The sequence below is a fragment of the Thunnus maccoyii genome, chromosome 3, assembly GCF_910596095.1.
Source record: "Thunnus maccoyii chromosome 3, fThuMac1.1, whole genome shotgun sequence".
Lineage (NCBI taxonomy): Eukaryota > Metazoa > Chordata > Actinopteri > Scombriformes > Scombridae > Thunnus > Thunnus maccoyii.
In genome coordinates, this window is record NC_056535.1 from 10,088,561 (window position 1) to 10,376,918 (window position 288,358).

The 288,358-nt window shown below is 41.2% G+C and overlaps 3 protein-coding genes and 1 long non-coding RNA gene across 12 annotated transcripts in view; all 4 read left to right on the forward strand.

Annotated features, from left to right (window-relative positions):
- The first annotated feature begins 35,148 nt into the window (after positions 1–35,148).
- Positions 35,149–176,220, forward strand: magi1b (membrane associated guanylate kinase, WW and PDZ domain containing 1b). 5 transcript variants are annotated; one of them, XM_042405871.1, is made up of 24 exons: positions 35,149–36,075; positions 96,200–96,316; positions 120,585–120,704; positions 125,497–125,739; positions 128,572–128,797; positions 129,594–129,676; positions 130,479–130,514; positions 135,113–135,170; positions 136,169–136,299; positions 137,559–137,678; positions 140,176–140,361; positions 140,554–141,213; positions 150,227–150,258; positions 150,764–150,808; positions 152,710–152,956; positions 159,001–159,092; positions 159,770–159,962; positions 161,055–161,432; positions 163,395–163,598; positions 167,148–167,241; positions 167,439–167,529; positions 168,374–168,517; positions 170,973–171,111; positions 174,157–176,220. In XM_042405871.1, the coding sequence occupies exons 1-24, from the start codon at positions 35,778–35,780 to the stop codon at positions 175,380–175,382; spliced, it is 5,163 nt and encodes a 1,720-aa protein (XP_042261805.1). In that variant the 5' UTR covers positions 35,149–35,777; the 3' UTR covers positions 175,383–176,220. The 5 variants fall into 5 exon arrangements, with proteins under 5 accessions (XP_042261805.1, XP_042261806.1, XP_042261807.1 ...); XM_042405872.1 differs by having other exon boundaries at positions 152,710–152,950; XM_042405873.1 differs by having other exon boundaries at positions 136,169–136,281.
- A 35,390-nt stretch (positions 176,221–211,610) lies between these two features.
- On the forward strand, positions 211,611–220,513 carry LOC121890890. Its single transcript, XR_006093963.1, has 3 exons — positions 211,611–211,738; positions 217,988–218,492; positions 219,922–220,513. It is a non-coding gene; the product is annotated as an uncharacterized LOC121890890 (long non-coding RNA).
- Positions 220,514–226,142: 5,629 nt separating this feature from the next.
- On the forward strand, positions 226,143–272,542 carry adamts9 (ADAM metallopeptidase with thrombospondin type 1 motif, 9). 4 transcript variants are annotated; one of them, XM_042405923.1, is made up of 40 exons: positions 226,143–226,180; positions 228,002–228,402; positions 230,167–230,329; positions 232,305–232,642; positions 233,346–233,429; positions 233,530–233,654; positions 233,797–233,837; positions 233,956–234,061; positions 235,270–235,416; positions 236,148–236,289; positions 237,000–237,104; positions 238,158–238,303; positions 238,722–238,903; positions 239,034–239,170; positions 241,485–241,602; positions 241,811–241,906; positions 243,076–243,242; positions 243,446–243,575; positions 244,670–244,796; positions 244,893–245,103; positions 245,198–245,362; positions 246,166–246,327; positions 247,663–247,782; positions 249,608–249,715; positions 249,797–249,964; positions 252,341–252,589; positions 253,708–253,869; positions 254,170–254,346; positions 259,445–259,615; positions 261,743–261,919; positions 266,618–266,788; positions 267,021–267,215; positions 267,796–267,925; positions 268,346–268,440; positions 268,987–269,081; positions 269,232–269,365; positions 269,875–269,966; positions 270,955–271,059; positions 272,100–272,208; positions 272,344–272,542. In XM_042405923.1, the coding sequence occupies exons 1-39, from the start codon at positions 226,162–226,164 to the stop codon at positions 272,187–272,189; spliced, it is 5,751 nt and encodes a 1,916-aa protein (XP_042261857.1). In that variant the 5' UTR covers positions 226,143–226,161; the 3' UTR covers positions 272,190–272,208; positions 272,344–272,542. The 4 variants fall into 4 exon arrangements, with proteins under 4 accessions (XP_042261857.1, XP_042261855.1, XP_042261858.1 ...); XM_042405921.1 differs by lacking the exon at positions 226,143–226,180 and adding an exon at positions 227,297–227,691; XM_042405924.1 differs by lacking the exons at positions 226,143–226,180; positions 254,170–254,346 and adding an exon at positions 227,297–227,691.
- Positions 272,543–279,892: 7,350 nt separating this feature from the next.
- prickle2b (prickle homolog 2b) overlaps positions 279,893–288,358 on the forward strand; it is an 88,403-nt gene continuing 79,937 nt past the window's right edge. The window contains exons 1-2 of one of the 2 annotated variants that reach the window (XM_042407208.1): positions 279,893–280,099; positions 281,291–281,376. Coding sequence is in view for 1 of the 2 variants with exons in the window: in XM_042407205.1 (XP_042263139.1) it covers positions 280,054–280,095; positions 281,291–281,376 (128 nt within the window). In the remaining variant the exon portion in view is untranslated. The remainder of the gene's footprint in view (positions 280,100–281,290; positions 281,377–288,358) is intronic. The other variant, XM_042407205.1, reaches the window with a different exon arrangement.

A 288,358-nucleotide genomic window follows, 5' to 3' on the forward strand; every position in this document is an offset into this window, starting at 1 on the left:
ATATGAGCTATATATAATATAATCTATTCGCAGTTCTATTTCATATTCACAAATCCAAATTCTTCATCAAAAAGCCAAACCTTTCAGAGCTGACTGTCCATATCAAGCAATACATTTCTTAAATATCTGAATGTACAAACAAAAAAATTGTTAAAACATATACCCAATGTAAGATTTATTTATTTAACTTTTTTATTACAACCTTTAGACCCCCTGGCATGTTTGTGATTGTAGGCTCAAGTTGTATACACAATATGCTGTAAACTTGCTGTATACCTGTTTCAATAAAGTCATATATAGTAGACTATATATTGATAAAGACATTAAAAGTTTCTGTTATGTGGAGCTTCTTGTAAATGCTTGCAATAATTTCCTCATAAAATCAATGATTACTTTTTTTGGTTCGCTACGCTATCTATCTGCCTTTTAAAGACCAACTAGACATTTAAAATGTAGTTCTACAAAAAATAATTTAATACTAGACATAAAAACTTGATCTTTTTCATACTGAAGAATGCTGATTGGATAAAAGTTGACTTCATCAACTTCCACCTTATTAAAAAACCTTTATATTACATATTATAGAGCTTTGTTCTTGAATTACACATTGTTCTTTAAAGGAGCTCTAAAGGTGCACTCACATTTGCCTTCAATCCAACAAAACTTCCTGCATACTCTAAAAAGGATGCAGATCCAATATTAGGCTAAATAAATAAATAACTGAGCAAAATGATTAGCAATTTTTGACTTTATTTTCCCCTAGAGTAGGATAGTGATGTTGCCATTTGGTGTCTGTAATTTTGTCCAAAACTAGAGTGATGGATCAACACATCACTGTTTCTACTGGCCAGCAGGTACAATTTGCTGCTTACAGAACAAAGGTGGACCTGACTGTCTGAGACGGTGTCTTCACTGTGTGGACAAGTGCCTCTTTGATTGGTCCCTCTGCTGCAAGAGGAATTCTGAACAAAGAGTAGAGGTCAGCCGTGCCCTTTAGTTTGACTTTGCTGTCTGTCTGGCTGTCCAGCTCAGTCTGTTTCCAAGTATTCTGGCTGGCCATCTCGGTCACAGAAGTTCTAAAGGAATCCTCTACATTCATTCATCATCATCAGAGTCCTCATTATCATCAGATTCACAGAGCTTATCTTTTACATAATGCATAATGGTTCACCAGTATGGCTTCTTTGGACACTTGAATGAAACTGAGCCCTCGTTAACATTATCAGCTCCACCTGTGCTTTTCCTGCTATGACAAGTCAAAATGTCTTCTGTAAAAAAGGTCTATAGAAAAATATTATAGTGTTCTCTATATTACTGATTCGCCTACAGAGCAATGTATGAAAATTTTTTAAAAAGTGCTTGTGTGACCTTCCTTTACTCACATTTATTTTGCCATTCTATAACTGCAAGGCCTTATATTCCTGTGTCTCACCTCTCCCTCGTGATACTGCTGAGTGAGTGTGTGCTCAGGTGAGTGTGTTCTTTTCCACTGACGTGCCGACTGGGTTATTTATGGGCTACTGTCAACCAGGCAGCGTCTCCTATTAGGGAAGAGCAGGCAAGGGGCCACCACCTCTTTATTCAGCCCGGACCCAATGATGTCTGGGCTGAGTGCGCCCAGTTTGAAGCTCGGTGCCCGTCATCCATCTTGTTGAAGCCGGTCTCAGAGGGATCCCATTGGATGTGAGCCCCAGCTGGATCTGGACTGGGCTGCTGTCTCCGCTGTCTTGATCTGTATTAGGCCTGAGGATGGCAATAGCATCACTTACACTCTGCTTCTCACCGTTTTATTGCCTTGATCCTGCACTTCATAAAATAGAGCTGAAAGTACAAATGTTTCACTGCAAGTTAGAGGACTGGCTTCTTTGTAATCGTGACTCTTAGTCATGTTTTACTCTGCTGAAAATTTGCAGTGATTATTTACTGTGACAGTGTCATTGTGCTTGTGATTTACATTACAGCCTTTCCCTAAGGCAGACATAAGTTGTTGTCCCTCAGCTCAGTCGATACAGCACATTAATTCTATGCCATACCTGAAATGGATTTTTTTTCCCCCCTTTTGGTTGTTGCTGAGAAATTTGCAGTGTCCACATACTGGTCTGTTCCATCATGTAAAGCCATTTATCACCCTGTCGTTATTGGGATTTTTGTCATTTGTGCTCCAAATGCTGTATTTCTGTAAGTCTCAATGGACTAATGGACCAAACCTTAAGGTAGCATTAAAAATGCACAAATCATAGTTATTTCTTAACAAGACTAGACTACTTAGGATCAGTTTTTCAATACGTCAAGTACAATCTTATGAAATATTTTTATGGAGCTTACGTACTAAGAAAGTAAGTTGGTTGACTTTTTGCCTTTGCACCATTCATGTATTTATCAGCAGTGATGAAAATGTTCAAAAGTTTATCTTTTAACACTTATAAGCTGCTTTTTAGCTTCACCTAATGTTTTGCTGAATGACGTCAACCAGATACATGTTTGGAGCGCAGCTTACAATTTGAGGCCATGAAGAACTGAAACAGACCAGAACCTTGTCTGCGCCGACATGGTCCATGACTTTTTGATGGAAGCACTGCAAGTAGTAGGTGAATTTATCTATAGAAGTGAATGCAAACGCTGACTGGATGAGAGCGGGAGTGTTCAGTTACCCCTGCGAAAGGTCAATGAGAAGCACCCAGAGTCTGGGCAGATTTGCAGGGAGCACCATTGATCTTGACCCACTCAGAGTATGATCTCAGAGATAAAAGTGAGGAGACGAGAGGGGAACTTATTCACTGTCAGCCACAAGTCAGCAAAGGGCAATTCTAGCCCGCAGGCTGTCTTTGAAAAACAGAAGGGCAAAGCATGGAGGATTAAGCCACGAGGTGTGGAGGGAGAGAAATGCAAGCAGCCATAAGGGTTATTGTAATAACACAGAGCCAACATCTATTGGCTTACGTTTCGCTCTTCTTTAGAGGCGTGTGTGTTAGGTGACAGCGAGGATGAACTCTTGAGTCAAAAGTTTATGTGACTTAAACAGGTGAGAGGGTGTTCAGAGTTCCACTTGAAGTTTTTAGACACTTTTTCTACCCACTTGTGTGCGTGTGTACAATATCTGTATGTGTTATTTCAGACAGAGCAGATTGCTTACACATTTGAATTCTTTAGATGAATTTTCATTACCTTCTTTTAAGAGGCCCAGTTGCACCTTTGGACACCGTTTTGGACCAACAATAGTCATTTTTTTCCTTGTTTGTAATTCAAGAAAGCACCATCTGTAATGGTCATTATTTGAGAGCTGAGAGGAACACACATCTTGACTGTGACACAGTGATATTATTCATGAGACCGTGTGGTCGAGCAGCGCGCTAAACTTCAGCCGACCATAACTCCTGCTCATTAGCCGACCTAACATTTGCATCATTAGGCCACCGCAACAGCAGGGGTTGGAAGAAATGCGACTAAGCGCCTTTCATATAACTCTTTGTTTTTACCCTCAGGATGATAGGCTACATGAGTCTGTGACAGAGGGGGAGAGCAGGAGGGAAAGGAGGTAGGAGTAAAGCTCAATACGAAGAAGGGGGGGGAGGTGACAGGAGGGAAGGAAGGAGGGAGGTGAGATAAAGGGAGTAAATGAGAAGAGAAAGGTTAGAGAGAAAGAGGAGAATAAAAGAACATTCATTATAAATTCACTGAATCGACAAGCTGTCAGGCTGCGCTGCCGTCCATGTAGCGCATACGTAAGCCTCGGCTGCACTATTGACTCCTACGTCACACCCAAAACTTCTCTCTCCTTTTCTCACCTTTGGTTGCGTCCATATCACCTGTTTCTGCTCCACAGTATCTGCTCTCTGGATTGACCCACAAGAGCCTTGCGAAGCCATGTCATCATCCCATCTTCCCCTTCCTCTTTCTTCCCCCTTCTGCGCTCTCATCCCTGCTGGGCCACCAGTGAAATATGAGCTGCCTGTAGCATATTGATCCTATGCCTAGCTCTTGCCTAAAGATAGATAGATCACAAGTCAAAGCACTCCTGATGCCTTCTCATTCTGCTGCAACGGCAATAGTGCCAATGGCTTCACTAGTTTCTATTTATTGCTGTGATCAATTTCACCACAATGCACGCTGATGGATTCTGTTCTCCTGTTGACATCTCAGTCTGAGCAGGTGAGCTGAGGGAAGAGCTGTCACACCAGTTGAACTGTGATGGCCTTCAATTGGTTGGGAGGTGTGTAATCACCTCTATGTCACAGCTGTTCAATGGGCGAGGCCAAAATAGAGGCATCACCTGTCAGAATCTCTTGCAAGCTGCTGAGAAAATGAATATTTCAATATTATATGTCATAGATCAAATGCTGGTCAGTTTTACACATCTAGCAGACAATGAGGAACATTAGCATTTATTTAGAGTCCTAATTTGAGTCGTCCAATATTCACTTCCCTTTTAGCTCTCTTTTGGTCTCCACCATGGACTGTAACAAAATATGGACGTGGTCACTATGACTGAGTTTAGCGATTTGACCATCGCCATCTTTGATTTTTGGACCCAGAAGTGACCATATTTGGACGAGAGGGTGGAGCTGACATTAGTGCTAGCTGCTGGCTTGGTGAGCACTGTGCATTTGGAGTCTATGGTTAACTGTGATAATGCTAATGCTAATGCTATTTTCGCTAAAAAAAATGTCACAAAATGTACTTACCAGAAAAACTGAACAGCCGACTCCTTAGAGGGTCTTTTAACACATCTAAACACTGAACAAGACTTTTTAGGTGACCAAAATGTTATAATTAACTTGAAACAGAGTGTGAAATAGCAGCAGCTACACCTATACTCTGTGAATCTGTGGTTACGCCATGGTTACGTTACATAATCGACATTATCACCATAGTAGTGACTTGTCAATCACAAGGCAGCCACGCCTTAAAGAATACGCTGCTTTACGTGTATTTTACTTTAAATGGGACCATCATTTACAAAATGAACATTATGCTGTACTGAAGAACACTTGAAACTGGTGATTGAGACCATAAACTCATTAAGTAAGTGTTTACTGAGGTAATAAATCAAGTGAGAAGTGGGGTTTTTTTGTATAGACTTCCATACAATCTGACTTCTTTTTGCAACCAATGGAGTTGCCCCCTGTTGGCCATTAGAAAGAATGCAGGTTTAAGGCACCTCCACATTGGCTTCACTTTTCAGACCGGGAGCTACCCACTTGGTCTCCACCAACCAAATATCTGTCTTTTTAGCAGCTAAATTGTCCAATGTGTTCACTAGCTAGCTGCTAACTGTATCTGTCCACCATTTGGTGCTCGGTAGGTAATGTACAGCTGGTTATTAGAGGTTCGCTGAGATTGAACCAAAACAGTTAAGTTGCCAGTCAGTTAACCAAGACCATGAGGTGAAAGATGCTAAAACACTCCTGAGGGGAGCTGAAGAGTCAGATAATAATGTGGGTTTGTCACTATGAGTGACTACTTTCACATACAAGTAGTCATGTGATCCTTGGTTAAAATAAAAATATTGATTAGTGCAGCTTCAAAAAAGGTTACACGGATATATGAAAATGTTAACTTATTAATGTTGCACAGTGTAGAGATACACTGAATCCATATTTGGCCTTGCAAATCATGACAATTAAAAAAAAAAAGCAATATATGAGAGCAACTGGGGTTTGAGACAGAAACAAGGCAACAGGTTGAAGCTTCACTGAAGAAATGTGCCGACGGCTGCAAAAGCAGGAAAAATGTATAGCCAGTCGACTCACAGAAAGCAGCTAACACAAAATTATCTCAAAAGGAGATATGGTATCTATTCATCACAACTAGCGTGGCTGACTTTCCCCCCTCCGCTGGTCTTAACTGACTAGCCTTTCCCTGCTTTGGCTCCTAGTCACAGATGACACTTGCATTTGTCATGGCCTAAGTGCTGAGGAGGAGAAGGTGAGATCACCCAAACAACAATACTTCACAAAGAGCTGCAAAATGAATCACTGGAGTTTTGTTTGCAGAATCCTGTACCCTTTGATAAATCACTTCACCAAGTCTCGCTTTTTATGATTCACCCTATTGCTGCCTTTTGCATTTTCTATTAAAAACACACTTTTCTACCCTATGGATTACACACTTACAATAGGGGATGGTCTTATGGAGAAGAATGGGGGGTTTAATGGACAAAAAGCTAATACTAAATCTAAATTTTCTTTAACTTTTTCCTTATTTTTGTATGGCATAAAATGCTCTTCTCCTGTAGAACATTTTTGTGTGATGTGAGCCACACACACCTCATTGGCTCCACTAATGCCATTGTGTCTTTCTGCAGTGACAGATATCCCTGCCAAGCCTCAGCGTTGCTTAACTGCTCTACAAGCCCTTGTGCAACAGTGCACAGCCTCCTCATGCACGACTTTGTCTCTTTTAAGTCTCTATCTATCTTTCTTTCTGTCACACACACATACACTCTCACTACACTTGACAGAGACATTGGCAGACACTTTTTTCCTCCTTTGCCCAGTGCGGTGGAATCATGTATGTTTTGTGAACTAAAGCAACTCACGATGATTGCTGATAATTGACATTTAGGACCCCTCCAGTTGAGCAAGTAGAATATTTTAAATAGCTTGTAATAATAGTTTGCAAACTAACCCCTTCACAAAGTCTGTTGCTCCTCACCTTCAATTTCTGCTCTACATCATTTCATGTGAAAGGATAGGTTCCTAGTTTTTCAAGTCTGTCTTAAATCAGTAGCCAGGTGCCCACATGAACATTGAAACAGGTTTTGCTGGCTGTAATCATTCCTTCTGTATTTACTGGCTGTAAAGAGATCCCCTTCTAATATACTTCCACTATAAGAGAGGGACAAAATCCACAGTCGTCATTCTGGGTAAAAATGCCTTCTAAAGTTTAGCTGAAGTTATGAGGCTTCAGCAGTCATAATTAAACCAAAGAAGTGGTTATCTTCCAAACTGACTGTCTTTTGAATATATTTCCTCTTTATATTACTATCTCTCCACTGCAGCTCAAGCACAGAAAAACCTTCCAAGGGAACACAAAGAGGGAATTTTGTACTGAAAACACTTACTAACCTTGAAAGATACCCACTTTATTTTGATTGACTCAGACTGCTGAAGCCTCATATTACCTTCAGATAAACTTTGGAATACATTTTTGCACAGAACAAGGATGGTAGAAGAAAGAATAATGGACGCTATGAACAGGGGGAATGACTACTGCAAACAAACATTGTTTCAATATACGTACATATGAGATTGTGAACCTGAGCTTTCACCGTCTCCGACAAGAACATACACACTGCTTTCAAAATGATTGGCCTGCATCCCCAACCTCTCAGATCTTAATAACACATCCATCATACACATGGCACTCACCATAGCACACTACTCTGCTCACCACTTAAACCCATTATTCATGCTACTCATCTATCTGGATACAGATGTCGGACAGTAAAATGAAAAAGGTCATGTTTAGGTAAGGAAGAAGAAAGATGGAAAGACGAAAGATTCAACTAATATGCACCTAATGAACCCTTTATAGTCTTGGTGATCCTCCTATCATTTTTCTTATGACCACACAGGGCTAAAACCTCACCTGTGGCACACTGCGTATAATTTCTATGACTACACCTTGGAGTGTACAACTCAGTCAATATCCACCAGTGTCATCTTGGTCTGAGATCTCACAGTTGATGTGTGGCCTGCCAATAGCCCGCACCATGCTAGAAGCCTCTGCAGCAAAGGGACCAGATGTGAACAAGTAGATTTCATCTTCGCTGGCAGTCATTCCCCTCAGGCAGCTGCAGATGGATCAATAACACTGGTCCCCTGTCGCAGCCAGAATGAGAAGTCTTGGAGTGGCTCTTGTGGCAGAAGCATGTACAGATCTATTTGGTTTGTATGGATCGATTCAGGACATGTACATCAAATGGGAGAGGAGGATGAGGGCAGCATCACTGTATATGTGTGTGTATGTGTGAATGCCTGTCTATATATGTGTGTTAACTCCATGGGGGCATCTCTATCACCTCCTCTGTAGTTCAATGAAGATGGAGGAGCTGCATTACAGTAAAATATGCACAAACATGCTTGGCAATCCAGTCCTATCTGTTCTATCTGTGGAGCCTAATAGAAATATGGATCTGCTCTCATATGGTTGCCGTCACACTGACATTTGATTTATCCTTTCATGAGCTGATACACTGGCCCCAATCAGGCATCAGTGTGACACATTTTAGTCACAGGAGAACTCTGACAAATGATGAACATGTGTGAAAAATGTTTTCATGCTGCAGGGAATAACTAGCAGAGGAACACAGCAGGAGCGATGACACTGTAAACATTAGCATGGCCCTCTTCTCACCGCATTTACCTTCAGGTTACACTGGAGAACTTTGCGAGAGGCTAAAAATGAGAGTATCATCCAAACTGTGATAGTGATCAACTCCACACCCTGTCGCAAACGATGATTATGATTCAGCAACATAAATGTTACATCAGATTGTCCTCTGCTTGCAAATGATGACCTTTCAAATTGCAAAGAGTGAGCTCTGAGGGAGAAGCTAACCTTTAGATTTGAATAACATCTGGACAGCTTGGGCTGCTTTACTGCAGTATCAGAGTGTCACCTAGTGGTTGAATTGTATACAGAAATTGTGCTTTGTGTGTCTTTATGGATAATGCTTGATTTGGCAAGCATTATGCATGGTGGACTCATCTGCAGATAACAACTGTTTTACACTCTCAAATACACATTGCATCTCAGATTTTAGAAAATAAATGTGTATTGATATCATACAAATAAAGGCAAAAATGATTGCACAGCAATAATTCACATGCATGGTTATAACCAGACCCAGTTCACTTAGTTCTTGGGTGATTGAGACACTGTTACGCAGTCACAATATTGTGTGCCTTCATTAACCCTGCATGTATAATTCATATTCTTCAAATTTATCATCTGTCAGGTATTATGTATAGTGCCTATTCCCCCTTCAACACATGGGAACATTCCCATCAAGCCACTGGTGGGAAGAAAGTCTTTTGGGACCAATGTACTTGATTGCGTGATAATAACCCATTAATGTGCTAATTTCACAATTCATCTTTGCAATAATTGCCTCCATCAATATAAACTGAGGCAGTGCAGCCCTCATTTGTAGAAACGTACTTAGGGATTTTTTTAAATGCCTCGCTGTATTATGATTAATAATGGGTGACAAAGGGTAGTGACTAGCAAAATAACACAATGTAAGAGACATCTTACATCCCTTCTGGAGCATTAAAGTGACAACCTTACTGTTTTTGTTCTCTGACTCTTACACACAGTCTTTAGAACCAGGTGGTGCTGAACCTAACCATTAGAGACTTGACCCATTCTGGAGCTGAACTTGCACCCCACTGAGAATGACGGAGACCCACATGGGTGTCTTCCTGTCCTCTCCCACTTCGTTTTCCTGTTTACATGACCTATCTCTCAGGGCAAGTCACAGACATTCATGTTCTTCACAGGATGCATTGTAATAACTTTACTTAATAACTCTGGCACCATCATACGGTCAAAATTTAAAGGGGACATATATGCTTTTTGTGATTTTCTGTTATTTTCATACTGTTAAGATATTGGATGCCTATGTTAAACATGGTCAAAGGTCCAAAAACATGAGGTGAACGTATGTAAAAATGCTCCCTGAACATCAAAAGCCAGGGCTTCAACCCGTTTCGTAGCCTTTGTTGCTAAGGTTTTTCCATGGGTTGTTAGCGTTGTCCACTTGCATATTTTGGATTAGATTGGGCATGTACAGATATATTTGAGAAGTTTCTATTTTGAGTAAATAATGAGAAATCCTACTACTATTGTTTGTTTAAGTAGCCTCCAGAGCAGCTGGAAATTGGCCATGACGCAGCTTCTAGAAACTAACCAATCAGAACAGAGTGGGCTCATTGGGAGGGGGGCCTTAAAGAGACAGGAGCTAAAACGGTCTGTTTCAGACAGAGGCTGAACTGAGGGTTGCGTAAAGGGCCAGTATAAGATAAATAAGGAGTTATCTTATGCCAAAATAATTGGCATTGTGAGCATTTAGCTCAAAGCCTAGCTCTGCCTAAGAACTTCACAGAGCCACTAGTGTGGCTGTAGATTCTTAGTCTTGTCAGAGACTAACTCACGAGTGACCAAAGCCACCCCTCTCCCTGTGTCATTAGCCTATCTGTTCTGATTAGCACTGAACCTTCCTGTGACTTCACTTCAAGAGTACTCTAAATTAACAAGGCTAATTTTTCCTCTGGCCACAGTCCTGTAGCGATCTTTTTCAAAAGAGTCAAAATGTCAAAGTGAGTTGCTGAGTGTGTGATGCACTGTAAATTCCAACATGTTCAATTTACTTGAAAAAAGTTTGGAAACCCATTGCCTCACTTTTACCCAGCAAACTTCAAAGCCAAATTAAAGTTAAATTAATAAACAACTAAAAGTTGGGTGAACATATTGTTTTCGAGTAAGTTGACTCTTAGATTTCATGTAAGATTATTGAATGACCTTGGACCTTAAGTTATCTTACTAAAGACTTAAAATTGGATGAAGCGAGGCAATCGGTTTCCAAACTTTTTTCAAGTAAACTGAACATGTTAGAAAATGTTGCCACGATTAGCTTTAATTTTCAGAGGGAGAGCAATCAAAAAGTGCAACAACCTTGAACTATAACGAGTTTATTAACAATTCTTAGAAAATCATCCTCTCATATACAAAAATAACTCTCATATAATGGTTTAGATGGCTTATATTGGCCATAAAGTCCTCCACAAGCCCCCTTTTTTGGAAAGCTAACATTCCAATATGCTGCCAAAATGAGATTTAAGTCTCAGTAGGTAAAAAGGTAACAACCTTGAAGTTCAACAAGACTATGAACAGTTTTCTCATGTACAAAAATCCTCTCCATAAGATAATGAACAGTAGTTTTGAAGGTTTACCTTGGCCATAAAGCTCTTCAACATTCAGAGTTCAGGGCATAGATTAAGCCAAATAAGAGACATACAGCTTTTGGCAGATCTCGCAGATTATCAACCACAATCTGTCCCTCCAGAATGATTGCTCTTTCACATTCAAAGTGTAGGGAGTTCAGAGTTGGGCCTGGTTCTTGTTCAGGGATGAGTGGGAGCATTGCAAATGCAACTTGGCTTAAGTGAGCATCTGCATCTTCAGCCTAAAAGAAAAAGGGGAAAAATCTGTTATATATTCTTAATGCACCTGGTCACCACTCTTAGCACACTACTATAATGTTTAAATATTTATTGGACTGATCATGGATGTGCTTTAAGTACCGGATCGATTAGCAGTATTGGTAGAATAGTAGTACCGTTAAAATCATAATGATACCCATCCCGCTCATTTAGGAATGAGATCGCATAGAGGTATGAATCGAGATCTTAATAAGATTAATCGTGCAGCCCTATTACAACATACAACACAACTCCTTTCATAATTACACAATAACTTCCTCCTTTATGCCCTGACTTCAAAACTAATAAGTAATAAGTAATACAAATAATTGTTTGTGAATTGTACTAATATGAATGATACTAATGAATTAACACTGGTAACATTACTTATGAAGCACTTCCAAAAAAATTCTTCAGGGTCATCACCAAGAAGGAATGAAAGGCCATGGAGTTCCACCATACACAGTTCTGTTACATCAGATGACTAAGGGGAGGAGAGAGAGATGGAGAGATTGAGAGGTGGGGGGGGGGGACAGAGAGAGCAAGAGACAGACAGACAGTGGGGGAACTGAAACATTTTGGGGTGAGGTCTTTAACGGTATTTGTAAGAGAAAGGGAAATGCATGACTCAAGCCTTCAAGAAAAACATTCAACTTTAACTTCCTCTTTCTATGTTATCTTAAACTGTTTAAAAATTATGACATAGCAAACGTTTCATGGAAGAATAAAAGAGAAGTAAATGAAGATTGTGTAACTGTGACTTGCTCAAGCTAGCACACTAATTATGAAGTGCCACACCTTTATATCAGTTTGTCAGCTCTGCTCTGCTATGTTCACATTTTAGAGAATGTAATTAATATTTACCTTATTAATGATGTATTATTTCACCACTCATCCGTTATTAATCAGAATGTAATTTTTTATGACCTGACCCGCCCGACTTGGTAAGTGTTTAAAAGACCACAATAATATGCTGAAATTGTCCAAATGTATGCTTTAGCTGATATACTCACACACAGCAGGGCAGCGCTGTGTTTTGTTGCTCTCTTATTGGGTCAGGTGAGCTACAGGATGAGCGCCTATCAATAATGGATGATGGACCTTCAGTAACACAGAGCAACCCAACACAAAGGCTGTGGTGAGTTGGAAAATCCCAGTATGGAGAGCAAAAAGGAAGGTTGAGGGAGCATCTCTCCATGGGGCACCAGAGCACCTCAGGAGCTTATCAGACCTGAAATCCTGGATCCTTATATACTGGATTGTGGTCTCCAAGGAGGTAGTTCTCTCAATAAGACCAAGATGAAGATGCATGTCTCCGAGTTTCAACCCAAGTGCATGTGGCTGTGTGATGTCAACAGTGCTTGAGAAATAAAAAGGAATAATAGATAACTCTGACCTGCAGTGTCTTGCAGATAAAACAAGACCGGCACATTATTTCTGAAAATATATTACATTTATTTCTTGTAGTTATATTTTTTGTAAATATAACATTTGTGGTATTACAGCATGTGTGTGTGTGTAATACCACTCATCTTTTTGTATGTATTACAGCTTCAGGATCATTTGTATGTGTACAACATATTATATGATTAATCTGTTAAGTAGACAAATATAATGATAAAGAGGAAACCTCAAACACGCTTCCTATTGAACCTTATCTGAATGTTTTAATTATGGGCTCCCTGGTTGTTTGCAATCAACTCCTTTTGTTAATGAGAAGCCATCCAGCCTTGATTTGGGGGACAGAGCCTGTTAATATGCAAAGTCTGCAGACACATCAGTTCACTGGAAATGCACTGGCTAGCACAATGGGTACTAATCAATTTTTAAATCCGTAAGGAGAAAGATCAGCACACGAGAAGCCATTACGCATGTGACATCAGCCACAGAAAGTGGTCTATCCTGTCAATATACTGACCTGCAGTGGCTCTTTCTCATTGTGTTAATTGTTTTTCGTCTGCATCATTGTTCAATACAGATATTATGTGATATTACACTCACACGTCTGTATTATTCAGAAATTAGAAATGTTTTTGGGATTATACTGGTTCCAAAGTAATCCACTCAACTCTTTTTTGCCAGCAATAAATAGTGTATAAAAGCTGAATTTAGCAAATTCATAAGGCAAATCTACAGGTAAATGTTACTGAATTGTGTATGTGATTACATATTAACTCTACCAAACAAGGCAAGGCCCACTTACCTTAAACAGCTTGTTTGCAAGCATCACAAATTAGCATTAATAGTTTGGACGGTAAACATGGCTAATTACACTCCACTTGTACATTTCTTCCAATGTTTTTTTTTTTAAACTGAAAGACTGCCATGTCATTCCATCTCTCACTTTAGGAAACTGCTGCCACCTAATTTTCCCAATGGTAATGTTTCCAGATGCCTGCAGGCCTACTGAAAATGACTCCTGTGATGTGTTCAATGATTACTAAATATATAGGTACATTGCAGTGGTTGGATATGAGCAGTCAACACAAGAGGCAATAAATATATCACACATTGCTGATGGCATTGCATGGCATGTAATTAATGATAACAAATACTTGTATTGAAGTAATTTGGTGGAACCAGTAAGGAACATTTTGCATTCTGCTTATGAATATCTCAAGATTGTTTTTTTGCATTTATTTTTAATGTAGTGTGTATTGTGTCTTCCTGACGTACAGTATATTTCTTCATCTTTGAAAACCCCTCATTGAGGTTGTAAGCAATACTGCAATACCTAAAATTACCAGCAGATAGAGCACATGTCATTCTGTTCCAATGTTAAAACTCTGCAAGCTGAAACAGGGGATCTCTGACCTCATGAGGCTCATGCATGCTTTTTCCTCAGGCTATTGATATCAAACTATGAATCCTCTTAAAACCCATGCATCATAGTATTAGCATACAAGCTCTAACTGGTGCATTGCACACACACACAGTTCACTCAGAGTGTTGTTCTGGCTAACAGGCCGTAATTCATGATCCAGTTACAAACTTGCTGTAACCCTTACTTGATCTTCCTTTGTCAAGCCAGTTGTAAACCTCCATGTCAGTCACTCAAGTCCCATGAGGAGTGGGAAGAGGGAAGATCTAGTTTTCTGGTTGAAGAGAAGAGCCGAACCGTGACCTGAACACACACAGAGGTTAGGTGTAACAAATCAGAGCTGAGGATTTACTGCTCTCAGCCAGAATCAAAGGCTGACTATAAGAAAGTAGGGAACGTCAAAGTGTTTAGGTTAAACTGTGAAAGCATGAATTAGGTAGTCCAAATAAGTCAACAAGAGTGACGTGAAAATGTTCAGGGGATAAAGAGGCAAAAGCAATAAACAGAAAGAAAGAAGACCAGTAGCAACAGAATGAAAGGTGAGATGAAAACAGGATCAAATGTCTTAACAGCTGCTGTAGGAGAAAAAAGAAGGGGAAAGTTGGCTTAAAGTTGTGACGGATGGGGAGCGATTTTTTATGCCGCGCCGGTGGCTAATGGAGTCAGATAATGGCTGGTCCCTGCTTTCATCCTGGATCCAGGTTGTTTAATTAGATCAAAAGCTGATAAATGAGTCTTGACTTTCAAATGAGCTTCTGAAAGGGTTGGAGGTGAAGAGATCTCTATCCACGCTGATAATAACGTTGGCCTTAGTCTGCAATTCATCAGTGATCCTGTACAAGACTGGGATGGATTTGTTTACAAACACAACGTATGCTCTCTGTCTCATAACACACACAAACACACACACACACACACACAATAAAAACCTAAAATTACTCATGAACACATGTGAGAGTCATAAGTCATTTGCCTCCACAGTTTTAACCGACTTTGCACATATGCATATCCCATTGCATGTAGAGCAATACACTTTTCAGCATAGTGTTGGGAACATTTTCATTCTTCAGACTTTCTCTTTGCATCTATATACAGCAGTTTCATAGAGGACACTTTTCCTTAGGGCCCCTGAACATTACCTCATAATACTGTATGCATTTAATCTGTCTCTCTTTCTCTGCTCACCTCCTATCTCTGCTCGTCTCTTCCAGGGGTCTAATCTTCTGTGACTAATAGGCTGGATATGAGGATTTTTTTTTTTTTTTTTACCTGCCCAGAGACGGAGTAAAAGAGAGGCAGAGAGGGAGAGATGAATGGATATGTGAAAAGCTGATCTTTTTAATGGTTCGACAGAGTCGTCGCCATCCTCCTCCTGGGTTTTAGAGCCAGTTGGAGTGCTGAAATAGAGTCTGAAAGCTGATGATGGTTTCATGTTCCAGTCACACAAACGTTGGTGTTCTTTCTCATGTATAACATTCTCGGGATTTCTTTACAGTATGAGCAGGAGAGACTTAGTTATATGAAGTCAGGTAAAGTTGCACTGATGAGATTTTTTTTTCTGCATTATAAACTTATAGGTTCAGTGGACAAAGAGATTAATCACTCTGATCTCTGATCCACTTTTCTCTGAGACTTTCTGCTCAGTGGAAAGTATCTCATATACTTAAGTATTTCACGTCTCTTTTTTCTTGATAATAAGAAAGTCAACTTGCAGTCTGATATGTTAAATCTCATGGCAGTCATCTTAAAAATATGGTAATCCTAAACAACCACAAAAAATTCAATGGTAGTTTTTAGAAACTGTCGTTATCTGTCATGTGAAGAAATTCCTTATGGAGGACGTCCAGCATCTCGTTGCACAGGTCATCCATTTTTGCACGCTCCAAGAGTTCATTTGAATATTCAAAGGCACAAAATGCATTGGTAAAACTTTCTCATGCTCTCACCGTATGGTTCACTCCTTTGATTTCAAGGGCTTTGGCTTGTTAAGATCGCATCAGTGGATAATCAGATTGCACAAAGAATGAGCCAGTAAAGCTTTACGTCTGAGACTGATAGGATACAATAAAGCTAATCTTATTAAACAACTTCTATAGTAAATATATGCAGTGATCCTCCCTCGACTGGTTCACATTGTAATCCCATCAAAAGGCTGTGGACAAAGAAGAGAATGCGGCCTTCCTTCACCAGTCTGTCAAGCTGTATTGTCGGATGAATATCCCAACAGATCCACTAATGTATTTCCACTTGAGAGAGTGCTGTTGAGATTTGGGACAGCTTGTCTTCAAATACAGCAAAATAATGACCATTGGACTGGCGAGTTATCCAGCTGGAGTTGAGTTCTTTAGGACATGCTGTGTGGCAGCAGAGGGCAGCACTTTAACTGTGTTCTTTGAGAAAGCACAAGGTTTATTTTTCTATTTCGTTCTTGCTTTGACTTAACCAGGATTGGGTTGCACCAGCTATTTGTACATCTATTCCTCAGAAAAGTCCCTCTTAAGTTGTTAGTAACTACTAGATAGTTTCAAGCTGATGACTTACTACATTGGGTTGCACTATTAAAACTGAAGGAATGTCTTCTAATAATAACTTAAGTCATATGGGGTGCAAAGAAATCTCTGTGATCAAATCAAAAGCAATCAACTAGATATGTAATCAGAAGGAATCTGTGACAAACCTTCCAGAATTAACAGTTTTAGGAGGTCAGTCTTATGTAAATGAAGGTATGACATATTTATCTGCATACATGAAGAAATATGTAGGCTATGTTTCAGAGATGGTGTGTCACTGTCACATCTAATGTAATTAAAATTTTCCCAGTTTACATCATTACTAAACAGCATATTAATCAAGTGTCAGGTCAGATGTGTCGACTATCACATCATCTCTTCACTCTTAACTGTAAACATATATTAGCAAGCTAACATTAGCTACCCAACAGTGACACCTGGCAGTTACTGGGTGTAGTTAGATATTTATTAACAACAAATTTTGATACAAGAGCTAATGTTGAGCTGATGTTTATGCATATCTCCACTTATAACTTAGGCAAAATTTAAAAAAAAACAAAAAAAAACAGCAGGTGTAACTTGCTGCTGAGGTATAAATGAAGATATATTGCACCAGTGACCATGGAATCTAAAGGCCCCAGCATCCACTCACGTTTTCACCTGACAGTACATAATACATTGTATACTGAAATTGTTTCAACGTCACAGAGGAATTGCTCTGCACTGTGTGCATCCACAATGATGACCAGTCTCACAGTAAATGTAGTCCCCTGGGATCTCATTTACTCTTCTTCTCTTGTGTTTCCACCAACTCTTGGGAATATCAGTTGGTTACTGTCCTCCCAGTCCTCTGCCTTACACATACAGTATATGTACCTGCCATCCACTGTACATGAAATAATTCCATATAATGAATAAAAAATCCAGAGAACACACAGCGCTCTGTTTACTCGTTCAACCAATCAGGTCACATCTCCCTTCTCGGTTATGGGGAGTTTTTCTTTTTAATGGGAGCCACACACATGTGCACAAGATACATGCAAACACACAGTAAAAGCAGGTGCACACATTAACACAAGGACATAAAATGACTACACACACTGGCCATCAAGCCAGAAAATGCACACACACACACACACACGCACATCATCCTTTTACCCAATGGCAGCTGCAGCATGATGGAAAGACATAGTGCTCCTACACGCCAGCCTTTCGCACACATCCATTAAATGTCTGTTGTTTGTCTTCTGCTGCCTCCGCCCCACCTTGTTCACTCAAGGGTGGAGTGCCTGAGATTGCGTGTTGGTGTGTGAGTGTGTGTGTGAGTGTGTCAGAGGGATTAATATCAGTAATGGCGACAAAGAGCATTTATTTCCGCATATGTTGAGCAGACACTGTAAAGGTATTAGTGGGAGGATGGGACTAAAAGAGGGAGAAACAGAAGTGATAAATCAGAGAGTGTGAGTACTGACCACTCATCTAGAGAGAGAGAGAGAGAGAGAGAGAGAGAGAGAGAGAGAGAGAGAGAGAGAGAGAGAGAGAGATGCTAAATAAACCACATAATCTCCAGTCCCGGGCCCTAGTGGCACTATGTAAGCCTCAGGGCCGAGAGGTGTTAAAGGTACTTTATGCGCATGTTTATGGAGATCGATATGTGTAAGCTGCAGTAGCGGGGGACTGAGTGCAAAGACATCAATGAGATTGCTGTTTGTCTGGAGGCACCAACAGCCTCCCGGTAAAGCTGTTGAAAGGTTATAGTTGTTTTGCTTGGAATGAACTATTATTCACTACATCCAACAAGTTTTAATGTTCAGGTGGAGCTGGAGCCTTTTGAGTTATTTGGACAGCATTTTCTAAGCATGCAAAGGGGGGTGGAGTCATGAGATAACCTTATATATCTTATATAAGAATGCTGAAATTATGAAACTACACAAATGATGTGATGACTGAAAACTTTACCCACCCAATCTTTGTTTCATAGTCAAATTTGGCACTTTAACATTTTAAAAGCATTGAAAGGCACTTGAGTTGCTTAATGTTGCTTTATAATCACTTGGATAAATTAGTAGTAGGTTATTTATAGAATATTGATTAATTGTGTGATAACTTACTATTATTATCATACTTATTGTTATTAATATCCAGTTATGTCTCATAGCACTTTAAAGCTGTTTCAATGGATATTTTTGGCCACTCAGGGGCAGTGAAACAAGCTGTAAACGCAACAGCACATAATTGCCTGTTCACACATCCAGAAGACATGGAGCCACATAAGCATTCATTTGGAATTTTTCTGGTCATCTGACAATATTCACTCTTTTAGCTCTGTTTCTGTCTTCGGCGACTCCTGAGAAAAAATATTTGTCTTTTTAGCTGCTCAATGCTCCACAATATACACCAGCTAGTCACTCAACATTTGTCAGGTAGTGTACAGTCGGTTTAACAGACGTTTTTTGTTAAAAAAAAAAAAAAAAACACCTGTCAGCTGTGGCTTGAAATGCAATTGATGAGAGAGGTGAGGCTGAATCGAACAGTTGAAGTTAAGTTCAGTTAGTAAAGTTGTTGGTCATGAAAACCAAAACTGTAAAAGAGCTGAAAAATGCTAAAATGCTCTATGTAGAGCTGAGGGGTCTGCAGGGTGATAAATCTCTGTGGGTTTGAGTGACCTCTTTTACTTTAAACAGTCATAAGATATGATCATTTTTAAAATAAGAATCTTGATTGTAGCAAGAAAATAAACAAACATTTTCTCATTCATGAGCACATTTATGCATCAATGTGCCCCCAAAGCTGATTCGACTTCTTCTCTACAGGGATGACAAGTGCAGGTACAAAATTTTCCTCATGTGTCACTGAAGTTAATTTGCTCACAAGAATGTTCCTGCACACAGATACCACAATGACACCATATACCATGTATAAAAGCGGTGAGATATAAATGATATTCCAGCTGTATGCCCAGAATTATTGTCAGATAAAGCACTTTTCTTACTTCCCATGATAAAAGGCCAAACATAGCTGACCTCAGGTCATGTCAAAATATATTTAGCACAGCTACAAATTTACTTTTGCAGCATAAAATCTTCCCTCTGGGTCAAAGAGCAACAGCTTTTGCTGGCCTCATTATTTTCTACTGACAGAATAACAACAATCACACATGGAGGAGAAGAAGATGAGATACCAGCTGAATGCAACATGAATACAACACATTCACACGCCTCTGTGAAACAAAAGTCACCCTGGGAAAAGCAAATAATCACAGTTTCACACAAGCTGAAATAGGAATGCAGTAGATAAGACAGATTAAAGGTCAGTGTCAATTTCAGCGCTTATTTCAATGTACTGACACTACTGGTGGCATCATAGGGTGGCGTTTTCCTTTAAAACTATTACTGTCTTCTGGGTTAGTGTGCTATTGAGACTGACTCCAGTCTACATAGATTCCTTCCCAAAGGACCCTAAAACTGATCGTGAGAGTAGCACTCCTCCAAGAAATTACACAGTCATAACAACTTGCCTCAGAGTGATAATGCAGTCTGTCACATGTCATGGTGATGAACTTTGACCCCAAACACACACACACACACACACACACACACACACACACACACACACACACACAAACACACATTTACTCAAGTCATTTTTGGGGTATTTACATAGACTTACATTAATTTCCTGGAGACTTACCCTAACCCTAACCCTAACCTTAACCTAACCCTAAACTTTACTTTAACTTTTAACCAAGTCTTCACCCTAAAATTAATTATTCATGTTAAGGAGACACAACACACAATATGACTGTTTAAACAGATTTATGTCCCCATAACATTAGGAATACCTGGTACACACACACACACACACACACACACACACACACACACACACACACTCACATCCTGTCATGCATAATCCTATTGAAGTACACACAAACACACATACACCTACACAGTCACATGAACCATAACCAAAGCCATTCTCTCCCTGCGTACGTGATCATTTACACACCATCATCTCCTTTTATATGAATGTACAAGTACACATACACACACTGTCCATGCCTGAGTCAGTGCAGCAGTGGTGCCACATTGGATCACGGTGAAAAGACAATGAAGACCTGCAGCTTTGCAGCCCATGGCAGAAAGTCAGGCTCTCAGCAAGGCAGCTTCCTGCTGAGGACAGTAAACGCAGCACAGCACAGTGACAGAGCAGACGATCCTGTTCAGCAGACAGAACAACTGAGTTCTCCCAACCCACAGAGCAGCTCACGGTTTACTGACCGCTCACTCAATTGCATCACTTTGAGAGAGTTTTACAAAAAGCATAACAAGAAGTTTCTGTGTGTGGGAGGTGATGGGAAACATGGTGCATGTGCTCACGCATTTACCGGTGCTTGTGAGCGTGTCTCCAGTTAGAATGCATTTCAGAGCCCTACAAACTTAAATGCTTTCGAAAATAGTGAAACATTAAATATTTACATGCAGCTGTGTCAGAAGTGGACATAAATGGCTTTGCAGGCCCGTTGTGGTGTTGTGCTACTATACCATGTCCCATCAGAAAAATAGAAGAACATTAGAAGTTTCACTCTCTTTTACCCATTCCTTGTAGTTAAGTTCAAGTTAAATAATATGAAACATGAGGGTCTATCTGTCTTTTGAAAATAAAATATACACCTTTAAGAAGGCTTAAAATGTGGTTTAAGAATCTCTGTATTGTTCTTTATGGAGCATGACAATTTGAATGTCGGTCAAAAAGTATCAAAACGTTCACAGAAACTTCTCAAACCACTTGTACAGCATAATTCATCTCTCCATAGCCATATGCTCACTATGTTCCAAACAGTCATATTTTCCCCAAAATATAAAGGAATACATTTTTTCCAGTCACAGACCTCACACATGACCTTTTTGTATTCTTTTAAGTGCCTATATATTTTCCATAGGGATACCATGAATGCATGGATAAATGATATGGTTTAAAGTCAACACATTTGAAGGCCCTCTTTTGTTAGAGCTCTGTTTTGAATTATTGTTCACTTCCTGACTCCTCACTTCCCTCCTGTTGAATGTTCTCCCAGGCTAGTTCCCTGCCTCTCCATGTGAAACCTTATACAGTCTTGACATACATAACTGGAGCATAGTAACAACCAGGCACTCCCGGGTGCTGTAGGCCCTTGCCCTACCAGCCACAGCCGCTCCCTCAGGGGGGCAACTCGCTTAGCCTCCCCCTCCATCTCCTGGACTGCTGCCAAGACTTCAGTCAACTCTGGGATAGCAGAAGAGGAACATTTTTACTGTTGTGGAAGACTCTGATGAAAACCTCTCCCCATACATTAGCAAAAATTAAAGACAAACCACTTTAAAACTGTATGGATGAGCTAAAGTTGAAGACTGTACTTACAAAATATATTGTATAAAATCAAGGATGCATTAATCAATATATATATATTAAAATTGGTTTAAATGACTATGCGTAATGTGTGTTTCTCATAGTGACAAACCCAAGAGAAAATTATTGCCTGTCCCCTCAGCTCAATGGCGCACTTTAGTTTTGGTTCTCATCAACCTTGTTTAAAGCCATGATTTTCTTAAGCAAAAATGCTCTGATAAACCCAATGTACACTACCTGCCCAGCACCAAATGACCCACAGAGTTAGCGACTAGCAGGTGGAGTTGGTGGAGACCAAAACAAGAGCTAAAAGGAGAAAATATTAGACTTGTCAGGTGACCAGGTACATGACTCCAAACAAATGCTAGTGTTTGTTACATGTTACAAATTTACAAAGTGATAATATATATATGTTTTTGTTGTCTTGTTCTGCTGCCCCCAAAATAGCCACAAAAACACTTAATACTGCATTAAGAATTACATCATGTTTCACCCATTAAGTGACATGAACACAGATACCAAAAGCATAATTGTGTTCAGTTTTTCAGTTGTGTTTGTTTGAATGCTCCATGCCAACACTTGCTAGTGGTGCTTTAGGCTACATGCTAACACCATAACAATAGCAATACAATGTCCTGGTGTTTTTAAATATTTTGCTTAAAGCTGGAGTGTGGGACTGTTGTCTCCCCCTTCTGGCAGTGAGAGTAATTACAAAAACACTGTTGACACATGATCATGTCATAGGCTCCGCCTTAGCCTACTCTGTCGCTACTGTTGCGGCAGTAAAACCATGGATGAATCATTTTGAGTGTCACACAACCCCCATGAAATGACTTGTTTCATTATCAGAATTTGATCCATTCAGTCCGATAACATTTGGAAAGTCTAGAAGAGCCGCACGACTAAATTATTTTATCCCCATTCAAGTTAGCAGAGAGCTAACTTGAAGTTAGCTGCTCAGCTGATGGAAGTCTCCTCCAAAGTTCTGCACTGCAGGTTTAATACTGGTAAAGATGAATATATTTTCAAAGTGATGTATGATCGACTTGGCTGATGTAACCACAGTTTTTTTTCATTCTGGATACCAATCAGTTATGCCTGCACCAACAAAAAAAAGGTTTCACAAAATGCAATCTGGAGCTTTTGTTTTTTATTTTATTTTTTGTTTCTTCCATTATGCATTTAATGTAGCACAAAATCTTAATTGGACACTTGGTTAACACCACAAAATGACCCCAAAAACTCAACACCTTTCTGATACAATCTCAACAAAAAAAGCTCAGAGGTCTTGCACTTGATTGCATTATATTGTAAGGTGTGTCTGTTATTTAATATAAAGCTTGTGGATCACTTATAAATGCTACCATTTTCTTGTGGTGACATATAGATAAAATACGACCACACCAGGCATACCCCACCCACTTATCTTGTCTAGAGACAGCAGGACATGGCTTCATACTCATCATCATCTACAACAACAAACACAGTGCCCCAGACAGTGAACTCATGACAACAACTTTTTTCATTTTGACTCCACCTGCCTCTAATCAGTGTTGGGTTCAGACACAAAGCAGGGCTCTGTGCTGCACTGCAGACTGAGGATGGTTAGAGTGCCACACGCTGCTGCAGGCCGACCAGCTGGTGTTGAGGCGAGCTGGGGTCATGTCAGTCTGTTGATGCATTTGTTCATCTGCTCGCCTCTGTTTATGCTCTCTGTCCTATCAATTATTTACTACGTGTATTTTTGTTTGCAAATTTGTTGATGTAGCTGTTTCCGTCTTTGTGTTTGTGTGTGTGTTGGCTTGTGTGGGGGCAAAGCATGTGTCTATACTGCTTGTGGATTTGTGCACATTTTCATTAACAAAGCAAATATATGAGATGAGTTTCACTGCATTGTGATTACAGCAAAATAAAGTTTGCATGAAAGTGCATGAAAACCATCACATACTCTGAATCTGCATTTTCATATTCAGCAAGTTTAATGTTCACAATTCATCACTGACTTCCTCTTTTTGTGCAAACATTGTGACGGTATGTATGCACATACAGTATGCACATATAACCTTGAAAATGGAACTTATGCCTGTAGTCATTAAGCACACAAAAGGTATCAGTGTCTCACAGATTGTTATCAACCACTCCAACATGGAGCACACTTGATAAATCATAAACCTTGTGGCTTTCATAGTGTACAGAACAGATGTACTGTACTTCACCGTACTGTATCAGTTTCCTCTGCTGTGGAACAAAGCTCTTTGTTGGCTGTTCGACGGAGCGGGTCCATTCTGCTCGAATTAGTGAGAGGGGAACCACCTGCACTCTGACACAAGGGCCCATATGCTTCCTCCACTAGAGTTTAGTACACACTCAGGCAAACCTGCCTTGTGCCTGGGCTGAAATCATGCCAATTTAGGAATCCTCATAACCCAGAACAAATGTTTTCATTTGTGATCTGACCAGCCAGCTATTAAATTTACCTCAGTTCTATGGAAAATATAGAGCCTACAAACTTTATAGTTGACAGCTAAATGTTTTTCCCGCTGCTTGAGAAAACAACAGAGTCAAATCAATGTAAGAAGTCTCAAGATTACCTTGAAAGTTCTGATTTAAGACCCAGCACATAGGAAAAGTCCATTAGTGGCATATATGAAGAAAATATAGAGACTACTCTTCTTAGTGTGCTTTGGACTCCATCCAGATTCCACTGGTTTCCCTGTTACGTCTGCAGGGAGGCTACAAGAATCTGTGTGTGGGGGGGTGAGGGGGGCGGTAAGACCAGTTAATTGGGGATGGCTTGTGCAGATGGGGAAAAAAGTCATGTCCTCAATTGGGAAAAGGCTGAATTTTGGGTCAGTGGTTAAGGTTAGGATTAGGCAAGTAGTGGTTATGGTTAGCGTTAGGGTAAGTCTCCAGGAAATGAATGTAAGTCTATGTAATGTCCCTAAAAGTGACCTAGGACAACGTGTATGTGTGTGTGTGTGTGTGTGTGTGTGTGTGTGTGTGTGTGTGTGTGTGTGTGTGTGTAAAAAGGGTCAACTAATTTGGTGAAAGAGGTTGGGAGACAGGAAATAAAGAAGCTGAAGAGGGCAGGCAAACCAGCAGTAACAGTATGACATTTAAAGATGTATTCTAAAAAAAAAAAAAAAAACATCATCATAAGCAGCATATCACATTCATTTTGCAAGAAAGCTGATACCAAAATGTAGCACAAACATTAGTATAACTTTTATTTCAACTCGGAAATACATTGATGTTGAAACCTCATTTACAATGCAGCCAAGTAAAAAAATAAATGAAAGATCCAAGGCATCAAGACACAGATAAGGAACATATGATAAAAATGGCACTAAAAAGTTAAAATAATAAAAAGTCAAATTAGTAAAATACCTTTGAGGGCAAATAAAACATTGTAGCATGAAATGTAAAATAAGCAGAACAGTTACTTTTAAATCCAAAAAACACATTTCGAGATGTCAATCACTATAATCCCGTGACTCTAAAGCAAGGTTCCCACCAAATCCAAACAGAGCAGTGGTGGGGAATGGAGTCACGCCTGATGTGGCGAGGAATTTGCCAAGGCCACTAGCACCCTCCCCACCCCTATCCCCCAATAGTGTGCTTTGGTCTTTCATCATGCCAAGTCGCCCAGCCAGGTCAAGCAAACAAAAGAGCACCTGGACACAATAGCCGCCTTGTTTGCCACCGTGTAACAGCATGACAAGTATTTCAAGGCTGACACTAAGAGCTGGCTGCAGGAGGGGTACTTTGAAGTCATTGACATTGTCTGGTTGTGTTCACTGAGAATTTATTCTACAGTCTGTCAGTACTGGCACACAGCCCATGTGAGAATTGTAAATATATTAACCATGTTCTGTCAAACAAACTCTTTAAATTCTCAATGTCATGTACAACCAATGCAGCCACAGCTTCCAGTTAGCAGCTACAGAGTATAAGCTGAAAAGCACTGTGTCACTGACCTCTTGTGGTTGTTTCAAGTCTGTTTCTGGCCGTTGACCACACCCAAAGGTGATGGTGGGTGTGGTCAGAGGTGTGCCTCTGTTGAACCTGTTTACTGAAAACACCCTGAGTACACGTGAACATCACTGAAGCAGGGTGAGAGCTTCAACCACTCGAGGTTACAAAGACATGATTTTCAGCTGTGTGTTAAAGGCCATAAAAACATATTTTCTAGCTTCTTGCTATGAGCGTCCTACTATATATGAACACGGAATAATCTGACAATGCTGGAACATTTTTAGTAGGTGTGGTAGGTGAAAAAATGTGATGTCATATACTTTTGTGCACCAATAAGAATTCATCAATATCTGAATCAAGATCTGATGGCAGTTTTGTGGTTGTTTGCTTATGTTCCCAGGCCACTCTTTAATCATGAATATCTAATATAGAGGGAAAACTTAGAATTTGAAACCATGTTTTCAGGGGCTATTTTTAAAGTTAGCTCTTAAGCTCTTAAGACACTGGGGAAGTACCTACACTAAACAAAGTGTACAGTGTGTATAGACGTGTTTCACCAGTAATAGGAGCCTCTGGCCTTCAGAATGAAAGCAGATCATCTAAAAGACTGAGGTGTCCACTGCAAAATTTGTTTTTTAATGCACAAATTAGATGTCTAATTTATATCATGGCAGGATAAAGTGCAGGACAACAGGAGTATTTGACATATTCAAGTTTTTTAGTTAGTTTATTTGTGGAGACGACACTTAGTTTATGGATCATAACTTCAGAAGATATTCTGGTTGTCTGTAGACAAGATTGTAAAATTGTTTTGATTTCATTATATATTTCATTCAGAAAGGCATGTAGTCGGTCAGTTTATATTACACAGCTGCCCTCACAATTAATCAATCATTTCTAATTCATTCCATTCATTCTCTGCACAGTCTTCTTCTGGCTGTGGCAGTTGGAAACATACTGCCGTATAGAGGAGTGAGTGTGAGGAGAAGGAGGTGGAGGAGAGCAAGAGCCATCTCATGTGGCCTGGCCGACCATCTTCAAGTAATCACATCTGAAATCGGGAGGAAACGCAAAGCGGTTGCTTAGGGCAAGAGGGAGAGAGCGCAGAGGATAAGCTGGGCGGCTCATATGGTCCTAACATGAACCATCCATCTGTGAATACAGCGCACTCTCCCATTCACATTCCTCTTATTTAGTCTTTTTTATTAATTTATGCCTCTTGTGGTGTCTTCTATTGTGCTCAAAATAAACCGCACTTAGTAGAGACCAGAGCAAGAGCAGTGCTGATTGACTGTCTCTTTTAAATGACAGCAGTATATGGTACTTAAGAGATTGTTCCTCACAAATTCTCCATTAGAACATAGAAGAAACATGGAAAATGTCAAGTACCTCATCAGCCTGTACAGCTGGGCTCAAACACTAAAATGTCCACTTGACTTGCTTCCATTTTATTCCGGGCAGTGTGGTTGTGGAGCTGACGTGGGGGTCTGTAGCAAAGCACTAAGAAACCCTGTTCAGACGTTGTGTTGCTTTGAATTATTCAGTTATGCTTTAGCACGGTTCACATGACCTAAACCAGTCATACCCAGCCAATCATCATGTATCATCATCATCTCTCCCGCTCTCTTTCTCTCTTTTATGTTTTTGCTCCCTTTCCTGGTTCTTCCTGAGTAAGATGTTCAAATTTAAAATAGGAAATGAAAGCTTTAAACTGCAATGTATAACACTTGTCGGAGGTGAAGGGTTTGGATGATGTGTGTGAGAATACTGCGTTGAGAGTTGGGCTACCCAGGTAATAGTTCAAATTTAGTCGGCCTGTATCATTTTAAGGTGAAATTGTGCATGATAAAGAGGGGAGAGGGAATAATTATTTCTTAGCACTTGAAGACAGGAGTGGAAATTAGTTTTCAGGGTCTGAATAATTGTATTTAGTTTAAAGTATATGTATTTGTGTCCTCCATTTATCAACAATGACACAGTGTTTGCTGAAAGGTATCATTTTATCTATCAGGAAGCCTAAGATAAACCCTCTATTTTGTGAAGGTAACTGTTGAGGCTTTGATGAGGCCTTGGCAAGCCACCTTTATATGCAAAATACATAACACAATGCTTTTATGCTTATATGCAACTGCATGCAACATCAGTGTTTATTAATATTTAACATCTATGCATAATGACATTTCAGTGTATGCAGAGAGGGGGATACAATCTTATGTGGCTTTGCAAGGATTATCAGGTATCTGCATGCTTCTTTCTAGATCTATCTAGAAGAAAAACCGGGGCAACAAGCAAACTTCTCACTTGTTATGTAAAATGGTCAAACGTCCACCAGTCTTCATCTAAATACAGTCAATCTCCCCTCCCTAAGGCTCTGAAAATGCAGATAAAAATGATACTTAACTCTGCTCAGCTGCCAGTCCAAAAAAGGAGATGATCCTCTCTGGGTTCCCGCTGACGGGAGGAGCTTTGCAGGGCAACTCGGAGTGTTCCTGACACGATGACCCATATGTCACACGTCTGAAGGCATCATGAGAGCCGGCAGTAGTGTTGCAAGATGTGTTGAGATGTGCTGCAGGGTGACAGTGAGTTAAGTTTCATGTATTTGGAGCCTAGAAGAAGAAGATTTGTTGACTCATTTCTCAAGTTTATTGATCTTTGATTAAGCACAGAAGTATTACAGCAACAAAGCAAACACTTCCCTATTGTTTTAGGATGGGATACATATTCAAGACAGATCCCAGAGATGACATGTCCCTTTATACATTTGGGAATATGTAAGGGTTTATAGATATAAAGTCAGTTTAAGAGGTGTAAAGCCAGAAGAGAAAGAAGCACAGCATTCACCCAGCTGTTCTGTGCTGTATTAAAGTTATGGGGGGGACAAACATTTGCAGCATCCAGATCCAACTGATGTTTTATTGCTTGGGATCACAGCCAGCTTCGAGAATTTGCTGACGTGAATTTAAGCAGTTAAATATGCTGAATAATGTGTATAATTCACTCAACGTCCCATTCCCGTCCTGGGCCTTAGTTAAAGAGGTATGTTGCTCACTACTGAATCACCCTTAAAAACTGAACAGAGCTTTATTTGGAGGACATTTCAATACAGTAGAGCTTGCAGTAACATAGAGTCCTGAACATACCATGTACCTCATTAGTCCCCATTATGAAAAACTCCCCCTGTCATTGGCTGTGATATGACAGCTCTCTACAGCCCAGTCAGATAATCTGATGGCCTTTTTGTGCTGAGCCATTCATCCTTAATCTTCCAGAGCAACACTGAGCTTTGCTGCACTGCTTTAGTTAAAAGAAGGATTTCTCTTTTTCCCTCAATCTACTCTCTCTCTCTCTGTTTCTCTCTCTCTCTCTCTCTCTCTCTCTCTCTCTTTCTCTTTCCCTCTAACGCTTTGTGGATATCATGATGAATGAGGTATTATCAGGGCACAGAGGTAAAGTAGATTAAAGTGACATCTAAAGCAAAAAAAAAAAAGACCCTCCTAATTTCAACACATCTTCATAATTAAACGACCACATAGGTTGATGGTACCATGCACTCCAGAATGACCCATAGGAGCATTTTCTAATATGCTGCTTTCCAAAACCGTTACAAATCACTGTTAAAAGTAATGATGTTTTATGGTGTGACGATGCTGTGGTTAAGGTCTGGTTAGGTTTAGGCATAAAAACCACTTGGTTAGGGTTAGGGGAAGATTATGGTTGGGGTTTAAATGATCACTTGAAACGTGGTGTGGGTTAAAGTTACTACTTCCTTAAAGTTAGGCAACCTTCGTCATCATGGCAACAGTAAACACACAAAACAATTATAGTTACGGTCGTGGTTCGCGGTTGGAAGTGGGAAGTAAACGACAGTCTCCTGTAGCTAAGTCCATTTCTTTGCCATCTATCTATCTAGTCAACCTCCCAACCAGTCTCCTCCTCATATTGAAATTTGTCACTTTCTATAGATGTCATCTGAACTGCGTCACTTCCCCGGGTCATAATTAGTATGGCCACTAGACAAACGTAACTATAGGTTGTTTGTGGCAACTGAATTTACAACCTCTACTGTTGTTTTTTTCTTGGGAGGACTGCCTGATTTATAGAGCCTGTGTTAAGTGATGAGCACAGATAAGTCATAGGTCAGCGAACACGACTCGTGCAAAACTCGTTTGTTATACAATGCGGGGAGTTATGCTATGATGCACCTATAGGCCTGAGAAATAAAAGCTTCATATGGTTCTAATAACTTATGAATAATGCAGATGCTGCCCTTCCCATGTGCAAAATGGTGCATCAATACAATGTCACGCCACAGATAATATGAGGTCATGTGTGGCCTGGAGGTTGCACATGCATACTTACACACAGCTCTGTTAGGTTTTCATCCATAAAAAAACATACTTTATGTCTCTTGATGTAGAGGATGGTGCAACAGCAATTCAAAACAGTCTGATCTCATTCATGAAAGCATGAGCTGGGAAAGTCAAGCCCTGAAAAAACTTACAGACTTCTAGTGTTCGCAGCTACATTGACCCATTAGAGTTCCTACAAATTAAAAAGAAATATGGAGTTCAGTTAAATATTTATGCAAAAGTTCACTTCATGTCGTTGGATATACAAAAAGTTTGCAAAGATGACAAGAACATAAAAGATTGAAATAGGAAATGAAGGAATGGTGGGGAAGTTTTCAAAGGGATGCTCTGAGGTATGACTTGTAGTGAAAGGAGAGAGGTTCCTTCCAGGATGGATGTGTTAAAAGGTCAGGTGTCAGGCTACATCACATTATACAGTCCTCTCTGTTTCTACATCTATGACAGTCACGATTTATTTAAAGTGTCATTCTCTCTAATTCTTTCCTTCTTTCTCTCTTTCATTCTTTCTTTCTTTGAATGTCATCAAAAGCTTTGACAATAGAGTAATTCACCCAAACACTGTCATTTTGGTGTATACACTGCTTATTCTTTTATATAACTCCATGTAAAGTCTTTATATTTCTTTAGGCCCCTGTTTTTTTTTACTATATAACAATTTATGTAAAAATTAAATATAAAATGTTCTTGTACTTTGGCACTTTTTGCTTGTAATACTAGCAAATACCATAAGTCTAAATACTGGAACAGTTGTGTCCATGATGCTTATATCACATTACACACCCTTAAAATCAGAAGTGATGGATGGGTAAGCCACTGTGTACATCATTGAAAGTTACGAATGGTGGAGGACTGCCAGAGTGTAGCACCAAAGTCATCTGAGCGAAGCTGTCAGATTTGAAGACTGCATTATTAGTGTTGGCCATTAAGTTCACTCTGTCATTACTTGTCAGCGATGCCACCAGGCACATCAGCTGGAGTGAATGGAAATGGTGGCTAATAATAGTTTATGAAAAACATTCTCATCCAGGTCTTCCTCCTCATTACATATGCTGTCATAACACAGCGGCACAATGGCAGAAAGTGATAATATGAAAGCTTTAATGAGAGCTCTTCATGACGGGGTCCTGACTTTTCTGTATGAGCACAGACATTTATTACATGTTCCGTGGGTGTGAGTTTAATATGTAGATCTTACAGTGTCATACAGTGTCTCACTGGAGATGTTATAAACAATACTGCATAGTTGTAAAAAGACAGCATTATCATTGATTATAATGTCAACATACTGCATGTTATGATGCTTGTGGGCTGTGATTGTTGAGTATGTACTGCATGCTATTTAGAGCTGAAGACTGATTGCGGTTTGATTCATGTGGATAAGACACAACATGCGGCTATGTCTGTGTATAATGTTTTGTTTGAGTGCACATGCAAAGATTTGAATTTATTAACATGTGCGAGAGAGTGAAAGACAGAGAGAGAGAGAGCATGACAGTGAAATATAGAGAGGCAGCAAATGTTAGCAAAGAGACGCTGACATATAGAGACTGATGGATGAGGGGGAAAGGGAATAGGAAATTTTGGGCCCGTGGCAGTGTGTCTGCCTCTGTCGATCTGATTTGGGTGACACTGTGTGACAGGGAGCTGGCAGAGGGGCCCCCACCCCTCCATCCCTCCACTGGAGGTTACGATGGAAGTGAGTGGCACATATAACATGCACACACAAACACACACACAAATAAAACTCAGTCTCCAACTCTAAAAATCCCTCTATCTTCCCTCTCATCAGCCCTCAAACCACTATTAGTTGAATTCAGACTGGCATAATGCTAGCGTTAACCCTTACTTAGCTGCTAGTTTTTTATTGAAGATCCTCTCCAGACATGTTTTAAGATACATAAAAATACTTTGATTATAAATTATAATGATTTGAATAATAATTTGTTTCTAATGTGCTTTTACCACAGAAAAAGTTCAATTACTTGTTAAAAGCCTTAAAATCTCCTCCTTTCCCCTCAATGAATAATCTACAATCTATGAATATGCAAATGTTTTTCATTTCAAAAGTTTAACTGCAGGTAAAAAGATGTCTCCAACTTGTTTATGTTTATCATGCGCATACATCATCCAGCACAGTGAAGCTCAATCATCACAGTGAAGTAACAATACACAAAACACTTTTTTGAGTGGGGGGACTTAAAGCTATTTCTCAAACTGGAGAAAACATCAGGAAATGGGTAATTAGCCCATGCCTGCAGAGTCAAATCAGTGACACCAAGAAAACAAATTACTCACTCAGATCTCAGGTTTGAGGAATTAAAAGAAAAGCTTTTTTTTATTTAGTAGTCCTGTTTCCTACTGTCACATTACATCATGAGATGCAAGCGGCAGGTACGTGTCTCCATCATACCCTTCCTCTTCTCTGAGTTGTTTTACCCCTTTATCTAAAGCTTCACACCACTGAAGGATAATCTCTCGGGGACCCCTTTTGTTTCTTGTACTATTTAATAGCTGACGATGTACATGATGTACTTTTGGCTGGACTGCAACAGCGGGGCCAGCCCTGTATACACAAATGTTTGTCCATCACTGAGTCACTTACTGACTCACTGACTGAGTGATGAAGCTACAGCAGCAGACTAACAGCTCCAGCCGGTAAAACAAACAGTAAAATGTGTGTTGACGTACCGAGCAGAAACCACTGGCAGCAGCTCCCTTGATTCAGTCGTTAAGTCACTTTCCTCTTCATTCTCCTTTCTGTTAAGCTCAACTCTAATGTGGTTTGTCCAAGTGGTGTTGCAGTACGTAGCCGTCCAAGATGGTGGACCCAGTCACACAGATTGGGCAGCGATACAAATCGGGTAGTGACAGACCAGTCATATACCAGGTTTTGACCTAGTCTTGTTTATAGTTAGGAAGACAGTGTTAGCGCTGTTTTGTTTAATGGTGCTCTGTTGATGAATGAGGATGTTCATAATTTATGATGCTTGTGTCTTGCGTTATATTTTAAGTACTTCTATGTTCATGTTTAGCGCTTGCCTGCAAGGAGAGTTTCCCTCGGAGGCAACAGAGTTGAACTGCACTGAGTTGAGCAAATATTAAACATGCATTTCATGTATGAGCAGCTGATAACGGGTGAAGATAAGAGAAAGTTGTAAGGTTTGAACTTAAAAGTGCACTTACTATTTCCCGTCCCATCCAGGCCAATGGTTTTTCCTCCCATGAGACCAAGAGTACTTTCACTGTTATTTTTAGGTTGGGAAAAGCTCATCTGCTGTTCCCTAGGTGAGAGGCCTGGCTCATCTGATCCCATCAAGCAGTGTATTCATCCCTGCTGCCTTAGCACAGCTGCCTAACGCCTGCCCACTGTCTGATTCTCCATCTTTATAATTGTCTTTATCTATTTTGCTTTCATTGTTTCTTGGATTCTGAACATTCTTTACATATATGTCATTTTCTTTGTTCTTTCTCTTGTTCTATGTCAGACTGATCAATCATTTCTTTCTTTCATCATTTGAAGAGTAGAGGAAGCAATAATGGTTGGCAGTTGTGGTAACGGTGATCACTTTTGATGAGGCTGATGATTTTGCCAACAAGTCTTTCTCTGTGTACAGAAAAAGAAAAAGAAACAAAATTCAAATTCTATTGTAGCCTCTTTGATTAACAAAATCTAAGCGTGATGTAAGGGATAAAACAAATGGAATAGACATTTCTGTATCACCCACACACACACACACACACACACACACACACACACACACACACATACAAACACTTAGGAATGTCTGAGCAGAGAGGGGAAGTTGCACCCAAAAATGGAAAAAAATGCCACCTGTCTAACCTGAAACGTAGGAATCCTGACAGGCAGGACCACAGGTATAACCACTGGCTCACTGAGTCATCATCCAATTAACATTTCAGTCAGAGTCATCATGTCAAGCCTGTTGAATGAAGGACTCATTTTTTTTTAGAATGAGCTCATGTTATTACAGTTCTTTAAAGAAAGTCTGTGAGAATGAAATATTGGCAATGGGAATGTGTATAAAGAATTGACAGTGCAGTTTATATTTAGTGAGTGAATTGTAGCAAGATTTATAATCAAGTTTGATAGTTTGGATTGATTGAAATAAACATTAACTGACATCAAACTCTACTTTTGAGTAGCCAAAGGCTTTTTAATATAGTGGATACAGCCAAGACAGCGCGCTATACTCTGAGCAGCACGCATGCGCTCATTGTAATATTGCTGCATTCACGTACTCTTTATACGCTCCGATTTCTGATTTTCAAATTTAAAAAATGCCAGTGTGTCCCAACTCAATGCCGTAAATTGTAGACTTTATATTTATGCAAATGTTGCACAGTTGGCAGTTACTATGCAAAAAATAGGTGTAGTGTATTGCTTTGAGAGGTGGGACAACAATATATGTAAGACATGTATCGGAAGACCTTAATAAAGCTTTGAATTAAAATTACATCACATACAGCGATTACAATATGTAATACAAAGGATTTATTGTTTAGTTTAGTATTATATGCTATAGGCTATTATATACAATTGGACATAGTTTACAGCTAGGATATTTGAATCACAGATTGGAATCAGATTTATTGTTAGAATTAAATGAAAATTTGCACAATTAAAATGGTAAACGAATATACAGAAATAATTTATAAAATAAATAAAATGAATGTAAAATAAATTACATTAAAATCAAAGAAAAAAAACCCCATCTCATCATCTGTTGTTTGGTCAGAAACATAGGCCACTAAATTAAGAGCATTACTCTATACTCTATACATTACAAACATTATAAACTTATCAGGAGTTGCAGAATATCTACACTTATATTATAATTACATTTTCCATAACGTAAAATCTAGTATTCTAAAAGGGTCGTTCATGCGTCCCCATCTGGAAGTTAATATTTCCGACAGCACATGAATGCAGCAGAAGCAGCAACACATTCCCAGCACTTCATCAGAGCCCAGAGTGGGACTGAGATCCAGCTAAACGCACCAGAGCGTTGTTGTACCTGGTTAAAAGATCCGAGGACTGTGACACGCGTCGTTAAAGTCAACGATTCAGATACGGAGAGGAAAGAGTTCAGTTTCTGCTGACTGGAGGAAAGAAAGAAACGCCATTTAAAGTGAGTTGAGAGGAAAAAAAACTGCGAGGATTTGAATAAGTGGACACGAGACGCGAGTGGGACCGTGGCAGCTGTAACATGACATCGATAAAAGGAGATTAAACTGCAAGGATGTTAAGAAAAATGATTCAAGCAATATCTGCACAGTAAGGAGTGACTTCAGAGCGCACAGGGATGGCTTGATTTCTCACCCACGGGAGAGCGGCACTCATGTTTCTGTGGAAGAGAAAGAAAGTTTGCTGCGCTTCACTCGGATACAAGTCCACTTTCTGAGAGACACTGCTGCTGTGACTGTTTCTCATCCCAGTAGCAGAGCCCGCCAGTTTTTGGTGTCGGGCTTATAACTGTTCACAATGTCCAAACCCGCGCTAAAGAAAAACCACTGGACCTCCAGAGTGAACGAGAGCTCCGTCTGTAAAGATGCCCGCGGTGACTTGAACGTGCCACTGCGCGGCGGCGCGGAGAACGGAGAGTTCGCCTACATCGGGCAAGTGAATGAGGATGTGGTGGTTTACAAAAGTGGGAAATTAACTGAAGGGGACCTGCTGCTGGAGGTGGAGAACCTCTCGATTTCAGGATTACCCTTATATGACGTGCAGACAGTCATAAAGAACTGCAAAGGTCCCGTCAGGTTGAAAACTGTCAGGCAAGGTAAGGACTGGAAGAGGCGGCGGCACACACACAAAACTCCCTTTAAACTTTGCTCTTTTAATGTCGCACAGTTCTGTGAAAACTATAACAGCGGTGGAAAATGTTGTTCCAAGACTTTTCCCGAAACAGAAAGAAGCACTCTTCAATTCGGCACATATGTAATGTACAATTAAGCTTAAAAGTTTGTTAAATTAGAAACTTGAATTGGCTTTGCTTCCAGGGAGGAGTTCTGTGGGTTATCCTGAGGTAGGTAATATATTCAAATAACTTCTGCCAGGCAAAATATATGACATCAAACTCTTACCAAAGTCCCGACATTGTACACCTGTCGATGAGCAATCCCACTTTAAATTGACAGTTTTTTGAATGGCGTTTGGCGTGTACTTCTAGAGAAAATGCCACCTGTCGGGTTCAGAGGGGTGGAAACAACATAAGCTCACAAATTTTGTTTATTCAGCTTCCCTGTGTTCTGTTTTCTTCTCACCAACCACATGAAATGCCTCAAGAAATGAATGAAACAATTCCAGTTTAGCATTAAGCCTTCAGCCTTCACACAAAGCTAAACCTGATCATTCAACACCTGAAATAATCATTTCAATACAGGTGTCAATCATCTCATTATGTTCAGTAGAACCAGCCTTGTTCAATAGCATTTTTTTTTCCTGTAAGAATATCATATCATAGGAGATTATGAACAGCAGATGAGAAGGTGAGTAAGGCAGACACATTGAACGGAATAAAGAAGTGATTATTTAGTTACACTGAAGCCATCTAGTACTAAATATACACATAATCAACAAAGTCTGACTTGGCTTGGCATTTTTTCAGCTGTGTTTGTTGGGGCTATATTGGATCCGTCGACTCCTCAAACAGGCTAGACTGGCAACATTTTTCTAGCACCAAACAGGAATGGGAACATCAGGCAGCTAACAAGAACAGGAACATCAGGCCAGTGTTGCTGGTCTGGCTAGTTCATGGTCAGCTTGACTCAGCAGGGCTGGGCAGTTTGACACTGAGCCACTCTGACAGGCTCCCAGCGTGGCAAAGCAGACTGCTGAAGGGATGCTCGGAGCCAGCCTGGGCCACACTAACTTCCTTTAGAGGCAGACAAAAGAGCAACCGCTCTTCAAGGACAATTTCACGTATTTATAACCTGTGAACGCTGGCAGCAATGTTGGCTGTGCCTGTACAGAGGTGGTAGCAGGCTTTTGTAAAGGCTCCACATGTAGAATTTAACATCAGTAAAGGAGTACTGCGTGGATTTCAGGGCTGTATAATGATATTAAGACTATAAAGGTGGAAACCATCTACCTGCATATCACATTCTGTGCCACTGCATTAAGTTTGGCAGAGGGAGAAATCAATTTGGCACCAAACTGGAAGAACGCACTATTCTTCCAGTGAATGAAGGGTGGATCTTGTGCAGTTTCTGAACAAATGCACACAGTGAAAAGCTTATGAAGAAAGTACACAACAATTTAATCATCATAAAGTGAATGAGAATACCCTCTTTGGGATGGTGGAGCAATGGGGCTAATGGAAATCGTGGTCCAGCACTGACAATACCTATATGGCCACTGCCATCTTGACCTTGGTTTAATTTGTTTACAGCGGTGCTCAGTAGTTGTGCGCTCTGAAGTGCAGGTTTTCATTCTAAACAAACATTACACCGGCAGATATCACTGATTAGTTCCTCCTTTCTTATTTAAGAACCGAAATCACTTGCTTTAGTCTTTGTTTTGAATAAAACCTTCAGAGTTTTGGTCTAAAAATGTTAAATTCCTCTATAATTTTTCATTTAAATTCTCTATGAAGCGCATTTATGTGACACCCAGACAGGTGTTTTCACTTATTGGCTGATTAAGCTCTGCACAGGTTGAAGTTGGGTGAAGCTATGCTGGTAATTATGTGATGTCACCAAACTTAATAGGCCTTTTTCACAATAGATGTTCTGACTTTTCATAGCAGGAAAAGCACAGGTGTAACTAATATCATTAACAATGGCTTTGCTCTATTCCAGTGAACCATGACAGTGTGACAGTGAGCCGGCACGCACAATACCATGAACCTGAAACCAAAGCAGAAAAACGGAATTCAACTGTCATAAATTTTTATTATTTACACGTGTGCTTTTATGAAAAATACTTATGAAGTAGAAGTTGTCCTGGACTGACAAGTGCAATGAAAAATCAATCTCAGTGTGCACACGCCCGCACAGTCCCGAGAGGAGATTTAATCAAGCAAACTCACTTCTCACTCTGAGCCAATCAGAAGTCTCCCAGCTCCCCCTTTTCTTCCAGGACCCATCAGGGGATGTCGGGTGTCACCGCCGTACAACGTCACGTGATCAGATTCCATTTCACGTTTTTAATAATTCACGCTGTCTGGGAATTTCCCGCCCTAATCAGCCTTAATTGGGAAAATATGCTTGGCAACAAGGGCCATCTGTAAAATCTGACTGACCTAATTTTACCCAGAACTTGTGCCATTTTCTCACTTTAATCAAGTGAGATGTAAGGAGGGGTGCTGCTGCAGTGTGTTGGCTCGCTGATATTCAGGAAGCCTCGGCTGCTGCTGTTGACTGGCAGCAGTATGACGAGACATGTTGTAAAAAGTGTTAAGGCCAGGCCCGGGACCTTCAGCACTATATTCAGACCTGTTAGCGCACACACAAGCACACAGAGGGACATTTCTAGTTGGAGCTGATAAGAGCCTCTGCTAGTTCTCTACTGCAGAGATTGTAATGTTTGCTTGAGCTATCAGTGAAACAGAACAAGACACACACACACATAAATATACACCACAGAAAACACATCTGTAGCACTTCCGCTCGAAAAGTCCACTTCACTGCGTATTGATCAGGCAAACAGCTGTGAGGAAAATAACCGGATTATGTAATTAAGGACTATTACATACAAACACAGACCTGCACTCTCACTCCTCATCGCCTTAAACAAGCAGCCGCTGACCCTCTCCTTGCGCAAATTAATGGTTAACACTCGTGCACAGACGGAGATGTGCTATAATGACAAAGAGAAACACAAATTCACATTATGATGAGATTTGTCAATCTGATAAACCTCCCCCTGGAACTTCTTTACGGATAATCTTCATAAGAAGATGACCTACTGCCTCACATATGCAAAACAATCACTGGCTAACACACACACAGAGATGCACAAACACATACTTGTGCAAACACACTCTCACAACAGAGAGGTTTCAGATTGAGAGCAGATTAGTGTCATGCTCTCGCCGGTGTCAGCGTACATGTCGAGTGTGTTAGTAATCAGGGATATTTCTATGATCGCTCCTGTGTGTGTGTGTGTGTGTGTGTGTGTGTGTGTGTTGTATTTTCATGTGGACAGAATTGTTAAAATCCTCCCAAAGTGAAAACTTGTGACTCCTCACTTCTATCAAGGACTACTAAGGTTTAATAGTTTTTAAATTCAGTTTATGGTAAGGTTTAGATGAGATTAGGGGTAGAAGAAGAAGGCCTTTACCAGCATTGTAAAACATGTGTGTATGCGTGTGTGTGTGTGTGTGTGTGTGTGTGTGTGTGTTTCGGACATGAAAAACGACACAGTGGAGTTCATGGTTTTCCCCGGGAGGTATGCTGTGTGTGGGTCGCCTTAGTCAACAGGATTTGCTGCATGTGATCACACACTCTCTCTCTCTCTCTCTCTCACACACACTAGAATTTGAATCCTTTTCACATAAAACCAACCGTCGTTCTCCCAGACCAATCAGGAATTGAGGAGCTACAGCTTCGGAGGAGTGTATTTCTTTCCATGCTGCATTATATTACAGAGCCGCTGTGATGAATGATGCCTCACTAGCTATAAATTTCTGGAAGCAGAAAATATTCTCCCTTTCATATGCCGGCGCGAGCTGCTAACTAGGGCCCTCCTGCTCAAATTTACAACACTGCGTCGCTGCATTGACTCCAGGCTCTGTGCGTATGTACATGCGAACGTGTGAGCGTGTCTGGCAGGGTTTGCATATGGAAGTGTTTATTTCCTTTCTCTCAGCAGGAAGTTGGACACCCCTCCTTTTACCCCAACCATTCTTCCACCTTTGTATTCTCTGACAGCGGTGGAACGACTTCACTTCCTTTAGGAAAGATCTCTGGCTTCAATTTCAGGGTGTGTGTTTGCATGTATGCGAGTGTATGAGAGCCAGAAAGAGGGAGAGATAGAAGTCACATATGTAGAGTATAAGCATCTCGCCTACTCTGAGCTGAGTTTGTGTGTGTGTGCGTGTGTGTGTGTGTCGGCGCCCAGCTTAAGCTCTGCATTTAAATGCACTGGAGGGACACTCAGTTACCAACTAAATAGACCATTAAATGCTGTCTCACTAATGCAGAGCTTTTTGTAATCCCACTAAAGAGGTACATATGCACATGTGTGCTGTCTTTTCTCTTGTTTGCCAAAGAATTGTCTTTATTTTCCCAATTAGCTCAAGTGTAGGCTGTTGTACTGAGTGTGAATGGGAATTGGTCACACTAGGCACTTGCAGTTACACACTCTGTCAGAGGAAGAGAAAGGCCAACTAATTTACGATAGTGAGGTTAGTAGGGCGGGGGAGGCGGTGAGGCTTTTTTCTTTGAAGACTGCTCTCATGCGGTCTCCTCAAATTGTATACAGTTACAGTACACACACAGTAGAGGAGTATATGTTCCGAAGTTTTCGACACGGTTGACAAAAGTTCTTAAAAAGAGTCCTGGATACCAAGGAACGTCAAGGCTTAAGACAGTCAGTTCGATCTGACACACATTATGAATTGCTGTTTTTCTGACTGACCTTTATTATGGTCTACACTGGCAAAGAAGCTTCACTGTGGTTTTCTGAGGCAGCTGTTGCTATTATAGCTGTTGTAGATTTTAACAAGGAAATGGACATAGAGATCATTGACATTTTCCCCTGGAGACCCTTTCAGTCTAACGCCGAAGCAGTTCTAAGTAAATCTGTCAACACTCTCTTTTCTCAGTGGTCACTTCTTGAGGATTTGTAGCATAGAGTCATTTAACCACGCTTTGCTTTTTTCCATCTGTCAAACCATGAAATGATTAGTCCCTTAAGGGCATTAGAACACACAGGAAAATTAAAGCCGTAAGCTTTAATATCAGGGAGCTTTGGTTCAGTAACTAAAGTAACTGTTAAGTTAGCCAAAGTGTAAGATGAGTTGACAAATCTACTCAAAAGGCCTTTACTTACTCCCACACAGTCAATCCAACTGGCTTGTTAGCATAATCTCCCAGCTAGGAGGTATGGTGATGCTCTGTGTTAGCGTAATTAGCCTCAAACCTTAGAGCAGGTGAATATCTTAATAAAAGGCTTTTTTAAATGAAGCATTAAGGCCTTTAAAAAAGGCATGTTGTCTCATTCACTTGAATTTTATAACCCTAAGACTTTTTTCTATCAGGTTTGGTGTGCTACACCTGTCATTCGATGGAAAAGAGTCCACAGCAACCCTAGCGACTTTGTGAGGCTGCACTTTGGCACAGCTTTGAGCTAAATGCTAATGCTAGCATGGCACCATGTGCTAATATGCCAGTGTTTAGTAGCAGGTATAATGTTTGCTAGGTTCACCATCTTAGTTTAGCATATTAGCATGTTATAATTAGCCCTGGACACAAAGTACAGCTGAGATTGAGGGGAATGTAATTAGTTTAGTGGGTATTTGGTCATTAGCTAAAGAATTAGCCAAATTGGACTTTTGACCTGATGATGGCATCAGGTGAAAAGGTAAAGGAACACCCAATTGATAACAATTCATCCAGAGGGTGACATGAATGTGCGTACCAAATCTCATGGCAGTTCATCCAATTGCTGTTTAGATATTTCACCAAAGTGGTTGACCGACCAACCCGCAGTGTGACAGACCAACATTGCCATCCCAAGAGCTATGCCACTAGAATGGCTAAAAATGACTCACAGCACTAGAGCAACCTTTTTAAACAATAAGTGTTGCAAATGTCAGTAGCTGAGTGGTAAACTGTTGTACCAAGACCCTAACCTGCAGTCACATCAGAAGTAGCACAGTCGCTCTGCCAGCCTTCACTGTGCGCAGAGTCTTAACAATGTTTGAGCATAGGCAGTGCTGTTTTTTTTTTTTTTGTCCCGTGTTAAGTCAGGAATGGGATCATGTGCACGCCTGCAGATAGTGGTGGTGTGTGTGCCCATTTGCGTGCCAGACAGGCTGACGTGGCCAAGTCTCTCTGTCAGCTCTGCTGCTGTTAAACTCGGATGAGACGTGGTTATGCCTCCAGCGGGCACGACTAGGAAGCAAAATGATGGGATTGGTAGTGGCTGTGGGCATTATTAATATGGCTGAGACTAGAGCCAGTTGCAAGTGGATGTGCCCAAGAAAAATGCTGCTAGTGTCTTGAAAAGTTGAGGGTTTTTATAACTTTTTTCTAAATTCAGCAGGGACTTAACTTCTGCACAAGGAAACGTACATTTTTAACTCCTGTTTCTGTCATATTATTTTGCAGCTTATGTGATGTATTGAGATAACAAGATGGGGAAAAGACACTTGAAAGCTTACATGGAGTTAATTTATTGTCGTTAAAAGCTAATCGTCAGCTTGTTATCTGTCTAGTTGTGTTTGCACCTAGAAAATCTATACTTTATCTCTCAGCCTGCTGCAGATATAAAGGCTTTTTTTTTTTACCCCCAGTGTGCTCCCTTCTCTTCTTTACCTTTAATTACGTTCCGGTTGAGGCCTTTGGGTTCTGTTTACACAAATCCCATTAATGCAAAGTCTTTGGGAAGCTTACTCACGCACATTCATGTGCACACGCAGACAAAACAAGGGAGCATCCACAGGTTTAGAGAACAGTCTAGCCCTGATTAAGAGGATTTAGAAACGAGTCTGTCTGTTTGTCCGCAGCAGTGAGCACACAACACGTAGCCACGCGCACACACACACACACACACATACACACACACTCACAAGTCCAAACTCCCGGGGTCTTCCTGCAGTGGCAATTATGCGGCACACACACACACAACAATGCCTTCGCTCAGCCACACTGCCTTATTCTTCCTCCTCCACCTCCTCCTCCTCATCTTTTTTCTCGCTCTATTCATCTTGACTGCTCTCTTCATCTCTCCCCTCTCAAGTCTTCATCTGTTCTCTCCACACGCTTTGTCGTGAGAATATGGGAATTGTGACGGCTCTTATTAAAGGGCAGCGTTCCCCCCCCCCCACAACCTGCCCTTTTTTCCTGCCTGAGTCTCCTAAAGAAAAGAATTGTCCAACAGGTCACTTCACAGCAGTTATGGATGACATGTGTGTGGCAAAGTGCTGCTTTTGTGGGTGGCAGCTTCATGTGGGTGGCAGTGAAGGGAGAGCGTGGTGGCTTATGGGTAAAATAAATTAGCTAAAGGAAGATTTGAAACAAGGAAGACGGACTGGTAACATGTGTTAGTGTTTGTGGTTAGGAAATGAGGTATCTGCTGGAGCGGCGGTGTTCTTTCCGGAAGTATTTCACTAATTAGGCCTGTGTAGTCATTCAGACAGTAATGCACTTATACTCCTTGGGAAAATAAAACTACCTGGTGAAAACTTTGTGAATTCTAAAAAAAAAAGTATTTCTATGTGTACAGCGAGTACACAGTTAAAAAAAAAAAAAAAAGCCGCCTGCAGGTCCCCCATCTGGAAATATCAGCCTGTGTGATGGTGACTAGCAGTGAAGCAGCCTTGATTGAGAAAGCATGTGTGTCCTGCGGTTAGCTGGAAGCCTGCAGGACAGCAAATGGCTCTGGTAATCTCTTATGATGGCAGCTGAGATACGGTTGTGTCATCAGCTTCGCAGGTGGCCCTCCCAGTGCTGATGAATCGGTTTGGTAATAACTGGTTAGGAGCTGAGGGCCAAGCGACACCGTGTGTAACGGCCATCGCAACTGTCCGATATCTGTGTCGGAGCACGTGGCTCTGCATGACGACCGCGCATCAGCTGTGCTTGTGTGTCCCCTAAAGCTGGGCATGACTCAATCACCACAAATCCCTGTACTGTACTGCTCACATTATTGTTTCCAGTAGTTCCATGACTCTTCAGCTTAGCGATACACACACTAAATGATTCAATTTACGCAGGGGACCACACACACATAAGAGATTCTTTACCTTTGGGGCGGCTGTGGTTCAGGAGGTAGAGCGGAAGGTCATATGCAAATCAGAAGGTCGGCAGTTTGACCCCCGACTCGTCCTGCGTGGTAGCTCGCCGCCATCGGGTGTGTGAGTGAACGGGTGTTTGAGCAGTAGAAAAGGTAGGATAAAGTTGGATAAAAGCGCTGTATAAATTCAGCCATTTACCATTTTGGTATGCTTCGCAAAACATGACTAAAACATTCAAGTTTTTATCTGATTGTGGTGAAAGGGAACTTGAGAAGGTAGACTGGTTTATTCACATTTTTTTTGTGCCAAAAAAAAAAAAAAAAGAACAAATGAAGTGAGCTAGATGCCAAAGTGGGAGGAGAACAGTTGGAGAATGGTTAGCATTGTCGGGGGCCAGTGCTTTCTGAATATGAATTTCCCTATTCTGTATGGTTTCAATTCAGCTCAGTTTGACAATGAAATCTTTTGGCTGTTAAGTGCTGTCAGAGCTTATAAACTGTGCCAGTCGACATGTCTGACCCGCTGTTGAATCTAGATGAAAAGCTGCATGCACTTGTTGGTTCAGACCTGGGCGTTTTATCTCCAGCTTTTTTTTTAAAAAAACAGGCCTCAATTTTGAGAAAGTTCAACTGATTTTTTTTTTTTTTTTTTTTTTGGAAGAGCCTTTATATAATTCTCACATCTCTCTGTAATTTGCCAGCCAAAAAAACGAAAAAAAAGTGAAAGATATAACAAGATGAAAGGTTCAGTAATTCATCTTCATGTGCGGTCTTGCTTTTTTTTATCAGGTTCTGCGGGCAAAACACTGAAGACTGAGGCAGACTTAATACTTCATCATCACCTCCTTAATGACTGTTAATGCGGGCCAGGCGTAACTGAACGTCTGAGGAGTTGCTTTCATCCTGTGCTCATAGTAACAGGCTATGGGCACAGAGCATAATATAATGTGCTCGAAAGGTGAAATAATACGATAATACAACCAAATAGTCTTATCTGACCCAAGTCTAATGTGGATGCAGACAACTGTGAAACCACAGTCAAGCTCCGACTGCCTCGGTCGCACCAGGCACCGTGGCGGTACGAGAGTTACGCTGTCCCGCTGTGTCAGTTTATGTGTCTGTTAGTGGAACGTAAAGGTCAGTACGCATATGAACACCTAAAGGTCAGAACACATATGAAAACTATAATAGAGACACTTTGTCCTCATTTTTCCACAAGACAGAAGCGCTCCATACACTCTCAATTACTGTACAGGCTTCATTAAACTGGCACAGTGAGTAAAATGTGACAGCTTACTGATTGAATCTTAATTAGACAAGCAGACACTAATTAGCAAAGACAGGGAGAGGATTGAGTCTTAATTAAGAGGTCACTGGTGTCCATCTTTTGTCTCCACTGCGGGCATCCGTCACAGATGTTACGTCTCTCGAAGCGACGTTTGTTTATGTGACAACCGCGGCGCTTTCTATAGCACGCGCACAAAAACCATCATCTAACTTAATAAGTTGTTATTTTAACGCAGTATTGTGAAAAACAGACAGAGGTTACAGCTGGTGAAAGATACTGTACACGCTTGGCTTTAGAATCACTTTAACATTGCCAGTTGATGGTTTGTTCAGTTCCAGTGACATAAGTCATCGGGTTATTGTAAGACTTAAATTCGATGAAAGCCAGTAAATGCGCTTGATGATGGATCTTTGAATTAGTATTATCGCATTTTTTACTCTAAATTTCCACACCTTGACTTCACATTTTCACACAATCATGATAATCCTCCTCTTGGAAGATGAAGGAAGCGTGCACCTCCACCATGACTCTCTTTTATTACCCTCATGTCCCCCGCTCCCCGTGTGAATCTGATATCGTATTAAAGCCGCTTTCGATCTTGCGCTCTCTCCAACAGCAGTTGTTGTGTAATAGATTTGGCACAGTTTTTTCGGGTGAACGCTGAGTTTACAAGAGCACGTGCTGTATGAGTTTTCTCCTGTAAATGAAGAACTCGTACTACTGTATGACATACCAGCCAACACCAGGCTGTGTGTCGTACACACAGTCTGTCCAGGCGAGGTGCTGTTAGTGTTGCTGGAGCATCTCTTTATGCCTCGGAGCTGTAAAAGATATGAAGACATGTCAGTACTGTATGTTACTCAGTGACTGTTTAATCAATATCTCAGTAGGGATTTGTAGTTTTGTTGGGGTATCCCTTAAAATGTATTTTCAGATTAATGCTGATATTTTTCTAAGGAGCACCTCTTGTTACCATCTCTGATGTATATGCATCCTTACTGGTGTCACTGAGTTAAACTACTTTCCTAGACTGCAGTGAACAAATGCTATGAGACAGAGGAGCTTTGCTTCCTACTCAAATTGTAATAAGTGGAAAATGCATTTCTCGCATAAAAGTTCTAAACAATTTCTTAACCGAGCCGGTCCAGCCTTTGTAGTTGTAATTAAATTAAAACGCTAACCATTAAAATTTAAACTTCCTCTTTACATTACATAACACACGCCTATACTGTATAAAGAAGCTGTACTGCTGAGCTGCGGCTCACTGAATGAGCAGGGCTTTCGGAAAGTAACGAACGACAGTAGCAACGGTGTGGATAAAAGGTCTCATGGACACTATGACATGAGATTTCCATATGGAAATCATGCCATACAGGAGGACAGACCCTCCGGGCCTCGTCATCATGTCTGCGTTTTCACTTTATCTAATGATTGCTCAGCAGCACAATGACCGACTGTAGCAGATCTGGACGGAGGTTTTGTGAAGCTGTGAAGCTGAGGTTAACCACCTCACATAGCATGCTGTTGATGTTATTTGCAAGGATTTTTATATGGGCAATGGACATCATGTGATTTTTTTTTTTTTTTTTTTTTTTTTTTTTTAAAAGCAGTGTTTTGGGTCAAATGAGCAGGATTGAGTGGGCTGGGTCTGAATTCCATTTGTCACTCGGTAATGCCCCACTACAATCACTGAAGATTTAGATACGCTCACACACACACACACACTCACACACACACACACGGACAGACATACACTCTCATGTAAAGTTAGATATCCACGCCCTCAGGATAATAAGAGCTTAATGCATGCAAATATTTTTCCTATGTTTGCATGCAGGAATATTGTCTCACTCTCTGACTCTTTGTCTCTCACTCACACACACACACACACACACACACACACACACACATAACACTGTTTCCCTGTGCTCTGTACTGCTCTGGAATGCTCTGTTTACATAGCTGGGGCTGGCCCAGATCAGTATTTTAGTCTCTCAGGTGTCTGCTGTGTGTCACTGACAGTTATTTTATAGGCCCCAGTATGGCTCGTACTCCACCTTGCCTGGAACTCTCCTTTCATTTATGGGAGGACACAGCGGGCCTAGAGACACAAGAGAAGCTTAGCGCTATCATTGAAACGTACTTCAGAGTTAATGTAATTTATTTCTGTAGGGAAACCTATTAGAAAAGTTGCATACTCTGTTGAAAAATGTTTTTCTCATTGAATTTTTCACCTGCTGTGCTATTAGCTTGTCTGAAATGTCGCCACGGTGACAAATGCGTGTCCCTCAGCATATACACACACACACTGACTTTTACAACACTTAACTTACTTTGTGGCATCATTTGTCAGCAGTGGAGATAAGCTCGGGCTAGTATGTACAACTATGACTTGTATTCCTACAGATAACCTATCAGTGGAGACTGTGCTGCGAATGACGACCGCACTGATTGTCCAACAGGAAACATCTTTTCTGCTCGCTCCTGGAAACAAATCTCCCTACTCAACCGCGTCATTGTAAAAGCAATGCGCAACATCAACACACCTTTTTTTTATATCATTTCTCTCTCTCAGACCCCCCCTTCCCTTTTTTTGATGTTCCCACTCGATGCACTTCCCTATGAAATGACAGTTCCCGTACCAGTGATGTATTGCACCAATCTGTTTAACACACAGAGATTCACCTATTTTCTTAAAAAAAAAAACTCACTGATGCAAATAGGCAGAAGATTGCTGGTGAACACAGACGTCCCCTCCATGTCCTGGAGCTCTACCGGGCTCCAGAGCTCATAAATTAGACAAGGAATCTAATTTCCCTGTGGGGCTCTTACAGGCTCCGTGTGCTCACAGACACACTGTTTCTTTTCAGGGGCAGCTGATTTCTATTCTTCTTGATGTAAATGGCCTGATAAGGGGACAGTCGGGACCGGATTGTGGCCTAGTTCCTTGCTGAGTCACCGTGGACAAGTAGCACTCCTCTCTTTCTGTCACAGTGACTGTGGGGTTTCAGCAGCGCACATGACAAGCCTGTTCGGAGTCGTCTCCTCACAACTGGAGATGGTGTTGTCGCGAGAGAGAGATAGAGAGAGAGAGAGAGTTTATTAAAAGCGACCAATTGTGTTGGTCTCAAGACTCTCTTGAGGGTCAGTGAAAGCACCACTCATACACTTTTGAACAATGTTATCACAGAAAACAGCTGGAAAACTGCAGCGGGAATGACTGATAAGCTGAGTCATTTTCAGCATTGTCATATGTTACCGAGCTCTGCTCTCCTATTTTTTTTTTTGAAGGGACTTTTGGTTGTTGTTCAGCTTTCTTTTAGATCCGTTTTCCCTATCTCCGACTCTGCGCTGTAATTCCTGTGTGTCACTTCCTCAAATCATTGTGTTGCCTTTGACCATCATGATCTTTGTTCTGGTTCAAACGCAGAGGTGCTCTTTCCTGCTCTGTAGGGTAGAACATGCTGAGCTGTCCGGTGAGTCTCGGTGGTAGGGGGTGTGTTTCATTCTCATTGTTCAAATACAAACTGGCCAATCAGGTGTGTGTTGATAAAGTGACTGACAGCCTGGTAACCAGTGACTGCTTATCACAGAATCATCATCGGAAACAGAAACCAGGCTCCTGACGTCAGTTTATTTGTTTGAAGATAATAAAATGATGAGAGTCCTAGATTTGTTTGGTTTATTATTCGTGTTCATTCTTTTCTGTCATTCCAGTCTATATCTGCCTTATCTCTTCAGAACATTTAAAGGCGCAGGTACCTTAATCTACTGCATGTGAGCAAAGATTGATTACCCCCCTGCATTGCCACACTTAAATTATGAGTAAGATGATGATAGATTGTACTTTATTGCCAGATTCCTTTTTACATTTGTTCTTACATACATGAAAACTGACTACAAGCCACAAACAAATACAGCACAATATGATATACAGTCATATGTCAGACGCAGTACACATTACTGAGCTCCTGTGTTCTGCTTTAACAGATGGAGGAGTGAAATCTAACCTGCGGGACTCTAAATCTTCTGTCAAAAGCTGATATTCCCCCCAGTAAAACATGAGCGGGACCTGAGATACAGTAGCGAGACACAACAATCTTTTATTTACATTTGTCGAACAATTTGAGCTCCCACTTTTTTCCATTTTGTATTTTAAAAGATATAAGACAAATAGGAGACTATAAAGACTCTACCCATGCTGACTGTGAGTCAGTGCGTTTATTAGCTCCATGCAGCCCCAGCCGGTTCTTTGTCCTTATGGGTAGGAATGGTTGGAATCCTATACAGCCTGTCGGAGCTGTTTCGCTGTTTATCATCACAACGTCTCTGGTTCGCTGTCAGTTAGTAGTCCAGGAACATGCCATACAGGCATTCCTTATGAGTCGTGTGGAAAAAGTGAAAGGCACGAGTTGTCTTAAAACTGAATCGTTAAAGCCATCAGAGTACATAGACGTACTCAGTAGGGAACGTTATTTAATTCCTATGACACAAGGGTTTATTATTTAATAGGGATGCAATTTGTAAGCAATTTTCTGAATGAACAATAATTGATTAGTCACCTGAGAAAGCTGTTGTGTCATCAAATTAGCCTTTGCCTCTGTTCTGGTGTGTGAAGGCGTACATGTGTTTGTTGGTGTGTGTTGTTCCCATAGCAAAGCCAGTCAGACAGGTTGGGGTGAAACTTAAGCATATCTCCGCTGCACCTGTCAGCAGGTGCACCGGGCGGCGCTCGGCGGAGGAACGCATCACGGGGGGGGCGGGACAAAGATCAGAGATCAAAGGCTGCACCTGCATACGTTCCTTTTTCTTTTTTTTTTATTGTAGCCTTGTTTCCTCCCCGGTAAATGCAAATTCCCCAGAGCCACTCAAACCTCTCCAAAACTAACATTTGAATAGTCTTTGACACAGTTTAAAGTGTCAGACTCAGATTGCTGCGTACATGGCACATAAAAGAGATCGATCATCTACGTATCCACAGTTCGGTCCGATGTGCCTTCACCATGGTTAAATACCACACACCAGAGCTCTCTATCTCTCCACTCTTATCCCCCTCTGTTCATCTGGAGAGTGTAAACATGACGTCTGAGGTGATTGGTGTCAGGTGACCTTTTTGGTTGCTGCGGCAACGGGGTCCTAAATCCCAAGGCGCCGGTCATCTCCAGGGGTTTGGCTGATTACTAAATAAAATCTTCCCCGGACACACACCAACACGCACACACAGACAAACACACACACACACACACACACACACACACAGAGACTTGGAGAGCGGTAGATAAACATTGATGGGGAGAGGAGAAGCTTTTAGTCTCATGATGTTGCAGGCAGATAACTTTGTTTAGCTGTCTGAGTTCAGACAGACCACATTCCTGCCGTCTCTCCACACTGACAGCGAGGTACAACGGCCTTGTTGTCCACTTCTTTGGTGTTGAGTCTTTGGCGCAATCAGCGGTGTGTCGGACATACAGCTGCTTGATACAAAATCTTGATTCTTTTCATGTGATTCACGAGTTTGATCGATTTTTTTTTTGTTTTTGTTTTTTTTTTTTTTTTTTTTTTTCCTGTACTCCTTAAGTAATATATTTTAGAACTTCATCTGCAAGACAGTTTGGCATGAATAATAAGAGCCCTACACCACCTGCAAGACTGTCATTGTTGTGCATATTAAAAAAAAACAACAAACAAAAAACATGTCTGAACTGTCACTACCAGATGCTTCAACTAAGTAGAGCACGGACATCCACTTTCAGCACAGAAAGAGCAGAAAACTCCACACACTGATTCATCTGCTCCTGCTGTGTGTGTGTGTGTGTGTGTGTTTCTTGACATCAACATTATATATGCAGACAGCTGGCTAGCTAGCATTTGCTACATAGCTGCCTCGTCTGAACAGTTGTTATTAATTAAAAATCAAATCAATCATTTGGTTTTATGTGTAATCATGCTCATCCACCAGTTTTTTTGTGATAGTTATTCTACATGATTCTATATAGTTATTCTCTCCATGCATTGATTACCAACTAGAAGTCTATTTAAAGATCCTTCACTGCTTCATTCAGATATTTTTAAAGTAGTAAGAGCCTACCTCTATTCCTCTGGGTCATGAATAGAAATATGCGGTTTTACCTTAAGCCCTAAAAGGATTCACCAGTGCTCTTCAGCACCTTTTATTCCCTTCCCAGATAAACTGGGGCTGCTCCTCAGTCCCAGCTTCCTCTGATCTATGGCACACAGAGGAGACAAGGCCAAGAGATTAGCACGACAAACTGTCTGATGATGATTCACTTCAGTCATTATACACGTGGGAATATTTTCATCAAGCTTCGGCAAAGCGGTGCAATCGTCACCGAGGCGACTACAGCATCATTTGTGAATTATATAAAGATGGAAACGCAAAGGCAAACGTTAGAAACACAAGCTGCACTCAGTGTATATACTGTATGCGCAGGATGTAGGAGTTTACTTTAAAGAGTTGAAGGGCAGGAAAGACATATGGAGAAAAATAGCATTAATGTTTTCCACAGGAAGATCGTCACTGGGAAGGTAGTTATATTTGAATACAGTTTTAAACAAATGATGTCATAGCTTCGCTCCCCATTGTAAAAGAGAGCAGAGGAAAAATGTGTTGCTTTGTTCTCTAAGTACCAAGACTCTTGACCACAGGCCGTGTGTGTGTGTGTGTGTGTGTGTGTGTGTGTGTGTGTGTGTGTGTGTGTGTGTGTGTGTGTGTGTGTGTTGGCAACTGTACACTAGCGTACATGCTTGTGTATGTGTGTGTGTGTGGTCTAAATACAGCTCTTTACTGTTGCCCAAATCATCGTACGCCAAAAGGCACAAACAAGGTCATAAAAGTGACTTTGTTTCGCCGCTCTAAACATAGACCAGCTCTATATTTTGATACCATTTTCCACAGGCGTTTGTTTCTTTGTCGGATGTGAGTCAGCAAAGGGTCTGTATTCAGCTACTGTTTTCTCATGAAATGTCAACCCCGGGCGATATTTTTCGTCATTTACACATGTGCCTCGGCTACATGTCACATGTACGTGTCGTCGATGGAGGGATTTTTTTTATTTTCTCTCTACAGATTTAGCAGATTTAGCTTGGTCGGAACAATTATTGCAGATACATTTCCACAGTGCATCGTCAGTGACCTCAGAAAGATGGAAATGTAACCAACTTGTGATTAGAGGTTTCAGTTCCGTGCACCTAGATGTGCCCCAGTAAATGTGGGGGAAATCGCCCGTCCAAACTGCAATCCTGGCTTAACTGCCACTCTTTTTTTTTTTTTTTTTTTTTTTTTGGCAGCTAGAAGGCACAAACACACACATACACCAGCCCTGCTAAACATTTCCCATCTGCCTTGACACTCAGATGAATTAGAGCAGACACAGGAAGAGAGTTTTTCTAATTTGTGTGTGTGTTTTTGCGTGTGTGTGTGTGTACCTGCTCATCTGGTCTGTTTCTCTGACTTGTTTCTGCCCCGCTAAGCGCCAGCTGTACAGGGAGGTATTTCAGTCTACCTGACTGTGGGAAGAGCGCACGGTGCCGCAGCCTAGGTCAACCACAGAGCCCCCATCACTCTATTTATAGTAGAATGACTGACAGGCAGAGGACAATGTAGGTCTGATTGAGGTGTAGGATGAGGATTTGTGCTTTTTCATGCTCATCAAACACACACACAGAAATTCTTTGCATACAATGTTAGACTTTATTAAAAATAAGACCCTTGTATCTCAGATTCTAAAGATTCCCAGCTAGGTTGAGCTTCAACAGATGTATGTAGATGGATGTAAAGCATTTGATGATTTGTTCTCTTGACAAAGTCGGCTTCTCCAGATGTTCCAACTGCAAACTAACATCTGTTACTCTCAACAAGACATGCAGATCGCAACCAACAGTTATGTAATCGGGATGGTAGGAACTAATAAATATTCAAATTCTTAGTGAGTTTCAGTCTGTGTTTTCATGCCTGGCTACAGTCGTGCGGACAAACTCGGCACCACGCTATAACAGCCTCTTCTTCTGTGGGAAAATTTATTTTGGATGCAAGTATAGTTGCAGTTTTTAAAACAATTTTAATAAAATAACAAGCTGACACCCCCGCTCTCCTTCTGTCCGTCTCTCTCCTAGAGGTTGAGTCGTGGGAACCAGCAAGTACGAGGAGAGATTACCTAATTTTGCTCTCATTAACATTATAGCTCACACCCATCTTAACTTAATTTCACCCTGTTTCCATTCTCTCTCTCCTGATCTCTCTTTTTTTTCTATAGTGATTGAACAGAACACATTGAGGGTTATAAAATCTGGGAGTGTATGATCACTTCCATCGGCTGTGGTCGACTTGACGCGGCCTTACGGAGCCGAATGAGCCCCCAGTAGCTGAGGAGAAGATGGCTTTTTTTTTTTTTTTTCAACCAACCAAACCCTTTCCCTTCCCCTCCCTTGAGACTCATTCCACCGTTCAAACCGAAATCAATCCTCTTCCCTGTCGCTCTGTACCCCTCCTCCTCTCCTCATCTCCCTTATTCAGTCACCTCCTCCTGTCCTCCATCCTTTTCCCCCAAGCCCATATTGCAAGGAATCCAATTACATCACATGAGGGTAAACCCAGTCTAATGCTACCGCTGCTCCCTTCTTCAATCCTTTCCTCCTTAATATCATCTCGCTCTCATTTTGCTTCTTCCTGCTTCTTCCCCCACGTCGGGTAAAGGAAGATCTCCCTCATGGGCGTACCTCTCCCTTGGCATTAACGCTCCGGGGCGTGTCACTCCGTCCTGGGTCAGTGTCACTTGGTGGCCCCTCCTCTCCAGGCCCTGGGTGCCTGGCTTTCTTTGCGTTCCCACACTAAACAGCGGGTGTGTTGACACTGTTCTAGCGGCGCTGTCACGTTTTTCTGACACACAGCAGGTGAACCATGAATGAGAACAAGGCCAAAGCGAGGTCACCGATGGGCGGATGATGGCGGTGGTGACGTTGGGAGGAGGAGGGATGAGCCAGTTGACAGCACAGTGGTTTTTTATTGACTGGATTTAGTGGTGTGGAATTTTTTTACTGGTTTTAAAAAAAAAATGAGCAGAAAGTTTTTTGTTTTTTTTCAGGAATCAAACTTTGTTTAGAGAGACTTGAGCATTTCTACCTTCTATTAGGAGACACCTGACTCGCATGTCTTTGGGCTGTGATAAGAAAAACATGTGCTATGTATTTTTGAAAATTATCAGTGGAGGTATTAATAAGTTTCAAGGACCCAGTAATTGTCAAATTTGTTGACACATTCACAAAAAGCACCAAAATTGTTTTTAATGTGTTTTTTACATTTGACAGCAGTAATTTAGGGGTGGGTTTGGGCGCTTTATATTCCTTGTTTGTGTCTTTGTGTGTCGGTGTGTGTATTTGTCTGACATGGCAGGCTGAATCATTAAGCTGTCGGGATCCTCTAACAGAAGGCAACAGATATTGCCTCCATTTTTCATGTCAGGAAGAATGAACGTGTCCCGCCGGTCCACCTGTCTAATCAGCCCAAAGTGGACTGTGCCAATAATCAGCAGCCACAAATCACTCTCATTTCCTGTTTTTGGGGTGAGGTGTCTTGTTTTTGTTGTTGTTGTTATTATTATTATTGTTACATTATTTTTCTCAGAAATTCCACCGTGCCCTTCAGTCTGCAGCGTGCTGTGTAGGTTGTGGCGGTATGCTAATAAGAGACAGGAGTGGCAGTACAGAACAGGGACTGACAGATTGGATTCTCTTTGCGCTGGCTGAGAGATTATGTGTGCATGTGTGCTGTTGATATGTGATTTCACCCACTCAGGTTTACATAAATTAAAGGGGAAAAATCTCTGAAAAATAATTTCAGTATATTTCTAGGTCTATCTTGAGTTTTGTTTTTTGTAGTTTTCTTACAGTATCTACAACTAGAACGCCGAAAAGATCAGTAAGGACCACGATAAAAGCAGTTTTTCCAATTCCAATTCTTTGTTTATTGTAACTCATTTATTATTGTAATTATTGTCATCCGTTGTGCTCGGAGCATGCCAGCTGCCTGAAATCCCTCACAGCACTCTGTTTAAACATTACAACTGTTTCCTAACGCAAAGCATTGCACGCAAGTAAGCTTTGGAGTGGTAGATACACATCAGCCATCAGCTTCAGCGAAGAGATCAACTCTGACAGCAGGCAGAGCTGCTTTGGCTTCAAAGAAATGGTCCTTAAACGTCAATTACAGCAACATTTTGCAGGTGCATAATGTCTCTTAAGTGCCACTTTTGACTGAAAACTGCATTTGAAATGTTGTTTATGCCAAAGATAACAAGATGCTTTTTAAATTCTGTCCAAAACTTCACTTCACTTCACTGATTTTTAATACATTTTAAGATAGGTGTGCATTGTGCAGCTGTATTACGTGGACACATGAATAGTGAAATGAGACTTGGCCAGGTACGTGATAATTAATGGCAAGGCCAAAAAAAAAAAACCAACAAACCCCTGACGTCCTGGATCATGAATGTAAACATGAAGTTCAACAGCTAGAGCTGATTCTAGTCCATATGTAGAAGTAGCATTAGCAGCATGTTGTGCTCTTACTGTCATCACTCACTATTCTTAGTTCACTGACATGTAAAACACTCCGCTAAATGCAACAAGCATCTTTTCCCTCCCCCAACTCAACAATAAGTAGATGTGGCAGGTTGCAAGAAACTTGGTACAACAACAAACTAAAACTTGATCACAAAATAACTCTTGGAATGCAGCAAAACATAACAGATTGATGATATACAGTATGAGAGAGTGTCTTTGGTGGGACTTTTTTCTGTAATCCCTTTGTTTTGTGCGTGCGTGTGTGTGTGTGTGTGTGTGTGTGTGTGTGTGTGTGATGGATATGCTCCATGCTCAATCGTGTCAGATGTGGCTGCTCGTCTGTAATAATGATTCCCTCCCACTGCTCAAAGAGGAGTGTAAACACACTCAAACAAACCCTCCTCCTCATCCTTCTCTCCCTCTGCTCCCTCATTCATCTCTCTCTTTCAGTTCTACTTTCTATCAAAACTCTACAGAATTCTTGCTATGCTGTACCCTCCTATATTTGACCCACCCCTCATAGATGGTCTCAATGTTCTTGTTTTCCTGTGATGTGCTCTTCCCTTATTTTGAGTAGCTATTATTTAGAAAAGTCAGTAAACCGTGAAGCAGTGTGTCGGGTCTTCTTCCTCAAACGGTTTTCTTTCTCTAACCCCCCTTAAAGTGTTTTAATCAAACAATATAAACATATATATATGTGTGTGCACATACACAGAGCTATCTGACAAAAAGTCGGTAATTAATTTAGAAGTGATATTTCATTGTATCTAGTGGTGAAACTGCTTGGTCATCACTCATTCTGAAACCTGACACTCCATCACACCGCTCCATATCTCAACTTTCAGTTCTGTCTCGGTAAGCTCCGAGCTTGGCAGACCCGAGCGCTGTGACTGGTACAGCCCCTCATAAAGCTCCACATCCCCTTAGGCAGCATGCTAATGTAAACGCTGTGCTCTGCTGCCCCTGTTTTAATCACAACCATATGCCTTGCATTCCTCCCCCCTGAGACCTGGACCCTGGTCCTGCCTACAGTCAGCCTGTAATATGACAGCCACTCTGCTAGCGAACTTGTTGATTTGCTGAGCTGAAACGCCTCATATCAACAGACCGCCTTTTTAAATATTACATTTCAGTAGAGTTCATATCACACCTGAGGAGGCAGGAGCCGAGCAGTTGTAAAGGCGGGCTTGTGGTCAGACTGTCAGAACTGACTAGAAAGCTGCAGGAAAGTGGATGAATAATGCACTCCGCTACCTCATATTACAGCTGTGGTGCCCTTGAGCAAGACATGTAACCCCCCCATCTCCCCAGCTGGAGCTTGGTGACCGACAGGAGGAGACAAATGGGCAGATTTTTTGATGTGAATATCTACATTTTCTGACTCAGTATTTACAGTGCAGGTGGCTGTTTCTTGACTTAAACCAAGAGGTTAGGTGGTGTAGAAATGCAGGGAATTAATTTTTTTTTTTTCTGGGGGAGGATCCACAGACTGCTCACCAATTATCTTATCTTTCCAAGTTTGTTTCCCCATTTTAAAACATATCCAGGCACCCATGCGTGTTTGTGTGTGTGTGTGTGGGCGGTGGGGGTGGCTCACAGATTTCAATCACTGACCTTACAGATTTCAGTCATGTTAACTTGACAGGTAAGCAACGGTCATTTACTCAGGATCTGTCGATGTAAAGGTGTAGAGCTGGCCTAAGTAGAGCAAGGTTAGTAAAGTTATTGAAGCACTGCAGCACTAAACAAGGACAGAAATAGTTTGAGTGGGTTATTGTACCAAAAATAATGCTCATTTTATCATGAACAAAAATAAATACTACTGACATAACCCCCCCCCCCCTCCCCATGGGAACAAATCTCACTCCAAGCTGTAGTCAGAGGTTAGCAACCCTGATCTTAGTTTGGCATGTTAACCTTTTGCTAAAACTAAACATTTACTTAAAACAAAACACAATAGCTGGGAAAATCATTAGTTTTGCTAGTATTTGGTGGTAAAACTAAATATTTTGCAAATTATAGTTTTAACCTGTGGTCAGAGGATCACCAAAGTTATTAGGAATCATCCTCTGGGAACCATGAACATCTGTACCAAACTTTGTGTCTATCTTTTAGATGTACACACATTTCACTGGACAAGTGAAGAATTCAACTTGCTTGTGGTGTCCAAGAATGTTCGTAAAAAATTTCATGGCAATCCATCCAATAATTGTTGAGATATTTCAGTCCAAAGTGGTTCCCCAACCATCCAAAAATGGAATCCTAGAAGCTACCTCTGAGTCAGGAACATACAGTATTTGATACAGAGCCATCTATTTGCTGCGATTTAACACATGGCCAGAAAGGCTGTTCCTGGGCATTCATGCTTGCTAATGTTAACTTTTGTGATTTAAAAAACAACAACAACAAAAAAAACCACTTCATGGCTGAATGGGGCTTTGATTTGTGGGAGTTCCACTTAAGAGAATGTCCGTGGTCGTTATGTATTTAGAGGACTGAAAGCTGATACTAAGCCTTTGTCTTCCTCTTTAGTGTGACTCATTAATAGTGGGAATAGCGTATTGCGTTGTTTTATGTGGAGCTGATGGGCTGATAAATTGCTGCCTCATAAGGACCTACCTCAACGCTCAATTAGAGAGGAAGGTTATCTGAGGACACAACGCAACACACCACTGCGGCAGGCAGATGGTAACTTGGTGTGTGTTTGTCTCATTTGACACTACCTGTGTCTTATGCATAATCACTCTCTCCCTCTCCCTCTCCGATCCACTCTCTTTTTTTTTTTTCCTACCCTAGTTTCCCGGTTGGTCGTTCTCCTGTCGTCCGTTTACTCCCGCTCAATCGCTCATGTCTATCTGACGTCTCACACTTTTCGCCCGCTTTGTCTTCTGAGGCCGTGATGGATTGCTTTTAGCGGGCTAATAGCTTTGCATTCATCACCCCTGTTGACTGATTTGACAAACATGATTTTTCCCCCCCTCTATCTAAAAACTTGGTTTCGTTTTTCTCCGGACAACCATGTAACCTAAGTAAGAATCTAACTAAGGAGTAGAGACATCCATAATGTACTTATGTTTTTTATTTCTTCGGAAGACAAGCATGACCTGAGGTTTTGTATCTCGTGTATGAACCCCCGGGAATGGAACAAGAAACAGTTTTATTAGCTTTGATATAAGAGGAGGCTGGTTCAGTCCAGTTTGGCAGACTGACACAGAAGGGATGAAGGGGAAAAACAAGCGTGTGTGTGTGTGTCAGAAGAGGCTGAGGAAGACACACACTAACTGTATGCTACATATGCGGTTGGACCTGCTCAGTTGGATTGTGGGTGGTCTGATGTCATCATTCACACACAGAGCCAGTTTCTGTCTGCACGCTGCAAGTCTCAGCTTCAGTTTCAGTGCACGTACACGTGTTCAATTCCCTATCTGATTATTCCTTGATCTTCCATCACATCTACTGTTAAGGCACACGGAGAGCACTTTCAATGCTCTTTTTCTTTTCCACTCCTCAGGACTCCGGGAACAAAAAAATAGCTGTACAAACAACAGATGTGCACTCTGATCCCAGGCCACCACTGCCATTTTCAAAGAATGGTATGTTCTCAACCCCTTGACATAACTTAACAAAGGAGATATCCTGAGCGAAACATTGGTGGTCTTTTGTTCTGCTGCTGAAACCTCGGCCCACCTTCATGTGTCGGCTCGCCGATGGAAACTTCCCATCCCAAATCGCTCCTCTGAGTTTTTAAAAAACAAATCATTTAAAGGGCGTAGAAGTGATGTAATCATACCTATGGCCCTTCCCACTGTGACACTGTGACAAATGAGCGCGTGTGTTTTTGTGTGCTCATGCTTGTTCCCAGACACCAGCAAGTGTCCCATACAGGTTCAGTCACAGTAGACTTGCTGAGAGGAGGAAAATCTGCCTAAATTCCCACAACACACGGACACACAAAGAGTGTTTTTCGGACAAGATTGGGTGAAGGTAAGGTCAGTCCTTCAGCAAGTGCCTCCTCAGCTGTATATAAGAACTCTTTTGGAAGTTGTGTTTTGTCATCCCTGAACAATCAGTTTTAATAGCCGGCCTCAGGTAGGGTACGTTTTTCACTTGCTGCTTATGATGCTTTCTTACTGTTGTGCAGGGACAAGCACTACTCTGCTAAGAGCAATCTTTCCATTTTGCGATTATTACACCCTCCGAGGCGAGGTGGGAACATTCCAGAAATAAAGGCCTCACTGTAATATATTCTTTATGAGAGCTTTATTGCTAGCCGTATTGCAGAAAGTTGATGTAATTGAGGTGGGTTATGGAAGTGCTGAAAGGTAGAGAAATGCGTGCTTCACCTGCCTGTATTTATGATGAGAATGATGGTCATTTTTTTTTTTCTAAGCTGGATGTTGTAAGCAGTTACTGTACCTCTGCTCAGGAAGCTTGTTTCACTCACACAAATGCAGACATCTGAATACAGGAAATAGGGTTTTGTCTTGTTTTTTAGCTTCTTTATTTTCTCCTCTTGTCTCCTTTTTCTCCTTCTTTTTAAACCTTACTCTCCTCTTCAGATTGCAATGATGAGCAAGTAAAAAATGCTTAAAAAGAGAAAAAAAGAAATCCAATTAGATGGAGGAAATTTTGGAAAAGAACTTTATACTCTCTCTTCTGTCTCCATCCCTTCTTCTTTAACAAGCAGTGTGACGATTTCTGGTCATCTTACTTGGGTCTGGCATTTCCATTTCAACATGTTTGTCAGTCTACAAGATCCCATCCTGCTTTTTGATGAGAATGGAAAGAAAGTGAGAAAGAGAGAGAAAGAAAGAAAGAGAAAGAAAGATTGATCAACATTTAAACAAATAAGACCTTCGTCGAGATGATTGGTAGCCTCTGTCTCACAGCAGTGCTATTTTGTTGTGCTCATAAAGCGAGACCACATTCCCCATAAAACCAGTTGCTTTTTCTCACAAAGAGGATGTTGCTACTTGCTCGTCATCTCTCTCTCCCAGCCATGTGAATTTTATTGCTTAACTGCATGGAGAAACTCAAAGTTAGTTTTTTCTAGTCCAGCTTGTTTTGCCGAAACATGTCTGCCTCGTCTGAGCATGAGGTCATCTCTCTTTGTGTCATAAGGCAAATCCAGCAAATTTACCTACCAAATCCAAACTGGGAGCACAGAATATTAACTCCAATCCAAAGGTTAGTAATAGCCTACCAGTCGTCTTGCTAATGGCCTTTCCTTTTTATGATCATCAAGCTAATGTCTCTGAGGTAATTTAACAATTTAACGTTAAATTGCTACATGTAGAAAGTTTAAAGTTGGAACAGAACGCTTGCTGTGTTTCTCTCAGTGTGGTGGGCAGCAAAGGCCGGCCAGCTGCTTTGTCCCAGTGGAAGCTGCAAGCAGCAGCGTGCAACCATATGGTGCCTCAGTCTTTCTGGAATCACTGGACCAGTGGAAGAGACGAGGACGGAAAAATGAATGTGTGGTCCGATGAAAAAGTGTCAGAGGACGTGTTGGTGTAATGTTTCTGTCAATTTCAATTCAGGTTTTGAAAGATCTCCAGACCTGTTGTCTGAACCACACTGAAAAGGGCCATAAACACATAAGTCTCCCCACGTAATTTTTTATCACCGCATATTGAACTCTTCTTTACTTCACCGTGCTTCCATACATTCTCTTTTGACAACCGTGTCATTGGCAGCGCATGGCTTATTATTCCAGCTGTGCTTTAGCTACAGTGCTGGCAGCGGCTCAGTACATTTAGTGAGGCTGAGGTCAGGGGTAGGTTACCAGCACCATGTATAAAACTCAGAGGTGGTGAGGTATGTGTCCCGCTGTAAGATGAGACAGTAATTGATCCCATTGCACAGAACCCACTCCTCTTTGCTTTATGGAAACATGATTACTGCAGAGGCTCATGAGGGGAGTGATGTAATGCAAAGAGAGATGTGGTCATTATAAAGGTTGATTGTGTCACAGTGTGGACTGTCAGACCCAATAAGGAGAGGGATGAGTTCAAATTAACTTAATGTTAATTCTTCACAATTGAAGCTCATTTTTGGGGGTGCGAGAGCAAATACACTGCACTCATTCTTATGTAAGACCAAGGATCTTCACTTGGACTGTGTTTGCATATGATTGATGAATGGGAATGTGAGTCTGTAGTGCTACAACCACGGGATATCCACCATAGATGGATCATCTACTCCTTCGATTGTGCCACAAGGCCGGGGACCCGCCCCGCAGCTGTCCCCCCCCTCCACCCCTAGAGTTGTGGTTGCTATGATACACCATCAAAGAGATGGGGCTTAGGCGAGGAGGGATGTTACCGATCTTGGAGGTGTCTTCATGTTTAATTGATCACAGCTGGGGGCCACTTCACGCTGTCAACACACATATGTACACACACAGGGAATCTATAGGAAAGGATGTAACAGCACAAACAAACACAAATCAATAGCTAGCCCTTCCCCTTTCACCAACATCTGTTTCTCTCTCTCTCTCTTTACATGTGTGCATACATTGAGTCACCAGAAAAATAGACTGTTTTAGAGATTTTGTTGAAACTTTGTGAGCGGGCTGTTGACTCACTGTATGGATGTTTTAGGGCTGCACTGCTTTTGCGGTGGTGTTGTACTGCATTTCATTATATTTAAAGGTGTTTGTAACATTTCCCATGTGTATAAAAATATTGGAAACACATTTCAGTATAATACAATCCATTACAACGCCATCACAAACTAGGGTTGAATCAACACCAAAAATAGAACTCAAAAAGTTTCACCACAGTAGCATTACGCAGCTTTTACACTCGATTGCATTATATTGTGCAAAGTCATTTTTCAGGTCAATGGGTTTTTATGCTGTTTGTTCTTACACGTGATATTTATGCTGCTGCTGAATTGGAACAGCAGCCAAATGAAAACTCGCCCCCCCCTCCTTCCCAACCCCTCACCCCCAAAATGTAATTAGAGGAGTCGAGAACAGAAATGTCATGGCTATTGATCAGAGAGAGCGGGGGCAAAAAAGCACTGGCCGATCCCCATGTTTAACGACTAATTAAAGGGCCTCATTAGGAGGGCACAGGCCAGGGCTGATTGTCTGCAGGGCAGAGACGGTCCAGACCCAGTCATCGGGCCCAAAGCGGAGCTCCGCAATGGTTTGCGGAATGCGAGGGATTCAAGCGGAGGCCGATGAGCGTGAGGCAGCTGGCGTGGAGAGCTCTGTGGTCAGCAGCAGGTTAACTTACCAACATATAAACACTGAAGAGCATACGTTTGTGTTTATGACTGTATGTTTACAACTTGATATCGACTTGCACTCGCTGACGAGCTGCAAATCCCCATGCAATCTTGAAACGGGATATCAGTAACCCTGACAGGGAGTAGATTTTAATTTTGCATATATTTTATGGGAGAATAAACGTCAGCCAAACATGTCATCTCTCTTCCTGACATGAATTCTTCTCCCTTACTGCCACTGTGCTTCATCGGTTATTGAGTTCTGACAAAGTGTCAGTTTTACGAATATTTTTGTATACTTTATCCAGATGATTCAGCTGGGTGTCCTGAGGCGCTCCTCTAGTATTTTTAGATTTCCTCGAGAAGGCCAGACAAGGAAGCAGCTTCTCGCATCATTAAGAGATAGTTAGTGTAATGGTTTGTTTATAGAATCAGTTCACATAGCTCAGCTAACACATATTATTCAGACTTTCAGTGTCAGTATTTGAGTGGTTTGGATATTCACTGAAAAATTGCTCTTTCACTTTGATATTAAATCTCTTAAAACTATTGAACTATTCTTGTGACTTTCTATTTTTCTTTGCTATAGTTTTGATACATTACCAGGAGTCCTCTGTGTATGCCGGGGCAGAAGAAAATAATATTTCTGACCAAGTAATAAGGCTGCTTTCAAGTAATATTTCTGTATGAGATTTAGAGCTTTACTGTACCCGAGGTCACAGAGCATTGATGCAGGCACTGAATTTTGTTGCCGTGGGCTTTTGTGTTGCCCTGAGGCCACGCGATGTGATTGGTGAGTTGCCAGCTGCGCTCACCAATGAATAAGTCCATTTTTACACATTTCCCTTCTTTGTTCGCCACACAAACAAAGCTCGTCACTCTATGCAAATAAGCAATGAGTCGATAATAAACGAGTCTTCTGTTATCCAGTCATCTGCAAATTGATGACGTTAGCATGCAGAGCGCTTCACACAGTCAATGACAGCTCTTTATCATTATGTTGTCCTTTTTAAAACAGAGACATTGCGTTTTTATTAATTTGTATGAAGCAATCTGTTCTACTCAGATGTAGAACACATCCAGAGTGAGACATCAAAGTGACAAATGTTGTTCAAGCAGCACCTTAGTCAGCACTCACCCTTTATTGATTTTCCAACTTTTTACTTTACAAATCTATCTCTGAGACTGTTTGCAGTTCAGCCTCCTGGCACGGTGGACAGAAATCAAAGCTAACTTTATTTACTGCTCGGATCTGGAACTTTGACAGCAACATTTTTTTGTGCTCACAGCGATTTCCCTGCCTCAGCTTTCAATCAGTTTCGTGTTTACGGCTCCAGAGTGTTTCAGGCGCCTTGAAGTGTTTTTATGGTAACACCAGGACCTAGAAGCTGGCCATTATGGCTTATGTTTTATAACCCGATTCATCTCTACCTCTAAGGGGATGCAGCTTTTAACAGTCGTATCTACTCTACACTCTGTCTGACTACATGGTCATCCAGGTATTGTGGTGGATCCATCAATATAAGGAAGAGGCAAATGTATGAACAAGAGGAGGTGTTAGTGCTTTTTTACAATGGAAGCAAGTGACTTCTACAACACTGATGGAAAGAAGGGCTGAGAAGCAAAAAGAAAGTGACCCTGAACAAAAATACATCTTAACCAAAATTTCCCGAATGCAGTTCCGTTTCCTTCGCGTTCACGCCAAATATTAATCACTAACAAGAAAGAGGCATTGCACTGTGGCACTGCAGATGCAGGCAGAATGTTGCGCGAGGGCTTGGATGCTCCAGGCTGACATTGAAGCTAATTCAATAGCATATTCTCCTCTGCTCTGACGCATAATGAGATTGGAACACAGACATTTGGTCCTTTGATTAAAGTGTCCAATCAAATGGAGGTTATCAGGAGATGGATTCCTCCGGCACCGACTGTAATGGAGAGCGTTATCACCGTCTTTGTCATTATGGTTTCCCTAATTGCGAACGACGCCGGTGTTCGCCTTGGTAGACCTCTTTGAGCATCCCAAATAATAAGGTGTGATAGCACCAATAGTGAGTTGAGAATACCAATTAAATAGCCCGGGGTTCCCAGTCTTTCCTCAATTTTTCAAAGTTCAGTAATTAAATAACTTTACAGAGAGTAGAACAGTAACTGTGCTTGTATCACAGAGAAGCCTTGTTTACTTGTTTAATTTGAGCTTGACTGAGCCACAGGTGTGCCGAGAAACACCACAGAACACATAACTGAAGGTCAAAGATGGTCCCCACTCTACCTAAGGCGGAGGCGGACAAGTTGCGGGGCTGATATCACTAACAGAATGTGGCTCTGAGACGCCAGAGAAATAAATGTTTCAGCACATATCAGTTCATCCCCTGCATCACTGTCAGCAGGGTGGGAGTTTAGGGAGAACGTAAATTATGTTTCTATTGGCTCAACCAGGCAGTAACCACAGAGGCAGGGTTTCATTGGTCAACCGAAGCGTCAACTGGTCTCCATAGGCCAATGTATTGTATATCTTTCAGTTTGCAGTTTTACCATTGCCAGCTTCTGATGCTAGGATTCACATTATTTCATGGTTGTGAATCTCAGAGGCGAGAAAACCCATGCATGCGTTTTTCTGGATCCTGATATAATGCAGCGTGACGCCTGTGTCTTTTAATTCCATGTGCTCTGATACGTGAAGACCAGATTTTATGGACAGTGCATCTCGGTCTCAGGCTGACGAGGTTCAAAACCAATGTTGTGGTTTTTCCAGTTTCTCATGACTCACATTCCTCTCTGTAATCAAGGCTCCTGAGGCAGCACTACCATTAAAAGGCCTGCTGTGTGACTCGCTGAGAGAGGAACACTTGTGACTGAGATCTGTTAATAGGCCATTTATTCATGTTCAAATGTTCTTTTCTCCTTTTTCTTTCTTTGGCTTTCCTCACTTGACACTCTTTGTCTCTTTCTTTTGATCTTTGAAAAGTTACATTTAAATAGCTCAAGATGCAATCCATTTACTCTCTTTTAGAGTTAACATTATAATCTCTCCCTCTTCCAGCTCCTAGTTTATCTTTCATCTCTTTTTTTTTATAACTACCTCTGCGTCTGCTTCCCCACCGTCGAGCCCTCACAGCATGCCGTCCTGACCTCGTCCTACCAGAGCCTCTCCTTATACATCTTGATTAGTCATTGATTTCTTTCACTGTGCATCTGTTGGCTCCAGCCTAATTTATGTTCTCTGATGACCTTTTTACCTCAATGAGGCCCCTGCAGCTACGTTGTTAGCATAGATCTGCTAGCCAAGTATGAGGCTGATAGCCTAATGCGGTCGGTGCTGAGTGATGACTAACATTAAGACCTGCGTGGTGCCTTATTCCAGAGAGAGCACTGATGGAGATTGCAGGAACCCAGGTTTTATGCTCCCAGCTGTAATTTTAAAGACCACACTGGTATTTCCATGCCGAGGCCTACTTGCTCCAAACGGTGTGCTTTATTTACTGGTTTAACCTTAGGTTAGCCCTACCTTCGTCAGCAGTTGAGGAAAGTGTAATTGGAAATTATTGAGCTAAATTACACAAAACCACTAATTTGGTCCTTTTTAAAGCTGAATTTCTGCCAAATTAAACTTCTTTTTAAATTAAATTAAATTTAAATTAAACTGCTTCTTTTCCATTACGAAATTTTCTCTGTGTCTCTGATGTTCTGGACTAATGATTCAGTCTATACCCAGAAAATGAAAACTTTTGGTTTCACTGATTAAAACTTAGTGTCTGGGAGGCCCTTCCTAGGAAATATCCTTTAGAGTGCAGCAAGAAATACCTTTCATTATTCTGGCAGCATTATTTAAAATAGAAAGAATTTGAGGTAGTTTGGGAGGTATTTAGTATGTGACAGTAAAGGCCACCAAGAACAACATGTTCAGAGACTCAAACTTCTTCAGCAGAAGTCTTTGGTGAGGGTAAAGTTTAATGGCAAAGTGAGTTCTTGGGAGTGCAGTACAGAAATGTCAAAATACCAAAGCAATGATTCTGTGTTTACATTAAAGCCTGATTAAAATTACATTTAAATCATTTTAAGCATTGCATTTTTGTTGATGTCATATAGTTGGAGATTCGGTTGACGGGAGGAAGGCAGTGAAAAGGAGAGTATAACGTAGCTCTGTTGGTATGCATTGTTATGTGCTTGTACACATGCAAATTACGACCACATGCTTTGACCTTCAGTTGTGTACATTATATGATTTTACTTTTACCCAGTCTTTTATTAAAAGCAGTTGTGTGGAGATCTGGAGTTACTGTTTGAAGGATGTTCCTCTTTTTCTAAGCACAGCGTAGACTTATACAGGTTTTCTCAAGCCTCTGCCTTCATTATGCGGTGTATGAACCTGGTTATTGAGGAAAAAAACCCCACAATGTTAAATGACACTTTGTTTTACTGCAGCTTACAACTCCAGCCACGTTGACTTAGTATAGGAAGTAAAAAGCCTGCCAATACTCCTGATTGTACGCTGACAGTATTCATTTTATTACCAGCGTTCTGGCCATTTTACAATAGAGTTTCATATTAAACCATTATGCTACCTTATAGCCATTTAGTACTGTTAAGTGAACAAGTACTTTCCAGAATGAGGGATCAGTATACAGTACTGCATATTAACAGTGATCTCTTTTGCCAAAATCTCAGTGAGTTTCCCTGCATGTGTTCTGAATAAAAATGTCAGCCATTGAGTTTTTTTTTGTGTAAAACCTCCCCCCCAAAACGAATGTTTTCATCAATGCAAAAATGACATCATCTTAAAGCTGCGCTTCATGACTGGTTAATGTGTCACAGCAGTGAAGACTTGTGATTGTATCAATTGCATAGGATAGTAAATAAATGTAACTAATTACTGTAAGTCAAGTAGATTTCTGGGTGTAGAAAAGATATTTGTGCCTATTTAAAATGCACACTGCTGCATTCGACTGGATCTTGCTAAACTCCTGGTAGAAATGATGAATATGATTTTTCTTACATTTAGAAGCACTAGTCCAGGACACGATACGACCGTCTTTATCAGCTTATACTGTAGCACTTTGTAGCTTTTCAGTAATTTGTATCCTTATTCCTTGACCCTCGACATCCTATTTCAGTGTTTACTGAACTGTGAGTTGAACACAAAATGTGCCTGCTCCTGTTGGGCATCCAATTGAGAAGTTTTCTAAAATGTGTTAATGATCTGTGGCCCAGGACGAAGCAAGTATTTAATCGATTTGGCTTGCGAGCTGAAAATGTTATGAAACTGCAGCCTAGTTTAGACCTCTTACTGACCTGGTCCATTTGTCACTGATTAATGTTCTCAATCGAGTTCTAAAAGTGTCAAGGTGTCCTTTCTCTGATACCCAACAAGCGTCTGTTTCTATCTGCTCAGTTTTGCAGTCTTGCAATCCTTTCTGACCTCTGCCCTGCTTCCTAGACTGTCTAATCTGCCCTCTCTTCTCCCTCCTCACACACCCATCTTCCACTCCCTCCCATCACTCTCTTATAACAAAAAAAACAACAACTTCATCTTCAGTACTTCCAGCCCAGTAACTTTTGCTGGAATCTGTGGGTTTGGGAGGGTCATGAAGGCCACTGTGGCAATGCCTCGCTAATGCTGCATGATAAATCACCCAGCAAGATTCCCCCGCTCACTCCCACGAACCGTGCTGTGTGTGCCGCGACTTGTTGATTCATTTATCTGTATATCTTTTTGTTTCAAAGCTGCTGCTATGGTGGGCTATTAAGTAATTCTGCCCCAAGTAGCTGCCAGTTCAAGAACTCATTTACGTCATTACAGACACTGTACAAGGTTAAACCACTGTAGCTGAATGAGCATTAATTGGCCAAATGGGCTTTTAATGGGAGTGAGTTGAACTGCTTTATAAAGATTGCTGTAGGTATGTGTGTGTGTGTGTGTGTCTTAGTTAAACGTGGGTTTTTGCAAGTATGTGTTTGGAGACAAGTTTATATTAATTTGAGAGCAAAGGGATCGGCTTAGAGTTTGAGTTCTTTGAAACACAGTAATTTCCATATTGATCCAATGTCTGTTTTAGTGCATAATGTCAGTGGGACACAGTCAAACAAATATCCCTCCTCTCAACATTGTTATTTCAACGATTTCTCACATGTTGTGCCAGAAGACACACCCTCATATTCTTTGAAAAACTCTCAGTCCTTATATCTCTGTAGAGAAATGGCTCATAGAAATTCCTTCAAAGGGATGAACAGATTTTTGTGGGTGGTTGGGTGAGTCCACCACCTTGGTCCAGACTGAAATGTCTCAACAACTATCAGATGGCTATTTGGTAATCCCCTGACTTTCCTCCCTGAATTACTGGATTGTTTGGCATGAAATTTAGTACAGACATTGATGTCCTCCTCAACATAAATTGTTATACCTTCAGCAGTCCTTAACTTTTCATCTGGTGCCATCATCAGGTCAAAATTACAGTTTGTCCAATACTTTCTTGCTAAGATGTTAAAGCAAAGTACAAGACAAAACTATAGCTGTGGATGACCATCCGACCCTTGTTATCTGAAGTGTGTTGGTAGGAGAGGGTTCAAGCCGGACGTTCAGCCAGTCAGTTGTTTGGAGAGCTGTTTCTAGTTCAGCAACCTTGCGTACAGACTCCGCTGCAGGGGGAGTGAGAGCGGTAAAGGGAGGGGGTGTTATGGGAGGAGGGGGTGTTATGGGAGGTGGGGGTGGGTGCAGTTGACTAATTGTCGTAATGTCGTCTAACGGCGCATGACTCTTACTCCCTCCATCTCTGTCATTCTGTGTCAACTTGCCTCAGAGTGCTTCTCTCCTCAGTCGTCTGGAATGCACTCTTTATCATGCACGCATGCACAAATGAGCACTGCGAAAGGACTTCATCCACACACACACACACATGCACACACATATATCCACACCTCTTTCACCTCCCTGGGGAGTCAGACCCAAATCATTAAGTTTATCCACTCCTTCTCAGTGTTTGTTTTTCCTACATTTATGTCATCAGGCGCGATTTCCCCTCAGAGTTCCCTGCAGTCTTCCACCGTAAAGTGCTGCTATTGACTTCAGCTTGGGTTAGCTGTAATGGGGGTTACAAGCTGTGAAGTTATGAAATCCTCTGCGTGTCCTGTGGTCCTGTATGGCTCACTAAAAAGAAATGGCGAGAACCTTTTGTAACGGTTGCGGAGGTTGACTCTCTCAGGCACCTACAGTAAAAAATGGATGAGTTTTATGCCATGGGTTTACAATTTGCTAGTCTTGCAGTTTTGTATTTCCATGAATATTTGAATTGGCTTATAAGAACACTGGTTATATATAGTATATATAGTATTGAATGCCTACTATATGTCCTCTGAGGTGTTGCTTTAAGTGGCTGTTCGCTGAAAGTTTTTTTTTTTGTTGGAATTGCTGGAATGTTGGTAAGAAAAGTAGAAAGGCGTAGTTTTGTTGATAACCATCTGCATAGTTTATAGATGAATCTGCTTTCGATTATGCACATACAACACCATGTTGAAACTGGAATCAGTAGGTCTCGATGATGAGGATTTTTTCTGTGTAAGCATCAGGGATGTAAAAGATTTTATTAGTACTTTAGTTTTTACATATATTTTGTGGAGGATGTCTACAAATACTACTAAGTCAGAGTTTGCAGAGTTTGTTATTTTGACTGCATATGTCAGCAGATTTCAAAGCTGTTCAGGTTGGGTTGAGGATGTCAGATCAAGTCCTATTCCTTTTCAGGGTTATGCTAAAAGCACCCCGAATAGTTTAATTTGCAGCACAATTAGCTAATTTAGATTTAATTTTATGCATGGAGTTTATGAACAATCAATAGATGCTTTGGTGGGTAATCAGTAAGTCAGCAATCAAACCTTGTATGCTAGTCTATGTAAATGTTTAGGTCCTGGGGGGGATAGATAGATAGATGCACAGTCTAATTGATTAGAGTGCTATTGTGGACGGTCACTCTTTTGTTGACTAGGAATCATATCAATGCACTGTTCCCAAGCTTTCCTTTGAGCAAAGCCAAGTTGTTTTTTTTTTACTCATGCTATAAATGGGACACACTTTCTGTTTAGTAGACAACATTATGAGAATATGATATACTTTAGAAAGCCCAGATTGCCTTGTTATTGCAGGAGTGTTGTCAGAAAAAGCCAGTAGGAGTTTCAGTGTATAGGAAGAGAGAAAACTCAAACTACATATTAATCAGTCAGGTTCTGTTTTCGACAGAGGTGGGTGTTTTTAGTCCAGCTTGTCAACGGATTTCAATAGAACTTTGTGAAAAGTTTGGCTATTGACTGAAAAAGTGGTTAGTTTTTGGTTTGGATCTCAGATTTTTTTTTTAAGGCTGTCATATCATTGTGAGATTGGGCATGTTTTGAACATTTTTATTTGTTCAAATTTGGACTGTGTATCCTGTGATTGTCCATCACTGTATATTTTAATGCAAAGATAGAATCAGATACAAATTAAAAATGTCTAAACATGTTCTCTAATCAATTAAAAGTTTAATGAAAAGTTATGCGATAGAATAGCTCCAAAAAAGATCTTTAGCAGGAAAGTTAGCTTAAAGGCTAGCGGTTTGTTTATGTAGCTTTTTAGCTTGTTTGTTTGGAAATATTTGTTTCATTAGAATTTTTTACAAACATGACAGATATACTTCTTAATGTTGTGTGTATGAACATGGATTAATATTAACAGCCTTGAAAGATAAAGCATAATTTTAACTGCCATGTATCATCTTCCATAAATATTTTCAACTCAATAAATCAAATGAAGCAATCGGGTGAATTCGACTGTAATTTCACAAATGAAGGGAGTTAATTACAATGATTCCAATGATATGATATTACCATCACTTTTGACTTACCCTTGTCTCAATTCCTGATAAACCAAGGTGGTCAAGATCTCCCAGTCTTTTTAAGGAGACGAAGCACACTCCCTCTCCATGCTCTCTGCTTCACCTCTCATCACTCAAACAGTCATCTCCTCCACAGTAAAAAAAACTTCTCTAGTGGATTTAGGGGTTAGCCACACCTCGCTGCATTCACCCCTTTCAATGGGCTGTCACTGATTGAAGCTCATTTGCATATAAATGGACAACTAATTCTCTCCTCCTTAATAATGCTTGGTTGAGAGATTTCAACACAAAGAAAGTGTTTGCAAAGTTTTTTGGGACGTCTCTACGTTTGACCTCAAATTAAAGTCTTTTTTTTTTTTTTCAATATAAACTTTAAAAAGTGCTCGAGGAAGATGTTGTTCTTCTGTCTGCCTCTACATCTGATAGAGCAGATAATGTAATTGTCGTAATGGAAGTGAGTCCATGCAGGCAATGCTGGTTTGCTATGCTGTCTTTGGGTTTAGTTCTTTGTGTTTTTCTCTCTTGTCTCTTTCTGGGTGTTTCTGTCTTTCTCTCTTCCCCTCTCCTTCAGAGTGCACGGCAGAAATCTCATTTGGAGACAGATGGATCTCCCCTTTTCTCTCTCGAGACAGTTTCCTCTCTGGTCCTCTTATCTCTGATCTCTCCATTAAAGGCAGCAGGGGAGGGAGGGGGGCGAAGGGTAAATGGAGGCTGATAAAGGGGAAGAACCACGAGACTTTGGCAAACAGATGAACCTCTCCTCTCCTCTCCTCTCCTCTCCCCTCCTACCCTCCCCTGCCCTCCTCTCCTCTCTGCTCTACCCCCCTTTTCCTGACATCCTCCCTCTCCACCCCTCCTCTCTGACTCATATCCTCCCTGCATTCTTTCTCCTCTTTCCTCCTCTTGTTCCTCATCCAATATCCTCTGGGTCTTTTTCTTTGTGTCATCCAACCCATTTTAGTTTTGGGTCTTGTAAACAGTGTTGGAAGTTATTTCTCAACGTGTTATTACTCTAGCTGTTTATCACCAGTTAGCCATATGGTCACCTGATTAAGTTCCAAGCATTTCAAGTAATAAATGAACTCATTTATTATTATTACATATTATTATAATGGCTGCATGGTGCAAATATCAGATATTACTGGGCACAAAAATGTGAGATGATACTTGTGAAATGTTTTAGCAAGATAAGTGCCTACACTTTCTACACTGAAGAACCCTAATTGGGTGGTTTGATTTAGGTTTAAATCAACTAGCCTAAGTGTTTTGTAGTGATGGATGTTTCACTCAGAAGCATGTTAACATTTCTTGAGCTTCTTCTAACAAACTGACAAACAAGTCAGTAAGTTGAACTAGTTCTAACAAAACTTGAGAATATTAGCCTGTAAACAGATTTTAAAGTAAAGCTGCACATCTCTGCTCCTGGACTAGGTGGCACCAGCTATTTGTATATCCAAAACTAAGTCCTTTTTAAGAAACTACTATCTAGTTTCTAATTAACTACCTTTTTTGAGTAACTGCTAACTAGAGATATCTTAAATCTGGTTAAACCATTAAAACTGAGGAAATGTCTTAGCTAGTAAAGTCTTTAGTAATCAGTTAAAAACAATCATCTATGTAAACAGGAAGTCACGTTAGCATCACAAGCTGTCACATAACATCCAAATATAACAGTTTTATATATTAAAGTGACTTGCAAATACTTTATAAATGTGGGTATGACCTTGTTTTATACATACTGGTAGAAATGTGTTTCAGAGTTGGTGCTAGCCACACAGTTTAGAATGAGCCGGACTTATTCGATTAGGCTAACTAACGGTTGTTATTGGGTCATTAAGTTGTTAAAGTTTCATTATTAAACAGCATTTTAATGAAGTGTCTGATGAGATGTGTCGACTATATCCTATCATATGTTTTACTCTTCACTCTAAATGTGTAATATGTTAGCAAGCTAACGTTAGCTTTGTGTTGGCTCGGTTAGCTACGCAACAGCTACACCTGGCAGACAGTTGCTGTAAATTATTAGTAACAACTAATCTCTACATAAGAACTTGTGTGCGATGAGTACATTTCTGCTTACTAAACACTTATGTTGTAACTAGTCTAGTTTGAACTGAAGAACAGCTGGTGTAACCGGCTCTCCACTTCTCTGCTACATAACTGTGAGATTGTGGAGTTGCATAAAAGCTGACTGCTCACTCTGCCCCGTCCTGTCAGTTAACAGCTGGAGCTGACACTGGTACTAACAACAGAGCCTCTCCCTCCCTCTTACACACACAGCTAGAATCCCACAACTTCATATTACTACATTTTGAGCTGCATCAGCAATGCTGTGAAACTGAAGCAGAAAATGAATATGTGTGTGTGTGTGTGTGTGTGTGTGTGTGTTTGAGAGAGAGAAAGGGGCGGTATTGGTCCTGTGTAGCTCCCTGTGAGTGGAGAGCTGTGATGTATGGAGTGCCTGACCTGTCTGTGTAGATGGAAGTGAAGGTGAACTGAGGACATTGAACCTCTTTTTCACCAACAGCAGTGTGGCCTTAAAAACACAGTCAGTCCACATTCACTCACTGGCTGTCAACCCTACTAATGTTGGACTGTTGTGTTAATATAACAAGCTTTTAATATGGTTTGCTTGATTGTACAACTAGTTGTATGTGGGAAACACTTCGCTTATCTTGATTTAATTGTAACATTTTGATAAGATTGCAAACAAGGATGCATAAATCCATTTCATTATTATTCAGTTTCAATGAGGAGAGAAAGCTTTTCCTCCCCCGCTAAGGATTAAACAAAGAACATTTTTCGGCATATGAATGGTCACATTTAAAGATACTGGCACAAAAGCAACAATCAATGGCTTTAGTCTAAAATGCAAGTCGTTTTATTAAAGGGCTAGTTCATCCAAATTATTAAAAAAAAATCATATCTTCTTACTTATAGTACCAGTCAAAGGTTTGGACACACTCTCATTTAAGAGAACGGGAATGTGTGTCCAAATGTTTGACTTGTACTGTATCTCTAGTTCCATTTAGCCATGCAAATAGTTTTTGGTTTCATTTGTCCACGCTTCAAGATATCCTACATTCTCAACAGTGCAATGGAGAGGAGTGGAAATTGGTTTGTGGTGGTCACAGCAATGAAAAATTACATTTAAAAAAAAAAACAGCAACATCTCTTTCTGGAAACAATGTCTCAGTTACTTCATCCACAAACAACAATGTGACCAAAAAAAAAAACTACTTTATAGCAAAGAAATATTTCCCTAATTTCCCACATACGTAGAAGTGTTTGAGAACTGTCTCACTGACCGACGCCAACTCAGTGAGACATTGAGTTTGAGTCGATTAGCTTGTGTGTCCGACACCGTGCGGCAAGAAATATGACAACTGACCTCTCTGAGTTTCTGGTTGTCTCTCAGTTTTCCTCATCACTCTCTCCGTCTACATGATTAATCCTCTAGATTATCTTGTCCGTAACACCCCCCCCCCCCCCCAACTCTCTCTACCACCATCTACTCCTCTTTTCCTCTCCTTCCACCTCTTCTCATTTTATCTTCCTTATTACAAGTCAGCATCATTATTTGGGTTTACCTGCCCACAGTTGCTGGAGGATTTAGTTTTCCTGCAGCGGGGAAGATTGCTTTTTCACCCTCAAACAGTGATTAATGATGCACTATTTCTGAGTAGGCAGAAATGGCAAACACGCCCCAGTTCTGAAGAATATTAATTGCACCAACAAGCATTCAGTCACAAACACTCATTACCTCTTCGCGCCAACGAGGCTCTTACCTTTCTCGATCAAATGTCCCTCCCTCCCTCCTCCTCCTCCTCCTCCTCCTCCTCCTAACCCTAACCCTTCTTATTTACTCTTACTCAGTGGATGTTGATGTGTGACAAGACATCCTTGTACATGCAGTACATAACACCACCAAAATCAATCATGTGCCATACAGTAGATATCTTAAAACTGATGTGTGTGTGTGTGTGTTGGATGTTTGAGCTTCACTGTGCAGAATGATGTGATGTGCAGAGTTTGACGCTGGAAGGTTGTTTTCACATTCATCTGCTGAAAGTGGAAAGTTTCTCTGAGCTCATTGAAAATCAGAGTCTAAGGTGTACCTATGAACAGGATTTGTGACATCACAAAATTCAATTTCAAGTCAGTTTTATTTATGTAGCGCCAAAACATAACAAAAGTTATCTCAGGGTACTTTTCACATAGAGCAGGTCTAGACCGTACTCTTTAATTTACAGACCCAACGATTCCCCCCATGAGCACTTGGCAACAGCGACGAGGAAAAACTCGCCTTTAACGGGAAGAAACCTTCAAGCAGAACCGGGCTCTAGGTGGGCGGCCATCTGCCTCGACCGGTTGAGTTGAAAGGTTTATGTGAAAGGTTTATGTGCATAACTTAAGTAATATTTGCAAAAAAAAAGTCAAAATTGAAATTGTTTGACATGTTTTTCCCTTCTCTGGAACATGTGCTTGTATATAAGGGTTGAGGAGTTTGATAAGGCGATACCTGTATGGTGACAGGTGAACGTGATGAAGATGAAGTGGAGACTGAGCCCGGCTCCATCTCTTCGCCTGCCTTTTTTAGCGCGTATATGTTTCTTCATGTGTTTCTGAACATCACTGAAAGGCAACGCTCAGAATGAAAATACTGGTTGAGAGATGTGTGAGGCTGCTTTGTCTTGTCTTTTGTTTAATAAAGCATGTGGCTGCTCGCATTTGCACCTGTGATGTTTAGTACAATTTAACATTCACAGATGTGCATATTAACATATATGTTTGGCTATTTTTTTCTCACTTTTTTTTCACATGACATGTCAAATCCTATCGTCGTGTTTGTGCCGGTGAGTCTTTCTCTAGCCGTTATGAGTCGAGAGTACTGCTGAGTTACACCTCTCCATTTGCCCAGCCGCCCTCCAAGGTAAACACGCCTGTAAGCCCGAACAGCCTCGGCTCTGTGTAGTGTTAGCTTTGGGTCTGGCTGCTGCACATTGCCTGAGTTAACGCTAAGGCTGTGCCCAGGACTTAGCTCGAGCACTAACATCAACACCGTAAGCCCACACCACTTAATTAAAACAAAGTCACTCTCTACCAAGACCCACATTTTCATCTGTGACTTTTCAGGCTCACCAGAACACGCTGTGATGGCATGTTATGGTTGCATTTAGTGTAGAACCTGTTAAGCATTTGTCTTGGGTTACCTAGGCTGGATTCTGTTACACTGAGAAGATTTGTAATGGGATCTTAATCACCTACTTCCCTTAAAGATCTTAAATTCTGCTGTATGGAACCAAAACACAATAAAAGCTTTAGTTGTGCCCATGTGTGTCATCTCAGTTTATGGTTCACTGTGTAACCTTTGTTTATTTGAGCAGTTTTGCTGAAGGTGGACTTTTAGGTGGATTTTACAAGAGCTTATGGAGATGCAAGCGGTTTGAGTCGATACGTTGTTTGCGAATGTGATTATTGAGTTCTGAGTGTCAGAGTCAGCACATCGGTCAGTGGAGTAGAGTGTTTGGGTGAAATGCACAGAATGTGCAGTGTATCGATCCTGAAACTCAAACTGATATCAGGTCTTTCTTGGTCTTGTGTCCGTTTTGTCGACTTCTTGGTTTGCTCTCAGGCGGTGTTTATATGCCCTGTGCAGCTTTTAAATATATTTACATGTGCAAGTTAAAGCAGATGGTGAGGCGATGCACCAGTTTGGTTCAGACTCAACAAGGAATGAAACGCATGAAATATTGTACAGATATTCATGGTCCTCAGATGATGATGATGAATGAATTTGGTGGTCCTCTGACATTCCCTTTAGAGCCACAGTAAGATTGACATTTGTGGTGAAATGTCTCAACAATTATTGGGTGGATTGCCATGAAATTATTACTCACCCGAGGGGGCTTCATTTAGTGTCAAAGTAATCCAGTGATAGTTGTCTTCACATTGCAAAAAGGAAGTGATTTAAAAAAAACAGGTCCACAGTGAGTGTGAGACTCTGAAAACCTCTGCTTGAGTGCCATCATCATGCCGAGTTTTTAAGTTGTCCAATACTTTGCTTTATGGCCAAATACTGCAAAACTAATGACATTCTCACCAGTCTCAGCTGTTTAGTGCTTATTAGCAAATGTTAGCAGGCAGGGTACAAAATGAACTTTTTTTTGTCCAAAATGGCTAGTGAATGTTCAAATTAGCTAGACAACATGATAAATATCCCTGCTAAACATCAGCAAGTTAACATGTTAGCATGCTGGCATTAGATTTGAACCTAAAGGGTTCAACCTCACAGCGCCACAAGCATGTCTGTAGATTCATACAGTAGTATTGTCAGAAACACATGTCACATAGAAATGCCAGAAAAATTAGCACGTTTTTTCCTTCTCAGAATGACTCATTCAGTCATGAATTACTTAAACTGAGCTGATACAGACTACAGAGTTTCTAACTGTTTTTTTTCTCTCTGTCTCTCTCTTTCATGGTTCTGGTTTCCTTAAATGTTGCTTGATGATGACTCTTCTTCGATCACTCCATCAGGTAAGAATATAATATAATGCCCTCACTGTGTATTTGGTACACATGTCCTGTGATGTATGTGCACTACTTCCTCCCACATCATAAAGATTGTTGTTTTAAAGCAAATCACACTCCCCTTCACCCACCTGCTATGACAGGGGGAAAAAAAAAAAAAAAGAGAGAATTTCCATCACTCCACAGATTGTTGACAGAAGAGTGGAGGAAGTCATGAAGATGAGGAATGAGGCAGATATTTCCGCACTGCTGTCTGTTCAGCAGGGGTTTAAAATAATATTTAAAATGTGGATGAGTTGTGTGTCTGTCTGCATACCAGAGTCCTGATGATGATGATGATGATGGTGGTAGTAGCAGGGCATGAAGAAGTCAGAGCTACTGAGAGGCGGACAGGTGGAGAGACTTCATTGTCACGCACACACACACACACACACACACACACATCCACAAAAACACTGAGGTGAACGCCAGATGGATTTTTTCCTTTGCCAAAGATGACGACATCTTTTTTTCCCCTCACCCAATTTAACGGCCCGCAATCCCTTGAGCCCCGAGCGCTCACCGCAACCAAGCTCGCTGTGTCACTATTACTGACATTTAGTACATTTTCCATTCCATTCCTCTGATCTCTCAAAAATCCAGAGCAGTGGTGAAGATCCAGCCTTCACAGCTCACCGAAAGGCCGCAGATAAAGCTAACGCGAAACGGCAGCATGATAAAGCTCACAGAGGGGATGCTTTCTGAAGGAAAAGACGGAGTTTTGCAATGCAATTTCCATCTATTTTACTCTCGGATATGCCACTCGTGGACACCTTTTTTAAAGTACGAAGAGTAGATTCATTTTCAGCATGGAAGACTCCAGTGAGCCACCTGTCATCTCTACCCATATACAGCCATAGTCTGCTTCTGCTGAAGACGTATACAGTTACATGCTTATGATGTATTTTGGTGGCTTGCTTTTGTGAGGATTTAACCCTAGCGCCGGTTATGCATTGCTACACAGGACCGACAGGTGACAGCAGAGGCACTCTGGGTCATTTCTTATGTAACTCAGTAAAAAGGGAAAAATCCATCCGGTGATGCTCTTCCATAGTATTGATCACTGATGATACAGTGTGGTCAGCAGTATATTTATGTGATGAAGTGTTGCCACTGCTGCTATCATGATTATGATTTCAGTTCAGATGTTGTCCTTGTTGTCTTAACTTATAAACGTGAGCTTTTATTCACAATTAATGGGTTAAAATCCAGTGAATCATTTACTACAAATCTACCAACTATCTGCCAAATAAAACCTGGGAAACACCTGACTCTGTGATTGACATTAAGGGTCTTAAGAACCAGTGCGTTTGCTTGGGTGGTCCTGTCTATCTGGTGGCTAAATAAGAGCTGTGTGTGTGTGTGTGTGTGGGTGTGGGTGTGGGTGTGGAGGGCGTTCCTGTCCACTCAGCACATTCCCCCCCACTGGGTGGTGGGGGCACATCTGTGGCACACTCCCTGCCCTGGCGCTCGGCCAGGCCTCGTTGCCTTCCTCCTCCCCCTCGCTCCCCTCCTTTCCCCTTCCTCCTGCTTTTGCTCATCCCTCCCTTGTTTGCGGCCGCCCTTGCCTTGTTTTCACCTGTCTCTGCTTTCTCCTCTGCATCCCCTTATCCTCCTCTAGCTCTGATGCTGTCATCCTCTATCGCTCTATCCTACAGTCTGTTTTTTTTGCTATAAATTTGTGGTCCTCCAGCCCCAAACAGAGATAGAACATTTACTCAGACTTCAGACGAACCTCTCTATGATGAGCAAACTGATCTGTTTGTGTAATAGGTGGATTTCCCCTTTAATGTAGAACAGAATACAGCCCATTTATAGTTATAGAGAACTTTTTTAGTTACAATCAGTTGTAAATACATTGTTTCTTTTAAAATTTGGAGTTAAATACAGTTCAAAGGAGAAATCGAAACCAATAAGTCGTTCATTTGGCTCTATTAAATCCTTTAATCTACATTTATTTCTCCCTTTTTTCTCTGCTCCTACAATAGAAAAACATCCCCATATCACCTGCATTTTCAGCTGGCCTTCCTTCCTTCCTTTCCTGTCATCCACACCTGCCTCCGTCCACCTCCAACTGAGCTCTCCTTGCCTTTCATCCAGTGTCCTACAGGCTAAGCGGCCCATAGGCTGCTAACAGAGCTGCAAGTCCCAAGAGAAATTTAGACTCCTTCCTCTGCTTGCCATTCACCAAATATCTAGAATGACTCTTGAATACAGATGAATGTCTGACAAAGGATAGCTGCCATATGGTTCAACATCATCAATTTTCTCACATCTGCTCATGATGCATCAGACAGTGGAGACTGCTTGGCCCATGAGGATTGTAAACACTTGTAAAATGCTTCGCACACATCAGTTTCCCTTTATATTTAAATGGCGTTCAAACGCACTGTAAGTAAGGATATTAGCATTTAATCACGCTCCCAAATATGGAGGTTGTAGATGGTCCTCCTGGGGTTTAAAAAAAAGTTACTCACTGCCTTGTCTCCGATATTGCGGTGGGATGTGATTCAGAAACTGAAAGGTTGGTAGAAGGAGAGAGAAATGGAGACAGACTTCAAACTTGACCTCCATTATCACTTGTGACTGCCACACACACACACACTCTCTCTCGCACAAAAAAAAAAAAGTAATAGACTGTCTCCACAGAGAAGTGGTTCAATAGTCTGTCTGCAGGGAGGAGTGGTTGTGTCGTGGTGTTGTGGGTAACGTTTATTCAGTGTGTGTGTTTATCTCTTTGTTCTGTGGAGTATTAGTTGTCACAGCGGAAGAAGGAGCACTTTATTTTTTTTTTTCTGTGTGTGTTTTTGTCAGTGACTGTGTGTGGGTTTGACAATAAGTATAGGCACAAGCCCCGGCGTCTCAGCGGCATGTTTGGATATATTTGCATGCCTATGTTCAAGCACATGATTGTATACAATGTCAGCTGCTGACAGTGATTACTGGCTGCAGGTTCCCAGCCAGCTGATCCCCTGTCTGTCTGTCTGTCTGTCTGTCTGTCTGTCTGTCTGTCTGTCTGGAGTGTAGGCCTGCTCTGCTCTGCCTCATCCTCATCCTCATCCTTGGCTGAAATTCTCCCATGGCTCAGTGGCACTCTGCTCTGTGCTCTGCTCTTACCAGGCATAGTGAAGCAGATATATCATTCACTCCCAAAGTACATTAAATCAATCAGTTGTTTTGGTCATAAAATAATTAACTTACTCTGAGTTCTACTTAAGAAAGTACTAACAGGTTAATGAGACCGTCAGCATCATCCATCATCCATGTGTCCCCTCTAGGTCATTTGCTCCAGCCTTTATTCTGATTTTCTACCAAGTAGTAATAAAAGGGGCGTACTTAACTTTGAAGAAGGGCATGGAGGTAGAATGCGGAAGCTTTAAAATGCCCAAAATAAAAACAAAATATAATTATGTATATTGTATTTATTTTTATTACTTAGTTTGATTTTATTTTGTTTAGGCATTTTAAATCCTCCATACAAGAACAGAGAGAGGACATAAAAGTTGATTAAGAAACCAAAAACACGTATGAAAGTTTATAATTCCATCAAATTTAATGTTCATTTACCAACTTATTCATATGAGGTACAGCAAGTTTAAAATAACGACGTCCATCCTTCATTTTCATGATTGCAAACACATTACTGTCAAAGTTTTAAAAAAAACGGAAAAGAAATGAGTCAATGGAAACATTATTTTCATCGGCTCGCTGTGTGGCTAACGCTGCCATGATTATATTGAAATTCAATGCGAAATTGTATTTACACTCTCATATTCAATTTGGCAATTTTGCATTTGAATTACTGTATGTCATCATTTTATGTCGCCCAACATTGATCACACAGACGCTGCAGTGCTGTCAATCTCTTCAAAGAAGCTGCTTCACATGACGCAGTGAGAGCAGAGGCTGTACAGTACAAAATCAGAGAGGGGAGGTGTGTCTGTCCGTCACTGTGCCGTCACCACTGTTTGGAAGTAGACCTCTGCGGTGGATTAAGGCTCTGAACTGGCGGCCTAGTCCTCGGACCTGGTCCTGCTCCAGCCTTAGCCTCTGTCGTGACGCGCCGGTGACAGAGTGTTTGAGAAAGTGTCGAGCGTGTGTCTGTGTACATGGGGCTGGGCTCGCATCTGTTCACAAGACATGCGAGCTTGTTTGAGTATGAGCAGATTCTACACAGTCTATCGTTTGTGTGTGTATAGGTGAGTTCATTTGTAAATCAGAGCGAGCTGAACAGCTCGGTTCACCACAAGTCTCTCTCTCTAACACACACACAAAGCTCTTCCAGTGGTTCAATGAGCTTCGTGTTGCTCGTCATGCTATGGAAGCCTATATAACTTACGCTCATATTTAAATGTATGCTTCTGTTCACGGGCAGCAAAGACACTCACAATATGGCACAATGCACGCATGCATCCTCACGTAGACATATGCACTTGTAAGGCATGAATGCAAAGACGGGAGTACAATGTGGAGCAATTGATGCATGGGATCCACAGAAGTCCATGTAGACACACTTGATTCTAGGTTGATCGTGTGTGTGTGTGTGTGTGTGTGTGTGTGTTAGGAGGTTTGCTTGCGGTATTACTTGTGGGTGACTGGGTGCATGCCACCTCATAGGTCAAATGCATCACATCCTGTCGAGGTGTGGCGGGGGAGTTTTATCTTGGATGAGGCTGAGGAGATATAGTTCCTCATATTTTAATTTATTCATTGTATGCTATTAGGAACTGTTAGGAAGTGTTGTCACTAAATGTCTTGTTAATATTAAGTGCACCACTCATACCAATCTGCCCCTGCTGGTTCTAGGTTAGCATTACAACTATATTACCCTGCGTGTGTTCATAAATGTGTGTGTGTGTGTGTGTGCGTGCGTGCCTCCATGTCTGGCCTGGAGTCAGCTGTTAAGGGATGCAGCACCGGATGAGCGTTGCCTGATGCTGACCCAGAAACGACTGTAGACGTAACCAGCAGTGACTGCTGCCCCATTAGCCCACAACCCTGAAACACACAGCTTTGTGTGTTAGTGTGTGTGTGTGTGTATTAGAAATGGATGTTTGTTTTATGTTTTCATGTTGTTTTTTTAAATTTTTTCCCCCCACTGCTTCAAGAGTAGGAAACATGTAAATGTAGCTGCTGACGATTGTGATTGTGCTTCGAGAGCGTTAGTCATGTGACATTCTCCACTGAATGATACACTGGTGATAATGACAGACAAAGTGGTAACTGTAATTGAAAAACTGAAAGTGCATTTTTTTGTTGTTGTTGTTCATTTCATATTGTCAGACAAGAGGAAAAGATGCACCTTTTAGTATTTACTTCCCTTTATCTCTATTTATGCTTGCTCGTGTGTGTGTGTGTGTGCGTGTGTGTGTGTGTGCGCGTTCCCATCCTGTTTCTAAATTTATACCAGTGAGCAGATGTGGTGTGTTTGAGTGTCCCCTTTTGTATGCATGTGTTGCCAAATGTATTCATCCGCATGAGCAAGGCTGTGCATCTGTATTCGTGCGTTCACACAACATCTTGAGCGTGTCTTGAGTCAGCAGTGTGACAGGGTGACGGGGGCAGGAAAGTGGGTCAGTCATGCCCTTTTCTTGGCATGAGGGAGACGGACGGATGGATGGATGGATGGATGGATGGAAGGAGGAAGATGACTAGAGGTGGATGTTTGTGGCTCAAAGGGTGCGGCTGAGGAAAAGAAATGAGGGATCGGAGGATGGATGGGGATAAGTAAGGAATTACATAAGAGGAGAGGAGAAGAGGCAAAAAGAAAAGGATGAGAGAGAGAGAGAGAAAAGGAGAGAGAGGCTCAGACTGCAGACCTTGGGATGAAAAAGAGAGGACAGAAAAAAAAAAGTGCCGGAATATAAAGTAGTCAACTGCGTAGAACTCAAGGCTGAGATCGGAAATGTGTTTCTACATTAATTTTCATACTCATAATTAATGTCATGTATCATTTCAGAGACATATTCTGTGGCATATCGAGCCATCTTGTTTGAAGATATTGTTTAAAATGTGTCTTATTCAGCATTTTCAAAACAATAATCATTGATTTAATGATGATATTTCTGTAATAGCTGTAAATGTGAAAAGATTAGTGGATTAGTCTTTTCCTTAATCGACAGAATTAAGAATGAGCTTTATTACTCTTTTTTTTTACTCTCTTTTTAAATTGATCAATTGGGAAATTAATCGACAGATGTGCTGAGCAAGCACAGCAGTGGAAAGCTCAAATGATCAAATGCAGGATTCATGTCGGATAATTTTTTTTTCTTTTTTAAGAATCGTTTCAAGAAAGATGTTTTCCTGAGAGAAAAAAAAAAAACTGAATTGATGTATCTGTGCAGGCAGCTGTGTTATTCAGTGTTGTTATACCGACACACACAAACAAACACACTCATAAAACTAAAAGACTGACATATGAGCATCGGCAGATTCATCCAGTAAATAAGCACAAACACACACACACACACACACACATATTACAGGCTGTCCCTCACACTTAATGATCCTGAATGACATGTGCCCCCTGGTGGCAGAGTTAATGAGCTTGCCCTGAGCCCCGAGGTGAGTTAGATTGTGGCAGGCCCCGGTTAATCATAGAGAATAACCGACTCTTCACCCCTGTGGCCAATTAGAAGTCAGGAAATCTGTGATGAAGACACGGAGTCCCAGCAGCTGCTCATACAGTTGTGCGCAGGCGGGAGGAACGCGGCCTGTCTCGGATATGAATACACCTCCCACATCAGTCTTTGATTATCCCTCTGTCTTTTAATTTATTTTCTCACCTTCACTCATTCACTCTCTACCCCCCCCTCCCCCCCCTCCCCTCCCACCCCCTGCTTTCATTTCTCCATATATCCTCCTGTTATTCATGTCTCTCCCCTCCCCTTCCCTGCATCACTCTCTCCTGCTCTCCCCCGGCTGTGAGCAGTGGTCGGTCTGTCAGTAGTGTTCACCCACTGTGGGCCTGGGGTGACTTGGCACGCTGCCTCTGATTACACCCCAGCAGTCGGCCATTTATCTTTCCGTGAAATGCAACAGGGGTGGAGAGAGGCCAGAAGATATTACGGTAATACATCTCACGACTGTAAGGGACTAATAAACTTTTTCAGCTTAGTCACACTTCTGTATAGTCAGGCTTTTAGAGATGCTGATGATGTCGTTAGATGATGATGCATGATTTTTATTTTAATTTGACATGTTTTCATTTGAATGATTGACTTTGCTGTTGTACTTTTGGATCGGTTTGATCTTTTTCCAGGAGCACTATCTCTTCTCTTCCTTTCTTAACTTGTTCTTGTAATTTAAAATATGCAGTATTTTAACATAAATCATTAATTTAGTTCAATAATTCCTCTTTTTTTCTAAATGCGCTTGATGTTTTAATCAGATTTATAGAGGAACGCTGCCTTGCTGCTTTTATTTATGGTAGACTTTGTTAAAAGAATAGCTTTTTTTTTTTTTTTTTTTTTTTCTGCTGACACGTGCCTCTTTGGTTGTTGAGCATGTAGAGCACTTTGCTAAATAACAGGTGACGTGTGTGAAGGCGCAAGCTTGCAGTGTCCCAGGATCCCCTTATCAGTATCTAGATGTCTTTCCTCTACACAGTTTTCCCTGACTCGTGTCAACCTTTAAAAGAGTCACAACTCTTTCTCAGTTTCTCCATTTTTACCTTCCACGTTCTTGTCATCCTCCGTCAATCCTTCCTTCTCTCATGATATCTTTCTTACGATCTCTCATTATCCCGTTCACCCACTTCCTCTGTGTGAAAGTGCTGATCTGCTCCCTTCAGCCGGGGGGCACCTGTTTTAAATCTGCAAGCCAATCAGCTGGCCTGTCACAGGAGACTAATACTCCCATTGGTCTTGAAATGCCGCCTGTCAGTGAGGAGAGCCCATGATGGAGAGGTAATTACCTCCAAAATACTCGCATCCCACTGGCTTATGCATCAGTCAGTCAATAATCACATCATTAGCTGGGCAAAAAGTTTGCATCGAGGAAACCTCTGATTTAGTATTTCGTGTTAATCGTGGTTCACTCTGCCTTTCGGTGTCCTGTGAGGATTTTGTAGCTGAATGTAAATGACTTCATGGTGATTGCTTTGTGCCTTTTATCTTAAACATTTCTGGACTTTAAATATTAGTGTCTACTGCAATACTTGTTGAAAGTAAATGTAAAGCTGAATGATGGATCCTCTCTTATACAAGCCTCTCTGGAGGGAGCTTCAGTTTCTGAGGCTCAGACTGAATGTAGGAATCATCACAAGAATACTAATAGCATAGAACTTATAATATGGTGCTCAGGATCCATATAAATTATAATGCAGATGCTGTATTATTGTTTATAGTGTCCTTGGCTAGCAGATGTTTGTCAAATTAGACAGGCGCTTGTGTTGTATACATAACGGCCTCTACAAACAGCCGCTCACAAGAAGAAATCCATGTGAAAAATCAACGCTATAGCACACACACACACACACACGCATACGGTCAAACCCATAAAAAGTCACATATATATGCTTTTCTCAATCCACTGTCAGATGGCAGCAGGGAAATTGACGCCGCTCCTGCAGCCCTTCTGCACTCTACGTGCTGAAATGAATCCTCGGAGGATTTCTTTTTCCCTGCGTGAAGGACTACGATCAATGAAAGCAATCTGGAACATAGTAAACAGGCAAGCAGCTCCAGAACACACAACCGTATAGACAGGATTGAAAACACGTCAGAGATTTAACCCTGACCGTCTTGGATCTGGTGTTTTTCTATCTTGACTCAACAAGGAGCAGATGTCAAAGGATGAGAATTATTTTTTTTTGTTGTTGCACAGCAGCACTGAGAAGACTATCCAGTTTTTGTGCCTTGTTTGTCTCCCTAGCCTTGTCTCTAAAGTGAGTCATATTCACACTCATGTGCCTAATTTGAGACTCACGCATACCAGCAGCTCAGGGAATTTAAAGAAACACGTTATCGAACAACTAAGACATAGAAGTTATATTTAGAACTTATATTTCTTCTCCTTAAGGGCTGATGATTGTTTCTGAAACTGCTGTCTTGAGGATATAGAGGATATTTGCGCTATTGCTAATATCCAGATATATTATTTTAGCGTCTGAGTGGCATTTCCTCTTCAATTTAGAGCTTCACCACCACATACAAGCATCGATTGGAAAGTCCCTGCCACAAGGGGCTTGAATAAATCGCTTTCACTCACATGCATTCATAATAACATGCATGCACATGAGTACTGTAGTATCTGCATGGTTTATATTGGTATGTGAGACCACTAGCAATCCTCCCTCCACATACAACAGTATAAAGAAATCATCACATAACCAGGGTGCTAGAGACTCAAACATACTTCTTAAACTCACATAGTGTTTGAACCTTTCACTCCACATGGGCACCTTATACATTTTTGTGAAATTTTCTCCTCAGCTGTTGGGAAGTTGACAAGGGAGTTTGTGTACCTTTGACCTACAGAGCCAATGAAATAATGCAATCACCTTACAATAAACTGCATTATTGTCAAGATTGGCTAATATGAGGCTTACAACATTCAGTTATTGTTGAAATGAGCTCAGTTTTGTGGCGTGTGGCTTACCAATCATGCCACAATCTCAAAATTCAGGCATTAATTGTTGTATTTGGCTTATGTTAGGGGCCCCATGTTGCTTTGAATACTATGAAAGGGTAATTCCCATGTCCATTCAAAGCCTTTCAATTTAATAACTTGCAGTATAGTCGCATTTTTGTATTTTTCTCAAGTTTTTGTTTATGTGGTGGTTCAGTTAGTGAATACTTCTTTGCATCAGTTCAGCAGTGTTGTACATTCATACATTTATAGTCTCACACGGCATAGAGGACGGCGTTTGTATGGAATACTACGAACAATCCCTCCAGTGTTACTCATTATGTATTTCTGTAAAATCTCTCCTTTGTTTTTGTAATGCCCTATCAGTCCAGAGGGGGGCAGCAGACTATGGCTGGCTGTTAACATCGTCCGCCTTATCCACAGTCTCTTTACTCATCTGGCAGCTGTTGCTATGGATACAGAGCCTGGCCATTGCTGTGATCCAAGCCACATCTAATAGAGGAACATAGGGGGTAGTGTTGAGCTCCGAGACGGGGATGTTCACACAGATACACACACACACACACACACACACACACACACACCTGTCTGCTCTGTGAATGTGAAAGATTGGTCTTCTCCACATCTCTGTCAGTGACTCATTGTGGTGTCATTTTGACAACTGTCTTACTTAAGAGATTTAAAGTAAAAGCATTCCTGGCATCTGTTTTCTCTAGAATCTCTGGCATTGGGCTGCAGTGTCATCACACATCATCTCTGCTGGTGTCCATAAACCCAACAACTGGGGTTTAGTTATCTGTGATCACCTTGGTCTTTCACTAAACAAGCTGGTTACAGAATAAGATCCCTAATCACTAGTCAAGAGTCAGATTGAGCTCTCTCTGTCTTTCTGCCCAGTCCCTAATAATTAGGACATATGGTTAAGCTTTGATCAGATCTGAGTGATGAGGAATGTTAACTGTGTATAGCTGCTGCTGGTTGAATCAATTAAATGGTGATTAGCCCTGATTATCTGATTAACTAGAGCCACGGATGGAGTGCTCACTTAAGAGTTGATTACTTAAGACTTTATTTAGCCTCTCATAGCTAAATTTAACTTGTAGTAGGTCAGGTTTGAAAAGCATAGATCCATTTGACTTTAAAGCCCACTTCTTTACTGTATCCCACTTTGGAGAGAAACTAAATTTAACAATAAACAGCCCACTGAAAGAAGGCTTTAGTTCTAATCATAGCTTCTGCATGGCAACATGTCCCTTGATGTTAAAAAGACAATTGAAGAGAGGAAGAAAAAAAAAAAAAAGTTACCTTGTACGCCAGACTGTTTGTGTATTCTACATCGATACAACACTCAGTGCCCAAGCCAAACATGTTAGCGCTGCCAAATCTGACTTGGCTACGTGTAAAACAGGCTGGCACCCTGGCATATGACTGCGTTTACTGCTTTGTCACATAGACTGGTGCTTTGTGTTAAGAGGGTGTCTGTTTCTGATGTTGCCCAGTGTGTTGTTTGAAGTTAGAACCTTTCTTGGATTCACTTGCATAAAGCCCTTTTCAGATGGGGTTAGTTGTTTCTATTAAGGTCATGCAATTGTATTTATTAGCTATGGGACCTGTAATCTTAATCTAATAGTCACAATATTTCCCATAAGTTTTTTTTTTTTGCATGTAGCTTTCTCAAATATAGCCAAAAAACAAACTTCACTGAAACTTGATCCTCCTGCTCATAGTGGGAAAGGAATCGCAAACTTGTTTGAATTAACAACTCAGCCCTTTGTGCAAAAATAACAAAAATTGTAAATGACAGTCACATTTTTTTGAGGGAAATCTAAGATCCTTTATCCTGTGTGAATGTTCCTCTGGTTTTATACATACAGCATGTTCCATAACAGCAGTTCTTCCAGTAAAAAAGTGGAAGTAAGTTTGTATTTTGGCCTTGGCCTCAGCTACTTTTCAACAATACACACAAGTAAGATTGATTTCAGAAACAGCAGTCAGGTCATACAAAGAAATCTACTGTATATGTAGGTCTTGAATGTCAGGCAAGTTACCGGGCTCTCCACTTTGTAATGACATTGCTCATCTGTAGCGTGAAGGGCCCGTACAAGTCAACGACTCCTGCCATTTCCAAATCAGCAGAAACCCTTCCTTTCTCAATGCGGCGGCTCTGCGAGCGGGAGGGTTGAGTTTCAGCGAAGTTTGTTTTTTTCCATGCTGTGAATACAGATGTCAACTGCCAGCGGAGGGTCTGGCTGGTGCCATGTCTGGCTCTGCATGTCTGAGCAGGGCCTTGGCTGGCTGATCAGAGCTGGGGGTGCAGGGGTGGGCTCAAAGGGAGATGCCTTGAAAGTACTGGAGCTTTTCACATTTTCTGCTGTGTGTAAAACTCTTGATGTTTTGTCTGGCTTGCTCCCTCCCTCTCTCTGTGTAAACCCCTTCTCCCCCACTTCAGTTCTGTCATGGATTGCATGTCTCCCGCCCAAAATCTTGCTTATTTTAGGGGGCTTATGGAAAATCTATAACAGGTGGGCTGTGTTTGAAGGATATGTCTTTTCTTATTATCTGTTTGCAGAGGGATTTGGGTGGGTGGCCGCTGGGCCAAATGTTCTACCAACCCATTCTTTTTGCCTGCTATGTCTTCCCTATGAGTCAAATGTAAATCAATCTTACCAATCATTAAAAAATATACTACGAACCTGGAGACACTTGGAGTTTCAGTTGTTCATGATTTCAATCATGTTGATACCAAATAAAGGGAGTGTGGACCATCACAAATCAAGCAAACCAATCTGGGGTCTATTGAGTGCACCAAATGTAGGCTTTTAAAGATTTTGAACATAAAAAGTAATCAATTTCTAAGCTAGAAAAAAGGCAATCTATGTTACAACAGCTCATGTTTATAGATCTAATAAAGTCAGCCAACATCCAAGTCTTCAGGAACAGTACAGTGTCCTTTGTTTGACATTGTGGCATGCATGCTTTGTCATTAAACACACGCTACCAAAACAGACTCTGTAGTAGCAGTTAATGGGCTTATGGTGTTAACTACTTGGCAGTGGTTTGAAGGGGCTGACTAGCTGCCTTAATAGGCTTAAGCGGAGGTGAGTTGTGATCTTTTTGGCTGGACTGCAACAGCAGGAAAAGCCCTACACACGCATCCATCAGTGACTGACTGACTGACTGACTGAATGATGAAGTTACGCCATTGTTCAGCCGAAGTCAGCCGAAGCTAAGTATCCCATTGGTGCTTAAAACTGTTGTAATTTTCACTGTAGGACTGTTAATCTGTCATTTTATTAAGTTTTAATATTTTTTCAGGGGAGCATTTTGCCAAATGTGAGATCTATGCGTTGTCGCCAGTGTAACTTCCGCGTTTATGGTAAATAAAATAAAAGCAATATAACAAAAACAATTATGAATGCACACTTTACACACAAGACACACTGAGTTGGGGTCATTTACACTTAGCATTTATGATTAACGTGATAGTTACTGCATTTAAACAATTTTTCAGGTTGTGGGTTAGTGAAATGAAATATAAAACATATAAAAAATAGCCTAAATCTTAACTCAACCCTTCATACAACAGCACCATATAGTTTACACCCAAAATCGGGTGCAATGTATTTTAAGTATTTTTAATGTTTTTCTTATGTGTACAGCAACTTGAGTTACAACCAGGTAACGTACTAATTAAAAGCTCTCTAGTGTTTCATACGTGGTCCAGCTATACTAGGTTTTGACCTAGTCTTGTTGACCTCCTTGCACATGAGGTGGATGACAGATTGCTGGTAGAGCATTGACAGAGTATCGATCTCTAAGATAACAGTCAACTGTACTTGTACTACAGTTGGACCACTCTGTACCCAATTTGGAGCCAACCAAAAGGCTGAAATCCACACATTGTGGGTGCATTTAAGGAGAGTGGTTTTAAAGTAGTATGCTGTTGTTTGAAGTAGTGGACGGGAAAGAGAAAAGAGAAAGGAAATGTGGTGGAATGGTATTTGACCTCAGACCAGAAACAACATATTAAGTCGGGTCGCTGCAAAATGAGTTTGAGTTAACTCCTGGGACCTTGTGCATACTTTGGTCCTAGCCAACACTTCAGCATAGGCCAATCAAAAGCTAGTGGTCAGAGGCATCAAGGCCACTGTTTTTACGATAATGTACATTCTTTTTTGCATGAATGTTTGTTTAAAAAATGGGAGCAAATATCTGACCAGATACTGAAATCAGAATATGAGAGCCTGTAGGCAAGAAGAAAGTGGCTTTGGCTGCATACCAATAAACAAGGACAAACTACCAAACTTCTTTCTAATATGTCTGAATTCACCAACCATCTAATTAATGTCAGGCACCAGTGTCAGACGCATCGACATTAACATTACCAGGCAGCCCCGTAGCCAGAACAGATTGAATGAGGGTCTGGACTTTAAACATGGTCGGAAATGTAGACTTTTATAGGGTAAAAATGCCAATACCACTATGAAACAAGAGAACCCCTCATATTAAGATAATGCATAACAGTCCGTACTTTAATATAAAAACACATTATAAACTTATAAATTACACACCCTCAACAGAAAAAGGGTTCACTCAATGTCTGCATCAGAGCATATCACAGTGTAGCACAAGCATTTTCTGATACAAACTTAATAGACAAAAACTAGAATGTTACTAAAACAAAAGCTGATTCATTTGACCAAAATGCAACATCATAACATAACAAGCCTGTGTGTGCACTTCAGTGGAATATGGTGACAGTGGGCCAGGGTCCAAAACACATGACAGCCACCCCCTCCTACCACACAAAACCAACAAAATTTCATGTAAGCCTACACATCATTGTGACAGCACACACACAGCCAAGCAACCATCAGCGACATGTGCACAATAGCTGCTCAGTTGATAAATTTACAGATTGACTGGTAATTCTGCATAATGACCGTTTTCTCCAATAAACCATAACTTATACAAACAGTGGCCAGAATAAAATCAGTTTGCGGCCTGCTAGATTTTAAATCATTTACCCTTTGATGATCACATTAAGTTAGTTGAAAACAAAGTTGAAATGACTTGCTTTTCTGCACTAGATTAAGCTCTGGTGAAGGTCTCCAACTTTTCTTTAAAAGTTAATCTTGAAAATGCTGGGATAATAAATTTGCAACAATGTCCTCCTCACTAGCGGTAACACTACTCGCGATTTGTTTATCTGTTTATCCCCAGTGGCGAGCTTAACCTTTAACCTCACAAGTCAACTTTAATCTCGCGGTTATGTGCAGGATTTTATGGTTGGCGGTAGGCTGCTAAATCACAATTAAATTATGCACTGAAATAGGTTTTATCTGCATAATCTCAAATGTAAGCACCAATGCAAAAACACTTTTTTTTTTTCTTTTTATTAGAAAATTAATGTTGTCAGATGGAGGATGCAACTTGGCATAGATGGGCGGGTATAAGTGGGGGGAGCATGAGATGTGCCATGGGGGGGCATTGCACCCAAATGGTCCTGTTACTAGGAAAAATATGAGTAGCATGAGGGCAACCTGCTGTCAGAGACATTGTGGTGATCTTAGAAGTTATAAAATCAATATTCTGCAGGAAAACAATATGTTTTTATAAAGCCCAATTTTGTGTATTGATTTCCTTTGTGCCACTTGAATATGAGTTGATATGAGTAAATAGAGTTGGCTAGAAAAGTGTAGGGATTGTAGCTATTTATCAGACCTGCATAGCCTACAGTGTTGCCTATACCCTTCCTAGTAGTGTTTTCCCCTTTGTTAGATCTTTTTTGAGTTTTGTCATGTTGCAGATTTCCCAAACAAATACTCAAACAGGGTCACACAGTCAATGGGGGTCTGCTTGTGAGGAATTGCTCTCTAGTAATTGGTGTGTACAAGAGCATGTCAGGGTGTGTATTAGGCACTCTGTTGGCCCGAGTGTTGGCTTGTGACCTGTTGTGAGGATTACAACACAGTGACATGTCTAGATGGGACAGGGCCAGGAGCAGAGTTTCTTCCCAGGAAGAGCTTAGACAGTGGGGTGGAGACTCAACCTTTCCTCTAAGACTGTTAACCAAATGGCCATATCAGCTATGAGACTGATTATGATTAATCAAAAAGCCAATCTTTCCTTCTTTTCAAGATAGAGCTGCAACGATTAGTCAATCAACAGAAAGTGAATCAACTATTTGCATTTGCTGCTTCCAGCTTCTAAAAATGTGAGAATTTTATGCTCTTCTATGTCATACATAACAGTAAACTGAATATCTTTGGGTTGTGGACTGTTGGTCAGACAAAACAAGACATTTGAAGATGTCAACTTGGGCTGTGGGAATTTTTTTTCAATATTTACTGACATTTTATAGACCAGGCAATTAATCGATTACTCGACAAAGTCATTGGCAGATTTACCGATAATGAAAATAATCATTAGTTGCAGCCCTAATACAAGAACTTCCTAAATAATGCCAGTGTAGCAACTGTGATGTTAATCAGCATAAGACAACCAAAATAGGCTTTCTAACAATAACATATATAATCTTAAAGAAAATACTGAATTTTGAGAGATCTGCCTAAAAAAATGAAAAATGTTTAAAAAAAGAAAAATAATTTAAATACTATTCTTAAAAAATTAACATTTTAAGACAATACTATTTGTAAAAGAATTAACAGTTAAATGTTTTTTCACAAATGAGGTTTGACCATGTTGTACATTGACATTTTAATTGCAATGTGAGCCCAACAGCTTCTAAACCAGACTTTAACAATCAAGTAGCAATGTGACCATAATTAAAAATGTGTTGCATCTTCACTCTTGTAATGCCTGTTGGTATGAATGACAGACAAAGGCTGGGGTCACAGTAAAATGAAAAGCAATCATATCTTGCCTGTGGGATGTGCACGTTCTGCTTCAATTCTATGAACCTACAATCATTCTTCCAACCAATGCAGAATGCTCTTCTGTACTATGCTAACAATCTCAATCATGTTATTATGTTAAACACACACACACACACACACATGCACATATACAGACACACACACACACACATACACACAGTTTCCATGGAAACAGGAGCCAGGGCCTTTTATGACTGGTTGTTTGCCCAAGACAACCAAAAATGGTCTCAGCAGCCATATATAAAGATAGATGAATCATTTGTATGTAATGTATATAAAAATGTATGTAATAATGGGACATAATTATATAATATAGAACATGATAATATGTCTGTTGTTCCCTGAAGCAGTATTGTCATTGAATGTAGTCCAAGACATTGGCATATTCATTAGGTAAATGATGTCATTTTTCCTCTTTGTGTCAGCAGACAGGGTGTGTATTACATTTCCACGCTATTACTCATATTCTCATACTGTTTGTGTTGTCTTTGCACATGCTTAGCACTGTCTGTAATGTGGACACTCACTATAATGGCCACACACAGACACATTCAGAGACAAACACACACATACACGGACACTTTCCAGCAGTGCTGCCCTTCAGTAGCCTAATGTGTGTGTCTGAGGTCCAGATGGCCAAGCGGTAGGAGGGCTGATTCGCGGTGCTAGCCGTGGTGCTAGCAGTCTTCGTTTTGGCTAGCCCTGACTGGTTGCAGAGGGAGAGCCTGCAGCCAGCTACCCCTCTAAGTGACAATGGCATGTGTACAATTCACGACTACGCACTCAGCATCTAGCTTTGCCATGGCTGCAGGATAAACTTGTGTATTACTTTTCGCAGGAGCCAAACTGTGTGGCCGTTTGACACTTTATTGTAGATTATAACAGTGTCGTTTTTTCACCTTCATGATGTTCTTGTGCCTGCTAGCCTTGTTGTGATGCAGTTACCATATGTTTTCCTGTTTGTGTCCACAATGACAGGAAGCAAGCTGAACAAGGACCTGAAGCATTATCTGAGCCAGCGCTTCCAGAAGTCCTCGCCTGACCACGAACTGCAGCAGACCATCCGAGACAACCTCTACCGTCACGCCGTGCCTTGTGAGTCCATGACCATCTTACACCTTGTTCTGTCATTTATTCCTTTTTACACAAGCAGTAATGATACGCCGGCTTTACACACAGTCTTTACACACTTTGTTTATGTGAGGTAACAAAGAACATTTTACATTTAGTCATTCATTTTGTGACCATCCAGATGTAAAACAAAAAATCTTTAGGTTAGGTCGGCAATGTTTTTGCTCCAGGCAAGAGCAGTTTTAGATCCATGTAGTGATTGGGTGTCGCTACCTCACACAGACACTTTGTTATCTAATTAAGCCTGATTATTTCAGTCTAATCCGAGCATGGTTCTACTTGCCTTTTGACTAATATTGGACAAGCTGTTAGCCTGGCTGATTACTTCATACCCTCCTTGGAACTGGCCTCATGTTTGAGGGTTGATCTGTTTTTTTTATCACACATCATAGCTTCTCATCCCAAAGTGGACTTTTCCACCTGCCTCCCTAGCAGATAACAAGGAGTGAGTTGATACAAAGTCGACCACCACCATCACCACCGTTCAGTCAACATGGAGAGTTTGCTTTACTTATATTGTCTGATCAGTGAGAGGAAAGTCTGGTGACTCCGCAGTGACTATGCTAGTAATATCTCATGTCCACAGGATCAATAGCACCAGTAATTATAGGCGCTTTGGCTTCATCCAAGTCCCTCACCCTCTATCACTAACTAGTATCTCCTCTGCCAGAGCTGGCTGTGTAATCCAGGAATAGAGCCTTGTGTCTGACTGTTGATATTTCAAAGATCTAAAGGCACGTTTGTCTTTTGATGCTGCATATTTCTCTTGTAGATGCTGCTGCATAAAAGCTGAAGTAGACATTTGAAGTGTTTTATTCTTCACTGCCATGAAAAACAACTCTTGAAGATGGTGTTAGTGCTAAGAATGTGGCATTGTTGGAATAATACCATAAGAGTAGACTGGTAAATGCGGTAGCTTAGAATCCCACTGTAGGGGATCAAATGAAACACCTATGAAGACAGTTAGACTGATGCTGCATGATGCCAATCTTGTGTTTACCCTGATTTTTGTATAACTTGGAAACCAACTGCATGGACCGATCAGAGCCAGGCGCACCATTGTCATGATACTGCAGCTAGAGTTTCCTACTGGCTTTGGTCACAGCATGCTTCACTTATGAAGATGGAGACAGAGGGGCAAGAGAGGGAAAGAGGCAACTGTAGAAATGTCTGGGCTGTGTGCGAGTTCTGTCTTTCATTTTCTTCTCTTCTTTCTTGTCATTATTTTAATATTTACTGGAAGTGTTTGCAGCTGGGATGCATTAGACTCACATCATTTACTATCTATAGATTCCACGTGTGCGCTTCAGACATATCACGTCATTCATACCCATGTTGTCACTTTCTACAATAAACGCATTTTTGGAAATATAAAAAAAAAATTTAATTCACAGTATGCAAACTTAATCACAACTTAAAACAACATTTTAATCACCAAACATTTTCCGAAGTCTTAGTATATTGGATTTTTGTTTGTTTTGCAGTTCATTTTGCACCTCTCATTTCCCCAGACTCATGCTTTCCCCTTAATAGCTCTCATCTACTGGATTTTCAATTAGTTTATTCATAGCCCTCTCACACAAATTACTAAATGTATTCTGGAGGCTTGTTTAAGGGACTTTATCTGCATTACCTCCACTGCCATATGTCAGCCAGACACTGGTGGACGGCAGGGGTCTGGCCATAATGGCCATTTTAATCACTGAGCGGTCTATGGCACACCAGTAAAAATCCTGGTGTCATTAGCAGTAAACAAAGCATGAAGGTGTTCCCCAGGCCATATGTTTTATAGGACTGTGATGTTTTTGTTGTCATGCACTTGCAGAGGAGTGCTAGGATATTCACAAATCCTTTGCCATAGCTTAATTTCTTTCTTTGTGTTATAGAGAGGGCATGTCATAGTGGGCACAGTCCATGAATAAATACTCCCTTAGGCCCTTCACACTGGCAGAATAATACAAGACCAACACAGTAATTATATAGAAAAGCATTTGTCCATTCATGTGGTGTTAGTGCATAAGCGAGATGGGTCCTCTGTGGTTATTTTGGCCTGTGGTTGTGAGAGGTCAGTGTGTGTCCATGTTGACGTATGTCCAAAGGTTGTTCAAAGCCTTGTCCATGTGTATGTGTAAGTGGAGGTGGAGGTGTGATTAATGCACAGCAAAGCAGGTGGAGAGACAGATGGAGACGTGTGACTGTGGATGTTGGGGCTTTTCCTGCCTCTAAACCAGCCAACATAATAACGACAATTCTGCATGTTCATGTGGCCTCTTCTAGTTCACATTCACCTCTTCTGTTATTGTCAGTAAACCTTTAATTCTTTGACTGATTGTTTGAGTTCTGATCCATAGTTTTTTTTTTACCATATGGATGAGCATATATAATTGAGGAGTTTGTATTAATGATGGGAAATAAGTATTTTATGTGTCAAATTGAAAATACAGGTCTGTTGTACTGTTATGTTGGAGCAGCAGATGTAGGAATCTATTGAAATCAGGAACCATTTCAAATCCTCAGTTAAAACACATTTCCCCCAATTTAAAGCTAAAGTTTTTGTAATGGATATGTCATTAATGCAACCATTGTGTGTTGGAGTATTGGAAAACGCTTTTACATTTACTAAGGCATTTCTCTGGATTGGATTTTCCCCATGTACTCAATCATTGTTCTGGCCTGGGCGTCTATCCATCTGTCAGCAAGCAGCTCCACTAGTATTCCCACCCTCCTCCATATTGGTGCCCCAAACAACCAATGGGAGTCAGAAGTGCAGCGAGAAGGTCATGCTCCCTCACTGGCTTCCCACCCACCAACACTGGCAAATGTGTTCCTGGGATTGCCAAGCAGGAAGCATTACAGCAGGGACTGAACACTCATGCCTGTGGTTCTGTATCACTCCTGCATGCATGCTACTGTTGCAAAGTGTCAGTAAAGAAAATACTGAGACCTGATTTTCATTTATAGAAGAGAAGTGAGACAAATTTGACCAGATATGGTCTAACTTGTGTCTAAACTTAGCTAGCTTTAAACTTTAAACTTCTGTAGATAACTTTAAAGTAACATTTACATGTTATAGTTGATGTTTTCTTGTTTTGAAAGTAATACATAGTCAGTATGCTAATTAATACTACTTGGGATTAGCTATTTTCTTTTCTTTTCAACAAAATATTTTAGTCTTTATATCTCATGTAGCGATTTTAAGGGCCCCTTCTCATTCTGTTTAGCTTCAGCAAAACTAGTGGGGTAGGCACTCTGTGACTTTTGAAAATGACCTTATAGCAGATGTTAATTTAAGTAGCAGATGAGATATTCACACACTGTATAAAAAAAGTAGCTCACATCAACCACAAAAACACGGTTGAAGAAATGATAACTCAAGAGCAGAAGTCCATCAGATCAGTGCACCACGAGGTAGGATCTCCTAAGCTACACTCATGAAGTTGATTGTTAACAACTAGTTAGATCTAGTCTCTGCTCTCACATCTGCAAAAAGTTCCTCCTACCAGTTGTTCCCGTAACCCTTTTAAAAATTTGAAGCCACAGCACTCTCACCCTCCCCCATCTGCCAAGGCATCCGTCGGCTTCCCTTGTGGTCACCCCATCCGCGCGTTCAGCATTCCCACTCTCCCATTATCCCCGGCGCCGACCCTCCACCCCCCTCTATCCAGCTCTCATTCTTGACCCCCCCAATTCATGACACCGCTGCCTCTCGTCCTCTCGCTGCCTCTGCTGCTCCCTCTCTCTCCCTCTGTATCGCAGTTGTCAGAGATCGGAGGAGTAGCAGGAAGAGGAGAGGTTTGTTCTGTTTGGTTTATACCTGATTTTACACCTCAGGAAAAGGGAGCTTTGGTCTCTCCTGCATCAAGGCAAGTAGCAGTATTGTCTACTGTGGTTGTGATGCTGATGGCTCGGTCTTCACTTCTCAAATGAGCGAGGTTCTCGTGCGTGCGTGTGTGAGTGTGTGATGAATTGTGGGGCTAGCAGCACAGACGATTGGACGACCCGTATATAGGCTAAGAGGACAGCTCGGAGGGAGGTGGGGGGGCTGAAGCCGCGGGGATGGAGATGGGGGTGGGGTGGAGTTTGGGTGTGGGAGGGGGGCAAGAAGGGGGGGATGGGCAGAGAGGGGATGGAGAGATGCAAAAACACTCTCACACACTCAAATCAATGGTGGCTCCAGCTAGCCAGTGAGGCTAACATAAACATATGTGCACATATGACTTGTGGTTGTATGGGACTTCACTGAGCTAGATACAGTATGTGCATGTTTTTGACCGTATGTGTCTACAGTATGTATGTAAACAGCCTCTCTAGTGCTGGTGAGATGAGGTTATATATTACATCCACAGATGCAACCACACTGTGTCACCTGAACAAAAGAGAAGCTTTCACGGTGAGAATGACTGTGCTGTTCCTAAACAGCAGAAGGAGGGGAATCAAGAAAGGGAAAAGAAAGATTAAGAAGGGAATTTCAAACTCTTTTAGATGTTTTTATTCTTATCAGACAAAAAGGAGTTATGTCAGTCAGATAAACTCTGTGTCCACTGTTTGACATCCACCACGTAAGGGATGTTGTTTTTGTCAAGGCGAGGTAAACACATTCAGACATGTCTTTCCAATGACAGATCCTTCCTGTTATACCAGTTCTCAATTTAATTACACCATCACAAAGCCAAGTTTGTTTTCCCACACATTCACCCAACAGCTGACATGACGGCTAGAGAAGGATACAGTGTCTGTATCCAAACAGTTAATCTTAGATTTGGGAATAGCTGATTAACCCATGGACTGACCGGACTCTGTAAACGTGAGGAGGAATTATCAGTAAGGCAACTTTATTGGTCTCTTGCCAACTCTTGTTAGGTTACTGGTGCATACTGACATGGAATTCTCTTCCGTCATTTGTTGTTAAGCGTAGCATACAACACAAGGTTTACATTTTGCTTAAAGGTGCCCTGTGAAGTTTCCTTGAAAACAAACAAAAGTTATGTTTACTTTCAGTGTTAGTCATCAGAGTGCATAACGTATTTTTTTTACATTTTGAAACCTGCATTGTTTACATCCGTGTTTACTTTCAACCTGTTTTCTTCTTCCCTTCCTTTTGTTGCCACATTTCTGCATTTCTTTGCCTGTTACTGCCACCTGTAGATCAGTGAAATAATGTAAAACCATTGGCTGGAATGTGTATTGCGTCACTCAAAACTGCTCCATAGCACTACTAGTGGTCAGAAACTCTGCAGGGTACCTTTATGTTAAGGCACATACAGTATATAACTATGCTCCAGCTGGTTTGGTGTCTGACTTAAATGGCAATGTCTGATGATTTTGAAGTTTACTCAGTGTATTCTGAAATAAATAGATTTTTTTTCTCCTACTTTTGCTGTCATTCCCTCATAAAAGTTTTTACCATATTTCCTCAAATAAAAGACGATAGTCAGTGAAATGCCAGGTCTCTGATAATGGCAGGGGACTGGCCCCAAAAACAGGGGAACAGGGAAAAAACAAGGGTGGATAAACTCCTGTTACCTGTTATATTATGTGCATGCCAGTTAAGCATAAATAGTAGTTACTTGGATGTAACTCCAGTTCTATGAGTACATGTGTAGCCGTCTAGCCAACCGTCACAGAGAGGGGGGGGGGAGGAGGAGACGTGATATTGTTTAAATACAAGGAGAACAGCACATATTTTAATAACAATGATGGCAGCGACACTACATGAGCGTGGGTAACCAGAGTAACTTGGCTAAGCTGGCAAGCATACATCTGAGAGCATGCTAGCTGCATGCTACAGCTAAGTGGTGCACTGCGAAAACATTCTGGGTGGGACTCAAGCACTAGAATTATTGTTCCACACGTCGGAGTAAGTGGATTACCAGTAATGCATTAACAAACGGCAAACAACAACAACAAATGGAAGCAGATCAGAAAACAAGGAGGCTTTGTACTAAAATATGAGCGAATATACTTATCAAACAGAGGGAATTGGAAATAAAGGCCTCTCTCTAATATAAGCCTGCTTCCAATAAAGGCCTGGTACCCTCTGCAGTTGAGGTAAATAAAGGCCCCGACCTCTGTTTGAGGACAAACGGTATATTTTTTCAAATCGTGCATATACCATTAGGGAGAGGCCACAGCACAATACCCATATCAGTGTGATTACATTTGGAATAGGAGCTCCCAGCATGCTGCAGGTAGATCAGAGGGGGTGTGTGAGGAAAACAATAGGAGCTGAATGGATGCTGGTGGGGATTTTTTTTTGTTGCTAACACCATTAGCTGGAGTCAAAGGAATGTTGTCAAACAGAGAGTGACTGATGGGTGGACCCCCAGATTCATAACCCCCAGCTGCCCCACCCACCCACACACACAAACACACACACAGACACACACACACACACACACACTTGCAATCAAGAGTGTGTGGTACTCAATCACTGGCACAGTTGCACAAACATGCAGGATGGATGCATAGACGTAGTTTGAGCAAATTATGCCTCTGCACCAAGACGCACAGTATAGGATGTATTTCTAAATGTGGATGCTTATTTGTGCCTCTCTGTGTCTGAGTCTGTTTTGACATATGGGAAATAGTTCATTTCCAGACATGGCAGCTCATACTGTGCATGCCAGCCTGCTATGGGAGTGTGCAGATAATGATGCGTTTCAGTCTGACAATAGCACAATTAACTGCACATGATTTGATTATATTATATATTACATCATTTTACCAATCAAGAAACATTATCATTAGTTTTAATTGTGATCAGCAATTTTGATCAAATTATACATGTCAATTCATTAGATACACCTTGCTAACATAAACTAATACAAGAGGCCTGCAACAAATGCTACCGTCATGAGCGCTGTGATGTAGAACTTTTGTTGAAACTGCTTTAAAAAGGTGTTGATTACTCTTTATCGTGTTGTTGTTGTATTGCGTTACTGAGAGGTCGGTTGGTTAGACCTGTGTTTGGATCCTGACAACCTAATATGTACCCTGGTATTGAGAACATTATGTAAGAGTATGTCACTGCCAAGAGTGGCAAGAGCTGTGTCCTGAATCTGAACTATATACTGGTATTATACAAATCTTCAGAATATAACGTTTTGGCAGTTAGTAAAGAGTAATGAACCAACTTTTGGACCACTAGTATATGAAATAAAACATGTGCTGCTTCAAAGATGAGGTAAAAATTTTTTCCCCCCAAGATATTTCTAGAGTTTTCACCGCTGCCCACAATTAGTTTAATTCTTTTTCCAGCTGTTTGTCACTCTTCTATTTCATATGCACCTTGCATTGTGAAATAATCAACTGAATTCAATTTGCAATCACTAACATCTTTGAGTTTACTTCATTTTGTCACTTCTCCAATTCTCCACATACTCAAAACCCACTTAAAATGTGTATAGTAGGGGGTTTGGGACACATTAAAGGGGTATCTGACACAGAATGGCACAAAACACAACCTTTGACCCCTCTCCCTTTTACATTGTATCACTGCTGTTCCCAACCCCCTCCTCTGGCCGTAGAGCATAACAAATGAACCCTACGGGATGAAACCTAACTCGTGCATGCAGATGTGTGCCAGTTGGCTAGTTTTGACTCAGCATGAGCAAGTATTTTTGTTGTTTGCCCAGTATTTCAGCTTGAATCTGTGTTTCTTTCACTTATCTACTATGGTTGTAACACCTGTGACTATTGGTGATGGAGAAGTCATTCTTTTGTGTCTGACATGTAGATTTATACAGCTTCAGCCTCACTCTAGTCCATGCCTCTCTGCCCAGCTCTTGTCCCAGCTCTTTTTTTTTCAAAGTGCCTTTAGGGTTCTTCCCCTGACTCCTGTCTTCTTCACATGTTGGTCAAGGATGAGTTGTTAAACACCCAGAGCATGTGTATGAGTTTGTGTGTGTAAGGGCATCAGTGCCAGGGGAAGAGAAAAGCAACAGAGGTGTGTGTGCGTGTGGAGGGTTGGGATGGAGGGGGGGAGAGGGAGGGGGGGGGGACTGATGGGGATCTGTGAGAACAAGAAAGAATAGGGGTGAACAGCCAAAAGAAGGGGAGGGAGACAGAGAGAAAGAGAGCGAGCAAGAGGGGGAGGTGGGCGGGTGCATGTGGGTGCCTGCGAGACGGGAGACAGCGGGGCTCAGTCAGCGAGAGAGAGAGAGAGACAGAAGCCCAGCATTGGTGTGTGTGGGTATGAGACAGAGCGCATTATAAGCCAATGTGTGGACGCTGCTTAGCTTAGCTCCCATTAGCTTAGCATCACAAAGCCAAAGCTGGACAGAGGACAGACACACGGGAGGAGGAAGGGGAGGGTGAGAAGGAGAAGGAACTGTGAATCTGCACTGGTTTTTCTTCCACTCATCCACACCTGATTGGATTTTCTTTCCCTCTGTCTCCTGTCGACGTGGTGTTGTTCTGTGGACTGTAAGGGGAGGAGAAGGAGAAGAAGCCCCCTCACAGGCTCCCTGACTGAGGTATTTTGTTTTGCGTTTCATTTTGGAGAAGGGTTGCTGTGATTTAATGGTTGGGGGTTGGGATGGAGAGGCAGGCAGGCAGGCAAGGCAGGCGGGCAGGCAGGCGGTGAGGATGGCTGTGCATCAGGCGGAAGGCATCAGGAGCGAGCGAGGGAGACGGAGGCACATCGCTGGCAGTAATGGAGGCTGATGTGTTGTGGTCAAACGGAAGCTGTGCGTGTCTGTGTGTGTCTGCCTCAGGTATGCGTGTGTCTTTGTGTGTTTGTCTGTGCCCCGGTTTGATGCCTGCGTGTGTGCAAAGTGTCACTTCCCCTGTGTGTGTGTGTGTGTATGTGTGTGTGTGTGTGTGTGTGTATGTACAGTATGTGTGTTTCTGGTGGAAACACTCCAGCTCTGCGATGGCTGTGTTAAAGCTGATCTGTTGACATGCTTGATCATATTGGAAGCCATTACCTTCAGCAGCAAACTGCTGTCTGTCTGTCTGTTTGTCTGTCTGGAGCTTCCAGGATGCTAAGGTTAGCTTATACCTGTCCTTCATCCTCCCTCTTTCTTTTCCTCCCTTCTCTCTCTCCTTGTCCCTCTCTCAATCCATCTCGTGTCTGGATGACCCCCCCCGCCCCCCCCAACCACCACCACCACCACCACCACCCACCCCCCCTTCTCATCTCTATCCCTCCATCCCCACTCCCTCCCTCCCCGCCCCTCTAAATGGATCGTTTTAAAGCCTTTCTTTTCCATTTCCATGTTGCTGTAGGTAGTAGCCTGCCCATGGTGCTTTTTTTCTGGGTGGAATAAAAAGACAAAGGCCGGCTGTGTGTGTGTGTGCGGGGGGCATTTTCAGGAAGGTTTCTGGCTGATTTAGCTTCACACTGCACTACTGGCCCTTCAGGTTTTTTTTTTTTTTTTTGTTTCTTAATCTAATCTCTCCCTCTTTCCTTCCCCTGGTCTTCAGACTCCCCCCCCCCCCCCCCCACAATCCCTCTGTATGGGAATCATTTAGAGCTGAAAGCATTGCTTATGAAGGGAAAAATGGAGCACGTCACAGGTCCAGAGAAAGGCCTGTTTTGATCTCATTGTGGCGTGGTGTGTGTGTGTGTGTGTGTGTGTGTGTGTGTGTGTGTGTGTGTGCGGCGTCTGCACATTGCGAGCCTCTTTCAGCCAGCCTGAGCAGTGAAAACACCCTCCCCCGACTCAAAACACTCCATCCCGAATGAGAGACATCTATACCTATCATTGAAAAAAACTGCCCACTTTATGATTTAATTCCCTGCCACCACCATGAGGGAAGGACTCTTGAGATTTTTGGGGTTTGAAGAATCAGGTGGGAGGGTTGAGGTAGCCGTAAGGCTGGACGATGGGCTGTATCCCCCCCCCACCCCCCCTCCCTCCCTACAAAACCAAAAATCAAAACAAAACAAAAAAAAAAATGTATCCAGAAATTTGAGGACTGGAAAATGCTGGAATTTGCGGCCTGCGCTTTTTGTTGGATTAACCCTTTATTGGGACAGATGGCTCCATCCCCCTGCCGAGCTGACAAACCCCAGTCAGCTCGTCACCCCTCCTGCAATTTTGTGTTTGTGTGTCTGTGTACGTGCGTGCATGTGTCTCACCAAAAAAAAAAAAAAAAAAAAAAAAAGAAAAAGAAGCACTGGCAGGCTAGCTGTGGCCAAGATGGTGGATGGATCTGTTTTGGTTTTGGAATATGACGGCAGTCTGCTAGCCCTCCCCTTGTGCTCGTGTGTGTGTGTCTGTGTCTGTGTGTGCACGTGCATGTGTGTCTTGAAAATTATCCATGGAGACATGCCTCAGTATCCTCTTGGAAAATGTGGACTAGCTGGCTAGCTTGACATCAGAGCATGTTTATTGTGGAAATTTAGAGAAATGCTTCTGTAATAGCTTCTGCACAACAGTTGGGTCTATGACTGTTGGCAGATTTTTTAAAGGCAGGCCCATTACCCATGTTTCTCCTCTATGATCATCTACCAGCTACAACCACTATTCTTTATATGAGCAGTTATTTCAGCAAGGCAGATGTTAAGATAAACCCAACATAACCAGCCAAACATGGTCAGTTTGGAAAAAAAACAAACAAAAAAAAACATGTCTACCAGATTACAGCAGAAACATTATATACGTGCTTTAATGTCCAGCTGTGTTTACTCTTACTGCCATTAGATGAAAACCATGAATACCTTGTAGAGTAACGTTGTTTATGTATGATTTACTGAGGAAATACAGCGCATTATATTTTCTGCTCCAGTCAAGCAAAGTACAGTGGTCTGCCGTCTGCGTGAGAAATATAGTAGATGGCATACGTGCAGCGAGTTTGACTTGAGAGTGAAATGGCTGGACTCTTTGAAAGACATACGACGGGCTAATTCAATCCACTACGAGGCCTGCCATGTAACACAGTCATCACATTTCATTTCAAAGCAGCATGATTCAATGCGCCGGGCAATTTCTTTTTCAGTTAATACAGCCAAGACTAAGGGAAAGAATTTTTGCTTGCTATATGTTGAGGCAGCCACCTTTTTTTTTTATTAAGGGAGCCGGAGCTGTTAGCGTGCACGTCACATTGGCCCACCGCTTCACCCCTCCGCTCCACTTTCTCACGCGAGACGTGCACAGACTACGGACGGTAAAGAAATGAGGGACGCTGTGCTTGTTTTATTCCACTTCACCATCATTTCTCATCTGATTTGTTAGTTATATCTAGATCTTCATCATCGATGTGGCATTTAAGGTACAGTTCATTACTACTTGATAGCACATATTCATTATTATTCTCAGTAGACTATATTCAGTATCATTCTCATTAGCCGCTACCCCCCCTCAAATATCATTCATTGTATGTAAAATATTACAAAACTAGCAAATTCATTATCCTTCACATCTTGATTTTTTGGTATTACTGTTCGTTTTTAGTGTGGCGGCCTAAAGAGCGAAGCAGTAGTTATTCACTTCTGGATTACATGACATCACCAACATCAGAGCGGCAAAATGGAGTTTGGGCTTTTGGCAAAACTCAGTCGGCAGCTTGAGAAAAACCACAGTTGTCCTCCAGTCAAACCCGAAAGCAGGAACAGTTTCGCCCGGCCACACAGGCAGTCATCACATCTGCCAAATGTAGTGGAGACAGAGAAAACACCAAAATGAGCAGATCAGAGGCTGGGTGGAGGAGATTGTGGCATTTACTTTTCTTAATATCCATTACATGAAAGGAAGAGTATGAATAGTAGCTTGAAGCTTTGAAAGAGAGGAGTTGCGAGTGTTACGGATAGGAAGAACAGAAACAAATGACTACCAAGTAAAAGGAACAAACAGAAAATTGATGGAAGCGAAGGACTGAAGAGTGCGTTGTAGTGAAGGAGTGATAGAGGCTGGTAGGAGCGAAAGAGGGGAGGGCAGCCGAGGGAGTGAGTAAGACAAGTCTCCTGTGCTATCCACTGGGTCACACTCATGAAAATTTTAATCAAGCTGTGCAGATAACAGCTTCATCTCTAACTCTAGCACATACATTTAACTCCGCACATAACATTTGTCAATGATGCTCGCGTCTTATCTGTTAAAGAAAAACCAAATTTCCCCCAAACACTGTCAGACTTTGCGAGAGCTGCCATTGTTTCCGCGCCATAAACTACTTAAAATGCACTCTTTCAAATAACTCCTGTCCTGAATGACCTGAATGCCAGCACACAAGCTGAATAAGAATAGCGGGACCTATTAATAGAACAATTATGATAATGAATCATTGCCAAACACATTTATGATGGCCTACTTTTCACTCATGGCACTGATCAGTTCACCATGATGAATATCATTTTTTCTTGTTTGGTTTATGAGATATTTTCATTCCTGCATTTTGAATTACCCAAGGAATGAACCCGCAAAGCTCTGAATTATAAGTGTTTTCCACCTTACTATGCATGCCTTTCTCTGAACCCTCTGACTTTTGAAGACTTGTATCTTAAGAAATTCTATCTAGGTCATACTGGAGTCTGTGTATATGTTGGTGTAGTGTGGGCATACTCTACAGGCCTGCTTCAAACGCAATGATGGAAAAAGACTGTCTTGATTATTTGGTGTCCGTCCAAGTTTGTCTTTTTAGTCTCAGTGGGTTTAAAAGGATACGAATCCACGCCAAAACTGCACAACTATATTAGTCTTCTTACATGTTTTTTTTTTTTTTTTTTAAAAACAGAGCTTTCAGGAACATCCTAAATGTCACAATGTTTGGTTAGATGTGTTTTCTTTGGAGCCTGACTAACTTGTTTGGTCAAGTCACATGCCTTCCTGTTGTTAAGCAATTCCATGTTGAAAGTGGTTCAGTACCTGGAGGAATGAACGTAGTGTAGTTTGCCATGACAATTACATTCCAAAAAAGTCATTTTAAATAGCTCCAAGGATTTTGAAACAATTTTGAACCATAGACATTATGCCGGATATGCTGCTAAAACCTTCTAATTTAGTGCACAGAAATGGCTGTGGTGCACGCAGTGTTGCTAAATATAATCATACAGGATGACATCCAGGGTGTGTGTGTGTGTGTGTGTGTGTGCATTAACCCAATTGGTTGTGTTTTCTAACTGTTGTTATGTCATCAGGGGTTACATACTGACACATGTGAGGTCAGTGTGATTGCATTATTGCGGCATTATCATCACAGTAGATGAACATTAATTATTATCAGTCTCAGGAAAGAAGGTGTTTTTTTTTAAAATAAATCTAAGTTAGTTCCAGTATTTCATGGTTGGTAATTACGCTCACCTTAGTAGCCACGTTTTCAGTTATTTCAGCTTCTCATTTTCAGTAAAAATCATAAAACTCTCCTCAGGGCCTCATCCAAGTTGCATAGGCACATCATCACATCTGTCTGGATATTGACAAAAAATCAGTTTGGGGTGGAGCAATCTATCAGTGATAGTCCCCCAAAGTCTTAGAAGCCCTGGGGTCAGAGCGAGGTCCTCCTCCTAGTTTGTCCAGCAAACACTGGAAGTCTTGCGGAAGACTTGTTTTTACCACTTACTGCTGTGGTTTCCTACTGCATGTTAAGTCACAGAGGGTTTGTTTTGTCATTTGGGAGAAAGAATTCACCAAGATGACAAACAACTTGGACTGCTTTATTCAAGATGTATTTTTAATCTGAAGTTTTGATCCAAGTGGAAAGATATATAAATATGGATACTTTGCTGTAATTTTTTGTCTGCTACGATTTATCGTTTTGGAACTTAATTTCACTGTTTGAACAGTGACATTCAAGAATATTTGGACACATTCACCTGGATCTCTGTTTTGTTTGGTAGGACCAAGCACACAGTCATGTTCAGTCTTTTCTCTCTGAAGCTTTGTGGGTGTTTTGGAGTTCGAAAAAAGAGAAGGAAACCTGGCACTAATTTGAAAGAGGTATACCAGTCTGGTTCACTTGCGTCTTTTAAAACCAAGAAAACAGTGAGATTTAAGAAAGAGGAAGAAAGACTGACAGAAGATGCCAAAGCACACCATCAAACCAGAGATGAAGACCCCCCGTCAGCTCCCAGCCAGAAACACGACGTCGTCCAAGGAGTCAAGCCCAACGTTGTCCTTGTGGAGGGAATTAAATGTAGGTCACAGCTAAAATGCAAGGCCTGGACCGGGGGATATGTGAGCCCAGGGTGCTCTATTGCTCTGGGGAAATGCAAGCGTAGGAAATAAACAGATTTTTCACACATGGTTATTTTTAGAAGCTGGGTGGTGGCTGTATGCATGCCTGTGCTGTCTTCTTTTGCGTTTTCATGTGTTGTTTTTTGGCTAATTTTAATGCCACGTGTTTTTATCTGTTGTTTAAACTCAGTTGCTGCCAAGCTGAACTACTTTCTTCTTCCTTGTCCTCCTACAAAGCCTAGTGCAGATCATAATTTCCCTCTCTGTCTTCCATTGTGTTGGGGGAAGCTGTTTTCAGTGATGCATAATAGAATGATGTAGTCTTTTTCTGTCTCATAATGTCATTTTACTCAAATCTCATCTTAGTGTCATCCTCTGCCTTCACAAATGTCAGCAACCTTAGTGTGAGTCTATCATGCCATGAGAAGGGCAGACGCTCCCTTAAAATAGTCTGCCATCAATTAAATATAGATGAGGTGCTTGGATTTGTCTGCCAGTGAGTGTTAGTTGTGCTTGAAGAGGGAAGAGGTGAAGATCTTCCATAAATTTAGTACATTAAAGAGACCTATTTTGTTTTACAGTATTTAAATCATAAGGTCTTTTTCAGGTTGTGTGTGTGAGGGGTTTGTTCAGTGCAAGACATCCAAACATTTTTATCTTAAGATTTATTCCCACAAAGGCAGAGTAAGAAGCTCACTACTCAACGGTAGCTGGAGAGGTGACCCGTGAATGCCCATGATACTGCCAACGAGTAAATGTCTGTGCCTTGTGTAAAGTCTTAGGCGGAGGCTTTCCAGGAGAGCTAGTTATAGATGTTATAGATTTTTTTATCGATGAGTTATTATTAGTCATCCTGTTAAGTAACTGACTGGAATAGCTAGCTATGTGCTATTGATGTTTGCTTATTTAGTATCACACCACAAGTTGCCCTTGAAGCAAGATATGAACCTTTAGCACCGCAGTTCAGTCGATTCAGCTGAGATGATCAGAAGATGACAGAAAGGATCCAGTTTGATATTGATCCTCTGTAAGCTGAGTGACAGTGTAGGCAAACTGGGAAGGCCAAGGTCACAATAAGGGTTGCGACCAGTTGCTGTCATGTATTGATTGTGGTTTGAAAGACATCATGGTGTAACCAGATGCTCTCTATAGTTGATAAGTCCAATACAGAGACAGTGTGGAGGGGATAACATTTTGAATGACAAGGTCATAGTTACACCAAAGTGGTCTCGATTAGTTTTTAAAACTGTAAAAGCTGTTGCAAACCAACTGTATTTTATAAAAGTTTAAAACTTTATATTTGAATCAGTAGAGCAGTAGACAGTCATGATTTGGAAATGTAAGGTAGTCTACAGCATTATTATCTTTCTACTAAAAACATTACATGTGCAATTATGAACTACATACTATTCAGTTAGTGTGTTTAAAATTACATTAATCAATTTTTGACCACTAGGGGCTGGAAAAACTCCAAAGCCAACATGAAGAAGCAGAGTTGCCTTGAAATACAAATGACTCATCAAGTACTTGTGGCTAACATGTTAGTGAACAGTTACTTTTACATCCAGCAGACACAGAACAACTTTCGCGTCCCATTGGAGTTTTCTTTCTACTAACTGATACTTTAAATGTAAGACTCATATTCACTTAACTTAAAGCTTTGGTTTGGTTCAGCTTGCAGCATGTTTGACTATCTTCATTATTCAACTGTTTTACTTTAGCTTTCTGCTGTTTTGTACTGGACAAGCACCTGTACACAACGTCACTCACAATCAGTGGTTGCTATAGTAGTTAATGGCATTCAAATGTCTTGTATGCTGTATCTGTCAACATTAAGATACTGATTCTGATATTGGATATTGGTCTGATACTGACTCAAATAGCTGCATTGGGTATCGGTGACAATGGGCCAATCTGGATACAATTATTTTAATAAATAACAATTCAGTAAATGTATGTCTATGTATTTATTTCTTACATTTTGTTTTACGAAGTTAGGAGAGCAATGTCAAGCCTGATTTTGCCTTACACATAAAAGAATGATCCCAGTCTCTTCCACACAGTGAGGCATACAGCTCATTTATTAATCACTGGTATCGGATAGGGATACCCAAACCCCAGATATCCGTATTGGTATTGGGACTGAAAAAGTCAGATCGGTGCATCCCTATTTTAGATATTACCTGATCAAACAAATTAATCTTGCGTTCATAAAAACAGCAAAAAAACTTTCTTTTTTAAAATCAAATCAAATTTCTTTTCCAAATTTCATCCTAGCTATCATAGAAATGTGTAATATTGAGTTATGCAGTAGTGCAAAAAATGGGTTAGCAGTTGTTTTCTTTGCTAAACTCAGGGAATTTTCCCCTCATTTCTCATCTTTAATGTCTATTAAATTGTTTGTGTGTTTGTAAAGGCCCATGCATAATGTTGCTATTTTACCACTGGCTGAAAACAGATTTTCATCTGCAGTCACGAATACTAAGACATACACAACAGTGAAATGTAAAATCATTTACATTTGTGATGAAGATTTCTTTCTTTCACTCACTAGCAAAGCAGCCACATCATGGCACCTGTTTTTATTTTCCCTTTCTCTCTTGTTCATTGGCTTCAAACTTTTACAAATGGAACAGAAATTATATGAACAAAAACAAAAATCAGATGTTTCTTTGTTTAAGACTGTTTAATCCTTCAGGTTCTGTTTTTGCTGATTGTTCTCACTGTCTCCATTTACTCAAGCAAAATCTTAAGTTTTTCAACCCCAGTGATACTGGATGGAAGAGATAAGATCAGCATTATGAAAAATTAGCATGCATCAGTGCGGAACCAGAGAACAACTATGCAAATTATCTATGCCTGCTTTTAAAGCGGCATTGGCATTGCAAAAAATAATTCAAGTATAAGCTTATTATCATCATATTTATTAAATTTACACTGTACTAGATGAAACACATTTTTCTTGTAGGTCATGGTACACAGGGAGGTATTTATAAAAAGACAAGAAATTTACAATTGGCAGATGTCCACCCAAGTAAAACAACAAGGGTAAAAACTGTGCACAAACATTAAATCATTGCTATAAATACTTGTCATGCATGCATTAACACTACATCATTGCAACTTCTTAGTCCTTTCAGTGCTCCCCCTGTAGCACAGGAGTTGGGAGTAGGAATGTGGAGGTAGAGGGGTCAGTGGAAGAACCAGTATCTCTGTCTGGCTGTTCTGGCTGGGGGGCTATGAAACCTCCTACCGGATGGTAGAGGAAAGGATAGATGGTGGGAGGGATGAGAGGGGTCCTTGATAATGCCTGAACAGAGGGCAGAGAGGTCTTATGATTTCTGTTCTGTCCTCACTGGACGTTGGAGTGAGTTGAGGTCTGAGGCATTGCAGTCCCTGTACCAGATATTGAGGACCTGTAGAATGTGGACAGGATTTTGGTCCTTGTCTGTTTCAGTTGCTGCAAAAAGTCGAGCTACCAAGTTGTCCAACCAACTGAGAAACTTGATATTTCTGACTCAGTAGTGCTGATATCCAGTGTGATGTTGTCACAACGGGCCTTGTTGAAGTCCATTGTCATCCAGTGAAACAAGCTATTGTCTTAGCTGGTGGACAGCTACCGCTACAACCACTGCTGATTGGCCAGTGACAATATGAATAGCAGTTGGCTAGTCACACTTCCCTTGCTCAGTTTGATGGTATTGAAGATGATGTTTCTGACACTTTCCTGACTGTGGACTTCCCATTAAAAGTCCAAAATCCAGTTCATAATGTAAGCATTGAGGCCTGGCTGGAAAAGTTTCCAGATCACCTTCTGTGGAATGACAGTATTAAAAGTAAAACTTGTGACGTAGTAGTCTCTTTGTTTAAGTGTGTCAAAATAGTGTATAAAGCCTCTTTCACACATATTTCCCAGTAAATTACTTTCAGGTACCGCTAGTGATTTTCACTATTCACACATGCAGCTACATTCAGGAACATTTCCATCTCGCGCCTTTTCACGCATGCCATGGCAATGCAAGAATAGATCGGGTAAGGGACAGTCCAGCAGATGGCGGTAATGCATCACATACAGATGCAAACCACCATAAAACTCAACAGAAGAAGAGTGCAAAACTCATGAAACTCAGATCAATCTTTCAAACTAGACAGTCGTGATCAAATATGATCAAGATTCTGTTACTGCATTGCCTATTTCTCGCCTCAAATGTTTTCAGAAACATATTTTAGTGTACTGTTTAGCCATAACATGAGTTTGTGACGTGGTCGCCATGTTGAAAACAGACAAGCTAAAACCAAGCACCGCCCAACTCTCAGCACGTCACCCACGCATCAAGTCTCGTGATTGGTTCACTCACTCCATGTGAAAGCGTTTTTCGTCACACAGACTTAACCCTTAACGTGCTTGTTCCTGCAATGTTACTGCTCTCATTTATAACACAGCCGTACTTGCATTTTCCCTGAAATGTTACTAGGTCTTGAGGTGGGAAATTGGCAGTACAGATTTCTCAAAATATCCATCCCTGCTCCCATTCACACATGACCCTATGCAGGAAATGTTCTTGAACAGGGATAGACTGTATGTGTGAAAGGGGCATAACACAAAGGATATAGCATTGTTGGTGTAAGTGGTCTAAAGAGGTGGAGAGACTGGACCATGACTCATCATTCAGAGCATTTCATTATGACTACTGTGAGAGGCACAAGGTAGCAATCATTGAAACTCTCCTTTTGGTTTTTTTGGCACTGGAATGATGGGAGCAGCTCTGACACATTTGGGAACAATCACTTGGTGAAAACCAGGCATTAAAAATGTCTGTCAAGACATTCTGGAGTTGCTGTGCTATCCAGTCCTGCAGCTTTACCGTTGTATAAAGTATTCTTCCCTTTAGCAGTAGACCAACTGGTGTATTCATTGAATGGCAGTTTGGCAAAAAAATGAATGCAGTGCAGCATAAAAAGTTTGTACTGGCTCTACCTTTTTAGGAAGCAATGCAACACTACACAGCAATGCAGTGTGTTGATCATTCAGAACTGTGCTTGCATACAGCATATTTACTTAACTGGGTATAAAACCCTAAAGCGTGCACTTGTAGCATTGAGCTAATTTTGCCTCACAAGTCTGAAAAAATGAATGCTGCCATGATAACTTTTGTCGGGCAGTCTGGCCTGAAAGGAGTATAAACCAATGAGGCTTCCCATGATGTTTAATAAGCCTTCAAACTGAACTTCCTGGTTCATATTTAATCTTTTATTTTTACCTTGTGTTGTTTTGCTGTAGTGCTATGGTCAATCTGAAAGTCTGGTAAGAGACTTAGCTCACGCTGGTCAAGTGTCTATCTTGTTCTCTATGCTCATATCTAAATGTCAGACCAAACAACAGGGACCATTTAGAGATCAGAATAAACACCATAATGGCTATTTTATGATGAGTTTAATTCTGATAGCACACAACCATGAAGAACATCAGGATGGCAACACTGAGATGATAGCGGGAGAAGTTGATATTGTAGTAGCAGTAACATGGTACACCTTTGTGGTACTTTGTGATGTGGCTGTAATATAGTTATTGTTGCAGTCTTAACTACAACAAGGTTATTTAGGGCTGAATAACTACGCTGCAGAGGTGCCAAACTCTTTGATGCTCTCCTCATTGTAGAGATCTAATCTGGTCACCATAGGTGGTTCACAGCACAGACAAGACAGTGCTCCCACTGTGGCTGTTATGGTAATGAAACTGTGTGTCTATGTGTGTGTGTTGCAGGGTAGATGGGTGCATAAAGCTCCATTAAGTGATTACCCTCCACCCACAGCTCCCATTTAGCCCCAGACCATGCCATTTGGTGGCCATGTACCGCCTCCCTATTGTCACTGAGCATGTGTGTGTGCATGTGTGTGTGCTGGTTGGCAGGGGGTGGAACATCTGCTGATTGTAACAAGTGGTGTTTCCTTCTCCCCCTTTTTCGTACCATTAGAAGCCAGAGCAAGTGCGCATGCATGTTTGGCATGTGCATATACACAAATCATAACACCCCTTTGTGACGGTTGGAATCTGAGTCAACCCTCTGCTGGATTGCCCGAGGGAAAAGGTGGCTCAGCATTCTGCCCTGTCTCATCTGTGTGAAGGGACCAACAGAGATGAAAGAGAGAGAGGGACAGGGCTCACCAAAGGTTATGTAGATTTCCATATGTTCAAACATGAAACTACAAAAATCTTACTGCACACAAAGCAGAAATTTAGCACGTCATACATGTTTTTTTTACACAGTGTTACATTATGCAGTCAACTTTTCAGACCTACCTGGTAAGAATACAGATTTTTTATACAGCACTAGTGTTCAAGTCTCTTGCCCTTTTCACAAGCAGATCATTTTCTGGTGTTTTGAGGCTTCAAACCAACAGCACTCTGCTCTCTAGCCAGTGTTTTAAATTTTAAGCTGCTTCTCCACCGCAGTTTCAAAACTTGAGTGTTCAAATATGCCAAATTAGTATGCTGCATACATGACAGTTCCACAGAATGTTTTCTTCTGTTCAGCAGCAGATTTATACACTCTGGCTCCCAACTGTCTGTTGCCCCACTGTAGAGAATCAGATAATGCTAGACTAATTGGCTTGCTAGTTAGCCTTTGCAATTGCACCAGTAGAAAACATCAGCTTTGAGTATTTTAATAACATGGTTTGAAGTGAGATACTGGAAGAACACTGTCATTATGACAATTTTGGTTATATCCTCAGGAATCTGAGTTGAATAGTTCACTAGGGTTGACTATCATTCAAAATTTTGGTGCTTGGCGGTTTCCAGTACTCAATGCTGCAGACCCAATTCTGAAAAGTACTCAGGTTTCCCAGCTGTATAAGAAACCCATGTAACCAGTAGAGCTGCAATGGTTAGTCGATTAATTGATTAGTCAATAAACAGAAAATTAACCAGCAATAATTTTGTTAAGATATTCATTGTTTAGGTCATTTTTCAACAAAAATGCCAAATATTTGATGGTTTCATGTTCTCAAATTTAGGAATTTACATGATAGTAAATTAAGTATCTTTGATGTTTGGACTGTTGGTTGGACAAAATAAGACATTTAATGACCTCACTTTTGACTGTAGGAAATTGTGATGAACATTTTTCACTGTTTTCTGAGGTTTAATTGACCAAAACAATTAATCGATCAATTGAAAAAATTATTGTAAGATGAATCAATAATGGAAATAATCGTTAGTTGTAGCCCTAGTAGCCAGGTTCATGTATGTATGTCGTGTGGGGATCGTTCTCCATGTCATCAGTCCATGCAAGCATGGTCACTCTAAGTGTCAGTGTTTTTCTCTTTTTCACTTCTCTCCACTTCTGTTTTCTCACCATTCTTTCCAGCCCTCTCATTTTTCTCGTGCATGCATCATTTATGCTTTCTCATGTGGATCAGGCCTCTGAGTCATGCCCCAAAATACTTCATATTTCTGTGCTCGGAATTGAAAAGGGGGTTGTGAAGCCATAGGAGACCGTGTAGAGGACTACGTCATCGGTGGAGGACAAACTTCCCCACGTAGCTTCCTCGAGTCTCTCTCTGTCCTTCCTGGGTTGTCCCTAGCAACAGCAGAAACCCCGTGGCATGATGCATGAAGACACAGAAATTACTTGCATTTTTCTTTCCTTCATTTGTTAGAACAACATATATACCCGGATCATTTATTGTTGTTTGTTACACAGTTACAGGCTACAGTACATTGACTGTTTTTGTGGGCATGCGTGCATGTGTTTTGATGCAGCAGTAGTGGCTCTGAGTTCCCTGTGCAACAGTATGACTGCCAATATCTCAACACTTGTTTCCTTGATCATCTTCTTGAAATGCTAATGATGAATTTTTTACAACGCCCACCCACCCATCTTAGCCAGTGAAGATGTCGAAGCTGTTAAGCCACGAGCCAGCCAGCGGTAGGCGAACACCCTCACAGCAAATCTCCAAGGCTTCATTGTATGTGCCAGTAGCTGGATTATGCTAACTCTTAGCTTTGGGAGTCTCACTCCTTCTCTGTCTCCCTCTGAATTTTAGAGGTCAACATCCGGAAGAGATGTAAGTCTCTCGCTCGGCTCATCCAATCCCAGCTCGGCAGGAATCTCTCAGTCCCAACCTGTCTGTCCTTTGCTCTCTATTTCCCAGCTTGGTCAATGGAGCTTTTGTGGGGGGGGTGTATTGAATTAATTAGGCCTATAGCGATGACAGTGTCTTAGCCCGTGGGCCTTAGCCAAGGCTCTGCTTTTCTATCCCTTTTGAAACACTGGTCACAATTCCACTTCCTTGGTTTTCTAAGAGCAGCAGTGTCTAAATGGAGTCAAAATCAATGGTCGCTTTTGTGTGGAAAGTGAACTGACAGTCGGCTGAACGCTCGGGCTCGGCTGAGGACTCTCCAAGGTTGACATTCTGTTAAAGACTTGGTGCTTGGGAATGAGTGAACTGACACAGTTTGTTTGATAGACTTCGAGGGGATTTGTTTGACTTTAAATCAATTTCCTGAGGCTGCACGAGTGTCTGGTCACTAATGGTGAGTTTGGAAGTTTGTGGGGATGGGAATGTGATCTACAGGAAGAATTTCCCTCAGATTTTCCCCTTTACTGGAGGGCAGATACACATACGGTAGTCGTTAAAAAGACATATAATGGAAGAATAGGCTGTGATTGTGACAGCTGGGTGACCGAACTGATGCATGTCAAAAATATTTTGTGTGAGATATTTAGTGTCCTCAGACATGGGCAACATGAATGTCTCTCTGCATGTGCTGCATGCTTGTGTGAGTTTAATTCATGCTTGCTGGAGTTAAGATCTGCACATGTTTGATTTATCACCAGTGTCACTGAACGTGGCTGCAGTGGGAGCCTTTCCCCCTATCCTCACACATCTATTTTTACTAGCTTATTGCTTACCAACCCACTAGAGACAGAGTGATTGCGAGATAAGACTAATAGATCAAGAGATGGGAGAGAGGGAACGTAAGGGGAGGAAGCAAAGAAGAAGGGAAAGTCAGATGTTTGTCAGAACAGCCAAGATGAGAAAGATATTTTGCTGTGATCACGGTCGAGATGCTTAAATTTGTATCACTTCTTGAGCCACTGATGGAATAATTTTCTTTTTGTAGAAGGTTACAATAAAATGAAATAGAGAGTGAGCAGAGAAAGCAGAATGAATATTCAAAAGACAGGTAGAAAAAGAGGTAGTATGATTTTTCCATCAGGTAGATCTGCAGCGTTGTCATCTCAGGATTGTCTCTGCTGTAAAGCTGTTAACCATTGATGCCACACTGGCCAACTGTCAGCAGTCATTAAAGACAAGTGCTAGAATCTCACAGGCTACATGCCAAACCACACACACACACATTTCCCCCCCACATATGGCAGGATCCCATGAAGGTGCTACTATGATAACTCACACTGTACCCCAGTGTGACGGAACATCATAGCCAACAATGGATCATCTCTCTTTTGGAGTCTGCTGTTGCTGTAGAGTGATAAACCTTTTTTCTTAACTGACATTTTCTGCCATCACTATATTCATGACTTTTATCTACCAATAATACAGTCACTCATGTTATATGGCACTATAAATTAGAGCTGCAAGGATTAGTCGATTAATCGATTAGTTGTCAACTGTTAAATTCATCGCCAACTATTTTGATAACTGTTTAATTGTTTGGAATCATATTTTATTTAAGAAAAAAAAGTCCAAATTCTCTGATTTCAGCTTGAATATTTTCTGGTTTCTTTAGTCTTCTGTGACAGTAAACTGAATATCTTTGGGTTGTAGACTGTTTGAGGACATTTGAGGATGTCACTTTGGGCTTTGGGAAACAGTTCTCCACATTTTTTACCTTTTTCTGACATTTTATAGACCAAGCATCGATTAATCCGTAGTTGCAGCCCTACAATAAAGAGAATTTCTTAAACACTTTACATCCCTACTAACACTGGAAATTAGGAAAATGTTAGACAAGTATATTGATGCAGTTTTCAGTCTTCACAATTTATCTAATAGTATTATAAGGATTCAGCTGTCTCTGAAATCCTCAGTATTCCTTGTTGTTCATTTTAGTTTGCTAACTCCTACTATGTCTCTGTTTGGATGTCCAGGTACAACCCGCCCCCCACGTGAAGGTGAAGTTTCTGGCGTGGACTACAACTTCCTCTCAGTTGAGGACTTCCTGGAGTTGGAGAAGAGCGGAACCCTGTTGGAGATTGGAACGTATGAAGGTAAATTATAAAAATCATGCATTTGTTCGAGTGTATTGTGGGTAACTTCCATGGAAAAAAAACTTGCTGGGGTTTTCTAACAAGAGGGAACAGAGCCAGATACAGTTACCTCATACAGAGACAGCAGTAGGAGCTGTCTAAGGTGAAGCAGCTGTATAGATCCGTTCAGCCTGCCTACTCTTGGCAGGGTATGAGCTCCTCTAAAGATACGGTATGTTGAAGAAGTAGATATATAAAAGAGTAAAGAAAAAATAATCTCAAATCACCCTTTCTTGCATTTCAGAGTCCATTTTGCAGTTTTATTGGTGCATTTTTGTTATCTTTGTGAATAAACCATGCTACATGGAAGATGTGACCTCGACATATTTCCAGTGTAGCTTAAAAGGGAGTTTGGAGCTATAAGGTTCCAAAGTGTAAGTTTCCATTATATAGAACATCAGTAAACATCCATAGCATTTTTTCACGGGGCTGTCATAGACGCAGGTATAGTGGGGCCCTATTACTTCCACAAAGTCTCTCCATTAATTACACACAAAACAGGCTTTTACAGATTAGCTGATCTTATGTTCATATATATCATTCAATAAAACACACTGGAACTTAGTGGATTGACAGAAAATGAATCGCTAGCTATTTTCATAATCGAATAATCAATTTGAGTAATATTTAAAGAAAAAACAAAAATTCTCTCGTTCTAGACTTTTTAATGTGAATATTTTCTGTTTTCTTCAGTTTTCTGTGATAATAAACTGAATATCTCTGGGTTGTGGACTGCTGGTCGGGATAAAACAAGACATTTTAGGTTGCACCTTAGGCTTCAGGAAACAGTGATTGGCATTTCTCACCATTTTCTGACATTTTATAGATTGATTAATTGAGAAAAAAATCAATAATGAAAATAATTGTTAGTTGCAGCCCTAAAACACACAATCCGTCAATAGTACAAATGGACTGGACAGTTTCAGTGACTGTACTTAGCAGTTCTCAGACATGACTTTCTCTGTGTGCATGTGTCAGTGTATCAATAAGTGCATATGCTTTAATTATCAGCATTGAACCTGACTTAGTTGGAATGGTAGGAAATATCTAAGTCCTCCTGTACTTCCAGCCAGCACTTAGAGCTTGCCCACCCATGGTACACTGTCAGTAAGCAGGCATGTTGCACCCCTGTCCAGGCCAATCAGCCTACTTCTGGACAGGTGCACCTGCTTGGCACAGCAGGAGGGAACCATGTACCCTCTGCGCCTCCAGCCAGTGCTCAAAACATTCCCGCCCCCGCCACAGAGAGGTCTTGGTGCCAATCCCTGTGAGTCAAAGAGCACATGCTCAACATTCAACAACCAGGCTGAAAAACTCTAATGCAGAAGAGGCAGATATACTAATGTCTCCTCAATATGACATAATGCCATGCAGCAAGAAGACATGTTGTATTTTGAGAGGGTTTTTCTCAAATGGAAACATTCATGTTTACTTGCTCTTGGTCTGTTACAGCTATCATTCTATCCACCATAAATGTAGGTCAGATAGCCTACAGCAACATGTTTACCTCCTTTCTCTGGGGGTTGTTGAACATAACACATCACTAGTTGAAGTACAGTAGAAGAAGATGAAGAGAGGTGAAACTTGAGCATCAAAAAGCTTGTTTGAAAGTTGAAAAGGTTGCTGTCAAAATCTTGACATGAATTGTCTTTCACGTAAGCAACGTCACAAAGGTACATTCATGAAAAAATGATGTGGTGAATGCTGGAGTTTTTTGAGGGACTGAGAAGATGTCAGCAGTCAGTCAGTCAGTGTTTGGTTGATATGTTTTGTATAGGCTTAGTCACACAGACAGGCATACACACTCAGTCATTCAGTATATGATCCTTTCTTGCTGCCAAGATTGAATAATCTGTGTATGTTGGTGGAAACGTTCGTCATGTGTGGGGTGTCTAGTCTTGGTAGGTTTCAATCATCTTTCCCCATCTTACAGTAAAGTCACTGTCCACAGTAGCCGCTAACTTTTCAGGACAAAATCATTTGAATACCTTTGTTATATACGATGTTAGTTACTGTTACTTGTTACTAGTGTTCAGATATAGTTTAAATCTACTCTTAATAGGACAGTTCTCATTGACCAGCTCTCAACAGCGAAGCCAAAAAAACAGTAATCATGACACAAAAGATGTGTCACACACCACTTCTGCTTCACTGATAAATCAGTCACCACTGACACACTGGAAGGACTGTAAACAACAACACCATTCAGTCAGAAAATGTTTAAAGTGTCTGCTGTGTCCACTTAGCTTGTTCAGTGTTCCATAATAATGGCTTTCCCTCTGACTACATTCCTCTATCTTAACCCAGGAGAAGCAAACAAGGCTGATGGACTTGAGACTAACAACATATTTACTCCCCTCCACTAATGACAGTATATAGAACAGCAGAAACTTTAAAAAATCCCCTCTTTATTTTAAAGACTAAAAAATTCAGTTTTTGTATTTTTAGCCGGTTTAACTTGAAGATGGGGTGAAAAATGATGTAATCATCACAGAGAGGGTTGGGATTATAACCAAAGAGTAGTCATTGATACAACACATCAGATGAACCACTTTTTGTTTGCCAACTGTCAAAAATTACAAGGATACTGAAACCAAGGTAACATATGAATAAGTGTTTTAAAAACCATGTGATACAGACCTATTTTGTCATGCAGTGGCACAGGGAAGAGAGGGACCAACAGGTTGAGATTGGTGGATACCTCTCTGAGCCTTTCCCATCTCCTGTGGAGTGCCTCAAGACAGTATTCTGGGCTCCCTCATCTTTTTGCTTTATATTAATGGCATGAAAGCAGCCTGCTCAGTTCAGCTATCTAGGTGTCTCATAGGGATAAAGAGAAGATACAGGAGATATTAGTTGATGAGTAAAACAGAATAGAGGACCTCGCTATTTGGAAATGGGCTTCTTTTACACCTAGATCAGAGTCGATTCTGTTTGGTTAGTGTCAATAGTTTCAAAGTCCTCTGCTAATTACTTGAGTTAAAATTTTACAATCCAGGGCATGCTGCTATTGTTTTGGCAGACAGTCTGAAGTTGTTAGCCTCCCGTCTGATTCAATGTTATTTTGACTGTTCTGTTAGTTCATGGTACTGGCCTCTTACAAAAGCTTTGAAACAAACAAGTAGAACAAAACAGACTGCTTAGAGTCACCCTTGTGCTTGAGTCATGTGGGTAGGTGTCAGTTCTTACAGCTTCACTGGCTTCCAGTGGAGAACAAGGGACATCATTTTCAATTATGTTTATAGGATTTTACATAGAAATGCTCCCAGCTACATTTGCAATTATTTTAAGAATGTGGGGGAAGTTATAGTTATCACACTAGAGTGGATACCCATTGTTTTGGATGGAGACACCAGGAGAGGATCGGTGGGAACAGACAGTCCTGAGGGAGATATTAGCTGATAGAGAAGTTTTAACTGACCTATGATTTTCCATTGGACTGTGAAAACTGTTTTCAAAGTGTCAGCTTCCAACACACCTGTTGATTCCCTTAAAAAAAAAACTCTATAGAATAAGTTTGATGTGCACATTGGTTTCTGTGGTTATTTTTGCAACAGTCTGGTGTAGTTTGCACAAAGTTTTTTAAAAGGGAGTGCAGAGCTGCTTTTCCTGCTGTGCGCCGACACCAAAATAGAGCCCTGCAAGTCACAGACAAGCACAAAGGTCCACACACCTGAATATTTTCATTATTTTATTTTAGGTCTATGTACTGCTATTATATCCTCTCATGCAACCAATTTTTTTGCTTAAGCTCTGCAGCTACGAAGTTCAAACCATGATTCATCTGTGAGCAAGAGTATCTATCAATCTTCAACAGGAAAACTGTGGTGTGTTTTGGTCCTTGAACACAATGATTAATTGAAAATGTTTAGACTGGTTTTGGCATTTAAAACTATTTGGAAACTGCTACTTTCCTATTTAAGTTATACTTTGCCAATTTGTGTTTCGACTGTAGTTTTGCCACCTGCAGCAGAATATAATTTTTCCATTGCCTTTATGTCTTGGATGCAAATGCAGTTCTGTCTCATTAAGATGTTGGATTTATGTCTATCTTCAGATGGTACAGTCTGTTTAGGTCTGCCTGGTCTTACTTTGGATGAAAATGACTCAGTTTGTGTTTCTGCAGGTTTTGCTCTCTCCGTTTTGAAATAGTCAGTTTAGCTTAAATGTGGCACTGGTGAACAATTTGGCTGCAAAATGTTCCACTAAACGTTTTCGATTTTATGAACTGCTTGAAAAAAAGTATTACTTGTGCATTGGGAAGATTATGTTTTAATATTTTAACAAAAATATATGGTCAGAATGATCTCAACCAACTGAAAATCATATTTCAGTGTCATGTAAGCATTTCTCAGCGAAGTTGTGATTTGTCTTAGTTCTAGATAAGTGCATTGAATTAAAAGAGAGGCAGTGTGGCAATAATATTGTAAAAGTTTTGATAAATACTTAATATTTTCTGGTACTGCATAAATCACAATGTATAAACTTATGTTGGACCAACAAGGAAGAAATTTAGTTTTACTTTCACTCACACACACACACACAGACACGCACATTCTCACAGACAAAACTCAGCCTCACTATTTGCATACAAAGGCTTTGACCCCCCCCCCCCCCAAACACACACACACACACACACACACACACACAACCCTTTTACCCCTCCTATCTTGCCCTCCTACTAAAATTCCCTTCTTTTCTCTGTCTTTTTTTTAATCCCCCCCCCCTCCCTGCCTTCTTCTTCGTTGCCTAGGTAACTATTATGGGACGCCCAAGCCACCGGTGCAGCCCCCCGGTGGGAAAGTGATTAGCAATAGCAGCAGCGGCGGTGATGCCCCACTGCCAGACGGACTCAGCGGTAGCCTGCCGGGCTCGCAACACTCCACTCCCCGACGCTCCAAGTCCTACAATGACATGCACAATGCTGGAATAGGGCCTGGAGAGCAGCAGCAGGAGGACGACGAGGACCTCCCTGACATGAATAGTAGCTTTACAGGTACGTACGAGGGGCAGGAAGTCCAGGAGGATGGAGAGGAAATTTTCATTTTGGTGGAAGCCACTTTCTTGGAAGATGAGCTAGACTAAAGACACAAAGTTGAGGAAGTGGAATAAAGTGGGCAGGCATGTGATTCAAGGTGATGTAAAGTTATAAAATTAGAAAAACAAGTTGGAAAGAAGAATCTTTACTGTAAGTAGACGTCAGTTGTGTCTCACAAAAACCTTAAATCCTAGAAAGACAAACTTCTAAGTGCATCCCTGGTAAAATGGCACTCGTTTTTCATTTCGAATGCGCAAAAAGACCATGTTAACACCCGGCACTAAAATGAGTGTGATGTGATTTGATCACAGCTGGACATCTCGAGAAACAGTAATTGTCAATTAATCAGTTGATCAACTGAGAGAAGCTTTTGACAACTGATTAATTGTTTGTGTAATTTATTGAGTAAAAATGCCAAATATTTGATGACTACAGTTTCTCAAATGTGAAATAAACACTCCACAGCTTTTACACATCAAGGTTGGTTTACATTTAATAAGGAATACTATGTGTCCTGTGAAGATGGTAGTTGAATGGATTCTGTGATTCTCAAAGGAGCTTTGTCAAGTGTGAGAAAATAACCTGCTTGGACTTGGGGAGCCTGCATTACAAACTGGTGTTATTATGTTTGCGGGACAGAGAGGATACAATGAGAGACACTATTGAGATGCAAGAAACTTTATTCAGATGCGATACTAAATAGCTGGAATACCCTTTAAAATACCACTGTTTTTTTAGATAGTTGGTTAGACAAAATAAGCAATTTGAAGACATCACATTGGACTCTTGCGTGTGACATTGTTGACATTAACCAAGCAACTGATTAATCTAAAAAATAATAGATGATGAAAACAATCATTAGTTTCAGCCTGAGACGGCTCTGAATACTTGTGCGAATACACCCAAAACACATTGAACTCCATTGAAAATTGTAATGTGAGCGCTAAATCTCCCAAATACAGTGGATTTGCGTATGCCATCACGTCTTGAAGAATGTATGCCAGCTGGGGTACCAAACAGCCTGCATGGTCCTCTTCTCTATAGCATTTTTTTCTGTCAGGGGTTTCACACAGTGAACAGGGAGGTGAAATCCAATAACAAGTCACACAGTTTTTTCCACCACCTTGCAATTTTTACTGCAACTGATCAACAGCTGTCATGATTACTCGTTACGGTTGTAGTTGCAGCTGTATGTCTACTCCATGTTCTGGATATGCTTCCTTAGCTGGTGTGGACGCCTTTAAAACAAACAGACCTGAAGTGAGTGAGTCCACAGGCAGCTGCTTGCACAGCCGTCCTCGACAGCAGCCTGAGAACATGCTGTGGTCTATTTAGTTTGGAGTATAACACCAGAATGCGATCCTTCTTCGTGCAGCTCTGTTTGGGAGAAGAGAAAAGGAGAATCTGAGTGGTGATGGATAAAGTGGGAGGGGATGGTAGGTGGCAGGAAATGAAGGAGAAAGAGGGAGTGGTTGGGAAGGCGTAAAGGGGGCAAGTCTGAAAAGGATTGGGGAGAGAGAGAGAGAGAGAAAGAAAGAGAAGCAAGGGAGGTTTGCATTTTGTGAAGGAGGATAAGCTCAGAAAATGAAGAAGTAGGAGAAAGAGCACAAAGGAAGTGGAGAGAGAGAGCGACAGAGAGAGCACTTTGGTGTGGTGAGGGGCTGCAGAATACAAGAGCTCCTTTGATTGGTGAGTAAGGGATCTCTGGGTTTGACTACATCTGCCTGTATCTATGCATCCAAAAATGTAAAATAGTGCCATCTGGCTGTGAGCAGCAGAGGGTGGATGACTGACTAACCTCCATATTTGAAATGATTCTTAATGATGTTATTAGTACTCGGTGGGTCATTTGTGTTTGTGTGAGTGAGAGGGAGATTTTATTTGCTTGATTTAAAATGATTGTAAGCACAATGCTGACATCAGAGCTGGTTTGATAAAGGGACTCTGTCTGATTTTGAATTCTCTTACTTGCTGAACTCATTTTGGATATTACCTCTGTGTGTTAGTAGGTCAGTAGGCATTGTAAGGCGGTTGACTCAGCCCTTAAGTCGTTTCTACTGTGTGTTTTTAGAAGGTGGGACCAAAAGTTGTTTATTTGCCTTCTGTGATTGTGTGAGCTATGAAGGTGTCAGTCAAGTGTGAGTGTGAAAGTGAGATAACAGGAAGCCAGGTGATAGCACTTCATAGGTCGTGGAGCAAGGTGTGAACTGCCCACTCAGCTGTCTTCATTTATGTAAATGTATAGCTTTAGGAAGTAGTTCAGGTTGTTGGCTAAACAGATATACTCCACAGTACTGTGTCTGTAAGGTTTAGTCCAAAACTAGATGTGTAAAACTTTGGAAAGTCCTTGTGAGTCATTAAAAAAGGGCTTTGATTGGCAAGACCAAGATTTCTAAAAACTCAAACTACTCTAATCTTGGAAGTATTTGGATTGGAACTATTGGACTCAGAAATCCAATTTTTACTCATTTCTCATAAACATTTTTTTCCATCATACCTCACAGTCTGTCACATTAGCAACCTGATTAAAACCTGTGCCGTTTCTAGTGCCGTTATGTTCCTTTTCACTAAAAATAGACTCAGATTATCCAGGGAGCTACGTATGCAGTGGAAATAACAGCTGTTGTTTCTGAGAAAGACATTTTTAGTCGATCATGTATCGAGGCTCCTCTCGATGCACTCAGGTTGTTTTCACAGCTATTTTTGTTTTTTTTGTTCCTGAAGGCATTACCAGCTTCCCGTTATCAGAATAAGCCTAACACCACACCATGTTTGTCTTCACTCTTCCAGGAGACTCCAGTGAATTAGACGAGATTCATCACTCGGTGCGACCCTTTGCCCCCCGCCAGAGTGAACCGTCCTACCCTGGGACAACCCCCTCACCACCGTCCACCACGGAGAGCACACAGCAGTCACACCCTCACCTGAGCCATCCTCCCCCTGAGGACCCACTGGGACCTCTGCCTGACAACTGGGAGATGGCCTACACCGAGAATGGAGAGGTCTACTTTATAGAGTAAGTACCCCAGGATATGCACAAGTAATACAGTACGTCAGTGTTCACTTTTTGCTGAGATCTGCTTCAGCTTGGATAAGTCATTGTGTAAACATCATCTAATTGTCCTGACAGTCCAAAAGAGGGGAGATCTTCAAGTATTTTTGTGCCTGTATATACTGTCTAATGTTTAACTCCCATTGTCAGTAAAAATGAATGAGATAAAATAATGAAATAAAGAATAAGAAAAAGATAAATGTAGGTTGCGTAATTCTGGACATAAAATCGCTGAGTTTCAGTTTGGAATAGGACATCAAATATAGAACCAAAGCAAATGTTCTCAGGCCTGTCTCATATAGGATGACCTGTTATCTACAGTTTGAAGGTGTGGATCCATGTTTCCACTTAGTATGATATTTGTCATTGTGGACGGTAATCAAAAGTTTTAGAAAGTGTAGATTTTTGAAAGACATTTTATGGGGCATAAACCAAGCACACATTTACTTTTTCTAGGATCTGACACACATGCAGCTGCTCTACCTTCAGCCTTATGAATTAACATATTAACTTGAAATTGGGAATATTAAGTCTGCATGATAGTAAGTTGGGGGGAAAAAAGTAATTTGACTGAATTTTTATGCCCTCCACGTCATGATAAGCCAGTAGATCCTCATTCAAATTTGTACTATAATTTTTAGATCCTGTCAACATCTTATAAATATTTCTTTCTACATGCCAGATGTAAAGAAATACATATTTTTATCCTTCAGTATTTTTATCACCTCCAGGTAATTTTATTTGTGTATGTTCTTTTCAGCCACAATACGAAGACCACCTCTTGGATAGACCCTCGGTGCCTGGACAAGCCTCAGAAACCCCTGGAAGAATGTGAAGATGATGGTACGTCCATGTGTGTGTGCATCATTAGCAATGTGTGATTACTAACGCTGTATTTGCATTCAATTCTAGTGTAACAAGAGAGTTGGTTAGGTTGGGTTATAAAATACCCAATGTTTAATAATTGACTAATTTCATGGTGATGTGTTGTGAAAAATCAAACAAGTTGGTGCCAGAGTCGTGGTTCCCACCAGTAGCCCTTAGGTGTCAGTGTTGGGTCACAGAAAATGGTGAGCAGGCCTTGCGTGCGTTCTTTCAGCTGTGTATCAGAATTGAATTCCAAGGAATTGACTGCATCATTTGCATCATTTAGCTCAAATATGCATCCTTGATGCACACATGTTTTCAACCACAAACGCTTGCATATAGACACACACACACACACTCACACAGACACACACACCACACAGCATTTTTCATGAGGTAATGTTATTCATGCAGCCATTTAGTTTCCTCTGGTAAGGTGCACAAACATTCACAAATTGAAAAGTGATAAATGTTGTCATTACTTGCTTAATGATTTTGGTTGAAAGAAATTCTACCACAACTCAAAGCCATTGCTGCCTCAAAGCACACACAGAGATTCAGTCATCTGGGGGGAACTATGCCTTGTGATTTTTGTAAACATAGATTTTTATGTGAAGGTTGGGGCTCTGGCTTTGATTAACTCTTGCCACCCTGTGGACAGATGTGGTTATTACATTTGACTGATTCACAGATTCACCTTTCTCCCTCTCTGCCCCCTCCTTTCTCTTTCCCTTTAACAACAATCCCATGGTGCTGTGCTGTCCAACCATCTGAGTAGAAGGGGTGCATACAGAGGAGCTGGACAATGACTTAGGTATGTACATCTTTAACACCACCCAGTGTCTGTCTATCCTGCATTCACCGTGTCACCTTGGTTCTGCACACAATTGATTTATTGTTGCACTTCAAAGAGTTTCAGCTAAATTTAAAAGGTGTGAAATGGGTCAGTGAAGATAATGGAATCACCACCGTTAAAAATGCACATCTACATAATGCTCAACTCCGACGCCAACAACAACAACCCCACCAGCAGTGGCTCATACAGAGTCATTTGACAGTTGGTGAGCGATGACTCTGACAATAACTCTCTAATTATCTAAAAATGAGACATTATGCCGCGCTACCAGAGACTTGACCTTTACCTAACCTTACCGTCTGTATGTGGCTTTGATTTTTGACAAACACTGAAAGCTGACCATGAACACAACTGTCAACATACCCACATGCCGCCAGACACACAAAACACTCACACATCAGCAGGCCCTCATTTCATACATAAGAGACAGAGCTGATCCGAGGAAGATTGTCGTAATGATGATTTCCTAATGGGTGTCTGTCGGAGTCAGACAGCAACAGGCCTTTTTTTTTTTTCTTGGAACCCATCAGCACACTAACTAGCCTATCAGACACAGCAGCGCAGCAACTTGTGCCGGGATAAATGGTGTCTGGAGACTGCGCCCTGCACCTTTATGCACTGGTAATGAATGATGTCATTCCATTACAGGAAATATCTGATGAGTGATTATACTAGCCCTTTGTGATGGTCATGTTTGGGCATGACTTGGAAGTACATTGAAAAACAGGGACAAAAACAGAATTGAACATTAAATACACACTTTTTATATTTTGCTCTTGTAGTATTAGGAATGAGGCTCACTACATTTAGTTTTTGTCGAGTGAAAATCTATTAAAAATGTAAACATCCCAGAAAAACAGTTTTTGTTTTGAGCTTGACTTGTATGGATTTTGCTTTTTTTTTGTAAAATGGGATTTGAAAGGTTTTCTTTAGCCCTAGGGTCAAAGAATTTCGTGAAATACTATTTAAATCAGTACTTCACGCTCTATATATTTTTCCATCTTCTGTTAAAGCTGCATTAAATCAATATTTTTATATTAACCTTAAATCAATGACAAATATTTTTATATTAACCTTAAATAAATGTAATGTGAAAGGGGCAGACTGCAGAAAAAATTCACTTTACAGCATTTTTACTCTCTTCTAACTCATTAACAACAACAAACAGAGAAAGAAAGAACACCATATGCAAAAAAAAAAAAAGCGTTGAGGCACTGGGAAGGCGAACCTTCAGTCCTTTTTAAGCATCTTAAACAGCTGCCATGTTCTAATCATCAGATCAGACAAGTCCCCTGTCCATAAGACAGCTCCCCTCAGGATGAACATGTTCAATAACTATCGATCAACACAATCCAATACAGGTAGGCAAACAAACGCAATTAACTTGAGTTCTCTGAGGAGGAGCAGACTCAGGCATGTTATGAACGCCAGCAGCTCACACACACACATAGACACACACCACAAAGTCTCTCTCTCTGTAGCGCACGCTTACTCAAGAGAAATAAGTCACAGCACTGTATCAAGAGAATAGCATACAAACAGTTAAACATGTAATTCATCATGCTTGACTCCCTGTTGAATCCACAATATGTTTCTGGAAGGTGGGAGGAAAGCAACGCTCCGTTCCTTTCTTTAAACGTACACAGTATTGTTAAGACGGTTGCTTCACCAAACGACCTCCCTCTGTCTTTCCTAAACTCTCTCACGCACATACACGCGCACAGGTGCTCCTCCAGGAGTGGGACTAGCGCAGTGTGAAATCAAGTGGGTGATTAAAATTTTGCGCGAGGCCAGGCATAACCGCATTCCATTTAACGTTCCAGTTCAAAACATCTGAATGGTAATTCACCGTGCCCGCTTTTGTGGCTTCACCCCGTACAACAACTCTAACGCTGTAACCTTGCATTCCTCTTCTGCTGTATGTTTTTGATATTAGCTGCATTTAACTGGAGTAGAAAATGTGGAATAATAGCAACTTGAGTGTTTTACAAGCATCAAATCGACGACTGATTGTGTTGTTCTGAATCAGTTTCTCTTACATGCCAAGGCTATCTGGTCTGCCTGTCTGTTATGGTATTCGTCATGTACAGACAATTTAAACATTGCCATCCGGCTTTTTATTGCATCTGCTGCTGACTCCACTCCAACCAAGAGCCCTCCTCATTAGAAGGCAGAGGTAGGCTCTCCAAGTTGGATGATTGTAATTACCATCTACTCGCACACAGGGTGAGGCGTAATTGGCTGAGGGTAATAACATGTAAAACTGATAGATCACAGGAGAGTATTATTGGACAATCTGTGTTTTTGGCCAGTTAGAAGCCTCTGACATTATCTATGTGGAGGCCAGCCAATAATCAGTGCTGCTGTAATCAGACTATAGAACTGAATCAGATGGCTCTGTTGGAGATAATAGCATCACTCTTTATGGCAAACACACTGTTGAAATCACACCCTGCTGAAGTGGGCACAGTCATGTTCATATCTTTTCCTAATCGGTGTTGATTATGATGGATTTCTTTTCGGCGGTGGGTTGGGTTTCTGTGAAAGTCTGAAAGACATGCGTGTTTGCATTACTGTGAGTAAGCAGCTGCTTTCAATGCCACCTTCTCAAATGATGTGAAGTTTTCAGGCGAGTCAAGGGTGCAATCTTTAGTCCACAAAGCAGGAGCCGGCGCAGGTGAAGTAATTTCACACCGAAGCATTGTGGCTTTCAGTACTAGTCAAATGTGTTGAACACACTTTCTCATTCTAGTGAATGCGAAGGTGTGTCTAAACTTTTGACTCGTGCTGTATATAAAAAGAAAATGAAGGACACAAATGTTATTGTAGAAGACTGCAGCCAGAGTACCATTGTGTTTAGCCAAGGTCAGTATCTTTTCATTAAATTAGCCATCAGGTTATTTGTGTGAACGCTGAAAAGCATGTTGCTTTCATACTTTCCGAAATATTCAACATTTTCCGTCACTTTTGCTCCATTCAAATGACTGAACGGGATATTCATAATGTACACGTTTTCACACTTATTATTAGATTATGGTGATATATAATTTATCACAGCTCTTTTATTTTAAATCATACGGACACATATACATCAGTCACGCCTGAAGTCTCTGTCTCGCTCAATCTGAAATATTTTTTCGATGTGACTTTTAGTTTTTGAGTTATAAGAAGCTATACTTTCATGTTAATCTCTATTAAATGACCAGTCTTACCCAGGACTGAGACAGCAGTTAACAGCAGTTAGTGGATTCTTAGCTGATGTGACTGTGCATTCAGTTGCAGTAGGAAATCCCAGTACTCAAATCATAGACCTTTAAACAACTAATTTTAATACAGTACAGGACTGCTGAGGATGCACAGCTGAAGGAAATCCGCTAAATAGTTCAGCCTTACACACAGACACACACACACACACACAACAGGAAACGAGGGATGGACCCAGTTTTTCAAAATAAAAGTGCTTATAGTTCAACTTTTGTGAGGGATTATACCTCAGCTGTTGTTTTATCCTTATTCCAACAAAGACAATTAAAGGAACCTCAGCTTCATCTCAGTACACTTAAGCTCATTTAATTCCTCACTCTGAAACTCCCATTTGAACTTCTTTAATTGCTTACTCTATATTTTGCATCCTTCATCCCTTTCCCACTTTTCTAACTATCCCTGCTGCTTCAGCTGCTTTCTCAATGCTTTTTCAACTCTTATCTACTGATTCATACTCCATTCAAACCTTAAAATGTTCCACATCTTTCACACATTTGGAGTTTTATTCAACTGTCAAATCCCATTCATACTTTTTGAAAATATTCAACACAACCGATTGAGATTTTCTAATTTGACCCACCCATTTCCCCACTTTTCCAACTCATTCGTACTCCTTCAGCTGCTTCTTCATCCAAATTGAAGCCAGTAATCCAGTTTAGCATCAGCCTTTCAAACAGCCGGCATTCAAACCGCAATTTCTTCAGAAATTGCATTTTCTAGTGTAGGAATGTGCTTCTTTGTTCTGATCTTTGGACTATTTCATTGGTATGAGAAAAAGAAAAGGAAAGTAAAATCATGTCGTTAAAAAAAAAACACAACCTTTGCACTCCACCACTAATCCAGATTTTTCTCACTGTGAAACCAGGTTTTGTTTTTCTCATGATGGTTTCAAAGCCTGAATCATTCCTCCCTCTAACATTCACCTGTCCTCCCTTCTGCCTTCCCTCTCTCTCTCTCTGACCCCTTCCCCCTCCTCCTTTCATCTTTCCATCCGTCCATTCACCCATCCATCCCTGCCCAAGGGGGTCTTGCTCTGCTCTTATCTGATGTGTGGAAATGTCAGCACCGTGAGTGAACAGGGGGACAGCTAGACAGCATGTGAAGCTGTTGAGTCACTCTGGCCCTGGAGACTGACTGACAGACACACACAATGCAGAGGCAAAAGGTCTCCACTGGCCTTGCCTTTAATGGCTCAATACATGGCTGCCAGCAACTTAACAGCCTCAAGGTTTTTCTTCTTTCCGTCTGTCTCATTGTCTCCGTTTTTTTTTTTTTTTCTCTCTCTCTTTTAGAACTTCCTCCAGGATGGGAGAAAATAGACGATCCAGTGTACGGGGTCTACTATGTTGAGTAAGTGATGCACAGCACAGTTTGTAAAGGCACCGAACACCACACAAGGATGCAAACTCAGTATGCAAATGCACACGCTGACGCTGCATGCAAGGCATGCAGAAAAAAGAAAAGGCCTCATTTTTCTTGTTGCACATAAATAGAAATGCATCCACATACTTTCATTCTAACAGAAGCAACTTTTGACCTTACTGTAAACAGGAGCAGCTGTAATGTATGTACAGTTCTGCTGTAAGATGTCATTAAATACAACACAGCCTGATTTCACTTCAGCTATTTTGGTCTTTTGTGTACTGGAAAATGTAGGCCATTTTGTTTGTGTCGTTATCATTTGGGAAAACATGCAGCGAGCGTGTTTGTGTGTGTGTGTGCACACATGTGTGCATCTCATCTTGTGTAAGACCCCTGGGCCTCAGCATTAATATGAATATGTTTCATGCGTTTTTGATGTTGTTCAAAGCAGCACCTGGGGGCTCAAGGCTGTGGCATTTCTATTTTTTCCCTCTTTTGTCTCTGCAATATTTTATCTAATATACATTATTCACCGTATCCTTCATATCTCAGCGCTGGTAGGTCAGTAGGAAACCTCCCAGGTTCTCCAAATATGTGTTTATAGTTTCTGTGAATTAAGCCATGATCAAAATGTGATTTATTTGATGCGATTAATGTGTCATGTACTGTACTTTCTCAATCATGTGTAGAAGGATGCACGTATATTGTGTTACTGTGTATTAATCAAGGCTTGTCGGCATTTCTCCACTCCCTCTCTTGACCCTATCTCTCTCTTCTATTACCTTATCTTCTCCTCTGTGTCTGTCTTCCATCTCTCCGCTTGTCTGTCCGCTCCACTTTTCTGCTTATATTTACCTGCTGTCCCACATCCCATTTTCTATTCTTATTTTCAATTTGTTTCCTATTATTCATTCCTCCTGTCCTTTTTTTTTTATTGCTTGTTCCCCAACCTACATCCAATCATCTCTCCTCCCACCCTCCCAAAGTCATATCAACAGGAAGACCCAGTATGAGAATCCAGTGCTGGAGGCTAAGAGGCGCAGGCAGCTGGAGCAGCAGCCTCAGCAGCCTCAGCCCCAAAGCCAGCAGCCACCTGAAGGTGAGCGCTACATCCGAGGTTCGTTCACAAGCCCCCACCAAGGGCGTCATTTCCTTTCTTTCTATTCATGTGCGTGACTGAGTTGTCTTCATACGTGTCTCTATTATGCGTGTGTGAATGATTGTGTCTGTCTTTATACCAATTATGGCTACAGGACTACTTGATGTTGCCTGCTACTGCTTTATGATTTGCTAAGTGCCCTTCCATAAAGGCATAACTATTATTTGCGGCTGTACCATGCAGCCTTTTTTGAAGTTAATTTCTGTTTTCTGCGTTGCCTTTGGATATTTGTTTGAAGTAATAACTTGAAAGCTTTTTATTTCAAGGAGAAAACAGGTAAGTTTCGACTGCAAATGATCTGACTGCTACACAGTTTCTTTCCTAGTTTATGTCAGTAAGCACTACCATTAATGACACTAATGAACTAGCATTCTTCAAGAAGATTTCTTGGTTAAGCTTGCACAGCTGCTAAAACTCTAATAGGTTGCTCTTGTTTCCTGTCTTAAACTTTACACATCTGCACGACATCCCGCAGAGAGATTAATTGTAAATGCAGGCCGGTCCGCACGGGAACTCTCCTATCGCGCTCCACCTTCTGCTCATTCAGCAGAAATCATTTGATTCCACTCGATTACCTGCTGACTTTTCTCCCGTCTGAAAGCTCAATCTCTCTTCAAAAACTCAATACCTTCAAGCGGAGCTTTTACCCACTTTTTTCACTTCTGCATTGATTCTATCTCACTGTTAAGAATATTAATGAAGGTTGTAATCTGACCTGTGCCGTGATGCTGTAACAAGGTGATTAATCAAAGTTGGTAGCCATTATGAAGAAATGGGTCGCTCTATTTTTACACACCAATGTTTTTATTCAATAGGGAGATGTGAAACAGTGTTAAAAGCTTCATGAAGTTTGTTCAACTTGTTTAACCTGGGTATACATGTTATCTCAGTGTTGCTCAGCAGGGAGATGTGAAAATGTAGAGTAGGTAAGGTCTTACATAATCTGTTGAAACATTTTTAACCACTTTCTTTCACTTTCTTTGTGTGAAGTTTTTGTGACTATATAATTGGCAGATGCCATGACAGGAAATGTATCATTTTCACAGAGAAAGTTTAGCCCCTCACCATTTCCTAGCTTCAAGCGAAGCAAACTGGCTTTTTCCCCTCACGCACAGCACAGATGACAGTCTTGACACAGAGTCCTTAGCCCTGGTTTGTTAGCAGCCGTGCACCTGTCTAGACCCCATCTAGAGAACATGTGCCTCTTGCTGTTACAGAATGGATCGAGGACTCGACGTTGGCAGGGGCCCCGCTGGCCAGCTACGCTGCCAACCACCAGGAGACCTACAGAGACCCTCAGACAGGACCCCCAATGCCCAACGCGATGGGACAAAAGCGTAAGTTCTCATCTCTGCAGACTACAGTCTGAAGCCTCGTGAAAGCAGGATTACTCATTACTTTTCTGTTTTCAGGCAGTTTTACCCAGAGCGACTTGTTATGAGTTAAACAAAATTCAGCTCTCAGTGTAGTTTGTTTTCCTGAGCTGGTGCCTCGGGCAAAGTTTGCATTTTCATGATGGAGGACCTGTTGTGAACTGACACTGTAAAGCTGCTCTCTGTATGAGTGTCATCATATAATCTTAATAGGTCAAATAAAATTGAACTCATTTGGTATTTACAGTAGACTTAATTTTTCCAAGAGAGTACATGAGGCAGTGTTGGTATTTTTATGTGAAAACACACCACATGAATGCCAAGTACAGTTTTATTTCCCATTGTAACTGTATTTACTGCAGTCACATGTCGATTCTCACGGAACCTCTGTTATGTTGCCTGAATCAAATAATAGCCAGATTTTACTCATCATTTAGAGACACACACACACACACACACCTACAGACACAGTGTCTAGCCGTGCTGTGTGTTTCCTTCTCCTGGTTGCCAGATCCTTTTATACCAGCCTCCCACTAGAAGCTTGTCTAATTAGCACAGCCATGGCAGAGAATTAACTGCCTCACCCTGTCTTTCCCTCTTACTCTCCCTCGCTGCTCTGTCGGCCGCCTTTTCCTTTTCCCTCATCGATCTCTTTATTTTATGGCTCACATTTGCCGTCTCATTGGCTTTTGTCCTGTCTCCCACCACTCTGTGCTTTGGTTCAATTGTCGGTTCTGTCCATATTTCTGTCTTTCTATGTCTCTCACTCCGTCTTTCTCTCCCCCCCTCCCACCCTCTGTGTCTCACTACTTTGTACAATCCTATGCCTTGACATTCCTCCAGAGAAAGGTGTCATTTGAACTCTCTTTATCTAACTCCCTGCTTTCATGTTTTTGCTGCTTCCTGGTCTGTTCTTACATCTCTGGATCCCTCGTGGATAAAGCTGCCATCTCAGTTCACAGTTTTATTACATCTCTCCTGTTTTGAAAAACGCTATTCAAAGGCATCGCGTACAAACACACACACACACACACACACACACACACAAACACACATACTTTGCAAAAGGCCACAAATGCAAGGACACTAACTGACTCCAAGGGTAATGCATTTTTCATTGAATGCGTAAGCTGTAGCACTACCGTAACCTAATGTGGTACTGCAGGTCACTCGGCACATATTGCTTTGTGGTCTCTTATCCTTAATGTACACTCACTCTGCCTCCTTCTCTGTGTTCGCTTTCATTTTTTTCCTTTTCCTCTGCCAACATCTCCTCATTCATTTGTGTAAAGTATGCGAAGTGATTCGTGTAAAGTAATTTTCTGTTACACTTTGTCTATTGATAAATGATTAGAGCTCAGCCTGTCCCTGTATTCAACTGTTGTTCTCAGTTTCTGACATTCTCAACTCTGAAGACAGCCAATACTTCACTGCATTTTTTGATTTGGACTGATTCCATCTCATACTGTTCTTTATTTCATCATAAGGAAGGAAGAATGGAGGACTGAGTAATTAGACTGATTTAGATTGCAGTGCTTGAGCAGTTCTCAAGAGTTAAGACCATTGTGAAATTAGTTTCATGGAGATTTCTGAGTTAATTAGCCCTTTACAACCAGTGCTGAACAATAGAGATGTGTTGTTCAGGTTGTTCAGTACGAGGTTGTACTTTCAGTAGCCATCCACCAAAGTGGAGCCTTCTCTCACACAAACCTGTTTGTAACCTTCACGCATTAAGGACGTCACTGGCATTTTGATGTTATTCTACAAAATTCTGGTACTTCTCTGTACTGCTTTGTGTCCTTTTTGGAGTATCAGTGTCTTCACTGCTAGGTGGGGAAGTCCCTTTTGATAATGTTATTGAACTAGGCTTTTGATTCCACACACTTAAAAGTAATCAATGTTGTCAGTGTTTGATCCTTTACAAGCATCATTAGCTTTTCAATGATTGTTTTTTTTCTCCAGCCAATAATACTATAGATAATGAAATCAAATTTAGTTGTGAGATACTTCCAATACACTAGACCCACTTTCAATCTGTTCTCTGAGTGTACCAATGGTTGGAACTGATTTTATGCTGGGAATTACCCCCATTTTCTACCACATACAACCTCACTTGTCTTATAAATTCCCTCTTAACCTATTTAATCTATTTATTATAATCAGCCTGTTTTGAATCATGTGTCATCAGACCAGAACATACCCACTGGGTGATTACCCAACCATGGCCAACAGCCATTACGCTCATTTTGTATAGTTACAGTGGTTAGGTCCTCATAGTGAGTAAAAGTTATTTGGGTGTTTAAATTAATGATAAGCTTTAATGTGTTTGTTCAGCATCTTTTTCACATCAGTGAGCATGGGTTAGCTTGACACTCAAACAAAACCCAAACTGTGTAATTTAGTTGGTGCTGCTCCACTGGTCCATCAATCAAAATTGAATTTCTTGTGTTTGTGTGTTCAGGAGGGAAGCCTTTCTTTACTCGGAACCGATCTGAGCTGAAGGGGACTTTCATCAATACCAAGCTGAAAAAGAGTCGTCGGGGTTTTGGTTTCACTGTTGTGGGAGGCGACGAGCCAGACGAGTTCCTGCAGATCAAGAGTCTGGTCCTAGATGGGCCTGCCGCCCTCGATGGCAAGATGGAGACAGGTTGGGGCACTGAATTTATCAAAGTTTAGACAGAGCACTGCTATAGTTAGATTTTCTGAATGCTGATTGTAACACTGTGTGCAACTAAGGAAGTGTAACTTATTTCCCCTGAGTTAAAATTTGATCAAATTAAAGAAGAATGTTTTTATTTTACAAAATCACGCTAACTTCTCCTTTGTCTCTACCTTTAAGGTGACGTGATAGTGAGCGTCAATGACACATGTGTACTAGGTTACACCCATGCCCAAGTTGTGAAGATCTTCCAGTCCATCCCAATTGGCTCCATGGTCAACTTGGAGCTGTGTCGTGGCTACCCACTGCCCTTTGACCCCGATGACCCCAACACAAGCCTGGTTACCTCAGTGGCCATTCTTGACAACAAAGAGCCCATCATCGTCAATGGCCAGGAGGCCTCCAACAGCTATGACTCGCCGTCCAGCCACGGCAGTCAGAACAACAACAACGGCTCGGCCAATGGTGGGGCACCGCTGAATGGCCTCCCCCGACCTCACAGCCCCTCTGCGGAGGTGGCCTCCGACACCTCTTCCCAACACGGCTACCCCAGCGATGTGGTCACCCTGGCCTCATCCATTGCAACACAACCAGAGCTCATCACTGTACACATGGAGAAAGGAGACAAGGGCTTCGGCTTCACTATCGCCGACAGTCTCGGAGGTGGAGGGCAGAGAGTCAAGCAGATTGTGGACTACCCACGCTGCCGTGGCCTCAGGGAGGGTGACATCATCGTGGAGGTGAACAAGAGAAATGTGCAGAGCATGTCACACAACCAGGTGGTCGACCTGCTCAGCAAGTGTCCCAAAGGCAGCGAGGTCACCATGCTGGTGCAGAGAGGTAAGTGGAAGCTAACCCCTCCTTTTTATGTCAATGATTATGCCATTTGTACTGTAACTGATGAGGACAGATGACGATGAGGAAGATGGAGAAAATGGGTGTCAAGTTATATGGCAGTTTTTGATTTATGTGCCCATGTGTTGAAGAATTGCAAAACAAAACAAACCTTTCCCATGAATCTGCTTGATGCTGTTGACAAAAAATAATAGGCTTCTGCCTTACAGGCTGTTCCAGCTCATACAGAGCTCTTTTTATTGACACATATTTATTTATTCGTGTAAATAGAGATTGGAAGTAAAAAAAGAGATTGCCAAGAAGGCAAGATAGAAGGATAATTATGGTAGGGGAAGGGGAAAAGGAGCCGCAAATTGAAATAACATTTGAATACGTGGCTGAAAGTGAAGTGAGAAGAGAGTGAAGGAGGACTCAGAATGTTTACGCTGAATGGCACTGACAGTCAGAACATTATAGCTGTCTTGAAATGGAAACGAGGCAGAGAGAAGGAAAAGTTAAAAGGGGAGATGGAGGAACCATGAAAAGAAGGGTAAACACGGGAGAGAAACTCAGAATGTGTTGGTGTTTCAGGTCAGAGAGTCTCAATATTCTCACTTTTTTTTTTCCACTCTGTCTTGAACTCTGCTTCCTTCTCTCTCTCTGCCCAGGTTCCTATGCACTTTCATTTTCTGCCTGCTGTGTTTGTTGGATGAGAACATGTCTGGTTTATTTTGAGCTTGGTATACTCCCATGCTAGAGCTAGCCACTTTAAAGATGCCACCAATTGTGCTGGCATGCTTTCTTGTACCCACCTGGCTATCTGGCTTGGCATGAGGTGAAACCTGTGACATTTTGCTGTTAACACACACTTTCAGTGTTAGTTGGTCTACATCAGTGCTGAGAAAACAGTGCCCAGGCCTGTGAATGCAGAAATTAAACATACAACAGCCAGCTTTTGTCATGGCTTCTGATTGAAAATCACTGTCGCACACAAGAACTAAATGGAAACAAAGCAACTGTGAATGGAGGATAAAACTGAAATGATTGAATTTCAGTATTTTCCCTCCAATCCCCCTCAGACTCACAGACCTCCAGAGCTCAAAACGCACTGTGTGATACAAGTAATTGGACCATTTTCTCTGTCAGACTGTCCGTAACTTGCTTTGGGGCTTATTAATTCGAGTAACTAAAGGTTTTTTTGTGTGTGTGTGTGTGTGTACTCGCGCACACGTGCAGTTTATCTCCTCTGTAGGGTTAAGTGCCCAGAACTGTCTAGGGAAATTGGTCAGATGAAGGGCGGCCAAGTCGTATTGTAGTCTTCCATTGAGTCTCCCTTCTTCCTGTCTGTCAATTTAATCTACAGTAAATGTGTGACTCCGTCTCAATTTGTATCTCCGTCTCTTTCGCCATTCTGTTTCACTCTCCCTGCTTGACACACACTCACACGCAAAGACCCAACCGTTCCACTCCCCCTCACTGGCTTTTTCTAATGAGTAGCATTTCTTCATTGTGCTTGTGCACACAAACCCATAAAGTGATACAGCCTCATCATGGGCACAGGCTTAATGGGCTGTCAATAAAACAGAAGGCTGTTTAGCTTGGCTTCTCTAAACGCAAGGACTACCTCTGATAGACAGAGACAGACAGATATGATTTGGATGGAAGGAACAACACTGAAGTCAACACAAAGGTATGGAGGAGGAAAATACTTATGGAGCATTATAACTGAACCAGCATTACTACTGTAAACAAATACAGAAAACAAATATATTAAAGCAGGGCCTGCCTGTCTGGTACTTCATGCAAATTAATATAAGAACAATAGTCTGCTCACTACACTTCTCCCCTTTCCACATTTAAGTACCAATTACTGGCTACTGTATGTTTAACAAAGAACCTTTCTGATAAAGAGCCTGATGGCTCCAGCATCACAACACAGCCAGTAATTAGTGAGCCCAAGTAAAACTCGAGTAGTGCAGTGTGTCGACTGCTTGTTTTATGCGTCCCACACTGGGACCGGCTATAGAACCTCTATATTTTTTTGGTGCCAAGTGTGATGTGTCCGTAGCACTGAAAGCTGTGAGGCACTGAAAGCTGAAACGAATGCTTGGTCAGATTTATAGCCTTCTTTACTTCTCTTTCAATCACAAGGTTTCAGGTTTTAATGAAAAATTTGGCCAATTTTAGACTGTGTTTGAATTATTTATCGCATAGCTTCATATTTAACTTTGTTTTGCTTCTTTTTGTTTAAAAAAGAAATAGAAACGTATCAAAAGAGTATTGTTTTGGTATCAGTACCAAAACTTCTATTATATCAGCGCTAGCATGATAGCCGGCCAATCCAACACCTGCACTTAGCTGCTTGAGAATTCTTTATTTGTTGCAGATATGAACAACCAAACGGTTCTGATGATCTACATCTGGTTCAGTATGGACAAATAAAATGTATTCAGACAGCCTATATCTCGCATTACAAGAAATAAGAACTAAATAGTTAAAGAAAACTAACAGATATCAGGGCTACCCTGGCTCCATCAAAGCTTTATGGACAAGAGTGTATTTCTTCCATCCACTGAATTAACAAACATTTCTCATCCCTCAGATTTCCCATGTTGAATCGTGAATCTGTTTACATTTTCTCACGTCATATGTGTTGCTAACATATGCTGTCCACACACATAGATAGTAACACTCATGAGAAGATGAACCAAGGTTCTAGACACGGTGCCTTAATTACTCTACTGCTTTCTCCTCGCTGCTTTCTCACTCCAGCTCCCTCCACCACCAGCAGCAGTAGCAGTAGCAGCAAGGCACACTGGCCTCTAATTGGGGTCTTGATGTCAGTTTTGCTTATCATACACATGCATCTTTTTCTCTCTTGTGCTGTCTTTTACTCTCACTCTCCTTCCATCCATCAGGAATCTCTTCTTCACTAAGCAAACATGTCTCACGCATGTACATACACACGCACACCGACGCACCATCTCACAGTCGCACATCCAATTACAGATTCCAGGCAGAAAGACCCCGGTACAGTCTTAATTGGTGGAGATCCACCCCTCCTCCACCCCTGTTCCCCTTTTTCTGTTCCTATTCCCCGCTGCCAGTATGTAGATTCACACCCGCTCGCCCACATGCAGATGGGATCCAATCCCCGAGGACCAGCGTGCGCAACAGTGTGTGCCCCCTCACCCCCTCTCCCACTGTCTTTCCCACCGTGTGCAAGCATGTGCGCTTGTCAGCTTGTGAAAGTGTGTGTGGAAATATTGAACGTGTGTTTTTACTCCACACCAGCCACAGTGTGCTGAACGTTGCGATTCATGGATCTCAGTGTGAAAACCTGGCAGTGTGAATCTCATTTTAGTACCTCAAAAGGGTTTTTGCATTTCACCTTCTTTGTCTGAGCAAGCTGCATTAGCCAGAAATGATCTTTTTTTGACCCCTTTGGTCCAGTTAATACATACAGAGCAAGAACCGTCCACAGGTCAAAGTGTCAATGTAGAGACTTTGACAGTGTTTTATAGGTTAAGCACGCAAGACGCAGACGTTTCATACTTTGCAATGTACTGCCTAAAAGCACATGGGCATGATTTATTACTTCAATCAGGTCTGTGTTTCGTGATACATTGTTCTTTCATTTGTCTAATTACACTGCTCTAATGTGCTCATTTTCCCCTGCCTGTCTTCCCCTGCCCCCGCTGATGCGCTGACATAATTCATTTTGGCCCCTGGTGTCTTGCCGTAGCTCAGACGTTAATTTCCTCTCCCCTGTTCTCTTTAAAAAGGTGTGAATGTTACAGGGTCCATCGGGATGCTCAGCATACACCTGCTGTACAGCCTTTTGTCAGCAAAAACCTGTTTGGGGCGTTGAATTCCTGAAACACAGCCTCTCGATATCCCAGTGGCTTATGTCATTAGTCAGCTATAGAAAAATGAAGCCCATTTGTTCGAGCTTGGATGTAGAGTCGCGCTCTATTCTTTTTTTTTTTTTTTTTTTTTCCTTCACCTGTTTGTAAGGCCAGGCAGGTGCTGCAATGAATGCAAGGTAATTTGTGCTTGGCTGCAGCTACTGCTTGTGGCCATGTGCGGGGAACGGAGGGATAGATAGCTGCAGTGGATGAAAGGGAAGGAAGAGAGGGCTGGATGGAAGGATGTCAGAGGATCAGAGAGATGATGAAGGAGCAGTGCCCAAACCCCCATGTTGTTCTGCTCTCTCTCTTTCACTCTCTCCCTCTCTCTCTCTCTCTCTCTCTCTCCCTCCCCACTTCATGACTCATCAATCAACGGTGACACATGAGTCCCTACTGGGCAATCAGGCCTCGCACTCCTCTCCTCTCCCAATAAGAGATAGACCTTTTCTCTCCTCCCGTGTAGCCAGCGGATGGACAAATGGCAGGTTAAGGGACCAACACAGACAAGAGGTGTTAAATGCAAATGTCAGTGTATTTGATGAGCCCCTCCGCTGCACAGTTGCTTTCCTTATCTTTTCTGAGTAAATGCCAAGCCAAATACCCAAAGACAAGGCTGAGACTTCAGATTATATGTATGGATACTGGGGAAAACTCTAAGGAGCATTCATCAACAAAACATTCACGTCCATATAGAACAAGCAGGTGTATTTCCTCTTGTTTAGGTGTGTTTGTGTTTCCCCTCATTGCCTTTAAGTGCAGTTTGAAAGAAATTTATGTGCACCCTTGAAGACAGACGGGGCTAAAATGTGTGTTTTCTTTGGGTTTTTTTTCATGGACGTGTGGCTTAAAGAGGGCAAAAACACCAAGTGGATCATTGCCGCACTAGATAGCTCTTATTGGCATAATGGTGGGCAAGTGCACCAGCAGCTTGTAAATGCCTCCTGTCAAAAAGCACTCCACGGACTAGTGTTCTTTGAGGACACACACTGATAGGCACAAACACAATTACATGAACTTACATAACCCACATAAACAAACTCAGAGTTACTGGTAAGCACATTCACAATGCCCGTATAATGTGGACAGTCTTGCACACACCCATTAGAAAGAGATAAACATTGATGATGGGTCCCTGCACAGACCAAAGCAGGAAATCAATTCACTGCATGGGCAGGAAGCGTCGCATTTTTGCCCACTTTGCATTAAAAATTCTGCTGACTGCACGTTCCGATGGCACCATAACGAACAGCATTGCAGTCCTGAAAAGGCAATGATGGGGGAGCAGACTGCCCGCTAGGAGCCCATGATTCACCCCTGCTCATTTTTGGCCGCTGGAGGCTTGTGTCTGTGAATCACTGCTTGTTGCACAGGGACAAGGTGAACCTCACCCTGCCCCCCCCACCACCCCCCCGCCCCCACCTCCCCAATCTCCCATGTCTTCACACCTCCATAGCTATTGGGCGAATCGTAAATCTCCACCATTGCACCATCTTTTGTTTCCATGACAATGCTCTGCAGATAATCTGTACTGGGGTCTCCTCTGGGTGGATGGATGTGTGCATTGGTGGGAGGAGGGGATTTCACCCCTGTTTTAAAAGACATGCAAGGCAGAAAACAGGGGGAAAAAACACTAGGTTCAAGGTTTTAGATAATGAAGCAACATGGACTTCCTTCAAGAAAAATGCAACAAGAATATTCCGTACATTTTTAAAAAAATTTTTGCACACGTTTTTTGCTCTCTCAAGTCTCTGCTATCCATTTATTCAAAGTGGTAAGCACCTCTGTCACATTTAATTCCACTGTTTACACACACACACGCACGCACACACACAGATGAAGCTAAATAAAGCTGAACTCTGCACACACACACACACACACAGCTGATACGAGCTTTTCACTCCTTCACTGTACAGCCAAAGCAGCTCACCACAACAACCGTTGCTCGGAGACCGTCTGTCAGTTCCTCACGGTCACCAGGCACGGTCGCCGCGGTGACAGATGGACCTGCCTGTTGGAAGCCATCACTCCTAGCTGAGATCTACCAACACGTACACATACACACGCACTCTGGACAGACAACATAATCTGCTTAGTAATGGCTTCCGTTTAGTGACTGCCGCGCTGCCAGGTTGGCTGCAACACTTCCTATCTGTCGAAGGGAACCGTGCAACACGTACATCTTGTCAACCTGTGCCAAGTTCAGCCGGAACACAGTGAATCCAAACCGTCGCTCCTTTGATAGCAAGTTATTTTTCCTTTGCACAGATCTCAACTCACTGTATCCGTGCTTTCCTATTGTATGTGTAGTTGCATTTCCTCTTCCTCGCCATATTACTAGTGTTTACAATCCAACCAGTGTTGTCTTCATGCACCCAAATGTTGGAATTTAACCAGCTGTGGAGCTGTCACACAAAGAAAAAGAAGTTTTGTTGAGTTACTTTTCAGGCGGTTAAACAAGAAGACTGTTATTCTGTCAAACTCAATAAAAAATCTTTCTACAATACTCAAATATACTGGATACTTTATTATTTGGCTCCATTGGAATTCATAATAATCCGCTGATATATCATTAATCATAAAAACGACATCTTAAACAAATTTTGTGCCCGCAGGTTAAATAGTCCTTCATTATTCACCATAAAGAATGCATTTTGCTGCTATAAATTTTAAGATTCAGTAAGCAGAATAAAATGAGCTTAGGGGGGCTCACAGTGGTCCTTTTCCATTATTTGAGAGCTGGAGGCACTGAGGACTTAGTCGAGCTCTCTCGCTCAGCCTGTCAATGTGCACGGTAAGGCGAGATCGCCCACCTGTCCAAAAACCGCTCTTTCCTCCCCTTGTATGTAATTAGGACTGGAGGTTGGCCCAAACATCCATAATACCTTTTGATCTGGGAGCTTCAAACACACTCTGGCACTTCAATGACCACACACACACTCTCTCACTCACACACGTGCGCGCACACACACACACACACAAAATACAAAATCTCCTAGAGCTGCATCTGCCTACCAGTGTAACGTTGACCCATGCACGGTTGGGTTTTCCTTGCTTCTATTTGTGTGTGTGACCTGTGTACGAGTTTGCGTGTTGCATGCTCGGGTGTGTCCGTTTTGCGTACGGGCGCGTCTGATGGAAAATCTAGGAGAGAGGAGCATGCTGAGAGACGCTGACGGACAGCAGCAGCAGATCAGTCACACAGCGGATAGATGAAGGATAATCAAACGCCAAGCCTGACACTCCGACTGACGGCGTGCTTAGCCCAAAGAGAATACCTTGGGATTGACAGTATGCATCTGTGTGGGCCTTTTGATTAAGGGGATTGCTATGTGCTCCCTGAATGAATGATTCCTATTGATTGAAATAAGGTGAAAAGGGGAGAAGGAGAGAGATGAGGGGGAGGGAGAGGGGGAGGAGCAGAGGAAGGAAAGAAGAAAAAAAGCTGCAGACGCAACACAGTCGGAGCTGTCAGTTGTGAATGAACCCAGATGTCTGAGAGATAAAGAAGACAAGAGTGTGTGTCTTTGTGCATGTGTGTGTTTGTGTGTGTGTGTGTGTGTGTGTGTGTGTAAGATCTTATCCTCTCAGTTCCCCCTAAAGGATTGACACACAATAGTGGCCCATTTTTCTTAGATCAGACACAGCCTAGTCTCTGTCATGCTATACATGTGTTACACACCCCTATTATCCGTCAGATGTGTGTGTGTGGTTCATACAGACGTTTCATATGCTTCTTTTCAATTCCACTCATTGTTTTAAACATTAGCGGTAAATACACACACACACACACACACACACAGGTCTTGCGTTTTCTTTGTTTCATGCATCCCATCTCCCATTCTCATTTCCATAACTTCATACAACTGTTTATTTCATGCCGAGCCAAGGGAGCGAGAGGGGGAGAGAGAGAGGGCAGTGATGTGCTTAAGGAGCACATTTCCAAACTAGATCGAGACTGTAAGCGTTTTAGTCATCCGTCAGTCTCTCTTTGTGTACTTGTCTGTGATAATGATATTTCTGCGATGATATTTCTGGTCACTGCTCATTCACGCAGAAGCCCGTCTGTCATACCTTAAGCACACTTCGATTTGTGTCGGGAGCCGTGCGCGAAGATGTCTGATGGTTGTGTGTGTGTGTGTGTGTGTGTGTGTGTGTGTGTGTGCGGCCGCATGGATGTTTATCAGCGTGTGGGGGTGGGAGGGAGACTGAGATAGAGGGGAGAGAGAAAGAGGAAGAGGGAGGGCGATGATGCTGAGGGAAGAAAAGGGAGGGAGGATAGTGTGCAGTGAGGTGAGAGAGAGAGAGAGAGAGAGAAAGAGGAAAAAAAAAAAAAGGAAAAGGCAGCAGAAAAGGGAGAGACAGGGAGGACGCGCCAACTGCCTATAGATGCTGGAGCCTTCGACAGCGGAGCACGGCGCTCAACGGACACAGGAAGATGGTCTCAGTAAGAGGGGAACTGACGGTTGCCTATAATTTAATGTTCAGTATCTTGGACTCCTTCTCCATGGGTAATGCTACGGCCAGGAAACTCCAGAGCACAGCTCGCTTTTCTCCTGCCCTCTCTCTCTTTCTCTCTCTCTCTCTCTCTCTCTTCTCTTTATTCTCCAGCTTAGTTGCTCTCCAGGATTCTGTCCTCTCCTCTTAACTCTCACTTTTCTCCCCTCTAACACACACTCACATGCGTGCGCCGCCGTCGGGTAGCCAGGGTCTAGCGAGCGCTTGGCTTAGCCCTCGGGGCTGGCCCCACTCTTCCGCTGCACCAGTCAAGCCAAGCGCTGGCCGCGGCAGTGATGCAGATAGATCGCGCTGCCTGCTGCCTGCCCCCACCTTCCCCGCCCTCCCTCCCCTCCCTTCTAAAACGCCAGCCGCGGATGGGCGAGCAAAGGAACCAAGCAGGGAAAGAGAGGAAAGAAGGGAGAAGGAAACGAGGGCTAGATGAGCACTGTTTTGACATTGTTTTGGAGTCCGCATTATCTGTTTTTTTTCCTTTATTCTATTTATTTTGCATTGATTTTTTGATTTTCTGAACATGGACTACATACTATAACTACATTGGTAACCGTCTCCCTTTTTTTTTTTCTTCTTTCTTTTTCTGTCTGGCTTCACAGGGGTGGCACCTGCAAAGAAGAGCCCAAAACTGGTAAGTAGTTGTTTTCTTATATTTTTCCCATCCTTTAAACCAGTCTCCTGTCTTCCATCTACATGTGTGTTTCTGTCAGAGGGATATTTGTCTCACTTTTACTGCTTCTTCCCCCCTCCCACCCCGCATGCCTCCTCTCTAACTCTCCTCTGTAAGGTGTAACTTGTGCTGATGTTGTGGGTCTGTTTGTAGACATGGGATGCTTTGCCGTGTGGGGGTGGATCCCTGTAGCTTCAACATCAACACCAACCACTCCCCCCCCCCTCCGACCTCCTCCCATTCCTCCTCTCCGGTGGGGGCTGGGACGAGGGGCTTTGATGCGCCGCGTGAGCTGGGTTGCTAACACGCTGATGATCGCATCGCGCTGGGTGCTAAGCTTGCAGCGTGAGAGTTGAATGTATGATCACAGCTGAGAAACGACCTCATCCTGTGATATCTGCTGCATTAATGAAGGGACCCTGTTGAATGTGTCTGACTTGATGTGTTTGTCAATTTTGTTTTACAGGATGATTTTGAGCTGGCTCCTCCATACAGAGATTACACTAGGAGGGTATGTGATATTGTTTAGATGAGAGTGGGAAGTTTTTGGGGAATGAGGTGGTTTTGGTGCTGGGTAGATGGTAACGGTGATGATCTAGCCTTCTTATAGTATATAATAGAGGTGATGGATGAGTTGAAAACAGTAATGGTGTGTTAATGCATGATGTTTTAACATAATGGTCAGTTATTGCTGGTATCAGGCTGCGGTGAAACTGTTTATGTGCAACAAAACAAACTAAAAATGACTGCTAATGCTGTGATGCATCAAGGCAGTGAACCCAAGTCTGGCCTGTTGGTGGCAAAGCAGGACTGAGCTCGGTCTGAGGAAGCAGAAAGGATTTGTTTTCATTGCCCCAGCCCCCACTCCTCCTTTCCATCTTCTGTCTCCTTAATAAGTTATTGGAGCAGGAGAAACCGATGTATTAGACCCGTCCTGGAACACAGGGGGAGAACTCAATGACTACAGAAGGTCAAATGTAATAGATCCATCAAGAACAAGAGATTTGTTTTCATTTGAAAGGGGAATAGGATTTGTATTTTGTGTGCATCATAGTGAGGGAGAAACAAGAAAAAAAAAAGCTGCCTCGTTGGCTCATGGAGGTGCCATTTTGTTTGATGGAATGTAAGTGACCAAAAAAAAAAAAACATTTTGCAATGAGGGGAAGCATCAGTGGCAAAGTCTGACTTTAGCACCACACAAGGCCTGCATTTGTGACTAATTACATGACTCCATTATTTTTTTCTTTACCACAGAACCCAATGGGGTTACACACACTGATAGAGTAAGAATTCCAGCTGGATCCACAGCTCTGACTTAATATTTGCTAAAGCGTCGAGTTTCTTTTATGTCTAACAAGGATGATGAATATAAACATGAATTGCAGAGGTGTCGGAGACTGATTCAGGGAATAATGAGTCTGAATTTATTGAAGACATTGCTGCACTTTGAAGGCCAAACACTTTGATATTTGAGAAGAGATGAGCTGCTTGCCTCCACCCCTTCCTGGTGTATTTTTGTCCGCCACATCCGAAGTACCGGGAGGTCATGTGACATGAAGAGATTGAACTGCTGTCATTTTCTCTTACCGTCTTAAAATATCTTGCCTTTCTTTCTCATGCTCTGTCTGTAACCCTTCCCCTCTCGCTGCTTTCTTTTTTGAAATTTGCAGACTAATGGTGAAGATTTGACTGTAAAGAAGGTGACAAGGGTCATGGAAAGGATTTTGACTTTGTACTCGCAGTGTACTTGAGCTCAGGATTGTATGTGCTTTACCATGCTCAGGCACAGCTCCCCTCAAATCCTTGAGCAGGTGCTTAAGTGCCCATGTTATTGAGGGGCCAGCAGCAATTTATGAGGACTTTTACATTTCTGGCTTCACCAGTAAAATCCTCCCTTCAATTCAAACCCCACAAGTGCTTTATTCACTGTGAATATCTCTCAATATGCAGCAGGGAATGCAGTTCCTTGTTAATACATTCCACTCTGTTAAACAAAAGGAATAGGCAATGTAGCCTCATAAGTTGAGCCACAGTTTTTTTTTCTCCCACAGCTGAATGACTTCATCATAAGAAACCATTGAGCTTGTTTTCTCTCCCTTTGTTTGCTAAAAGAATTGTCTGAATAAAACAGCTTGATTGTTCTTTGTGTTGCATAAGGTAGCAACACAACAATGGCTGACATTAGACACTCTAATCAAAAATTCCTCTGTATTCATATCATCACCCTGTTTCTCCTCTCACAAACCACAGCCCTGATTCCTCTTGTCTTCTCCACTGCTGAGCATGCAGTAAGAGTTTTTTGTCTCTACCTCTACCTGTCTGCCAGCTCTCACATCGGCCTCCACGCCCCTCCAGCTTCACAGATGTACCGTCTTTGTATAATCAAATGATATTGATCTGCTTCTCCAACAGCAATTGTCAAGGAAGGACAGTCAGAACAGCTCCCAACATAGTGTCTCCAGCCACCGGAGCGCCCACACTGACTCGCCCGTGCACCCATCCCTGGCACCCCCTCTTAGTGAGAGCGTTGCTCCCCCACCCCCATCTCAGCCCCTGCCAGGCCTGCCGCCCCAGGACTCCCCGGCAGACGGGACCATCCAGAGAAAACCGGACCCCTTTAAGATCTGGGCCCAATCGAGGAGCATGTATGAAAGTAGGCGTAAGTATAATATTATTTGGTGGCGGTTGGATGAGGGCTGCATGGGGCTGTTGGCTCGGTGGAGACCCTTGGTGTGTTTAAAATGGTACTGCACGTTTTGGAGGAAGATTTGGGATGAGAGATGAGTCTTGTGCATGTAAGTGACTGGCATATGTCCTTAAACAAAAGCAACAGTGACCCGACCTTTACTTGTGATCTTGTTCGGTCTCTGAAAAGGAATGTGGTCACCATTTGGTGCTTAGGGTGTCATACATAGACTTATTCTCCATACATACATACATACATACATACATACATACATACATACATACATACATACATACATGAATACATACATAATTCATATAACCAATCCACAAAGAACTTAAGATGAAAATCACACAGTAAAATGTAAGTTCAACTCAATTAAATGTAATTCATAGCCCTAAGGATAAATAGTGGGTCTAATAATTCCAATGTTGTAATTGGGATTTATAGACTTATAAATTTTAACATTGATTGGTTCACTATTACTTCTTATTTAAAGGGAGTTTCTTCTAGCCTCAATCGATCTCAATTGATCAATGAACCCACCAGGCCTAATCTGAAGAACCCTTTAAGATCTACTCTAATTGATTTAATTTTTTCTAACAGGAGTGACAAAATCTTTGCAAGTGGTGGTGATTTAAGGATTAGTGATCATTGTCCTATTGCATGTATTAGGAACACACACTTGAAGAGAGCTTCATCACGAATTATAGTTAAGAGAAATGTAAGAAATTGTAATGAAAAAGCTTTTCTAAACGACCTCTGTGATAGTGACATTCATCTTACAGCTGGAATTCATAAGCTTGGTACCTCGCTAGACACACTAAAGAGGCATCCCACTGGGTTTCATTTAAAAAATAAATGTACGTCCCTTGTGAGAAAGATTTAATCTGATTATTATTTGAACTTGATCTCTAGCCCTTATTAAACCCTGCAAAATTTTGTAAGGTGGTAAAATCTAATAAAAGCCATTCTGCTACCTCCCTACCTACTAATGTCAAGTTTGATGATCGCTTAGTATATGATCATAGTGAGATCTGCTCTGACTTTAATAGTCACTTTGCAGCTTCTGGTCACATCTTTGAGGACAAGGATAGTGGATCCCCTCCTACTAACACTGACCATCTTTTTATTAATCATGATTATGTACCTACTCCAAATCACACCTCTAAGTTTATTCTGGATCCTGTCTCTCTCAGCGTAGTTATTAAGGCTCTTCAAACCATTGATCCCAAGAAATCTACTGGTGAAGACAATTTAGATCCTTTTTTTCTTAATTTTTCTGCTCTTCTAATTGCTGAGCAAATAAATCGCATTTTTAACCTTTCTATTTCTGCTGATGTAGTTCCCAGAGTCTGGAAAACTGCTAATGCCGTCACTCTGCATAAGGGTGGAGAAAGGAGTGATCCAAATAACTATAGACCAATATCCAAATTGTCTTGTTTAGCTAAAATTCTAGAGTCACTTGTAAATTGTCAACTTAAGGAATTTCTCACCACAAACTCTGTTCTGAGCCCGCATCAATCCGGGTTCAGGCCTTTGCACAGCACTCTTTCTGCCATCACTTTGGTTGTTAATGACATTATGCCTTGGATGAGAAAAAACATTGTGCTGCCATCTTTTGGACCTCTCCAAGGCATTTGACACTGTTGATCATTCCTTGCTTTTACATATTTTAAGTAAGTTGGTTTTAGTTCAAATGCATGTGCATGGTTCCTGAATTACCTATCTGATCAGCAGCAGTCAGTAAACTTTGGAACTATTTTTAGTTTTTAACGATAACTAAGGGTGATCCAAAAGATTCAGTTCTGGGAAGGGTTGGGTTCCATTCACATTTCAACCAGTACACTTACTGGTACCTGGAATTCGGTATCAGTACCCAAGGGTATCTTTTTTTCGGAACTTTACTCTCTCTGTAATAACAAAGTAATACGTAATAACAAAGTGATACTACTTTGTTATTCAGAGAGACCATACGTAAACATATGGTCTCATATGCACCGTGACGTCTTTCAGAGCACACAAACACTGTAAACACACCTGTTACCTGCCGGAAACACTGCGGCTACACCTTATTTTAATACAGTCTACAGGCTACACACAGCATGGCACAGCTATGCTGACGATGCTAGCCATGCTAACTAGCAGCTAGCTGCCGAGCAGGCTGGTAAAATGGATAAATATGTGTTAAAACTTACTTAGAAGGTGCTCTCACTCTCAGTCCCACGAGGTACCGAAAGTTGGCACCAATTGTTCTAACGTGAATAGGTACTAAGTAGTACCAACATAATTTGGTCAGTACCCTTAAAAGTACCAAGGTCAGTACCCAACCCTAATTCTGGGTCCAGTTCTTTTTACAATTTATATTAATATTTTTTCATCTTCAACTAACAGCCATGCACATTTGTACGCAGATGATACAATATTGTATTGTATTGCAGACTGCAACATTCCTCTAATGTTCTCCGAGCTGCACTTAATGATCTTAAACTGTATTGAATGCACATAAAACTAAGTTCCTATTATTTTCTAAAGCTAGAAGAAATGATAGCAAAAACTTTCATATTTCCACTTTACAAGGATCCATTACAGAGAGTTACAGAATATAAATACCTTGGTATTTGGATAGATGACAAATTCACATTCAAATTTCATATAGACAATGTTGTCAAAAAATTACAACAAAGAATTGTTTTTTGTATAGAAATAGAACAAACGTTCCTATGCTTTGTAGGAAAGGGATTGTTAAAGCTGTTTTTCTCTCTGTTATGGATTATGGTGATGTAATTTATAGGCATGCCTCTGCCTCTACTCTTAAGTCCTAGGATGCTGTTTATCATTCTGCCCTTAGGTTTATTACTCATGATGTTTATAGCACTCATCATTGCATCCTGTATGAAAAAGTTGGGTGGTCTTCACTGTCTGAGAGACGTGATATGCATATGTATTTGTTTATCTATAAGGCCTTTATTGGAAAGCCACCATCTTATATCACATCTATGCTAGATTGGTCCTCTGGACCACATCACACTCAGTCTAATGACTGGCTTTCACTGCAAGTCCCTCGAATTTATACAGAGCTTGGAAAATCTGCTTTTGGTTTCTATGTTCCGACCACCCGGAACTCTTTGCAAAGCACCCTAAAAATTAATACTTTGGTAACCTTTCCTGCTTTGGACAGAGTCAGACTAGCTGTCCCCCCCTGCTTCCAGTGTTCATGTTAAGCTACTTGCTGACTGTCTGTAGCTTCCTATTTATTATATGTATATTTTTCAGAGTTTGTAGCAGAGTGATATCAATCTTTTCATCTAACTCTTGTCAGCAGTTCTTCAGTCAAGTTGAATCATGAGATATGGTTTTACTGTATATGAATCAAAGTATGTATCATTGTGTAGTCTCTGGAACTTTGAAAGCTACAAAGTTAGCTTTGACTTTATTATCATTTCTGCCCAGCATCAGAATCACAAGCTTCCCACATGTTCTCGGTCAAGTCCTTTAAAAGTTACGAGATGCCACTTTGGTCCAATTGTCGACAATGGCACCATTGACACACTTTTACACTAGACTTCCCTTTAGAGACACTTGGGCGTATAATTAGCAGCAGTAGTGGAGTGGATGTCAGTGGATTGCATATCTCCCTCCTTCTTGTCTAGCCTTGCCAAAGCAAGGGGATAGCTCCAATTAAAAATAACCCTCAGATCCACTGTCAAGAAAAAAAAAAAAACAAGAGAGGAGGAGAAGAAAACAGGAGTCTGCAAGGGCTGAGAAACCTGAACATCTAATCACTTTCCCAGGCGACACTTGTCAAGGATTTTCATTATTTAGATGTCTATGAAGAAGAATGTGAAAAGAAAGGCTGAGCGTGGGCTAGTAGTGCCTGTTGGCAAGCTGCCGTGAAGGGCTGAGAGGACAATAGTGTTTGATTTTAAAAAGGAAATAAAGAATAGAGATGGAGAGTGGAAGAAACCATGACCAAGGGGGAGATTATGTCTACATGCCTGTCCGAAGGTGATGGAGTCTCAACAGGGGTTTTCTAAATTGCTCGGTGCAAAATGGAAAGGCACGCAAAGGGGAGCGCAAAGGATAATGAAAGAGGGAAGCAGCATTCTGTAGAAACAGAAATGGAACATAAAACAGAAATGTTAGGATAAGAGAAAGGTCAAGCTGTGGCAGATCAAGGGATTCCATGGTATAGAAAAGCAGAGAAGAACACACAGAGAATGACAGCTGACCTGTAACAGCAGGCGTAAATCCTCCGCTCCCTCATGCTGCATTGAGCTCTTGTCCATAAAGTCCTGCAGCATGCACCCCATAGGGCTCAGGCTTCCGCTAAGGCGAAGGCATTTCTCTACGCAACATTCCCTGTAATGAAAAGTTCTGCTGAGATCAAGGTCTTAAATGCACCGTGTGGTGAATGATTTCCATTTGCAGAAAAATCCCTCTAAAAAACTCACACAGCATTAAACTACTCTGAACACCAGGGCCAGAGAGGATAGAAGACTCGCCCATGCTTTATGAGCCCTCATTTTGATTATTGTCTGGTTTTAACATGTTCCCAGTTTAATTTCCTCACTGTTTGAACCATCGACGCTCGTTATTTGCAGTCCTCACCTGTAGCACGGCAGCTCTACACAGGTCCATCCATCTCTGTAAAATATTGATCGATTCACACCCAGTTGCCCCACTGCGGGGATCACTTATGGATCTGTTAATCGTCGGGAGCAGGGTGTAAACGGGCAGGTGACCCTCCCAAGTACGGGTGCAGATTGTGACAGTTAGCCTTTGACTCCTCCTTTCCCAGTGCCTCCACAGTTACATTGTGATAGATTGGAGGAGATGGCTGCACTCCGCAGGGATTTTAACTGTTGACTGAAGGAACAGATTGGAAGCCGGCTGCTTATGCCTTCTGCCACCCTGCTGCCTCTTAGTGGCTTTAGTGGCCTTGGCAGCAGTGGCCTCTGCTAGAGTGAAGGAAATCTCCCAGGGAGTTTGCTCAGAGGTGCATGTTTGTCGGTCACGTATAACACAGCTGTGACCATACAAATGCATATGTGAATAAATATACTTAAAGCAAAGAAGATCATGTGTACACCGAAAGGAGACCACACACATATACACACACACTTGTTCCTTCTCTCCCCTGGTTCCCAGTAGCCCCCCTGAGGCCCCCCCTTTCTGTTTCTCTGCTACATGAACCATGAGCTGTCAGTCGCTGCGGTGCTTTTGCACAGCACCTTTCTTGTGCCTAGTATGCTCACACGCAGGCACACACACACTCGCTTCTTTCTCTTGTTGATGGGAATTGACTGTGAACTAGCCACACTCAGGCCTCCTGCTCAATAATATATAGCCTATTCCAGCATGTATTAGCACCTCTGCCGGGTGGAAAGTGCTCTATAATGTAGGGAAGAGTGGAAATGGAGTTGCATGTCACACATTGCTTCATAAAAGAAACAGTGTAGTGTTATCTGTTGGATTAGTAATGTCCAGCGTGTTTTTGAAAAGCCAAGAAACAAGTAAAAGAAAATATTTTTGACATCAGAGGGGAGTTTCAGCCAGATCAGTTCTAATTATGAGAGCAATGAATGAGGGTGCTCTGGATTTTTTTGGCAGCCTGTCTGGCTTTTGATAGTTTATTTAAGCTTGATACCTATGCTCTTCGCCCAAAATAGATCCCTCTAGTCTTTTGATGGATCGGTTGTTTGTTCTTTTCTCAAAGCCTCAAGACAGTTTGTTTGTGCAAAGTGCTTTCTTAGTGACAAAGCGTAGAACAGTTGGGAGGATGATTATTCGCATGTTGACAGAAGCAGGGGGTTGGCTTGACTCCCTGAGAACAATGGGTGCATCCATTATGGCCATACTGATGTCTGCAGCCCTCTTTATGACAAAGAGTTTTACAAATTATATTAAATGGCTAATGGCATGTTAGTGCTGATTTCTTCTTGTACTGAGAGTCTCCTGGGCTGACGGTTTGTATTAATTGTAGAAATGTTAATGATGGTTTGTTGATTTTCCAGTTCCAGACTTCCAGGAGCAGGACATTTTCCTGTGGAGGAAGGACACAGGGTTCGGCTTCAGGATCCTTGGAGGCAACGAGCCAGGAGAGCCGGTGAGTCTCTCGCTCCTGCTTTCTGTCTCTCACACGTTTGCTTTTGCTTTTCAATTCTCATTATTTACAGTGTGAACAATGTATAAAGTACAACCAACAATTCTGTAACCTGAATGATTAAAAGGACGTTATATCCCAGCTGTAGAACAGCATCTATACAGTTTTTTAAGCATATCTTTTTTTTTTCTCTGTACCTCCTGTTTTCTATTTTATCTTCCTCCTGTGTGTAGTTCTGAGCTCCTGTGTTGGACTGAAATTCATATTGGTGATTTCTGCAACAAAGTTTCTCTTTGATCTGGCCAATGTAGCCTCAGTCACTTTTTTCTTCCATTTTTTAAAAAGGAAAAGTTGTTTGTTCTTGTTCACTGGCCTGCACTGCGTATTTTGAAGGAACAAAATAATGATTTACGGTAGAGTTTGGCTCAAGTCACTATTGAGGCGGGCTGGAATGAAGAGTAAAGATGTACTAGTGAGGTTTAAATTGTAGCAGACCTGTACCTTTATGCCTTTGAATTCTTATTTATATGTGTTCCTATTCTTTTGATTCAGGAAAATGCATTGTTTGACTTCTTTCCATGTACTATATAAAATCTACAGCACATAGCTGATGGCAGTCATCACATGTTGCTCTAGATTTGTGCACACAGTCTCATCAATCTACTTTGGGTGTGTTTCAGATATATATCGGCCACATAGTGAAATACGGTGCAGCGGATGAGGATGGGCGCCTGAGGTCCGGCGATGAACTGATATGCGTGGACGGCACAGCAGTGGTGGGCAAGTCGCACCAGCTGGTGGTGCAACTGATGCAGCAAGCGGCTAAGCAGGGTCACGTCAACCTCACCGTGCGACGCAAAACTAGCTACGGCGGTAAGACACATGAGGGTCAAGACGAGGGAGCAGCCCAACCTATTAGAGAACAGCTGACAGGTCCAGAAAAGTCTGCGCTCAGCAATCACTCACATAGTGCTTTAATATATTTCTGCTGGTCGAAGTTCAAAAACTATACTGAATACTATAATGAATCCATTTTGCGAACAAAATCGGATGTCTTTATTATGCCATTACAGCCTCTGCTTTAAAGTACAACAGTATTGAGTCACTGAAAAGCGCTCTGTACTTTACACCTCCAAGGCCCCCATTTATTTTCATCACAGTTCCATCAGGAGCCTGGGGGACCTGCTCGCTGTGTGCAGGAGTCACTCCCTCTCCTTCCTCTGTAATAGTCTGGGTGTGTAACGGCAGGAAGCGTTTGGCCGCTGCAGCAAGCAAAGGCCCCCCTGCCCTATCACTGCCTTCACACTGCTCAGCTCAGCCCCGCGCCGCTCCTCAGAAGGCGATAAAGAAAGGCCCATAAACATGATGAAGAGGGTGGTCAACCTTCGGCCCGATGACAGCGGCCAGACATTAGTGCATTGCTGCTCTCCGTCTGCCTCAGAACGCCTAGATTATGAGGCGCCTTCCTTGAGCAGCTGTACAGGAAATGAAATGTGGAATGAAACGTCCAGATACAAAAGGCGGACTGCGTCTTTAGTTCATCTTTTGTTCGGAACAGATCAGAGGAGATATTGTTGGAGAGGCTCTTCTACCCAAGCTGTCTCACCGGCTTTTCTTTTATCATATCAACATGAAGTAGTTGTGTTAGGAGAGAAAAGGACCTGTTCTGATTTACAATCTGTTTTATTTTCAGATTGTACAGATGATGTAACATTTTGCTTTGTTGTCATATCTTGACAGTTTTAATGTTATCTTGCCTTATTATGCACCAATTACTTTACTTCTACTTCTCCATTATCTCCTCAGCCTCTTATGTAACACTGGGTGGCCTAATTTTTATGTTTGTCTTCAGTCTCCTCTTGATCTTCTTGTTGTGTCCTCTGTCGTTTCCCTACATTATTTCCTCTTGAACTCCACACTTTATATCTCCATCTCTCTCATCTTATTCTCCTCTGCTATCTCTAGTTAAAGCAGAGGGAGACGTGCCTCCATCGCCGGCGTCCTCCCACCACAGCAGCACCCAGGCGCCCAGCCTGACGGAAGAGATAGGAAAGCGCACCCCGCAGGGCAGCCAGAACTCCCTCAACACTGTCAGCTCCGGCAGCGGCTCCACCTCCGGCATCGGCAGCGGGGGAGGGGGCGGAGGGGCCGGCGGCAGCGGCAACACTGTGGTCGCTGCAGCAGCTGCCGCCACCACCTCCTCTCAGCCCCCCAACACCATCTCCACCGTTTCCACATCCGCCTTGCAGCCCTACGATGTAGAGATCCACCGCGGCGAGAACGAGGGATTCGGTTTTGTCATCGTCTCGTCGGTGTCGCGACCCGAAGCCGGCACCACCTTCGGTAAGAGAGTTCTCTCTTTTTTTTTTTTTTTTTGTAGCGTCACAAAAGTCACAAAACATTTTCAGGCACATTGTTATTGAGCATACTTGCAAATATTACAGAGATCAACTCCACTCAGCCAAACATGAAACACACTCTTTTAGCTTTCCCTCATCACCGAGGCCTTTTATCTTCCTGTCGTCTTTATGGGCTGCCTGTATCATCCGTAAAACCAGTGAACACTAAATAGCCTGACAAACAGTGCAGATTCTGGCTATTTACAGTCTCACCAGATCAATACCAACACTCTTCAAAGAAGTGGTTCTTCTTTCTCATTTTTGTCTGAGTCTTTCAAAACCAAGACACTGAAACCCTTTCTTCGCCTGCAGCTGCTGCTATACTCGCACAGGGCTTTCATAATTGATCAAAAGTGAAGTGGGTCTTACATAAGGCACTTGTATTATTCAGCTGAACTTAAATGGCTTCTGCCGAGCAGGTTGGCACTAAAAGCCTAATGACAGCTTAATGAGAAGGAGTGCTGTAAACAGGATAAATAGGGAAAATGACCTGTTTGAATAACATTTATTTTACAGCACAGGATCATGGAGATGCACTGATTGAAATAACATCATAATTTTAGGTTATCTTGCATCACTTCACTAATAGTAAATATCGTAATATGTTTTTCAGCCATACAATGTATCTCTATCTGATCTCCTCTCACACATCCTTTCATCATTCAGGTCAAATTGACTCTACTTTGCTTTTTACAAACTAGTAGTGTCCTTTCTATGTAGCGCACTCTTTGCCATGACTTCCTGCCTACACCACTACGGCATTTCACTGTGCTCTACGCTCTTATCTCTCTCAGTGTGGGTGGACTGAAAAACACCTGAAAACGCTCAACTTTCCAAGTTGGCTTTCAAAGTGGCAAAGCTCCTCTTCACAGGCCAGAGTAGGAAGCACAGACCAGCTTTATTTGATTTGATATGACATGTGAACTCTAACGGAGACCCGTCGGCTACATGAAAGTTTCAAACTTAGTTGTTGCTTTCCGATACGTCATTGTTGCATAGCAGTGATGGTGTCAGAAACCAGTTCATCCATACACTCCATACTGTAGTTGGAGAGAAGCACTTTATTTTGTACAGAAACGCAGCAGCATTCTCTCGCTCATCCACTCTACACTCAATATTTTACAGGCCAAAATGGTTGGAATCAGTTAAAAAGACAGGAAGAGGAATAATAGTGCAAAGTCAGATGAGGAATAAAAGGAGTGATTGCACGCTCCGTTTCTCTGCAGTGACTGATGTCAGACTGCTGAAAGAGAGCGAGAGAGCACAAGAGAGAGAGAGAGAGAGATTGGGGGAGAGAAACAGAGAGACCTCAGGGTAGTTGGTGAGATGTCAGCTCTGATGTATGTTTGTTGTCTCCAACTTTCTGCAGGTGCAGGTCTTAGAGATATTAGAGATGCAGACAACACAACACAGTTTTTTCCATTATTATTAGCTTTTTGCTGCAGAGACTGTCATGCAAATATAATAATTATACCCATTTTAGAAATTTGGAGCCGGAGCAGCTTTACGAAAAAGAGGGGAGGGAGACAGACAGGGCGGAGGAGGACGAATACATTGGATATGGAGTCAAGTTCAGTTTTTTCCAATGATTAATTTGAGAAAACCAATTTACAGGGAAAGTACTGAGAACTACAATATGACAGATTCTTTTATTTCTTTGCAGAGCACATGATTTTTCCCCTCTTTGCAAACGCTTGCGTTTTGTCCCGCTGTATATCTGATCAGCTCCTCTCAGTGACTTTGGCTTGGCTGGCTGTTGGCTGTAGGTGAATTAACGCTTAACCTTTTCATCCTCTTTCTCTACTCCTTTTCCCCCTTTCCCTCTCCAAACGCTATCCAACAACACAACAAACACACACACACACACCGAATCACACACATCGCAACATGTCAATGGTGACCATAGCTGGCAATGCATGTGTGGCCATGCCCCACAAAATAGGCCGTATCATCGAGGGAAGCCCGGCGGACCGCTGTGGGAAGCTGAAAGTCGGCGATCGCATCCTGGCGGTGAACGGATGCTCCATCACCAACAAGTCCCACTCTGACATCGTCAACCTCATCAAGGAAGCCGGGAACACGGTCACACTACGCATCATTCCTGGTGACGGTGAGTAAAAATCACAGCAGCTCAGACTCCATTTTTCCAAGCTAGTTTGGTCATAATATCTTCATTTTTTTGTCTAATAGTTGAAGTTGTAGTCAAAATAGGGAGCCAGCACCCTCAGGGGTCCCTAAAAGGTGCTTTCAATAATCCTTGGAAAGGTGCGGGATCTCACCAACCAGCACACTCTGATATCCCGTTCAGCCAAATCCCATCTCATTTAGCCAAATATACAATATTTTTTGGGTCCTTACATTAATATATTTGGCAACTATTGCACAAGAGCTCATTCATCAAGGTTGGTGAATGAGGGTGTGTGACTTTCCTCAATAAAATGCTAATGTAGGCCAATCAACACAATTATCAACTATTATTAGTATTATTACATAGTGTGAGTGTTAATGAGGAGCAAGACTAGCTGTGAACTTTCCTGAGTGGTGCTTATGTATGCCTGTAGTGTTACATAAAGCTTGCAGTTTCTTCACTTGCTTTCAAAGTGACTGGAACACCCCCACAGTGTTGACAGAACTGCCTCTTTAGGGATATTTGGCAACTTTTCTCAGCCTTTGCATTTCTGCCTTCGGCATGCCTGCACTTTTAAAACATGCAAGAGTAATTTAGATGTGTGTGTGTGTGTGTGTGTGTGTGTTTCAGAGATAGAAAGAGAGATGCACAACTTCCTCTGTGTATGTGGGTGTGTTTTTTTTTTTTTTTTTTCTGTCAAAGTGTTTTTAAGGAAAGTTTGTGCACATTGTATGTTGTGCTCTCGCTACTTCGTGCTGACAGATCACCCTGGCATGCTTCACAAATACTGTTTAATTAAGTGTATGTGTGTACGCGAGGAAGCCGATGCTCCCTGTCAACCTGCGCACTAGTAGAAATTGGAGCTATTTGTCCACCGCTCGTTGCTTTTCCCGCTCACTTCTTATGGATGAAGTGTTTTGGGTTTTTTTTTTTTTTTTTTTTCCTGCGGAGCGGTTGATGAGAACAGGGAGCCAGAATTGCTCTGCCAAGAAGACACAGAGAGCAAGAGAGAAGGCGTCAGGGAAAGAAATAACCGGATATGCTTTATCGGAAAGTTCTGGTTTTGTGTTTACGCGCATGTGTCAAACAAACGCACGCCGTCTGACACGCAGACAGAGAGAGTGACAGGGAAAGATTGTGGCTTGTGTTTCTAAGTCGTGTCTCTGCCGCTGTTTACACATGGCTGAGCACGCCTATTTTTATATGGATCAATCCTGTCTAAACTTTCTGACGGGAATAAATACTATTGCAAGAGGCTCTACTAAGGTGAAGTCAGGTTCAGCTGCTTTTCATTGAGCTCACCTCTCCCCTGTGTGGGAGCACAGCAGGAGTTTTGTAGAGGGTGATGCTCGATACGTCTGCAATGACGAGGAAAACAGGCACGGAGCTCTTTCTGCTGGGTGCACTGTGATGCATGCACAAACAGCCAATGCCTTCATCAAAGCTTATGTCTCTGCAGCATAGACTTGAGGCGCAGACCAAGCACAGCATTGCTTTCCATTGTGCGAGAAAGAGGAGATAGACGTGCCTGAGGTGATATGATGTGTCTTTTTTTTTTTTTTTTTAGCACAACCTGGGGTATATTGTGTAGTACAGCCCTCCCACTATCCACTATTTCCTCTACCTCTCTTCCTGTCTCTGCTCCTCTTTCTCTTTCTCTCTCCTGAATTTCTCATTTTGATTGTTCCTGCCTCCCCTACCTAACTCAGCCCATCCAGGGCGGGAGGGCATATTGCCAGGGCCAGAGACAAATTACAGAAACAGCTCAGTGCTTTTTTTTTTTTTTTTTTTTTTTTTCCCTGTGCGCTGTGAATGTTTTTTAGCGAGGCAGGCTAAAAGAGGCAGTGGGTCACGAGCGGAACAGAGGACAGAGAGAACGGAGCTTATTCGTTTAATTTCCAGACAGAAAACAGTTGGAGGAGAGATAAACGGAGAGAGGCAGCAGAATGGAAGGAGTGGGATATGCAAATGAACAGATGGAGGGGCGAATAGGGTTTACGGGGACAAATGTGAGGCGGTGAAAGTGAGAAATGAGCAACAGAAAATGTGAGAATGTAACACAGTTGATGCCAGGAATTCATAGAGGGGGGTGGAGATCTTCAGCAAGGACCTCATGCTGAGGAACAAGCTGAAACATTGGGCCTCAAAAAAACATCTTTCCGAAGCAAATTGCTCCATGGTGGGAGGCGGTCATGTGACAGTCACAGAGATATTAGAGGAGAATATTATACTCTACAGTTGATGTTACACTGTCAGCTGCAACACAAGATGATACTGGACCTGCAAAGAGACACAGAGGCAGCTGTCGGAGTGAGAGACAGTTTCCAACAACCGCTGATATGTAGCAGTTGCTGCGCCAAAATAAGAATCTGTTCGTATGATTGCTTCTTGCACGAGACCCGATGATCACACGCTCGTGTTCACTCAGAATTAGATAGGTCTCCTCTCTACAATCTGAAATGAGCCCCGCCCCGCCCACGCTGAAGCTTGATTGGCAGAGTTTGTACCTCGTGGGTAATGGGCAATTGAAGAGTTAAGCCAACATGCTCCAAAGGGACAAGTGGGGGGTGGAAGAGATGAATAGATGAATAGATGAGAGGGGGAACTAACTGTGAGAGGAATAGCGAGTAGGGGACTGAGCAGAGAGGGGTGGAGAGTTGTAATCAAATAAAGGATACCTGTAGATAGCCAAGAAAGATTAGGTTGTTAAGGAGAAGAAAGGATTCTTTATGCAACAAGAGAAGTGTAATGACGCCCCGTTTTTTTTGCTGTCCGAGCCCAGCATGATTTACTGATAACACAGAATGATTGAATCAGTGCAAAGATAAAAGGCAAAATAACCAGGAGCTTTCATGTCCCTCGAGCTTGCAAGCGCATGTTTCCTGTTGGATAATTCACAGGCAGACAGGAGCAGTTTCATTCCAAAGTGAGATGTACACCTTTTGGAAAAAGAAACGCCCTTTGACAAGATGATTGATAGCACACATGTGAAGCGCTGTATTACTCTGGTGTCCTGGAGCTTGGCTAAGCAGTTGAGGAAGCCTGGAGGCTGATGCTGGTGCTGGTGGTCCCCTGGGTCAGCTAATGTTTGTAGCTGACAGTTCCTGAATTTACACAACTGTTCACGCTTGGAAAAAAAAAAAAAGAACATTTTCCACATGTGAAATATGGATTTAATTCCACCTCACAGAGACGGGACACTACAGATGCTTCTATTGGAGTATTTTATGTAAATTAGAATGTATTGAATTAGCAGCTGTACAGAAGGAGCCTGTGTCAATACGCTTTAGTCTGTGTAGCAAGAATTTTTATGTTTGCTGGAAGCAGAAAGGTTCTTGAAAAGTGTGGAAAAAAATCACATAGGCTGTCAAGAAAAGCAATCATTTTCCCAAATGCTCCCCATTTTTCTTTTTCTTTTTTTTTTTTTTTTAAAAAAAAAAGCCAGTTTGGTTGCCTCAGACATTTTATTGTGTGTGCCTAAAATTATGTCAGACTGTTGACATGACAACCTCTTTCTTCTGTCACACTCAGAGTCATCAAATGCGTCTTTATTGACCAATGCAGAGAAGATCGCCACTATAACCACCACTCACACACCTCAGCAACAGGCTGCACCTGAGGCCAGGTAAGGGGCACACTGGGAAAATGAGTACTTTGGAAAGAACATGAATAGTCTTTTGAAAAGGCTGCAGAATGGTTTTCAAATTACATGTTAAATTTGCACATTAAATGTATCAGTCAGTGCTTTAAATGTGTTTAATCTCTGATTTGATTCTTAAATATTTCAGTTGTTATATAAAAGATGCTATCTTTCTGTCACAGGAACAATACCAAACCAAAACAGGAATCATTTGAGTTTAAAGCCCCACAAGGCCCTCCTCCTCAGCCCCCAACACAACCAGTCTCAGCCCAGGTAAGGAAGGACACTCCAGCCATCCATTCACCCGTCGTTTCATTCATCCATCCATCCATTTTTACGTCTCCATCAAATACCCCAGCGATCCACACTCCATCCCATCAAACTTCCTGCCAACATCCACATTTGTCTTGTTATAAATCCATCCAGCTGTTTTAGCACCCACGGACCCATTTATCCTCTCGCCCTCCATGCATCAACCAATCCATCCACCCACCCACTCACCCACCAGCCCAAGGACAAACAAAGTGTATTTTTATTTATTTCTTTTTCTCTGTACGTCTACCTGCTGGCATTATCGGATTCTGTGCATTAAGGGAAGCCTGTTTGCTTTCAAAGTAACCCCTCAGTCCACTGTGTTCACTGCTGAATTAATCTGGCGCTGTAGAGATGGCGCTCGCAGATAGCATTGATCCTTCAGCAGAGGAGATTAGGAGGGCGTGAAGACACGGAGCTGCTGTGGCTGTCTGCCTGTCCTTGCAGTACCCGGCCCTTCTTTCTCTCTCTATCTGTGCCCTCTCTCTTTTTGTACACCCCGAGCCCAAGGCATCAATAATTCAGCATCCTTACACCTGAGCATATGCATGTACACATACACACACAGACATACACACACACACACACACACACATACAGGCTGGCACAACTATTAGAAAGGTGTGACTTTCCTGAAGGTGGCATTTGTCCCATGGTCCTGAAATAGGAACTCACTTCAAAGGACACTCACACACACACACTTCAAATCTGAATCACAAAAGTGACCTTGATGCAAATGTGTCTTTCTCCCTCCCTCTCGTGTGTGTGTGTGTGTATGTGTGTGTGTGGGGTCTGTCACCATCAGGATGCTGAGTTCTACTCAGTGGACCTGGAGCGAGACAATAAAGGCTTTGGCTTCAGCCTGCGGGGAGGCAGAGAATACAACATGGACCTGTACGTGCTGAGGCTAGCTGAGGACGGAGCAGCTGTCCGCAACGGAAAGATGAGGGTACGGACACAATGTATTGCAGGCATGCACTAACCACAAATCAGCAAACATTTTTACACGCTTTATCCTATGTAGACATGTAGAAGATGCAAAAGACTTCATTTCTTACGCTTTTTTTCTCAGGGACTTGCATATCAGAAGAGTATTTTTGTTAAAGCTGCAGATTTTACACATGGTGTACAGTTAACTTGTGATAGGATGAGGTGAAAACAGTTGTATAATATCCTCTGTTGCCTGCTGCTGTTGGAAGAGCTTTCTAGTGATATCATCAGGGTCATCTTGGCTTGGTGCTGGAGATTACAAATTTATGACGGAAAGCCTGCTTTACAAACTGGGGCGGCGGATTTTGAAAGTGTAATGAAAGATGTTTCATCATGGGAATTGCTGGTCCACTACTTTTAGAGCTTGACCCATGCGAGAGAGTGAAAGTAAAGATATCTTGGCCTCAGCGGCTATGATCTCTCTCTTTGAATGTGTTTCTTGTAAGTCTCCCAACTTTGTGGAGGGGCGAAACTAAAGCGCCCCTTTGATATCACACTGCATCAAAAAATATTTATTTTTAGTAACTATGTGTCCCTTGAAAATGAGATCTAAATCTCATTTGGAAATACCTGATTAGACGAAAATTAAGTTTGAATACAAAACTTTAAAAAAAAAATGGGGATGCTATTATTAACCTGCATCCTTTGGAACCACCCTGGTCCATCTGAACTGTTCTGGCTAATTATGTTTATTATGTTACATTAATAATAGATAATTCTCGCAACTGTTTTCGTTCATTCTACTCTGTTTTGGTCTTCTTGGATTTTGTCTCATTACTAAGTTCTATATCCTGCCATGTTTTTTTTTGGTTTTTTTTTTCAAAGGAAATGTCTTAATGAGGGCAGTGCTTGCAGATCAGCACTGTAACCACTAATTAATACTAAGAAGGTGATGATGAAGAATAATGGGGCTCTATCATCATATTATCAGCTCTGTTGGAGACATTTGGAGATGGGCAGTAATTGGGACAACACAAGTCTTCTTCTTTCTGTCTTTTAACCATAAAGAATAGGAAAAACACTGTAATAGCATAACAGCAAAAAGGACTGATGCACAATTCTGTACTTACAGCTCAACAACAAACAAGTCTGTAATTACAGTACATGCCTGTTAATTTTGCCTAGTGTTGTGTACTCATGCTGATATGATAATTCCATGTTTTCAGGTGCAGTCTCAGCTTTATCCCTTCAACTGCACTGATTAACAAGGGGGATGATGATGATACCGCCTCATAGACGTTACAGCCATCAGAATAATATCATCTATCAATATAATTGCTTGTGCATAATGTACCTCCCAATTACTGCAAGCTATGCTTCACTGAATATAAACATGGTTGCCTCCAGGCTTGGCCAAGTTCACCGTACACAGCGCAATATCAAAGCGCACGAGCACACAAACACGGTCATGTCTACCCACTGACAGAATATGTACGTTTTAATTAATTAATAGTTCTCTATGAGCTTGTAGTGATGTTCATACATGTTACAGAAGATGTCAATAAACTGGAAAATTTAACCTTTTTTTTATTAATTGCATAAACTAGCAGCACTTCCCCTGGGCTGCTTGATTGAATATACAGTGCAGGGTTAATAGATTCTCCCTTATGTGTTTGTATATGAAACATACGGTATGCAGAGAGCCTGTGAACAGATACAGTATGCTTGTAGGCTATAAGTGACTTTTTGATACATGTTAATCCGCTACAGTGCAGGGGGTGTGTGAGAGTGTGGGTGCACACGTATTAGCACATTTGTACGCGCACACACGAATACGTACGTTTGTGTTTGTGCCCCTTATTAGCAGAGATATTAATAGTAGCAGCTCTGTGAGGCAGAGAGAGGTGTCAGTGAGAGATCCATATTCTGCCAGAGAGGAATTCCCTCGGCACAGACAGCACTGACAGATAACTTGAGGCGTGGAGGCAAAAGAATCGGGAAGCAAAAAGTGTTTTCTTCTTGCTCCTGTTTTTCACCCTCTCCCTTTCTCATTTTCCTCTCTCAGCGTCACAGTTGCTGCTTTCTGCCGCAATTGGGCCTCTCTGGAAACTGTTGGTTTAAAAACAAACCCAAAAAAAAAAAGATGTTGCTGTTGTTGTGCAGTTTACCCTTTGGAGGGTTTGATATCTAACTTCTCCTCAATTTGTCCTCCTTTTCCGCTTTTCCTTCCCTTCTTCTGCCACCGTGTCCCTTTGAACCTTTGTGCCTCTTCCTCTTGTGTACTTCCTTCCACACTGTCATGTATTTTCATCACTCTGTCTCGCTCTGCTGTCTCCTCTTTTTCTGGCTTTTGCCGTCTCCCTTTTTCTCACTCTCCGCTTTACCTCTTCTCCCCTCCATCTTCACCTGTCACTCTACATCATCTGTCTCTCCTCTCCGCCTCCCACCTCTCACTTCCTTCTTCCTCTCTCCAGGTCGGCGATGAAATCTTGGAGATCAATGGCGAAAGCACCAAGGGCATGAAGCACGCACGAGCCATCGAGCTCATCAAGAGCGGAGGCCGACGCGCCCATCTGGTGCTCAAGAGGGGTGACGGCTCGGTGCCTGAATATGGTGGGTCAATCTACGAAAACATTCCCTTCTCCCCCATCTTCACGCCCTGAGCCAGGGGACGCCCAGTGGACGGTGGTGGGTCGAGGGGAAAGAACTAAATTACCCTCCCAGGACCCTTCACCCATCCCTGGGACAAAACCCCCCAGGGAGGGAGAGGGTTGGTGGGTCTTGGGTCTCTTTCTGGTGGAGGTCACTCTTGGGCTTTGGGATTTTGGGGGGAGCAGACTTGTGGGGGATGTTGCCCCTTCCTGCTGTCACCCGCTCTCAGTTTCCATGTCATCCCGCTGTCACTTTTCACCTTCTGGCCACTGAGCAAAAGCACTCTGCTTGGACTTTACAGAAAGGTGGTGGGTCTGTTTTCAGTGCTACATGGAAATAGAAAACTGTTTACAAGGTTTGAATGACCAGAGTAGTGAAAAAAAAAAAATCAATGTTTCTTGTGGGTAAGAAGTGATATTGATGGTTCCAAATCCTCATCAAACACTAATTTAGCGTTAAGAGGAAGAGAAAACTTGATCCATTGCTTCCCTTAATAAAACGGGACTTGCTTTTTGAAAAGCATCTCGCAGCTTTGGTTAGGACGTGACACAAACATATTTATGATATTTATTGAAGGTGAATGTAAGCTACTGAACTTTAAGGGTTTTAAGTGAGAACCATATTGAGAAGAAAAGGCAGTCTAATGCTTTTTTTTTTTTTGCCATTTCAAAGAGAAAATCTCACTATACTGTGCTTGACATTACTCACTAATCCATGGATTTATTTGCACCCATTGTTAATGTCATTGAAAAGCTGTGACCATAGGAACTCCACCCATCCCCATTCAAAAAAGAAAAAGAGTCGCTCCAGTTATAGAGACGTTTTGTACAGTGATGAAAAGAATAGAGGCATTTTTACAAGTATTTTTGTTCCGTGTACAGAGCCATGAACTGAAGCCACATATTAATGGATAAAAGTCTATTGCTGCATGAACTTGTCAAAAGTGTAAATTGGATCCCCCCCCCCTTCTATTGTCTATTTTCCATAATATTTATGGAACATTTCTTTTTTTTAATCGTATTGACCAGTTTTGATTGATAGTCACGAGTCATCTTAAATGTATTCTTTTTGTTGCTTTTTTTGTTTTTTGGTTGTTTTTTTTTTTGTTTTGTTTTTGAGTGGAGATGCATTTGCCTGTCTTGAAAAGTTCATCAATGTAATTTTATTTGCGCTAAGAATGTGCCGTCTTTAACCTGCACCAATATGACATCATGTGAACTTGTATATTTTGGATCATTGTTTGTACTTTTTAGTTGGCACAACCTTTGACAGTCTTGCCAGTATTTCTTTTGATTTCTGTCAGCAATGTAAAACTGCTTCATATGCTGGTGTTGTGGGTGTGCGAGTCTCACATGTCTTATTTTTTGGGGTTTCTGCTGCTTCTGTGTCCACGTGTGTGTGTGTGTGTGTGTGTACGTGTGTGTGTGTGTGTGTGTGTACGTGTGTGTGTGTGTGTGTGTGTACGTGTGTGTGTGTGTGTGTGCGCGCGCGCTTGTTTCCAGGACTTTTCTCTGTAACTGATGGTTTCCACTGAAGGGTTTGGGCAATTTCCTGGACTGTCTCTTTACTCTGAATGACTCAATGATCAAATAAACACTTTTTTTTTCATTGAAAAATCAACACAGACAATAATTCTCCTTTTTCTTCCTTCAAGTTGGTGCCGAGTGATCTAAACCCTGTACTCTTCTCTTTTTTTTTTTCTGTTTTTGTTTATCTTCCCTTCCTCTCGTATTGCGCTGGGCTCTTGTCTTCCTTCAGGGATGGTGGCTCCCCATCTCACTGCATGTATGAGAAATGACAAGATGGGGGAGGCCTCTGTCCTCCAAAATCAGACCACGGTTTGTAACTTTCATCCCCTGTCGTGTCGTCTGGCTCTCCCTCCCGCTTCCTGTCTCTTTCTCTCTCTCTCTCTCTCTCTCTCTCACTATCTCTCTGATCATCCTGATCTCAGTGTGGTGTGGCCTCAACTCACCTGTGCCCGTGCTCTACTCCATGCATACAAATCCATTCACCTAAAATGCATCGCCAGTACCGCCGCTGCCGTAGTCGCTGTTGTCATGCTGAGCAACGTCTCCACCAATAGCATTTCACCTCTGGGCACCAAGTCCACAGGTGAAATGCAGAGTTTGTTTATGTTAATCAGTCTAGTTATCCTCGGTACTTTAGATGTCATAAAACCTCGTCTTTGTTAGTTCTCTGCTGTAGATGTAGCTTCAGTTTTCATTGATTCTGTCCTTAAACCTGAAGATGTATTTATAAGTTGAACTGGGTCAAACAATTGTCAGGTTTAATCATAGAAATCCAATAATAAGTAAAACATAGTGGTGGCTTCTTATGTAGACTAACAAGATGAAATACACTGCTTAAGTCATATTACATAGTTGAAAGGGATGTAAAAGTAAAATTGTGTAGAACATTTTGTTCTTCTTGTCTTGGTTAAGTGCCACGTCAGTCTCACAGGCTATTACTGCAATACAGCAAGCCATCATTTAGTTTTTGGATCTCATCTTGAGCATTTTATCTGCTTTAAACATTTACAAAGTGTCTAAGGCATCATGACAGCGCATGAAAGAGCATGGCTAATCAGTACGATCAAGCAGCATCATCAACATGTAGCACGTTGGCACTGACTGTAACCAGCCTCCAGTCCAGCCGCCCAGCCAGCCAAGTCCCATTCTGCTTCAGTGAGGTGAACCCAGGTAGACCTGGGAACAGGTTTGTTGTGGGTAACAAGTCTCTTTAAGCAATGGCTGCTTCACAAGTGTGTCACTGCCTTTTATTCCCATGTGTAAGCTACACTAATGTTTTACCATTGGCTGTTGCCGTGCCATCCAATAAATAGCCATCTTTGCTAGCATTAACATCCGAATGGCTTCCATTGGAAATGTTCTCAGCTTCATGTCTGAGTGATTCAGCATGGTTAGTGTGAAACCAGATAGGAGCTTTTAGAGTCTAGATGCATGTTTGATCCCCCTGCCCTCGTCTGTATGTCACACTGTGTTGCAGACGGCAGCCCCAACGACAGCAGCGCAGCCAACCCAGCCTCAGGGTTACAAAACGCTGCGGAAGTGAGCACCCTGCCCTCAACCAACGCGCCACTGGAGTCAAGCTACCCACCAGAACACAACCGACCATCCCAGAGCAAGAAGGAGCCGGGCCGACACTCAACAGGCACCGGCAAACACCACCATTCCAACCACCGCCACCGCTCCCCCAACAAGAAAACCAGCACGGGAAAACACAAGGGGAGAAAGTCCAAGGGGAAGGACAAGAAGAAGGATGACGGCCACCGCCACCATTCCAGTGGGCACCACCGTAGCCGCCACCGTTCGCCTGACAAGGCGCACAACCGGTCACGCAGTGCAGAAAACACCCTGGATAGCCGTCACCGGGGACACCGCCACGGCCGCTCCCCTGATAGACGCCGCGGTCACCAGTCCCCCTCTCGCCACCGCTCGCCCTATCGCTCTCCTCACCGCTCTCCTTACCACTCATCTCACCGCCACAGGTCCCCCCATCGCTCTCGCCACCACTCCCCCACCAGACGCCACGCCCACTCCTCAGACCCCTACCGCAGGTACACCTCCCCAGAGAGACAGAGGGGCCGCAGCAACGACAAGCCTAACGGGGTCGAGGCCGTATTGAAGGAGCCAATCAAGACTCCTGAACCCAGCTTCGCTCTTGAGGACAGCGTCCTCCGTGAACCCCCGGCCCTGGACCGCCTGAACAGGGAGGCTACGCTTCCGCCGCTGCGCAGGGAGGAGCGCCTGTTCGGGGATGACAGCCTGTTGATGAGAGCCTCCTCCATGGAGAGAGCCTACAGGGGGGACAGCCTGCTGAGGGACGTGGCATCCCGCGGCCAGAGAGACGCCTACAGAGACACCACCCTGCCCAGAGTGCGCACCCCTGATTCAGATTCAGCCTACAAGAGGTACAGCTCACTGCTGAGGGGGCGCTCACCCGTGAGGACGGAGAGGGACGGGCGCTACGCCAGCCGAGACAGTTCCCCAGAGCCGCAGTACAGAACCCGCAGCCTCGGACGAGACATCTCCCCGATCAGAAGCTTCAGAAGGGATGACTCGGAGGACGAAGAGGATGATGACAATTTTGTAGCGGCTAAGGTGAGAGAGTACTACAGCACGCTCAAGACCAATACCAGTCGCTCATCCAAGCCCACGCTCCCCGAGCCCAAGAAGACCTACAAGGAGAACCCCAAAGACCTGAGCATCTGATTGGACGGCTGTCAGCCAATCACAGAAACCACCCACACAACACCTCAAGTACTCACTCCATTACCACCTGGTTCTACAGAAATGCACCCAGTTGTGTACACACAGATACACACAACAGTCAACACACACACACACACACACACACACTTACACACATCCTGGAAAACAGTCTGTTATGATTATGTAACAATGTTGAGTTACTAACAAAACAGTGATTCCAAAATGACTTTTGAAAGCTGTTTGGGTTTTTTTTTCTTTCTTTTTTTTTAATTGTATGTTTTTTTCCCCTATTTTCTTGTTTTTTGGTTTAACATTCTACATTTACAGTAACTCAAACTTTTCCAGAAAATGTAAAACCATAAAAAACAATGATGTGCCTAACAGTTCCATTAACGAGCAACATTTGTTTTTGATTTGATATGTGGCGGGCATTTTGTGCCGCACTGTCAGATGATGAAATGTATGTACTTTTCCACAAGGATCCCATGGAAGTATCGCGCACCTGGATCACTGTAACCGGTGCTCACAATGATGCTGTGCATGTCTTTACCGGTTTCAATGTCTCTCTCTCTCTCTTTTTTTTCTCTCTCTATCTCTTTCTCCCGCCTTCATTCTCTCTCTCTCTCTCTCTCTCACTCTCTCTCTCTCTCTCTCTGTCTCTCTCTCTCTGTTTCTCTCTCTCTCTCCCCAGTGCCACTGTTTTTTAGACATTTGACCAGACTATAGCACAAGCCTGCATTTGTTTGTATATTTTTGACAGTTTGCAGTATGTGTACATTCAGAGGTGATCATTTTAAATGAATGAAGGGAAAATTAAAAGTTAAACTATGATGATGATGATGATGTTAAAATAAAATAATATATTCAACAAATGAATAAGTGTGTGGTTGTTTTGGTTTGGTGTCTTTGGTTGTGACAATACGAATCATTTTCGTTTTGGGACTGAATGTAAGTCATTGAAGTTCCTAACAAGTTTGGCAATAAAATTATATTTTAACAGTGTCAAAACAAGACAGATATTAGGTGACAGGTTCTGTAGAATGTCTGTAGAGTACTGAGCTCTCATCATTTGGGCAAACAAGACAAAAGAGCAAGGAAACTGACATTGTTATCTCAGGCCTCCCAAAAGTGTGTGTGTGTGTGTGGAAATAAAGTCTTTGAAGAAAAGTACCGCAAAGAGCTCCCATCCTTTTCACAACATCAAAGCCCAAATAGGACAGTCGCAACAAAAAAAAAGTGTCCTCTCCTCTCCTATCACTGCTTACTTTGATTTGTACTGTTTCTGTGCCCTCTTTCTCCCGTTGTCCTCTTCACTCTGTCCCTTCCCTGCTTTCCTCTTCCTTCTGTATCCACACTCCTTACTGAAAGATTTTTCGTTTGATAGAGAACAGACAGCAGGGAGGCTGTGTCCCTATTTCAGGACAATGACAGCAGCAGTAGGAGGAGGATGACACCAGGGAGGGCTGTGTTGTCTTTTTTTTTTTCTCTTTCTCTCTCTCTCTCTCTCTCACTCACCTGGAAGTGTGGCGATGAGAGGACAAGACTAGAGAACAGAATGGTCACTCCTGGTGACCTGTAAATGCCAGCAGGGATTTACTTCTGGAGAAAAAAGGAAATATTTTGTCTGGCAGCGCTTGATGATATACAGTAAGATGGAGAACAGCATGAGGTTTTGGCAACTGCTGAATTGAGTCTGCAATATAAGAGAAAACTGCATTCAAACTTTTTTTTTTAATCTTATCTTTTGACTGTTGACATACAATTTTGAGATACTGACATCTGACTACTTATATGTGAGTCTACTAATTATATGAAAATGTCTCTTTGGGTTATATCTACCTCTCTCACACCCTCACATAGACAATAAATGCAGCTATGTCCACCTAAGCATGCAGAGAAGTGTGAAGCATACAAACTTTCATCCAGTTGCTGCAGCACATGCCAATGTACTTAATACCATATGTTCAAAGTTGTGCATTCAAGATTACCCTGTGGACACAATCTGTGCAGCTCATAAGAGGAAATGGAAAGCAGAGATGAAGCATCGCGATCAAACACTAACATATCAGAGCTTTTTTTGGCCCAGTTTCTCTGAGATTCAACAGGGCCTCAATGCATTCCACTGCTTTTGATGCAACGATCTGAAAGTGTTTTTGCATGGCTACATTTATAGATCCGGGTTCCTGCACCAGTGCATTGCAACTTATTGAGAGGAAAATCTTAAGTTGCTAAGAAGGGGGGTTTATTATAAGTCATATTTTGCAACCCATTCAGCATATAGTCCACTATTTGTATCTCTAATTATTATTTTTAATTCAAATTTTGTATTATTTTTACTATAATTAATTCATTTTCTTATCTATGTAAGAGGACACACTGAAGTCCACAAAGAGACATAGAGAAGATGTTTGTATCCTGCAAATACTACACCTTTCTCTCCCCTCTCTCACAGTGAAGGGGAAGCAGCTCCTAAATAATGGATGTAATCCACTTTCCAGCACCGAAACACTCTCCTCCCCTCTCTTTAAATCTCTCTCTCCCTCTTTATCAGGACACACTCCACTCCTTCTCATCATCAAATGCAGGAATGAAGCCCTGTTTTTTTTATTGCTTGTGCGACCCCAGAAATGATTAACAGCCAGTGTCTGGTGACAATTCATCATGTCAGTGCCAGGCAGGAGGAAGAGACAGTAATGAAATGTCCAATAACAACATGACTACAGCCCAGTGCGGCGACAGCCCGCTGGGTCAGGCTTCCATTCTCCCATCATCTTGCCTCCAGGTGCTCTCGCGCCGACCTTGGAAACCCTCTGCTCCCCCGTTTCCATGGAAACACCGATGCAACGGTCTCTCTCCTCAAGCTGACTTGAGCAGAGATAAGTAAATGAAAAGAAAACAAGAGTGCAGGGTTATTTTTGGATGTGTGTGTGTTCAGGATTTCAAGATGCTTTCACTCAAGAGAGAGAGAAAGTTTCTCAATTTTGAAGTTGCTTTTCTTACAGGAGGCTCAGCATCCTATATAACAAGTCTGTTGTGGTTCCCACTGCTGTCATGTTATGGACATCCACGCTGCTTTCATGTAGTGGCTGTTCTTTGTCCTAATACTGTATCTGTCTCATGCTCGGCTGTGCATGGAAATCTGCCTTCACAGGGAGAGAGGTTTGGTGGAGAAATGTGTCTGTTTAAAGGGCATTTCATTGCAGTGTATGTTTTTGTTATCATGGTTACAATAACAGCACTCAATATGATACAGTGCATGTACAGTACACTGCTTAAGGCTATTCTGGTGGATGGTTTTATGAAGTAGAAAAATGGCTGCAGCCTCTTGCCGTTGTCAAACTAATCTTATTTTTTATCGTACAGTTGTCACACTAATGTTAGAAAGAAATCCACAGACACAATGTCTTGTAAGCTTAGAGTCATTTTTAATTAAATTGTGCGTTTTTTTTCTTTAGGTAAAGCCATTCAGATTTTTGTTTTATCCTAGTGCTCACTAACAAATATCTTTTGCAAACCTCTTAAAAATCCTCAAAGGACATGCTTCTTAAAAATTTCCTTGAACAGCTGGTTATTTGATTCAAGTTCCCTCAAATTAAACATATAAGTGCCATCTTGGATTTACACCTACAGATAGCAGGTGGAGCATTGATCTTGAAGGGATATGTAAAGAGACTTATTTAAAGATGCACTAATTTAAAAAAATCATATTAACTGTGGAAACAAAAATGCAATATAAAGGTGATGGTGCAGTAGTGACAACTCAGATAATAATCACTAGACTTCAGCTCTAGTTTTAGCATCTTTCAGATCATTCTTTTGGCTATACAGACCTCAACTTAAGTTTACTATTTGGATAATTCACCGCTCTCATTAAAAGGACCAGTGTGTAGGATTTAGTGGCATCTAATGGTGAGGTTGCAGACTGCAACCAACTGAGATCACATCCCTTCACCCTCCCCTTTCAAGCATGTAGGAGAACCTCAGTGGCCGTGAAACTCACGAAAAACATGAAAGACCCTCTCTAGAACCAGTGTTTGGTTTGTCCATTCTGGGCTACTGTAGAAACATGGCAGCACAACATGGTGGCCTCCGTGGAATGGGACCTGCTCTCTATGTAGATATAAAGGGCTCATTCTAAGTAAATGAAAACACAACAATTCTTATTTTCAGGTGATTATACTCTTATACATACTTATGAATATAATATTCCATTTCTGCCAAGTCTGTTCTGCTAGATACAACTAAATTCTATGCACTGGACCTTTAACCTATTTCATCCAGCATCAGGTGGCAAGAAACACGACTCTAAATGAATGCTAACGTTGATCCAAGTCTGCTAGTTTGCTAAAACATCTCCCATACCAACTTTATTAGGGGTTTGCAGCTTGTTGCACTTTAACAAGTCCCCAAAACGTCAATAGATATTTTTCATGGATGACAGTGGAAAACACACAGGTGTAAATGATAAAATGAATTATTGCTAAATTCCATTTAATTGTTTTGGTTTCAGGATCCTGTTATTGTGGATGCTGGCTCACTGTCATGGCTTACTTGAACACTTAAATAGAATGGAGCCATTGTTAATGTTATTAATAGCACCTGTGCTTTCCTACCATGACCAAGTTGAACTTTCTGCAAAAAGGCCCTATCAATGCATGTTAAGCATAGTAATTGCAATCTGATACAGGTGTTGCTGCTGTGGGGAAAGTATACATTTTGTGTTCATGCCCATGCTCCATGATCAAAGGACTACACAGCAAAAATAGTTGAAAAGTTGTAAAACTAATTTAATGAAAAAAACTAGACATTTGATCTCACACTCAGTAGCAGTATCATTTGGGCATTTTAGCTTGACCTGAGTAGTTCCAAGATGGTTCCATAAGGGGAGGGTTGCAAGGTTATGTCCCCACAATGACCACTGTAGCACCAAACTTTTGCCTGCCTGAGAGGTGTTACTCCTGGCTTCCCTCCTCTGCTGAAATATGTGCATGTACGCGTGTCTAATTGGTAAAGAAGCAAATCCCCCACTTGCACTGTGTGGTGTTCAGATTCAAGTATTTTTTCTTCTCATCAGGTCTCCGTCTCACATCTAAATCCCTCACCCTGTTTCATGCATATGGTACTCCTTATCAAAGGCAAATTGTACACCTCATGGTAAGAATAATACAGTCTTAAGAGTGACTCATCCGCTCTTAGAAAAGAAATGGCCCTGTGAAAGCTCCCTTGGACTGAGACGAAAGAGTTATACTGTCATAAGAAATGGATTCACAAATGTTGGCTTTGCCTGTTGCACTGTTGAATGATTCATTGCATACTTTGTGTGAGGCTGTTTGGTCATGGTTATCCCAGTAAGAAGCATCTATCCAGACCCTCTGATGAGTGTTTTTATTCAAATCTTTCCTTGGAATATGTTACAAACTGAAACAAAATGAAAAACCTCATTTTCTGCCCCAAAAAAACAGCTGTGGAAACTGATTTGCGTGCCCTGTTCAGTCTGTAAAATGACTGTTTTTTATTGTTGTCACTCTTAGAGGATGAGAATCAGAAGACACTACTGTGAATTTGTCTTATAAGCAGGGGTTTTTGGTGTCATTTTGATGAAGGGATCATTGAGCTTGAGGACACAAATGATGCCTCAATCTTTAATGCTCTCTCTTCCCCTTCAAACAGGTTCTTGCCCGAGCATAGCATGGCAAACCGCTTGTTCACGCAGGTGTAAATAAGCAGGTTGTGCAACGCTGAGCTCTTTGCATAGAATGAAGGCTTAGTTAGATCTATCCAAAGCTGCTATCCTGATGGGTGAAGATATACCATGCAACGGTGGCATGAAGTCTACGGCAATGATCACCATGATGTGGGTGATCTCATGCTCGGCCCTATGGATGGTGTCGGACCACCTTTGGGCATCTGCTACCTCTTTGACTGCATGAATAGACTGAATAGACGGTTATGACAAGAAACATGCAGATAACAAAGGATTTGTTGCAGCATTAGAGCTTATTGTGCTCAGCTATGACGCAGAGGATGAGGAAGTTAAATGGGGAAACCAACTGCTGTCCTGTTGACCCTAATGAGCGTCAACAGGACAGCAGTCTTACATGTCTTGTCTTGTAAGCAGAAAATGAAATGAAGACATAGAAACAATCCATCACCTGTGTCAAGTAGCCCTCCTGTACTGTTACTGCCCTGTCCAATTAGTTCCTACTGTATGTAATGAAGAGCATAATCAGTGATGACTGTAGTGCGTGTGTATGTGTGTGTGTGTGTGTGTGATCTACACTGTGTGTCAGTGTTGTCAGACTCGGAGAGGAAATCAGTCATGTGTTCAGTGCAGGTCTACAGGCAAACATGCGCTAGAGCTCTGCCTTCCTTTCAGCATCATTTCTTTTTTTAGATTTGACAATGTCAGGTTAAATATTGATGCTCTGAAGTTGCTTCAAAGGAGTCAAGGAGGGTGGGGTTGAGTGTTACTTTGGCAACATGCAAAAAGAGTATTGAGATTTTCTTAACTAGACGAGGAAACAGGAAGAAGAAAAAAGACATGAGCCATACATGTACCTGATCATTACTTATATAAAGTAATACTATGTAATATGTACATTTCTGTCTACAAATGAAGAATGAAATAAAATTTAGCCAAGTAATGTCTTCATGTTTGATGTATTAGTTCTGAGTGTTATATAAATCCATAGACGCAGGTTGTGGACCTTGGATAATAGCACCCACAGTTCAAATGATGTGAACTGAATTGACAACAAGCTTGTTCTTAAAAAGGCCTTTTACGTGAGACTACGTCCCAAGACTGAATTATTTTATGCATGCACTGATACCAACACCTGCATTCCATTAGTAGTCAGACAAAACCAGACGGGTATCAGACACATTTTGTAAAAATCAATATGACTGTGTTTATAAATACATTCCTCCATAACCTGCATACATAAATAAATACCTCCTGACACATTTCTGCATGCACAAGCTGCTTCATAAATATTTATCTTGATAACGGAGATGCAAGCAGCGTTATATAATTGACACCCAGCATGTTAATGGTTGAATGGCAAAATAGATCTACAAGTAATATTGTTCTGGTCTGATATGAATTCACAAATTTGATGTCTTTCTACATATTTAATGTATGAGTATTACAGTATAACAAAATTATTTAACTGTTAATTTACTGTTTGTAATTCAGTTGGAATAGAAAAAGAATTATTAAATATTATTGATGGTCATTTTCAATTTAAAATCCTTATGGATTCATCTCCATTGGCTGACAGCTCTCATATGATTCATTAAACTGTGGCAGGACAAAGTGATAAGAAGCCATCACTTTGATTTACAGGTCGTTCAGTAAAGGAGCTCTCCCTGAGTGGTCTCGTGCTTCTGTGGCTGCTCCCTCGGCCAAAAGAGCAGCTCTGATTGGCTAAGGAAGTAAAGAAAGTAAAAGCTCTCTAGTTTGACCTGACTGATGCAGAGGATTTGTGTGAAGAGGGTTCATCATCATCATGCTGAGTAGATGAGTGCCGGTTCTCCTTTTCATTGATGAAAAGGCACAAGAGGGGCTTGATCCTGAACTCTCCAGAATATTTCTGTCACACCACAAACTTAGTGGAGGAGGAAAGAGGCAGAAACCAGCTGAGGATGCAAAATTTTTGATCAGTTGAAAAACCAAGTATAGAATTGAAATTACTAGTATTTAACAACTAATATCTGTTAATTACTGTGTAAATTGCTTTCTTCAGTATGTGTTGTAATAAAGAGTCATTATTAGCTAATGGGGGGCTTAACACTGACACTTGCAACAAGGAGGCTGCTTTTTCTAGTAATCAGAACTGCAAATGAATATAAAATATTATTTTTTATCAGTAGTTGTACTGATATGACTTGGGTTTTTTTTTTGTCTACACCACCATTATTTACACCACACGCCAAATGAAATGTTGCCATGGTATCCATTATATATTGTGCCATGAGAGCAACAAATAGTAATAACCTTCACACTTCTTAATAATTTCCAGTCTCTATTTGCCAGTTTTGTCCTTCAATTTAAGGTGCAACAGTAATTTTTTCCCTAACCTTTAAGCCACCACTGCCCATTGTGCTGTTTTTAAACATTTCAATTAACAATCCCGCACAATAATGATCCAGATTCTTCCAGAACAAGAAATCAATGAATTGGCTTGTGAAAACAGAAACTAACTTATAATAAGGGCAGACAGAAATCAATTGTTTTCAACCACAGAAAGCTCGCATTTTATCTGCATGATGTTGATAATGTCAAATTCTGGTCTCCGAAAGATGCAGGTATATTTATTTGTAATTCAAAAATGCGATTATTTTAGCCCTGTTTGGCTTCAGCAAGAAATTAGTAGTTGTTGTTTGTTAAATTAATGAGTTTTACAGCTAATGTAGCTCTTTTCACACATTGGAAGCCCATGATAAAACTGAGTCTTAATCTAAAGAAACTAAAAATGTTTGATATTTTGATATTAGATGAAATCTAAAAGTTTTATCTAAGTAAGAGGGGTTTATGTGTCACCACAACAAACAAACAAACAGGTTGTGTCCCACAGTGTCATCTTGTGGCTGATCTGAGTCATCACACTCTCCCTCCCTGAGATTATTATTGTCGACAGAGTGGCAGCCTGATTGCCTTGAAGCTGTGAGAACAGAGTCAACACACCACTTCCTGTGTCACACATACTGTCACCTCACGAGCTATAACTCTCAAGCTGGAGTGTGAGTGATGCTCTAAAATGAGAGCAATCTGCGTTTTCCACCCCCATTCTCCGTTACAAAGCGGTGCTGGCGTATCACACATTCAACATCTGAGGCCAAGGACTCTGTCAGTGAGAGATGGATCAATATTGGAATGAGTGAGTGTGTGTGTGTCTGTATGTCTTTGTCAAAGTCAGGGTCAGAATGAGATGATGGTCTAAAGATTCTTTGTTTGTGATATTGATTCAGTCTACTAGAGTGTGCGCTGATGTCACACAGTAACCACATGTATCCAAAGCTTCTTTCCACATTACACTCTCTGAATCTCAACAAACACTCACCACTTTGAAATATATAATAAACACTAAGCTTTTGAGTGATTTATCTCACTGTACTAAAGATCAGTGGATAACTTATCAGTGGAGTTGAGCACACTTAGTTTCATTCGTGCGTTTCCACACATACACACCTACTGCCAAATGTTTTGTAAGGCCTGTGAGACTGACAGATGATTTAGTGTGTGATATAAAAGTCTTGCAGCAAGGACACAGAAAGAGATGGGAGGCCCTGTGTGGGCCGATTCAGTGTTTACTACATGAAAAAGACTGACTCACATTCCTCCATATACACTGTATGCCTGTCCGACAAACACACTCATATACAAACAACACATGGTTTGCTTTCAAGTTGAGTTATTGCCTGACCACTGCATGGTGCATTTTCCGTGGCTCTTTATGCATCACTACATCAAAGTACCAATTCATCTATAGTATGGTTGAGTTAAAGACAGGCTGCAGGGGCTGGACACAGTCATCAGCAAACCCAGTGCAGAAATATGCTGAGCCAACACAAGTTAAGTGTTTTCTCATGGCCCTTTTCACTGTTTTTTTTCTCTTTTAATAGAAGCTTCTCTGTAATAACCATACTGCACAAACTATAGTTAACAACAAAGATTTGTGTTGAGCGACAGCTTCTATTAGAGAGCACCACACAGCTCAATGAGGTAGTCTTGCTATGTGCACTCCGCAGAGTCGAGAAAACATAAGGCCTTTGTTGAAATTAGCTGACTTAATTCAGTCCCTAATGTGTGGCTTTGGCATATATAACAGAGCCCCGACATTATCTAATGTACACAAACTGAATCGCTCTTTCAGGGCAGGGCACACACCCATAGTCTATCTCCACCACAGGGGGAATAGCAAGGAGATCCACAGCATGCTAATAAGAATGCAGTCAGCCAAGAAGAAAACAAATCAGATATACTTCTGCGCTTTGACCTCACCACTGGCCCGTAGCAGAAAACAAAGTGGAAATAATGAAAGGTACATTTGGAATAAACATTTCCACAAACAATAGCTTTTTGTGTGGCCCAATTATTCCCGGCACGCCTGAGCTGTGGAGAACTAGAGTCTGTAGGACTTTTGTTTTCTGCATGAAGCTCAGTCCTTTAGTGGCACCAAACAGTCCTGAGACTCTCTCCATGTTCTCTGTTTTAGGGCTTCTTCTTTGTTGCAGTAGCACAAAGGTTGTTTGGCCACTTGAACAAAGACAGGCACACTTTGGATTGATTGTAAACTTCCTGCTGGGCGCAGTGAACTGGTGCGGAGTGGCTGACCGGAGAAAACTGGCTACTTTGGAGTGAGCATGCAAAGGCGGTCATTACAGAAACCCAGGCTCCATTCCAACCACTTGGTAGACAGCTACTTATTTTATATTCCTCTTTTTGCTGTATATTGTATTATTAATTTGTTTGTTTGTATGTTACTGTGTTTTGTGTACAGCGAGCTGCTTCAAACAAATTGCCACTAGAGGGATTAGTAAAGATGTTTGTATTGTATTGTATAGGTGGAAAGGTCTAGTGATGCCTAAGTAATTTTGAATTGTAAAAACTAAGCTGGTCTCAGTCTGTGCCATTTTAGTCTTTAAATGTTATATGTTAAATGTTATGGATTGAAAAAGTAATGCCTGCCTACTGACTCCAAACCACAAATGTATTTAAAACTGCATTATTATATTTTTGTCCACCTGAGGGCAGCAAAACAAGCTGCAAACTCAACATTGATATATTATCACCTTACAAAGTTCAGATGGTTAACATGTTAGCAAACAGTTGCTTATTTACTCATCCAACAGACACAGAGCAATATTAGCATTCATTTGGAGTTACATTTCTGGCCACCCAATGCATTTAAATCCAATATTTACTCCTGAGGGAGCTATCCATCTCTTTAGCTGCTAAATGCTCCACTATGTTCACCAGGTAGTTGCTAACTTTGTCTGTCTGCTGTTTGGTGCTAAACAGGTAGTGTACCTATATAGTCATCATCGAAACACCAAATTTATCAAGTGTCACCCATCTGTGTATGGTGTGGTTACCATTTAGAGCATTTTGATCTGATAAATATTCATTGAGATCTATTTAAAGCTGCAATAATTAAATATTTCATATAAACAATAGGTTCAGTGATTATGTGAAAGGTGTGGCTCATAGTGACAGAAAGCCGCAAAGAATTATGTTTTTCAGCTCATTGTTTTGGTTCTGTGGTCAGCAACTTTACTGCAGCTGGCAGCTGTATTCAACAAACTAATATACAACCTATCAGAAAACAGAAGACAGACAAAGTTAGTGACCAGCTGGTGAGCACAGGAGTATGTAAGAGCTGAAGAGCCTGTTTTATTTCTCAGGAGTTGGTGAAGACCAAAAAGCAAGATGGGCAGTGAATATTGGACTTACAATCGTCAGGTGGTCAGAAACACAACACCAAATGAATGCTAGTGTTGTTCAGTATCTGCTGGTGTGTAAGAATGCAATTATTTGTCAAAACATTTGCCATATAATCTTCAGATTGCCATAATATGTGAAATGTGAGTGTAACCTTTAGCTTGTTGTGGAGTTCTGCCACCAAGTGGCCAAAAACTATTAATGCAGCTTTAAATAATTTGTGGTTTGGAGTCTGTGTTTCACCTTTATGCTTTTTCCTATAGCATGGCACCTAGATGTGATGTTGCTATAATTACACTCCTTCTTTCATAGTATTTATGGACCAAAATAAATCATTTCAGTTTCAATTTCAAAGAGAGACACAAGTTTGAGTCCTCAAGGGGGACTAAATGAGTCAAGAAGGTTTAGAGGTAAGACACCGCAGTTACCTGACGTTCCTCATTAATCTTCCCTTCCCATTCATGTCTCTTCAGCCACTGAGAACATCTTCAATCACTGTGATTTGTGAGACCGGTGTTGCAAAAAACACAATCAATGAGGCTGTGTCTCTTTGACGAATATCCTTGACTACATGATGTGTATTTCATTCTTTGTGTTTGATAACTAAAAGGACAGAGACAATCAATGGCCAGCTGACCTCTTGATTTTTCTGTTTTTCTCATTGGGTAAAGAGAGAAGTGGATTTATCATCGGTGCTAAATAGGCTGTCAGATGCACCAGCCTGGAGACCACTGAATAAGTCTACATTTACTGCCAAGTTCATCATTGTTATGAGCCTGTTTTATCACCAGAGACTCTGGCAGAACAGTGTCTCTGGCCTGCCTATTACGAATCTTACATGGGTAACCCTTGTGCTGTTGTTGTAGAGGTATAGTAATAAAGCACACAGCAGGGAGACAGTGAAACAGCAACGTTAATTTTATATTTTAGTCCCATGTTGGGAAGTAATGTAGTCATTGCCACAAAGTAAAGCCTAATTTTTGTGACACGTGTAAAGATACAGAAGCTCTGGTCTATATTTGTTCCAAAATGTTAATATAGCTCTCCACAGGAAGACTGACTTGTGTTAAAGGGGTGGAGCATAACTGGAAAAGAAGGTTTTAACCACAAATCCTGACTGATCTCTGTCAGTCGGGAATATTAGAAATTACATGGACAAAGACAGGAAGAACAAACAGGAGTGTTTCCTGCTTCAGTTTACTACTTTGTACATTGAGTCAAAGGTTTTGATTCATAGGAGGTTTTCTTGAGCAATAAAACTTCAGTGATGACATACACCTGCGTCGAGGCAGGAGTATTGGATGGGAGTCAATGTGTGTGAAGTATTGTGCCAGATAGGCGGGCCTCGTATGTGTGTGTGTGTGTGTGAATCTGTGTTCCTTCCGTGAATTCTTCACTGATCTGTATTGCATCCTCTGACGGTGAGTGTGAGTAAGTATGTGTGTGTGTCCAGGACCTGACGTCTTACAGTGAAAGGATGAATGAGGATTGTGAAAGGGGGTGTGTGTGAGCTGCTTCAGGAGAGGAAAGGTGACCCTCTACTCCACCCCACCCTGTGCTGGACAATGCAGGGGGTTGTGGTAGACTGTCTCATACCTGAAGCAGCCGGATGGGTTGTGTAAAACGCCTCACATCTTGGACGTGGACTTCCTCATGAAGTCTGACGGAGACACACATCCTGGAAGGAGCCACGGCGCTGCAGTACCGGGTTGGGGGCGTAAAGAATGTAGAGAAAGGGGTCATTTATAACCCTTGAATCCAAAAATAGAGAGATAATGCATGCTCTAATTAAAAATCTATCATTAATTCTCTTTTTCAGCAGTATCTTATGTTAAACTGAAGATATCTAGGTCTTTATGAAGTTATAAAAGAGCCGAGCTGGGTGGTGTCTTGGAGAGCCTGAGGGGCCGGGCTGACCAGCAGTCTCAAGGAAGTGACAACTCTCTGGGCAGCGTGACACAGTATGTAGTAAGAGAGGGTCACGCAGCAGGACCAAGGACACAAACCATGCCAGTTCTGTGGGAAAAATGCACTGAGCATGCTCCGTGACCCCTGTTGACCAGAATCCTCCAGGGAGAGACGCCAGAGGACGCACTACTGCGTCGCCTGCTGTGCAGAAAAAATAGAAAATCACATAATCTCTCTTTTGCTTTTCTCTGTCTTTTTTTCTCACAGTACTCTCATGTCAGAGACATGATCCTCTCTCCAAAATAATGTGTTCCAGTCACAAAGTCACAATTTAAACAAATTTTGTGTTTTTGAGTGCTTTATTACACAGATGACTACTGTTTGCATCATGCTTATTTGTGCAACCCTCTCTGTGACTCAGTGTACAGAACATACGGACAGTTCTGTACGTGGGCCGTAAACGTCCGGTTTCCAGTGACACTTCCCAGACTCGCAGGGCTCGCAGAGTGAATCCCCCGTTCTTAAAGTGCGCGCGCAAGCCTGCATCTGCCCAGATTTTCCCGCCCATACTTCACCCTGCTGACGTAACGGGCCTGTGAACACTGTCTGACACTTGAGTGCTGTGACGTCTGCTGAATTCATGAGTGTACAACTGTGCTCTAGTTATTGCTGCTGTTACAGAGTTCAGGGACAAAACAGGCACAAGAACAGCATCAGTGTGATGTCACTGCATTTACGGTGGCTAGGTCATGTTATTGTTGGAGCTACTGCTTCACTTGTGGGTTATGTTAATAATATTTTCTATCTGGGGTTTAACTCAGACCCTGAGTTAGATTCATATTAAATCAGACTTTTTGTAATAATCTTGTAATTTTTTGAGGATTTTAATGTGGTTGTTGATATTTCCAAATAATCACTATAATGTGAAAGAAAGCAGCTACCACCCCCCACCATCAACCCTACAACATGCACTAACCTGGGAATTTTGACCGTAAAAATGCACACATAGTGCATCCGTTCTTATACACACACGCCCTGGCACACACATTCATCTCCCCTTTGTGTTTTCGGGTAAGTCACCTCTGCCCCCTCCCCTGACTGACCCTCTAACTGACCTCTGTCTGGCAGTAATGATGTCAGACATACAGGTCACCAGGGGTTATCATGACCTGCTATCAGAGCAGTTTGGGCCTTGAGTGCTTGAACGCTCCCACCAGACTGACAGTAGTCAAATAAGCCGCTCCACGCTGACTCAGCATCCGCCTTCACACACACACGCACACACTCACACACACACTCAGGATGAAGTTGCCCTTGAGCACTAACAGAGCCCCAGATTCTGTGTCTGTAGGCTTAACCCCAGATGTTTTGTGTATGTGTGTGGTGAGTCTGTAGGCAACTTTTCTCTTTACGCTCTACACAGCTTTTTCAGATGACCTTTGACCTTGATGGTCAGTAACTCCAATGAGAAGCCCTTTTAGATGTAAGCAAGTTCTCTGTGGAGTTAATGATGTTTGCCAGGAGCCCTCAGATGTTACGGCAAACTAGTAGAAAGCTTATGGGGATGATTGTAGGGTGGTTTGGGGTGGTTTAAGCTTCTCAGGGTCATAACATTTGTGGTGTCTTTGAAGTTTAGGGTGGCATTATTCACTAAAGAACACAAGTTTAGGTCCACATGCACAAACATTATAATTCTTCATGCTTTTTAGCATTGTTTCATTTAGTAAGAACAAATTCTTATTTACAACTTGGGAGAGTAGTGGCAGATTATATATCTGAGGGCTGCAGTAAAACCACAGCTTTAAAGATTTTGTTGTTTTACAGCTGCACAGAAGCAGTGTGAGTGCTGATGATTTCATCCATACCCTTCTTAAAATTACTTAAATTAGTTTTTTAAATCCCAACAAACCTCTCACCACAAATGTGGTTTTTCAGCATTAGGTGACAAAAAAATATCCTCAATCCAGATAGATTTGATTTATCCGATTTGAACTGTATTATGTCATTTTGGTGGGATTCACTGGCATAATGATTTATTTTTTTATAATTCATATATAAATGCATGAATGAATGTATGCCAAAATCATAAGTAACATAAATCATAAGTAAGTCATAAGTGACATAGCCACAATTAATGAATACTTGAACAATAATGATATACCATGAGCAAACTCCATCTGCTGAGGAACATTGTGGGATGTGAGATGATAGAATACCATGTTCTACATGCATTGCACAATCATAATTTCATTACTAAATGGCTCATTTGAACATGAAAGTTCACTCTTGACCTTGGCAATAGCTGTTTGACAAAATGACCTTAACTCAAGGTCCACTTACTAGCTTTTCTTCTGGAGCTAACTGCATCTCACGTCTTTATCAGTATTAGTCAGTTGTCATAGAGTTGTCATGGAACCGCACCAGCTATCATACGTGACCTAAATATAGAACTCGACCACCAACTTCTAAAATAATATCCCAAAATAATAATAGTACTAATAATAAAATCCCCAAAACAATTCTTGTTGCAATCCAAATCCAATGCAAAAATAAAATATCAATTATCACTGTCAGTCCATCAGTGTCAAACTGAAACTGTGAAACAGCAGAATAAAAACTCAAGCTATCTTGCTAATTTTGAGTAACCTTCTCATTATTATGAGAGGATGAAATGAGAGATCTGTTGTCATTAAAAAATTTCTCTTTTTCCTCTTTTTTGTCAAACTGTTTTCAATTTTACCAATGCCCAGCAGTGGTTCTTACTTACTTACTTACTTACATACTTCAGTTTCAATCAAGGTCGTATGAATTTTTTCTCTTGAGAATTTTTTCACAAGATAATGTCATTAAAGATGGTGTACAGTGACTGCAGTACTAGAGGCAAATAAAGGCTGAATAGTGATGTTACCAATCTTCAATAATGCAAGGAAACATCTCCACTTTCTCATCATTGGCAGATCTTGGTCCATCTCATGATGTGTGATCCCTGAGATCACCTGGCTATTTTCCACCACCATTCTTCCAGTTCTTTTTTCTTGTCTTTTTGTCTTTGTATCACCCAGACCTGGCAGGAAAGGTAAGGCAGAGAAAAGAAGAAAACAAGGAGAGGGGACAGAGACCATCTCATCCTTTTCCTTTTATCCAGCTGTTAGGCTGTTAATTAGATGGGAGAGTGTTTTGATGAAGGCACATTCCCTGAATGTTCAAGCTATCAGTTTTGTACAATGGGGCCAGGAGCACAAGTTGTATGGGGTGAGTGTGGGGGGTTGTATTAGTGTGTGTGCATGGATCTGAAGCCTTGTGAGATTGAAGACAGAGACACAGAGAGGCGGGAAGAGATGGGAGAGGTAAAGACGTGATTGGAGTGAAAACTGCAGCGAAGATGCAGCAGTGTTATTATTTTCCTCTCTTTTATTTTCCTACTCTTTCTTTCTTACTTACTTACTCTCTTTCTTTCTCATTTTCCTCCTGCTCTTCAATACATTTCTCTGTATTTTTGAAGCTGTATACTGCATAATTACTTTCACCCACACTACTTTTAAGCACACATATGCTCGTTTTTTCTGGCCCTCGTAAAATGACACCTGCTTGTACTGTACGTTCGTCTTTGCTCTTTTTATCAGGCATATGGTGTGAGCACTTGGCTTTTATTGTTAGCCATAAGGTATGAAAAAGAAGGATGAAACAAGGACCGCACTGAGAACACTTTGAAGGTGTGATACATCTGCCAATAAACCAGTTTGGAAACGTGTGTAATGATCAGTAGCTGAATTAAAGGCAATAAAATCCATTTTCAGGTTGTGGTCTTACAGCAGGTTATGTGCTGGACTATTTCTTGGTAGAGTGCTTTGACTTCCAGAGTCTTGTCGTTACTGTAAGATTGCCAGGTAGCTACAGTAGCAGAGACTCCAGGAAGCTAGTGCCCCAGTAAAACCACAACATGTCCTTTTTACACCTTAAATGTTGTACAAATTAAACAAACAAGATATAATGTCTTAATTAGTGAGCTTTAGAGGAGATGGCAGGTGAATTTTGTTACCTTATTTGGACAGAACCAGGCTAGTCTTTCCCTCTGTTTACAATGTGTATACTCAGCTAAGCTAATTGTCTTCTGGCTACATATCACAACCTCTAGACTTTGTGCTACATTGTAAATTTCTCAAAGAACTTTAATACAAAGCACAACAGCAAGCTGTAGCACAACAAGCTAGCGAAGCATTGTAAACGGAACAGAGTTCCTGCACATGTGCAGTGGTGTAACTACTACTACTAGTACTACTCTCTGGAGAATGAAGACGTCATTGCCATTTCTGAACAAACCACTGACTGCTCAAAACTCTTTGTGGCGAAGCAATATGTCACCCATTGTAATGATGTGGCTCATTTATGTGTTTTTAATAGTACACAGAGGAATACAATACATCAGGCTTTAGATAGCCTTTGGATCTACATACAATACTTGTAAGTAGGATCAATTTATTGTTGGTTTGGCTCTGCACATGAGATTTGCTCTTAGGAAAATAATGTTACATCTTTAAAGCATGTTTCTTTAAACTGCTTGTGATCAGTCTCTCTCTGCAGCGCCTTCAGGCCCCAACTTATCTTGAGATCCCCTTCCTCTGATTCTGCCCATCTCATCCTCTCTCTCTAGGTGGCCTTGTCTTGTCACTCCAGTCAACTACAGCCAGCAAGACGCAGGCAGACCCTGTAAATCGCCAATTCCCCATTACAGGCCAGGTTTCTGGTTTCTCATCATCCAGTCTGCCCAGCTTCCTTATCAGCCTACGGAGCTTTTCATCTGCCTCTCTAGTCCTCTGCCACACCACCAGGTTCTCGTTTAGCCTCCCACCCTGGGAGCGAAGCTGTTTAGAGGAATGATCTTTCATCTTTGTGGGTGGACATTTAGATCTGGGTGGAAACAATGTCTGAGAGTGTAGGTTAGATGTACTAGTGGTCGGCAGTTATCAGATCACATTAACTGGAATGTCTGGGATGACAGGTTTGAATTTCAGTCTGTTTTCCAGTTTGCAATCCTGCTTTTTCCATCAGTAATTTTATAGGATTAGAAGATTTCAAATAACCTGACAAACTTTCCACATCTTTGTGGTTGAACCCTTTGTGTTTGTGTTTGTACAAAGGGTTGAGGTTAGCTTAACTGTTTTGCTCCCACTTCAGAAGGAAGTGTTCTGTGATGAGATCCAGATTTTAGACAAGGCTAAGCTAAGGCTTTGGAACCAAGTTTTGTGAAGAGAACAAGAGAAAAATGAAGAGAAAAATCAGTGGGACTATTGTACTGGCACTGCAGCCTAGAGTGTAAAGGCGATGCTTGGTGGCTGGGACCTGCTGGTGGAGACAAAAGGCCTCAGCTTTGGCCCTCATCTACCCCCAGCTGAGGGACTCTGCGGGCACTAATTCTCCTCTGTCAACCCCTGTCAACCCCTGCTCATTACACCACTTCCTGGGAAATCTCTGGTGTATTGGTGTATACCTCGGCACAAAAATGGGACAATACCTTTGTGGAATGTGAAATAACAACAATGCACTGTGGGAATATTACACTGGGGCTGAGAAAGGAGGAGGACTGTTCATTAGAAATAAGAGCTTCTCGGTGTGCTTCCTGCCAGTGTTGAAAACCTATGGCAATCTTTTTTCTTTCAGGCTTTTTAGAAAAAGTGGTCATGGTGCTCTGTGGGGTCAGTAGAGACACTTTTCAAGCTGTGTTTGCTCAAATTTTTTACTACAAAGCATTAACTCTCAGAAATGTAGCGTGCATCGTGTCTGTCAGTGTATTACATGTATTTATTCCCATTCCTGTTCCCGATAAGACCCAATCCAGCCAGTCAACAACTTGTAGCTCTGTACTGGAACAAAGCTAATACTTTCACCAGCTTCAAAATCTTGTCATCACTTCTTTCCTTGTACTACAGTCAGCTCTGTCTGCTCCGTAAGCCCCCAAAGAAAAACAGCTCATTTATACCCCAGCTGCCAGGTGACGCCTGTCATCAGGTACTCTCTCACAGATTTAGAGGAGCAGGAAAATTATTGTTTGTGTGATTGTCTATCGCTTAATAACAAACAATTTCCCAAGTAGCGACTTTCTCTTCACCCCTGCCTTCCTCACCTCCTAACCCAGACTGCTCGTTTCACAGACTCAGCAGTCAAGTTTGTTTGTGTCTGCGACCCCCAGCTGTGTCTGCTCTTCTGTTTCTTGCATGTTCGTTGTGTGTGCGCGTCTGCATGTGTGTGTCTTCATGCTCTTGCCGCAGATACATACAGAATGCATGTTGTGTCTCTCTGAGGCCATATTTGTGGCTTTACCTCCCAGCTGTGTTTGCATGACTTTGAAGCTGAGTCTGGGGAATGAGAGATGATCTCTGGTGTGACTCCTCTCTTTTTCCCTCCCTCTCTCCTCCTTTTTACTACTTTTCTAACGCTCCCCACAAGATGCAGCTGGTCTGTGAGCTCATCCCTCCTCCAGCGGAGCTGTAAATAAAGCCACTCTCTCTCCCTCACTTTTCTCAGATCTATCTCGCCGCTTTCCCTGCTCTTATCAGCCCAACTCCTCCTCAAGGAACATGTCTTTCTCCCCCTGTTGCTGATTTGTCTGACAAGTTGTCAACAGATTAACAGAGAATAAAGTTTTGCACATTTTACAAGTGGATACCACAGAGATGAACTGAGGTAGTGATATGAAAGTCAATTCAGATCATTAATGCAACAATATTGAGGCTCCATATTAAGGGCATACACTGCAAAGGTTGTTGTGAGATGCTGAAAACACTTGTGCACTTGTGAAAATAGCATTAGAATTTCAGAAATCCTCACCATTATGAATAAATTAATTTGCAAAGATAATGATAAGGATGAATGGAACTGCTGACTTTACCAAAAGAAACACTGAATAGTCCCAGAAATTAAAGCGCAATGACAAACTTGCATATGTATATAGCACACCACCTCCTGTGTCATGTTGCAGTCAACTTGAAACTGTGGATTCCTGTATCCATATTCATTGTGTTTTGAAAGCAAACTGTACCTTTCTGTGTCATTTTCATTCAGTTTACTGTAATTGGGTTTCTTGTACACTTAGTCTCATGTGCTTCAGTTTACAGACTTGAATGACAGTACTGTTAGTGCCAAAAAAGGCATTATTTATCATTTTTTGGTATAATAATGGGTGGTGTATGGTCAAGGTCAAATTATAATCTTTTTGCTCTGGAAGAATGGAAGATCTAAATCATGGAGCTTTTTCTTGCTGCATAAATGCAACGTTTCCATAAGCCTCCATGGCTGACCTTGGACTTCAGTTCAGGCATGTGTCACATACCTCCACCTATGGTAGTGAAAGCCAGATTCTGCAGATCAAAACTGCTCTAACACAATGCAGCAGCCCCGAGCAAGGCCAGGAAGGAAGAATTAGCAACACATCCTCCACACGAAAGCCCCGGGCCAGGTCGTCATATCGTTACACATAACACATCCGTTTATTCAATTAAACTGGATTAATTTATCACCACCAGTCAAGAGGGCTTCATGTGTTTTTCCACACTTTCTGGCTCAATTATATTTAGGCATGTTTGTTCAAATGGCCCAGCAACAATGTCGGAGAAATGAATCTGGCTCCTGAAAGCAGCAACATGTATGATATTTATGTGCAATGGCGAAGAAAAGGTTCAAGATGTGATTTTGTTCGGCATGGTCTTTTTTTTGTACTCATTGAAGATGTTCTCACTGAGTGTTGCAGACAGATAAAATGTGTCAGTGGTTTGTGGTTGGTGGACCGCAGCTCTTCTGGCATAGTTTAAATCCCGTTTCTCCTCTGCGCTCTCGCAAAGAGAGGCACAACTGTGGTCATGCGTCCTCCAACATCAAAGGATAAGCTTAATTAAAACATCTTAATTACAAAACTAGACGCAGCCGTCGTAAAGTGGAGGATGAACATGTTCAGCACAAACTCTTTCACCCATCCCAGTAGGAATACTGCTGTCACCAATGACTATCCTCAAAAATACAAAGGTTGAATTTCTGTGCATGGTTTCTTTGTAAATCAGTCAACAAACCCACAGCAAATAAGAGTTTGAAAATGTTGAGAACTGGCATTTAAACCCCTCTTGTGGTTTGCAAACCCTGGATCACATATGTAGTGGTGTACTTGCAAAGGAAGCTGAACTTCTGTGTTGAAAAAACTAGAATTCGGTGATTGGCAGAGGGTTTGATAATGACAGAAGAGCAGCTCATAGAGGTTGTAAACATATGAAGCTCTATGGAATGCCTCACATATCACAAACAAACCATCTCGGGTTTTCAAGACTGAAGCGATGGGGTTGAGTCTAAAATAAGAATTATTTGATTGGTAACAGGCAACAAACATGACTGTCATGATTCCACCATGCTGCCCCTTCACCACTTCCTGTCAATGTGATTAGTGGAGTTTCAACCCAGCTTGTTCCAAGACTGTTTTGAAATTTCTGGTTTTCATGTCCTGTGTTTAATGTCAGAATATATTCTCAAAGATAAGTCTTGTAATGAATTGTTACCAGAGCTGCAGAATATATAATGTGTGGTATTTCCAAGAAACATCCTTGAAGATTGTGCAGGGGAGTTGTGGGTTGAAAAATGAGGGCAGATGCAGAGATGAATATTGGGATGTGGTCTGATCATCCACCTGGCCATGAGGCCATTGACCAGACATATCAAATGGAAGGGAAACAGGAAAAGGACAACCAATGTATATCAAACAGAACTAGACTATTTAGTCTGTTCCATAACTTCCCAAGGACTTGATAACACTAAGCACTGCTGCAGAAACCACAGGATTACTGGCAACACCGACTAGAAGTGTGTGTTGTAGACAGTCAGTGTGGCTGTTTGTGTTCATGTGCAGTAGATGTGGACATGTTTTCATATCCTATCTCTGCATGTGTCTATTGCAAATACTGTAGTTTACTATTTTGACCAATAAAATTACTTTTGTGTAATGACTCACTTGAAAGGAAGTTCTACTGCAGGTCCAATCAGAGAGCTGTCTCATCAGCAGACCAACCAAAATTCAAGTGTTATAACTGAGTGATTTTGTTAAACAAAATAGGAAAATTGTAATTTTGCCTTCCCATATCGAGAGGATGAAATAGTTTGTCAGTGCCTTCCATAATGCAAATATTGCTACAAAACAATTTATATGAGCATTTAGGCAACTAAAAATACTTGGCCGAGGTTAGGGAAAGATCAAGGTCATGGTTAAAAGAATGATGGCAAGAGACAGGATGTGAGCTTCCTTCTCGAGTGTAAAAGTCTTACAAAGGAAAGTTTTGTGCTACACATAAGCAGCATTTTGACAACTGGTTTTAATCTTTATTGCTCTAAGTGAAATTGCTTATTTTAGATGTCAAAATCTGTTTTCTAACTGTGGGGAAAACACATAACACTTTTATAAAGCATTCAACCAAGGCCATCAGTAACAACAGTTGAGTGCTATACTACTAAGTGTTTTGGTAACCTCAAGCCTTTTTTTTATATGGTTTGAAAGCCATATTTTCCTGTACTTACAGTATAATTATGGGTTTTAAGTGGCAAAGTAACAACACATAATTTGACACAAATCTGACATAGATCAGAGTGTTTCTGTTCTCTCTGACACAACTCAATTTTTCTCAGACTTTCCACAGCTTGATGTAAAGCCACAGAGCACTTTACAAAAAACATGTCCTTGTTGACAAGTATGTGAATACTCCTAACTCCACTGCTGGCTGTGTGAGTTAACGTGTGGCATCATGGCATAGAGGGCTTCAAATCTTAATTTATCTCTATATTGAATACTGTATGGCTGCATGTACAGAATGATAAATTGTAAACAGAAAAATGGCATTTCTCAGCCAATATTGGATCTTTGCTTCTTCATACAATGAACATTCAATATTGACATATCACACAATGACTAAAATGGGTGAGTGCTCTTTTAGTTCCAGAGAGGCCAAGCTGCCTTTAAATTGATGGATTTTTAAAATTGAAGTAGGTCATGCTTCTAAATATCAATTAATGACCTGTTCCACACCAAGATTTTGAAGAAATGAGAATAAATCGCCCAAGGAAATGAAAAAATAAAATGACATTCTCCCTCCTCAACTGAAGGTTTGTTGGTGTCTCAAAAATAATTGTTTGCACTCCTGTGCTTGACATCTTACAACAGAAATCTGAAATAGCTTTATGCAGCACATGTCATCAATCAATGTTCTTACAAGGAATTTAAGATACCAGTTGCTCAAAGTCCATTCTTTATTTTTTACTATAGGAAAAACTAAACCTCATTTGCTTCGTTGGTATAACATATAATATTGGTAGCCAGCCACTAACTAAACTGTAATGTCCCATATATTTAAGTCCAGCACTATTGCCTCTATAAGCAGAGTTGGGATGCAATTGACTGCAGTAAGACAAATATTGTTCTTAAGTACAGAATCAGAGCAAAATATTGTATTTTCTTTTCACATTTGTGCTATATCTGGTGGCTGACGTTACTTGCAGATTCAGATTTTACATTCAACATGAAATACACTCATAAGATGTTATTATTATCATCTGTATATCCTCCTTGTTCCCTTCCTTCTTTCTATCCATACTTTCCTTCCTTCCTCCTTCTCACACACCATCACTCCACACTTTTTCCTCCCTTCTTTTCTTCTTTTCCATGTCAAATTATCTTATTTATTGTATTCACATATGTAACCTTAACTTGAGGGCACATTAACTATACTGAGATCCAAAACAGTGGGAGACAAGAAGGCAGCTGCATGTAAACAGTTTCAGACAAACAAGCAATATTCCATCATCAATCTTCATTCTCAAAATACATCTACAGTAAAAAGCCACAGTAACTAGACAGTAAATTCATGTGTTGTATGTCAGGTCAGGATTGCAGATTCTGTTTCTGGTAGATATTTCCTTGCATGTCCGAAGAGTAAAAGTGGAAGAATGAGAGGAAAACACAATTTACTGAGAGATGATGGGTCCCATGTGAGTGTTCCATTCTTATACCTATAAGGCTTTGAAAAAGTAAAGCACAGACAGAGCTACGAGAAGTGGTTTTATGCAGTCAGATGTTTAGATGGTAGTGTTACGGGTGTGTGTACAGAGCAAATGGGACCAAAATGCAGACACCAAAGACAAAAGGACAGGTTGGGGAAAAGAGGCTATAATAATCAAATAAACATAATAATAATAATCAAAATCCAAAAAAAAAAAAACAGGTTTATGATAGGAATGGCAGGAACAGCAGGAACAGAATACAGGATGGCTGGAATGCAAGTGTACAATAAAGCAACATGGACAAACTGGCAGGGAATGAATGGCAGAGGACTGGTAGTACTGGGACTGATGGGGTATTGAGCAGCAGGTGAAGACAATTGGGGAGTGGCAACAGGTGAGCAGGTGGGTGTGGGAACCAGGCAGGAAAGAAAGGAGAATGGCAAAGCCAAGAGAAGAGAGTGTGGGGCTGAAGGTAGGGACAGAGGTAGAAAGATTAACTTAACATTTCTAGATAGAAGTTGACGCTTTTTGAACGGAGAGGGATGTTTTGGAGCCGGCATAGGTGGCGTTGCACATTAAGGCATTGGCTTCAACCTCAAGCCGTGGTAATTGTGGCTTGGTTTGGACCAATGGCCTCAAACTCCCGGTCCGCAGGCCAGACACAGAAATGTGGCCTACAAGTTCTCTCATGCAAATCATGTGAGTCATTGGGAACAACCATTCATACTCCAGTCCAGTTGGAGGTGGGGTGCCACCATATTTGGTGATGGTGAACACCAGGCAACCGCCAATTTGCTGGTGGTTTGGCTAATCACCAAATGAAACCAAGTGGAAAGAAGCATTTGCATGCTAACATTATCTTTTGTTGTTCAGTCAAGTTGATGACGAGCACAGACAGTTTCCAGAGAAGTGGGAGATGGATTATTTATTTGTCGAGTTCAATGGAAATGCCACTTGCCTCATCTGCAAAGAGAAAATTGCTTTACTAAAGGAATATAACCCCAAGCGCCATTATTCAATTAAACATGCGGAGCATTATGTGAAGTACCGGGGAGATGAGAGGAACACAGCTAAAGAAAGGGCTATCAATGCAACAAAATCTCTTCTAGAAAGCAAGCAAGGAAGCCAATGCAGCAGTTGAAGCAAGTTATGTTGTGAGCGAGATAACCCAAAGCAGGAAAACCATTTACTGGAGGCAACTTTCTAAAAGACTGCATGCTGCAGGTTGATATAAATGATAATGCCCAGCTTGCCATTTTTGTCCATGGTATTAATGACCATTTTGAAGTGACAGAAAAGTTACTTTGTGTGAACCCAATGCAAGGCCATAACACAGCCAAGGATAACCACAAATGGCACACCATCAATGACAGGGAGGAGAAACAGACTGGTAGCGCTTGTTCAAAGAAAATTGGGGGAGGAAGGTGCAGATTTGGTGATTGCTCTGCACTGCATTTTCCATCAGCAGGCACTTTGCAGCAAGTACTTGAAGCATGGGCGTTGCCTGGCCTGGGCATTCGGGGCTGTAGCTCTGAAGATTTTTTCTTTAGCCCCTAATAATTCTCCACTTTGAGCGGTTTGTCACTAAAGAAGACAGCAGTGTTGTAATTTTGCATCTTCAGTGGACGGAACAAAGGCAAGACCAATCAGAGAGGGTTTACAGGAAAATACATGGAAATACTTGTGTCTTATTGGCTGACAGGTCTCTGTCAGTTCTTCAATTGATGAGGTTACTATGACCAATGCTAGCTCACACAGTCAGTCAGTCTGAGGAAAAACTGGATATACAAAGATTTTGTAATAGTAAAGGGGTTGAAGCTGAAGCCGTGGCACAAACATTGTCTCATGCTGAGCCAGGAAAACAAGGTGTGTAAATGTCTGCATGAGTTCCAAGTTACCTGAACATGATGTGAGCAGAGCATAAGTTATATACAGCTAACATACTCTGCATTGCACTGTAGCTAGCTAGACCGTTAGCAAAGATAGCTTAGTTGTGCCTCCCTTTGGCTAGCAACACCAAACTAGCCTAGTCTCATGTTAGATAGCCAAAAAGTTTTCCCTTCTCCTTTGATGTGCAAAATGCCTCCAGTGTACTACAAATAGAGCTCATTGATCTGCAGTACAATTCTGAGCTCAAAGCCAAGTTCAGAGAGGCAAATAGAAAAGCAGACATGCTTGAACTATAATTTCCGAGAGAATTACCCCCATTCTTTCCAGAGCTTTCCAGAATGTTCAAACAGACCATGTGCCTTTTTGGAAGCGCATATCTTTGTGAAAAACTATACTCCACTATGAACTGCAATAAATCAAAGTACAGGTCCAGACTTACTGATGTCTATCTTCAAGCCATACTGAAGGTTTCAACTGCCACCTCCCTCAAAGCAAATGTGGCTCAGCTGTCTGAGAAGAAGTGCTGCCAGGTGTCTGGCAGCAAGCATTAGGCAAGAAAAGCCAAGAATGACTGTAAATAGTTCATGTTGAGAAGTACTGAATGGTTGAACCTTTTTTTTTTGAAAACTTGAAGTAACTTGAAGAACCTCTTGTGACAAGACTGGATGCTCAGTGGCTCCCACGTTATTTGGGTTTGAGACCCCTGGTTTAGACCAATGCAGCCAGTTACTGTGAGTAATGGCCAAACCAGTTCCCAGTGCAGGGCCATATTATATTTCTGTTCAGAAATCAAAGAGGTTTTTGTAGCTGTGAAAGAGAAGTATATCTTTTTTAAATCTCTTATCAGAAAAAATTGCGTTTGTGTGAATGTGTGTGTGTGTGTGTGTATGTGTGTGAGAATGCTCTATGAGGGCTGTGTGCAGTTGTCTACATTCATATCTCTCTGCAGTGGCATAGCCTGTTGTATTCCCTTGGGTGCTCTCACTGCTGAATGGCTGTTTCCATAATATCTTGTTTTAGTGACACATCATACAGCTCAGCTCTGCTCCACTTATGAGTTCATCTTAGGTCCGTTCACAGCTTTTCTAACTCTTCCAAGGGAACATTTATATTGTGGTGTCTCTGTTGCTCACACACACACACACACACACACACACACACACACAAACACACACACACACACACACACACAGATACCCCTCCCACCCAGACAAAAACACACAGACGCTATCTCCCTGAGAATGACAACACAGCAAACCTTATTATTGATAGACATTAGCATTCCAGCTCTTTGACTTAAGTTAAACTTTTAATTAATGAGCCATGTTAGGAGATAGATGGTTGGTTTATTTTTGTATTTGGTCGACAGAATGACTTTTGTCTTTCTATTGAGCTTCCTGCAAAAGTTCCAAAGTACTTGAAACAGACATTTAAATTTATTTAAGGGTACCACTGGTTAACTTGATAAAATTCAGTGACAAAACAGAGTGTCACCCTCTGATAAAACTACTATGTCATGTGTTCGCACACTCTGTGTTTTGTTCAGTTGTACATGTTGCACTGAAGTCAGCTCTTTATGTTTTCATACATGATAGGTGTTCATATTAAATGAATCAGCCAATAAAATAACTTCTCTTGTTTCTGAATTTCACATACTCCGTCTCTTCTCAAACAGAAAAAGACATTGCATCTGTGAGATTCTCCCAAGAAAATCATGATAGTCGTAAACAAAAGAGGCGGCGTTAGCTTGTGAGGGTTTTTTGCGGAGCACATCTGGACTTCCCTCAGATTAAACATCCCAAATGTGACCTGAGCTGGAAACGATTTGTTCCCCGGCAGTGCCGTCACTCCTGCCAAAAGGCATGGGGGTGGGGTGGGGATGGTGGTAGTGGGGTGGGAGGGGCCAGTGGGTGATGATTCCTGTGAAAGGATATGGTGAGTGTACAGAGTTCCTGGCTTTAAGATTTAGTTGTGTAGTAGTATGATACTTGGTTGTGTTTGAAGATGTAATCTCCCATTTGATTTCCATTCAGCGGGCAGGATGGGAGGTTGCCAGTCCCTGCTCCCCTGGGCTACCACATCCAACCCATATCAGGGTCATGCAGACTCTCCTATAAACACTGATTAAAACTCTGGAAATGGCTGCCTGACATGTCCTCCGACACTGAGGAGAACATATCTAAAAAGCTAAATTAAACTCCATAATGATTTCAACTGAAGTCTGTGAATCTCTTTGCAGCTTTATTTGATCTGCAATGTTTGTTCTTTTCTTAATTTTCTATTTTGGTAAAACAGTTTCAGCTGTAACGGAAATAAAACAATTATTTTATCCCTCTTTATCTCAGCCAACACTCCTGTTTAGTTAATGGTCTTTAAAATGGCAAAAGAGAAATATGTGTCAGATATTGTTAACATCATCAGAGCATGCAGTGCATGAGTGTGCTTATCTCACCATCTAAAACAGATGCCACAGGTTCAGAGGGCACTGCTGAGTTGATTTCAGCATTTTTATTGCAACCAGATAGACAAAGAAATAGAGTCTGACGACAGTATCTGCAGCCCCACATGGAGCCTGTATGGAAAATACTTGGTCTGCTTCACTGATTGCATTACAGCACACAATAACACACGTATTAGATGTGTGGTTTCATCTGGCATCATTTGTATTTTCTTGTTTAGATATAATGACTGACTTTCATACTTGCAATGTTAGACCTCTAAAAAAATCACAGTTATTATGCCATTACAGGCTGGAATGCAAAATGTAAATGCATTTATAAGATTTAGTCATTATTTCTGTATGATAACCACAGTGAAATAATTCCAACAGACTTAAAACATATGGCTGTTTGATGAATTCATTGTTTTGATTAAAGCACACAAAAAGCTTTCCTAGAGGGCTTCCATTATAGAATTATATGTGAGACCTCTTAAATGAATGTTTGAAAACTGTAATTAGACCATTATTTGTGGCAACACCATGTGTCACGATATTTGCCACATTTCTCTCTCGCCAAAGTTGACTCGATATTCTAAATGAAATAGGAGACTTACATATTCTTACTCACATGAACAAAACATGAAAACATGGGAAAAGTTAAAGTACCGTACCAGGGGCTTAAAATTATTGTATGTTTAGGAAAATTATTGTACACAAGCCATAACCAAGAGAACAAATAGGCGTAAATTTGTAATTTTCAGAAAACACGTATTTATTGAGATGAACAATTTATTGATACAGCCTACAAATCTAGCCACATTGTTTAAAAAATAAGATAAAAAATTGCTAATGTAGTTATATGATGCATGGAAGGGAGTAGTCTGATTGGCTGGAAAGACGTCACATGAGAAGAGATGCGTAAACACAGATGTATGATCCATATTTTACTATTCTGATTGTGTCAGGAAACTACTAATAAGTGTCACAAAATGATCAAATGATTGAACTTTATGGGACTTTTGGCATTATTGATCATACAAAGGACAAAATTAATGTAAAAATACGATAATTACGGTACATCTGGCAATGCTGTTTTGGATGCCTTCATGTCTAAGGGAAGCATGCCAAGATGGGTAATCTTAGGGGGGATGGTAGGCTGGCTCATAACTGCCCTTTACCCTGCAGGGCACTTGATGGCTGCCTTATCAGATAAAAACAAAAACTGAAGGAATCATCAGGTTAAAAGCTTTTAAGTAATGAGATGGAAATGATGTAAATAGGTTCATCTGTTATTCATTTGATGGCCCAGTCCTCATGTATCCACTTGGGCTCTGTGGGGTGTACTGAGTGGAGTTTGCAAACTGTGGTGAGGGAAAATGTTGCAACAAACTGTGCTACTTCGCTGGATGTGACCTCAAGTACTGAACTGGAGTTCACTTTGACACTGATGCAGAGCAGCGACATCTCCCTCTGCAGCAGAAGCCTCTTTCAGACCCCCCTGACTTGGAAAGCAAAACAGAAATAACAAAAAAAATGGGGCTTTTTTTATGAAAGTTGATTTTTGTAAAGCCAACTGTGAAACAAGGGATGATGTGTATGCCCCTGCCATTTTAATATGATACAATTCTATGCTGGCTTAATGAAATACTCCTCGATTTCAACAATGCAGCAGGAATTTGGCTGTAGCATGATCATGTAGTTATACTGCATTCAGTCCTTGCATGAGTTTGGTTGTTGTTGAAGCAATTCTCAGTTTTAAATGACAGCGTTTTTAATTTTGGACTCAAGATTTAAGTACTCTACTGTGTTCTTTAAACAAATAAATAGTGGGGCTGCTGGATTCAAAGAGTATTTGAAATAATTGTGATTGTTACCTAAGATGTGTAAAGAGTGGCAAGAGGTCTGCAGACATATTGACTATGAAAAATATCCCTTTCCTTTTGAGCGCATCTTTCAGTTCTTATTGTTGATTGCCAGTTAAAAGCTGCATTCTTTTTCATAACTTGAACATTGACTTTTTATGAAGCAACTGGAGAGTATTTGTTGAACAGACTTGAAAGATGAAGCCTAATTGATAACCTGTTATGTACAGTAACAGACAAAAGTTTTGACACATTTTCTCATTGAAATGAATGGGAAGGTGTGTCCAAACTTTTGACTGGTCCCATATGTAAATGAGTATGCTAAGTGCTGTTTTTCAGATTGACAAAGATGGATGCATAGCATGAAGGCTCCTTACAACTTCGCACATAAAACTACCCAAAACTTCTTCAAACCTGACCTGCAACTCAGACCTGACTATATCAACCAGGACACAACAAATCTTTCACACTGTAAAGAATCCACCGTACACCAGCACCAGCAAGTCCTAACCATAACAGAGCTGTCCTCTTCCGTTTTCTCAAATTTCAAGACAAAGAGTTTGTGCTATGTTCCACAAGACATTAGGACATCCAACATGACAGATCCAAACTCATTTGCCGAGAACCTTTCAGCAGACACTATCCAACAGAGATGTGAGTTCAACAGTGTTAAGAAGCTGTTTATCAACATGGGGACCTTCCGAGGGTTTCATCACCATCCGTGCAAGCTGATGGTGCTACACAACAGGAAGATTCAGCTGTTTTCTTCTCCACAAGAGGCTGAGGAATTCCACCAAAATATTAGTGCCAGATAATTCGCACATGAACAGGTTTGAACTGGCTGCTTTACATGAGAAGGGGTGAGTGTGTCCGCTTCTATGCATAAATACAAGCATATCATCCTAACCTCTACTAGACTAAATTGCCATCTAATTTGCTCTGCAACAGTGAACAATATGGATAACAATTTGCTAGACAAGTTAAGGGCTTTACCTGTTATCAGTATCCAATCCCAACGCATCAAACTTTCTAAAGACGGCTTCTTATGATACAGGTCTTGTTCATGTCTGGAGAGAATTTAACCCAACAGTGAAAGACGACAGCTTTTATTCAGCTAGACACAAAACATGCTCTTGGTTGGGCTCTTTTCTTTTACCTCAGGACCATCACTCCTCTGTAATTTCTTGTAGTATAGAACCTATTCTTATATCAGACCATTTACCAGTTTACCTTTAACTAACCCTTCCTCAACAGAGATGCCAAACCAAGTACTGGAGATTTAACTCCTCACTCCCCACACTGCAACGACATCAGGCAATGGCTGGAACAATATTCACAGGCAATTCAGCTTCCCCCGTTACTCCTGCAGTAATATGGGACGCAGCTAAAGCTGATTAGAGGACAGCTGATGTCATACACATCTGCAAGGAAAAAGGCTGTTACAACACAAACTTAACAACTTAAAAAGAAGTTTATCAATCTGGAGCAATCTCACGAACAATTGCCCACAGAGGAAAATATGAGGAAGCTAAATGCTGTTGGAACTAGTCTTAATCTCATTCAAACTCAACATATCAAAAAACTTTTGTTTTTCACCAGACAGCATTATCATGAATATGGTAATAAGCCCAGCAGGCTCTTAGCCTGTCAACTAAAAAAAGTGCCGATCATACAATAAAAAGTGTATGTAACATGACAGACCAACTAAAATACAACCTACAGTCAATACAGTTTTCATTCCTTGATTTTTATACACAGCTGTACACATCAGAATACCCCTCCGAATCAGATATCTGCATGTTCTTAGAACACGTCTTCTGTTCTTAGGAACAGCTAAGAGGAGGAGGTGCTGCAAGCAATTAAGTCACTGTGTTCTGGAAAAAACTCCACGTTTGGATGGATATTCTGTAGAATTTCATAAGGCCTTCTCGTCTCAAACTGAGTCTCTTTTTATGCCCATGCTTACAGATTTTTTTAAGAATGGAATCCTTCCTGAATCAATGAAGACAGCTGTAATATCACTGATACATAAGAAGGATAAAGACACTGCAGAATATGTTTCATTCTATCCAATTTCACTACTTTCAGTCTATTTCAAGATAATATCAAAATTAACTGCACATAGATTAGAAGATTTATTGCCCCAGTTAATTAAACCCTATCAGTCCATTTTTGTAATGGCACGATATGCTTCTGATAACATTCGGAGTCTACAAAATGTAATTCACCACACAACCCTATAAAATTGACCAGCATTAGTAGTATAACTTAATGCAGAAAAAGTGTTCAATGGGGTCGAGTAGTCATATTTATTTTCTGTCTTGGAGATATTGAACTTTGGTAATAGATGTATCGGGTGGATCAGGTCTATGTACAGCAATCCACAAGCTGAAATATGTGAAAACAACACTCCCTCTGATTATGGTGTCAATTATCCCTGTTCTTATATAATTTGACAATTGAACCCCTCACAGAGGCCATACGGGTTAGTAGAGAGATTTCCAGAACTGAGATTGGGAAAATAGAGAATAGAAGTTCATTGTATGCTGATGATATTATCTTGTACCTAACTAACCCAGAGAGGTCAATTCCAGCAGTGCTAGATCTCATCAGCAAATTTCAAAGGATATAAGGCTACAAAATTAACTTAGCAAAATCCAATGCCTCCTTATTGAACTCCATCAATTTCTAGTAAACTCAAGATCATTTCATCCTTCACCTGGGCACAGAGCAGATTTAAGTATCTGGGGAATGTGTCTCCCAGACGTGTTTCATATAAACTACGACCCACTATTCAAAAAAATCAAGCAAGAATTGGAACACTGGAATCTGCTCCCCATCTCACTTCTCAGATGAATTAATGTAATCAAAATTCATGTATTGCCCTATTTTTTAGACAAAGCATTTTTAAATCCACAAACTGATAAGCTCCTTTATTTGGAAGAACTCCTCACCCAGAATAGCTTTTAAAACATTAACTAAGTCCAGAGAGAAAGGTGGACTGGGACTCTCAGACCTTCAGTGGAGCCACCCACTGGACCACCCAGACAAAGGGCCTGATTAGTTGGGTACAAAAACACAGAACTGCTCACTGGACAGATATGGAACCTGATCTTTCTACCATGTATTAATAACATAAATGCACTATATCCAGTATCAAGAACCTATGTAATTCACAACAGTCTTCAGGCTTGGCAAGATGTAAAATCAGTTTTAAGGAATCTCTATGCTAGCTCCTCTATCCTCCAACCCAGACCTACCACCCCCAATCGGAAAGTCCCTGTTCACAGGGTGGAAAGAATTTGGGATACATCAGTTTCAACAATTATTTACTGAAGGTTCCCTTAAATCTTTCTCAGATCTAAAATCAGAGTTCGAAATTACAAAACAGGAATTCTACAAATACCTACAAATTCGTCACTTAATTTCTACTCTGGCAGGGACAAGACAACTTTCTCTGGGGTGGTCAAGTATAGAGGAGATATTGGAGAGCCCCACATCATTGAAAGGGCAGATCTCTTTGATTAGTGCTCTGTTACACCATCATAGTTCTTCCCTGACCCTGCTTAAGAATGTATGGCAAAAAGATCTGGGATGTGATTTTAGCGATGACCAGGGGGACATTATGTGTCAGAACATCTTTATTTCATTGTCTTGGTAACAAAATAATTGAATAGAATTATAAATTTAGGCACAGAATGTACCTTACCCTGCTCCATCTAAGTAAGATGTATCCTAACTCATCTTCATGATGTCATCATTGTAAAACATGTACAGGGTCAATTATCCATAATATATGGATAATGTAGAAAATTAAAACACTTTTGGAAGGCGGTACACGACCTGACTGTCAAGGTTTTGGAAATCCCATTGGATATTACACTAATAAGGTACCTCTTTGGTACAGAACTGGACAGGACACTGGACCCCATATCTGCGAAGAAGACAGGCATATATCATATATAGTGAAGAAATGCATCCTGCTCAATATATATAAATTGGTAGTAAATTGGTCAGTAAATATATTCTTTCATTTGCCAGAGGCTTCTATCCAAGCCAGTTGAACAGCTGGATGAAACTTTAACTAATGCAATCTTATATACAGCAGCTGTATATAAGCTTAGTGTTACTGCTTGTTTGTGACCATTATCTGCTTTTCACCAATCCAGGTGTAAGTAAATGAAACATTTCAATTTGTGTTGGTCCAGGCTGCTTTTAATATGGAATTCACATGCAATTTCTAAATGATTTCTATTGCATTTGAAATCACTAGAGAGAAATGGCACGTGTGCTGCCAAATTAGATTTCTGCTCTTTTTCCCTTTTTCTCTCTCTTTTCCTCCCCCTTTCAGTCTTTCTTGTTCTCTTCTGATCTGCAAACTGAAACTTAACAGAGCACACACAGTATCTGTAGTGAAGATTAGGGACATCCTCACTGGTTATTGTTCTGCAGCTCATCAGAAACATTTGATAGTACCTAAAGGCCTGAGGCTTTTTTCTTTAAGTTTTATCAACTTCCTTGAGGTTACACACTCATCAACACCACCTCACACCATCCACGAGCACCATGATGCCTCACTGTATGGATACTAAAGCTGACTCCTTAGGTTAAGTTGACAGAAATCATGAAAGCAAGGGGGAAGGAAAGAAAAAGTGAAAACTGTGAGTTTACCTTGATCAGCCATGTGCCTCAGATTTAAAAAAAAGAAGACTGTGATTTTGAAGCAAAGGACTTTCTCAAACATCAAAAAGAGATGTTAATTGTCATGAGTTGAGCCCATAAAAAGGTTTTATGGGTAAATCTGTCCACAGCAAGATGATAAAATGAATGAATTCTTTGTTGAGGTCCATACAGTGTATGAATCCACTTTATTTGTGCCTGTCCTCTTTCCTCAGGCCATGTAGAGAGTGGAGCAGTTGCAGATGGCTTGTTTCAGGAAACCACGGGCCCAAAAGGGATCCCTCTCTGCTGTGCATTTAGTATACAAACTACAAAGGCAGGCTGCGGTCAGCACACCCTTGTGAAAGGGGCTAAAATAGTGTCAGCAGGATGTCCAACAGACTGCAAGCAAGCAGAGGAGAGAGAATAACAGAAACCTACATGAGAAGGAGAGGGGAATACACTCGTGCACCATTGAGTCACGCTCTTTTATTATGAATGGGAACAACAGGAAATGATGATTATATTTGTTCTTATTGACAAAGATCATTCCAGTAATTGAACAATGTTTAATTTCTCAACATGCTGAGTTGGTGTTCATGGGGCTAAGTAAGAGAGAGATATTGGGTAAACATAGAGGATATATCTTCTTTTAGTCTTTCCAAAACCAAAAACACAAGAGCAATAGCTTACTACCTACAATAATACATTACTCTCAAGACAAAGAGTTAGCATTTCACTATCTAACTATATTATTTTGTGGGATTATAAATTATGTTAACAGTTCAGAACTGGAATAACCACTGTGCGGAAGCCAGTCCTGGATGAAACTATATCAAAGTTTAGGCTAACGTTAGCACTCCGTAGTGCTCTTCATTGGATTTGGTTAGTGCTACAGCAACCCTAGCCGAACTCATCAATCAGAATTGCATTATATTTGTAATTATATATGTTTTTCTATAGTAAGCATACAAATGTTAGATATTTTTATTTATAATACTGTACAACTAGGACTAACTGTAGGGTTAGTTCTGCGATACCACCCTACTCTTTTATTTCCATGAGTTCTGTTTTAAAACTCATCAGCTGGAAACATTAGGTCTGCTGGAAACAGATTCAACCAACTCACAAAGTAAGCATTAATTATCAAGCATTAGCTGATAAAAATCTGCCACAGTTGTCAGTTCAGCTGACAAAATTCACAGCTAAATATAAGCTAACAACTAAAAATGAGAATCTGCTTTCGTCAACTTCTGTCTAGAGTAGGCTACCTAATAAGAGCTGGTCAGAGGGCATACGCCAGGAGACGCAGAGAGACAGTAGAGGAAGATGAGAGCAGAGTTGAATGCTGCAGTTTTGATGAGACCGAGATGGAAAATGAATGATAACTTTCATCCCCTAAGTGGCTATAATAATATTTTTCTATAAGAGAGGCGTTGTTCATAGTGATAAACCTGCAGACAATTATCACCCGACTCTGCAGCTCCACTCCACTTTATGGAGCTTTATAGCAAGTTTCACCACATTGTTTACTCTCACTGCTCTCATAGAGTTGTTTTCAGTCATAGCAGGCAGCTGTTTTTAGCAAAAAAAATGCTAAAAACCTGTGCAAATAGACAGTTAGCGGCTAGCTGGTGAACATAGTGGAGCATTTAGCAGCTGAAGAGATATTCCCCTCCAAAAAACAGAGCTAAAACAGAGTAAATATTGGACTTTTGCCAGGTGGCCAGACACTATGAACTTCAAATGAATGATAATATTGCTTCATAACTTCTAGATTATTATCTGATTATTATCATATCAACTTAGAAGGTGATGATATGTCAATGTTGTGTTCACAACTTGTTTCCGCTGCCCCCAAGTGGTCAAAAAATCTGTTATAGCAGCTTTAATGTAAATTAACTGAAACCAACACTGACCTCAGTGCAAGGTTGGCAACAAGATAAGGACCAGAGCAGTCTAGGCATCAACAATGCAGTGAGTATGAGTGATGCTGTAGGAGACAAGTGGAGCAACTGTTGCTGTGGCCCATTAGTAGCTGCTTTAGCTTAGTGGTAATGAAATCTCCTAGACGTAACAACAAATAATTTTACCAGTTTTACCTGTGCTGTACTTGTATCTGCCACCGTTATCATTGTAAACTGTATATTTGAAGTGCTACAATGGACAGTTAGCTTAGGTCAATTAGCAACTCAGTGTTTCTGCTGAGCAGCCTCAGTAGGACAAGTGGAAGAGCATTTTGATAAAGGCTTTTGAAGGACAGCAGGGTAATAATTTTTCACTTCCCAAATTTATTTTATCTTGTTAAAAGATGGCTTCTGTTAACAGCTCCCTTCTTCCAACTTATGGCTTTATGGAAGTCTCATAGTCTGAAATACCTTAGTTTTAAGGGGTTTTCACATTAAATATAGTGTAAATTAGTTCATGTCAGCAACGCCCCTCATGAAATCCATGTTACAAATTCACCGCTCATGTATTGCCAACAGCCCAGTCTGGTTGTTTCTTTCTCTGAGCTAGACATTGTGAAAGCCCAGCTGTGCAGAGACCTAATTTGTTATTCCACACTGATTAGAGGTCAGCCTATGTTTGACCACCATTAGCTGATTGTAGTTTGTCTTTATAGCCTGGTCTAAACTTTGCTCATCATACCGTAGTGACATTTTAAGATGAGGTTTGAAAATGGTTACTCTAAATGTCAAAAACAGAGCCCTTCTCCTCCCACACAGGCAATAACAATGCAGCTTTCTGCCTCTCTGAACTCGGTAGAATCACATGGTGCTTCTCACTTTTAGCATTGTGTTTTGTGTCAAAGTTTGCATTCCTGTAATATTAAAACATTCTTGTACAACTATTTTCCAGCCCAGACCTGAGAGGATATGATTAACAATGAGGTGCCACAAGAAAGGGATGTGAAGAATTTTCCTACTAGTTTGGCTTGTTATGTATGAAACTGTCACTCCTCCATGCCTCCAAAACACCAGCTGCTTGATTGTCAGGCTTTTATTATGTATATTTCTACTTTTTTAAACCTCACGTTTTTGTTTGACGTTTGACAAGGACGTTTTATTTATTTCTTGCTCAAAAGCAGAGGCCAGCTGTTCTTATCACAGTTATATCATAGGTGATAAACCTATGATATAACCGTAAGAGTCAAAAGGTAAATCACACTATTTCAGAATGTCTGGATTTGATTATACTCTTAGAAGATCATCGACCCCTCTCACTCAGCTTCAACTACAAAAACAAAAGATATTTTATGACAATACTGTGACTCAGGTTAAATTACCATCATAACATTTGACCCGAGGTGTGACATAGAATTAGTCCACGGGTAAATCAAATGAGGTGAGAAGTCCAAGCTAATGTGTGATGATGTGACTTCAGCCATGGGACGCCAACGCTTAGACTAGATTGAAACTGACCCTCAGGGTGACCCAAGTGGGAGTAAATGTGAAAAACATGACAGCAAGAGCGGAGTAGAGCAAGTGTGAGCAAAGTTGATCGCTTTGGTTTACCTCGTGCATATTCAGGCTTGTGTGGTAAGCATGAGACTATTGTCTACAGAGCCTGGACATTTTTCTTAAATTGCATGGGCAGCTGAGCTACACAGATCATTGTGGAATATCAAAAATTACCCAGATGTTTCTGTGATAGCATTTACATGGACATTATTTTTAATTCTACTGTAATAACATGTCTGTTGACAGGAAAGAGCATTGTAAAAATGTTAAATGCAAAGGCTTCACAGTGTTAGTCTGCAATCTGTACATATGACTGTTATTTTAGATTATCAATAACTTCTTATATTTCTCTCCTACAAGCTTTTGACCGAGCAATCCTGTCTACCTTACCCAATTTCCTTCATAGACTTGTGCCCTCACTTTTGTATCTGACTGAGGAATAACTATTTCCTGGGGATGTAATCTAAAGGAATCCTAGCCATCTGACATGGGATATTTCCTGTACCTCTGAAACCATCCATTCCTAAACAGAAATGTACACAGAAGAGCTGCAGTATGGTTTCAATGGCCAAAGTCCAGTACACATTCCTCTTATCACAACAGTATTTTCAGCAGAAATCATCAATTAAAACTGCATGAAGAGGATACAAACAAGAAGAACCTTGGTATAACATAGAGGTAGATAACAGTAAGTGAATTTAGCTACTAATTATATGTTTTCAGTGTTGGACTTTCCAACAAGCACATAAATGCAGCATAAAAAGCTATAGATCCAGGTCACCAAGAATCGCATCAAGCCATCATTTGGCCGGGGGTGATCTGTCCATTAACTATATTTATGCTGTTATGCAAAGTTCCCTTGGTTGAACCCCAGCTACTCTTAACATTTACCATACAGTGAGAAATTAGTCATGTCACTAATCTTCAAATGTAACACTTTAGTTTTAACAGTTTTTACTGACAATATACCAAAATGACATGCCTGCTGCATCTTATGTCTTTGAAAATAAGTTGCAAAATAGAGTTTAAAAAAGCATCTGAAAGCCTAAGCAGGCTTTTCTAATATTATATTATTTCTAATAAATCACTTTTAAAAATTGCAAGCAGCTGAGTATGTTGACACCTTTAGTTTATTTTGAACTATAACCACTATAACACAAACAAAATATAGACTTTCATACAGCAGCTTAAGTCCTCGGAAACCATACAAGTCATACATCTGTAGGTGCAATATACATTGTTTCATATTAGAAGTAAACCCATAGAATAAGATGACACAGTTTGCTACTTGACAGTTTTGCAGCTAGTGACCAGTTTAAATGCCCAAAAGTGAGTAGTGACATAATTAACATGAATGCAGGCATTGCAGTAGTTATCTTTGAACATCAGTCGCTATGGCTGGTGTAATTTAATTTTAAGATTTTTTTTTGTTTGTGCAGCTACAAGGCTAATCAAGCATGGATATACTGGTTGCACAAAGAATATGCTGTGCATTACTATCTGGAAAGCCATCAGGAAAGCCTGAAATAATTATAGAGGTGACTCACATGAGCATCTGCCTATGGAGTCAATAAGATGAGGCCAGACAAAGCTATCATCAAATTGCTCACTTCTTATTTCCCTTTATGTGTAAACAAAAGTTGACATTTGAAAGGCTGCGTTGCTGGATTGTTGTATACACCAAATGCGTTCTGCATTTTGTTGGGTTTCATGATTATAGTATAGTATACACCGTATTGTATTGTATAGCTTTAGAGCAAGGTTCCTGTGGTTTATTCATATCATGAGAAACAGCCCATCTGTTCCTAGGTTTTTGAACTGGAAGCAACTCATAGAATGCAACAATTTTCACTGAGATTCTCTCATTTTTCATCAAAATAATTTGAACAATGAAATAACTACTTTAAAAATGTACACATAGTGGCTTTAACTGTCTTTTAGCTGTGTAACTCCTCATTTTAAACTCTGGTTTGTGATTAGAATAGGGGATGACTTCAAAGACTCTAAGTCATTCTTAAATTTGAATTCACTTCTGAGCAGTATAATACAACCCTGAGACTGATTCTCGTGCGTGCAAACATATTTTGGACTCTCTACAGCACATACTGTATGCTGCTCCAAAGCCATCTCAGTCATTACTTGGTGCTATTCACCCTGCTGTGTTAAAACTATAATACGATTATTGATTCATAAAAACAGATTTGGTGAGAAATAATTTCTTAATTAAGTGATAATCCTTAATGGCATCTGAAAGATCATATTAAAACAGATAATGAACTCTAACTAGTGACACAGACCGTCTGTTTGGCTTCTCTGACCAGTGATGGAAACAATTCAATACTATACAATACTATATGATGTAATATTTAAATTGTTGGAGTTGCACAGCATGAGTAACCTCAATATTAGTTTAAGGACAGTATGTATCTCAATTATATCACAGACCACCTGATGATAAGAGATTTCTGTCTGGAGCAGAAGATAGTCAAGTCTTATTAAACTATACAGGGAATGTGATTGTGATTTAAACCATCTTTGTATTATTGCAGGCCTTCCCTATGGTAAAGATTTCCCCCTCACATCCAGCTGGGGTCCTGGTGCACACTGCTGTGCGCCTGTCAGCTATAGTGAGCTTGCTGGCTCCTCTTGGTCCCAGATGACCCATTTACACAGTGGCCCTACCAGCAGGACCCGGGTCAGCCTATTCTACAAGCCCTGACAGCCAAAAAATAGAGTCCTTGACCCAGAACACTAAACTATATCCAATATGACAAAGGGGCAGATGAAGCAGGAGAAACAGATCTTACAGTGCAGTCACGTGTGGGTTGAAGATGTAAAGATATCAACTCTGCTACTAAAATTGTGGTGCAGTGCATACAGTTTTAAGCTCATGTGTTTTTTAACAATAAGATCACATTGCGAAAAATATTAATATTGCCACCTCCTTTCACATTTGAGGATGTTAATTAATGTGCAAAGAGACAATATCACCTCCACATGCATGGGAAATTTCATATATTCTCCCACGAAAACCAACACGTGGTGAAAAAGCACATGTGCTTTGGATTAACATGTGGGTTCTCATATGTGAGTAAGCCTATACTGTCCTTACTCTTTTTAAACATGTTAGCTTAGTGCTGCATGAAACAGATGGGGAAAGAAGACCCGAGGATCATGCCTGTCGTATTCAATCAGGAATTTTAAATAAATGTGTGTTTTCAATGACGGAAAACTGATAATCTTACTCCTCCCTATACATCCCCTCATTCCCCTCTTTTGTTCTGCTCTCAGTTCGTCACTCCAGCTGTGCTGTGTCCATACAGAAAGTCAGGTGGTTAAGGGGTGTCACGATATCTTTTTTTTTTTCACTCCCTCCTGCAGCTGAGAGTGATTAGGTCATCATGCTGTACTTTTGCTAAGTGTTGGATACCAAGTGAGCTGAAGGGGGAACATGGGGACTGGGTAAGACTGCAAACTGTTGACATCAGGACTCTTAGTAACAAGATCACTACTACACAATATCTTTATCACTGAGGCAGCCTGGGAGAGCTTAGCTATACACTGTTATGCCACAGCTAGCTCTGCCCCCGACAGTGTCAGTGACACCCTCTAACCCCACCAGGCCCTGCCTTTCACTCAACATAATCATGTTATGAAGACATACATGTCCTTCTACAAGGCTTTGGTGAAGGGGGAATGACTCACTGAGCCTTCTTCTACTGTAAACAAAGTAGTTCCTGGAAGCACTGAAGGATTTTTGGAACTCTGAGAGCCACGGAGTTAATGTGTGGCATACATCTGGTCACACTGCTATCTTGGCTGTGCCACACTACATCTTTGATGACTTCTTCATTCTCTCTTCAATCTGGAGTCTGATTAATTTGGTCTCTGGCATTAAGTCTATTGTTGCCTTTCCACAGAGAGCCAGAGGATCTGGAAACATTCCGATTTTGGAGGGACCTGCTGACAGCTGCTGTACTGCTTGGGCAGAGTCCAGGCCCCTATCTTGTGGTCTGTGAAAGCTCCTCCAAAGCCCTAATTGCACTTCAGATGTTGAGCGTTGTTTTCACTCAGCTCTCAACCAACGTAAACTTGCCCAGCACCATCCTAAAAGCCCATTTAGAATCACCTCCCTCACTGGTAAAGCTCTCAGCGCCTGCTGTCTGCTTTGCCAATTAAAAGAGTCAGGGCATGTGACATAGCTTGATGTTTGAACATGTGTGCCCATCTGTATGTGTTTGTGTGCGGTTGTGTGTGTATGCCTGCAGGTCTAGAGGAGCCATGTGTCTCTGTGTCTCTGGATGTTTACCCAATTACTGCGGGAAGTCCAATGGGTCCCATGCTGAAAGATGTCTGCAGCCACAGAAATCATACTTTGTCTCCAAGGGAAACATTTGCTTCAGGACTCAGTTGTTACAATGACAAGTATTATGCACACACACACACACACACACACTAGCTAAATTGTCTTGCAGCAGATAGGAGAACTTCCTAACAGCCTAACAGAACTGACTGAGAATTATGTTGCAAAATAATCCTGAACCAGGCAGGATATTAAAATGCAAACAGCTCAGCTGTGCAGCTAGAAGGAAACTGAGAAAGTTATTTTGATGATATACAATTTGGGTTGCTTTTCCATAAAACTGTAAAATTATATTATGTAAGGCTTAGCAAAACACTATGACATAATTTGATTACAGTTTACCTATTGGTTTTTTTGTGTGTGTGTATAATACTGCCACCAGGGAATATATGCCCTGTTGTCTGTTGTCTGTGATTAAAATACAACTTCTTGTTTCAATTACGGGTGACTTTTATTTTCCACTTCAAAGCATTTAATTCTCATCTGTTAGTACGAAATAAAATAAGGGTCATTAATATGTTTATGTGAATTATATGAGTAATATAAGCTTGTGAAATGGTTTGTGAATGTGTAATGAGGTTTTGCAGCTGTAGAAATATTTTGTGCATGTGTGAAGAAGTTTTGTGCACACAGATATGATTTGCACATGTGTACAAGGTTTTTGTAGCTGTAGAAATATTTTGTGTATGTGTAATTAAAATTTATGAAGGAGTATTTTCAACAGTGAGGTTTCACAAAGTCTGAGAGATAGACATACACATTTCCTACCTGTGTATGCACTGAAGTTATAAACTAATGTATGTCAAATGTGGAGTTAATCTGTCCAATCAGAGGGTAGATGGTGCCGTTGCGTTGATCCCCCTACAGATCCTGAATTTTAAGATGGACCAGGTGGATTTAATGGCATTTGAGGATGTGTTGTGTATTTAGTTTGCAGTTAGTTCACTGTTATTGTAAGGCAATGCTGTTGTCCAAATACATATTTTCAAGTTCAGGAAGGCTGATTTGTACCCAGAATAGAACAGTAATGTAGCTTTAGGATGTTAGCAAATGTCCGCTAGTGTTACCAAAGTAGCATTATCAACGCTGGCAAGGAACTTTTCAAGCTGAAGGCAAACCAATCGCTCGGCTGTATTACATACTGTTGCTCTGCTTTAGCATGTTTGATTTAATCATGTAAGTATTGCTAGGCTAACCATTAAACATGCTTCTGAGAAAAATTTCCCTGACTAAGCTATTGTATCCCCAGATGGATCAGCAGTTGACGTTATTGTATGACTATAATGCTTTATTTCTAAGATCTTTCTAATAAGAGTAATATCCAGTCTTCCATTGTGCCAATAAATAAAGTAATTCACTTTGTGTGCAGTTGCTAAATACAACCGTGAGAAGCGGCACTATATTAACGGACAAACTGTATCTGCAGCTTTGTGTGACCTGATAATAACACCCATTTGCTAGTAGACATGAGTTGTCATTCTCATATTTCAGATGCTGAAGGACGCCAAGATTACAGCTCCATCCCAAAAGTTCAGAGGGCCATGGTAATAAAATGAGTGTTATCAGGGCCGAGGATGCAACAACTTTGATCCAGAAGACCAGATGATCCACATCAGCTTAGTTTGCAGTCTGCTGTCGACTACCTCAAAGCCATCAGCAGGAGGCATGACATTGCATGAAAATATATCACTGACACCACTGCTTTGCAAGAGGTGATTGTTACACCTAAGTCATACATACAAAATATGAATATTGTTCATCCAGTTAATCTACTTGGCATGAGTGTCAGTGCTGATTTCTGAAAACAGAAAAGTATTTCAAAACAATACAGGCCACATCTGTGTATTATTAATGTTCCCAAACAGTAACTTTTCTTTTTTTTCTCTTGGCATGTAAAGATTCAATATGTGGATCCTTTGAGATTTTTAATTGTATTTTTTCCAGATGCAATAGAGATAGAGGCTAGCCCCTGTATCAGATGAAGACCACCTGTGAAGTATCCACAGTCACCACATCAAACTACATATCTGCCATATTAAATTGCCATCTATATAGCTGTTCATTTATATTTGTGACTTGTAATCTAACCTTCTGTACTTATTTATTCTTCAGCAAAATAAATTCTTACAACTCTAAAAAGTCATAGGCTAATTCATTTTTGTTTAACATTTTAAAGACTGCATATCATGATTAGCTGACTATTAATTGATGTGTCCATGTATTACTCCAAATGAAGGTGAGGGTCTAGTAAAAATAGTTAATGGTACAATGGTGTTACAAACATGTATTTGTTCAGAAAAAAAATACTGTAGTCACTTTATTGTAAAAGAAACAATATCACAAGAAATATTACATAAAAAATAAATTGTTCAATTGAAAAAGTGACACTCTGGATATCAGATTCTCCAAAAACAGCCATTTGAGATGACAAGTGTGTGACCTGGACCTCACTGTTCCACACTGCCATGCAAATACTGTCTGTATCCTCCGCTGTGTCTGGCAGGTCAGCTATTACCTGGGTGTCATTCCTGATCCTCTGTGCAACACCACCTCCTGAAATATGTGTGCCTCCGTATGCAGCAGCATTGGAATTGTCTCTAGTCAGTGGTTGTAGCACAGAAGTATCGCAGCACAGCACAGAAAATATAATCAACTTCCTGCTAATTTACTGCCTTACTGTTACTATCAACCTCACCTAAGCTAATAGCTAATGCTAACTTTAGCTTAGTAAACAAGTCAAAATGCTGACTGAGATTACTCTGGGCAGCATGCATGGGAATACATTACAGTATAGTAGATTTGTGTTTATTTCTCGCTTTCCCCTGCTGCTGTTGCGCTGCACTGCACTGCTCTGTCTTATCTGTCCGTGCTCTGTCAGTGTCCTCTTTTTGCACCGCAACAGTATCAGTTATGAATTTGCTTTTCACTGTGTAAAAAAAAAAGACGTGGCGTGAGAGCATGTGAAAAGTGTCAATTGCGTGAGTCTCATGGTCAATGCAGGAGCTCTGACCTGATAATATCTTCAAATTTACAATGAAGCTCCTGTAGGACTACAGGAGATGTAGTCTCCTGTAGTCCTACAGGAGACTACATCTCCTGTAGGAGATGTCCTAAATCCACAAAAATCCACAAAATTGTAAATACAAAGAAGTGGGCTAGCATTCATGTCTAACTTTGTGTAATTACAGTACTTGTCTTCATTCTTGGTTTGCCTTCAGCTTGAAAAGTTCCTTTCCAGTGTTGATGCTGCTACTTTGGTAACACTAGTGGACATTTTCTAACATCCTAAAGGTACATTACTGTTCTATTCTGGGTACATAAAGCAGCCTTCCTGAACTTGAAAATATGCATTTGGACAACCGCATTGCCTTACAATAACAGCGAACTAACTGCAAGCTAAATACACAACACATTAAATGTTTACTGACCTGCAGCAGGATGAATGCAGTGGAACCATCTGCCCTCTCATTGGACAGATTGACTCTAAATTTGACCAATTAGATTCAGATATAAAAACAGGGTCAAAATTTGTACCCTTAAACCCCGTAGCTTGTAGCCAAGTCCCCAGGACGTGCTCTGAGCTCTAAAGCCAATTTGACATAGTGGTCAAACTGTTGAATTACAACGGCTGTAAAATGGTGGATACATTTTTTTGAGCGTTGCAACCCCGCGAAATTAATGAAAATCAGAATTTGATCCATTAGGTCCAATAACATTTGGAAAGTCTAGAAGAGCTGCACGATTGAATTGTTTTATCCCCATTCAAGTTAGCTGGAGGGCTAAACTGGAAGTTAGCGGAAGTCTCTAGTGAGCACACTGTATGGGCACTGGGCCCAGAGAGCATACGCAGTATGTTTTGGGTAATTTCTTTACAGCGGGAAGTGGGTTTTTTGGCTTCATGCGCCACTGAACAACTTTCCTCAACACTCCTAAACTTTCATAGGAATGAATGGGGCCCCGCCACCAATGCTGTATCCAGTTCTCTGTAACTTCAGTGTCGCATACACAGGTAGGGAATTTGTGTGTCTGTCTCTCAGACGTTGTGAAACCTCATTGACGAAAATACTCCTGCACAAATTTTAATTACACATACACAAAATATTTCTTCAGCTACAAAACTTTTTTAACACATGTGCAAATTATATCTGTCTGCATAAAACTTTTTCACACATGCACAAAATATTTCTACAGCTGCAAAACTTTATTGCACATTCCAAACCATTTCACAAGCTCAACATATTAATGACCCTTATTTGACTCCATATGTTAGTGCCCATCGTTTGCCTCTCATCGTGTGTTGTACATCGCTGGTTTCAAATGGCTAAATAGTCTATGCATTATAAAATACTTGCTCACTTTCCAACTCAGTGCACATGGAGATTGCCTTGTAATGAAGACAAGTTCACTGGGCCAAGAAAGTCTGCTGGGGTGGGGGGGCTGAGGGAGAGACGAGAGTAAAATGAGATTTTGAAAGCTCCACAATTAAAGTGCATCTCTTTGAAATCCCAGGCCAGGCTTGGCTACTTCATTCAAGCTTTCCGCTCCCTATCGGCCTATTATCTGATCTGGAGGGGAAGTGAAGTTTACACTGCTGATAGCTGCTCTGAATGATGCTGCCTGCGCACAACTGAGGGTGGGTGACTCTGATGACCTCAGTGACCATTGAGAACACACACACATGCACACGCCCACAGCTGTAGTGACTGTTCCATTGAGAAACATGGAGAAAAGGTCAGTTCACTGGAAATGCTGGCACACGTAGCAGTTTAAGGTGGAAGAGTCGCTCTTTAATGCATTGGAGTCAAATGCCCATTCACCATTCAGAAACTTGAAATAGTCATTCTTAGTTTGAAATGAAGGGTGTCTGTAACAACTATTCAGTGACTATGACAGCACATTAAAAAGTAAACGGCTCACTTAAAGTTATAGTCGCTGCACACAAAAACACAGCCTATAAGGCAACTTCTGCCAACTGTTTTTACTTACCTGTGACCCCTACACTGTAAAAATGTTTTATGGGGAGTTCTGGGAAAAGGGACTAATTGTGAGAGAAAGGTTGTATTTAAAGGGATTTGTGACCTGCAGCTGCCCATGTTGATGTTTTAGGTTCTACCCTGAGGAAGAACTTCCAAATAACAAGAGGAGCATAGGAAGAAAACCAGCTCCTGTGCAAAGGTGAGCAGATTTGAACTCTTTGGAGTTCATAAAGGTGATTACAAAGAACCTCTAGTGTATGTAATTCATTATAACCAGTGATCTTAATTGCTGAAATGTCAGTGACCCCTAAATCATACCTAATTAGTTCCATTACACTTTAAAATAAGTGACTACATGGTGCAAAAGGCTGGGTGGCCCATGGGTGTTTAGAAGATTATGTTGGTTTTGTGAAGTTTAGATCATACATATCAGAAATCATGATTATAAATTATTGAAATGATGTTCTCTCTAAAAAATGATCATGACTCTTTGTGTCACCACAGACCTGCACATGTAATGACCACAATGACAGAGGCGACAGAGCTTTTTGGCCTGTTTCTGCTCCGTAAGGATCCTGCAGACAAACATCATCATCTCTTTATTTTTTCAGATACTGGAGGCATTTCATGTGAGTCTTTAGTTTGAGGTATGCACCTGCAAATCCAAGTTAGCCTCCTTAATGATGGTGCGTGTTGATTGTGCACAGCAAATGAGCTGTAAAAGTCATGTGCCAGCTGCTAGCATTTATCACCACATAAGGTCTTGTGGGCGGGAAACATCCACGAACGCCTGCAGTGATGTTGCTCTGAGTGGCGTGACGACATGGAGGCCAGTTGAGTACAACTCAGGACAGAGTTGCTGGTGATGTTTATGCATTGCAAAAAATATCCAAGTTATTTTCTAATCTTTGTGCCCAGTTTTACTATTTCAGGAATTTCTCTTTCAAGGATCACTGACAAAGATTTAAACACAATTCCTAAAAGTCTAAAATAAGTCTGATGTATAATGAATGGTATTTATAATGATAATGTATTAAGATTGATGTTTTTATGTTATTCTCTCTCTGTAATCAGTGTGCTTAGTGTAGTATAAAATCTGTTGTGGCTATATGTTATCATTAAGAACAAGAATACCTTTAGTAAGCAATGTTTTCTTCATTTTTTCATACAGTAAGTTTGGGAACAGGCCCAATCTTATCGCTAAGATAATACTGATAATGTGTGTTCACTGTGGTGTGCTCTCAATGTGTTTAATTTAATGATATGAATTCCTTTATATTTTCATGACCACTTATTGCAAGCTATTCCAGTGCAGTTGGTCAGATGTTGGGAAACAGATTTAAACCCATTAGTGTGCGGTTGCCATTAACCACTTAGCCACCTGCTGCCTCATACCATTTTGGTGTTACACAATAGATTTGGCCTTGTAGGTCCATCTCAGTAATTAGTCTAGTAATTGGTGATAAGTACATTATTCAAGTAATGTAGACTAAATTACAGGACTGAAAAACTGTACCTGTCAATGTAGTTGGGATAGTGCTGATGTGGTAATAAAAACTGGCCACTAATATGCAAGAAAAAATCCTGCACCATCTTTTCATCTTCCCCTCTTTTTAACGCTACATTAGTAGGAGCAATACAATGGCAAAAAGACTGCCTCCCCACCGGTGAGTTAGTATTTTCTTCATCCTGTATCAAATAAATATGTAACAGTTGGTATGTCAGTTTTGTACCAGGTCTACATAGCTAGCTAGTTTGTAACTTTACTGTTGCCTAGCTAGCAACTCTACTTGTTTGTGTAGTTACGGTGTTTTTGACTATCACGTAATTGTCCAGTAAGCCAAGTTTAATATAGTTACAGGACTTTTCTATTGGCTTACAATGCATGTTCATATTGATGTCTAAGTTTAAAATTTGTGGAGTGGAAAGCTTTCCCACTGTCTTTCATAGCATGGCAGAAATGAACCTGACAGAGTTACCTATCCAGTAAAATTAGCCAAGAAGCATGAAATGTCATGTTAGAAGATGCCAAGCCCAAAAAAACTGTATAATGGCATAACAAAGGAATGCCTGTTACTAGCACATATCCAGACAAGTGTTAGAAAGGTGAGCTTGTTATACAATCATTTTAAAACAATATCTTAACTTTTACAAGAGAAAGGGTTTCAATGATAGAAACAACCAATGACAGATAAACCTCCAGTAGCCTCCGGTACTGGACAGCTTCCACCTACACTGCTGTAGTAAGCGTTTCTAGCTAGCTTAAAAGTTTGTGTCAGGTTCTATCTCAGTTATAAGTTACCAGAGCTGTTATTTAGCTGGAATCTTGCAATCACCAAACAGCTGAATTCACTTTTAAATGGTGGTAAAATAGAAATATGTTGAATATATGATTAATGCAGTTATGACTTCCCAAGATATAAAATGTATATTAGCCCACGTTGTTGTCATTTAATTATCTTGAAACAGTTTACCAAGAAACAAAGTTCGGCTAATATAATGAGGTTTATGTTTAGGCTAATGTGCAGTAGCAGGAAATGCACAGGTGTAATCAATGATGATTAATTAATGGCTGCATTCCATTTAGGTTTGTTCCTATCAGGGTCTAGGGATTGTGCATGCTCACTTACTGGTCTGGTTTATTGGGACTCTTGAATGGAGCAAAGCCATCATCAGTATCAGTATTAGTTTCAGCTGTGCTCTTCCTGCTATGAAAACTCAAAATATCTGCTATGACAAAGGCCTGTTATTTTAGATGTACGTAACTCCATTAGGTAGGTCATGTTTCCATTCTTGGTCCTTGGTATGTATGATGGATTTTATAGTCAGACCAATACTGGATTTTTGAAGCTGTTACCGATATTGACATTTGAGAGTGAAAAAAAAAATTGGCTGATAGCTGATATCATTTTATGAACATTAAATATCTAAATATTTTTTAAGGACTTTTACCTCGACATGTAAGCGGGACATTTTTCAATTAACAGATAAACTTCTCAGTGGTCTCTTGTGGACAAACTATGTAATTGCGATACTTTTTCTAAACTACCTCATACATACACTACATTATTTGTCATTGCTGTCCTGTTCAGATGATTTACCGGTCTAGCTCTAGTTGATATACCTATTTGGAACATATTAGAAAAAGTTAAGAGAATAAGTTGTGTATTCTGTCTGTAGCTCTGTGTGTGCATGCGTGTGCGTGTAGGGGAGGGGGGTCGCATGAATGGGGCAGGAGGCAGACTGGATAGCCCACTCTTTGATCCTCCACATAACAAAGGCACCTATAAAGGCGTCCATACAGGCTGAGGCTGTAGCATTGTTCTGCTGAGGAGACTATAGCTCATAAAACCATTACCATTATCCCTACACAATACCTTTTCCAGCACCTACTTAAGACCTCAAATCACTACTGTATATGGCTACGCTGCTTGCCAGTTTGCATTTTGTCACTCTGTGATCCCATGAACTTCTAAGTATACAGCCATGCCCATGGCCCCAGGGCAGGCATTTCCTATACGGGCCCCACCTCACTGTCATGGTCGCCGTTCTGCTCTGCACACTGCAACTGCCCACCCCTCTAAAACCAGATTTACCCAGAACTATTGAAAGTAGGCTAGTATGCCAATTTATATGACAGTGCGAATTTACCATTTAATCACACATGTATTCATCTTTCCCATTATGCTAGTTCTTTTGGGCCCTTTATGGTCATGGGGACCCTTGCGTTGGACTATTAGTAATTTACTGTAAAAAAAAAAAAATCCAAGAGACATCTGAACAACGCATTAACTGATCATAACATCATACAAAGTGGACCTAAGTAACCACCCTTGTCACTACAGTATATAACGGGAGTGGCTTCACTGTAGCACCAGTGTACCTTGCCTGACTGAGCCCGCCCCTAGCTGGGGAGAGAGCTGGTGCACAGGCTTGCAGCGGAGCCCATCGCAGTAGACTGTCTGAGCAGCCCACCCCTCTCTGCAGTATGCATGTTCGCCAGGGAATCCGCGAAGCGCTCACGTCCCAGCAGTGTACTTTACCGGCCAGAGACCATCTACTGAAGAGTCGAGGATAATAAAATTGGATGTGGCAGGCGGACCGGAGGCGGAAAGCCCGGAGTGACCGGAGGAATACAGTATTACTACAGGAATACAGGCTGCCGCTCTCCTCTGAACGTGGACAATCATGCATGTGCTCTTCTGGGGCTTGGGGTTCCTACTATTCCCTGATTTCTTGAATGTAGTCGCATCTACGGGGAGATTGCTTTTGAATTCAAGCACAGGTAAAGACTGTCGCTCTGACATCCCCCCGCTTTTTCTCTTATCGAGTTATTTTCTAACACGGAGGTCAGAGAATGAATGAGTTTTGAATTCAGCCAAGCACATGACTTGCAGCGCTTTCTAGTTACCTAAAGTTCACTGATTGTCATTTCCTTGCAACGCTGTAAAACAAGTGATTTTTCAAGAAAGTAAACATTGATATCTAAATCATAATCTACAGATTAACACATCTAGGCTTGTTGATTTGTACTGATGCTGTTGGACTACCACTTAATCCTTAATCATTGTTATTCTTCTGCCTTTATTCCCCAGGAAAAGAGGAGATCGGCGCGTATGAGATTGTAACACCGGTGCGAGTGAATGAAGCCGGTGACAAGTTTCCAACCAGTGTGCACTTCAAGAGGAAAAGACGAAGTTTGGATGAGAGCACCGGCAATAGTACGGATCACTGGGCCTCGCCAAATATCCACTACAGGATATCTGCTTTCGGACAGAACTATCACCTCAACCTCACGCTGGAATCGGGATTTATCGCACCTCTCTACACTGTGACAATACTTGGAGTACCCAGAGGAGATAACATAACGGGTTTTGCGACAGATGGGGTGGTGGAGGAGGAGGAGGAGGACACGGAGTTAAGGCACTGCTTTTATAAAGGACATGTAAATGCACAAGCAGAACACGCCGCAGTCATCAGTTTGTGCTCCGGACTGGTGAGTTTTTACGCACGGAGACTCGCCGTGCATGTGATGACTTTACGACAGGGTGTTTTACTTTTCCACCATGGCTTTTTAGGCACCATTATTGCTTACACAAGGCTTGAAAAGCTGCCTCACCATTGCCCGAGAAAAAAAAAAATCTATTTTGAAGTTTTGCGCACACGTCCCATCTTTGCGCGCTATCAAATCAAGTCATTATTAGTCAGTCTATTATGGCGTTTTTTTAACATCTTTGTATCATAAGTCAAAAACATAACTGCGAATCCTTATTGGCTGTATAAAATTAAATAAGTGAAATTGGAAACAATTTTAATAACCTAGATTTTTGTTGAAAGGAAAATAAGAGTTGAGACTGCATGGCTTGTCAAAACTGATATTTGTTTCTGTTGATTCTGTTGTGGGCTGCTTACAGAGACGAAAGAACTCTTAAATTTGCAGAGGATTGTCCTGATTTGTGGTGTCCATTATCTACAGTCGAGTTTAATGAACACTCTGCTCTATATTTTACTTCCATGCCTCTCTCTGGTCTCCCGGTAGTCGGTGACGTGTTTACGCACGCTAGTACAGCGGGAGTACGGGTGGTACTGACGTCATCATGAAATGGTCCCACTCCCGGGCTTGCTGAAGCATGACTTTTTGAGTGGAGCAAAAGTGCACTCTGGGTTTATACATAGAAACCACAGTGAGGTGACAGATATAAGCAAGGGGTCAATTTCTTCCCTAATGACAAATCAAATACAAAATGCTTTGAATGCTCTGCTCCGCCAAGAGCTTTAGGGAGTTGAGCTGACATTTATGGAGCATATCTTATTATTTATTCAAGACCTCTGAGGGCATATCATTTTAGAACAGGCAATACTGCCAGTGACCACAATTGTATTTATTTCTGTACATCCTAGAACATCGTGACACTTGTTGTCCTGCAGGAACATGCTCTTTGCCTTGCCAGCTCCCCTCAATCAAAGTGCAGGTCCTAACACAGTAATAGAAATAGTGTCTTGCTTAAGGGAACATGAGCAGGAAGCTTCTCCCTTGTGTCTCCTTGCTGAAGAACAGTCCAGCCCGTTGCACATGCAGGAACATGGATTGTTGTTATAATAATCATGTTTGCTATTATCAGGGATTATAAATATGACTTGTGCCAAACATAATTGTGTCAAATGTATTTCAGCCTGCAGGCATGCCATGACGGTTCTCCACCCAATGAGCAACAAGTGAAATGTGCTTGCGTTGGCATGTACCTAATCTGGCACATCATGGACCTCCAAGTTATCGAGTTGCACTAAATGTGCCACGTGAAATACATGTAACAGGGCTTTCTGCATGCTTGCCAAGAAAGCAACAACATGCATTCTCTCTGTTGCCCTGATAGGCATCATAGATCACAATAATCTTTTCCTTCTGTTTAGGGACTACTCTTACATGCATGCAAATTCACTTATTTCACCTTTTTATGAAAGCCCTTAGGCCTTGGCATTGCTTATTTGTTTTGCTAATGGATGGTAAATGAGCCACATTCCACTGTTGCTTTCTGTAAATATTTTTTAAAGTAAATATACATTGCATTAGACTGGTATAGCAGCTCACTGATTAACAAGAAGATCATTAAACTTTATAATATTCCCCTTGGTCCCGTCATTTTTAGATTTGACAAGTTGTCTCCATGTTTGTGTATTTTGTTGATTCCTGAAAAGGAATACTCATTCGTAGAAAATGGATGGATGGAGATTAACTGTTATGCGTTTTTTCTGCTTCCAGCTTGGGACTTTCAGGTCTCCAGAAGGGGAGTATTTTGTGGAGCCCCTTCACAGCTATCAAGGAGAACACTATGAAGAGGAACACACAAAACCTCATATTGTATACAGAAAGAATGCCCCCAAGAAAGAGACATCCGGGGAGGACTCAGCTTGTGACACTTCAGGTATGGTGTGTTACATGATGGATTTGCATGCATGCAATTTACACAGACAGTCTCCGCACAAATATACACACACATAGATCACACAAACATACACTGATGCAACCTTAATGCTGCTACACATATGCTTGCAAACATAAATGCAGGCATGCACAGTTACTGTACATGTACACAGACTTCACCACTAAGCTGGCCAGGCCAATCAGCAGACTTGAATATCTGCTCCACTAAACCCTCACCCAGCTGGTCAGCACACTGCTGCTTCTGAGCGTGGACCTTTCAGGAGCTCTGTGTATGTATGTGCTTGTGTGTATTCATGCAGTACATGTGCTTGTGAGTAAAGCATTAGTCAGTTTTTTTTGTCTGTATATGCATGTGTTATCAGACCTTTAAATTAGTTCCTACAGATGTAAACAGGCGTAATCATTGCGTCACTCCCAAAGTCCCCACTATCATTTGTAACAGGAACCGATTATGTAATAGTAACTGAGCTTATTGAGCTATTAGAGTGATTGTAGTGTGGTATTAACATATATGACTTATCTGGATCAAACAAATAAAGCTGGTATGTGTGGCTGGATATTATGTAGATTTTGAAAGAAAAAAATTAAAAAAGTGAAGTGAAAGAAAATGGCTTTACAACACTGGATTCTTAATTGTAAAATCACAGAAAATGTTATTATAATTGTTAAAATAGTATGATATTGTTAACTATTCAGTTGTTCTGTGCTATTTATTGTGACATAGTCATGAAATGTCACTATGTAATTTATATATTTTCCCCATTAATAGGCCACAAATGGAAGTGTAGTGACCGAATTAAACCGCAAGTATGGTGTGAAACCATCTCAGTTCACACATCATTTCATAGCTTGCACAGTTAGCGCATACAGCTGCCACACAGTAGTGAGGAAGCTTTCCAACTCTCACACAGGAAAAAAATCATTTGGAAGTTCACCCCTGTATCATCCCATCTCAGTTTACTGGCTGAACTTCCTGTTGACTCTTGTACTTCCTCTGCCTCTTTGATAAGAAAGTTGGGTAGACCCACTGCCATGAACATGCAGTGTAAATTGTATAAAAGCAAAGTGATGCCAACTTGAAACTGTCAAATAATCAAATCTAAGACAATAAATCTGAATATATTTTCTTTTCGTCTGTTGGACATCTTTCAGCAGATTCCTTTGACCCGTTCTGTAATACAGTATTTTTGTGTGTGTGTGTGTGTGTGTGTGTGTGTATCTTTGATATCATAGCCTGAGGGAACATACATTTGACTAAGAGCCATTTTAGGCAAGAGTGATTCATCTTTGTACAAAGCTCCATTGTTATCTTGTATGTTTTGAAGTAGAGAAAATTGTTCTTTTTGATCAGACTCATAAATCACGGACACTTTAAGTGTAATGTAACATGTTGTAGTCTAGTTTCCTGTTAATAGGTGGTGATGCATTGCTGGTGGTCCAGAAGGTTGATTTACATGTGCTGAGAAAACAAAAAAAAAAGACCAAGATTCAGCAGTTTTGTTGCCACATAATGATAAAATCTGACTTAATTTCTCTCAACATTGAAGTTCTGCTCCTGCCCAGTAGTTGGACTGTCTTCTTTTGGTGTGTGCACTGCAGTTTGTGCTCCATTTTTTTATGGCTGGGTGCCAGGTTTACCTAGCCTGAACTCTTTGCCCTCCTCTCTCCCCTCTTCTGAGAGAGAAAAAAGGCACTCCAGGCAGTGTTCATTTGTCAACCCGCTCTGAGCAACAATAAACAAAGGGAAAAGAGGCAGCAACATATTTTAACAATACCAACTTACAGACAGCCAGCTCACCTCATGCATCTCCACCTTTAAAGGCATACACCACATGTATAGCTGAGTAGCTAACACATTATATCTTGTCTTGTTTTCCTGACCCAGTGTATTTCCCATCATCCCTGCATCTTTGTGTATTTACATATGCTCCACTCCTTCTGGCTTCTCTCTCTAGGACACAAACACAGACATAAGAGGCACAAGCTGAAGAGAAGGCAGGCAGCAGGGGTGACCACTGTGTCTAATGCAGCCCCCGTGGTCAGCGCTGGTATATTCAGTGACATGGAGTCACTGAGTGCCGTTCTGACCAGAGATGCCTTGCTCAGATCAGAGAGCAGCAGTGCTAGCGCTAGACCATCAAATGATAGCAGTGGTGACTCAGGACCTCACAGGAGATCAAAGCGTTTCCTCTCCTACCCGCGCTTCGTTGAAGTCATGCTGGTGGCCGACAGCAAAATGGTGGAGCATCACGGCAGCAACCTACAGCACTACATACTCACATTAATGTCCATAGTAAGTTCTGATATATCAAAGGGCTTCAAGGCTGCTAATAGAAAAATGTTTGGTTGTGAGAGGGGGTCCGCTATGCGATTGCAGTGTGTTTATGTGTCTGTATACTGTATATATGCACATATTGACAGAAAATAGCTGCATATGTACATCTGCATTTGTATAGTAGATGTATGTCCCTGCACTGCTTTGCTGTTTGTGCTGCAAGTCCGTCAGCTTGCATTTGGAGGAGGGCTGTGGGAGGGAAAAGGGCAGCCCAGGGCAGGGGTAAACACCACTTTCAAACGGCCAGGGGGAGGAGAGGGCAGCTTGAGGCAGAGCCTGTCTGACAGCTTTGATGAATGTTAAAAAATAAGCTCAGGTATGTCACATAGACCGCATACTCTCGGCCACTTCAAATACAAGCTTCCGCAGGCGTCTGAGGCCGGCAGTCCTCAGGGGGAGGCTGAGATGACCTATATTCTGGTCTTGGCAAAGGCTGCTTTCTCCACAGGGGCGCAGGCCATTATCAACTTGATCCTCCAATCAACCAAATTCTCTGGTACTTGCTTGAAACTGCAGGATGGCAGTCCATGATCAAGATACCAGTAAATATACTGTGTCACGTTTAAGCTGGTTTACGTTAATGAAAACACTGCAATGTATTGAGCCTCATAGTAGAAGTAATCATAACTGCATGTTGATGTTTTTTTTTTCTTTTATTCAGGTATCTTCCATCTACAAGGATCCCAGCATTGGCAATCTGATTAACATTGTGATTGTGAAGTTAGTCATAATAAACAACGAGCTGGTAAGTGACATATTTGCATATTTACGTCCATAAATATGTTGTGTCTACACATTTGACAAATGAAATTTCACATTTTTCTCTCACTTTATATTTTTTTTAGGATGGTCCCGTCATTTCGTTTAATGCACAGACCACTTTAAAGAACTTCTGCATTTGGCAGCAGAGTCAAAATATCCTGGATGATAATCATCACTCCCATCATGACACTGCCATCCTCATCACAAGGTATAAGAAAAAAATATTTTTTTGATGCATATAGTATCAGTTGCTTCAAAGGCTTGGATTAAGTAAATAAAGAGATCCTTGAAGGTTGGGACCTTTGTACAGTGTCATTGACCATGACCCATTATCTATGTCTTCACCACAGGCAAGACATCTGCAGAGCAAGGGATAAATGTGACACCTTGGGTAAGTGGATTTATTTTCAAATGGGCTGACTTATAACCACAAACTTTTATATGCTTTACATGCTGAAAATGATAAAGGTATTAATGAGGAAGAATGAAATGAGCCTCTTGTCATTCAGGACTTGCAGAGTTGGGGACCGTGTGTGATCCGTACAGGAGCTGCAGCATCAGTGAGGACAATGGACTGAGCACTGCATTCACCATTGCCCATGAACTTGGCCATGTGTAAGTACAGCATGTTTCTAATGATTTTTTTTATCTCAAGTTTTGTCAGCACTCCCAGTTAGTGAAACTTTTGGCTACAGTGAGACATTGGTAGAACTTCAAAAGTCTCTCTAGGAATCTACAAATGCCTTACCAGCAGATGGGGATCAAGGAATCTTGAGTATTTAGACGAAACAACGGCTGTACATTTTCCCAGTATTATCTTTTGGTTGTGCGTGTTTCTAATCACATATCCTCATTTTTGTTGCCTTTAATTTTGAGAGAAAAAATAAGAAAAGCATCTGTAGATTTGTCTCTCAGAATTGAAAAGTAAAAACCACTGGTTGTTGATCATTGCCCCTCAGCAAACTCTGTATTGTCCAAAGTCCTGAGTCAGCCAGAGCTGGGAGGGGGGTTAGCCTACTACACTGGAGACTGTTACAGACCTCAACAGCCCTCATCATCTCTAACAAATGCTCTTTCTAACCACTAAACAAATGGTGGGATTGTTGAATTCCATTTTTATCCGCATCAAGCTGTGACAACATGCTTGATGACTGCTTAGCCATAGAGCTCAGTGCTATATGGTACCTGGCAGGTGGGGTGCCGGGTAGGTCAGAGGGAGGGCTGTAGGCAGTATGGTGCTGTACCTGTCCAGCACCAACCAGGATAATATTTTTTCACCCTGCAGGAGCTTTAATGCTTCCCTTATACTCACTGTGCTCTGATTTTTACATCTAAATCTTTCTGCCCAGTGTTCATATACTTTAATATTGTGCTGGTTTCTTTCCAAAATCCCTACAGGCAGGCAAGATAAATGTTCTGCGATATTTTCAACAGCAAGCTTGAATGGCTTTCCCAGAGCCAATAACACAGTGACAGCAGAAATATAGGATCACTGTATAGATTTAAAACATGTAGCTGAACAATGAAACACATTGAAACACAAAAAATACAATTTTCAATTGGAGTCTTGCCTATGTTGGTTCAAGAAACACTAAAATATTAAAACTTTAAAGTCCCAGCCAGAGACGGTACAGAGGCATTTGTCACTATAGTACTAGCTTTGTTACAGTTATATCAGCCAGGCAGTGGCCTTGCAGAGCTGTGCTTCTGTGCCACGTAAACTACGAGTAGAATTATTACTAGAAATAGGAAGGAAACCTCCCAAACTTCTCAGCAATAGTATTATTTTGTTTGATGCCTGTTTGTCTGTTTTTCTTTGCTAGGTTCAACATGCCTCATGATGACAGTAACAAGTGTAAGGAGGATGGAGTGAAGATTCAGCAACATGTGATGGCTCCCACGCTTAACTACAACACAAACCCTTGGATGTGGTCCAAGTGTAGCAGGAAGTACATCACAGAGTTCCTTGAGTATGTTGTACTCGTTTCTCCACCATTGTTCCAAACATACATAGGGATTAGATCATGTAGTTTATGTTTTTAGTACTGTTTTGGAGAAATCACTGAACAACTCAAACAACCTGAAATGAAATAGGATATGCCAAGGCGTAAGGTCATGTAAAAATATCTTAGTTGGAGTTTTTAATTTATGTTTTCTAAGCTTTTTGAAAGATTCAGCGTTTGTGAAACTGTATCATAGAGATTCCACAAATAGTTTCCATAAACATAAAAGCACACATACAACAGGGAGAGTGCAGCCTATGCATACAGTCGTTTTTTTCACTTTTGGCAGCGACAGCCAACTTTCTAAGTTATGAACACCGGCACTCACAAAACTGTCATCATTTCTCAGGGCAGTTGCAGCCTCTAGTTGTTTCTCCCCCAAGTCTTTTTAAAATGAAATGGAAAAAGATGGGCTGGTATCTGGCAACTATCCACAATCCCCTCCTTAACCCCAACTATCCAAAGTTCTCTTTGCAACCCCTCAAACAACTCATAAACTCACCCCCAACTACTACATATTGCTGATTAAATATAATCAGAGTTCTGTCAACATTAAGTACAAGCTGTCTGTACAGTAGGGGTTCTATTTATGTACAGAAAAATAACCTCTCCGGCTGTACTGAGTGTGTTTTCTGTCTGTTTGTGTCTTTTGTTTTTCCCTTTTTTCTTTAAGTCATTTTATTTTTATTTCTTAATAGCACAGGATATGGTGAGTGCTTGCTCGACGAACCCATTTCTAGGCCTTACACTCTCTCGCAGCAGCTGCCTGGACGGATATACAATGTCAATAAACAGTGTGAATTGATATTTGGGCCGGGAACGCAGGTGTGCCCTTATATGGTAAGTGAAGTTGGTGTGCAAATCTAAACTGTCATGTTGTACACGTGGGTCTCTGAGAGAAGCCTCTTGTGTTATGATCATGTGCTGCAGTGGTTTTCAGCTAACTCTGAAGTCACTTGCTGTATTTAGTAACTAAATACTGATCTACATTCTCTCCTTCTGAGAAAAAAAACAAACGAAATACACAAAACACCTTTAATAAACTTTTAAAACATTGTATCTCTACCTATGAATTCTGCTAATAACTCCTTTAAAACATGAATAAGATGAAAAGTGGAATCAGGTTTGACTCATCACAGCAAACCGTCCAGCTACTGTATATTTATTTTCATAATTTAAATGAAGAAAATGCAGAAATATCTCCAATAACGCAGCATGTCTTACACCATTAAGCACTGTGAAATAGTTTTCTTGGCTCATGTTTTTCCCTTAGAAAGAAAGGTCAAATGTAATGGCTGATACAGCAAATGTACTGTACAGAGTCACCCTCTGGCATAATGTTTGATAATGTGTGATAAACTGGTTTTCTGCCAATTGGAGTCTATATATGAAGAGAGTTGTCTACGTTGAGGTTATTTAAAATGTCAATTAAGTGTCCTATCTTGTTCTAACAGTTTTTCTGGAATCTCAGAAATACTCTTAACACCGTGTGTGTGTGTGTGTGTGTGTGTGTGTGTGTGTGTGTGTGTGTTCGTTTGTGTGTTTATCAGACCCAGTGTCGGAGGCTGTGGTGCACCAGTCCAGAGGGCGCCCAGCGGGGCTGCAGGACCCAGCACATGCCATGGGCAGATGGCACTGACTGCTCCCCTGGAAAGGTAAATGTCATGTGGAAATGAAGACAGATGCTTATAGAGAGCACTGTGTGTGGGAACATTGTGAAGTAAAAAAGAAAGTAGAAAGACGCCTTTTTGATAATAAAAAAAAGCATCAAGAGCAAGAAGTGTGGAATTTAAATTATTTTTTTTTTAGTGAAGAACTTTGGGATGGACATGTAAAGGGAAAAAGTGTTTTAACACTCTATGAGAATGCCACATTTTTATCCATTACATTATGGCTTAATACTCATATGGTTCTGTGTTAAGAAGGGACAATCCTCACCACATTTCCTGCTTTTGATCCTGCAACTTTTCCTGTTACTCATGACCATAAAGTTATTCACAGGCAATTAAATTAAGAGTGACAAAAAAAAAAAACACTTCCCAACACTTGGCGAAAATCATCTTATCAATGACACGAGTGTAAATGTAGTAACTGAATATGGCCGTCATGTAAGTAGATGAAGTTGTGAGTGATGGAGTTTCTCTCTTGACAACTGTCTTAGTGTAGCTTTTAATTAGGACTTTCTCACTTCCTGCCACTAAGACTGAGAGGACATGAAAGAAGCACGAGCTGCCAGTCCAAAATCACACAGATACACACACATGTTGAAACCTTTTCATGTTAACACTGTCCTCCTATCCCATGCCACGCCAGAGTCCACCACACTAAACACTTAAACTGGAGTCTGTTTGTTGAATAATGTAAGGTTATCCTCCTGTTATGAGCTGAGATATATTTATTGACTATGTGCATGATGTTTTCTTGTCTTCTGTCCAGCCAGACATAGCCGTGAAATGTCTTTTTCAGTTCCTCTTTTTTCCATTTGCTTCACTGTATAATTTCTCCCAGATTAGCATCAAAGCACAGGAGAGCAGATAGATGTGTTGCCAGTTCCAAGGATAAGATTTCATGTGCTCACTCAGTCTGTTCCTCTCCCTTTTTTAACTTTTCTGTCTCGCTCTTTCATTTTTCTTTTTCACTTGCTTACCTCGATCTCCCCCTCTGTTCCTATTCTGTCTTCTCTCGTTTCCCATTCACTCTCATTGCAGCACTGCAAACATGGCCTGTGTATAGCCAAAGAGCATGACGCCACACCTGTGGAGGGGGCATGGGGAGTTTGGAGTCCGTTCGGTACCTGTTCCCGGACATGTGGCGGGGGCATCAAAATTGCTGTGCGCGAATGCAACCGACCCGTGTGAGCAGTCCCTCTCTTTGTAGTCTTGCATGCCTGGTGGACCTTGTCTCCATCTTAGCTGCCAAAGTCAGTGTTCCATAGATCAATCCACCTTAAGTGAATTCTTTCCATAGCTAGTGTTCATCAAGACAGGCTCTCTGATGGCAGATCTTAAAGGGTTGTTTCCTTGTACAGTAAATACAGAATTCACTGAGTCCTTTTGAATGCTGCCTTTCATCCTTGTTAATGGACCGATTTAGGAGAAGCAAGTAGATGTCTGATGTTGGGCAGTAGCATTAAAAGAAAAATGGGCAAATAGATGAATCGTTGAACTCATGTATAACTGGATATTAGGGAAAAGATGCTAGCATATACTAAGAGCTTTTACTAAATTAGACAAATGATCGGTCCACTTACTTCTTCAATCTCCCCCCACCAGGCCCAGGAATGGAGGAATGTATTGTGTGGGTCGCCGAATGAAGTTTCGTTCCTGTAACTCTGAGCCCTGCTCCAAGCAGAAGAAGGACTTCAGGGAGGAGCAATGTGCTGCGTTCGATGGCAGGCACTTTAACATCAACGGTCTACCTCCAAATGTTCGCTGGGTGCCCAAATACAGTGGAAGTAAGTCACTGGCATCATGCTTGCTCCTTTTGTTAGCCCTTTTCTGCTAATGCATTATAGATATAATGTTAGCTTGGCATTAATATCCATGGGTATTAATTACACGTCTTTCTCTTGCCTCCTCTGTCAGTCCTGATGAAGGACAGGTGTAAGCTGTTCTGCAGGGTTGCAGGCAGCACGGCCTACTATCAGCTCAGGGACAGGGTCATTGACGGCACACCGTGCGGACCCGACACCAATGACATCTGTGTGCAGGGCCTGTGCAGGGTGAGTTTCCTACATGGTACATGGTTGCACTTCTAAACATTAACAGGCACATAATATGTACATCTTACACAGTGGATATAATCATTTCTATATCCATACAGAAAATATTTTCAAAATGTCTTTCCATCTTTTGCCAAACCGGACTGTGTATATATGCATCGCTCCTGTGACAAATAGATTTTTAGTTTGAAAGCTTGATTACTGACAAACACGCATCAGTATACTTCTTGAAAGAAGCAGTGGGTTGCTCTGTTTACACTCTGAATCACACAGTGTTTTGGTTAGATTGTGGTTTTGTAATTTGCCTTTCTGGCCTTGGTAAATGAATTTTGATTGATGCAGTGGCACTAAAGCTAAACTCTTCGTCCTTTTTAGGAAATCAGATATGTCTTTTGCTACAACCAGTTACATGCAGAGCAACTCATATGCCCTTTCTAGTGTGGTTTTATGAAGGAAATTTATTGCAGATGCATGTCAGTGATATGGTCATAATTCAATAAGCATTTATATAACTATTTTAAGGGTCACTGAGTTCTTCCATGATCTCTACGACACTAAGAAATAAAGTTGTAATGGCAAAAGGGGACAATTGCCTGGCAGCTGAAATTAAAAAAGTGTATTTATGTCATTTTGAAAAAAACAAACAAACTGACTTCCCTGTTTTGTCAGCCTACCATTGTCATCCAATGCAGTGGTTCCCAAACTTTTTTAGACCATGGCACCCCTTCAAAGGAAATTTTTTGTCATGACAGCCCAAGCCACCCAACCCCCAATATAACTTGCATAGCCTATATGTACACAGAAGCTTCTCGGTTTTAACAGTTTCATATTATAATATAGCCACAAGCGGCAATTTGCGGTTTCAAACCTTTTTGTGCTCAAAAGAAGGAAGCACCTCAACTGGCTAAAATTAAAACCACGAGCAGCAACAAGCAGATTTCGGCTTTCACAAAGGTGAGCCAAGTCACTTCAGCTAGTTTAATTCTATTTAAAGGAGTGAGAACAAACACATACTTGTTTCATCATTACAACGCATGTAGCATCTCAATAATTGCACACTGAAAGTCCTGCCATTCGTCCCCCCTTCATCGGATGTGAATGAAACTCTGTGTGTGTTTTCAGGAGATAGCAAGGGATGTCTCCAGTGAGTTTAATCAGGATTGCTCAAAGGCATCTTGAGTTATGAGCAAATATGTGGTAGGCCACGCCCACTTGCACCTATCAGTATGGCCCTTTAGATTTTGGATAATACTTCTCCCCAGAGAATGCACACCAATTTTGGTGAAATATATTAGGCTATTTTATATAAATATGAAGTTAAATAATATAGGCTCATTCTCAATCATTCACAGTAAAAGCCAACAGGTACTATGCAGATTTTGCAGATAAATCATTTTGCTATAAATAAAACACTGAATACAATTAAATACGTTAATATGTTAAATATATTTCTTTCATTCTCTTCAGTTAAAATGGGCTTATATTTAAGATGTACAAGGAAAAACAAACGGTCTGACTCCACTGTCAGGACGTCTCTTGTCTTGTTTTCATGTATACCAGCAATCAGAGAACCACATTACACTTATATGAATTTGGGAATGCGTAATACCACGGTGAATGCTCACAGACAGATGGATATCCGTCTTCCACAAGCAGCCAAAGCCTGTCTGTGAAGCCGTTAGCCGAGCCGTAGTTTTGTCGGTCGGCTCAGATTCAGTCGTCTCTGTGTTGAGAGCTGAGATGTTTCAGCGTTTCTTTGAGCTGTTTACCATCTCAAATCTTTCTATTGCTGCTCTGATGCTCACTTTTTTCTGACTGCTAAGCTCCTGCAAAACTTCCATTCCAGAAAGTGTGAGTTGTGAGTTGTCATATCAACTGCGACTACCTGCTCATTAAACTTAAAATTAAATTTTTAATATGGTGATGTTGATATTTATTGCTTATTTATTCAGTTTCGTTATGTTCAACAATGTAACATAAAACTTAGTTAATGTGAATGTCGCAGATTTTTTTTTTGTGGTGAAACTTTATTAAAAATGCATAATAGATGAACAATGATATGATTAATCTTGCGGCACCCCTGGCCTGTCCTCATGGCACCCCAGGGGGGCCACCCACTTTGGGAGCCACTGATCTAATGTCATCTGCCTAACTTATCTCCTCCTTTTTATCCTTATCCTCCAGGCAATTTTTGTCCTTTTTTGAAGTTTTCTTCCATTTAACTTCTTTTGTCCCTTTTTCCCATTACAATTTATATAACTCTTGGTATTTTCTCTTTTTAATTTTTATCCATCCCTCCCTTTTTACTGAGCAGCAAGCAGGCTGTGACCATGTATTGAACTCGAAAGCTAGGAGGGACAAGTGTGGCGTGTGCGGAGGTGACAACTCTTCCTGCAAAACTGTAGCAGGCACCTTCAACATTGTACGCTACGGTGAGCTACAGCCTCTTTTTATTATCACACCATTCTCCATTCAGCAGGTATAAATAACAACAGCTCTTTAGATCCTCTTGATCTATTGCTTTAACACATTTGTACCTGTATTCATCAAAATAAATAGCACTGAGAAGGGCTTGTTGTTACCGTAGACACAGAGCTCATTGTACTCATGATCTAAGTGCACTATACATGATATTTACAGGCTATAATGAAGTAGTGCGAATACCCAGTGGTGCTACAAACATAGATGTGCGTCAACACAGCTACTCAGGGAAACCGGAGGATGACAACTACCTCGGTAAGACACAACATACAACATTCTTTGTACTTCACAGTAGTATTTGAAAGGAACTACTGTCAGTATCCATGTGTTCATACTGTTTCCAGCTGTTTCTGAATCAATGCGATGGTAAAAATGCATCTTCCTTGATCAGCATGTTTGGTCTCTGCCTGTCTGCCTGTGAATGACAGTGTTCGTCTTTTAGTAGAAATTCATGAACTGCAAATATAAGGACTTGGCATATATTATGCATGCTAACACGTTAATGAGCCAGAACTAGGCCTGTGGGTACCATTCCTGCAAGGTCAGGTAGTTTAAAAGCTTTTGTGTCTTTTGTGTGTGCAGGTGTGTTATTTTCTGTGCTTGTACCATGTGCTTGTCTGTCAGTCTGGATGTGGCAGCTTTGTCAGCTATTAGTGCAAATGTCTTGTTGGCACGAGCATGCTAATACTTGAGCTCAGATAGCCCTCTGGGTACCATTCCATTAAGGTCAAAACAAGTGTGTGTCTGCATGTGTAGTTTGTATATAACTGCATATTGCGGTGGTTATTTCTTTGATTCTGTGTGTTTCTTTGATAGAAAGATTGAATATTTGCGGATCTTTAACCCTACATGCAAGCTTCTGTACATTGTTTTTCACGTGTCACCCTTTGTGTGTAGCTTTTTGTGAGTATTTATATGTATTTGTGTATGAGCACAGTCATTAGGGGCCCAAAGTGGGGAAGATTGCCAGAATGAGTGCCGCTGTCCACAGTCATATGTGTGAAATGGCGAGGAAAGTAAAGGCAGGAAATTAGCTCCATAATCGCATTAGGGTGAATGAGTGCAGCAGACTGGCTGTTGAGCAGAACAGGACGCCCCTGGATGGGACTTCTCCAGGAATAGGGGATTATTTTACCCCAATAAGGTTTTCTGCTGCCTGCTTCATGTGCCTTACTGTAAATGAAAACGTCCGCCACTGTGTTGCTAATCTGCTCTGCAAAAATGGGCCATTGTATTCTGTAAATTAGCTCAAGATCATGTGTAATTTTCACAAAACATTTCACATTTTTAACATTTTTTGCAGTCATGTGCCAATTAAGGAAAGATAATTTGATTTTACATGGAATACTACTCATTCTGGCCTTCTGTTTCAGTGGGATCAAGTATCAAGTAGTATGTGACTGTTGTTTTCTGTCTCCCTGCAGCCATATCAAATAGCCGTGGAGAGTTCCTGCTTAATGGAGAGTTTGTGGTCAGCATGTTCAAAAGGGAAATCAAAGTAGGAAATGCTGTCATCGAGTACAGTGGCTCTGACCATGTCATTGAGAGGATCAACTGTACTGACCGTATCGAGGAGGAGATCATTGTTCAGGTAAACTGTCCTCCTTAATATACCATCATGAGATGCAAAGCTTGATTGGTTTAGAAGAAGTGGTATGAGTGAGACTGAAGATATTTTGAATGTAGGAATTTGAATGCTTCTGCAGGCTTGATCTCTACATGTTTTTTGCTGGAGGACAATCTTTAATGTTAAAATGCCACATTCTAACCGTATTATAATTAATTTTTCTCCAGGTGCTGTCTGTCGGGAACCTTTACAACCCAGACGTCAGGTACTCCTTCAACATCCCCATAGAGGATAAACCTCAGCAATTCTTCTGGGATGCCTATGGCCCCTGGCAGGAGTGCAGCCGCCTGTGCCAAGGTGAGGGAGAAGCACAAGGGGTTGGCAGAATGAGGTGATGGGAGCACTGAATGATAAATGGTGTGGTGAGATGGAACAAAGAGGGGAGATGTTGGAACCTGTGAGCCAGAGGCATAAGAGAAGTGAGGAGTGTCTGGCTAAACTTGACAGGCCCATGCTAGACTTAAAGGTTTGGAACAAGCGATTAAAGTTCAACTTCATAGTATGCGGTGGCAAATTATCTTCCTTGGCTCGACTGCGGATATGTCAGGGTATGTGGGCGTGCAGAGGCGGATTGCAGGTAAACTCAAAAACCTTCTGTGTTATGACTCAAACATTTTGTCTGAGAATCTCTTTATCCACTTTTTGCCACTGCCCTGCTTTAACAACCGAGACTGAATTCCAAAGAGAAACCAAAGAGTTCACACAGCAGGATAAACAACTAACATGTAATGGTCTCAGCACCTTTTGATTCTCCAATTTATATGGCCTTTCTAGCAGTCTGGGGCAAAGTAAGCTCTCATAGCACTGGGTTGCAAAACTTGGTAACATGAGGTACTGATAGAGAGTCTATTTCCTGGACCCACATGAGGTTTAAATCTCTTTCCCCTACTGTACAGTAGGTGCACCGTGATTCAGTACTAGGATGTCAACACAGGAGCCAAGGTGAAGCACACACAGATTTCTGCTGGTATTCATTGGGATTCCTATGACGACTTATATTGTACTTGAGCAAGCTGTTGCATCGACTCAGATAAGGATTTGCAGGATCACACAGAAGCTGAGGTCAGGCAGTGCAGGGGTGTGTGGAGTTTCATTTGAGGATGAAATTATTAAACTTTAGATTACAATGCTAGTCATAAATATTTGCATACTGATTTCTCAAAGAACAACATACAAAGGAACAAAGGAGGCAAAATCAGTTCTATTCATTTAAACTCATACACAAGATATTTTCTTTAATATCATATAATTGTGGAGGTTACAAAAAATACTGTTGTGGATGCAATTTTTCAACTTTTTTTCTCTTATATTGTGCTCATGAATAAGAGACACTGTTGACTTTTTCAAAAAATTTACCTGGCATCCAAACCTGTTTCATTGTGTCTTCATAGGAGAGCGCAAGCGGAAGATTCTCTGTAGCAGAGAGTCAGACAGGGTGGTGGTGTCAGACCAGAGGTGTCATGGTACAGCCAGACCTGCTGTCATCACTGAGCCCTGCAACACAGAATGTGAACTCAGGTTTGTATTAGCAATTTCACCAACCTATCAACCAATCAGCAGTCTTTCTTCACTTGGTCCTGTACAAAATACTGACATCTCTCACCCCTGATGTAGGTGGCATGTTGCCCGTAAGAGTGAGTGCACAGCCCAGTGCGGCCTGGGATATCGTACCCTGGAAATATTCTGTGCCAAAATCAGCCGTACAGATGGCAAGACCCAGAAGGTTGATGACCGCTACTGTAGCGGTCAGCGCAAACCTGATGACAAGGAAGGTTGCCATGGAGATTGTAACCCAGGAGGCTGGGAGTACTCTCCCTGGTCAGAGGTGAGACTGTTGTAGGAAACGTGGGGTTTGTGTCCAAATGTTTGTCCTGTGTGTCAGATTATCACAGATTGATGTTCAAATGTTTGTACTTCAGTGTTCCAAGAGCTGTGGTGGGGGCACCCGCCGACGAGGGGCAGTGTGTCGAAAGGCAGCGGAGGCTGGCGGTGATGAGAGCAAGTGCAGTCAAAGGGACAAGCTGACTGTCCAACCCTGCAATGAATTCCTCTGTCCACAATGGAAAACTGGCGATTGGTCTGAGGTCAGTTCAGTTGCTATTGTACTTCCCTTAGAGGATGACTGGTCCAATATAGAGGTCCTAATGAAGGAAGTGCAGAGGTTTAGCAGATGATGGCACATATCACATTATTGATATTTTAATCTTTATATACACTAAATATTTACATTAAAGTGTTGAATTTCATTTCATTTCCAATCACATATATAGAGAGGAATGAGTATTATGTTATTTTTGAGTTTATACAATCATAGCGTTACATAAAGCATTTACATATACATTACATTTACTGTATGTGTGAGGAAGACTTCCTGGTGTTTATATGGGTGGGTTTACTCAGTGTAAAGAGGAACAGACGTAGTGTAAATAAGACAGCCGTAATCTGGGTCAAATGTAAAATCCCACTGTTGATTGTGCATGTCTCAACTTTGGGAGAGTTACTCCCCTCCTTCCACTACAGTGAATGTTGGGAAATCGGTGATTGCAGGGTAGGATTGTACTTAACTGCTGTACAATTTTCACATTGTAGACCAAGGAGCTTGCACAGCTTTGGGCTGCATTCCAGAAATATTTTACATCTCCCATGTGGTGCTGCTAAATACAAACAGCCACACTGTACTGTATACATATCCACTGTACTCACACATAAATAAACACTTTTGCCCTGATTTTTGCCCATTTGTTTTGGAATCTGCTTATCCTGCTTTGCATGATACCAAGAAATCATCCTCTGCCATGAGCTTGCTGCAGGCTCAATGACTGGTTACAGCCAGTGCTGTATACTGTATACACATCTATCTCTAAAACCTGAAACATTTACTTTTCAGTGCCTTGTGACATGCGGGAAAGGCTACAAGCACCGCCAGACATGGTGTCAGTTTGGTGAGGACCGTCTAGACGACCGCTTCTGTGGCTCATCTAAACCTGAATCGGTGCAGACATGCCAGCAGCAGGAGTGTGCCTCCTGGCAGGTCGGACCCTGGGGACAGGTGAGTAACCCCTGTGGTAACAGTAATGTATAGTATATAGTATACACTTCACTCTATCCTTTGTTCAAGGTTGGTTGTTAAGAATTGTTTGAACAGGGTCATGTGTGGGGAAAGAGGATAGGTACTGATGGAGTGGTACAGCTCAAGGACAGGTGACAAATCCAGGGATATAGCTACCTAAGTGTGGTGTTAAATAATGTATTAATATTCCACAACAGGTGAAACAGCAAATAACTGGTCTGTGATCTGAAATTGCACTATTTTCCTTATAGAGACATCAAGTATTCTATTCTAAAATTGGCCTGTTGACCATATGAGATAAAGTAATCTGAATCATGGCAGGAAATCATGTATGCTTAAAACTCCTAGTTATGACTAAATAAATTGCAATGGTATTTTACATCTGTGCTTGATGTGAGTCTTATATTAGAAAACAAAGTGGTGTTTTTTGTGGAGTCATCTAAGAGGCTATTCCTGACATGTTGATCCACAACCACTGGCTTCATATTTACCATAAAAGTCTACCGAGTTGATGGGAAGCAGCCCAGAGGCTGACGTATACAAACGCTGTTACTTCTCTGATGAAATCTCCCCAGATATAAGCCAAGGGGAGGACACAGATAAGCTAAGCTCATCATTTAGTTCTCTCCCTTATTCTCTTTCCTGTTTAGACACAGAACACATCCTGCCAAAATAGATATAAAAAAGCTATGGATGATCTGAGTTGGGATGTTCTACAAAAGCTTTATATAGGGTTATGCATACAGTATATACTAGTGTCTGTGTGTGCAAGCTCAGTCACATTTGTGTGTGTACACAGAGAACTGAACACCCAAAAATGTGAGATATTTTTGTGCCCCCCCATAACATCAGAGGATGTGTGCATGTTAAGGTATATTTGAAGCTGTTTAATGAAGCGTGGTCAAATGGTAGCTGAAGCTGCCGCCACACAAGTTTGACCCTGTTTCATTGGAAGCAGTGAGGCAGAAGAGAGCGCGGGGTAGTACCCTCTGACTTGGCTACAGACGAAAAAACGACAAGTGCAATGTATATGAGTTAAGGTTTCTCATGTATTTGATATTTGAGACTCTTATCTGCTTGCAACTGATCTTAGGGTGTTTGTCAGGGGAGTGGAGGGGTAAAAGAAGCCCTCGTCTTTGCCAAGGCTGACTTACAGTTTTTTATTTGTTTGTGTGTGGGGGTTGTTTTGTTGGCTCAGATGAACGGTCTGTTTTCTGTTTGACTTCCTTGCCTTTTTCTCAGTATTCACATTGGCCCACTGTTACTAATGTCCCCCCCCCAACTCCCCTCCTTTTTTTCCCTCTTTGAACCCAGTGCACTACCTCGTGTGGGCCAGGCTACCAGATGCGAGCGGTGAAGTGTGTGGTTGGGTCTTACGGTGCTGTCATGGAAGACACTGAATGTAATGCTGCCACCCGACCCACCGACACCCAGGTAAAGGGGACATCTCTTCTCCCTCTCTATAACCTCTCTTTTACTCCTCTTAACTGCCCACAATCTCTGTAACTCTTCCTCATTGTGAGGAGAACAGTTTTTCTATGGCTGATTCTCAAACTGATTTATACAGATAGGAGAGAAGGAAGCATCCACGTTCATGCACACTTAACACTCAAAACAGACACAGGCAAACATGCGCATATCATTTCCACCCTGTCTCAATAAAGCTGTGTTGTCTGATCTAGTTTGGTCTAGAGGGAAAGACAGAGGGGCAGGTTATACAGGCCTCACTATCCCCACATAGAGATACACAGCTCTCAGTTAGAATCCCTCAGAGTACAGAGCCTGCAGGTAACCCCATTGCAGTCTTATTCTTCAAAAACTCTAAGAGACACCACAACACTGCAGGTCTGGCAGAGCGCTTTATGTATTTATATGTATTTACTCTTAGTTTAGATCTTACTGATACATCCCCTAATCGTGACAGGTGTTCTTGTACTCTTTACTACAGACGTGAATAAATAATATTCTTCTTAAAATAAATAATTACTAACATTTGAAGCAGGCCAGTTGAAAGGTGACACAACAGTGATGGTTAAGTGATGTAACCCCCTGTCTCCTCCACGCACTAGTAATGAAGACAGAGACAGTGCAATGTTGGAGACTTTCACTCTTCATGTTGTCTACATCTGCGTGTGCATCTGTTCTTAAAGTGTTCCACACACATAAAGACACAGAAAGACCAATGGAACCTATTTTGAGCTGAATGAGAGTTTTGTCTGGTCAGCGTGGGGCGTAAACCTATTTCAGAGGGCTGAGCATGCAGACTCAGGATGAGGCCCCCCTCTAGTCGCAGCAGCTCTTAATTCCAGTCCCTGGGCCGGCAGAGCCAGTGACCCTGAAGCAGTCGCCCCACCTCGTTGTGATTCTAACCAGCCAGCCATGAAGTGGGACACGAGGCCGCCAGTCCCACCACCACCAGCCACCAAGCAAGGCTTATAAAAAGAGGGACAGATAGATGGATGGAGGTCTGAGTAAATGGAGAAGAGAGGCGGAGGCGAGAGATGCTTTCCATAATTTCCTCACATTGATAGTTTTGAGTGTATTTATGAGCACCACTTGGGCCTATTATATAACTTGTGAAAGCCGTAAAGCTGTAGTATACACGTAAAGATAAAAGCTGACGTGGTCATCACAAAATCTGAATATGTATTTGATCAGTTTATATAAGTAAAATGTGACAGTCTGACAGGAAGTGTGCATACATCTGCATCTACTTTAAGTGCTGCCATGATGCCTGTTTGCTTCCGTTATGAGGTAGAGTGTGGAATGTGGAGCCTGCTCTGAGCCTGTGCGACCTGATTAAGGCTCTCATTCCGAGAGACTGGGGGTCAGAGGGCACCAGAGGGCATGGGGGGAGAAAGAGGAAAGGGCGGAAGGTGAGGGACAAGGGGGTGGATGAGGGGTGGAGTTTTGAACCACGCCAGCATGGGCATTGGAGCCCTGAATACCACTCCACTATGACCTGTTATGACAGGGATCAGGGCTTTATGCTGAGTGGCTTACTGCCACAATCCATAGTTTGAACTGACAGGGCAGACCCTGTTCATGTTGTTTTGGTAAGGTGGGGGGAAAGGGTTGATGGGAAACACAACTACTCTCAAATGTAGAGCTGTAGGAATATACTTTAAGTTGTTAATGACTGTCCCATGTCAGAGGATCTGTGTTATTCACAGTATTGTGTGGTCATCGGCAGATTTTGTTAGTATATTCATTTTGTTAATCACTGCATGAATGGGTATATGTGTCCTCTCTTCCACAGGACTGTGAACTGGCCCAGTGTCCCAGCAGCCACCCTGTTCCCCCAGGGACCAAAGTCCCCTCCCACCAGAGCCACAAAACCCAGTGGCGGTTTGGTTCCTGGACCCAGGTTGGTTGTCCTGCTGCATCTTCTGTCCATTTGTCTTTGTGTTGGTTCCCAGCTTCTTAACATTTCTCCTCTGCACAACAGTGCAGTGCCAGCTGTGGCAAAGGGACACGGATGCGCTACGTGAGTTGCCGTGACAACCAGGGTGGTGTGGCAGAGGAGTCGGCATGCGCCCACCTACCAAAACCCCCTGCCAGAGAAGTGTGCTCGGTAGTGGCCTGCGGACAGTGGAAAGTGCTGGAGTGGACAGTGGTAAAAAACACACCCGTCGTCATCATTTATTCATTTGTAGCTGACCCAGTTGTCATACATGATTTCAAAATTATAATGTTAAGCTGCTGCGACTAAATTTCCGTTACCTCACCTAATGTTTTAGAGGACCGTTTCAAATAATTGGAAATTTGGAAAATTGTTGAATCAATAAGCATTTCTCCCCAGATCTGCATCCCATTACACTGATGGACAGCACTGTTCATTAACCTAAATTGTGCGTCATCAATATTGCCATCCAGATGTTTTTCTTCCTGCAAAGTTATTTATTTCAGTATACTCAACATTATTTTTCACCTACACTAACAATCAGTGTCCAAACACGCTATGTAGATGTTTGTGTGAGCAGGGTTGTGGAAACAGTGTGGCAGCTGGGAGGCAAGTGTGTTTCGAGGCCTGGAGGAGGGCTGGAATGAGGCTAGAGAGGGAGCTTGTGTGTGTGTGTTTCTGTGTATTTATGTGTGTGAGAGAGACGAGCTGGAGTGAAGCACAAGTTTCTGGAGCTAGGAGATGCAAGGGGCTGCAGTGAGGGGCTCCAGCCTTGTTTACAGATGGTTCTCATCAGCATTCTGGTGATACAGTACAGCTAGACTGCAGGTCTGGTCATCATGCAGACACACAAACACATACAAACGTATGCACACACACACTTGTTCCCACCAGGCCAAAGACATTCATTGAACCCCCAAAAGGAAATAGTTCATCTCAAGGCCAAAGAGATTCAGAAGCCTATCATACACACACACACACACACACACATAATTTACTAACCCAAAGCAAAATGGACGTCTTTATCTACAATGACAGAACCCTGTAATATCACAGATTTTTTGTTATTGTTCTGAGGACCCAACAGCCTACAGCATGTTACCCAACAGCTTCATTTTGTGTCACATCATATACATCAACTTAATATATGTAAAACCTTCTTGCACTATATGTGACAGAGCAGTGTAAACCTCTGGACATTGTAATCCCAGGCAAGGTTTTAGAGTAGACAGCTGTTGCATAAGTATAATAGATCACCTTATGCAAGACAGAAAGTGGACTCTGCTAGGGAGGAGCTGAGTGAGACACCATTATTGCTTGGCAGAAGATCTGGCATGTGTTATTTTCCTAGAAAGAGAGATGTGTACTTTAAGCAGATAGTGCATCGGCAGCCAGTAATGGAGCACTGGCCATTTGCTGTGTGCCATTCAGTTCCTGTAAAATCGGAGCGAGAGCTGTGTTTGCATCTTCACTACCAAGTCAAGCTTGTTTTTAGTGGGTGTTGAACTCTGGGAAAGTTGTGCCTTGTCTGATTGTGAAGTTTCTGGGCGCATTTTCACAGCGCAGCTGAGGTGTAGAATGTGTCTTACTTTGGTGGCTTCAAGATGAGATACCATACGTATGTAGTTGACATAGTTCTGCTGGTCTCATCTGATTTTGGCCACCAGCAGGCCTTTAGGTGGGTCTCCAGCCAAGTGTCAAGCAACTGGAAATGGGGTTAACACCTCTGTATCTTAGGCAATAGGGAACAGGTCACTGGACTGGGATTTAGTTGCTATCTCCCTGTGAAAAGGTTTAAATATCTTAGGGTCTTGCGGTGGACATATGCAGCAGCTACAGTCATTCAGACATCATGTCTGAGCATCATGGAGAATGTTTTTTTTCACAGTCGAGTGTCATCTATGATCACAGATTTTGGGTAGTGACTGAGATGATATACATGTGACTGAAATTAGTTCTTATTTATAAGATCCTCAAATATCTTGGAATGAAAGGGGAAGACAGGTAGAAAGGAAGAAAGAGGAAGAGGAAAAATAAAATTCACACACAAACTAGCAAGCATTCTTACCTTTATTTTATCAGCCACACACATAGCTTTCAATGATGCACATACACATATACAGTGTGTTCTGCCTATGCATGATGGTGGCATATCGAATATAATTCAATAACTTAATCAGTCCCTTGAAAGCCTCTACTAGAAATTTATGAAGGTGAAGACCCAAGTCTTACTACATTAGTCTCTTCATACATAAGGTTGTCTCAAGTAAATAAAATAGGGGTTTGGCCATATAAAAAGTGCACCTCCTCACCTGTGTTCAAGTATCTGTGCGAGTGGGAACAGTAGAATTTATGGGTGAGAAGACCAGAAATGATCGCAGTCATAAAATAAACCCATAGTTATAGCAATAGTTAATATGGCAATCACCCTTTATGGTGTCAAACTTGCCTCATACTATGTGACAAAGCCTACTTTTATTTATAGTGCCTCCCATGAAACAGAGTCATGGAGTGCGTATGTATGTCTTTTTGTTTGTATGTGGATGCTGATATCGTTTACATAATGTTTATGTGTGTGTGTGTTTTCAGTGCTCAGTGACCTGTGGCCAGGGGAAGACCACACGGCAGGTACTGTGTGTCAACTTCAGTGACCAAGAAGTGAATGCTAGTGAGTGTGACCCAGACGATCGTCCAACCACAGAGCAGGATTGTGCCATGTCTCAGTGCCCGTCCCGCTCCAGTGAGTCCCGACCTCTCCCGTCCTCACCAAACAGCAGCAACAGGAACAACATTCCCCGTAGCCAATCCCACCAATGGCGGACTGGACCCTGGGGCGCGGTGAGGCATCTTACAGACAGCAGTATCACAGCACAATGGTCAACAAACCTTTTCTATGGGGCCAGACATTTGAAATATTGTGCTTGATCTTGTGCAACCAAACCCTTATCTCAACAATAGAAGTCCAGAGAAACTTTTATCAAGTGGGATAATGAGACAGCTGCTGAGCTGAAGCAGCACTGATATAGCTTTTTGTAAAGACACTACATTACACACTACTTGTCCACACCAGGAACTATTCAAGGCACTTCATACAGAGGAAACATAGCAATGCTTTTCACTGACGGCAGCAATATAACATTCAATAATGTGTCTGTTTTGAGACAACTATTACTACTAAATTTGTTGAGACTTCTGTCAATTGAGCTAAAGGTGAGTGTATGCAGGATGAAAGAATCCTAACAAAAGTTACTCTAGTGATACTCTCATGGTATTGTCTGCTTTACTTGTGTTGTAGGAACTTTGGATGCTTTAAGCACTAAAGTAAATTAAAGTTCAGCATATTCTTTAATAGCACTTCATGAACCTACAACACATTCTTGTAACCTGATACAGACTTTGACAAACATTCATGAAGTGAAGCTCACTTCTCCAGGTCCTGCACTTTTTTTAAGACAAGGCCATAGCCATTGTGATGTAACACCACAGGATAGCGTGACCCAAGAACCACAGGCTGTCCCCCCCACCCTCCCCATGGATCTCTTTCTCTGTATTGTTCAGATGTTTTTTTTAGAAACTGGGTTAGTGATAATCTCTGTCCAAAAATAACTTTGACCTTTAAATAATTCTGGGATGTGATTTAAGCTATTTCTGGTGACTCTTCCTTCCTCTGTCCTGAGGATATGTATTTTAATATATCAGCAGACATGGTCAGTCATTTGACATGACATTTATCTTAGTATTGTTTAGTATGTCTCTAAGTGATTTTCTATGTACACAAAGACACATTATTACTTTGCAGCAGGGACTTTAAATTAGTATGTATTTGGACATCACCATGTCTGAATGTAAATAATATACAGTATATCCCTCTGGGCGTCATTTACACCGATACATCGTGCATCTGTTTGTGAGAACCATCTACTTGACAGTGTGCACTCCTCTCTCTCTGACAACAGTGCTCCAGCACATGTGCAGGAGGCTTTCAGCGACGTGTTGTAGTGTGCCAGGATGAGAACGGCTACCCTGCCAACAGCTGTGAGGATCGCAGCCGGCCCAGTGAGCAACGATCCTGTGAGTCAGGGCCATGTCCACAGTGGATCTATGGCAGCTGGGGAGAGGTAAGGCAGACACCACTTTACAGCAGTTTAGAGGGCTTGCTTAGAGAGAAAAATGTAAACTTGGGGATGTTCATTTGTGTTTGAATAATTAGTTTGACTCATGCAGAATTTACCCAGTGTGAACGTTGGAAAATACATCAGAAATCACCTGAAGCTCAAACTCACATTCTCCGAGCTTCACACATGACAGATCTATTTTCACATTAAAAAAACAGCCCTAGTTTTTTTCCCTCACATCTTCCTCAAATCTTTTTCCCATGCCCATCTGTAAAACACAACCTCTCCTCCTGCTGTCTTCAGTGCACCAAGCCATGTGGAGGTGGGATAAAGACGAGGCTGGTGGTATGTCAGCGTCCAAATGGTGAGCGTTTCAATGATCTGAGCTGCGAGATCCATGACAAGCCACCAGATCGTGAGCAGTGCAATACTCAGCCGTGCCCGTCTAGCCCCCACTGGAGCACTGACCCATGGAGCTCGGTACGCTCGTAAAAAAAAAAAAAAAATACTCTATACCTTGTTTTTCAACCTCACATTTTTCCAAATACCTGTAGTCTTACTCTTTCACAAACAGTCTCAAAGGGGCAGGATGTCTATGGTGCTTATGCACTGGAGAAAATATACTGTGCCCCTGTTTCTCCACTTTTACTTTAACCCCCTCCACTTCCTGTTCCCTCTCTGGTGCCTGCGATTGATCAACGTTTCCTCAAGACATTTGGAAAGTTAATTTCTGTTGCACTTAAATGGCAAAGATACGCTCACTTGCAATATGCCAAAAAAGTACAACATCACACAATGCTTCAGTGACAGCTGTGACCATAAGAACTTTTTTTGTCAGTCCTAGTTACCATAAAACTGTTGTTGAGCCTTGTATTAGTATTGAAAAATTCAGGATCACTTTGTATCACAATCAAAGTTAGTTTTGTAAAATATTGTTTTTAAAGATAATTTATTAAGATATTTTTTCCTTTTTATCTTTTGTATATAGCATTAACTTTAAAAGGTGATTTATTTTGTGTCTTAGCTCTTTGTATTCGCACATTTAGCCAATCGTTGTTCATATGCAAATACTGATGAATGTTTTTGTATATCAGGAATATACAGTACGATGCCTTGTTCATTTATTATCCAAAGAATGGCCCATAATCTCCAAATATGCGGTGCTACACAATACAGTTTGATGTTCCGATATGAACATTTAAAGCACCAACCTACATGGGACTATATTTGGGCTATGTACTATATATACATCTTTGTACTATATACATCTTTGAAATGGCTATTGTATCAAGAATTCAATTTGTCTTAAGGCACATGTGGTTTGTTAGAGAAGTTATTAATCTTATTTAGACACTTTATTTTACAGTATCATTTTACTGTATTTACCCTCTGCTATGAAACCAACAGTGGTGCGATCCCAAAATAACATTGACATTGGAGCATTCATATGTTGACTCAAAAGTTCCTGAAACGTCCAGTATCATAGTTCCATAGGAAACAGCAGCTGTACCAGCACTGTAAAATAAAGTGTCTCACTGAGTTTGTGGTAATTAGAACTAATAGCCATTGTATTCCAGTTTGGCAGAGGGTTTTGACCCAGATTTCCTTAGTGTGGCCAAAACAATAGGTTTAAAGCTCTCTGCTCCAAAGGTGCTTGATATGAGTGTATTTATATTGTGTTAGTTAATATTTGCTTTGTACAGTAAGTACTTGGAGTTGCTAAATATGCTATGCTCAACAATACCTCACTTGGAACAAAACACAACTCAACTAGCCATTAAACTATGATAACCTACACTACAGTGGTGCTTTGGCCAAACAAGGGAGATATAAGATATAAATATCAAAACTGAACCATCACATTTTTGGAGCGGGTAGGTGTGTGTTTTGGCACATTGTGTTTTGATGCTGCCTCTTCCGTATGTTTTCTTTCATTCCATGAGCACTTTGTGGATTGATCATATAGTGAAATGCAGTGTGTCAAATTTGATTACATAACGCTGATGTGTCTTTGAATGTCCATCAATCAACTTTAAGACAATGGCCTATTAAAATGTTGTATTTTGAACACGTGATACCTGTGACCACAGGGGAAGTTAATAGTGTTTTGTATCCAGAGCTCTTACTCTGAGCCAACCTAATGTGTCTACCTCAGTCTCTGTTATGATTGCCCCCCTGCCGTATCTTTCTCTCCCTTGCACTGGAGGGATTTTGGCTGGCTAAGATTAAGCATGAGTTGTTGAGGCTATCCAGTGCAGTTGATGGCCCTAAACACAGATCCGGGGTGCGTGTCATCTCCCACTTTGTAACGCTTACCATCCTATTGTGGAAAGTGAAAACTGATCCAGAATCTGTGGTTAGGGGCAACCTTTGCCTGCAGCCCACCCAGTTGACTCCTCCTGGTCATAAATGTCTGTACTGACATCACACCTTATTTTAAGGGCCTGTTAACACAGCAGTGAGTACATTTTTTACCACACATCATTTACTAATGAGAACTACTGCATGTAATGATTCCCACATGCGTGATTTTAAGGCAGCATAAATCAAATCTAGGTTGAATCAGTGAAAGTAGAACACAATATTAGCACTCCACAGTGAATTTTCCTAGTATTACTGCTTCATTTCATTTTTCAGTCTTGGCAGTTTGACTTCTTGTGCTCAGCTTCTTGGTGCAAACAGCAGTACAGCACTAACACCATATCAACAGGCTCTTGAAATAAGTATATTGTATGTCTCTTATTCACAAATGGCAGTATTAGTCTGTGTTTCAAGATTTCTGTATATTTATGTAATTACTTGTATTTATTGTTACTTCATTATAATGTTATGTCAATATTTAATTTTTTTATGGATTTGTTGGATTTCTGTTCACTTCCAGAAAAGGTTACGATTAAAGTGAAAGTAGAGGTACTATTAAAGGCTTTTTTTCATTATTTGAACAAAACATTTTTGTCACGCAGTGACCTGGCCAACACTCATTTAAAAAAAAAAGAACTTGCTGCCAACTTACACAAAATAGTTAAGTCAGAAATAGACAACTGATAAGTACCAACCACTAACAACATTCATTAAGCTAGCATTTGCACAGTTGTAGTTACTCTGCTTAGACTATTGAAATGTAGAGTTGGTAAAGATAACTTTAACTCCAATTTTAAGGTAATTACAGTGTGTTTGTGGATGAGGAAGTGTCCTATGTTATTTAGTGCTTTACTTATGGCTTTGGCTAAAAGGGTTCAAATGAAAAGCCTGCCAAATAGCTTATAAGGCAGTCCTCCCCGCCAGTCTATTCAACAGGGTGTTTTTCCTGAATGAAAATGCACAAATCACTGAGCAATATCCTTGTTATTTTATGTGGTCAGGGCCTCTGCTGACCTCTTTGAGCGATCATGCTTTTACCGTCTGTGGCAGGAGTTCAAAGCTCTTTTCATCAAGGTAAATCTTTGTCCTGTGTGACAATGCCTCAGTATACCTCCCATCTCATTTACTGTGTTCATTCACTTTTAATGCCTACCCCGGCCTTTCTGGGACGCCTGGTGACGCGTGCTCTGCTATGAAGTTGCCAGCGCCCTTTGCCCCTTTCTGTCAGGCCCCTCTACTCTGGTCTAATGTGGGTTGATGACAGTGTACCAATGTGGGGGCCAGTGACATTGACTCGAATGAGGAGGGCCGTCAGCAAGACAATGCAGTGGTGCATTGGTGGGGTCAAGGGTCATGTTTGATCTGGGGAGGGGCCCCTTCCCAGTTCATCCCATCAGCAAAGACAGACTTCTGGGAAGTTGCTGTGATCCCAGGGGAAAAAAAAGAAACACAGGCATTCAATAGGAATCCCAAACACTATACTGACATTGGAAAGCAGTGTATTTAGAGGTGTTTCATCTGACATGGTGTGCACAGAAGCTTTGCCTCTCTGGATTTTTGTAAATAAAGTTGTATAATTTGAATTGAGCATTTTGTGTCTGAAATTCCATGGATCGTAATCATCCTCTGAACAGCGAATATAAGTCAGTTCAAACTAATTATATTGGTGACTGGCACTGTCACCAAGTGTAGTATTGTTTGATGTGAATAAAATTATGCTTACATTTCATTACATGATCAAGTAGGAAATGTTAAGGTCAAGTATGTGTGAGCAGTTATGTTTGTATTGGTGCACTGCTCTGGATAATTACAAAACCCCAGAGACCCTGTGGGCAAAGTTAATGAACCCTGCATGGGGGAGGGGTTCATTTACTGATAAAATGCATGGTGTTTTAATTTGACCCATTTGTACTGATTCCCAAGGTATTCTGGGGGCATTTCAGCAGTGTAACAGCAGGAACACCCTTGTTAAAAGTATATAAAACTAGAGGAAACCTGATGTTTGAACACAACAACAATCCAGAAGACCGCCTTGGATTGTAAATGCCTACCTTTAATGATTTGATCCTCTACTGGAATACCCACTTTCCCCTCTAATGACCAAGTTTAGTCTCAACAATGTGCATCTAAAACAAACATGTTATATTGTGTTCACCTTGACCAGCAATATTAAAATATTACCTCTGTTGTTGACAGTGAGTTATTACATCAACCATGGAGTCTCCTTCTCATATGTGCTACATTTCATATAAAGACACATGTGTCAAATGAGCAACATCAGTGTTTCAGTTTTTATTACAATTTCAACACAACAATATAACCAAAACAGAACCGCACCATCATGATATGGCATAGTTTCTTTATTTCTTGGCACAAAACATAACTAATCATTTTTCATCATTTTTTTAAATTTGTTGATTGAATAAACTGACAATCCACTGGCATCACTAACAACATAAATAATTCTAATACATGTAACACATCACTAATCGAATTGGGATGTGAAGGGTGCCCCAGCCGAACTGGGGAATAAGCATTTTATTAGCCCCTCCTTTCATGAGCCCTCCCTAAATGAGGTGAGAGGTCACAGCATGTTCCTGTCCAGTACAGTCTCTTGCTGGTCAGGACAGCACCGCACGCTGGGCCACGTACTCGTTCAACTCTGAGCCTGTCGCTTCCCATCCATCCCCAAACGCAACGCCCCCTTTGATTATCCGAGCACAATCCAGCCCTTCTCCACTCCCTCATGTAACGCCGCTGTGTGTGTGTGTGAGTCTGCCTGTCACACTGAGTTAGACTTTCAGTAACTCGGTGAACCCGGAGGTGAAACGAACTGCTACCGGGATGATCTGGCACGTATTGCCATTGGACGAGCTACCCACGTGGAACTGGGTCTGAGCAGCTCGAATGTTATCCACATAATGATCAACATTTACCTGTTTTTAATTATACCTGTGCTGTCATCTATTTTTTAATTATGCAGATGTGGTTTAAAATCTTTTTTTTTTTCTCAGTTTAAACTTTAAAGCCAGACATTTAACAAATAATGTGCATTATGAATACAAATTATGTCACCTGACTTGAATAATGCTGACCAAAAAAGAACCCACATCTGAATTTAATTAGTTTGGAGTGTGTACTTTTTTACAGTTACAGTTAACACAAAACATACCTTTTGATTTCTATTTAACTCCGTCTTTCCTTTGATATCTTGCAGTGCTCGGCCTCCTGTGGAAGAGGCTTCAAGTCCCGTAAGGTGAGCTGCGTGAGCGGCTCAGGCCACCTCGTCCCCGAGGAAGACTGCCAACACGTGTCCCCCAAACCCGGCAAGCAGAGGCGCTGCAGAGGTGGCCAATGTGCCAAGTGGAGCACTGGCGACTGGGGAGAGGTAGGACTCTCTGACCCTGCTATAAAACACTCCTCTACCACTCTTGTTCTCACGCTGCCAGACATGCACTCTTTTTTTTCTCTCTTTCCACTTTAATGCTCACCAGCTTGCTGGCAAGTGTGTGCATATGAGTGAAAACATCTGCAGCAAAACCTGACTGTATTTATACACCATCCCAAGCCACTAACTAAGGCAGGGTGCTTTTACACATCACATGGTGGTTTGCTGGGTTACAGTACAGGCCTGGGGCGGCTGCAAAAAGGGGGTTTGAGGTAGTGTTTGCTGGGCTGCGACACCACAGTGCAGTAAGTAGGACAGCAGGAGGGATTTGCAACCCCTCTCTTTGATCTGAGGTTAACTGACTTTAAGTCCAGCCAGTGTAAATCTACCCCTCTCATCTCTATATTTTCCTCTTCCTCCGGCCCTCACTTTCCTCTTCTCTCTGTCCCTTTTATCCTCCCTCTGACTGTTGCTCTTTCTCCCACAGATCACTTTTTCTTTCAAGTACTGGCCCTCTTTCTCTCTTTCAGCTACTCACTTTTTTCTCTCTATCTTCTGCCTTCCAAATGGAAACCACATGTTGTCTTTTCTTTGAATGCCCTACTAAAGAGGCTATCCACCTACGTCACCATGCCAGACATACACTCACATTGAGCACCTGGGCTGCTCGAGAGCCTGATGCTCGCCCCCTCTTTCTTTCTCTCCCTTTAACGCTCTACGTCTGTCTTTCTACCTCTCCTCTCATGTCCTCTTTCTCTGAATTCACCCTACTCGCCAAGAGTCCAAGCACAGAGACACATCTGTACTCCATACGTCAGAGAGGATGTGCGTCTGCTGTAAACAGCTGTGGGGCTGGACACAGGCCAGTAGAAAACGATACTCCGCATGAGTCTCTTAGTCAAGTACAGCATGATTTCCCATGGTGTAACAGGCTGCCTAGTGGGTCAACTGCTGGGAAGCCACAGCAGATAATGCACAGTGAAATATGTTCCTTTAAGTTGTGTCACATTTCAATGGACATGCTGTAAATATGTCTGTAAAAGATGATGTTTTTGTATAGATTCATGTAGAAAACTCTGGAACGGTTCCCATCTAATTATCTGATCTCACCTCAGCTTGATCATCTGATTATGTTCATCACTTTCTGCTCCCTTAGCCTGAAAAAATATGAGCCATCATGATCTCATGTATACACATAAACACAGACACAAATATTTTATCTGTCTTAATCTTTGATGTTAAATCCACCCTTAACATCAGTGCAGTGCTGGTTGTTTCGAACGATCAACAGTATCTGTTTGAAAAGAGAAAAGACAAAAAAATTGTTACTGTAAAATATCCCTGCCTACAGCCGTGGCTAAAAAAATAAAAATGTATGCATTGCTTATATCATGTGACTGTTTCAGTCATCAGGGTAAACGGCTGAAGAGAGTTTGGAGACAACAAAACAGAACTACCCTTCTCTCATTCTTTCTTGTTTGTGTGGAAATATGTTCTCTTTTATAGCCGAAGACATTAAAGATGCTACAGTTGCAGCAAAGATCCAACTCTAAGTCATTTGCATTTCTGCAAATACAAATATCAATATCTGTCTTTATATAAAACATATAAATAAAATATGAACACAGAGGCTTGGTTGCAGTTATTTGAGCATTATGTATTTTCTTAAGAGTACCCTATAATACACCAATGTGTGTTATTCGTGTCATTCATTAAAAACCAAAGCTGACAAGCCAATGAGAGACACCTCATACTTCTAATTCAATGTTGGCCTCATTTAGACATTATAATATGAGCAAAGCACAAATTCAAATGTGAAGGGACACAAAGAAAGTAGAACACAAATAAATGCAGAATAAATAGAAAATAATAGATATAAAATTGAATGGTTTTAGTCAAGTACATTCCCTTAAATAAATGATATTGTCAATATTCATGCCACATAAAAATGCCATATCTAGCTTACAAAGAAATACCATTACATACCAGGTTATTGTACACTCACGCGGTATGTTGTGTATCGGTGTATCGCGATAGTTTTGTGTTATAACAGCAATTATTTGATATGCAGTAAAACAATAAAGTAAGAATAAACTTTTTCAAATGTCTTACTTGTCCTGCTTTCAGTGTTCAGCATCATGCGGTGATGGCATTCAGCAACGGGAGGTGTTCTGCCAGGTTGGAGACCAACGCAGCCCGCTGGAGTCTGACTGTTCCCAGCGCTCCAGACCGCCGTCTAGCCAGAGCTGCCGGGTCGCTGACTGTCCCTCCCGGTACCGGTGGAGGGAAGGAGACTGGCAGACGGTAGGCTGAGAAAGTTCTGGGTACATGTACGGAAAGGAAAGTGGTTTTATACCTCTCTGTCTTAACTGGGAGAGGATGAATCTGCTCTGTCATATCTGGTGAAGGTATGAGTCACTGCTGCAGTCGGAGGCGCTGAGGCCAGGGAGAGCAGAGGGGAGGAGAGGAGGCGAGCTGATGAAAATCAGATGATCAGGCTTTTTTTTTTTCAACAAAGCAGAAGCCTTGTTCCCATCATTATAAAATGGATAATTGCCTAAGTTGCTTTGAGCAGTTGAATAGTTTGTAAATGCACACCTGTGAGGCATAACTGTTATAAACTAATGTGTGCCCATTACATGTTGCTATTTAAAAGCTAGATTAAAGGACCTGAAAATGGATTTTCTCAGTCAGTTTTTGTGCATGTGGTCCTATGTGAAAACTTTAGTTTTTTTGTTTAAGTTTGAACAGTTTTTCTGTATTTCACATGAGAAATATTATTCATTTCTAAAATCTGGTTGGTGGGCAGGTCCCAGTTGGAAATAGGTGATGTGACTTATCTCTGAGCACCAATCAGCATCTAGCAATATTTGACTAAAAATGTTAGGACAGTTATCATTTGCTTTATGCTGCCAAGCCACTCTCAATCAAATCTGATCAAACTACACTCACACAGTCCTAATGAAGCAGATTTTTGCAGTTTTTAACTGTTAAACCTTCAATGATAATACTATGCTTTTCCTCCAAACTTTAACATTCATTATTTCATATTATTATAATATCACAATGTTAACCAAGTTGTTAACCACCGATGCTAAAGTCACATGAAATAGTGAAATTCTTTTACAGATTTACAGATTCATTCAAGGCATACTATGTCATGGCATGAACTGAGATTGGTTATTCATAACTCACACTGCGGTTAATACAACTGCAGTTTCCATCAATTGTACACGATTTTCACAGCCGTTCAGCTGAGCGGCCTCTGCTGCTTTCTAGCTGGAAGAAACCAAGTAGCCTTAACAGAGAGGGGGGGACTGTGTGCACCAGAGTTTAATATGAATAAAACATACAGAACAGGATCAACTTTTGTCTATGTACTATATTTTTTAATGCTAACTAAATATACTTATCGTGAAAACAGAATTTAACAATTTCTAAAGCCAAACTAAGGGCACATGCCCCTTCAAGTTGAAAGTGCACAACACCTCTGGCTATTACTTAAATTTATTTTCATTGAGAAATGAATGTCAGGGAATGGGTGGGGGGTTTGTTTTTTTAGAAAGGTACACTTGTTCTGAATGAATACTATTATCTATCTATCATCTGCTGTGATTCTGAGAAGTGTTGGGTCTTGTTCCTTAATAAAAGGTTGCAGTCACACCTAGGCTGTTTTTAGCAGGTACATTCCTGCTGAGTAACATTCAGCAATTTTCTGTTGGCTAGGGGCTACAGATCCTTGTTGAGAGTTGGGATTATTCGAACAGGCAGCTGCAGCAGTAGTTTCGTCTTCACTGTGTTCAAGTGATTTTGAATCTGGGTCATCGAGCAGCATGAAATGTCTTCTCTGAAAGGAGAGTGTAATTAGTCTGGAGAAGTGTTCGGAGCTCCCTGCCTGGGCGTCCCAATTAACAGCTGGAAGTAATTACAACAGTTCACCTGGCAGGGGTTAACATGCCTATGTGTTTTATGCATTTACCCTGACTCCACAAATCAGAATGGTCTTTAAACAACATTTTCATTTTTATTCTCAGGTTTAAACATTTTTACATACTTTATATCTTTGCACTATGCTTGTTCCTGCAGGCCTAACATACTTGTTAGAATGAAATATTTTTGCTTATACCCTAGATCTATTGCCATTATTACCAAAACAAAAAATGAAACTCAGGTCCTCATTGTGCAGAATAGGTTTATTCCTGCACAGTACAGCAACACAGCACAACTCAAAGTAACTGTTCCAGGTATTTCAGTTGTTTGACAGTTTTCAGTGTATTAAGAGTGATGAAGACCAGCTGGAGTCAGTGGCATTCGTAACACCACAGAGTGATTCTGACGTAAGTGGAAGCTTTTCTGAGCCCTCCTAAAATGTTCAGGGCTTGAATTATGACTCTTGCTGACTTGAACGTCGTAATAGTTGAGTTACTATGGACATGGGTATAGTAAAAGATTGTTATGGTGGTTCTATGGCTCTGAACTTCCAGTCAAGTGAACACTTCATCTGAGGACACCACTTTCATAGCAACACCACTTTTAAAAAGCCAGCTGCGGTGGATTCAGTGACTTAAGGGCCCTGCAAAGACAGGTATACGGGCTATCCTGCAGTCTTATTCTAACCTATAAGCTATAATCTAATCTAACTAAACCTAAATAATAGACAAACAGATGTAGAAACGACAAGTCGTGGGTTTACAGGGAGCCATTATCATTTTTCCAGTCCTTATGCTAAGTTAGGCTAATTTTCTCCAGGCTCTAGCTTCATACTTAGCGGGCAAACTTACGAGTGGTATTGATTTGCTCATCTAACTCTTGGCAAGAACGTAAATAAGCATATTTTCCAAAATGTTGAACTACACTTTTAAATCCATCCTTTGGTTGGCTCACTCTGAAGCTCTCCTCTTTTGTCATGAACCCCTGGTTTTTTGACTCTTTGTGTTTTTGTTCTCTTGGTTTCCTATGTTATACTTCTGTTGTCCAGTCCTTTTGGTCATTTGGTTTTGCTTGTTTATATTATTTAGGTTTTTGGTTTGAATGGCTTGCATTATTGTTTTTTTCATGGTGTTGTGTACTGGGTAGGGATGTGCAGAGAGCACAGTATTTGTATTTGTATCTATATTTGTTGAGGCAGCAAAATGATTTGTATTTGTATTCGAATAAAAGTGGAAAGAGGCTTAAAAATCCTGTTTTTGTTTTTATTACACTTTTAATTTTAGAAAATTAAAGTGTTGCATTAAGTGTTCATGAATAAACTACTTTATGAAGGAGGTCCTTCAGGGAGGAACTTCAAAGGTGATTATTACTTTGCACTTTTCATTTATTACCTATTTTTCAAAACCTATTTTTTAAGGGGAACAACAGGTTATGTCCCATGGGAGCACTTTGTGTGTGTCAGTAGCTCAGATTTATCTCTGGGGAACACCCCCAACTCCGGGAGTGATGTCCAAATAAGGAAATGTGCGTCATGTAGCAGGTGGATGTGACTCCCCTCATTGAGACCTGCTGATAGATGTTACAGTGGAACAGAGGACAGAGACTGAGACAGCGATGTAACTGACTTGCGCACTGGTATTTGACGTGGTTTTTTTTCTTCCTGAAAACAAATAATTTTTAAAATATTTGTATGAAACAAATATTCATTAAAAAAAAAAAAAAACACCATTTGTGCTTTGCTGAATAATGTATTTGTATTCGGGCACACCCCTATTACTAGGGTTTATTTTCATGTGTGTTCTTGGACCGTTTAATGTATGCTGGGTTGTATTGAGAGTGTGTTTTCTGGGTTTTGGTTTTCAGTTTGCTCTGTGTTTCCCTCCTCTGTTCCTGCACTCCTCCTCAACCTGTTTTTCCCCCAACACCTGCTCTGCGTCATATTTGTTAGCCCTGCACTGCTCAGTGTTTTTCCCCAGCCTGCTGTTACCTTCATACCTGCCCTGGATCAGTCTCGTCAGCCCTGTCCTGCTCCCAGTGTCTTCCTAGCCAATCAACTCCCTGCCTGCCCTTGTATCTAGTCACCTGTTCCCCATTCCCTTATTAGCTCTGTCTGTATTTAAGTCTTGGTTTGCAGGTCAGTTTTGTTGGATCCACTGTTCCGTTCAGTTGGGTCTTGTATTCTTCTCAATTCAGCCAATTTTTTTTTTCTCTAACATGGCTGTGCATTCAAATGAAAGGGTGAACAATTACATTCATGATGTGATGAAATAATGACTATTGGATTATCATAACCAAATAGTAGATATTGGTGGCTTCTTTTAGCCTTCTCAACCATATACACTGCTCTTTTCAGTCAGAGAGATACATCTGCTTATGTTGCATTAACTTTTCATAAAATGACAAATCAAAGAGAAGAAATTCTATGAAATTATTTGCATTGCCTGGGGCGATGGGTTAAATGCAGGTAGAATGCATTCACATTATCTTACATCAAGCACAGTGGTTGTATTTGAAACAACTAGAGAAGGAGTGTCTGCTACTAAGAAAAACATTTATTAATTGATGAAAAAACGTATTTCACTATACTGCTTATTAGTGATACTAGTTTGGATGCTGAGACCTAAGGCAGTTTCTTACTGCAAGTGAATTTCAGCTCTGATGGTTTATCAGAGACATCGTTGGCACCGACTGTAAAGAGTTTCAGGAGTTAGAAGTTGTATAATATCTTGTAAGGACTTGGCCATGTCCTCTGCTCAGGTTGTTCTCCTCAACAACACAGAGCTTTCCTCCCAGCTCATATCTACTGTTTTGACATCTGTGCATCTGTAGTCCCATGTGGTGAAGGTGCTGCCTCATGAGAACACACAAACCAGACACTTCATTGATTTATACTTTAGTATAAAGGGTTCTAATCTTTACTTTAGAACCCTTAATCTGAAGGACAAATACTTTTAAATACCAATTACATTGCACCTACGATAAAGAAAAGTATTGTAATCTTTTTGTTAACACCCATTGTACATGATTTGGCATCTTTGTGAAAGGCCAATCTTTGTTCTGTCTCCGCTACAGTGCAGCAAGTCGTGTGGATCGGGCCACCGGAGACGAATCTTGCAGTGTGTGGACCACAATCAGAAGGAGGTCCATGAGATGTATTGTGTGAACCAGATTAGACCTCCAGTTATAGAGAGCTGCAACACCCATGCCTGTGAATTCATCTGGATCACTGGGGAATGGACTGAGGTGAGAGCCAAAGAAGCAGAAAACCTGTGTGCCATGTGGTCCCACCAAAGGCTTTGAGATCTTAATTGTAATAAGTCAGTTTGTTTACTTTTCAATACTTTTCTCTTCAAAAGCACCATTCATTTAAATCACAATCTTCAAATCCAGTGATGCGGGAATGACAGAAATCACCCATGTTTCCTGTGTGGAACACTGTTGTTATTTCATGCCAGTGGTTTATTCTTTCCTCCAGTGCTCAGCCAGCTGTGGCCAGGGCTACCGCCAGCGTCTGATCTCCTGCAGCGAGGTGCATGTGGAGAATGACAACTATGAGTACGGCCATCAGTCTTTGTCCAACTGTCCTGGGACTCCCCCTGAGAGCTACATGCCTTGTAATCTGGACCCGTGTCCATCGCCACAGGAGTGGAGGGTTGGAATCTGGGGACTGGTGAGCAATTCCATGTCCAGACTCTTCTATGTTGTCCAGTCATTTATCAATATTTTGGCTACATGAGACAGGCATGTATTTAGTGAAGTAAAACCACAAGACCTTATTTGTGAAAACATTACTTTAAAAAAGTTGTGATTTATCAAAAACAGACTTTGATGTCAATAAATGGACTGGTTACACTGCTTTTCTCCAATTTTCTGTGACTATTTGGAAGATGACTTCATCTATATCCAAATTTTCATTTGTATAATGCAGTAAATTAGTGAAAACATTATTACTGAAATTAATATCACAGCTTTTAATCTCAAGAAGTACAACTTTAGATTTTAATTCAGTCATTTATGCACAATAACTTTTTACACATGAGGTTTCAAGGTTTTCCTTTACATAAATGTGGCCACTTTTGCTTGACATTAAAATCAATAAATTATTATGATAACTAATCAGTTATGAAATGGCAAAAATGTACATGGACATAATTTTTTTTGAAACAGCACTTCAAAGTGGGAAATTGCTGACAGACTGTCATCCAAAAGTTGTATTTTCATGCTGTCATGCTTCTTTCCCTCCCCACCAGTGTTCAGTGAGCTGTGGAGATGGAGTGATGGAGAGGACGGTGCAGTGTGTGTCAGCAGATGGTCAAGAACGAAATAGGTGTTCTGTAGATACCATGCCAGAAGCCAGGAAAGTCTGCAGAAATCCAAGCTGTGAGTATATGAGAAAACTACTGCTGGTAAACAAAAGTCAAGGCTACCAGGGTTAGATATGGGCCAACTGTATGCATCTCAAATTCCAGTATTAGGTATGGCTTGACTTGATCCGGTCATCTCCAAGATTTGGCCCTTAGTGAAATATTTATGATCCGAGGCAAACATCAAAGATTTACTGTCCGGCATATTTACTTCACTACGGTAGGATGGGACATCAAAGAGCGAGTGGCTTTTCGTTTTCTTTGATTCGACGCAGCGATTTCTCACACTTGACTTAACTCCTGAAATTTGTGTGTGCATGCATGCACATGTGTGTGTATACAGCCTTAATGCCTGTCCTGTGTTGAATCCTTGCATACACACTATGCTTACTTATTTTTCTATACTTAGTTATTTTCCTTCTCTTGTATCTCCAAGGCCATTTGCCCTCTAGCTGTCAAGACGTCCACAGCTTGAACGGCCCCCTTCCAGACAGCGAGCACGTTCTCAATATTCAAGGAAAAGCACTCAAGGTAGGATTATATGATCTCGTTATTTCCTAAATGCACAAAGAACCATCTATGCCTAAGCCCTAACAGGCAAGGAAAGTAGGCCTTCTCACATTTCAGATGACTTTTACACTGTAGAACATCTTGCTGCAGTGTTTGTATGTCTCTGTGTTTATGTGCCTGCATTACAAAGTGCTTAAAATGGATCTTTTCTAGCCTGTGTTTAGGTTTACTTTTGACACTGTGACTTCATATACAATGCTGCAAATAGTTACAGCACATTGCATAACGCAGTCAGAGGAAATTGCACTGAATGCCTGTCTTCAAAATGACTTTCGAGGACTGGCCAGCTAAGGTCATTTTTAGAAAATGTATGCATATTGCTACACAAACACAAAACAAAAACACAAAAGTGTTTTTCAGAGTTTGAAATTTCCATCTAACATCCTCTGTTTTACTCCTTTCCTATCACCTCCATTCCATTCCTTCACCCTTACTTCCCTACTCCTCCCTCTTCTGGCTGCCACCTCTCCTTCCCCTGTTACGCCTCCTCCGCCTTTTCCTCCTCAGGTCTACTGTGCAGGAATGCAGACAGAGACTCCACAGGAGTACATCACCTTGACGACGGGAGAAGGGGAGAATTTTTCGGAGATCTTTGGCTTCAGGTAAACAGCTAACAGGATAACAATAAGAACAGCCTGTTTCATTACAAAAAAGCCAAGTGACTCCTGGCGGCATTGTTTTCTGTAAATGAAGAAATTCCACGGAAGTGTAAAGTTGAGCTAAGGTATCTTGTGTATGTGTGTGTTTCCCAGGCTCAACGACCCCACCCAGTGTCCGGCCAACGGCTCCAGAAGAGAAGACTGTGACTGTCGGAGAGACTACACTGCCGCCGGCATCACCACCTTCTCCAAAGTCCGCCTGGACCTCAGCAAGATGAACATCATCAGTGAGTTGCTTGTACACATGCAGACAGCATTAGCTCATGGCTCTTAATGAGGACACAACACACACACACACACACACACACACGCAACAGCATCCTGTGCTAATTACGAAAATGTGTACCATCACTCTCACTATATGTCATCAAAATTTTAAAGCCCCCTGCTTTTCTGCAGTTACTCTCAAATAAGAACTTCCTTCGCCATTTAATTATGCTCACGAGGGGTTAATGGGCTCAAGATGTCTTCAAGGTTCATTTAAGCAACACACAATTACAAGGCTTGAGCAGATTAGATGAAACTGCTCTAACTAGATGGAGTTATACTGATATTACCATTAGGCTGACCGTAAAACTGAGGCCAGATTTAGGTTAAAAACATCAGCCTTGGTCATTATTGCAGATGTAAGCTATGATTATGGAAGTTCATCTGAGGATAATTTTATGTCACAGTTTTCCAAGAACTTCTTGTCACATTATGCTTGATGGAATTGTTGTTTTATCTTGTTATTTAGCTACAGATTGGCAGTTTGCTTTCACTCGTGAAGGCAAGAGAGTTCCATTTGCCACAGCTGGAGACTGCTACAGCGCCGCCCACTGTCCACAGGTGAGAACCACAACAGCTGTTTAATGATAAGATTATACTGTATACTTGTCATAGCAGGAAAAGCACAGGTGTAAACAATGAAATGAATGATGGTTAGGTCCATTAAGTGTCATTGTAGGCTTTCCACTGAGCGAGAATGCACAATACTACACTTTAGTATTATTAATTATGCCTTTGCTTTTCTGCTTTGACATGTCAACATGTCTGTTGTAAGGAAGTTCTGTTAGAATCTATACTTGGAGAACCAGTTCATGCCTGTAGTTTTTGGAATATGTTCCAAACTACACTTTGCTTGACCATTAACTGTTGTTATTGGATTTAAAAAACAAGCAAACAAAAAAAACCTTGAGACATCCAGCACCAGGACAGTCTCATACACCCTTATACACATAAGGTCTGTGTGCTAGTTAGCTTACCTAACTCTACCAAGCTAATGAAGTTTCTTTGTCTTTGTAAAATGTACTTAGAATCACAAAGTTGATGTTCGATTCTATATATTGTATGTTAATATACACTCACTGTGCACTTTATTAGGAACACGTGCAATCTAATGCCATCCAACACAACAGCTCTGCCATAAATTCTACTTTTACAAAGCTTCTACATTTTCAGTTTTTGTTGACATTGTCAGAAAGGTGATAATTCTGCTTTATATTTATTCTTGAGATCGTAGTGGGTGGTGGTGGTGTACTGGAGTGCATTATATTGAATAGTGTTCCTAATATTTTGTCCACCCCATTTACATACACAAGGAGGGCATGCATGTAATTCAGTTTTTGAATCACTGTTTCCTGTAATTCAGTTTGCACTTTCTGTGGTTTGAAAGCCCTGTAAGGGAAATATCTGATTTGAGCCAGAATCGGACCCTTAGAAGTCTCTTTATCTTTATTTAGCACAGGGCAAGAATTAGTCATTTCTAATGCATCTTTAAACACATATCTATTTATCGCTGATATCTTATTTATATTCTCCCTCGCTCCTCTTTCAGGGGCGGTTCAGGATCAACCTCTCAGGAACAGGTTTTAAGTTGGCTGAGGACACCTCGTGGATCTCCCAGGGCAACTATGCAGTGGCTGATGTACAAAAATCACAGGTATAGGCAACATGACACATACATGTCCTTTATATCCAAGGGATATGACTCTACAGAATAATTACTTCATCCCTCATCCCCAGGATGACAGGTCATGTATGGAGCAGTGATATTGCATTTAAATGGTAACATCCTTATATTGTACTCTTCCATTATACCTGTGTGCAAATCTATTTTTGCCACTGCCTCATCTTCTCCATTCTATCTTGTTACTGTACCTTTTACTCTCCATCCATCCCTCCCCACTCCCTCCTCCCTCATGGCTTCAGAGCCCCAAGTAGGCATAGTCCCAAGTGGATTCTGCATTCCCAGCTCCACTTCTACTCATAAACTTGCAGAGAAAGGACCCTTACTGGGCAGCTGCTCTCTCAAGTGCCCCCCCACCCTCTGCTTTTGAAATGGAGATCAAGCTAGAGAGTGCTTTTTGGCAAGCCCAAAACAGGAGGCAGCGGAGATGCCAAGAAGTGTTCACAGTTGATATCCATAGCCAGCCGGCTTGCTCTGGGCACTCAAGGCAGTTTAAATAAAGCCAGGTTGTGACAGTGGGGCAGAGAGAGCACTCCAGAGGAGACCAGACAAACCACTCACTGCATGCTGTGGCTGTCATGTCGTGGGATAGTGCTTTTTGCGTACTTGTCTGATGTTATTTCCTTTGTGGTTCTAGATGTTTGTATAAAACCGCCCATTGTGTTGCATGCAAATGATGCTAGTGAAGTGCACGGGATAAATTAGCTCGTATTTCTCTGCTTTCTTTTGGTGGTGATTACCCAATTCATACCTAGTGCCAACCTGCTTGGCGGGCCTCAATCTTTGTGTGCATTTTGAAAAGAAAAAGCTCATTTCAGAGGCACCAAAACAACCCTGCTGCAAATAACTTTCTAAGTGGTGAAATTCTCAGACTACTCAGAAATAACACAACCACTTCCCTACATTGTCATGTATTTTTTTTCATTACAGATCCTTCAAACTGACATTTGTTTAACACTGACAATTCACATCATTGATGGTGGAAAATCATGTTATTCCTCTTGTGTCCACAGGATGGAAGCAGAGTGTCAGGAATTTGTGGAGGCTACTGCGGTAAATGTACTCCGTCCTCTGGCTCCAGTCTGCCTGTATCAGTGGAATAGATCCAACACCGTTACCCAGGTGTGGGATGCTTTATAATTATGACAACAATATTTCAATTTCAGTTATTGAAAGGCACAATCAGAGAGAGACCAGTCTTCATGCAACTGTGACTAACTGACTAAGTGTTATTGATTTGTACATATCTTTTTTTAGCATCTGTTTCCACTGATCTTGGCAGTCATCTTCAGGTGCTCATCAGCTGTCAAGACATCCCTCCACTTTGGTGCTACAACCATTGCAGAGCTCAAACCCGTCCATCATGTGACCTCTTTTACTCCCATGTGTGTATAATGTAAATGAATCAGGTGTAATTACTGTACATAGCAGGATAAAAAATGTCTTATTTATTGTACTCGCCATTTATTTTTGTATTGTAATATAATTTTAGGGTTTTGTTGTCAATTGCAAACCCGCACAGTGTCTCGTTTTTGCCAGAATGTGCCTTCCATTTTGGTCATTTGCAATTTGGACTTTTTTAGTTCCATCATATGTCCACACTGCATGTGTTACATCCATACATTATGTTCTTTTTGGACCAATTCAGTAAGTTGTGTTTATTCCATGAAGGTTAATGTCATGATAGCGAACTGTCCTGTTGTTCATGCACAGTGAGGTGTCTCCAAGCAGTGCATCTTATCAAACATTTTCATGGCTTCAGGCAAGGTTTTTGGATACATACAGCAGATATAATCATGCTTCTGTACTTGGCTTCCTTTAGAAGACATTTTAGTTCTAAGAAATGCCCAATTTCTTACTTTGAATGTATTTCCCAGTCAGATGTTGCCATAAATCAATATCAAGCCTTTGAGTTTGGCTTCTTCTACAAACACTTCTCCTCTGGGTTAACTTCTGAGGTGTTGTATTTGAAGCCAGGTGTCACAAACCAGCTGTTCAGGCTGCTCCACCAGCATCTCTCAGCTGTTAACTGCAGCTGTAGGTCCTCTTCCAGCTGGACAGCAGGAAAAAGAGTCCTGGCTCGTAATACATTCTCATTAATTGGTGAGTACCAGGGTCAGGTGCAACAATAACACAGGCAACAGCTGCTGGAAAAATCCAGGTGTTGCAGCAGCATAGAAAATTATGCTACATGTAGATACTGTAATTTGAAATAGTTTTACTAAATGTTGAAAATGCACTCTGGGGATGAAGTCTGTAAAAAAAAAGAAAAGAAGGTAAAACAGTTTCCTGCCAATGAATGGCATAGTATGCTCTCGCTACTTTCAGTGAAATATAATATATGATCTTTATGATCCATACATGAGTATGAATCTAAATATGTTTAGATTTCAAAGACAATCTGGACCTCTGTGCAGTAGAATGACAGCGGTTATGGGAGTGCAGCTGTGAGGTAGTTGAAGGGTGTAATAATGATAATAATGTATATTTAAAGCTAGTTTAGGGTTAGTATGTATGTTGAGAGTGGGTTGTTGTGGGGCTTGGATTTACAGGCCGGATTTATAGGGAGGAAGTGAGATGTTTAGCCATCCACAAACACAGTGTGGTATAACACATAAGTACAGACATACACACACACACACACACACACACTGGATCATAAGAAGAAGGTTGCAGGTTACAAGAACCGTAGAGATTATGCTGCCAGACATCAGAGAGAACCAAATTCCTCTGTGTTCCTGCATATCTCTCAGGTAGCGTGCAGTGACGAGGGAGAGCCATTAGCCTTTAGCTTTTAGACAGCAGACAGGTTATCTTATCTGGAGCAACTTGAAAGAATTCAGAAAGAAAGACTTCACCTCAGGCCAATAAAATTCCAGTAGATACTCCGGAGATTTAATGCGCTGGTCCGGCCCAGGAGACACCTCACAAACTGCTGAGCTCACAGGCCCCGCAGCATGATATCTGTCCAGATGCTGCCTGTAAACCATTGCCTTCTGTACCTCACTTTCTCCTCTCCATTTTTGTTTTTAAGAATCTGTCCAAACTATACATACTGATATGCTCCTGTTTAGAGCATTCTGACATGTTGTTCTTTGTGACAATATCAGGGTACTTATTATTTTGTGTATATGTATGTTTTTGTATCTCTTTAGCCAGTGTTTTTTTGTTTTTGTTTTTTTTTACATACAAAATTATTCTTAAATTCTTTAAGCCTTAATTGTGTGTAGGGTGGGTATGTAGGGTACAAATGCACAACTGATTAAGAAGCCATATTTGGTTTTATAAGCCTTTGTATATGGTGCTATTTCAGTGCCTGATGTTATAATGTGTATACTTCAGCCAAAGGGAATTTCACAGTTTTAACCTGCAATTATACAAGTATGAGATGATTTCTAAAGACATGGGGAAGGAAACATTTTGCAACAACTCATCACTGCACTTCTCATTGTGAATGTTTAGTTCAGTCAATAGAATTCTCAGGTGTCAGAAACGATTATTATGATATTTAAATGTATTTATCTTATTTTACACAATGTTTTTCAGGTAACTGAAAATGTATTAGTACAGTTTAACAATGTAAAATGTCATTATATATGCAGTTTTTTTTATATGCAAATATTTATTTTACCTTTTCTTGTGAATGTACATAACCTTTGACCATAAGGGACTATGAATTACCATGCAGTATCACTAAAAAAGAAACCGTTTAGCAACACATTTTCTTGTTTTGTGAATACATTTATTTATAGGCATGTCATATCTGCGTAAATTTCATAAGCAGAGTCTGGTGCTGCCATATAAAAAGTATGATTTATGTATGAGATCAGGTAAGGCAATGATTGGAGATAAAATGCTTGACACGTGCCACGCTTGCCTGTCTGCTTTTCACACCAGTATATTATTTTGTCCTTGAATTATTATACTGGCTGTACAAATCATGAACACACAGAGGTTACATTAATGCTTACACTGTAAAATTCTGCTTCCCCTCAATTATTATTACACGTTCCACCATCAGAACAGTCTGGCTTTTGCTCTGACAGATGTGTTTTATGGAGCTGATCTTAACTTTTTATAGTTTCAGTGTCTGTGTTGATAATTGTGAGTTATCAGGTGCCAGCAGCAGTTATCCTAAACAGATAGAATTCACTGTTGAGCAGATATCACCAGATGAAGATCTACAGTATGAACGCAGCAAATTCTAAATCTTTATTACCATAGTTACATGTGACAATAAGGATCTTCCACTCCAGCTTCAAATATTTTGCCCTACTGTAACAGCTAGCTACAGTTTGTCATATTCAAACTTTACCTGCGTGCAGCTGGCTGTTGTTATGTTGTACATAACTTGATACTAATTTTAAAGGAAGTGGAGCATAAAATACAAGCATTAAGACTTTGGGGCAGAAAGAATATGCATTTAAGTAGCTCCGCCTAACTTACATAAGCTTATGTCATCTATATTTCATATTGTTTCAGTAACCTCAGGTGAGCTGTAGCAAAAGGAGCTGACACGTTTTGGGCCTGACTTCTCAAATATCTGTCAACAGTTTTGAGAGAGTCGTAAGAGTGGTTGTCATACTTTGGATAAGCACAAGTGTGAAAAGGAAAGAGAGGGAAGTAGGGTTGCAGGGAGGCAGAAGCTTTTAACAGCTCCAGCAGGCTTGTCAAAACTTAAGAAGGTGATTCAGAAGTCGATTTGCAAACATCCCAGGAGTGTGTAGGAAACTCTCTGTGTTTACCTTTCTTTGTCTTTCACACACATGAAAACCGCTCCACTATCAAGTAGACAGATGACAGCAGAATATCAGCAGATTTGTATTATATCAAATATTCCTTAAAAGGAAATGACAGACTGATATCTTACAGGGAAATCTTGCCTTTGCAGAAAGCAGCCAAATGTAATCCAAATAGCTCTGCCTCGCTGCTCATAAATAGTTTTGTCACTGCTGAAAGTTATGATGAATTCTTCTGAACATAATGAGTGTGGGTATAATGTTACAAAGACAAGTCACTTCTAGCAGTGAGACTGTATCTTGTCTACGCTCCTGGTTTTCAGAGGCGTATCTGATGAAGAACAAAAAGTGGCACCCGTACTGACTGTGTGCATGGGAAGTCCACTGAACCATAGTTTGGAGGATATATTCCAGTAATTTTCCATCACAAGAGATAATGTGTGGAAGAGTAATCTGACAGATCTGATTTATTGTGCAGATATTGATGCTGACTTGGAGGATGAATCAGTGCATTATATTCACCAAGATACACAATGGTAGTCATGCAGCAAAATGGTTTATTTTTGCTGATGGCAAATGGCGTTAGAAGGATCTTTGCACTGTTGTGTATTTGACATCCATATAATGGGTGTGTGCATGTGTGCATTGAACATAAGGGTGTTGGTGTGGATTGCTGAGCATCTCCATCTCCGTGGAGCCCTCACAGAGGTGTGTTTTGTTTTGATATCTGCCATCAGCACATGTATGTAGGCCGGACAGCTACTCATGACACCTTAGAGGTAAGTGTCCTAAGATTTTCAGATGACTGTTGCATTAATTAACTGATCTAAGCATGTATTATTCATCTTCATATATTGATCTATGCTTTTATCATTTGTGCAAAAACTTGTTTTCTCTAACTCTTTGCATTTGAGTTTTCACTGAGTTTTATTGAGTATAAATATATGTTGTTAACTCTTATACCACCAAAGCAGCGTCCTTGTTGGTATTCTTCCTGGGCCTGTAGTTTTACCTCTTGTCTCCTGGGTCCTTTACAGTGATCTACAACCCACCTCCACCTCGCAGTGGGCTCTAAGATCACACAGATGTGGGTTCCTATAGTAGAAACCAATCATATTTTTATTGCTGTCTGAAGAACAAGAAAAGGACAGAGAAAAGGCTGCTGAAGCTGGGTTTGCTGGCTGATTTTAAAGGTGCTGTTGTTTGTAAATGTCATTGGGGGTGATGAAAGTGTGTGTGTGTGTGTGTACAAGTGTGTGGAAGAGACAGGGAGGGGTGGATGGGGACAGAAAACAGGGAATACTTGACACTAGTGTTCCAAACAATAGCTCAGCAAACTGATGCAGGGGATATCAGATTTTTCCTGTGTGAATATTTGTGATGAATACCACAAATCTCTACATTCTTGTGACTACGTTCCTATTCCTGAGACTTTCCCACAAGGATTAGACCAGTGGCCTAAGCTGCTGTGGGCTTCAGGCTGTACTAGGCATTCCCAACACTTCTGAATGTCGCGTCCAGCACCTTGCAAGTAGCTGCTCACTGAACCCAAATCAACCCTGACAGACTTCTGCGGGTCTAAAGTTCACTGGCAAGATATTTGATTATGCGAGGCAAAATGCCCAGTATCAGAAATACTGGAGCAAGCTTTTATGAGAGCCTGTTAGTCTCTACTTTGTTAAACTGACGTACACGATAGCACCACACTAACACTCAACGCACCCTGTCAACTGTACGACCAAAAAAGGAGCTTTTCTTGAGTTTTTGCATTGCTCCTGGAAACAGCACGGAAACTGTTTTCGATTCTGCCAACAGTGTTTAGACTCTTAACTTAAGACTTAATGAGGGGAGTTTTAAAGTCCTGAGTCCCCAGGGTCAGCTCCCACTACCATCATTATCATCATTCCTCAAGGTAATCTGGGATGACTTTGAACTCAGGCTTAGTAGTGAGTAAGCCTCAGGCCTGAGTGCACACACACACACACACACACAAATAATTTGGATGCCCAGATACAGTATGTGTGGATCTGAGTATGGAAAGGGGATGGGTGCTGTATACGTGTGTGTGCATTCCTCTCTTTTTCTATCTCACCGCCATCATTTGACTCCAGATTGCTGCTGTGTAACAAGGATGTTTGTTTTCCTTTATCCACTGGTGCAACTAAGTGTCTCAAGGTTGCCAGCCTGTCCTTGAAACAAAATAAAGATCTTCTCGCAGTCTCGCTTGATTCAATTCAGTGCAGAATGATTTTGTTTTGACCCAGCAACACCTGCACTGCTGTCTCTCTGTTTTTCTCACTCCAGACAAGTGATAGGAAATGAAAGAACAAAGCGAAATGCTCTTTCAGAGCAGAGAGAAAACATCAGAAAAAACTGTATTCAGACACACTTTCGTTGTACTTTGGTTGGACTGGTTGACACAAGTTTTTGAGTGTAGAAGTCTACATTCATGTGTTTTGTGGTTTGTGTTTTGTTAATGTAGACTACTACAATTAGCAGGCCACTACAACTACTACATAATAATGTCAGTGTTTGCAGATGGGTTTTTTTTAAAGGAAAAGTATCAATAAAGGCCAAAAAGCAGGATAAAAATTACGTGAAAAAATATTTGTATGTACTGAAATAGGATCACATCAGTGTTTTGCATTAGAATCAGTTTTATTTTGGCGGGGTTTCATACACACCTGACGCATCATTTACACAACAAATGGTGTAAATAAAGTGACACAGATATCTGATAGATACTAGATGCCCAATTATTATTGGGTGCCACAATACATTAGTGTAACTAACAAGGTTTATCACCCTAAGAAACTGAATTTACTGAGTTCATTCTTGATCTTGGAGACAGTTGTTGACAAGATCGCACTACAAGGTCCAATCAGTAGCTGATCTGGAGCTCTCAGTCTTATCACATGATCTTACTCAGTAGATGAACTCTTCCCAGCTGTCAAGGAATTGTAAATGTTAATATAGTAAATTTTTTTCTGAGCACTTCTAGCACATGTTGGTTTAAAAGTTGAGATTGTGTGATTTGCTCGAAAGCTCCAGAACAGCTACTTGTGGTGAGGTTCTTTTGTTAACTATCTAATGAATCATAATGCAGTGAAAACCATTCACATGCACACTATTACCTGACTTTCTGTAATGGACTACTCCAGTATCCATGGTCATTATGCTAACATGAATTTTGGACTGAATTTCTGATTTCAACCTTTAATTGACCCTCGTTCTTGGCTGAAAATACAATAAATATTTCAGCAAGTCTTTGTGGAATGGGTGGAAGATGAAATCCAAGAACATCCCACACTATTTGTTCATTCCTGAAGTTTTGAGAGGCTGACAGGGCTGCATAATAGAATAGAGCCTTGAGCAAAATGTGTGTCTAGAAATAATAATATAGTATAAGCACATCTTGGTGAAGAGTGCCTCTTGAGTCAGAGCGCCCTGAGCCTGTGCTGGTGATGCTCAAAAGCCTTTTCTCTCTGGTGATAAATAGGCACTTGCTGAAGAGAGTCAACACTGTCAGACCACAGAGAAGAGAAAAACGCCCCGTGGGGCACATGGCAGATGTATTCTTGTAAGATGACTAGAAGTCACGAATTAATCTTTTCTGTAAAAATGTGAATTACAAGATGTGCAGGGAGAAAGAGAGAGTGTAGGATAGTGATAGAATGAAGCTGTGAGTGGGAACAAGAGGAAAGAATACTCTGTTGTCCCTGAGTCAATGCACTCACCTTTGCATCTGAAAGTTTTGACAATTTATAGTGAGTAATAGGAAAGTGGTGCAAGTTATATAAAGGGAGGATGTTTTGAAGGAGAATACAAAAAACATTTATTTTCTCGGTGATTACAGGGTCTGTTATTTGCCTTGAGATATTCTCAGACTGGACGTCAGAACTCATCCACACTGTTATTTAGCACTGCATAACTGGAATTTATCCAAGTCTGATGATAGTTTGTCCTTTTCTTTTTGGAAAGAATTTTCACTGGTCCTCGATTGGCTGTGCGGAAACAGGGTGGAGCTGCCACCCGGAACATCGCAGCTCCATTCATTAATGAACGAGGTTAATGGGACTCGTACTGCAGCCAGAGCTCTGAGCGTTTGGAAAAGACTTGAGCGTTTTTTTTTTTAACAAGTGCGCACTGATCTCCAGTTTCCCCCCCTGTGCGCCTTTTGTCTCGGTAGTAGCAGACTGTACGTTCACTGTTCTGGGATCAACCTGTCATGTTCAGTCGCAGCTCCAAGAGGAGAGATTCCAGCAGATCGGTAGGTAGGCAAGACAAAGTTATACTGTAGGTTTTATGTTTTCCATTGCGTATATCCCCATATGCTTTTGCGCTTTAATTAAAAAATATGCATGTGACTTTTCTGGTCATGTGAAGTTTTTGTGTGTGTGTGTGTGTGTGTGGTTTCTTCCCTGTCCCGTTGCTAAGGGCATCAAGTTACATCTGCTCAGTAAAGATAAAGCACTGGCATAAGCGTCATTAACAGCACAGACATGTTTTCCTGTTTAAATCAGTGGTTTTATTGAATATATGTGATGACTTCTGTAAACACACATCCCTGTTACCTGATCAAGAGCCAAAATGTTTTATCAGATCTGTTTATTTTATAATTAACAAATTATCTGCAATTATTGCAGCTTACATGAGTCGTAACTTCATTTAAAACATGTGTTGAATTGGAACATTATAATGTCATCTGGTTTTGACTCCAAACGAGTTTAAAGGATAAGTTCACAATTTTTCAAGTCTGTCTTAATACAATAGTCAGGTGCCCATATGGACACTGAAACAGGCTTTGCTCACAGTAATCGTTCCTCCTGTTCACACTGACCATTATCTGTATCTATCGATAATATGAGGCTTCCACCATCTCATCATCTCGTTGTCAAATAAAGTGGTTATATTCTACAGTTACAGTCTTTCCGTCTTTGTGTCTTGATGGACGGTGTTTTCCTGTTCAGCTGCAGTGGAAGGATCATAACAAAAAGAGGGACTGAAAAGACTGAAACATTTAAAGATATCTACTTGATTTGACTCATTTGGAGAGCTGAAGCCTCATATTAGTGTCAAATAAACTTTTAAATACGTTTTTTCACAGAAGGAGGACTGTGGATTTTGTCCCCCATCACTTACATTGAAAGCGCATCATAAAGGGATCTCTTAATGGTCAGTATGAACAGGCGGAGTGATTACAGCAAGAAAAACATGACGTGTCAATGTTCATATGGGCACCTGACTATTGTTTTAGGACAGACTTGAAAAATTGTGAACTTTATCCTTTAAGGGCTACAGAAGTAACTTGAGTTACCCGCTGAAAAAAAACAACAGTTAGCCAATGACAATCTGACATTCAGAGTCTCAGGTTGTCTGGTAATGTTGTTGTCTAAAGGGACAGAATACTGTACCTACTGGTTCAAGCTGTGACCCATCATCTACTGTCCCTGTGTCTCCCCAAGCTGAACCCTGCGGATGAGCCACAGAGAGGACAGCCGTGTATCACCTGTGGAGAGCAGTGTCCTGGTTTTTCCCTGCATAAATGGAGGTATACAGCATCGCTTCACTTCATGAACCAAAATGACATTAATGTCCACACAGAAGGTTTCCTCTCTGAGATGCAGATGTATCCACACTACAGATAGAAGTTCACTTGATATCTAACCACTCTTGCGGTCTTTCTTGCACTCAACTGAAGCATCCATCACAGAATTAATTCACAATGAGAGTCAAAATCATGAATTCTTTGCTGCCCCATCTTTAGTGACACGTGACCATCTGATAAAGCCACTGAAACACTCACAATTTGAAAAAGCACCCATATTGCATTGTGGCATACATAGTACAAAAAACAACTCTAGGGTTTCTTATTTAAGTAGAGAAGCATTCAGGTAAACCCTCACAGATGCCTGGTACTCTGAATAGAATCAGCCATGCATACTACTGTGAGAAAGGATTGTTCTGCCCCTGTGTGCCCTAAGATAATAGTTTTTACTGTAGAGACCATTCATGCAGCAGGAAGGACATTCATTTAGTCATGCTGTGTGTACTGTATACTGTAAAAAGATGTGATCCTGCTATGAAGTGCAGGTGGTTTGGGTTAGTGTGTGAAAGAGTGTGACTAATAGAGTGTGCGACTCTGTTTTTGGAACACAATACACAAAGCATCACATAGTGATGTTGACCACTCTCAGCTGACTCTTATAATCACCAATCACACTGACTTAAAGGAGATGTTGTGAGCTATACTAGTGTCTCTTTTTACTGTTTAGTGGCTGCTCAAGCACAGTTTGTAAAAATAACAAAAGCCCCAAGGGACATTATGTACTGATTACACATTCCTACATGGTGATCATGCAAAACAATGAGCCGCTTGACGTGATCCAATGAGGATTAGTTGGGAAGCAGTGGTCCAAAATTATTATCTCAACAAAGCTGAGCAGTCTGAAAAAAATTTACCGTAGTATTTTTATTCAGTTTTGATTTCTTTACACCTTGCACTGAATAAATCACACCCTGGTGGAGTCACCATAGTCCTTATTGGAATGGATTTGTCAGGAATTTTCTCCTCTAATAGGAATCCACAATAGAAGGGGAGGGTCTGGACCGTAAAGACCATCCAGCCTCCTTTGCTGTAAAGTAAACTATTACAGAGGCAACAGCAGGCTCAGGAATGCTGTCTTTAATTGCCTGTCTTTGCAGTCCCACAATAAAAAGTCAACTTTTTCCCCTCCAGCAAACTGGAATAAAACGTTGTCAGTGGACACAGACTTCAGGAGCTCGACTTTGTGTGCGCAGGAGGCAAAAGGCTGTTTTATAGCTCCAACAAGTCTTTGTTCCTGAGAAGAAAACTTGTCAGTTCCACAAAGAATTTCCTTCCTGATGTGTTTTCATGTTAATTTGGCAAGGTATGGTAGTAATGGTGTGTTTTGGGATGTGCTGGACTTAAAATGACCCTGAAGGTTAGAGATGGGGAGATGGAGGGTGCAGGTGTGCACAAAGTGTATTTTCTGATTAAATAGAATATGTGCCATTTGCCTTTTGCTCAGTTCACATGAGTAAAATAATAGTTTAAAACAAACCAAAAAAGAAGTTTTCTGAATTTTATTAGTTTCAGAGCAGAGTTCCGAGTTTTCTCTGACGTGTAGTTCATGCATTCGTAGACATTTGTTGTTTGACTCAGAGGACAGCCAGGAGAGTTGAGCTCTCAGAGAATGAACAGTGAATGGTGCTAGGCTACGCTACACCGTCCTCCTACCATACTCTACACTTTTAACATATGTATGTCTCAGAATTCACTGAAATATTGACAATCCTCTAAATATTCAATGAATGAGAATACAGTAGAGGCACTGTTTTTCCCGTTCCATACAACCTCTATATATGGCACTATGGTTCTACTGCCCTGAGCTCCTGGGGTCGTCTCAGACTGGTCTGTTGTAGTAGGTTGACTGAGTGTGTTGAGGCATTTCCCATTCAGTGTCAAGAGAGGAGCCAGTCTAGTGTTGCATATTTAGAATCACCCGGGCCTACCGAAACATTACCCTCAAGAATTCGCTGTGGATTTTATTTGACTCAGATGCGAGTGTTAAACCCAACAGCCCGTGTCTGCAAACTTCAACATCCAAAAAAGCTTGATTACACAAATCTTTCCTAGTTACCAAAAGAATTTGATTGCAGAAACAAGCGACTGAAATAAGGAGAATTTTGCAGGGTATCCAGTCTCATTCTGTGTGGTAGAAGTTTACCATTGAACTGCTGCTTCTTTGACAGAAGCCAGTTCAGGGTTCATGCATCTGGATAGATGCCCATTGGCTACCCCCCTTTGGAAGTGCACCTAGCACGGACTGGCTTCTTCACAGGCATGGTGGACAGGACACTGTTCTTGTCTCAGCATCCCTTAAGATCTCTCAGGATAAGGTGGTGGAAGTTGTTTCACAAAAAGGGTAGAAAAAGGACAGATGAGAGGAGTTACTGTTACCTGGCTGCTTGTGTATGAGTGTGCCTGCATGTGTAACTCAGTAAGCTGAGTCGACTGCTCTGGGCAGGTTAGAAGCAGGAGTAGATTCTCCTTGCACAACATGCTCCTTCTGAATTATTAATGCTTGCCTTTGGCTTGATTGATTTTTCTTGTGCTAATGAGACTCATTACCAGACTTATTAACATGAGCCCTGAGTGTGAATGTGCCATCTGATCAGCCAGATCACATGACTCTCTTCTGCACAATGCTAGTGTGTTGTGCCTAATGTACGCTTAAAAGGTTACACTTGAACTGTTGCTAAGGGTTAGGTCAGCTCATGAATCATTTTACAAAGGAGGATTTAAACCATGAGATCTTGCCATTTGCGATTCCTTCATTTCCTCCAGCCAGCAGCACAACATTAAAACTTCAGGTGGTATGTTTGCCAGAGCTGACTGGCGCTGGACAAAGCCTGTCCTTGTATACAGCAGGGCCTTAGTTGAAACTTTAGCTGGCTAAAAGCGGTGGTGAGGAGGAGGAGAGAAGAGCAGGGCAATGGAGGATGGCTGCAGAAGAACAAGAGGGATTGAAGTTGAGTTTTAACCCGGCCCTGAATGGCTTGCTGACGTCTGTCCCCTCGGTAACCCAGTGTGATCTGCATAACACAAGCCGGCCCCACTATTCACTGTGTTAACAAGACGGCCTGGCAAATAAAACTGTCAGGGTGCCCAGGCATATGAATGGGCTCTGGCTATTTCGGTGCAGAAAAAGAAGACTCAGTTTGAGAGAAAGAAGAAGCCATTGGTGGTCGGTGCCACACAATGGAAACTTAGCAGATTTATCACTAAAGCTGTGTGTGTGTATTGGCATGGAGATGGTAAGACTACTCACTTGATAGTTTCCATCAGTAAAGGCACGAAAACACTCCCTGGCCTGCTCTTTTTCTTTCTCCTGTGGCTTGTTTTGTCGCAGAAAGCAGCAACATCTGTGGTGCATGGTAACACTCATTTGGGTCAGGAGGCAAATGACATGTTAAGCGGGGCTTTTTATTGTGTAAATGGTGTGTTTTGTCTTTGTCATTTAGAGCTGATTGATTTTGAAGGGGTTATATTTTGACAGGGCTGCGGGGTCATGTGATGTATGACTGACCCAGGGAGCTGTTGAGCCCTGATACAGTATAAATCATAGTTTGACCTTTGGGTTCTCAGACAGTGTTGGGCTGAACTTGTCCAGCCCATTGTTGCTAGCTCCTTTCTTTCTGTCTGCCATGTCTCCTTGTTTTCCGCCCATCTCATTCTATTGATCATAGCACATTACCGAGGTAAAGACAGAAGACACCACATTTGATTTGACGGTAATGATTTTTTTTGCATGGCGGTCACGGAAACGAGGATGGTCTGCGTGTGCAGCCGGCTGTGATGTTAGGGGGCCTGTCGGTCAGCTGCTGAATTCCAATGAAATCCCGGCATCAAAATTCAACAGCCAGGCTGATGTGACACAGAAAAACACACAGAGGTCACAGATAGAGAAAATGACCACAGCTGAATCTCAGCACTCATTTCCTCTCTCAATGTTGGTTAAGATTGGCTGGAGTTTTAGTAATGAGCACAGTTATCGGAACATTTGTTGGAAGCAGGCGCACAATCTCGACACATTTGTAATTTTGAATGCACACAGTGTTTCAATGCCCCTGGCAAGAAAGTACTCTGTGATTCCTAGATATGATTTCATTAGATATTCTGAATGTATGCAGTTTTCAAGCCCGAGCTTTGATACCAACCCAATTTATCGCTTTGCTGTCTGATTATTTTACACCTCCTCTGCCTCTGTTTGATTTGGTGTGATAGAGTGGAATTGTGTTTGTTGTGGATGGTTTATTGGATGGCCGTGTATTTGTAGACTCTATATGGAGAAAGGAAATGATCCCTCTTGTCTGCTTATTATACAGATTATGCTCATATGTCACCTCTGGAGCCAGAGACAAAGAGAGCATGCATGTGTGAGACTGTGTTTAGAAGGGGCATATGTGGGTTTATGTGGAGCATTCCTCAACAGAACAATGGTGTCAGCGTCATGTATGTGTAAAAGAGAGATGGATGTGTAAGCAGTGAGCTATAATGCACAACAGCAGGTAGTGTCATCTCATCCACCAGGTGGGTTGTGGATGTAACAGAAAACCCTGAAAAGTGTCAGGTTGCTCTATAGTGCTCTGTGCTTGTTATTGCTTTTGTAACTTTCTGGAGCTCCTGTATCATTAGCATTGCCCCACAAGTTTGACTGCCTAAGCACTCCAGATTGCAGCATAATAAAGGTTTATTGACTGAAGTATATGCCTGTGTATATTCTCAGTGTCATGGTAACAACAGACTGCAATGCTGCTGTTCAGTCAACAGAATATAGCTCCATTTTCTTTTTATTTGTCTTGCTTGTCTGTGGAAGAAACAGTATGACTCCATATGGAGTAAAATTCAAGCTGAGCCATTCAAAGATCAATGTGTCCACTGAGTGCTGTAATTATACTTGTCATTTGGACTGTGGCAGTTATGTTCTTTTTAGCTGCATCATCTTTGTAGTTGCTTATCATATTTTGTATTTTGTCTTATTTGGTTTGTAGATGACTTATTTGTAGATAGCAGATGACACTTCCAGTGAAGCATCATGAAAGAAGGAGTTATTATTTTTTTTACGTGAAATGAAAAATATTCTTATCTTATAAGCAACTTCCCATATTATAGCAAACCTTCTCAATCAGCCTTTCTCTCCCTGATTGATATCCCATTGACATAGATTAACACTTTTAATTGATCTCGTCTCATTTTAACTCCTCTCCTGGCATCTTGTGTGCTAACAACTTTTAAAAAAATCAGATGAAAAACTGCTATGTCAAATTTACGAAAGTAAGATGCTCTCACAAGCTATTTCAAGGGAGCTCTATTGTTCAGTGCTTAGCTGTTTTCCTCTCTGGTTGTGAAGTGCACTAAACTGACCAGCAGGAGGCAAACAAGTCCAGCTTAGAAGCCAGAAGTCCAGTAGTCACTTTTGTCAACAAGGGTAGCTGACTCTTCCCAGGGCCAAGGTCAAAACTGTGACAGCTGTGGCATCTAAGATAATGAAAGCTAAGCAATCACTAGTGGGTATGTGAATATTTAAAAAAAATGAAGAAGAAATGTTAAACGAGTGAGTAAGTAAATAAGTGAATAAATCAATCAATCAATACAGGCATACACAAAGATCCACCATTTCTTTTAGTTCTGAGGTGACAACAAAGCCATTGGCACATTTCCTATGAGACATTTAAGCTTTTGAAATATATTCATGGATAAACCATAATACTGAATCTGTACATCATACACCATATAGTAAAAATCCGTAGTACAATCCATAATCAGTAAAAAATACAACATCTCCTTAATCTGCACAAAGTGTATCTTTGTACTTCAACAGTATGGAATAATTCAATGTTATTTAATCAAACCCATCACATTCCCTTTCCCATCGTCTTTATAATGCTTTATAATATAGGACAGCTGTGTAAGTTTGTGTAATGCTCTCTGGTAGCTCCTGCATTAAAGCCAGTAGCTTTACTCTGATCCACATCTAGAGTATTTTCCCTGCCTCTCTTATCAAGGTCATCACTAACAGGTGCTCATGCATTTGAATTAAGAGCGATAGGCATCAGAAAATCCTTTTAAGTCTCTCACAGAAGATGGTATGTGTGTGTATGGGTGTGCATTTAATATGCTGTTATATATATAGGCTCATGCATAGAGATAAACTTAACAGGGAGGGGTATTTATTATTATTATCATTATTGCTATCTTTTACTGTCTTCTTATGAAATCAATCTCACTTCTTCAAAACCATTCAAACAGCTTTTCAAAAATGAACTCATACATATTGTTATGCAGGTCATTACAATGCCATCAAAATCATATTTATGTGGTTTTCTGCTTGTGTAACTGTCGTTGTACATGTCAGTCATCATGAATGAGGGGATGAAGTAGAGACAGAAAGAGGTTCACAGTGTAAAAAGCAGTGTTGTTCCACCCACCTAATGGATGAGATGGATTGTTGTGCTACCTTACAAATCACCATCAGCGATGGGAACGGTAATATTGCAGACATAAGTGTATCAAAAAAGTATTCAGCATAGCCTAACTGATATTAGGTGTAAAAAGTCTCTACATCTAAATTTAAATCATCTTTTTTGCACAACTGTGATGTGATCTGCTGTTACTGTAAATAAGCATAACATGGTTGTAGCCATGTACAACTTCTAGCTCCAGGAAACCTCTGTAATTCCCCCTGACTTGTGCACTGGCGATGCTAATTCACCCCGATTTTTGCCCTGGTGCTGATCCATGCCTTAATGAAGGCTTAGCGTGCTAAGCTGCCTTTGAACTGTCACCGGGAATAAAAGGATGCAGGCTCACTGATGTCATAAGCACAGCAAGTTAGCATTTACTGTGCACAGGCCTACAATTCCAACACGCCCACCCCAATAAGAGAGTTAATTCATGTCATCCTAACCATTGCTCCTTTAAATTGCTTCTTGCATTTTGACTGGTG

Excerpts from the sequence above, each read along its gene's own strand:
- magi1b (XM_042405871.1), top strand. The coding sequence starts at position 35,778 with ATGTCCAAACCCGCGCTAAAGAAAAACCACTGGACCTCCAGAGTGAAC. Across the intron at positions 150,259-150,763 it reads CAAAGAAGAGCCCAAAACTG|GATGATTTTGAGCTGGCTCC; the intron begins GTAAGTAGTTGT and ends TTTGTTTTACAG. Across the intron at positions 159,963-161,054 it reads ACGCAAAACTAGCTACGGCG|TTAAAGCAGAGGGAGACGTG; the intron begins GTAAGACACATG and ends TGCTATCTCTAG.
- adamts9 (XM_042405921.1), top strand. The coding sequence starts at position 227,595 with ATGCATGTGCTCTTCTGGGGCTTGGGGTTCCTACTATTCCCTGATTTC. Across the intron at positions 230,330-232,304 it reads CTCAGCTTGTGACACTTCAG|GACACAAACACAGACATAAG; the intron begins GTATGGTGTGTT and ends TTCTCTCTCTAG. Across the intron at positions 247,783-249,607 it reads CCCGACCCACCGACACCCAG|GACTGTGAACTGGCCCAGTG; the intron begins GTAAAGGGGACA and ends TCTCTTCCACAG.